This window comes from Echeneis naucrates, chromosome 11 (genome assembly GCF_900963305.1).
Source record: "Echeneis naucrates chromosome 11, fEcheNa1.1, whole genome shotgun sequence".
Lineage (NCBI taxonomy): Eukaryota > Metazoa > Chordata > Actinopteri > Carangiformes > Echeneidae > Echeneis > Echeneis naucrates.
In genome coordinates this window covers 12,117,237-12,391,904 of record NC_042521.1, presented here as the reverse complement: position 1 = coordinate 12,391,904, position 274,668 = coordinate 12,117,237, and the positions used below count along the sequence as shown (strand labels likewise).

The window sequence follows — 274,668 nt, the reverse complement described above, 5'->3', positions numbered from 1 at the left end:
GAGAGCAGGGAGTTGGTCAGTTACCAAGGAGGGAGTGAGAGCACCTACTGTACTGTACGTTAGAAACAAGAAAATGTGTGAGCTTGTTTGAGGTCAATGTAGCAGTGAATATCCCAATCAGCTGAGCTGGTAGTGGGATAAAAGAATGTGAAGATTATTGTCGGGTAATTGTTTCCAGACTGCAACGGTGCTGCTGTGCCTGTAAAAGAGGAACTTTCATCGCAGCGTGTGAAATGACTGCACCACAGGTCAAGGTTAGGAGATACGTGCATTAGCAGCACGCCCACTAATGGAAATCCACGAGAAGCATCCGTGTTTTGAATTGGAGCCAATGTTGGATTACATGAGGCGATTGTGAGGTTTTATTGGGTCCTAAAAAACACCATCATTAACTGTCAAAGATTTATACCAACACAAACACACTTTCCAACTACAAGTTCCTAGCACACTAATCAAACCAACATCCTGCCAGTCTCCTAATGGCACATTCTCAAATAACAAACACACCCCGAGTCAGCGTAGTCAGCTAATAAGCTCATCACTCTCCCAGCTATTTAACAATTCAAGTTTCTATTTTCTTCCTCCCTCTCGCTGACAGACCCTTCTCGGCAATAAAGGGGCAATGAAAATGCTGATCTTCCACAAACACGTAGAGAAAAGACGTTACGGTTTGTTTTGTTATAGTTTTTAAAACCATTTTCCGTTTCAGGACCAGCAGGCACGAGAACAATTTCCCTCACAGCAGGAGCAACAGAATCTCCAAACCCAAACAATCCGGTCAGAATAAATAAAGTCAACCTCTAGAGCGTAGAGATCTCCACAGTGTGTCAAAAACTCCACCCTCGTTAGATATGAGGGGCTGCCACTGTGGTCCAAGGATGGATAAAATTCTTCATGACTGTATTAACCATCAGGAATTACTGAAGTACAAGAAGTTTATTATTTGAGGTGAAATGAGTGACAAAGTTGGCTCCAAATGTGTTTAGGTTCTTTATCTTGAGATCAGACTTTAATGGTCTCATTCATTCTCATAACAAACTGTTTCTCATAATCACGACCCAATTATCCCATGAGCTTGATATAATAGGTTGCAGTGCTGCATTTTGTAAAACCATTAATTAGCACACATGATTTTAATCATAGCAAGATGTCAAACATGTTGTCAGGGCGTTTTCTTGCCATTACTTTAATAAATCATTGTGATAATAATATATTTTGTTATGTTAGTGACAAATTTCATTTAATTGCCAGCAAACCCATAAAGTTGCTCTTGGCATTCAACAGAGACTTGCCAAAAATGATTTAGCTAAAAGCATCAGTGCCATTTCTGCTAGTGGAAGACGAGTTAAATGACTCCCACTAACGGAGTATCAGTCTGATGAATAAAGTTTAAAAGGCACCTTAATGGGGCAATCCATCTTACTTCAAGGTAATGAGATATTGTGATACAACAATGTTTTACATCCCAAGAAGACAATACAAACTATTTTCCGGACAATTAAGAGTGCAATATACACGAATCACTAGATAAGTAAGTCTTGTAAATCAGAAAACACACTGGCATCAAAATGACAAGGTAGCTAAGCAGATGTTGAGATAATCAGCCAAACAGAAACAGATGTTACAATGTTCTTACCGCATTTCTTTGTTGGAAAGACACACTGCTAAGTGGCACTCAGCTAAAATTGAAGTGTACAGTGTATTTTTGTAATTCAACTTCAAGAGACTTCAGCCTTCCAGAGTGAAATAACAGGATTATCTTGTTTTGGTCAATCAAAGAATCATTTTAATCCATGAAATGTCAAAAAAAATTTGAACAGTCTCTTCCAATGTCTTGTTTTATCCAAGAAATGATGCTCTTCCTCATTATTTCTGAGCTCTGAATTTGAATCAAATAAAAACACAGAAAAACAGCCTGTTTGAGAGTTGACATTTGAAATTTGAGAAGCTGCAACCATCATTTGCTTGAATGAACCACGGCGCTGATTAACTGATCACCATAAAAAGAATGACAAAAATTATTGACACTACATCAAAGTCCAGTGGTTCCACTATACAGTACTGTGTTTTAGGTGCATCAACGTTCCCGTCAGTAAAAAGTACGGCTCTCAATTAGATCAATCAATTTAAATTCCATTTACCTGCACCTAAACTGTAAAAATTGGATTCAGATTTGAGAAGCACAATAACTACTGCGTTCAGATTCAATATGTCAATCTGTCAATTCAGTATTACAGTTTTTACAGGTTCTGCTCTCACAGGGATGTACAACAACTTGGGTCATGACCTTTTGAGGGGGAGCAATTCTTTTCCCAACCTTTAGCCTCACACTAAGTAGCTTCTGTGTTCCCACTGCAAATGCCTCAGGAGGTCACTGCGGTCCTCTCGCTGTTCTAAATTTAGTCCTATTACAACAAACTCATTTACTCACTCGATCACTTGCTGACCCTGGAGAACTTTCTAGTATTGTCTGTTTTGTGTTACAGCCCCTTTATAGCTAAATATTCCCATTGAGCTTTAACCGTGAAACTCTCAGTGTTGCTGTCTGTAAAGCGACACACGTATCCACCTAAATGCACGCACACACACACACACACACTTAGACACAAACATAGATATTCATATTCGGTATACCGGCGTCCTGTCCCACCTGGTTTCCTGTCTAGTTTTGTGAATGTATCCTGACCTTGATGCTCACAGGAACCTCCTCCCTAAACAGCTGTTTCCACGTGTCCCACCACCCACCGTCCTCCAAAGGCAAGCAAACTGAGAAATGACACTGCAGTCACTGTCTCGGGGTTCGGTCTGTGAATATCACATCATGAATTTCAAACGCTGAATGGGTAATATGCCTGATAAATTTATCTAGGAAACCAGTTTGAATAACACAAAATTGGTTCTCAGTGAGACGTTTAGAAATATTAACTGTCGGAAAGGATCATTTTTCACCTTTGATCATTCTGGGAGGATGAATAGGGAACAATGTGACCTTGTTCAGAGTCGGGGTAATTAGCCATAAAGCAATGGTGACTGAGTGACTGTTTGAGCCATAATGCACCCTTTTGGGAAAATGCAGTTTTTTCTCATTGAAAATTCATTAAGATGACTTATTCCTGTGAAACTGAAGAGACAGGACCACACGAGGATGGAAATTTGTGTGTGTGTGTGTGTGTGTGTGTGTGTGTGTGAGAGAGACACCCGTCAAAATGGAGTATGAATAATGAGGCTGTCAACATGTGTGCCAGGCCTTTGCAAACAACACACACTTACACTTACTCTACAATAAGAAATGATTTGGTTTTGAATACAAAGCATTTGCGTTTCTCTTCTCTGTTTTTCTCATTTTTTCCCACTTTCTCCACAAAGGCCCACAGAAATTTAGCTTTGCAAAAGAAAACAGGCAGTAGGCTCTCCAGCTTTAGTTAAACTGGACCTATGAACTGTACAAACATTACAGCATGAAAACTGCAGGAAAGACCACCCATGGAGGTGGCAAGTGAGCAACCAATACCACAAGCAGCTTTTTGGATCAGGGTGCTACTAGATAAAGAGCGCGAAATGCATGAATGGAAAAGGAGTCAGATACAGATGTGCCGCAAAAACGGCTGAACGTATGAGAAACTATGGAGGACAGGGAAAGGGAGTCAACGGAAATGTGGCTATGGCATAATGAAGCCCAGTAGGCCTAGGAATTACTTTGGTTACCGTGGTTACAACGAATGTGGTTTCACACAGCAAACACTGGATGAAGAGGTACTATGTCAAAAATACAATACGACAAAAGAACATTCAGCGAATCTGTTTACAGTCAGTCATACATGACTGAAGCCGTGATCTGATTTCATGCTGCAGATGGCGTGAGGACTCTTCCTCACAGCAGAAAGTGTGCGACCTGTCACATCTTGATTAAATGACTTACAGTGGCTCTTCCCTACTCCCTGAAACATTAAACTGATTGAAAGTCAGAAAGAACAGAGCAGTTTTACTTGTTTCGCTGATTTTTCACAAATGATTGATTGCGTAACTCAATCACAATAACTACGTTTAACACTTTTAGAAGGTCTATTTTTAAGCTTTCTTGGCTTGTGAATGTGTTTTTGCCAAGATTGTCCTGTGGCCATTATTGTGTGACAAGAGTTTCAGCCATCGTTGTGTTTACAAGACAAAAGGCTATGACAGCACTGCATATTCACATTAGCTTAGAGGCTGCAGTGAGTCACAATGGGAAGGTGAGTGGAGTCTGGCTGGTAAGCTCACTTCAGTAGAGGAAAAGACAATGTCGAGACAAGAGTTTTGTTGTTGTTTTCTGTCACTGGAGATGGCGCTTGGCAAGCAAATGAATTGAGTTTGATGCTGAACTGAAATGCTGGTAACTGATTGGTAAGTAAACAACTGCTAATGCTTTTTGGAAGTAGGCTGCTAAGTTGATACTGCTCTGAGCCAGCAACAGTAAACAGCAAGACAGCAAGGCTAACCTACAGGAGACCGGTGAAGGTTAATGCTGCATTACATGCATGCAACGTTCCCTGTGAACCCCTTGTCTACAGCAAACAGCATGAATAATATTAAAATTTGGCATGATTTCATAAAAACTTTGATGGATAGCTTTGACTATTGCGTATTTTCCAACAGCACAGTCTTTTTGATAATTGCAACCATATTTTCATGCAGGAAGAAACAGCACTGACACTGGATATTAAAAACTTTCAGTATCTGAAGGTGATGGGGTTGCAAACCGCAGTGTCGACCTGGAAAAGATCTTTATCCTCTGCAGTCTTTTTCATGAGCATGCCAATCAACCCACCACCACTTAACTAATTAACACTTTCCTCAGTTACCAATAACAGCTGGTTGCCAGAGACGGGCTACAGGCTTTCCCGGTGAACTTGTGTGTTCTTCTTTTTGCACTAAAGTGTTTACGTGCATGAGATGGAGGTTTGTACATGAGCAGGACATCAACATTTTTTCTCACAGACTTCCTGCTTTGACTAACTGTGAGCGGCAGGCATGTATTTTCTTTCCTGAGACGGATGAATAAACATTATTGTTGGAGCGACAGCCAGTAACTTGAACAGGAAGAGGTCGTGACCTCTGTCAGTTGTCTGACTACAGTAGATGTAACATGCATTTTACATATTAACAACACCAAAAACTGTGCACTTGTTTTTTGCTTTTTTTTTTTATTTACTGGCACATTTTATGTTCTTTTATAATGGTTGCACTCAGTGAAGCTTTTTTCCTGCTGTTAGTTGCTGGTTTCCACAAAACCATTGTTATCTTTATTTTACACGTGGCCAAAGTCACAAACGAGATGAATCCAGTCCAGTACAAATTCCATGACAAACAAACGTTAACACTTCGCATCCAACACTGTGATATGCTTGGGTTGTAAAATGCAAATAATTTGCTTGTGCTCTCTCCAGGCCATTTTCTCGTGGGAAGAGAAGCAGAAAGTGACCTGCAGAGCAGTAACATTTTTAAAACCATAATAATGATTTGTTGGTATTGCAATTACAATTCAATTGCATGAAATTGTCACAAATGCACTTGTTGGCATCCACAAAGTCTATAATTTAAACTAACACTGCAAGCAGGGATTTTATGATGTTGTTCACTGCCTGAGTGTTTTAGTGTCTCGATGTCTATGTGCTAGGAAACTATAAGAAAATTCTAAGAAAAATCTCTCCCAGCAATGCAAGACCTTTGGTTCTGATTTACAGGGTATAAATGAGAGAGTAAATGATGTGTTATCCAATACTCCTTTAAAACAATAAATTCAATGATCTCATCTATATAAAGCCTTTAAATATGCTTTGGTTTCTTGCTTAGGGCTACCTTAAGCGAGAAGCCTCCCTTCTATTTGGCTCATAAAGCTGAAGTCATACTGTCCTGGAAAACATATTAGTCTGAAACATAAAGCCACATCACTAACTTTATTTAAACACCCACTAACAGCCAATATTGTTCAATTCAGCACTCCAGGTTAGTTTGTGCCCATAGCGGCTGCAGTGGATGCTAGGTTGAGGTAAAAAAATCTGAATTTTGTATATTCATGTTATAACAGACATGTATAACATGTTCGAGCCCTCCACTCATTTCTGACTTCTTGCTCAACATATTTTTTTCCCTCTATTCTCCCGTCCCTCCTCTCCAGCCTCTTGCCCTGCATCCTCTACATATTTCTCCCTTGGTGTGTGTTTTGAAGGCTGAGTGCTCAACCCAACCAGTGGGCTGTGGTCCTCTCCTAAACCATTCACATGGAACTGGTTAGTAAGACATTCCTTCCATCCAGGGAATGTCTGGCACCAAGCGCCTGTAATACAGCGATCATAAACGGGAGGACCAGCCTAATCACATCCCGTGGCACTCTCACCCTCCCTGAGCTCCCTCTTCCTCTTGCCCTCTCTGAGGAGTTTTTAAGGAGGGCATGGGGAGACCAAGAACATTAGTTGATCTTATCCTGTCTTTTCCTGTGTAATATAACGGTGTTAATCGCTTGTGGAAATCAAGGATCAGATTCTGGTTGGCAAATAATCTGTCTTATCTGATCCTCTTCCTTAAATAACAAAGAAAAGGGTGTTTTATTTTTTATTATATTTATTGTTTTATTTTTCCAGAAAGAGATAAGTGCATAAAATGTGATGGAATAGATTCTCAGAAGGTTATCTCATAACCACATTTTTATTGTGTACTATTTTGATATTAAAAATGGATGATAAGCCTGCATGGTTCCTTTCAGTGATAAAACCAAATGTAAGTATCAACCAAATCCGCAGTTTCACTTTATATTAGATGATTCAGCCTTTTCACTCAGGGCAAATGTCACAAATTCAAACAAAACACAAATGAGTTGCAGTGCTTGCTTCAGTTTGATGGCCACAAATTGTTTGGGCAACATCTTAATCAGTGAGATCTGTCTGTGTGGACTAAGTGGACTAATACAATAGCCCTGAAATAAAACCTCCTTCATACTTGTCAGTTTTTGTTTAATTTATACTGTTTTATTTATAAAACAGTTTTGACGAAATCTCACCAGTATAACCTACACATTGGTAGGATTTATTGGTTGGTCGGAGTATATTAGTTTTAGGTGGACCTCATTGACAGTGTATGGACGTGGATACGTTATGTTGTGTGCTCAGATTAGTATCTTTTTGGATATAGCACTGAGATTTAACAAAGTCAGACATTTTGTAATTCTATACGACAGAAAAGTAAAAACTATATGAAGAGAATTATGCAAAGAACTTGAATTTTGATGTGTAGGAACACACTGAAGTCCCTTCAATAAGGAAACATGCAGATAGAGATGCAGAAATGTGGCTTCATACAAAACATTCTGCAACAATATTACCCAAGTTTTCCTCTTAAAAAAAATTTGTGTGGCTTTAAAATTTCTGTCTGGCCTTGCTCCCTGATGCTTTCTCCTCCTGGAACAGTGTGCCCTGCCTAAGAGGCAACAACAAGCCTCTCTCAGTCTTTCAGGCTAAAACTGGGGAACCTACCGATTTCCCTGCCTCTACTTCCTCCTCCCTTTCTGCTGCTTCACTTGGCCCTGCTCTGTTCTCTTGGACTGCGGTAATGATAAACGGGACGGCAGAGGATTGCCTCTGTCCCAGTGCCTCATCCATGAAGACTAACTAGAGCCAAGTAGAAGCACTGAGTCCTCCTCACCTTCGGCAACTGAAAACCTAACATATAGAAAAAGCAACCCTGGCCTCAGTTTTGGCTGACAGCTGTGCAGAGAACTGTCCCTGCTGATTTTGTTAGCTGATATTGTCAGATAACCAACATTAAAAACATGATCTGGTCAGACTACAAACTGGGCTGTAATCTGCTCAATCTGCTCCAGTATGCCAAAATCCAACCTGAAATGTATTAAATTATTAAGCCTGATCTTATTATCTGATCGCCAGACAGTGTGCATCGGTTTAGACAGTTTCTGCGCAATAGCGGACAAATATTATTGAATTAGCTCCATCAACTCAAATTTCAAGCGCACCATAAGTCTGGGTTCATGGTCATCTGTGCTTTCACATTGAACACATACCATGAAGCTGTCAACACATTTATAAAAGAGCCATTGGGGGGTAGTTGATGATTGCTCTACTTACCGAAGGTTTTCTGTCTCACCCTCCCCTCTCCTTCATCCTCACCCCTCCCGTTGCTCTGATTCTATAGTCCTTTTCTTCATTTTGCTCCAATACTGTAGGTGGCACCTCTACATCTCTGCTAGTTTGGATTTCTAAAGGAAACACTTCATCACTGAACCCCTGAAAAACTGGCTGAGGCAAACAATGGTGCCCTTGAATTTCTCTGCTCATTTTGCGTGTAATGGCATCTCGATTAAACACAATATTATTGTTGGCCCGTGTTTTTCTCTCACCCATGCATCAGAGTATGGTGCATGTGGAAATAGTCCTTATTTCAGAATACTGGTTAGTTACAGCTTCCTGGTGGTAGTTTTGGGTAAAGGGGTTAGAAGAAGGGAGGGGGTAATTACAGTGCAGACGGGAAGAGAATATCGAAACAGCAAGGAAATAAAATATGTGTCCAAAATTAAGTGTTGAGTAGAGAGGGGTAAAAAACCCAAAGTTTAAGTTGGATCACCCTGAAGTCAAATGCATTCTTTATGACTTCATTGCCTTAATTTTTGGTGAAGAGTTTGACATTTTGTGAAACACACTTACTCTATTCTTGCCAAGAGTGAGATGAGAAGATTGATAAGTGTGACCATGCTGTGATTAGTTTAGCTTTGTCTACTTCTCCAGTTCTCTTGGTCTGATGTTTGAAAATGCATCTACCAACACGTTATAACTTAAATGATTAATTTATAGGATCAAAGGAAGTATTCAGTGATCATACGAAGATGCTGAAGATGTGAGATGAGCTAGGTGCCAGTGAAACTGCTCTGCACGCAATGTAATGAATGATGGGACTGAGACTGTGCAGACTCTCAGTTAGCCAGGTTGTGGCTGTCCAAAGGTAGAAGTTAAAGCAATTTGACCTGGTTGTAGATATGTGAAGACATTTCATCTGTAGTCCAAGAGGTTTAGTTTTCTTCATTCCAAAATGCTTAAAAAGATGTCATGCCATGCTTATCAGAGAAAGGTTGAATTTAGCAGGACGAGACTCGTTTGTGATAATTGAGTGACGGTTTGCAGTGAGATGGACTCCTCCAGGGAACAGAAAATTTGGGCGACAAAAAATAGCCTGGCAATTCATTGAAGCCTAAAGTCCCTCAGGGGCCAAAAGGGATTCAGGTAAGAAAGGTTACATAACTCTACAAGTAACGTAATGAGATACAATATAATATAGTAAGCCTAAAAGGTGCAGAGAGACATGTAGGAAAAATTTGATTTATTTTCTTTTGCAGGACCTTGACCAAAACAGTTGCAACCAGCCACAAACCAAACTTGCTCAGATTCTAAAGCTGTGCAGAAGGCTCAGAAGCTTACAGTACAAGCGTTTGTAAAATAAAAAAAACAAACAAAGCATCCAAACTGTGGCAACATAAATGTATGCATAGCTAAAAATCTGGTCAGACTGGGAATCATTTCCATTACGAAGAGCATACCAGCTTTCTTTCTTCCTTATCACAAATGTGTCGACTCTAAAACTACCAACCTACCAGAATTCTTCTCCTAATTTCTCCCTTCTCATCTATTGCTTCACCTGGGTCTCCTCAATAACAGGGGCACACAGGAGCAGCGAGCAATCTGTCTGGGCCGATGTGCCGGGCTATGTGTGGGCTCATGTTGAGGCCCGGCCTAATCACCTTTAGGATCAGCAAAGAGAACAGAGAATGCTATACCTTTTATCCCAAACCAAAGTCAACAAGGCAGGATTCCTGGGAAGCATTGCAGACATTCTTGAAAGCAGAACAGAAATTAAAAAAAAAAAAAAAAAAAGCAACTGATCGTAAGCTGGGGCCATGTGAAAAAAAACTTTGTTGGCTGTGTAATGTCTTAGCATAAGACAGGGTTTCCTTAATGAAGTTTACAACTTACTCTGGTTACTTCTCTGTTTTTGTGGTTGGTTTTTTATTGCTGTGAAGCAAGAGGAAGTCTTCGGAAAGACCGTGGAATATGTTCCTAACATCAGCTACCTCACAATCCTCACCACTGCGCTCCCTTTTTTCTGTTATTTGAAGTCACTTCTCTCTTCCATGGGCTTCTGCTCCTGTGTTGGGCCAAAAGTTTGGCCATTGACCTGGGGTAATTAATTACTTGCTTAACCAGGTGTTGTTTGCACAGATGGACCTCCTCCTTTAGAACTGGCCACCCTTTTCGCAGATGCTATTTCCTCCCGCCCTTTAGCCAGAGCTATCACATGCTGTGTCAACACTGACGCTGGCTGAAAATGTCAAGCACAGCAGCAGCACTCCCTTAAGAGTTTGAATATGAACGTCAGTTTGGCTGACAATTTTCCATGTAGGACTTTTGCACTTACATTTGCGATTCAAGAGACTCTTGCCCTCTTGAATACAAGAGTACTTTTTTCTGAGTCATAGTAACAACTGCAATGACATTTTAGAAGAATAAGAGGAGCGTTTTAAAGAAAAAAAATCTGAGAAAAAGAAAAGGGTGAGTGTTAGAGGGGAAAGCAGAGTGGTGGCAGTAGGAGGATGGGATTGGAGACACTTTGGCCAGGGATGTCAAAGAGGAATCAGTGAATAACTTGGCTTGTTCCTTTGTGGTGAGAACAGCATGGGCTGCAGGCTGGAGCCAGAGCCCACAATGTCTAGCGTGAAAGTTTCTCTCATTAAAGATTGGTGCACATAACCTCCTGGGAACCACAGCACTAGAGCGAAACACTCATAGCCCTGGGAACACTCGCTGTCATGTCAGGTATAGATTCATGGCGGACTGATATTTTTGTTTTTTATTTTTCTCCCTATAATAGGTTGTCACTCAATTCTTTGTGTCTGTGCGCCATGTGTCTGAAGTTTGTGCTGATGCCTGAAATTGCCATGCAAATCTCCAACCCTGCTGTGTTTGTCGATTGCTCATGTCTCGTTGGATACTTTCAGACACTCTCAGAGTCTGTGTAGTGTCTCCAATGCCAGAAAAGTCGTCTTTGAAGGAGTGTAAAGGCATGCCAGTGTTTTTTGTTAAAACACTCGTTTTATGACTTTTAGGGAGCTGAGCTTTGCTGGCTGGCGGGAGAAGTGACAAAATGCAGAGAAGGACCAAGAGGAAGAAGAAAAGCAAAGGGTACAAATATTCCAGTGTGGGGTCCTCAGCATTCAGATCATCTCATTGGACCATCTGTGGCGAGGCCTTAGAGGCGGTCTTCAATGTTCCCTCTTAAATGAGGAGAAAAAATATCTGAACCTGTGTACTCAGCCGGAAACCATAAACAGTCAGGAGTCCTAACAAGAGCCATGCACATGTAATTGTAACAATCAAAAAGTCAAAGGGATACAGAAGTAGAAGTGTGTTCTCTCCCAAATTACCAAAAGCATGTGGATCCAATAGCAGGCTGTAAAATATATGTATATTTGACTTCAGAGAATCTCTTTTAATGTTTTTCATTTTTTGTTTTTTTAACAGGAATGCCTGTTTGTTTTAGGGATAATGAATATGCTTTTTAAGGGTCATTACTGAGTTAGTTTGTCAGTTTAACTTGTGGAAAGATGTGTGTGCGTGTCAGTGTGCATTAATTTGCCTGGATGACTGAACGTCTGATTTCTGTGTAACCCTCTTTCTGAGGTTCTCCAATGTTGAAGTTAGTGTGGTTTTTCTGTGGCTGTATCCAAAAACATGTGCAGAAATTTTAACTATAATTCTAGCTATTAAGTCTTCAAATGGAACTGACAAAAGACAGGAAAAAAATTCCAACGAAGTTAAGATATGTAGTTAAGGCAGATGGACTGTTCTTTGTGGAGATAACTCAGTCAGTAATCCCTCTATTACTGTTAGAACGCGATGTGTTTGAACCTTTACAGTCTCTATATTAATCACCTTGTGTTAAATAAAGTCTGCTTCACAATGACATACATTGCCACCTTCATGGTGCACTGCGGGATGGTCTCAGGGACCCTGGACAGCATAAACTAGAACAGCTTTTGGGAGATATTTGATGCTAATGGCCGCTGCCTCTGTTAGATTTGCTCAGCCTTGGGGAATTTAAAGCATGCAGCCTCCCACTTCTCATTATTATGCATCCAGGTAAAGCAGCTCGCATGTGAAAGGAAAAAGCACCATGAAGCATCACAATAAAATGACGGAACATCATGTGCTACCAACACAGCTTCAATTCTCCTTCACATGGATTCAACCTGTCTGTGGAAGGACGATAATAATTCTTAAACAGGATATTCTCTCATTTGGTGTTTTAATGACCAAATATCAGCCAGCTGAGAGGTCTTTGTGACTCCAGAGGTCCGACAACTCGAGACCCAACAGTGAAGCTCGCTTACGAAGGCTAGAACTTTTCCTTCTGCCAGAATGAGAGCCAGCTCAGCAGTTTTACACACACCAAACAGCATGGCTGGATGTTAATTTCTTAATTGTGTGTGTGGAAGCAGCTGCATTCATTTTAACTCTCTTATTCAGGCTTTTCCTTTGGTTAGTCACTCGTCTGGTATTCTCATGCTGCTGTTTGAGGTTGGTAAAAACACAAACTAAGTTTGACCACTGTGGGACTGTTAAGTATTTGGGCCTTATTGAATGGGACAAAAACGTTACATTCAAAAACAACCATAAGCCTGTAAATTCAAAAGAAGAGTTTAACTTTGCCTAGGAAATTTTAAGGAATTAAAATCTTGAGTAAATTTCATGCATTAATAGTAAAAGCAGAACTTTTCTTTATAGTCAGTAAAATTCAGAAACCACACAAGTACACACAATAGAGGTGTGTCAGGACTGGCTCCAGTCCCTAACAAAAGCTGCAGGCACCTATACATCTGGAGGTTTTACAGCAGATTCACTCTTTATTTTAATAAAGCTTTGTGGCTTACTATGTATTTTCAGGCATATGGACAGCTGGTTGTGATTGAGTAAAAGTGCTGGGCTTGGGACCTGTACCACTGGTGAACAAGTGATTTTTTTCCCCTTTACACAGTTTCAGCCACTTCAAATCCATAACTCAGCACTCCTACATGGCTTCCACTCTGGAGGAGCAAAAACAAAACCTACCATGGTGAAACTGTCAAATTGGGAAAGTGTTCAGCGAAACTGTTGACTGCTGACATGAAGGACAAACATGAATACATTTTGTAGAATGCCAAATTATGACTCTGATCAGGCCACTTCACACTTCACTCTTTCTGTTTGTTTGTTGTTGTTTTTTTTTTTATAGCAGCTCAGCAAAGTGCACAGTTGCTACCCTCTTCTTCCACGTCAAACTCTAAGGTAAAGAGCTTCATTTTTCCTTAAATAATCAGCATGAGCTTCACCGTATGGAAACTTAGTGATCAATTTGGCCCCACAGCATTGTCACTGTCTTGACTGTGTTTGGCTTGCAGGGACACATAACCAAACTGGCGTGGTCTAAATGAAGGGTTTGACATTCCCGTGCTGCTCCTAAAAAAATTCACTTGCCCTCATCAGCATATTGCCAGGATCATACTGAGAGCAATTGTTGTGGTTGCACCAATAGTTCACCAACATAGTTTTAGGCTGCGGCTTATAATCTCCAATTCATGCATCTATCTTTATTTATGACACTGCTCTCTATTCCCCAAGTGCACCTAGATAATTTCATAAGATACCTACTTGAAAGAAAATAATGTTTTGTGTGTGGGGGAAAAAAAAAAAAAATCAGCATGCTTCTGGATCCACTTAATACAAATTAACTGCATCTGGCAAAAGTAATCCAGATAAAATCAGCTAATTCCTCATTTAATTATCCTGCATATGCAGTATATTTATGAATCTATCTATAGTTGAGAGTAATAGCCTGTCTAGAGCATTTAGAACTGATTATTTTAATGCTGCCAGACATAACTGTGGCATGTTTGGTGTTGCCCTCTCATGCAGATGGTGTGTTGAGTCTCATTACAAAGACCAGCGGAGAGAATCGCAAATGTTATCAAACGCTAACCAGGTACAGGCCAAAATATATCCTGACTTTGTGAGTTGATTGGATCAGTGACAGAGGTTTCGTTTCAGTTTACAAAAGATCTTTTCTAAATTGTATACAACCAGTAGGTGTACGTATCCAAATTTCTCTGACTGTGCACACACCTTACAAAGAGTACATCCTGATAAATCAACGCCTCTGATCTACCAGCCAGGAATTCCAGACTGCCAGGGACACACCATTCAGATCCGTGAAATACAGAAACAGCAGCTCTGCGCACTAAGAATGCAAAGAATGCCATTAGATTTCATTGCTTTTTCGCATAAGTGACAAGCAGAGGGGGGTCAAGGGGGATGAAGATATTTTCAAAATTTTTGAGAATTGAAATAATCCACTTTTAACCCTGGCCACATGTAGCACTGAGGCAAGACCACACAAGAAGGCTGAGATGTTCAGCTCAGACATATCAAACGCACACATAAAACAGCACACATAAAACAAACTGAAATATAAAGGCCATAGAAAATTACTGAATCAGCTAGAAGTACAGATATGTGCAGTGAATGTGTTGACTTTCCCTCTCAAGTAAAGGCTGCATCAGAACAGATTGTTCTTCAGCAGCTTGGATCCCATCATAGTATATTAAGCCTGGGATTGGTTTACTGTTACATGAAGAAAGACAATGTGGGTGAAACACATTGAACTGGAGTATTTCAGCAGGAGAAACAGCCGGCAGCTGTTACCTACATACCTTCTTCGTGTCTTTTCCATATTCATAGCTCCTCAGGAATGCTCAAGGTGTTTCACAGGATTCCCCTGAGGTGAAATCACAAAGGAGATGTCAAAGGTTCTCGTTGAAGATGTGCCAAAACATGGTTAGTAGGTTTGACTTTATATGGATGGGACCACCAGAGGTGCACATATTGAAGGCGGTGGTGCAGCATTTCACACTAAAGTGGTAGGATTTTCCTTTGTGATTTATGCATCAGTTCTGATTCACAGTAAAATCAATAAAAGAAACACTATGCTGATGAAATACAAAGCCAAATGTGTCCAAATATCTGCTGGAGTTGATGGTGTTTGTGTGTGTGTGTCTGAGTGTGTGTGGAAATATTAAAGGAGACACCACTGCTCGAGTCACACAACTGGAATTTGCAAAGAGGAGCTAAAAGTATAATCTAACGCGTTTGATCAAAAGCCACCAAGAGGATTCCGGACACCATAATATGAGTTAAAATCCCACAGTTTATGGTTGGCTCTTTGTTGTGGAGGCCTTTTCTCCTCTACTTCCATTACTGCATATCCTTTCCAGGATAAAAAACACAGTGTGAGTTGAGAAAAAAAAGCTTATCATTAATTTAAAATTGTAACAGGAAACAGTCTCAGTGCCAAAGACACATCGCTTAAGGTGTTATTCTGGGTTTTGGTTAAGTTCCTTTTTTCACAAGAAAACAAAAGTCATATGTGTGACTTCCGAGAAAGACAGTCGATCTTGTCCTGATGGGCCAGCAACTGACTTGAACTCAACAAAAAGTTTCAAACAGCAGCTTTGTGGCTCCTTTCATAGCCAAATCCCAATAAAGGAAAATATCATTTTCATTACACATCATCTTAACTCTTTCCGTACATGTCTTTCAATACAAGATGGGAACAAAGAAATATTTGCAAATTGCATTTGAAAATCTCAGTCCAAAAGTAGAACACCCAGTCCTATTCTTATTTAAATGCTTGTCAAGTTGCTACAAATGGCCAATGCTGAATAAAAACATTCCATTGCAGTGTATCATTGCCTTCGAACACGAGAAGGAGCTGGAAGCTCATCAAACTGCAGCTCTTGGGAAAGCAAGAAAAACATTTCTAAACAAATCGTTTTTGCTGACATCCATATCAGCAACTCAAATTCAGAAAAAGATAAGAAAGATGACTATCTACAGGAGATATGGTCTGGCTAATGGCTTTAAGAGCTAAAAGTTGAAAGATCTTTTTACCTGAGCTAAAGCAATGTTTTGGCTTTAGTGCTTAACAGCTGGTCCAATTTTCATATTAATACAATACTTTGACTATCTCATTTCAAATCGATCCATTTGAGGACTGCACCGTTGGCTGTGTTAACAGAATGTACTGAGGCAGCATCCTTATCCTAAATGAACGTTTATCTGCTGCACACACCATGAATAGGACATACTGTACTGATACAGTTGGTTTTTATTTCACCAAATGGTTTAAATTGAAGTAATGCAATAGCAAGTTCAAACTGTGTGTTCAGACAGACAACAGCACTGTCTGAAAAATCCAATTAAACTAAATGAGAACTCAGGGTTGGCACAGTAGGATGGTGATGAAGAGGGATTTGAACCAGAATCAAGTTCAAGTTTACTAAACTGGATTCTCTCCATGAAAACTGAGCTGACTCTAATAAGTGTCACGAGACGCAGCACAGAACTGGGGTGAGAATTATGTATTTATGATGCTCTATTTAACATTTCCAGTCCAGACTTGATGTAGCTTTAATACTCTTTTAATGAAGCATGGCTTGTAGTGCGCTCTCAGAGGTGATTTGTTTGAATGTCAAATTGTCAAAATTGAGACTAAACTGACACCACATCCTGACTTAGCCATGCCAATCTAAAGCAAGTCCACTGTATTATGCACACACAAACACATATGATGGTATGCACACATGAAAATGCCCAGCCAGGTGTATCCACTCCAGAGGAAAAATCCACCTTAGGCCACGTTTTACAGGCCCTTCTAGCTAATATAAGCTGTGAACCTTTCTATAATACCTGCCTGCTCTGAGGCAGAAAAGTGCATGCTCGGCATTAGATCATTTTAAAACAATGTACATATTTTTATAGTTTTTATTTGGGGTCTGTGGCTCATAAGTCTGAGTCTGTGCCTCAGGGGTCTCATATAACCTGTGTTTTAACATGCCATTATGTTGTAATATCCAGACGCCCCCTGCTTCTGTCGAATAAAAAAAAACCTCATCGTTCCCAACTCTGGGTGACCGCTCTTTGGCTTTTTACCTTCACTGTCTGTGTCCAAGGGCCAATTTTCATGAGGTACACCAGTGTGGGTAAAGAATGATGAAAATGGGGAGGAATTGCAAAGATTGGCTAGGGGGGCAGGGGGTGAGACTGGAATTTGTTGCCATTTATAGCATCTTCTTTCAACCAAGAGGGACAACTACTGTATGCACAGCAACCAGCACAGGAGTAGGCATCACAACTTCCTTTGGAAAATGTAGGACTAGACTTGTTGCAGAATCTAAGTTGTGGAAACATTTTGTCTTTTATTTTCACATGTGCACTCTGACTGACCCCCTTCTCTGTGTCTCCATGTCCTCTGGACTACCCACGAGATTCAGATTGATTTATGACTTTAGGTCAAACATTTTGGCAAAGGATCCAGTGGTAAAAGATCACTCGGGGTGCTATTGCACCCAGTTCAAAACCGCTCCCATTCCAGCTTCAACTTGAGGCTACTAAGATACAAATGACCCTTGCCCTGTATTTGACCTGGCAGTTAAAACAAACACACATCACTCCTCGTGCAGCTTTTCCTTTCTCTGTCTGAGCAACACAAACAATCAGATAACGTGTGATTTTCCTTTTCATCTTTATGTCCTCTCTCACTAACATTTTTGTTCTTCCACTCTCTCTTTATATACAGTCGAGCTCCATTATCTGCCACTGTCCTGATAAGAGAAAAACACCCTCACTAAACCTGCCCATTCATGGAGAGATGACAGGACCACTCCGCGTGATGACATAATTTGCCAGAGAAAAAGAAAACAGATGGATGAATGGTGGCTGTGGGAATTATTCCATCATCCCAGAATCCCATGAGGTCTCTCAACAATGCCAACTATTCCAACCGCCTCACTGCCCATTGCTGTCACAACAGAGCGATTCATAAGCACTCAGTGGCGTACCTTTCCACTTCATCTGGTCCAGCGCATCTCCCCAGGGTTTATTTTGACAACTATCTCTGCACATAAGCACAGACATGCACCTCGTCACCACCGATCCTTTTGTAAATGAAAAGTGAGTGGAAAAAAAGACAAGGGAGAGAATGATGGTAGAATTCTTTCCAATTCCTAAAAAGGGAAAACACAGGCACATTTTTGCAATAGTTCAGCATAGAAGAAAGAAATCTAAAAGGCCATGATTGATAGTTTTTGTAAAAGACAGGAGTATGAGGTGAATGTGGGATGGTACATGAAAGGGCAAGCACACAGAGAGACAGACAAACGGTTTATTTTGATGAAAGAAAAGAAAAATCGAATATCAGCCTTGAGTTGGCTGCTATCAAGTAGTTTATGACCAGAAGAGAGAGGTCACTGTTCAACAGTTTTCTTACTGAAACTACTCCTGTGTGCTAAGAGTGTAGAAAGTATATAAGCCAAGGTGATACATTAACATATTTCTAAGAAAGAATAAACAGCATCTCAGTGTAGTTAGGTTCAGCTACATAGTTGCTAATCATCAACAACCAAAAACCATAACTCCACAACAACTTGATGATGTGACTTCCATCACTGTCAAACGGACTGCATGCAGCTGAGTCTAAATTGAAATGTTTTGGTCTAAACAAAGCCTTAACACTACAAGTGAACAACATGCCAGGACTCTAACACTTGCCCATGCTTTGCGGAAGTAGGTGCAGTTGTGACAGAAAATCATTCTCTTCCAAAATAGGTCTGATTTTAAACTCAAATCTGAACAATCCTCATTATATATCACACACAGGCAAAGACTTCTTATGTACCTGCTGTGCATCTAGGTGTCCACACTTTCAGTTTTTAGTACCCAGGCCGTTCACTGTCATTTTCATTTTTCCCACGCACTCGCTTATACAGACATTCTCACTTGTTTATACATAAAAAAAAGCTTTTCTTCTATCCAATTGTAAGTGTCCTGTTCTTTGCTTATATGTCCCTCACAGTCCTGTGATATGGATAGTAGTTCAAAACCTTGGCATGTATAATGAACCAATCAACTGCCTAATTTGAGTTGTATTTGTGTGATTTTGGTTAACAGTGACACCCCAGCAGAAATTACTGCAATCCAGAAATAAGAAGCTATTTCTACAATTAAAGCTGACAGGGCAGGAGACACAAGGTCCTCAAGAACCTATTAGATCAGAGGAAAAGTGTTGTCCCCTCTGTCGACATGCATGGCTAAAGTGCCCTTGAGCAAAGTGCAAATCTGCCCAACAGCTCCCTTGGCTTTGCACCATGGTTGCCTTTTGCTCCAGTTGTGCGTTCACAGCTCACAGATGGGATAAATGTAGAGCTCACATCTCCTGTCTCTGTAAAAACATACTTGGACAATAAAGAACTGTTAATTTATTTTTTTAAACTTCATTAGGAAATCAAACCAAAATATGGCAGACCTAAAATGATGGTAATAATCCATCACTGTGCACAAAAGCAACTGTTGCTACTGTTGTTGAGTGGCAACACAAATTTCAGTTTGTAAGATATAATTGCTGTTTACAGCAGCAACAGTGCAGATTGTTTTAATGTTTGTCTTGCAAGATTCTTTTTTTTCCATTTGTTTCCATATTTCTAGATCCCTGCAGTGAAATATTATGAATATGGACGGGAGAGGCTATATAAAAGTTCAAAGTCCCCTGAAGTATGACAGATTCAGTTTCACTTGTTCTCCTTTTCTGTGCCCGCTTTAACACTCTTTGCCGGTACTTCTTCATTTGAGCCAGTCAAGATATATATTTGGTCAGTGCGGTTCCTGTCCTCTCTGAGCATGCTTGATCAAAGCCTGTTGATGAGGAGCGTTTCACTAGATCCTTTGCAACCCATCAGCAGATAATTCCAAAATCCTGTGCAGTCCCAAAGCGTGGAATGGCTCCAAGCTTCTCCCGGATTTATTGATGAAAAAAAGGTTTCCAAAACTGCGAGCACAGCTATGCCTGTGACCATTTGGCAAAAAAGAAAGCATGTGATATAAGGGGATATAAGCATGGAACAGGGAAACACTAAATATTTATCTCTCTCCAGAGAAGAGGTGTAAAATACCTTACATTGTGGTGTTGAGGCAAGGAGGGATGAAAGAAAGATTTCAAGGCAGAGGGAACGCATGAGTTTGTCCTTGAACAACAGGGAGAGCAAAAACATATTTCATATTTGTGATTATTGCACAACTCAAGTGTGCAACCTAATTCACTGTTTGTTTTCTCACTTTCATTTTCCCTCCTCAATTTTGGCTTAAACAAATTTTCTCATCGTTACCCAAATACACAACTGTCACTTCTCCAAATATTCAATGTCTCAAGGAGAAGAAATGTTGATAATCTGCCCGAAAGTTCTCCAACAGCAGCAGCTCCATCTCTTTCTATCGTCATTTCCTATTTTTACAGGAATACACAGCTATGGGTTTAACCAGGCCTGTTTAAACGTGTAGAGAGTCCTGTTGTGCGATCCTCGCATATTTGGTCATTTTTTCACCCAGAAATAATCAACAGCAAAAAGCCACTGCAGAGATGTTTAAATAGTCAGAGTGGATGTAATTCATAATCACGTTTCCACCCAGCTGTGCAGGCAATCTTACATAAACATGCAACTAAACAATATAATGTGAGTTAAGTGTGCTTTGACTGGCTAAGAAAATAGGAACTACAAAAAAACTGAGCTGCATCAGGAAACACTTTGCTATAAATTATGCATAATTTTTTATTCACAAAATCTGTTTCATTGTTATTAATGCAGAAATTTGCATGGCTTCAACAAGAACAAACTAAAAAAGAAATTTCCTACCACAATGATTTCTTCAGCTTTGTCAAAAGGGAAATACTGAGTAACATGGCCCATCACCAACTCCATGTATGGTCTTAATATACGTTTTCATCAAACTCAAATAAAGCATGGATGAGGTTTTCTCGTTGATTTATCCACAGGCCGCTTACATTTCTAAAATCTAAAATCATGCATCTTTTACACCCAAGTTTGCTTAAAATCTTGTTCTTTATCACTATCATTGCCATGTTACAGTAACGGCCAGTCGGTAAATCAACAGACTATCCTAGCGCCAACGTCAGGATGAAAATCACTGTAGCTTTGTGTGCAAAATAAAAACCAAACAAGGAGCCATTGCTTGGAAAGAGCAACTGGTGGTCAAAAACTCTGTACCTTTAAGTCCCCGCCCATAAACACAGAATTATGTTTAATACCAGTTTTATGATGCCAGTGTTTCCTCTGGGATTTTTTTCAGCAGCGGAGGCCGCCTCTCCGGGGGGGGTGTGGTGGAGTAAACAAACAGCACTTGACTGCAGATTTAACTTTCACAACCTAGGTATTGGCTGGCCAGTTGAAAATGGCTTTTTCCCCTACAACCACTACAACCTATACATCTCAGCCATATCCAATGTCAGATAAAGGCTGAATGTAAAAAGTTAAAAAAAAAAAAAAAAAAAAAAAGTCAGTAGAAGGCGAATGATACATGACGCCGGTCATCTTTTCCAGTTGTCTTTCTTCAAGTTCACAAGTTCATCTGAAAATGCAGTCAGCAGTTGATTCATAATGACGTGTGGATATTTGCTTAATGCTATCAATTAGTTTACCAAGTTAGCGTCACTAGTCTGCCGTCTCTCCAGTAATTCGCTGCCTTTTTCCTCACGACTACACTTCTCTGACTCTGACGTCACTTTCAACGTTGCGCTCTTGCGAGTAATTAACTCCAATAGGATCCCCCCAACCACCCCATTTCCTCCCTCCCCCCACTGTTGCGCTCATCATCACACAGGCTGTGATGTGAAGGTGGAGAGATGTGCCGGTGGTGCATTTATGCCAATAAAAAAAATTTTAATAAAATAAAAAAATAAAGGAATTTGAAGGCATGGCGGCTATGAACATAGAGAAAACACTGGATACTATCATCAATCATTTCAGCCTATTAAAGGCAAAAAAGTCATTTAAGCACAAAACCTGAAATAACAAAATAAATAAGTATTGTAAAGAGAAAGCACAATTATGACTTTAAGACATTAGACAATGAAAAGCAGTTACAAACATTTAAGTCTTATCCAGGCTGCCCAAATTGCTAAATAACAGCTCAGACGAGAAGAAAAATACTACGACGATACTAAACTCATTTAAGTAGCTGCATGTCATGGCAGCAGTGCTCTTGTAACTCCTGTAAACACTGTCATGATTATATTAGATAAGAGTTCAGTCTGCAGTCCCAGAGAGACGCTCGGTGAGAACAGAGCAGAGTAACTCAGGGTGTTCTGTCTAGACTGCAGTGGTGCACAATGACCCCTGGGTGTAGGACACTGCTATCTGCAAAGCTCATCTTGCACCAAGTTGATATAGCCATGTGAAACGCAGGTCTGCATTTGTATGTGCACGTCTGTTTTATAGTTTCGCTCTGCTCGGTGGACAGTAGCTTACAAAATGGGCCTGTTCTCATGTTGCTCTGTGCAATATTGCAGTATATGAGGGCCACTTTATAGCTCTGCAGGCTTTAGGGACATACAGTGACGCTCCCTGTTGTGTAACTGGACCATGATTGATGAAGGGTTTGATGGGATAGTGGCGAAGGCCTGAGTCCTGGGGTCTGCTGTTCTACGCTCTGCTCTTCTACATGTGGCAGCATTAAATCTCTCACACACTACACTAACCCTTTAGTATGCAGACACACACAAACCCCACTGATGGATATGAGATGCATGCTGCCAGAGTTTGTATACACAAACAAACAATGTAAGCGTCCAGCAGCTGTCAGCTCTGATGGACTACATGTTGTCCGGCTTACGCACACCAGCTCTAGTGAAGAATTCTCAAGAGGGAAAAGTGAAGTGGACATTTTTCTAAATGACAGGAGCCAGTTGTTTTCACACAGCTAAGTAAAGCTGCTGCTGGAACTGTATGTGAACAAGCTTGGTGCAGGAGCGCCAATGTTCTCTTTCTGTATTCCTTTTTCCTCAGTTTCATTTTTTCCTCAACATGAAGGCAAGGATCTTACGTACCCGCATGGCCACTGCTGTTATGAACAGTCCTGCACCTCTGACTTTGCACTTTTTTGCATAACAACTGCCGGGTTCTCAAGATATTTGTGGAAATTTTCTCTGTTTCCGTTGCATCAAACCCCAACTCACGCAGACTTGGTCCGTGGGCAGCAGGGAGAAGCAGTGGGCCAGCTAATCATTTGCGGAATGTGCCGTGGATATAAGATAGGCCCAGATTGGGAATCCGCAGAGCCAGAGGAATGGTAATTACTGTGGAAATCAAACACCATCAATTGTGAGGTTTTTCAACATTTCAGTGTCCCTCTCTCCCTTTTCCTTTCTAAAGCCCCTACTCCTCTCACTCCAACTCAAACGACCCTCACTGCCACTCCCTCCGGCCCTCAGCCCTCCCTCCTGCCCCTTCTTATTTTTTCCAGTGTTTTCCACCCCATTCTGTTCCTCTTCTTTTTCTTGCCCTCCCATTTATTTTCCTTTAATTTTCTCCACCTCACCCCACCCTCTCACTTTATCTATCTTCCCTTTGTTTTTCCTTTGCAGTACACCCATTCATACCTAATCCGTTGGCCAAAATTGCTTCATCTCCCATCCTATGTGCTCGCCTGCACACTTCAGCACACACATGCACGCACACAGGCCCACACTAAAATGACCACATAAGAAAGACAAATGACCCTCATCACTGTATGTCTGGAATGTAAAAACACTGAAAAACGCTGCCCAAAACATTTGTTACACAAAAAGCTTTTAGAGGCCCTCACTTACTTTGCACTGCAATGTCTAGCAAGAAATTACAAACTAATACTAATTCTCTCAGTGCATTTGTCATGCAACTAATATGATAAATGGGTTAAAGTATTTCTTTTTTCCCACGTTTATTTCTGCCTCTTTTTTCAGACTACAAAACCACACACACTCACATGACCTCAGCAGTAGTTAGAGGATTGTGGGGTGACAGATGATTACAGGTCGGTTATAAAGTTTCTGCTCCCCAGTGGGTAGTTAGACTGTCGACCTCACATGTACACACACTGGGGTACATGGCACTAGCCGACCTCTGTGCAGTCAAAGGCTCAGTCAGCTGCATGCCTAGCACTTTGCATTAGGACTTGGGTGTAGTTATCAAAGTGCTGTCATGTAACACTGTTTCTAACCCGTCCCTCACCCTATCATTCCTTTATCCCCCCCTTTTTTTTTTTTTGACAAAGAGCAAATGCAAATTGTACAAATAGGGCCTCTGTCAGGGGTGACTTCCAGGGATAAAGAGCAGAGGGTTCCTAAGAGAGAGGGAGGTAGAGGTCAAGACCTACACTTAATCCATCTTCCCTGCCCCCCCCCCCAACCCTCAAGGCTCTGGCTGACTAATGCTGTAAATCACAAATCTCTTTTGACCTCTCTTCACAGTCTTGGGATGCAACTGATTAAACATCAATGACTATAGTTTTATGAGCCAGAAATCTGACAGATTATATTTATTCTTTCCAATTTTCCCATAATTATCTCATTTTTGTTAGGAGTTTGATGGATATTAATTCATGTAAAAGTTGAGAGAGACTGTGTAAACAGAAAGCTGGTCAATGAGAGGACTACCTTATGAGCACTCCATGGCCTCTCAGCTTTATCTCCCTGCAGCGCCCTGTGCAAAGTCAGCCACCCATCTGTGAGAAGACAAATAGACGGAGGAAGCGACCCATTAAGGAGGCAGGAAAACCCGCACAGATGCGGACACATGCACACGCGTCTGTACATTCGCAGGGCGGTCCAGACGGTAACAGTTCTCCTTGCCAAGTGTCACTAAGCAGTGTTTGTCGGAGCATAACATTCACACTGTGCCATGGCAACAAGCACTTCCTGCTTCCTGCTCTCACTGTGCGGTGGGACAATCTAAGGAAATCAATTTCACTCTAATGGTACCCAACCAGAGAGCAAACCCAAACTTGTACATGCAAAGGATGCATATGTGTAATAGCAGGAATTCAAGTAATCATGTAAAACTGTAAAAACATGGCACATAGAGACAGGGAATGACACGTTTGCCTAAATGCACCCATGTATGTGATTTTCTTGATTTTATAGAGATGAATGCTATTCAAGGATCTTTTTTCACAGCAAACATCACCTGATAAGGGAAGTAAGAAAAAATAAAAACAAACCACACCCGATTAAATGGATCCAGCATGGGGGGGTGGGGGGGTTGCTGAGATCCAAACAAATCATAAATCAAAATACTGCAAACTGCACTGTCGCTTCCTGTTTGTAGAACTGGGCCTGTCATAACATCCCATCTGCATTCAGGCTGGACATTTAGTTATACAAACACCTTCGAGTCAAAGTTTTTTTGGAGGCAAATGTGATCTCACTGCATATACAGTACTTCAACAGGTGGAACCAAAGAGTCTGTTGTGTTTAATTGTGGACCTGCAAAGTGGCAAATCATCTCAGAGAGGCAGAAAGTAAAAATATTCACATGTGGAAGAAAATAAGAAAACAGAAGGCAGGAAATAAATGTAACAGATGTTCTGCTTTTATTCATGACCATATAATTCATAATCTTGGAAAATAGTGTGACTAGCCTTTCCTAAACTTATGAAGTAAACTTCACAAATGTGGTGTCAGAATTTTATTTTCTCTGTTACTGTATCTGTAGAAAAATGTTTAGACTTATTATTTTGCACCTCGACCAGCTGTTTAGTGAGCTTCTGTTTTACCTTTCCCCAAATTCGTTTAGTGATCAGAATAACTGGTCATGTTCCTCAGGTTAGTCTGATAATAAATCACATTTCTGTTCTGCTCTCTGATTTAGCAGTTTGCCAAGGCCTCAGTCAAAGGCAAAGGAATGTGAATAATAATATATCGATGAATTCATGATGATGACTATGACGGTTGACTGTAACAACCTCTACAAACTCAGGTCTTATTGCTGCAGTGTTTAAATCACTCAGAGAGGTTTTCTGCAGCTCTGTTGATGAGCTGCAGAGTCACTGAAAGCTCTGATGACAATGAAGGACAAAGAGTTTTCATAGTGCATTGCTGTCTTGAACCGTGTCAACACACATATGTGACGAGCCTTGACCGCATTAAGTAGGTGTTGATACTTGAACTGTGCAATTTTGGTTTATATAAAGCTGGATGGTGCAACTTAACTGATACAATAGACTTTTGTTTAAGACTTTTCATTCCCCATTAAGGTCAGGATTGTTAAGAAAGTTTGATATTGGTCAACAGTGCAAATTTGCATGGTTCAACTCTACACACTAGCATTCAAATGTCGGAGGCAATTCCACTGAAATCATTTCAGCCTATTATTGTTGGTTTTTTTCAGTCTGCACCAGGCAACACAGAGGCACTAATGCCAACACAGGAACATTGAGCTTGTTAAAGGCTTTGGCTCATGTATTGTAGTGAGCACAGCAAACAGTTGTATGTGGCATGCATGGCCTGGTCTGTCACATACTGTATAAATGATCAAAGGCAGATAACTTGTAAAAGAAACCAGTCTGCTACAAGTGCAGAAAAAAAAAAAAAAAACCTTCACAACTCTCTGACATGTCACTCAGAGTTTATGGGTAACATTCCACAGTGAAATTAATCATCGGGGATGCGAGCAGCCGTTAAGCGAATCGACCCCGACACACTCACACACAGGCACAGAGGCAAACTTGAGAGAGCTAATAAAGAAAAATAAAGCGGAGAGCTCCACTCAGTGATGATGGAATGCCTCAGTCCTCCATCACATGACCCCCGGATGTTCTGTCTGGTCCCATGGTAACGCCTGTGCTCATAAACAGCATTCGATACCCCAGTAAACACAAACATTGCAGCCAGGATCCATCATCCAGTGGTCAGAACACACACTTGATTTACAGTTTATTGCTTCTTTGGCTTGTTTTCCCTTTTGTTCCCAGAATTCATTTCTCTGTTTGGATTTGCATTCCCATGTTATGACCACTCACTGTGTTGACAGTTTTGTATGTTTGCGATTCTGTGACATTCATTGCAATGAATATCTGACACCTGGGACTGACTGATATGACAGCAGAATAAACCCTCTGTCTCGTGAATTTAGCGTTAAGTGGTGTATTTATTGACCCCATCAGCATGTTAAACAAAACAAATGCAGGCAGTGATAGGAAAAAGCTGCCGTGTATGTGTACGTCTGCCTTAGATGTAAATAATTTCATTCAGCCAACATCAGCTTCCAGCAAATTTTTGAACGATTGAACAATGGATAAATGGTTAATAAGATAAAAAATGAACATGAATCCAACCATGGAATGGACTATTCAAATATTCTGTGCATGTTTGGGTTGGAGCTGAAGATAAGTTTAAAACATTTTACCAAAGTGGGTGTCAGAGGAATTCAAATGAATCAAATGAATGTGAAAAGCCAATTCTTTTGAATACATATATATAAGTATTTTCAAATCATTTAGTTGTGTGAAGCATTTACTGATGTATTTCAGGGTGAGCCTCAAAGTACATACATAATCTTGGCAAGTGGCTCACCCACCTTATGAAGAAGTGCAGGGCACCTTTTCAGCAAAGTGCACACAGTCCTCTCCATTAATCTCAATTTGGATGTATATAGCACCAATTCCTGCCACCTCCATTACACCAAATCACTGAACTCCTTGCCCATTAATCACGGGAATCGTGCCGAAACTATGAGGATCATTTCAGGAAATTCAATGCTTTTTTTTCCCCTTCCCCCTTGAGCTCTATCTACGTTTCATTCATACCTCTCGCTCCACAGTTTCTTTTGCCATAGGAGCAAGAAATGCTAGAATGACGCATAACATTCTACATGACATGTCAGAAATAAGACTTTACTTCAGATCAAAAGCATGTGACTAATGTGTATTTGGTAATAAATGCCCTGCATACGCAAACCTGACTGAGAGTTTGGCATGTCAGCATGGTACAGTCTTTGTCATTAGTTGAGCGCCCTTACATGCTGTGTGTCGTGATATACAAAAGAAGGCATCTTTAGGATTCATCCTACTTTCATTCCAGTTGTGATGGCAAATGGCTATACTGCTAAAACTCACAACTAGCCTTGCTGTGAAGTCAGTGCTACATGAACCCCCCCCAATTTAAAGATGACTTTAAATAAGATTTTTGACGTAATAAAGCCAGTTTAGGTTATTGGGAATGGGGTTAAAAAAAAAAAACATAGACTGTGACCATAACCGACCATAGCACTGACAAAATAATGGATTATCAAACAAAGCTTATAGACTATTCTGATCTGTGCAAATGTCAGTAACATCAGGTTACTATTTTTTGGTTCTGGGTATTTTGTTAACCCAGGATATTGTCTGTATTGTCTATATAATTTTTGTAATTTAACTTTGACTTAAATCTCAGATGATTTAAGTTGCACACACAAAAAACATATTAGATGATTCTAAAAAACTGTGGATTTCAGATGAAAGGAAAAAATGTTTAAAACATTGCCACATGAAAGTGCACTTGCTGGAGTTTTGTTTTGTTCATTCTCTTTGTACTGTAGGCAGTGCAACAACGCCAGGAAACTGAGACATACTAACAAGGCAATACAAGTGTGAAAATCGAGACAAATCACTGAAAATCACACTTTGGTGGTCGATGTGCAAAACATGTCACTAGTACAGCCAGGATGTTTCAATATCCACAAGAACATGAAAGCCGTTTGTTTGCAGAAGCCAGCCAAATTTGATAAAGTCCAAATCAGCCCCTAATCTTCCCATATTTTTCACACAACAAACAAAAAAAAAACCCCATGTTATATACTGCTACTATTGCTTTTAAGTTATGTAAACAAATTCGAATCATTGAGCAAAATCCACAACACATGAATAAAGAAAATCCACTAGTGGCTGAGGAAGTGAAAAAAAAAAAAAAAAAACACCCTCATCTGTTCTGTTGCTAACATAATAAATATTTATACCTGAATATAAATATACAGACAAAAAGACAATCACCTGGCTTGGCTCGCACAGTCCTCGGCGCCTGCCAAAGACTCAAAGCTTGCATGAGAGTCTTAAGGCTGCGGTGTGTTATGAGTCGTCTATGAGCAATCACTGCCGTCTGGTGACCTTGGTTTGATTCTCAAGCTAAAAATAAGAGAATGCAATGTCTGCAATGTGCACTTTTCTCATCTTGGCTGTCTTAGGAAAATCTGAGTTCTGCAGGGAGTGGAACGATATGGAAGCGGTAGACAAATAGGGCCGACTGTGGTTATAAGAGAGTGACATCCACCTGTTTTTACCACCATGTGTGCAATAGATACATGCATGCATGAGCACACGCGCACACACCCTGATTATAATTAAAGCACAAGTGCTCATGCTCAGACATAAAATACATGCTTTCTTCCTGTTCTGGGTCATCTTATCTTACAGAACAAACACACACACCCCCGAGATGTTGAAAACCAAACAGTGCAGACGTTGCCTGGAGGAGCGTTCAGCTGTCGCGCAGATGTGCTGAACAAAGTGAAAGGATGGAGTACACAACATACACACGTGTGCATACTCACATACACACCTTTGCTTGCCAGTGGAGACAGACAAGGTAAAGGTTCAGAGAATAAGAGACAAGCGTTGTGTACCCTCTTCAACCAGGCTCTATTTGTTCCGGTACTGATTGAAAGAGAGAGGAAATATGCCCCCAAACAAATGTAAGGTCAGGAGCAGAGCAGGTGAGAGGAAGTTGGAATGAAAGAGAAAAGGAACGAGAATGGTAGCAAATGGAACCAAGACGCTGACCTACAGTTCAGATTATGACTCAACTCCACGAACATCCTTAGAGGAGAAGCTGGTGTGCTGATACAAGAAAATTGCCATCGTGTTGGTGGAAATATTTGAGAGGACGCAAGTGTTCTGCAGCACCGGCAGTCAGGTGGAACAGTGCACAAACTGTTTCCCTCACACCAACAACGTTTACAGACTCAAATAAAAACTGTTTACTCCCCCTTTGGCCATTCATTTCCCCGTTCGATGGCAAAAGGTGAGCATACATCTGACTTTAAATAAACAGTTTGGAAAATGCTGCTGTCATTTGCAAATAGTAACCAGAACAGAAAATTAAGCAATTCATTGTTTCAATGTCTAATCATGTGTAATCAATTTATGTCAATTATGCAACGGAAAGGTTGCTTTCATAGTTTTCATGACTTCAGAAAGAGTAATTGCTGGGCCACACCTCTTCCTGCATAGACGCGCCATGTTTTTGTTTCTGCGGTCTTAATGCACCACTGATAAACAGGTAACAGAGACTAGGCACAAATCCTCATCTTGAAGCAATCAAAGCAAAGTAGTCTCTGAATTTGTTCCTAATAGAGGCCAGAGTGTATGAGGACTATTACAAAGCCTGTTTCTGATCTGCAAGAAAACAAAACAAAAAATTCCGACTGTAAGTTCCAACTCAAAGCAAAAAGGAAGAACTGACATCCAAAAAAGGACCACAAGCATCATGTGGACAAACAGAGAGGAAGTTATGACTAGTGTGTGTCAGAGTAAAAGACAACCTGGCAAGCGCATGCCCCAAGCAACACAATTATGACAACCTACACACAATGTTCAATTTCATAGGCCCAGACGTCATCTTATTGTCTCCTCCTCTCTATTTTACGAAGAAAATGTAAGGCTCTCATGTTTTCTGTGGAAGTACTTGGTATTTTTAATCTTTTTTTTTTTATGTAAAATATAAATATTGTGATCTTGTAAATTATGGGTCTTATCATGGACATATAAGAAGACCAGTCCTTGTAATAAAAGCTAGTTTCATGGAGAATGCTGATTGCTGATGTGCAGGTATAAAGCAAAACCCTTCAGCCCCAAGCTTCGCTGCACCCCTGAGGGGCATTACAGAGCAAAGCAGAGACAAAGACGCCACACACATTTGGATGGACCCCACTATCCCACAGATATAATCACCCCTGGAAGAGTCTCTGCTAGTCTGTTTCCCATTTCAAACCTCAATGAATCCCATCCTCATCCCTTAAAAGTGCAAAGACACACACACATACACACACACACGCAACGGCCTGGAGAAATGGTTACACTCTATGTCGACTCAGTGGAAAATTTCAGAACCACAGAAACAAAGACATTTGGTAGAATCAGAGAGTAGAACTCATGTATACATCAAGTGATTGGTCCTTGGACAGTCTTTATTGGTGTAGACCTTTCAGAAACTGTAAATATAACATGTCCGTATTTGAACACTAGAAGCTCATTTAGGTTTGAATGTGGATGCTACTTTTTGTTGTTTCCTAAATCAGGACCTTTGTGTCAATGTGAACCAAATGTTAAAATCTTCTCATCTTCCATAAAACTAGAAAAGACAACCTCAGTTTGAATATGAGAGAATTGTGTATCTCAGCAAGGGTCCACATTCCGGGTGTTAAGTCAATATGGACAAACCCCAGAAAGAAGACATAATAGTCAAGCAAATGGTCCAGTAGTCTGATGGCCAGCAGTGTTGTTTTCATGAAAACAAATCCCAAACCTACTATGAGCTGATCTATTTAAAGACAGTCATTAGTAGTAAGTCATACAATGCTGTGCTCTTTCCTTTTCCATTCTGTATGTTACAATAAGGAAAGCGTGTTTCTAAGTTGTAACATTCGCTCAAAAATGGTCTTGGCTGAAGCTGCATGTTTCCAGTGAAGGTTCTAAGGCTCAAAATGGAAACATATTGAAAGCTCGGTACATGTCCAGCTCTCTTTTAGGCTGTGTACATTCTTCATCGGCAGCAAGCGCTGCTGAATCAGAGAGAATTACATAAGAAAAGTTGCGAAACCTTGAAACTCAGGGCATCAAACTGCCCCTGGTCATCTTAGTTGTGCGATGACTTCACTTCACAGTCCAAACGAAAAAGCTTAAAATATCCCTTTTCTTTCAGCTGCGAATAAACTTACATACAGTACGAGTCAAAGGTTCGGGCATGCTTTCCCAGTGTGTCCAAATATTTGACTGGTTCTATATTTCTCCTGGACTCCAAAAGCCTGAGAGCAATTTCCCCTTCAAGTGTGTGGGAAAAGGGTCTCTGTATTTCTGATGTTTAAGTACTATTACCTGATTTGATATTTGGCTCCTTTTACAGCATTAACAGTGTATAATGAAGGTCTGGAATGGGGCCTGCACCGCCAGTCTGGCTCTGTGAGCTCACAACCACTCACTTGGACACCAACCATATCTTGTTGTCTTGCCATGGTAATGGTGGGAATTAATGTCCTCTGTTTTCACCATTCAGTCTAAAGTGAAAGAGGCCAAGTTGGCCACAGATTGTGGCAAACATACTCGGTTAGTATTTGGATATAATCAGACCATAGAGTGAGACCAGAAATCACAATGACACCAAGCTTTTCTCATTTTATGTCACCATCCACCATATGGGTCTGTGTTGCATTCAACAGCATAAACGAAGAGGATGTGTGTGAATGAAACACATTTAATGGTGCTGACTAAGAGCCAGGGCAATTCGAGTGACTGTTTTCCTAATTCTCCCTTTTTTTTTTTTTCTTTTTTTTGTTAATTGGCTATATGGCTTTGTTGGCTTTCCAAACCTAAATACCTCAGCATTCAGTGATTCCCTTACCTTTTCCTCTTGCTCCACCACTAGGTCATCATCTACAGTTTAATCCTTATTGAACGGTGAAATCTGAGGTGAACATTTGCTCTGAAATTCCTTAACAGCTATCAGATGAATTGCCATGGCCTGACTCAGTATAAATTATTGACCGTCAAAGCACCATCATAACATCAAAACTTGATATCACAACCGAACAATATTTCCTCCAGCCCTTCCCCTACATTGTGTTTGTTGACAATTAGCTAATGTTACACTACTAAGACAATTTTAATATTTTCAGTAGCACTACATTAGCATGACAACACTGAGTTCAAAGCATTGCTGTATTTCACTGTGGTGTCACACAGCTGCGGCGAGATACTTTTTCTTGTTGACAAAGCATGATTGTGACATCACGCCTGCTGTGCCATGGCTATAAAGTACTTTATAGAAACCCAAAAAGTTCTTAAAAATCTGTGTTCCACTAACAATAAAATCATTTACAGATTTTCCTTCAGAACCCAATTTAGCGAAATGTTTATGACAATGTGCTTAGTCTGGACTTGTTTTAATGTTTTTTCTTATCATTCTACTCTTCCTGATTGTGACATTTATCAAAGCTAACTACTTGGTTGTGTAGACATGATGTCAGAAAAAAACTCAATGGCTGTATTTTGCAAATTTTGTCTGGTTAAATGTTTTCATCCACCAACCTCAGGGCAAGCATGACAAACAACTGTGATACTGCCTGTTACTATTCCAAGGTATAATAGGGGACAAGCATGCCCTATGTCATGCTCATTGGTCTGGAAACTATCACAAAAACATTAAAATCTAAAAAAAAAAAAAAGTTCAAAGTGTGCAGCAGACTAAAACAAACATTAATTCATTCACCTTCAACTGCTTATCCACGTCCGGGTCGCAGGGGTCCAGACAGAGAGACAGACAGAGACCAACAACCACTTACACTCACACCTACGGATAATTCAGAGTCAGCAATTAACATAAACATGATGTCTTTGGACGGTGAGAGGAAACCCACACAGGCACAGGGAGAAGATGCAACCTCCGCATAGAAAGGCCCCAGGCCAGGAATCGAACCCACAACCTTCTTGTTGTGGGCAACAGCGCTAACCGATATGCCGCCGTGCTGCTCTTAAACAAACAACAACACACACATTTTTATACAAATGGTTTTTCAGGTTTTTAATCAGGAACATTCCCCATTTGCCCTCACATATGCGAGGCCAAATCTAGAAAATATATCAGCTATTAGGGAGGAACAGATGTAAATAGGTTCAATGTTGACTCTTTAATTAGAGAATAAAAAACATGTGTATGAGAGTTTGGTTGCCAGCATGTAATCTCTGCATCAACAAGTCCAGGTCAAAGCCCAGTATATGGCTGGATCGAGTCCTATTTGCATTCTGCCTAGTGTCAGTCAGCTTCAGTCTTTTTTCTGTTTGCTCTCCTCTTTGTGCTCACAGAGAGTTTTAATGCAGCTGAGTTTCCAAATAAGCCATTTCCCAACAACTAATGACATGAAAATAATGACAGCAACACAGCCCATTAACAGTACATGTTCACCACAGGCGCATCCAAGTGATTTCAAAGCTGCTGCTGAGCACTGCTGAAATCCTGATTTCATAACTTTGACATCGTCTGACAAAATCATCATATACCGAATTTGAAAACAATGGCTGTGCTGTGATATTGGCTACATGTATAGTCAGAGAGAAAAAGTTTGAAGCCCATTTTTGTCAGCTGCAATGCTTTCAGCAAATTGAGGTGAGTCCTGCTCAAGTTACAGAACTGAGGACTCTCTCCTGTGGAAAATAGCTGATGTCTGCCCAAAAAGTTTCTCGAATATGGCAACAAAGGCAGAGGGTTGTCAGTGCTTGCTGCTTGTTCATGCTGAATCATTAAAAAAGAGAGAAACCAAAGGTGGAAGCGCCAACACTTGATCAACCAAACAAAGATAGAACCAAATCTCTGGCTGACCTAGTTTGTAACATGATCCCTTGGGAAGTCAGCAACATCTGTGTATATAATGTATCAGTCCATCACAGAAAAGAATAAAAGCTCAAAGAACTGCTGTTCCAGACTTACATCCAAAGAGTAAGAATAAAAATCCTTGCCTTTCCCCTCATCCACACAAATACACACTCATTTGTTCCCCTCCAGATGCCCTGGTCAGCACCAACTCAACATCCCTGAGGAGTTCTGCAGGTAGGGCAAATACTCTTTTAGAGGCCGCCACCCAAATCTCCAGGGCTTTGCAGAGCGTCATTGGCCCAATGCTTCAAAACACTGCCCAAATCCTGGAGATCACCCTGAGAGGGAACATCTGTGGGCTGAAACAGGCTGCAGATGAGAACAGACTGCTTTGTGTGTGTGTTCGTGTGAAATTGAGATTGTGGTTGTGTGTGGTTGAATGAATAGGTGGGTAGGTTATGATTTATGTCAAATAGCATTTGAGCTCATGTATGTGTAACATGTATAAGTTCCTCTGTGGATACCTAATTACTGGTATTACTGTATTAGTGAGTGTGTCTGTGTGCGATGAAATGGTACAGTTCTGACTCTGTAAAATCCCACAGTCATCAGTCTCTGGGGAAAATGATTCAGTTAGGGTATATAGCTCTGTAATAAGGATCATATGCGTGAAGAGAGCAAAAAGGAGGACTGAGTGTGTCCCTGTGATGCCATTATTACACAATTTCAGTGCATCAGCAGTACTGTCAAAGCGACAAATGACACAGCTAATAGATTAATTCTGGCAGGGTAGTGGTTCACTGTACAACAGAGCACAGTACACACAAGAGCAAAACCAACCAGTGAATCTATGTTATTTACTGAATGTAGATAAAGGATGCTGCAATTTTCAGCAAGGAGTCCCGCCTTTGCAGATCCACTCTAATCCATATTCACAATTCAAATACACAAAAACCATAGAGTCACTGCACACACACACACAGGCTTCACTTGTAGCCAAGACCAACTCTGACTGACAGATTCAGCCTATCTGCTCCCACCAGGTGTCACGACTGGTGGGGTGAGGGGTTAAATCCAAAAGTCCACTCCAAACAGAGACAAGAGCGTATGTTTAAACAGGTCACTGCCAACTAGCCAAGGAAAGCAGGACTCTGTGGCCACCTCGGCAAACAGCTCGTTTTAAAGGATTTACCATTGATTTTTTGGTTAAAGTTACAGTGGAAATATTTGGACAAAAGGCCACGATCAACTTGAATTACCACTGACATGTTTGCATGTTTGAAAAAGAAGGAAGGAAAGAAAGAATGCTAAACTTGGTGAACCAAGAAAGAAAGAATGGAGGAACGGCATAAAGAAACAAAGAGAAACATAATGGAGATGAAAGCATGGTGCAGATTTTATGAGGGGACTGTGAACGTCCCTGATCTGCGTTTCTCAGCGGGAAGCGTGTTGGAGGCTGGGCACACTCTATGTGGTTTTCCCAAGGACAAGCAGATCCAGCCTGGCCCACCTCTCCCTCATAGACACATGGAGTTACACACCACTGCTCAGGGAGGAGGGAGAGCCAGGGTTTTCCTGTTCATGTGGAAAAGAAAAAGAAAAAAAAAAAAAAGAGGAACGAGGGGAGAGGCGAATGAGCTGAGGAAACCCTAGCCGCCGAGGTGGCCTGCTGGTTGGGTCCAAATCCTACTATTCTCCTTCCTGAATTTCTCAGGCCTTTGCACTTTCATGGAGGATATGCATTCGAACACATGGGGTGCGGCGGGGTGCATGGATGTCGGTGGTCGGGGTGGGGCCCTGGCACTGCTAAACCCTCTCCCTGTTTTTGACCACAGCTACTTTACATGCCAGTGGGTGTCTGGTTAAGAAAATTAAAGCAGTGTGCGGCCCCTGTCCAGGCTTGTATATAAAGCATATGTCTATACACAAAATCCAAATTCCAGAGGCAGGAATTTAGGGGAGCTCTTTAGTTCTACTTCACTGAAGCATGGCGCTCTTTCGATCCAAAATGTGATCACCCCCCTTACAAATTTTTTGAGAACAGCAAGAGCGCAGGGCCTGATTTTCAGCATAGCAAGGTATTGTATTCAACTGTCACTGTTGACGCCAGCGCATTTGTCTTTGTCTGTATCTTTTATTCTAGAGCCTTCCACACTTTCCATCATTATCGCCTGCTCTTTTCGTCCTGCCTCCATCTTCTCTCCTCTCCCTTTCTGTATAGAGCAGGCTGGTCTGTGCATAGCTGCTGAAGAGCTGTAGGTATTCCATAAAGCTTTCAGCTCTAGCAACGTATTCAGCACCTGGCTAAATATTATTGCATCAATGCTTTGGTGATGTCCTAAGACCAGGCTGTACTCATGTATCTAATGACCAACTCTCTGTTATGATTAATGACAAGCTGCTGGCTGATGTGCTTCTCCAAACAGTAACACATATTCAGCTTACACTGATGGTAGTAATAGGTTTACCAATTGTCTTTTCTTGCCAGCAGCATTCATTTTCTCTCAGTTTTCTCAGCTGTAGCTACATTTCCTCAATAAGATGGTTGAAATTCCATCTACACCTAACTTTACTTTTTTTTTTTTTTTATGTATCCAGGAAACACCTTTTAGCATGTAAAATATCAGCTCAGAAAATTAGACTTTATAAAAAACAACAATCAGTCGGTTAATCTATATTGAAATCTGAATGAATAACTTGTTTCCCTTTTTAAATGGTGAAGAGGAAGGGACAAAAATGTACATGGGGATAATGATTATACGACTAGAATTTCTGCCCTGTGGTTTTGTCTCCCCAACTTGTAAAGTAGCAGGAAATATGGAAATACAGTCTCCTTAAGCACCAAACAGGGCTGTTCTTGCTTCACATTGTAGTGTCACAGCAAAGTTGACCTTTGAGCCTTAACCATTATATTTTAATCAATACGACGCTGAGTTCAAGTGAATGTTTGCGCCATGTTTAACGAAAATGCCTGAAGGGATTCCTAATGTATCACATTCACAAAGCCAAAACAGTACTTTGTTTGGCCATTCAAACCTTCGACCATCAGAACTGAATCTGCGCATTCTTGTGTCCAAATGGACTTTTGTGCCAAACTAGAATAAGCTCCCTTAAAGTATTACTAAGATATTCCATCTTCTTTGCCAAAACTGTGCAAAAACTGCATCTTGTGAGGTCTCCACAAATTTGACCTTTTACCAGCAAAATCAAATTAATTCTTCCTCAAGTTCTAATAAATGTTTGTCTAAATGTCACTCTATACAAACCACATACCATGAGCTGTAGACCCACCAGCTTCTCTGCTGCAGCTGCTGATTGGCTTAATTCATTCGTTGCATTCTCACAAAGTTAACCACATTTCATTGGCAGACATTTGTTTTTACTTTATAATGACTTAAACTATAAATGTAACAGTGTACACTATAGGATGCACACAATATTAGAAAAATACCGTTTAGGGGAGGGGTTTAAGATGGCAGTTGTAGGTTTGTGAAATAAGGGCCTATTTTGGATTGACAGTCAAAAACAACATTTTTTGAATGTTTCTGAAATGGGACACAGAAAATGAGGTGCCTGGACGATGGAGATTCTTCAGACAACTGCAGTGCTCTGGTGAGATAACTTTGCACTGACATGAGCTATACCAAAAACACAAAAAGTCCATTTGCAAAGAAAATTCACAAGCAGGATGAACGTGCACGGCACGCTACAGTTATCCTGAGTAACAATTAAGCTTCCTGTCAGCATACCAGACCACTGAGCGAATATTTGTGAACACCCGTGTCTATACGTCGTCTGATTTGCTTATCACAGTACATCTGGTACAAAGACGGATAACATTCGGATGAGGCTTGATGTCAAAAACTTCCTTTTGCTTATTTTTTGTGGGTTTTTATGATGATGAACTATAGCATGGGGGACAGCAAACTGACATTAAAATGAAAACTCACCATTTAGTGAGGACCCTTGGCTACTGTGCATGAGAACCGAAGAGCTGCAACAGAAGCATATGACACTTTCAGCCTCAGCAACTCTCCCGTCCACATGGAATGGACTTATACTGGACCTCCGCTAGCCAGAATGCTTTGCATATTAAAGTACAACCACAGTCATGTTTTTACGATCTTATGATGAAAATGTCTGAACTCAGAGCCATACTGCACTGTTAAATAATAACTCTGGGCTTAATGGGGCTGCAGTAGAGGCCAAGGGTTAATATGGGCGAAGACTAAAAAGAAGGAGGAGAAACCAGACAGGAGGCAGTCGAAATCCTTTTTCCAACCCCTTTTCCTTGATTGTTAAATTATCTATTAATTACTGTATAACATAAATCAATTATATTTACCTGGCTAGCAAATTGAAGCCCTGTTACCACATCTTGCTGCTGCTGCTCTACAGTAAATCCAAGCCTAACAAGAAATTGCACATAGTCAACAGATCTCTATCTAGATTCTATTCAATGAATAAGATTGTCCTTTTAGATCAATCCCGGAACCACACTCAGAATTCAAACATGCTCATTTTAAATGGACTTTGGCAGCTCGGAGCTACAACAGAAAGCTCTCGGGTTACCACAGCTGCGCTCTGCACGGTTTAGTTTGGGAAACCGGTTTTGGAGGGATGGATCCAAGATAGAGACAGACCAGATCCAGCGGACACGATGCGACCTGTACAACCTCAGCCAGTGCACACTGACAGTGATGGAGAAGAAAAATAAAGAGCTGGAGGGAGGGAGAGGGATCGCAGAGGAAATTAATATCTTACAGTAACACATGGTGTGAAAGAAAAATGTCTCACTCACTCACTGACCTCCTTGTGTTTTTCATTCTTCCCCTCTCCCACCTCCCTCTCACCCTTTCCTCCTCCACCCCTCACTTGTGCTCCATGCTGATTGAAATATGCAAGCATAATAATCGGGGAAATGGCACAGAGAGGTTTATGAAGGAACAAGCATTTGGGCTGGGCTTTGCTATGCGGTGGGAGGTTCAAGTTAAAGATCAGTAAAAGAGATTTATGTTAAGTTAAAATGGAATTATCAGTTTAAAATCAAACTACCACAAAGAGAGGAGAAAAGGATAGTGCAAAATGTCAAAAAGGCGAAAAATTGAAAAGTGGGTAGGAAAGCAGTAATTACATAAATGACATAGCAGTTTGAAAACATACAAATTGGCACAGATGACACAGATAATTGAGTGAGATCCACCACGACTGGTTTTTGGTTGGAAGAAGTTGATAAAGGCCCAGATGAAACCATGTCGTACTCTCTCTTTGGCCATTAATTCAGACAGGAGGAAAGCAACCTTCTCTGAAACTCAACTTTTCTAATGTATCAACAACCACAACCTAAGAAAAGCTTGTACTCATCATCACTGCTGATGGTGCTACGGTAAAGCATGACAGACAAAGACTGACCTGGCACCATTTCCTACATCCACCTGACTGATCCCACAAGTGCATCCAACTTCCTTTTCCTCCAGCGGCCTCATCTGTCAGCGGTGGAAGGCACTGACAATCCACCCATGGGTGCCGTGAAACGGAAACATCAGACAGGAAGAACCATTACTATCCTGCTGTCCTTCCAACATGTGATAAGCAGTGGCATGTGGAAATACTGCAGCTGTATCAGATGCATGGAAACCTTCATTGCTTTATGATTAGATGACAATGATAGTCTCTTCACTGGCATACATCCAATAACAATTCATAGACTTCAACTATATCAGTCCGCTCTTAAGGTCTATAAATTGGCTACCAGTTTATTACAGAATTTATTTAAATCTTTAAAAGTGCTTCATGACATAGCTCAAGACAATCTTTCTGAATTAATTGTCGCTCATCAATCTTGCATATGGTGTGAGGTCCTCAGACAGAAACTCCTCGGTAGTTCCCATGTCAAAACGTATGACTAAAGGGGACAGAGATTTTGCAGTCAGGACAGTAAACATGACTTGGAAAACTAAACATTAATACTTTTATTTTGAATAAATTGTCTTCATGTGTTTTATTCAATGTTTCGTTGTTATGATTGTGAAACTCTTAACAAGCTCTTATTTTTATTTTAGAAATAAACTACAATCATGGTACTGTAATTTGATAATGAACAATTACATATTACACACACACACACACACACACACACAAATACACAAAAAGTGGAAATTAATAGTTCAAGCCATTTCACAAAGTGGATTTCCAGAACTGGTTTGTGCTCCAGGCCTATTTATCCCCGAGGCCACCAAGAGCGAGGGTGGATCTACACATGGTGCCACGTGTCCTTGAACACATTACACCATTGTTTTAGTTTTAGCCACATCATGTAACTTCCACTAATGTCCAAAATGTGAAAATGGAAATTTCAGATCCTGCTTTCTAAGTACGTCACTTTCTTCTACTTTTAGACAGTGCACCTTCCATAAAACGAGGTACACAGATCCATAAAGTGGTGTTAATTACTAATTCACCGAGGAATCCTCCACTATGTCTGCTAGTCAGTCTTTACACCACTGGCCACTGTCTACAGGCATTCAGCTGTTTTCAATGTAGCCATAAATATTCTTTTATGTTGTTTTTATGGTATTTTTTAATGTCTGTTTACACTGTCAGTTTCTGTTCTGTTTCTATTTTGTAGTGAAGTGATGATACTATGGTTTGAAAACATTTTATTTTTAATCACACAGTCGGGCAGCACCAAACTCCCTCTGATTTTCTTCTCTTTTCAGAGTCGTGTTCATGACTTAAAGGATCATACCAGGGATTGGGGGTGTGTCAATCGCATTGAATTTCTACTTTCTAGGCTGCCTGTGGTTACTTTTGCTTATGTGTCACTGTAAAATACAAAAAACTAAACTTGCTTGGTGGAATCCAGGACAGCAATTCTTGTTCTATCCTGTTTAAAACTGAAACAACAGTCCTGGTTGCTTAAAAGTCCAAGCCCATTAACTAAAAATCACATCAAATTTCTACCTTCAAAGTTGATTTTCAATTGTAAAATACCATATTTACTATATATATATATATATATATATATATATATATATATATATTTCTTATTCAATTGCAAAAAAAAGGAAAAAGAAAATAATTATCTAAGTTAACATGAAATGCAAAATTCTAACTAATAATGAAAAGTTTAGGGGGCTTTAACCATTTTCAATGAACAGGAAAATTAATTAAAAAAAAAAGACCACAATTGCTCACAGAAACAGAAACCCATGGCTGTGAAAGAGCTAGAAAATCAGTCTAAGAACTTAAGAAATGCTTTTGAAAATTGCCCAGTATATGCGATGTGTGTTTGCATTGTACTTAAATATGGGTTACGCCCTTTAGGACAAATGTAGTTGTTGGTCTACTTTTGTGTATCTGACTTTATAATGTGACCATGATACAGTATGTTGTGCATGAGAGTGTTGAGAGGAGCCTCGTGTCACAAGGAGCAGAGTGTTAGTGTTATGGGGTGTGTGTAAAGGGGCGGGGGTCAGATGTCAGTGAGGTGTGAAGAAAGGGGTGCTGGACAAGGTAGCTGAGCCTGTGATTGACGGCACCTTGCTGTAATTATGCACTTGTGTTCCGAACACATTCACCCCCTGGGTTATACTTTTTTTTTTATATATATATATATATATATGGATCACACACACATACACACACACACACACACACACACACTTTTTTCTCCTTCTCCTCACACTTATGCACCAGTTTTATTTATATCCTCCACTGACATGTTTTCCCAAAGCTGCTGTTATTGCTAATGCAGTTAGTGGTGGAAAACCAAACAGAGCGTGACACAGCACTCCATTACCTGCCCTGATGATGGCATGATGTCATAAATATAACGGTAACGCTGCACTGTGGACCCACCTACCCAGTATGTGTCAAAGATTGGTGAACCAAAAGGCAGCCGTGTGTGTGTCTAAATCAGTGACATTTTTTAGAGGTTGGGTAGTGACAGGGCATGTTTTTAAGACCCCCCTTCATGTTGTAAAGTTGAACCAGACCATGCAGCACCAGAGCTGGGCGTGAATGGGAGGTTGTGTCTCTGAACACACCAGTCATTGAGTTTCCATAACCAGGCCCAACCTGGTAGAGGTGTCGCCAATGGGACGACTGGTGCCTCTAGGCTTAAGTTTAGATTGAGGGTTTCAATTAAAAATTCTCATTGCGGCACGTAATGTTTCACTTCAGTAACATTAGTGGTTTAGTCTGAGTGAAATTGTTGATTTGGGAAAGAAACTTTTCTGAGACCAGCTGTGGATCAAGTGATGGACAAACATTTCCATCTTTTAAGCCACCTTGTTAGCACGACTAAGAACTTCTGATTTCTGAGTTTACAAAAACGGACTGACTCACATTTTAAGAAGAATAAATATTATGAATCGCTAATAAATACTCTTTTCTAGAAGGTAAAGTGTTAAATGTTCTGTTTGCGGTAAGGATATTAGGTGTTGAGGAAAAGATTTTGAATCACTGCTGTGTTGACAAAGTCATGAACCGATGACTTGTTCCAGATGAACATACTTCTGAAAAGAAAGTGTCATCGCTTTCTTCTTGGCAGACACTCACCAACTTTTTTCTCACAGCATCAACTATTTGCACACGTTCACACCTGCCAAGAAGTGGATAAAACAGAGGAGAAATAAAAGGAGAGATAAAAGTCAAGAGAAGAAAATGTGAATGTTGGATGCTCCCTTTCAGTTCGAGTCATGCTTTTGTCTTCCAAAGCAAATCTCTGAGGACACCGAGGTTTCATTCACTCAGTCCCACTGGCTTTTATGTCCACTGAAAATGACTCAAATGTCATGGTGTGTACAGCATACCAAGTGCAAGAGAAAGCAAATGTGGTTTTCTGAAAGCAGATTGTTTTGAATGATTACATTTCACTTAGCTTCGTTTCCTTGCAATACAATTTTGGTTTATGTGATTACGGGTACATAAAAAAAAAAAAAAAGAAACTTCATAGAATTAAAGGATGGGAAATAGAAAATAATAACATTGTCCCACAACATAACAGCAAATCCGGTTCATGGTTATGATGAAACAAAAACCACCGTATGCTCAGATGACCGTGGTGGGCAAGACAAAGACAATTTCCGTTAGTGACACTGTTTACTGAAAACAAGTGACCTCTCCACTGACACAAGCCATCCTTCATATTTGCATGTGGGTCTGTTTGTGGCCATGTCTGTGGTTGTGACTTGGCCACATAGATCATCCAAAAGTGGATCTTACATTTTTTTCCAGCATGAAACCCAAAAATATGGCAGTTCTTTGACTGGCCGACTGATGTGGATGCTGACAAACAGAGGGCCAGACACTGACCTGCAGCAGGAGCGTCACAGAAATCAGCCGACAACATGCTACACAGCTTTTGACGGTTTCCTCCCTCATCTGTCCCTTTGGAGCTCAAGCCAATGGGTGTTTTGTCTGGGCCAAGTTTACAGTAGATCTAGGCACAGCTGAGCCCAACCTGGCTGACTAATTGGAAAAAGATTTGTACATTATGAGGCCTGCAGAGAGGACTTTCAACACCTCCACATTGTATGAACAACAGAATCTCAGAGGGGGTTCACAGGTGAAGCACATGAACACAAGTTCACATATGCATGGATTATTTCATTGCAGTACAGCCTGTACATACACAGAAACCGACATCACATTATAAAGACAAAAAAATATATATATATACTTTTGGCACGGTATTCACACTGTGAGAACAGGAAAGGGAAGGGCAAAAGGTGAAGCATTAAGCTACACATGTTTGGCCTGAACATTGCCATTTGAGAATAAACACGCATTTATGCATCCCAAATACACAGAAATACATGCAGGCACACGTCTTCAAGTTTTCTTTCAGACAGACGTAGATGTACAACTCATTTCCTGTATGAACCTATCCCCTCTTGTACTAATTTTAGTGCTCAGAAACCCACACTGTTAGCATAAATCATAGAATTGTTACGTCATGATAGCGCTGCACATTTCCCAAAATGGTAAACTTTGTAACATCGTACACCTGGAATTATAGGGCTTTCATGCCATTTTATTGACTTGGCAAAAAAAAAAAAAAAAAAAGGCAGAAGAAATCACTTCTGCACAGGGTGTGTGAGCACTACACCTTTCACCAGAACATTTTTTATCTACTCCACTTATATCTACTCTATCGCCTAATTTCATCTGACCTTTGATTTCCATCATGGATCAGTGAAGAGGCAAGAGGAATTTTAGCCTGACCGATAAATACGGTCCATTACATAAATCTTTCATCATCTGAGAGGCCTTTGTGTCTTTGCCCAGCAGGTGAATAAGAGGTCTCTGGCCTGGCAACCATGGAAAGTATTTCAAGACTAGGAAAATATTGCAATATGCCTTTAGCAGGTAAGTCAAATTAGTTAGTTTAATTTGAAGAAAGGCAGTGTTAGTTAAACTGCTACTTTAGTCCAGACAGTCAATCTTCCTGAAGACTTTTTTTATTAATCCGACTGTCATAAAGTTCAAGACCAACTGATGCAAGTGGATCTGCAACTTTCAAGTCTGAAAACATGACCACAAAATCTTGGTTGAACAGCCACTTTTTTTTATTGAATTTGAGCTTTCCCAGCCCTCTTACCTGACCATGACACCATGAAGACCATACCTTTGCCACACAGTCACATCCAGCACCCCCATGCCTCCACTACAATCCTCCCAAAGTTAAAACTGCTTGTTCTTTCAATCAGTTTAACCATACTTGAATTAAAAAAAGAAGTGAAATAAACACAAGTTGTGGCCGCTTCCTGAGTATCCACATGACTTACTTATCGCCGCTAATGAAGACCGCAGTTCAATTTAGCCAGATCAGTAAAAGGCCCGCTGCCTTCCGTTTGCCCAGAGTTGTGTTGTGTTGTGTTTTAAAGTTGTACTGAGACTGAGAAAAACGCAGGTTTACCTGTTTATTCTTCCGCCGTTGTTCCGCTCCATTGTATGTTGCGCATTTCTTGTAATCAAATCAAATCACCTGCTTTGACGCAGGGCCGTTGGGTGTTTTGAAGGACCGCGCAACTTGCGTATGGATCGTGCGTGTCCAGTGCGCATGGCGTGGTTTGTTTCCATGGCTCCCTGCCGAGTGCGGAACTACTTTTTTTTTGGCTTAATTCTTGTTCTTCTGATGTTGAACAAAATCTGTGACACTGAACTGAATTGAAGATGATATGCAAAATAAATAAACAGCGCAGATGAAAAAGTCGTGGATAGCATTAGACTGTTTGCTGCCTTTTAACAACACATTAACCTCATATTAACATTTACCACCACCTGTGGGTGTGTCTGATCAATGTGGGCAGCAGAAAATTGGCATTTACTTTTTCAACACTTGAAAAATTCCATTAAAGTGAAAGAGTTTGATGGAAATATAGCTCATAATGCCTCTGAAGCGGCTTTCATATGGGGGATTTGCCATGAATCCCAGCCCACCCTCAAAATACCAGTCTCATTTTCCAGTGTGACAGCTTGAGGTGTTTTATATGGAAAGTCGTACTCACAAACCAGAAATCTCTAGCCTCCATAATAGGACATCCAGACTCCTTACAATCACAGTGACTGTTGTGAGAGGTGCTTGCAGTGGGTGGATAATAAATGAGTTGGTGAAGACATAAAGCCTTGTAGCTGGTGTCAAGATTTGTCCTGTGATATTATCTCAGATACCACTCCTTAAAGGTTACACAGATGGCCTCCTTGGTGGACATGCAGCATCAGAAGTGCTTCTATCAGTGTGTGGTGTGTGTTTTGTCACTCCAAGAGTTTAATGTGACACACACACTCACACATAATCAGTTCATGCTTGGCAGTGGTGAGCAGAGATCTCCCGTCCAGTGCAGCTGGTGTTCAGCCTCTAGGCAGCCCCGTGCTCCGGGAGGGAAGCCTGGTTTGATTTTAGTCCAGGGCAAACCAGGACTTTCACATTCCTGCTTTTCAATTGGAATTAACGTATTTGTTACTGCCTGGAAGACTGATATAAATATATGCTTACATATCTGTATTTGAAGGAGAATGCCCTGGAATAATGATATCTTAGGTCAGGTGCCGTTTGCCCTCAAGGCTAGCTTGTGTAAAATTATACATGACGCTTTTTCTTCTTTTTCTCCCTCCATCTTCAAGAGAGGCTCTTCCAAACTGGAAAGTTCTGCTGCTGTTACATAAACTCTAACTCAAGTGGCTGCGGGGTCAGGAAAAAGGGAAGGAGGGAGAAAAACAAGACAAAAGTTGAATATTGTGAGAAAATGAGGCACAAAGATAAAAAGGATCTGGAATGGGTAAAATCTGTATCATCAGGAATGTCTAAAAACTCCTCTTCATCAGATTCTGAAGAAAAGAGGAAGAACAAAAGGAGCCAGAGGAAATTGGAAGCAGAGTGAATGCAGCTTAGCAGCTCCCATCCAAAAAGCCTAGAAGAAAGGGAAAGAGGAAAAACTAAAAACAAGGCATTAAATGGCTCGCCGTTGTCCAGGGCTCTGAGTGAAACCTTTTTGGAACCAGCCAGGTCACTGCTAATACAGAAAAGAGACCCAGCTTTGAACTGATTTTGACTTCCTGCTGAAAATGTGTTTTCTTTGTTAACACAAATCCCTTATGACACTGGTTATTCAGGATTTTATTGCACAAGTTTGTCGGATTTGATCCATGCTTTTATTTGTGAGCTCGGAGAGGTGGGCTTTACCAGTTTTGTTTTCCCATTTCATCCTTCCCGCTAACACTCCTGATGACTCAAACATAACTTTCGGAGGCCCAAAGGCCTCTCACTTTCTTTCAGATGCTAAATGGCTGAACAAAGCATGAGTTATTAGATTTAAAGAAAGTGCTGAACAGTTTGTCTGGAAGCGGGTGATGATTCATATTCTAAATCGCTTGCAGATGCTTGAGTAGATTTCAGTGGGTACACACTGTGACTGAATACAGAATCAACTCATAATTACCTCTAAAAACCACATCCATGTTTATTTTCTGAGGTGATGATGCACATAAATCCCAGAGATACATCCACACAAACCAGAAACATCCCACTTTCACAGGGATTTTGTTGACAGGTGTACAGTGCGAACAATGCAACCGGTCTACAGGTGCACACCCCTGACAAGCTCATTAAATCACTAAGTTCTTCCCAGTGCTTCTCTGCCTGGGAACATTTTTCAGACTGTCTGGAGCATTTGTTTTTTTTTTTTACCATGAACACTGAGTCATTGCTGACTCACTGCTGACTGCATTCTCTTCTTAAAGAGTGCTGTCTATCTTGCTGTCATCTCTGCTCTTTCCACAGACCAGACACAAAACACACTCTCCGGAAACCTCTGGAAAACCTGGGGGACTGCATCTTCAGTCAGTGCTCACCTCACCTGACAGACAACGCACCAACATTTCGACTATCACATATCCTTTGATTTAGAGTTTGCTGGCTCATCTTGAGCACATTGGCAAGACATGACAAAGAAAAGAACAGGAAAGGATAGGAAGATTGAAGCCATGAAAATGATGGAGAGAATAAAGTGAGAAAAACCAACAGAAACAGTTGGTAGAAATGGATGAAATGGAAGTAGAAGAAAGGGGTGCAGTATTCAATAAATACAGGTCAATACCAGGCTGTGCACTGGGCTTTACTGTCACAGCGTTCCTTTCACCATTTGTTTCCCATAAAGGCCACATGGAAACGTTGAACTGGCTTAAAGCAGATCGGCGCACATTGTCTCAGGCCAGTAATATTTGCTACTTGTTCTTCAGGACTGTCTTAATAAACTTTTTTTTTTAATACAGTCAGATGCAATAAAAAAATATGAATACTAACAGAAAATGAAAAACACAATAAACACAAATATTCGCCAATGGCAGACGATAAATGACCAGGGTGTAGGATATGAGTGATGGGAAATGTTTATCACCCAGAGTCCATGTTCATGTTTGGGATTTAAATAACTATGGGAGAGAAATAGGAAGGGGCGGGACAATTGATAAAAATAGCATCTTCAAAGCAATTCCTCATGGCTCAGGGACATTTATAAGTACATCCAAAACAACTCTTTCGTGTCTTCTTGTGTTTTCATTATGTCACATCTGCAATCTTGCAAAAGGAACAAAAATTACAGATGCACAGGTTATGAGAAGTGAAGTCATAGCAGAGCATTCATTAGTTTGTAGTCTTCATGCCTTCTTGTTAAATGGACAAAACTGTGGAAACAATCAGCACAAAACTCACAACAGGCATACTGGTAGAACTTTAAGGGCTAGGAAACAGAAAATGGCCTATCTGTGTGTTTGGACAAGGTCCTTCTAGTGTATATTAACAGCTATTTGTGAGTACTTTGGTGGTAATAAATTCATCCTCACTGTGGCCTCCCTGTATATTACATGTGTGTATATGTATGTGCATTTGTCAAGTTAAATATTGAGAACATATGGCAGAGTGATACAGCTTTCCACATATACACAAATCCAGCTGTCCTCTCATCCCCAGTGGTACACAGTTCTGATTCTGCCAAGTAATTTACATGAGCTTCTGCACCTGAAAAAAAAAAAAAAAATCCTGTCCCTCTTTTCATCCAACATCCATATCACAGGACTACAAGGTGCATAGATATGTGTAAGTAATGTGTTGAGAGTTTGCCTCACGGCCAGCTGGGCTTATTGCATGCTGACGGCCCTCACTGTGCTTCCACTTTCCACTCTTGATCCTTTTAAATGAGCAGTACCCCAGACAGAAGTGAGCAGAGGCTTAAGATGGTAAATAATACTAAGAAATCCCACCCTAATACATCTTCCCAAGGATTACAAAGTACAAAGACTGCATGTTGTCATCATTCCTCAAATCTTGAGCCAAATCAAAGCGAGGGCCTACAAATTGGCATTGGTCACTCTGCTCAACTACTGCGAATTGTCTCCACTTTCCACAGTCATAATCTGAAAATGAACCTTTCATTCATGTTTACTGGCAGCTATAGCCTCTATTCCCACAAAAAAAATGAATTTATTTCTCCCACCATATCCATCTTTGGCCAAAAAATGCTCAATGTACATAGGCTATCCTACAGTACATACCAGAGAACAATGTAGCCTGCAGCTAAGGAACATAATGTGCACAGCAACCTCTGGTGGCCGTTGGGAGAACACAACTTTAATTCCCAAACATGAAAACTTTAAAACCATCGATGAATTAACGTAATAACAGCTATAATAAAACAGCATCCTATACAGTAGGATGTGTAGAGTCGGTTCCAGCCTATTCCCAAAAGGAAATCCCTGTCTGACAATCTCATCCTTAGTGCTTTTTGCAGCCTCGTGACAAATGTTATCGTCATTACACAGTAAAATAGAAAAGACAGAAGAATAAGAAAAACATGGCTAATGATCTCATCAAATTCAGAACAGATTTTTCGTTCCAAAGCAGGATGAAGGATCATTTGTTTGCGTGTGTGTGTGCATGTGTGTGCGCCTGTGAATAGCCGCCTGTGTTTTCCGTTATTGACGAGGTGTGTGTGTGTGTGTGTGTGTGTGTGTGTGTGTGTGTGTGGACCTAAATGAGAAGTTGCGTTTGTTACTTCTGTGTGATGTAAAGCCATTCACAGGTGTGACAACCAGAACCTAGCACTACTGACTGTTAGTTAGGCTTCCTTTTTCTGTATGAGCATGCACGCGTACATACACACACACACTAAGTCACAAATTATTTCCATGTACCCTAAACAAACATGAGGGGAAAATTAGGTCTGTTATTGTTTTCCTTTGCAGTGTGGCTGTGCTACTACAAAGGAATAACACACACTGAAAAAACAACTTACATGGTTGTGCGCAGGACACAGTATGTGTGTGTGAATAGTTAAAACTGTTTCAGGTCCTCTAACAGGCATGTTATGAAGTGTCACTTCTCTAGCCTTTCACAAACACAGGAGGAAATCATTATATCAAATATGTTGCATTTATTTGACATATATGTCTACATAAATTATCGGGCCAGACCACTGGCAACAATATAGCATGTGTTTCAAAGAAAAGGAAACAAGACAAATGTGAAAGAATTACAAACTGTTGCTTGCTGAGCTTTCCTGCCTTGCTCTGAAGAAAAATGATAACAAGCAACACAAGAACAAATGAAAACAATGAAACTATTACAGAAACAGGGAAAAATTGGCTTTCCACAGGGAGTGGTGACAGGAAAATGGTCCAGAGGGTTCTTTTACCCCTCTATACTGACAGCTGTCATTAGAAGCTCTCAAACTGTTATGTAGATCAGTCGTAGAACAATGTTATGATCTTTCGTTGTGTTTCAATAGTGTACTGTTGTTTTTTTTCTGTGGGATGAATCTCAATAGTCTTTCTGTATAATGATAGATATAAAAAAAAAAAAAACAACCAGGAGATCCTAGAAATTAAGAGGCGTTTTCTTCACATCAACCTCAATTCCTTTCATAGTGTGTGAGACGATGATGTGAAGTGCCGTGCCGAGCCTTGCCTTACATAACTTCCCCTTCAAATCCATTACTCATCTCCTGCTGGCAGATTTTCTTCGATCCTTTTGATGAACTTCATGCGGATTTCTGTAACATTGTCCCCTCTCAGAGTGTCCTGGACAAATCTCACATCCACTGCCATCTGGACCTGAAAAAGAATAAGATTCAGTTACAATTCTATGCAGAACAGGAATCACAGGAAAGCCTTTCACACTAATTTGTTCCTGTATTATATGTGCACTACCAGAACATCAACATTTTACGGAATGGTGATCTTTTCCCCTCCTTAAAATAAGCTACATAGTCGGCAGCACATGTTCAGATTGTGTAAATTCTTGGAAGTGTTGACTTTACCATCTCCAGGGCTCCTCGGAGGACCCCGCACAGCAGGTTGGAGTAGATCAGCGTGCTGTGGGTATCTGGCAGCTCAACAAAGTCTACCAATGGGTTGTTTTCTAAGATGAGGGAGAATTCATCTCCTGCCGGGCTCCAGTTGGTCACACTGGGGGTGATTCCCAGGTACGTCTTAAATGCACTCTGACAGCAAGCACAATATTTTCAGGAAAGGGTAAGTCAGAAAACAGGCAGGATTTCTCAACTGAAAACAGTTGCTTAACTGTTTAACTAATCACTTTATCTGAAGCGCCTCATCCATCAAAGATAAGAATAGTACATTTTCAGATTTTTTTCACCAACAGCTTTACGGCTCCAATAAAAATTTCTCTTCACCAAAAGAAACTAGCAGCTGCGCTGAGATGAATCCTGCCAAATTCTTTGATCATATTACATTTGCCTATTACTCAAGACACATGCTAGATTGAATTGAAGGATTATTATCTGTGCTCTGAGTCCATTGTTATTTTTGGTCTCAGGTGAAAGAGGTCATGTAGTCACAAAGTTCTTATCTGTCCACATTTTATTATCTGGTCTTCTCTCTTAATATCAAGTGAACCTGCAGATCATGGCCAAAACAGATTGGCCGAGCCACTGACTTCCCCTCAGCTCAGTACTTAAGTTAAAGATATCATTTTAAAGTTGGTATTTTTTACGCAACTGCTTTCTGGTAACTGCCGCGTGTTGCTCCTGCTCTGCATCAGCATCAGTCAGATATATTACAATCACGTTTGGCGCTGCAGAGATTTGAACTGATACATTGTAGTCAGGACTTCAAATCTGATTTAAAGACACTGATAACTAAAAATAATTAAATCAAAGGAAAACTATTTCAGTTTCACTACACGTCACATGATGGCCTAAGGAAAGCTGACATTCAAAACTCCCATAGTGGTACTATACTTCACTTCATGGCCAGCAGCCAGTTCCCTGAATTAGTGTTGGGTTACATCTGTGGCAGGACTTCCTTTGCAAGCAGGAGCAACACCTTGAAAACAGCTGGAGTGGTGAACACAGGGTCAGGTCTTTTAGTAGCCTTTCTTTGTTTGCTTGTTTCCTTCTGTCTCTCCACATCAAAGAATAATGCCAGAACAAAGTGCAACATATCACATCGGTGGGATGTATTCAGTATTAAAGTAACTATAAAACGCAGCAAAGGGGAACGGGATCTTGTCCTAAAATTCAGTAAAATGCAGAGTATTGCTCTTCAGGACTGTATTCAGGGTGTGCTAAGCATCCTCCTCCACCTCCCATAGTGCCTCCCTCTTCTCTCATCATCTTTGAGGGTATTTCACCAAGAACTTTGGAGAAATCCAAAGTTACGCTGTGATTGTCCTAAGACCTTCCAATTACCTTAGCAATGACATCGGCTGTTTCTCTGAAGTCCTGACACCTGCCAATACTGGAGCGGGCCAAGAAGTCCTCAATGAGACGCACTCCAATGTTATAACCCCTGAGAAACACACAGAGAGAGGTGAGAGAGAAAGATAAAGTCATTATGTCTCTTCATAGTCTTCACAGGCTAAACCGCATTGGACTGTAAAGAGACAGAAAGCACTTAGAAATGCTCAAAGTCATTTTTGGTTTTTATCAAACTTTTTACTTAGTAATTATGATTAAAAGGTCAAGTCACCTAACGTTAACTGCAGAGTCTGAGGCCAAAAGAAGCATCTCAATCCTAACATGGTCTGCCTCTCATCAGCTGGTTGGCAACAGGCAGAGTGGGCAGTCCAGACTCACTGCCTTCTAAGGCCAGGTAAGACTAGCCTCATCTCCCAGAGCTTAAGGTTGCTATACAACCAGGAAAGCAAAGTACATCCAGTCCAAAGTCCTGTGAGCTTGACAGGATGTTTTACATTTTTGAGTTATAAATCAATCTTTGTTCATAATCTTATTTAGCGGGCGCATTATGTCCAGGATAGTGTTCCAAAGATTTTTTTTTACCTTAAAAACAGATATCTGCCTTTTATTCTTCCAAGTCTCAAATATGGTCTAAAATAACAAGAGTACAGTGGAACCTCTGACACAGAGGTGTGAGAAAAACAGCCTCATTTTGTCATCTCTATTACACTTTGTGGCAAAGTATATTATGAATAGAGAAGAATGTGGCTGACTGGTGGGAAACAGTGAAAAGAGAGACACCCAAGAGGTAAAAAAAATCCCTTCCCTGCCCTTGATTAAATAAGCATAATTTTGATGTATTGGACACAAGCAACGAAGTTTATATTCTCAGTTTGAATTTTGCAATGCTGTTACGGTACATTCTGTACTGATAGGAACTTTGTTAGTAAAGTTAATTAGAACATATGAAATGAAAGTCGAGTGGATGAAAACAGGTATTAGCTGGGAATAAAGTATATCATAAATAAAACAAATTATGTGAATAGCAAACAAACTGTTGTGTGAATAAATTGTTGATAAATATTGTTTTTGAGGATGCATTGTTGATGACAAAAATTGCTCAGCATCTTCATTACGCATTGACTAAACTTGGGTGAGATGGTGGCTCATGAAAGTGAATATGGATACTTACATCTTGTCCAGCTGTTTATTGACTTCCTCGTCGTTCTCATAGTCTTTACAAAGCTGGGTGACGAGGGCCCCATAGGTCAGAGTGAACAGCTCAGAATTCTACAGCAGAAATAACAAAATTGTCACATTGCTACCCAAAATGGACTGAATGACTATAATTTGCTTCTTATTGCATAACAAAACACAAACCAGAAGGCGTCCTGGTAAAACGCTGAAAAACATGACTAGTGGCGAGTAGGACTTGTAATATGTGCTGAAAGTCAATGGAAATATTTAACTGTTGTTCATATTTGTTTTCATCATGTAACCACCATCTACTTTACATTAATGATTGGGATGAAAAAGTAAAACACCGTAGAGAGACAGACACAGGGACATTTCCTACACCAGAAGGTCACCTTTTGGACATCTACCCCTGTTGGTAAAAAATGCTAATATATATTATTATTATCATAAAAACACATCATACGATATATACATTGCACTTCATTATTCATTAACTTGATCTGTATTCCTTGTCTTCACTGCAGCTGGAAAAAAAACATGCCTTACATGTCTGTACTTTATATTGATAATGGGAATAAAAATGGCTCACTCACAGAACTGACCTTTTTCATCACAAATCCGGCACTGGCTCATTTATGGATATTAAAATGCTTCAAGAAATATCCTTCAATTTAAGTCTGCTTAGGTTTAGTCGTTTTTATTTGCCCTCGTAAATTGTACTAGAAAGGCATGTCATGAATTTTGTAGGTTTTTTCTTTTGATTTTTGGACAGCACAGCAGCAAACATCTTTAACGCAGCTGCTTTAAACAGACTACAGGTCATGTCAAAGCTAGCAAAGTTCACCAATTCTATACACATTTTATTCAGATCCTCCGCGGGCTTCTCTTACATCGCTTATGAATCAGGATAAATGGCTGACAAGTAAATCGTCCGAGGTTTAACGCAGTCTGCTGCAAAGTCAGCTAACGTTTTTAGCATTGTGCTAGCTAGGCTAGCTGCAGTGGCCTGATGTTGATCCTACCATCTTCTTGCTGTCTGTTGTTCGGTTGGATTGCCTGGACATTGTGGACAGTATTACAGGATGACACAGGTGCCGGCTCGATATTAATCCTTTATTTATTTGATTCCGGTTCGACTCTTATTTCCGTAATCACCGGTTCTGCCGCAAATTTCCACTAACGTCAAGTTAGTCAGCTTGCAATACAAGCTTCCGATTTATTACTTCGGACTAAAATAACGTGAGCGAAATTGGACAGTAATTTAAAGCACGGAGCTGGATTAGAGAATGAGATTCATAAATCTTATTTTATAAGCAACATTTTTGCTATTTTGTTCTTGGGTCGGGCCTTTCGTTTTTTTAAAGCGAAACACTTTTGGCGCTTTATTTTGAAGGCCAGATCATCTGATTTCCGGTACCGCTGGAGTTCATCTTTGTTGTTTCAACGCAGTCCGTCAGTCAGCTGTTCAAACAGCTTTCCTTCGGCTGTTTGACTCCGGGACGGGGGCTTTTATCGCCACCCTCGTCCTGGCGGGGGAACTGAAGGAACAGAAGACTTGTTCTCCGAAACATCTGATGATTGACCACGGGGTGGCAGCATAAGAGAAACAGTGACAGCAAGAGCAACAATACACACCGCAAATTTCTATACAAAGAAAAACACACCAGTTAAAATTGATTTATCATCACTGCAACTAATCGCCTCACTGTGGAAAATGATATTTTGAGGAAAAGTGTTTGGGTCCTGTGTGTGTTTGTGTGTGTGTGTGTGTGTGTGTGTGTGTGTGTGTGTGTGTGTGTGTGAGAGAGAGAGAGAGAGAGAGAGAGAGAGAGAGAGAGAGAGGTGAGTACTTGAGAGCAGGAAGACTCGGCGCCAGGTTACAGATGCGCTCCCCAACTCTCCATCACATTTTGAACGTGAGCAATCACATGGTCTTTTTCCTCCACCTCACATCTTGATTCGGGCATTTGCACCTCGACCAACCCGCATGCTGGTTGGCTGAGAGGAAATCATCCCATCACGGTGAAACCAACACCGAGGAGGAGGAAGACCGACGGAGCTCATCGCCTCTGCACGCACACGCCCGCGTTCATTTTAGAGAGACCCAGCGGGGAGGGGAGGGGGAGGGGGGGGGCATCTGACGGAGAGCCGACACGGACTGTGGGGGCCCGGGAGGCGGTGGACCTTCGTGCGATGATGACGGGCAAATCTGTGAAAGACGTCGACAGGTACCAGACTGTCCTCAACTCGCTGCTGGCGCTGGAGGAGAATAAATTCTGCGCTGACTGCGAATCCAAAGGTAGGTCGGTGGGTGCTCCTGGTCCTGTGTGTGTCCGGGGGGGTCCAACCCGGATCGACCCCTCCTGTCGCTGCTACTACGCCGGGAAATGCGGCGTCGCAATTCATCATCTCTCGGCCAATTATATCGTACTATGGTGCAAGGCACGGGGCCACATCCACACAAGCATGGGGCATGGCATGCAGCTGCATCCTGCCATAGTGAGAGCTGATCTCTCATCGACAGGCAGGATCAGATAGATTTCCGTAACAGTAATGGTCCCAACTATTGAGACACTTGAAAAACATTTTTCTGTTCCTTGAGAGCCAGTTTGGGAGCCGGCAGAGGGGCAGACAGCTCGACACAGAACCACCTGTGCTGACTTTGAGTCACCCTGAACAGGCTGTTCCTCCTGCAGGCTGAGTGCAGGGTGGGACACAGAGAAGGCCAACTCTGTACACCGCAATATTTTGATCTTATTGTGGCATTGTACAGGACCAATGTAAAGCTAATGGTTCCTATTAAGGGTATTTTGTATAGTTCTCTAAGTGAATTAATAAATTTAGATAATGGCATCATTCTGTTTATTTTCCTCTGAATGGTGTTGTGTAACATGCTTCTGAAAAGGTGTTGGATGATTCCATACACTAAACATAAGAATTATCAAAAGTGGGCCCCCAATCATTACGTGTTCATCTCTTCATGTTTATGTGTTTACCTCTGTTCACTGATCATCCATGTTATTTGTAGGCTTGGACAGGCCTTGAACCATGTCATCTGCTATCTGCTCAAACGGTTTTGTCATACTGGTGGGTAAACATTACAATTTAACTGGGAAAGACACTGAGTTGGAGACTGAATCAACTCACCGATTCTTCAGCATTTCCAATTGTGTACAGGTGCAGGTACAGGTGACACTCAAGTGCTGAAAATATCCACGCTACATTCGCAGATCTATCGTCAAACATTAACAACCAACTAATGTTGCCAGCCCTTCGCCCAAAAACATAACTCAGGTGTCAATAAATAACCTTTGTGCCAACTGATAGAAATGAGACTTTACACCTTTCTAACACAAACTGACTAGATTTTCTACAAAACAGGAAGGAAATTTGTAAAGTGGCTCAGCTTCCAAGGGTATTCTGGACTCCTTGCTTGTAAATTGGTGTTGAGATTGATGAGGCTGGCCTTGTGACGCCATACAAGGTCCAAGAAATGACTCAACAGTGCAGCAGCATGTCACTCAGTGTAGGCTTCCACAGCCACTGCTCCCATCTCAGACATAAACTCTCAAGTGAAGGACCTGAATGAACGTAAAACTCGGGATGCAGTCATACATGGGCCACTGATAGGAGTAAACAGCTTTCCATATTTAAGAAGTAGTAAGCTGTATTCTATTCTGTATTCTCTACACTGCTTAGAGTCTTAGAGCTGTGTTTGCTTCTTTGACTGACAGAGAAAGACAAGACAAGCAGAAATCAGCAGGCAAACAGTGTCAGGAAAATATCCATGCATGCTCAGATCTTAGTCGTGGCTTAAAATCTTCATTTGGTCAACATTTTTGATGTGTCAGTGAAGTAGAAACTGATGTAGAAAGATGAGAATTGAGAAAGTCTTCCCTGGAATTATGTAGCGGGATGTGGTGATGGGGGAAACATTTCTGATACTTGGTAGAAGCATGTGTAGACAGGAAAGATGGCACAGACAGTTTTTGACTTCAAAAATGAGTTCGCCTTCGTGCCAGTCAGTCACTCAGTGGGTGCATTTTGTTCTTTTGTGTCTGTTCAGTATTACTGTCAGCATCTCTGTATCTCTTAGGCTCTTAAGCTGCCATTGCTGGTAAAAATAATCTGTGATGCAACATCACAAATATTTAATGAGAGGCACCGAAGAGGAGCAAAGAATACACTAACACCAGGTCAAGTGGCCATTAAACAAAGACACTGATTCAATTCTTATTCTATAGAAATGCAACCTTACATAAAATAAAATAACACTCAGACTAATTTAATTATACTTTCTACTCATTTATGAACGATTCATTTTTCTCTTTAACACATTCAGTACATAGACAAGATTATATCATGCTTTACTGAGATGACATTTAATGTCTAGGTCTTAGTAAGATTCAAACTGGACAGTCATATGGACTGAGAATGCTTAGTTTTACAATGCCAGGTTTTTTTTTGTGTGTGTATATGCCCTTTGGATGAGCTCTTAAAAAAGACACAAATAGAACTGCGGGTGTGTGTTTCTAGAAAACACACTCATGACTGTTCAGGAGTCAATTTTAAAAAGCGAGGTGATCAGGCTCTTGCAGTTTATCTAAATAGCTGGCTGTTGGGACTAGACTAAAGTTAACAGAAGCACAGTGAATAAACAGAAAATTTTCATTTTTGCATTTGTGAGGCAACAAAGTTTGAAGATATCAGACCTGAAAGGTCACAAATCATTCTAAAATCTACAGTTTTTAATTTTTTTATTTTACTGTGCTAATGAATGACCGGACACTGTATATTTCACCACCTGTCTGATTAGCATAGTTTCCTCGAAAAGTGTTACTCACATCTGAATTGTGTGACAAGTGCAGGCTCCCAGAAAACAACACGTGCATGCACACACGTACACTTCAAACACATTTGTCTCCTGTATAGCTTTGTCTTAAGTCAGGCTTTTAGCCATATGTCTTTGGATGAGGTTTGGTCTAATCTTGTTTGCTGTGACACAGATTACTGTGCGTTTATCACCTTCCTCCCTCAGGGTGACTGAAAGAGGGAGTGATGAGGAGCAAAGAAGACACACCAGCCCATGTAAAAACACAGAGAAGCCCATCAGCAATGCTAACGCACTCTCTGCCTATGCTTACTCTGCACATGCTGCAGTAATGAAACCAATCTTGCTCCTCATCTTCCTCTCAGTCTCTTTTCCTCTTTATCACATGGCGCTCTCTATTATTTTTATTAATTTTTATGGTCACTTCCTTACAATCTGGCCTTTGTATAGTAAATACTCAACACTTCCAGGACATAAAAGAGGGAGACAGGTGCATAATTTAGTTAACACTTCAATCCTTGGCTTGAGCCTCAAGGGGCTGTGTATGTGTGTGTGTTTGCATTTGCGTATAAAAGCCTACCTCTTTTATTGCCTCCACTGTCCTTGTGTTTATGTTCATACTGGGCCACAGTTGTCGTGGAGATACCACCTGGCAATGCCATGCCTTATTCCTCCTTTGCTGCCTCCTCCCCCTCATACCTTTTAATCTCATCGAATCACAAGCCAGCAGGGATTTCCATTCGAACAATTTTGTCCCCCAGCTAGAGTTCAGAGTTCAGAGTTACACAGTACCAAGGATTAGGTGGCGTGGTGTACATGATATTTTACCATGTGTATTCACTTGTCTAATACACTGGCATGGCTGGACTTACTATGGGAGTTTGGGGAAATTAAAATCAACTCTGTCTGTAGTTTGTGCATTATTCTTGGAATATCACATGGTATCAATTCCATGGTAACAATTTCAATCCTTGTATCAGAAATGCCTAGATACCTGCCTAAAACACCCTGATTGGGTATTCCGAGTGAGCTGGCGTATGAGCTGAAAAGAATCAGAACAACAGAAAGGTATATCTTCCGAAGAGGAACCCGACCTTGCATTTGGGAGGCAACACAGGCAACTCATCTCCATGGAAAGTTTAAATTGCTAAATTTGTTTGCTTTTTTGATTGAAGTCACTAAAGATGTCTATTGACTGACATAGGTGCAAAGTTCGCAGCACTGCTTGTCCATGCCAAATAATTTCAAAGGGCTCGGACTGATGGTGTGACTTGTGCGTCGGTCTAACTTAATCACTCAGTGAGTCAGACCTGCTTACGGGACTGGGGCTACTATTGTGTTCCAACAAGTAACAATCATAGAGTGAATGCTTACAACATATTCACAAAGGTAGCAGTTATTTCAGGGGCTGGCATTGATTTATCTCTCCTGCTAATGAGTTACAGCCGAGGACACTTAAAGTAAAACGTGTGTATTCTGCTCTGCTGATTGGAAAACATTTGCAAAAACATTTGCAAAAAATTTGAACAGCTATACAAGCACACATGTTACCATTACAGAAATTTAATCGTGAAGCAGCATGAAACCAAGTCTTTAGAAGAATCGAGGATTACAGTGATACATAAGTGTTAGTCACTTTGTGTTGTTATATTCAACCTCAATGATTCACCTGTGGGATCATTGTCATGACGTTCACATTGTAACACAGATGGTGGGTGTGTATTCGACTGTATCCATCTGTTATGCTCAGATGGGGACTGGGTCACTGGATGGCCTCAGGGGCTCTGGATCAGTTTAAGTGCTGAGGGGCTTGAGGATGGAACAACTATGTCTACGTGTGTGTGTTTGTGTGGTGGTGGTGTAGGTGGGTGTAGCATGCACCAATGACTGAGGCTCTGTAGGATTAACTGGTTGCATACGGAGAGAGCCACTTATCCTTGTGGGATGTAGGCTAATGAGCCATATGCACCTCTTCGTGCATGTGTGCATGCAAGTCAGTGGGTGTGTATGCAGACAAATGTTTTGTCCGTGTATCAGATAGGCATGCTAATGTATAATTCTGCATTATGAATGTCAAACTACGAAAATATCAAATCAATATCAAATTCACTTGATAGATGATAATGAATCATATTTAACGGTCTATTATCATCAATGAGAGTACCCCAAGTCAAACATCTGAAAAAAAAGAACAAACAAAAAACAGAACAAATAGTAGTAGGAAGAATGCATTTAGAATTCAAAGTTTTCTATAGCCATTGGACATTTATTATTTTAATATGCATAAGCAACTGCAAATGCTGGGACCACAGGACTTACACACATGTATGGATGTTACTCTTGAAACCTGGGAAAAACAAGTGAGCAAGCCAGCCATGACTTACCTCCATGAGCTCTTTTCTGAGTATGTACTACACAGCAGTGAGCTATTAGACTTGTTGGAATTGCTTTTGTCACAGATCTTTAAACACAGCATGAACCGTCAAAGCAGGTCAAAGCAGAGGAATTGGCCAATAGTTGTGAGCTTCCTTTATGAACTCAAACAGCTTTTATAGCTAAAATCCTTTGTCAGTTGATCAGCTTCCCTGGAGTTTCTAATACCATGTTCTCTCCATCTAAATTATTTTCTAACAAACAGGATAAATTGTCTGTCTGTGCATTGTTTGTGTATTTCTAAAGTTGAGTAAATATCATCAGAAGTCTGAGAGGCAATCTCCTAAAGATTCAGACTAGACATCGCTGGCAACTATAAATTTCCCTTTGCCTGATATGAAAATCGAAAGACAGGCTATTATTTGATTCATGGAGAGAATTGGTCAGGAAAAAAATGTTTATATTAGTTATATAATTAAAAGTGGATGGCCAAATGGATATCATGGAGAATACATCTAGCAAGTAAAGGTCCTCACAAATGTTGTAATGCAAATATGTTTGTGTGGGTCAGAGGCAGAGGGCTTCATTGTAGAGCTCTGTTTGAACTTCTTGCTCATTATACCCGCTGTACATCCCAGCAGGTCAAACAGTCGAAGTCCACCATTTGCTGACTCTCTTGTCAAATCCTCTCTTGTTTGTGTCTGCTTTTGGCTTTCATCCTGTCCATGCCTTCTCCTCCCCTGATGTGCCTCAAACTGCATGTCTGACCACCACAACCACACTTTATTTTTTGCCAGGATGATTCATGAATGACCTATGCAAACACTTTTCTTTTTTTTTCCCCCGTAGAAATGGACAAGAGCTTTCTTAGTACAATCTGGAGAACTCAATTATATCTCAAAGAAGGTGCTGTTAGTTGGTCTTTGATTACAAAAGGGAAAGGAACGTAGTTGTGAAATATTCACTGCAAAGCAAAGCCTGTAAGACAGGGACACTGAACTTGTTTGTTCAATCTTTCCTTCCTCTTTTAGATGTCTGTTCCTCCTACTAACTCTGTTCGAAGTACCTGGAAGTGTGTATTGTTGCAGACAAGTAGTATATGGTTTCCAGCTGAAGCACTGCATCGATGAGATCAAAGAGGCTATTGTGGTGCACACTGCAGGTTTCATTCATTCAAATGTGAAGGCCCCAAGTTTGTTTCCTTTGTCAAAATGAAAACAGAAAATGAGTTCTAAATTTTGGAATATGTAAATAGTGTACATGTCAGCTATTGTGGATTACCGGCAGATAAAAATCTCTTAAATGACTGAAATGCAGCAAATAATACTAAACATTGAAATTCACAGAGGAGTCTGGAATTTTTTTTTTTTTTTTTTTTTTTTTTTTGAGGTATGTGGAATAAATTGCATCGCACACAGCCTTGATGTTAAGGTGAACTAAACCGTAGTTTAGATTAGTTAACACATTTTCAATTAATCAAACTACTTAATTTTTAAAACATAAATAGTTTTTGTTATACTGTAAACCAAACCTAACAAAACATATATAAAAAATTTTGCCAATGAAATTTAAGAAATAAAATGAAAGGATAAGAATTCGATTCAGAATTTGTCTCAGAAATAAATGCTTCATTAAAGATGCACTGACCATAGAACAACGGAGGCCAATGAAATTACCAATAATTTACAAGTATTTGGTCATAAACCAAAGTGTAATGTATATAAAAGTCAGATATATTTCTTGTGAAATAACAGCAAAGGGATCATCAAACTTATTAGAACTCATCAGGGGCAGATAAATGTCTGTTACAGAATACATGGAAATCCACCCGAAGGATGGTGAGATGTGACAGTCAAAATCGTCAATATGAATCTCATTGTACTACTGGAATATACATCACTGCATTCAGAAGAATACATCCTCTGGGAGCCATGAATGACTGCACAAAGTCGCTAAAAAGAGATAAAGAGTTGACACAATATCCAAAATGAGTGTAAAAATTGGCCAGAACACCAGAAAGAAAGGGTGGAAAATGTAATAGAAATGGAGAAATAAAGCTGTGAGGGGGAGATATGAACAGACAGGGGAGAGGAGGAGGTGGAGGAGGAGCAGCGGCTGTGAATGAAAGAGAGAAATGGCAGCCAGGACACAGGGGCAGCAGAAGTATAAAGATGAGGAGGACAAACTAATTCCAGAGTTAAGGGAGCACAATTGACAATCCCTCGCTTTCTCTGTGTCCGTGCCAATGTTTACAGCAGTTAAGCTGGCTTCGCAGGAGTAATCCTACTATTATTAGCCAACATGACAGCTAATGCTGCAGCCAGACGGTCAGGATGATGGACATATGCTGTCTGTCTGGTCACCCTCAGTTAATGTTTAACTATTTGCTCTCTGCGGATTGTTGTATTTTCTGTCTAAACGTGTCCGTGCATTTTTGGATTTCCAAATAAAGCCCACAAACTGAACAAATAGGAAGCAGGTGAAAAATCCCCCGGAGACCGATGATTTCCTGTTAATAATGCAAAACAGTAATGGCAACTTTTAGCATGTGTAATTCAGGATGCTGCCAAGACAAGGGGCTATTATTTGACTCTGCACCCAGACACAGTGTTTCCGCTGTTGGTACAGAGAGGAAGGTTTTGTACATTTTCTGTCTGTAACTCAGCTTCCTCTACAATTTACATATTATGGCCCTCCTTAACCTCTGCACAATGGGTTTATGAGGAAACAGATTTTCAAAATAAAAGCTGCTCTTCCACCTAGTGGTGTAAAGGCCACAGTGCATCAACTTCTAGCAAGGTTGCAAGCAAAGACCTGAGTGGAGACAGAGCGAGAGAGTGCTTCAGCACGCTGGAATGAGGAAAGGAGGGGCAGTAGGATGAAGGGAAAGATGGGGAGAGAAGCACCAGTGTTCTCTTTGAAGCTGACTGTACTCTCTGAAGAGGACGGTTGTATAATTTGAGTGGAAAAATAAAGCCTGACAGTGTGGTTTTGATTTGCCCCAACTCACAGTTGGGGCAGTACTCAGACAGAGAAAAGACACAGGCAAAAACAGCGCTATATTAAGCTGAACCTATACAGCAAAGGGGTGAATCTGGGGAACACAACCTTTCAGATCCATCCATTAAGATATGGCATACAGCAGTAGGAAGGACACGTTGGCCCACTCAGAAAACATTGCACCCACATACCAGCTCATGACCAAATGAGTAATCATCCCTGCAGGTATCCAGACTCTGAATGTGTGTGTGTGTTTGACTATAGTCCCCCTCTCTCCTCTCAGTCTCAGTTATGTAGGCTAACTCTCCTATTGGATCCCATTATATGTCAGGACTTAAACAGGATTAGATGCGTTCCCAGCTGAATTCAACCTCATAATTGAGCAGACTTGCCTTTCTATAATTGGACTGAAATTAATCAGTTCAATTCCACTTACTGTCTCTTTTGCATCTCTAGATGTCCTTTTCTGAAGACTCGGACCTTCAAATCAAAACATTACCATACCTGGCTCTTTATATCCACTAGGTCCGAGATGGGCGTCCTGGAACTTGGGCATTTTCATCTGTATCCGCTGTGCTGGTATCCATCGAAACCTCGGGGTTCACATCTCCAAGGTCAAGTCTGTCAACCTGGATCAGTGGACACAGGAGCAGGTCCAGGTCAGAGGTCACAGCACTGATAGAAATACCATGATAGGAAACATGAACTACATGTTCATATTTAACACAGATGTTAGCTCAGGTTCATGTATATCGTATATGGATTGTACCAGCAGTATTATAGCAAAGGACCTCTCATCAGACATGAAAATACATTTGTGATTGTGGACAAATTTCACAAGGCCTAGATTTGAGAGGAGATATCAGATATCATTTTATTACATTTTTACACCATCGATGAAATAGACACGTTCCTATTAGTATGCTGCTCATTTTGTCTGGGCCTCATAGTCACTACCCTCCCGAGTGTGACCATATTCTATAATCGCAAATGTCTTTTCCTCTTTTCCCTAAATGCACAAACACAATTCACACTTCATATCATACAGTTTCATATCACTGAAAACATAGTTCCAATACGACACTATGAGAACAGTATAATAGCACTAACAGTAGTTCCATGGATATTGGCTATTTCCTTGATTAGGCCACTTAAGAGTCTGAATTGATTTGGTGTGTGTTGGTGTCCCCAGTGTGTTCAGGAGATGGGAAATGCCAAAGCCAAGCGTCTGTATGAAGCTTTCTTACCTGAGTGCTTCCAGCGGCCTGAGACAGACCAGTCCGCAGAGATCTTCATCAGGGACAAGTACGATAAGAAGAAGTACATGGATAAGGTCATTGACATCCAGATGCTGAGAGTGAGTCTGCACACACATACAAGCACACGCAAAAGAATTTCATTTTTTTCTGACTCCATCAAGTCAGCAGGAAAGATAACTGTATAAGAACAAAGGGACCATGTTTTCCTCTGAGCAGAAAGAAAAGAGCTGTGACAATATACCCAAGGAGCCAGTTGTGTTTGAGAAGATGAAATTGGTAAGTGCATTTTTTTACTTTATCTCTTTAAACTGCGTGTATCACAACATGAAGAGCGAAAATAGAATGACCTAATGCTTGTCCTTCTTAGCACTGGCCTGAGCCAGGAAAGAGCAGCGAGTGGTAGAGGTGACCATTTTCCATAAATAGTGTCAATTTTCTCTGTTTTCACAGAAAAAAGACATCAGCCCAAAGACAGATTCCCAGTCTGTTACTGACCTGCTTGGATTAGGTATTTTTACTTATGCACACACCACCTGACACTTATTTAGCACATATTATGGACATGTGAAGGACTGTGTAATGGCTCATTCTCAGTACATTCAGTAGCTGTTAATAAGCATAGCAAAAGAATATAAAGCAGTGACCGTTCCAAAGAGCAGGGCAACCAGAAGGCAAAAACCTGCACCCTAATACTATTATCAATGTATTTAAAATAAGTCTGCATCATAAAAGGCAAGAAAACACAATAAAGTTGTTGGGAAAATGGATGGGTTATAAGCATACTTCCATCTAACCTCTATTAGATGCCCCTGCTCCAAGTGCTGCAGTGTCTAATGGTGGAGGATGTGCACCAGACAGTACTGACAGTCCTGTGGTGTCTAATCCACCTCTGGCACACTCTGCCCTGGATCTGTTCGGTTCCCTGCCAACACAGTCCTCTGCTTCCTCCGCTAAAGCCATGGTAGGAAATAGACCATTGTATACACAGAGTACTGTATGCTCACCACAGAACCATTATGCTTCTGTGAATCTACCCCTATAACTGTATTTTATACCCCCCCACTAGCCTGTCTCCAGCTCTATGCTTCAGAGCAGAGTGACTGCCTCTGTGCCTGAAAACCTCAGTCTGTTCTTGGATCCAGCACCCAAAGCAGAGGAAGGCACTGTCAAGAAGCTGTCCAAGGACTCTATTCTCTCCCTGTATGCTTCCACCCCCTCAGTGCACGGCAGCAGTATGGCTCACGGTGAGAACTGCCTTCATTTCTATCCAGGGTTATTTTCACCATATTTCTGTATATTCTATGCACTAATAAATATTTTTATGCCATTAAATGGGTTTCCTTCGGTTACTCCGCTTTCCTCCCACCGTCCAAAGACATGTTTGGGTTAACTGGTGACTCTAAATTGTTCGTAGGTCTGAGTGTGAGTGTGAGTGGTTGTTGGTCCAGGGTGTCCAGGGTGACCCCGCCCTCACCCAGAGTGAGCTGGGATTGGCTCCAGCAACCCCCGCAACCCAGAAATGCATAAGTGGAAGAAGATGAATGAATGAACCCCCTTTAGGGAATGATTTAGATCTTCTGTCCTGCAGAATTACAGTTTGTAAACTAAAAATCTCAAAAAAAAAAAAAAAAAGAGAGAGAGAACATCACTTTATCCTACATGCCCCTTTGAGAAATGACAGTCAGAAGAAGGTAGCAACCCGCTGATGGACATAGTGAGGCATCTGGCAACTATAAAACCAGATGTCACCCTTAAGAGTGGGTGGAAACGAAACAGCTGTAAAAGAAAAGGGAATATTACAGCTGACCACTGCTCTGCTAATAAATGCTAATATTGCTCCTGGACCTGAAAATGGGAAAATATGCTAATATAGTTTACAATTTTACGAGGTGTCAGATACTGCTTCCATGTGGTAAAAATAAATCAGTCAATAACTTTTAAGTATTTCTCATGAAAAAGTAAGCATTATTAATACAGTGCTGCAAAGCCAATGGGATTTTGAATGAGATTTTGATTAGAGCATACTGAATATGAATTTCTGACTTTTGCAGAAGAGGTATGCATGCTAAATCAACGCTGATTTGCAGCGCTGGATTAGTTACCAGGTACTAAAAAAAAGCCTCTTTCTGTCTGTGATTGCTTTGGCAGGCTTGTACATGAACCAAATGGGATACCCAACACACCCATATGGTTCGTACCATTCCTTAGCCCAGGCAGGTGGAATGGGAGGCCCCATGATGACATCACAGATGACCATGATGGCACAGCAACAGAGCGTCATGATGCCGGTTCAACAAAACAGCATGATGGGACAGCAGAATGGCATAATGGGTGGCCAGGGTGTTCTGGCTCAGCCTGGTGCCGTTATCGCTTCACCCTACATGACAGGGATGAACCAGGGGATGATGGGACAGCAGCAAAGTGGCATTATGGGGCAGCAGCAGAGTGGGATGATGGTACCTCAGCAAAGTGGGATGATGGGACAGCAGCAGGTTGGAGGTTTGACCACAATGCCCCACCAGCAGGTTTATGGAGTGCAGCAAGCCCAGCAGCTACAGTGGAACATTGCTCAGGTGTGTTACCATTAACCTACATTGTGCATTATGAAGTAGTAAAATCTCTCGCCAGTAAAAGCAATGTATGTTTGTGTGGCCTTCAGATGACGCAGCACATGGCCGGTGTGAATCTCTACAACACCAACGGCGTAATGGGATACAGCAGTCAACATATGGGAGGTTCAACCACTTCAAGCTCAGCGCACATGACAGCACACATCTGGAAATAAATTCATCAATCCAAGAAATGATGTAATGCCAATAACCCACAAACGAGAGGGGCAACTGTAGGAATCTTCGAACGGACCTTCCATTGGACATTTTCTAATGCAAGGGAGGAGGGGGAGGAGAATGGTGTGAAGAAGGAAGGGAAACCACTGCTACCTCTCTTTCTCTCTCCTCTCTGCCCATGCTTCCTCTTCTTGTCTCATTCATGGCCATGCTCTGCAAATTTCCATGCTTGCCTTCAGAACATTTTGATATAATGACCAAGACCACAGGGTTCAGAGGCCACTGAGGGCTTCACATCTTTTGTACTGAGTGTGTCTGCGTGAGCACATCTGCCACATGTAAGCCTTTTTTTTTTTTTTTTAAAGACATTTTGGCTTTTAGGGGATTTTACTGTTGTCCTTACCTGATCAGTCAGAAAATAACATCGATGTTGGTTTGAAGGTATGTTGTACAATATGGTTAGTCTAGCTGATCATCACTGTTGATGTGCTTGAATATGGATCTTTATTAGAAGTATTTCCTCCCAAAGCAGAGAGCAATTTTAAATTTTTTGGGTTTTTATTATTTTCCATATCATGGTTGTCCAAAAGTAATTTGGGCATCTGTGTTTTTAGGTTAATGTTCCCTGATTTTAAAAGAGAATTAGTTTTTTCTTTTAAGAAGAGCTGTTCATTTTTAATTTAATATATATATAAAAAAAAATCTACCAATCAAGCTAAGCGAAGCTAGGCTAGGTTAGGCTAGGCTAATTACTCCAGTCATCAGACCTTCAAGCTGCATGGTGAAAGAGGAATACGTGAATTTGTCTGGCTTTGAAAGTCAGGAAAATGGTAAAATCCCAGAAAAAAAGGGGAAAAAGAACATTGCAACTACTTCTAAGTACCTAGCTGACAACATTAAAAGTTGAAAAACCCTTTAAGCATTTCAAAGTTTCAAAAATCTTAACTGTCTGAGCTGCAGAAGCCCACCTATACATCCAGCCAATTTACAGACACCTTCTTTCAGAGTCAATATCTAATCTCAATTTAAAGTGTCAAAAGTCCTAAACTGGAGACCAAAGATGAGCTCTAGCTTTATTATGATTGTACATCTTCCAATATGCTTTATTGTAAAACCTTACAAGTGAGTCATAGATAAATCAATTCAGCAGTCCTTTAACAATATGTTTAGTCATACCTGCACCTAGAACCTACTGTGCTATTTCCTGAGCAATGGTGGGACACTTAGATGTCATTTGCATGCAAACTACTGTAAGCGCTCACACAACTCAAACTAAGAATCTACCTTGTTCAATAGAGGCCTCAAATAATGTTGATTGTCTGTAAATAAGAGAGAATTAAAGAGAGACTTCGGGCTAGACACAATAAAAACTTTAAAGGTACCGATCAGCCGTGTTAACAGATGTTTCTACTGAACTGCATGTGGAGAATGTTTATCTAGCTCTGTATGTGCTGTGTGTTTATTAAGATATCTGAATGTGTCTCTGGACTGTCTATCTCTGAATGGTTCTCTCTAATATAGATATCCATCAGTCTCTGACCAAGACCAACAAAAAATGTCACTGAATGTGTGTCCTGGATGTGTTCACGGTGTACTGGACTTGTTTTGAACATACACACCTGAGTATTCTTGGGGTGAGCTTGTTTTTAATATTCCTGGACTGTCGAGCGACGCACACTTATGTCTTTTGAATGTCCTGCTGTCAACAGTGTCCCGTTGGATTTTGATGAATTGTTCAATTCATTGCAGTTTTACTATAAATTGTCTGTTCGTCAAGTCTGGAGCAAACTGTGATGTACCTAAAGTGTTTACAATTTGGCCAAACCACATTGTGAGGCAAAACGTGATTGTACAACCATAGTTTGTCATCTCTCAATATTTTAGCTAATCCTTCTGCACATCTCATAAAAATCATCTCTCTCCTCATTTCTCTGAAAGTTTTAAGTATGTTCAATTTGTTTTATCTGCATGAAGCCATTTTTGTAAATAATCTTAGTCTTTCAGTTTTTTTTGGGTTTTTTTTAGGGAGACACTTTGATGTTAAATTGCCACTTTTAATTTTAAGGTGGTAAGAATGTAAATGGTGCCGCGAAGAGAGAAATCAATTAACATGCTCTGGTGTAATAATGTTCTTATTAACTGCTGGCAAAAACACAATCAGTACAGTCTTGATATCTCAGAAACTAGTTATATATTCCTTGCAGGCATTTCTTTGAGATTGAGCTTGGTGGCAGCTGAGGCAATAATTTGACAGCAGGAGTCACCTTTCTCTGCTGAGACCAATATCCTATGAGAACGTGTTGTGTCTGCACTGCAACAGCACATCTGTCAGCGAGCTGTGAGACATCTCCGGGAAAGGATTAAAAATCCGTCTCTGTGGGCAACAAAGCTTCACAAAGCTCATTTGTGAATAATTTTAGGTTGCTTGTAATGAGTTCCTTTTTTGTCTGGTATATTTTCTGTGAAATAAAAATTAATAAAGGAATGTATCTTTTTCTGTAATTCATTAAGATGTTGCGTACTTTATTCTTTATCAGAATATATTATGTTTCTTAAACAAGATTAATTAGTTCTGCATTTATTTATTTTTTTAACTTCAAATGCCCATTTGAGTTTATTTACACACATTAGTCGGTTGACTTTGAGAACATGTGATCTATGATACTTGTCCCTGTGGAAAATAAATATTGTTTTCATTATATTCCGTATGTTGTATTGCAGTTTTAGCCTTACATGCACCTACTCAGATGAACACTACTAGCTCAGAAAACACTGACATTCTGTCTTATGTGCATATATGAACATATGTCATTTCCCTACAAAGACTCTGGTAATAAAGCATTTAAGTTGGTAAGCAGTTGGCAATGTTACTAATTTGTTATGTTTTTGGTGGCAATATGAAAAGCTGAGTGACAAAAAAGTTTGTGTAGGGGTTTTTCGTGCATTTTGCAAATTTTTGGATGCGGCTAACTGAACAATTCCAGGCAAACTGATGGACGAGATAAAGGCTTGAATAGAAAAGAAGAAGAAAATCATCACCTACATGACTAGTTTAGATCATTTTTAGTGTCTTCCAGTCTATATTTTTGATTTTACAGCAGGCAACTCCACTTTTTTGGTTAGCATCCAGGTAGATGATTTACAATTACAGCTGCAGAACATAACCCTGAACAGTTTCCTTTTCTGGATCTGCTTGAGACAAAGACTATAATATCACGAGAGTGAATATTAGGTTTACATTTAGCAGATGTGTGAGGACAAAAATTTTATGCGTTTGTTGCCCAAACTAATGTTTTGCTGACACGTTTGCTATATCAATCACATCAATTTAATATAATAATAATAATAATAAAAATAATAATATGTCAATGTTGTCTTTTAAACTTGTTTCTGCTTCCCCCTCATGCCCCAAAAAATTCATAACTAATAACCAGAATCATCCACTCCCAACCTCGAACTGAATCTGTCAAAATATACATCAAAGAAATGCTTGTGATTCAAATAAACTTTATTGACTTTCCGTCCAGATGTCCAAGTGCATGCAAATACAGGCTTCTGAATCCGAAATTATTTTTTTTCCTCAGTTTGGTTCTATTTTCTTACAAAACTACGTGCACCTTAAGTAATCAATTCTGCAGCGTACAAACCACAAAAATACCAGTTTTACATTATCAAATACTGCACATAGAAAACATTTACAAAGCACAGGTAGAAAATTACAGCTCCCTTTTTCTTCTCTGCCATTAACTGCATCCTTTCATCAGACAGTCTGCTATACTTTGCTCTTTTTAAACATACTCTGAACATTCCTTGGTGGAAAGGTTAAGGCCAGTTAAGAAAAGACAACCGCTCATCTACCAACACCAGCAATCCAATTAAACTGCGTGAAAAAAAAAAAACAAAAACAAAACTTTATGGTCCCGTCCATCTCTGCATTTGATTCCAGTGTATCAATATGTTGTGTGTGCTTGGTAATGTCATTTCTAAGTTCCATTGAATGCTATCAATACATTTAAGGGATTTACTTTATTTTAGGTTTGCTTATTTAACACACTAAGTTCAGGTTATATTTGGTTTGTTCTTTGCTTGGTTTGATAAGATAAAGGTTGTCTTTACATTGGGGAGAAAAGCTACTGTGGCCTTAAAATAGTCTGACAGGCATCCAAAGGGGCTGAATGGCTACTCAGGAAACTTTGTGCTGTGATTTCTAACATTTATGCGCATGGATGAAGACAAACTGTTGCACTCAAGCAGCAAAAACTCCAATTTGTCCATCAACTCAGCAGTGATGTCTATTCGGCTTTGTTGACACCTGCTACATTGCCAAACAGACATGTGGAATGCATGCTTCAGTAGAAAGTGAAAATTCAAACTGAAAACAAAATTTAAAATTGTTGCTCATTAGGTACTACGAGGGAAATAGCACTTATTCACAATGCATTACATGCTCTGTTGTCTGAATTGCTTCTAGTCCTCGCAAATGTGATGAGACTTCATATTGTATTTTCCATCCTGGTGGTTCAGTTAGTACTGACACCATATCCTTAAAAATCTTAGAAATGAAAAAGACGCTGGAGCCGGAAGTGAGCGACGGCAACAGTTAGGGGCGACAGCCAATGGTTATTGCCAGAGTAAAAGTATTTCAGAAAATGGAAGGCTAAGTCCATGCTACTTTAAGATACAGCATATTTGACATTTCATTTGCATCTCATTGAATTCTCATAAACATGGTACTGCGTCTACCTGAATTCATCGTCGTCGTCACTTATAGTTGTAATTATTATCATCATTGTCATACCATCGGAAAGATTAAATACAAGAAAATGATCAGAATAACCATGCGGCAAACATTAGTTTACATCAGTGCACGTATAGTGCAAAGTACAAAAATCATCAGCTTGATAGATTAATCAGAAAGTTAATTGCTGAGGGACTGTGGGGAGGAAGGGGAGCAATATTTTTGCTTGAAAACCCATTGTAACAATTTAATTGAAATAAAAATGCATTTCGCCACACAGAATTCATGCTTGTTTGAACCACAGAGCTGTTCTTTTTAAATGAACACACAGAGAATAAGACGTACAGTACAGTAAAAGTAGGGGCAGCCCGACCAATGCAGACGACATCCCTGGAAAGTTTTAAAAGAGACAGTATAGTAAACAAGATGGCCAAAAGATTACACTCAGTTCTGGTGTAAGGATAAGAAATACATTCAGAAAACTATACATATACACATATATAACTTCAGTACAATATTTCAAGCAAAATACATTTGTCAAAACTTTCAGTTGTGTGCTACAATAGTGAAGCAATGTGTCCTACACAAAATAAGGCCATTGTAAACTGAACAAGCCCTCATTTTCACTAAAGTCTAAAAGGCAGATTTTGCCCACAAAGCCTTTCTGATTCTCTCTCTCCTCGTTTTCTGATACTTCTTACAAAAATAAAATACATTTTCAACATAGCACTCAATGGACGATTCAGGTTGGTTAAAGTTACATTATAAAAGTTTCAGACGCAATAAAATTGGGTTTATAGATGCTCAACGTGGGTTTTACTAGGAAACAAGCAAGTGTATGGGTCCACATACATTCCAAGGATCAACCAGACACTACATTCAAATCTCCACTGAGCCATGTTGAAATGCCGTTAAGCTAATACTATCTTTACCTGAAACACACCACGCTCTACATGCTCTGTGCTGCTGCCAGTTTACAGCTCCCAAATGCCTATAATCAGTGCTGAATTCAACAATTTATCAACCTGTTTATTAAGGTAAAAAAAAAAAAATGCCAAAACAGCTGCAAAAAAACTCTCCAACAACCTCCTGCAACTCTCGTGCATCAAGCACTCTTTAAGCCCTCATTTTTTTAGCTTTACAATAATATTCTTTGACTGACTTAAAACATCAGCGTCCAAATAAAATGATCATGCTATCAAAAATGTGATGCTACAGTATGTTTTTCTAATCTGAGGACAGAAAATAATATCTGAAAGCCCTGATCCATAAACTCTCCTTGCTACGGTCCAATGTCAACTTGAGTTGACAAGTGGCTGTTTAATTAATGTTGACGCATTTTGAATCTCTCTCACTCAGAAATTGCTGCCTTGCCACTAATTATGCATTACACAGTTCAATAAATGCACCTCATTAAAAGACATACACTCACATTACACATTGAAGAAAGGCAATATTTCCATGTTTGCTTTTGGTTGCAGGGATTAAAAGGATTTGGACGAATTTGGCGAATGCTCTATGCTCTCTAATAAATACACCTTATATAGGATAAGTATACAACACTTTTTCTACTTTCTATAAACATTCACCAGGGATGTTATACAGGTTTAGATTTGAGGATTTTCTAAGCTTTATGTTCCCCCCACTTAACTTCTCTCTCATCAACCAAGCTTTTTTTTTTTTTCTTCACAAAACATGCGCACTTAATAAAATGTGTGCAAATATCAGGAGTCTGTGTTTTTTACATCATGCCAGCTGTCCACAAAAATAAATAAGATACAAATCAATAAGGTACATAAAATTACTTCATATATATGACTATATCAGTAAAGATCCAGCTGGGAATAATTCCAAAATGTAAAGGAAATTAGAAACCAGATTTTTGATGACTTTTTTTTTCTTTTTTCTTTTTTTTTTTTTTTTACAAAGGGTTGTATACATAATGGGAGGGTAAAAAACAACCATCACCCTCCTCCCAAAAATTCAAGAATGCCAGAGATCCCTTTATGCAAAGTTCAAAGAGCGCTGAAGTGTGAATTCTGTTGGTCTGAGGCGCTGAGAACATTTAATACCTCAGATTTTCCCTTTTTTGCAGAAACATGAAAAGAGGAATGACAGTTCTTACCCGACAAACATATGGTGGCGATAAAACCAAATGTGAGATTGTAAACACACATAAGTTTTTAAGGATATCGCTTGAGACTGTCAGCTCTCATGACACTACTGACATACAACTGTGTTTAGTGTCTTTATCCAGACACACAGTTTGTTGTTGATCTTAAGAGAGAAGGAATCAAAAAAAGTCACGAAATTGGCTGGTATAAATTTTCTTCATCCTAAAGAAAACAGTAAACAGCAGTTTGCTCTGCCACTCCTCTGCGGTCAGTGAAGACTCAACCATTGCACACTTAACTTAAGCAGCCGACAGGTCAGTCTTAGCTTTGAAAAAGATATATGTCAGCTCACTTCCATCGAGGACATATTAAAAAGTAAAGCCTACACTTTTATTTCTTCTCTGAAAACATACCTCAAATTTCCATATCACTGCTATTTGTTAAATTGACCTGTTCAAGCTGATTTATTGGGCCCTAAATCTGCAGTTCATCATACCCTCAGGTTACTTGCTCAGGCTTTGCGTGCTGGCATTTCATTAAAAGAGTCAGAGATGCTTAATGCAGTGTGACCAAATAAAATCAAAAATAAATTAACAAGTGGTCAACAACTGCTGGTTCAGAATTCAAACATATCGCATATTTGACAGTAAAGTGCCATCTCAAACACACCCACACAGACACAAACACACACACACTGCCTGACATAAAATACACAATACTGATAGATGGGTTACAGTTGACATATTGCACCTGAAACAAGTAAAACTGCTGTATATGGCAGATTAACAATCACCCTGCAAAGTAATACTGGCGTAAATAGTCAAGATATCAAAATTAACTGAAATACATGTTAACACTTCTACAAAATGTTTAGTTACAGTTAGTGCGATGGGGAAGAGTGACCATAGAGAAAGTGGGAAGGTTACAGGTTGTCGTATCAGGTGTGCATGTTTGCCCATGTTTGGATGTCCAGCTGACCAGACGTGGCGAAGAAAAAGAAGCACGCCTGCCACCACCCCGCCTGCTTCGTTAATTAGGAAGAGTGAGAAAAGAGCTGATGACATTAAAACAGGGAAATCAAAAGCCAAGTCCAAACAAAGTCTAGGTGCTGGTATACAGAGAGAGGGAGTGAGATTGTGGCATCCCCTGGATGTGGAACACAAGAACCCCAGACTAGAGAGCTGTAGTGCTGAGTGCCCAGTGATACAACAGTCCTTTACTCTAAAGATGAAGGCAGGATCAGAGATTTGTTCCTCGGCAAATGTGTAGCTGGCTGACTGATTTGTTCTCCTCTTCTGCGAATGGCAATGATAGTGCTATCCCTGTTGCCAAAGATCCATCTTTCTCATCTTAGCTTGGTGCAGTGCCCAGTTCTCAAGACGGACCGCAAAATAAAGTAGCACTATACCTCTATAACGTTGGTCAAGGCAAGCTAAATGAAGAAATTTATGCACTTTAAAATGTCTCTACAAAGGTTGCAAGCAAACATGCAGAATGCAGCCGATACATACATAAAACACAAATTAGTATTTCACTATCTATCTATCTATCTATATATCTATATATATACACATATATACATATATATTATTTATGTATATATGTATATCTATATATAAACTCTGCCCTGTGAAAATTATAGAATAGCAGTGTTGCTACCTCACATAATCGCTAAGCCTGTTGCCCAGGTATGTTTATGTGTTTGGCCTCCTATCTTCAGCCCACATGTGTAGAATGTATTTTCTTTTTTTGCATTACATCTAAGTCATAGACTCTGCTACATATCCATACTTTATATTGTCTACTAGTTCACCTACTACTTATAGTAATAATAACAACAATAACAATTGCTTTGGTTTTAAAAAATAAAGTTCTTTTCTTAGTTTGGCATAGAGAGTTTAGAAACTGGCATCGGGGTGGCCCTGGGATGAGTCGTGCCACGGAGATCTGATACCTTTTGATTACAGAATATGGCACCTGGTGGATTGTTGTGTCATGGCAGGAAATGTGGAAAGGAGAGGGTGAAAAATGCTACATGTTCTGGTAAATTATGCCTACTTCAAGTTGGATTTGCTCACCGTCATAAAAACAAAGACTGTGGGTGAGTATATGGGCGTAGAGAGTGTAATGTCCAGTAAGGATGTGGCAGCATGTCAAATGCGTGCATTTTTATGGATGAGATCTGTTACTGAATTGAAATTGTCTTCCTGCACCAATGCATATGGGTATATGTGTATATGTGAGTGTTTGTGTGCATTTCTGCCTACCTGTCCTGCACTTGAAATACAGTTGCTGTGTATATACAGTACGTGTGTCCATGTGTATGACTCCTGCCTGTATCCGTGCATGTGGATGTCTACTGGGGTATCTAGGTGCACGAGGGGCTGGTGGCGCTCTCCAGAGAAGACTGGGAGAGGCGTCTGGTGAGGGGTCCGATGCTTGGGTCTGCCAGAGAGGAGGTAGGGAACAGCTTGTACCAGCCGCTGACAGTGGCAGACAGGTCCAAGTCCTCCAGAAGGATCTGGGCCATTCCCATGAAGCACTTGTGGTCCATTCGCCCATAGTCCCCCCACACTATTACCTACAGAGAAGATGAGACATGAGCAGCTACAATTTTCATTTTAAATTACCCATATATGTAGCTCTTCCTTTCTTGTACTCAAAGGTGTTACATGTGTTCAATGGGCAGGAAGTTCTGAAATCCCAGATTAACATTGTGATGTTGACACTGTAAAAAGGCCTTATATTATAGGAGAATTTTATTTGTCACTTCCTCACTACATCTTCTAAAAATATGACCAATGTTTGGAATAAGGCACATCAGAATAGAAAATTTTATTAAGACAGTTCTTCAACCAACCCTCTTTGCTTTCACAGGAAATTAAATTCTCTCTACAGTGTGGAAAGGAGATCTGACACGAGAGAGAAAATATTTTAATACAAAATAATAACTGAAAAGTCAAAGGTGGGCATTTTAATATTTTTTGTTGTGAACTGAGCGTGGGGATGATTCATAGGAAAAAGAAATATTAAAGGATAACAAAAAAAGAAAATGGGCAGGGTACTTACCTGCAGGACTTTGCCCTGAGGACTCTCATCAAACAATAGAGCCTGCTGGTAGGTGGGGTCCAGAGTCTTCTTCACTACTTTGGTTTTCTTTTTGAACAAGCACACTCCGTTCTCCAGGACATACACCTTTACGTAGGTTGCTGTCGGTGCAACACAGTAAAAATAGGGAAGCTTCTACAATGCTAGCAAAGTCTGTGGAATTTCCCAATAAAGAAAGTGAATTCGGAGTACCTGGTATGTTCTTGGAGCCTGGTTTGGGGATCAACCCTCTGGCTTGGTTGACCTCCACCTCCAGCTGTCCTCCTCTGTCCACCATGCCTACATGGACATCCCCTGTAGGGAGGAACACACACTCTGTAGTGATGTAACCTAAATTATTAGAGTAAAAGAATTAAGCTTTGCAGTTGATCTTGGACTGCAACTGAACTGTTAGTTAAGTTGCAGGTGTAATTGTCTAACAGCAGAGGGAGACACCAAGCTGAAAGTCCGATTATGGTGGAGCTCAGTGCTCTCGCTTTTCACAAGCAGTGACATTTAAATCAAAGATTAATATCTCATGAAAAAATAAACTGATTTGAGCTGAGTGAAAATACTAGTTTTGTGTGGTTTTTTTAGACATTGCTGTGCACCAAACATTTTGGATGTTGGCTGATGGCTGTATTTATTTCCCTGACTGAATGTAAAAACGTTTCTTAGCTTGTTTCTTAGCTGATGAATGAGGCTGATTGTGATGTGACTTACTGCGTTGTCAGTGTTTCATAGATGGTTCACATCTAACTGTGGCTCCTTATTAGGTTTGTGAGTACAAACATAATAATATACAAGATAACAAAGACAATTTGAAGCAGATTAACTTCACCTGCGAACGCTGTTAGAGAAAAATTATACTGGCTGAAGAAAAAGGACGGTTTGTGTTCCTCACTCTTGGCTTACCCATGGGGGGTGTAGCTAGTGTTTGTCGACCTACAATCTGAGCGGGGCCTAGTCCATCCAGAAAGTCACTGAACTGGCTTTCAGGCCCCAGACGTGTAGTTGGGAAGACAAACCTAAGAGTCAGAGCAGAGCTAGCATTAGACAGATTGCTACTGTGTATGGCTGGATGGATGGGTGGATTGCTGCTGGACACCCACGTTCCATCGGAGCTGTTTGAGTTGGTGCTGCCATCGGTTGAGTCCTTGCTGCCCTGCCGTGTAACCCGGTTCCTCATCTCTACGGCAATGCCTGTCTCCGTGCTCCGTCGGATGGTGCTGCGAAGTTTCTTCGTCCCACCATCTGCAAAACACAGCTCCTTCTTCAAGTGCCATGAATTGAACAGAACAATCAGCTATACATAATAATCCAAGGAAGTTGTCCACTTGTCTGACAAAAAAAAAGTCCTACATAATAATCTTTTTCTTGTGACCTGCTTGGACACACAGGTAGATCTCTGTGATGAAAAGGGATCTGAATTCCATGACATCATGTTTGCAGATATTAATATTATGGTAAATTGTATTTTGGCTTGCAAGAAACAGCTGAAGCTGACAGTAGATGGATCCTTCTGCAAGTTTTTCAAAACTACTCTATTATATTCACAAATAATCTTAAAACAAGAAATGGGAGTGAATTTAAAGATAGCCTTGAAGACAGCTCTCCACTTTTTGTTTTGAAGCAAGCTCCCTCACACCAGAAGCCAGTCTCACCTAATGCCCACAGGGATGTCCCTGCACTATTGGGCAATCTTTCCACTTCACGGGTTATTTCTGAATCACATTTTAATCACCAAAGTGGCTGTTGTGAATAGAGCTGAACAGACTTTTAGGGGGACCTGACTTATGAGGGAGAGAAATCACAAACTGGAAGCTTGAGGATTGTTCAGTGTCGGGCTAGAAACAACATCAGGAAGCTGGGCTGGGATGGGAAGGGAGGCAGGCAAGGTATTTAGTTAGGCTTTAAAACTCTGCTGACACAACGAGAACAGAGTGAGCTGGAGAGCTGCTAACCCCAGACGAAGCTTTCAGGGCATCATCCCTTGTAATGACACACTGTATCTTGACAAGCTGAATTCAATGTCGTGTGTGATTTGGGTTCAGGATGTGACATGTGACGTTGTGGACGCTTGCATTTTAGTAGTGAACCCTTCTTTTATCCCTTCTATCACCACTATGCAACATTTCCCAGAGGTCTCAAGGTGCAAAGAAGCACCAAATGATTTGGGTTGTAAGACAAAACTGGGATCCAGAGGACATCACCCAGACAATAGTGAATAAAGACAACAACTCACAGATTAATGAATGATACAAGTGAAAATAATTGTTAGCTCCATGCTCATTATCGGTGCTCACTGGAGGCGTTAATTACATTTACACCACATTCCACTGATTACACACTACAAGAGGATGCCAACTGGAGTTTGCAATTAAACATGAATAGTTTTACAGACATCTTTAACTTTTAACCATCATTGAACTTGTTAATTTGGAAGTAAATCGCTTGTTAACAAAGCCTAAAGGAGAGGAGCAACCTTGTGAACTCTGAATCTGAGCTGCTTATGGCTGCAGTCATGGTTGCTGTAGAAACTTACACACCTCCCTTCTATAGGAGCCCAGGTAGTCAAATGGTGCAGTGAAGTCACCAGAGGAGACTTTTAACAAGCAGCCGCTTATTGTTCCCGGTTGAGCCCAAACCCAGGTACAGCCGCCCCACTTCATTAGCCTGAGCAACTCCAAGCTCATTAAGCATCCTTATTGGACCCCAGTCATTGCCATGACAACCACACAACTACACAGCCACCACCATCACTATGGAGAAAACCAGATAACGAAGCCACTTGATGAGAACTTGAGGAGACCAAACAGAGGAGAGAGAGAGGAGGACAGAGGGCCAGAGGACGCAAGCAGATGTTGGGGGAAGATGAGAATGATGGGGTCCCATGGGTGCTGGAGACAAGGAGAGGGGTGCTGCCTTCTATTTATAATCCTGCAGTCAAGAAGATTTCCAAAAGACTGTGTGTAGTGTGTAGTGTGTAGTGTGTGTGTGTGTGTGTGTGTGTGTGTGTGTGTGTGTGTGTATATATATATATATACGTATGCATGCGAAACAACACACCCAGACAAACTCCTGCTACCATGACAACCCCGCCCTTGGATCTGGACCCAGACAATGCCACCTGAGACAACTGGTGCCATGGCGACAGGCTTGTCCCCATCACTTTTTTAAAAGAATTAATTTATCAGGGTAACATGTCACAGAAACTGTTGTACTTTGGACTGAAGCCTTTCCCCTATATATATATATATATATATATATATATTAAATATCAAGTTGAGTGTGAGTAAATTCTCCACACGTTTATTCCTATATTTTCCTACTATCAAGCAGCAATTCATTTCATATCCAGACTTGTTGCTCATTTGTTAGCCGACCCCTCCCCTCTCATCAAAACAGCCCCCACCCACCTCTCCCAATGGTGCGAAACAGTGATCTGTTCCTTCCTATTTAATCCCCTCCTCTTTGCCTGCGCTTTCTCTCCATTCGTTTCCATGGCAATGCCGTCTGCAATGCACCAAGAGCCCCGGCCGGCGTGTTCACTCATAAGCCTTTCCCCTCTTCCTGTGTCGCTCACCACTCATATTGTCCTCTCCACGAGTCTCCTTCTTTAATCAGGCATCAAACGTCTTCTGTCTTTATATTGGATCTCCCAAAACTCCTCTTTCTTTCATTGCAGCTCTTTATCTCCAGCTCTTTGTTTGCTCACTATCTTTTTCTTATCTCTTCTCCTGCTTCTTCTGTACACACGCTCCCTAAGCACGGATTCCTCTTTTGTGTTTGCTTTGATTGATAATCCAAATTATTGCCACTTTCATTTTACACTCTGTGGTTGTTCTCTAGCACTTTTGCCTCTGTCCATCTTCATCACACGACTCCCATTGCTTTTTCAGGTCCATCCCATATAAATTATTTAGTGTATTTTCTCTCTCTCTCTCTCTCCCTGCTGAATTAACTTTTGTTGTAACATCAAACACATACACACATTCTGGACTAAAGTTTTTATATATTTTATACCTCCTGTATATAGATAATAATGGATATAGTTCTCCTTTCCCCTTTCCCTCTGCTTACTCCATTTATTATTTTTTGAATATTTTTTCTTGCCTTTGCACAGTCAGATTTGCTGCAGTGGATTTCACTGCTGGTGTACTTGTGCAGTTGTGCACGTGACTAATAAATATTCTTGATTCCTGATTCTTGACGCAATTAGAGGGGGTCTGACATGTATGCCATTTGAGCAGCTAAAATAACAACATTACATAAGCTCGTCTGCTTTGCGATGCTACAGGAGAGATTTTCTTATTAAGTGTTTCCTGGTGGCCTCAATGTGAAGACAAATATTTTGTCCCTAACGATATTTCACAGAAATGTGCTGCCAGGGGAAGCAGTTGCACACTCAAAACTTTCTTTTTACATTTAAAAGCTGACATCGAGCAACTTATAAGGCAAGATCAAGTCACAGGGAAGAAGATTAGGATGGGAGAGAGCACAATGCGATGGAGATGGAAAGAATAAATAGCTTCACTGGAGAGAATTAATAGCAGTGAGGGAAATAAAGAAAATAAACGCCAACAATGCAGGAAAGAGCCACACACTGTGACTGCACACATACTTGCACGTAAAGTATAGCTTCTGTTTGTGTGTGTGTGTGTGTGTGTGTGTGTGTGTGTGTGTGTGAGCGTGCTCAGTAGATCATTAAAGCTGCTCTGACATTTGGAGGGAACAGTGATGAAGTCTTTCTCATTATATGCTGTAATACACAATGCTGTTTTTAGAGTCCCTGGCTGCGCCGACATGCCTACTGGATGCACCAGTGACGGCAACAATCCACCATGCATAGCAACAGTAACCAAGCATGGGCGTTGGAGATGAAAGATCTGTTGTGGTATCGTCGCTGCTGGACCCCTGCTAAATTTGGACAAAAGGAGGATTCAAGGTTGATGTTTAAGTAAGATTTTACATTTTATGGATATAGCTTAGTGATTCAGAGCCATTATAATGCATCATGCAATTATGTAAGACTGATTCAGTGGCTTGACCCATTATACACACACAGAGAAGGTTGTGTATGTGTGTGTATATATAATGTGTATATATCTACACACACACACACACACACACACACACACGCACACGCACACACACACACACACTCTTTTATAGTATCTGTTTGTAGCATACACTTGATATTTCAAACAAGGTCAACAATCTAATTTTAAATGGAGTTTAATGATTTTATCCTGCAGGATATCCTTGGTTAAAACAAAATATAACCCTGAAAACACATTAATTATGTTTGAGAAATTGTTGTCGTGTTCTGCCAAAGGGTACATCAACAGCCTGAAGTGACTAAATGTATAGTACCAAAATGCAAAATAAATGGAAAAAGTCAGCTAAGAAGGATAGAAAGGATAAAAAGACCCTGAGATGTTTTCACAACTGACTGCTGTGTGTAATAGATCTCAATGCTGATTCACAATTTTTTCAGCCAAAGTTAGAAGAGGATGGGCAATTACACTCGAAACATTTTTTCTGTGCTTTTCTTTTTTGAGGCGGGCAAGGCTTAAGTAGAATTTGATGTGTTGGTTGGTTGCTGTCAGAGAAATCTAACCAAACGACATCCACAACGACCTTAATGCAGCAGTTTTAATTGCCAACTTATTCCCCCAAAATTTGATCTATTCCTTTGTTTTCTTGGTTAGATGAGATGATCAGTGTCATGTATAACGTTTTAATCAGTGAGCTTAAGTGGTGCTGGTACTGTATTCAGATTTGAACACCTTCAAACAGAGCCAGGAGAACTGCTTCCAGTCTTGATGCTAAGCTTGGCTAACGCCTAACTGATTTAGCTGCATATTTAGCTTCTAAGTATAAGAATGCTTTAGGTATTCTCGCCTAAATCTTTGTGAGAATCGGCATTCCGAAAATGTTAAACTGTACAAATGGAGCACAAAATGGGGGTAGTTTTATTAACCAATGTGGTTTCTGAATGTGGAAGTGTATTTATTTAGTTGTATTTATGTCTGGATGAGTGTGCATTTGTGTTCTTCTTAAAACCATTTTGACGATATAATTCGGCCATTAATGAGACGCTGCCATGCAAGCCAAACAAAAAGCAACAACATCTGTTGTGGTGTAAAGCGAAGTATATCTTCGTGTGCCAAGTGCTATTCTTTTTTGATTATAATGTGTGGGTGCTAAGCAAAACTAATCTCCTGTGTTGTGTGTTTGAGGGTCACATTAACAGCTTATGTCAGGGAGTGGTCAGTTTGAAGCGATTAGCCTTTCACAGCATCATGCTGCGTGGGAAATGATTTTTTGAAATGTAAAAGCTTTGTGTGGCCGGATGTCTGTGACTGAGTTAATATGCTACACTGCCGTCTGTCTCGTGCCAATTAATTACGATGAGGAAAGAAATAATCTAATACAGAGGTAATTTCCTCTTTATTACTCAACTCTGAGGCTGATGGCCACATGATGTTGGTTGGCCAAAGGGTTTTCTAGGGGAAAAACAGATAAGAATATATGACAAAAAAGCTATCATACATTTCACAAAACCTTCAATTGCATTAACCAGCCTACAACCATATTTTACCACTAATATAGCCAGTGAGACAATGAATGAAGAACAATGGCTGGGACATAAAAAAAAAATCTTCTGAAGAAGATCTCACATCATGAACTAACTCTCAAAAATTGAATTCTTCCAGTGGAATGAGATATTTTCCATTTTCCTCTGATCCAATATGACTGTTACAACAATTCCTCTTTTGGGCAAAAGAAAACTATGTTTAGGTCAAGAAACATGCCCAGAAAAATCTGCTTACATTGAGGACAATTATCTCACCATGAAACAGCCAAATTTGTAGTTCCTAATAAAAGGAAACTAAATTCTATTAGGGCCAAAAATATGCAAGAGCTTCAATGTGCACATATAGCAAAGGCTGCTCTAGAGTCCACCTCTTCTTACATAGAGGTGTACAGTGGCAGCAGGACTGTGTGCATTCTGTCTAAGTGTGTGTTTACAACACTCTGTGTTGAAAGTTGTAATGAAATGTTTATTATATGTCATTACACAGACAGTCCGATACGTAATCCACATACTCATCCTGGAGACATGGTACGCACTATAACTCACTGCCCCTGCGAATCTTGCTGGGGTATCAATATGTGCTCTTACTCATTTTCAACCCAGGCGTTAAATCCGAGAGCTTTCAATCTATTAGAGCAGGATGCCATGTCAGCAAAGATCCCCCAATATGTGCTGGAAATAACACCTCATCTGGCATTCTGTGAAAACCAACATATCCATTACAATATAATGGCTCAGAGATTAAGGCTTTGCAAAATGTTTTTCTGATGTCATCATGGGTTATTAAGTATGGACTCATGACTGATTAAAATGAAATCTACAACATAACAAACTGAGAAAAAGGTTTTTGCATTCACTATGCAAAGAAGACGAAATCACAATTCTTAAAGTTTTATCAGTGAAGGCTGACAGAGATTGTCAGAGGAATAGCTGCTGCTGCTTTCTTTCTGAGTAACTTTAGATGGATATTTATACCACTCTGTTTTTTCTCTTTGTCTCCAGTATTCATGTAATATCTTGTTTGTTTAATCTGTACAGTTTAACTAGCAATTCCATGTGTTCCCTCGAATGTGTATTTGCTGCCATATGGCAGTAACATCTTGTTGAACCTAAACAGTCTGTATTTCCTTTCCTTGATGCTAACTAGTCAATATGGTATATATTTTTGTGAAATTTGTAAAAAAAAAACAAAACAAAACAACATGACATTGTTGTGTGGCTTATGTCATTAGATTTCTAGGCACCGTGGCACACCAAAGAAAAAAAAAGTACCTTAATAAGTAGCCATACTATGAAAATGACCTTTGCTCTGTTCAGTCTGTCCCTAACTTCATATTTATTCTATGACATAAGAACAGAATTGATCTCCACTAAATCTTGGTAAGAGAAAACAAAATAGGCATTCCCCAAATATCAAGCTGTGCCTCTGAAAGTGTATGTGCAGCGCATTACCGCTCAAATACATTCAGACTCGGTTTGGAGGCAATGTTTTCTATGCACACAGAAATGTGCATACTCAACACCAGATGTACACAGGCACAAAGAAATACTGCCGAATGGTTCACCAATCTGTCCGGCTAAGAATAGAGCACTGAATGCGGAGAAATTGGTGGGCGCGATTGAGAAAACATGATAGAAGTTTTGAGTGAGAGCAAGAGCAAAAGAAATGAAGATGAAAGAAGAAGAGATAAAGGAGTGGGAAAATGAATATGTCAGCGAGCTGGGAGAAACATAAAGCTTGCAATGAGGGAGTATGGTTTGTGGAGAGATAAGAAGCAGGGAGGGAGAGAAAGTGATCTCCAGTCAGCTTAGCTGGGGTTTGGTTCGCGTCTATAAGCACCGATGGGGAAGAGAAAGCTTTTAGAGACATGAGTAGGGTTTCAGTTTCTACATGTCAAGTGACTCAATATGCTTCAAAAGAAAAATGAGGTGTTGGAGAAGGGGGCGAGGTGAGTGAGACAACAGAGAGGCAGTCTCACCTGTAATAGCAACTCAAAAAACACAAGGAGGATATTTTGATTAGTCACTGTAGATATGAATAACCACCATGTGTAGTCATCCTTTGAACTAGCTCTTATTATGAAAGGGCGGATCATGCATTACCATTATTCATGCTGCAAAGATTAAACAACTCCCACTGTTACCATTCTAGCTATCCATCGCTTTTTTTAAATCACTGTTGGTCATTTTCGTTCATAGTTGTTTTTTTTCTCTCTCTCTCTCTCTGAGCTGTCTTGGTGTGTCAAAATTTCTCTTTTGAGTTGAGTTTTCCCTTGAAGGATCTGATCACAGTTAGCTTTCCAAAACATCTCTGCCAAAATTCCTTCAGTGTATTTCCTCGCTTTGAGTCAGAAATGGAGCTAGAAGTAGGGCACGAGTGAGTCAACCCTAAAACACCCTGACTGCTAAAATGCCAGCACCATTCCCTGGTCCAATTTAAAACCGCCTGAAACACATGTCGAGGTTGGCTACTTAGAAACACACTTTTCCTAAAAAAAAAAAAAGAAGAAATCCCCAATGACTTCAGAGGAGTCTGATCATGCATGCGAAACATCATACACAACGGCCAAAGAGTGAAGAATAATCTATGGTGTACAACAACATTCAGACATAAGGAAGTTCGGTATGCTCAGTATGAAACTGAAGCACTGCACTGAAGAAGTGTGTTTGGTTTGGTGGTGAAGTGCATCTATCACTTGACTTATTTTGGGATTGAAAGAGAGACATCGAAAATTTCATTCCTCGCTATCTCCCCTCTGCCTCACATCAGCCTGTCCTGCTGAGCCACCTCTATGTGTGGGAGTGGGGGTGCTCATTTCATTGCAGGTATTCGTTAAACTGAAGAGAATTTTTTTTTTTTTATGTGCATGTGTGGCATTGGCTGACTGCTTATTATAACAAAAGCTAAAAGCTAAACATTCACCTACTATCTACTATCAGAGATATACAATATCAGCATTGCTCTCTAAGTTTCCACAAAATACATTCCAAACTCAACCACTTACATTTAACTGCTGCATAATCCAAAGTGCAGATGTGGATGTCAGTTACTTACATTAGAGAAAAGCTAAACGGCTTCACTGAATCTACTTTACACAGAGAAGGAAGGTTTCATAATTTTATTTTGACTAAAGAAACTCATTGCACAATACTTTAGTTTGTTCCACAGAATCACAGTCCTACTTTTAAATAGCATTTTATAGGCAAGGCAAATGAGACAAACACCTGGGTTAATTTATTCACATAACCTTGATTTGAAGTTGGAGTTAAAGTTACTCTCAGCCAACTCAGAGTAATGTGTGTACAATCGTACAACAGAGAAATATGGTTGATATTTGTCTCAGAGCAAAGTTGGAATCAATTCATTAAGTAAACTAACAACTATTCTCTTCCCGTGTCCGACAGACATTCTTCCTCCTCTGTCTCTGTTTCGTTTCTGCGTCTCTGGTGTACTTCCAGCAGAAGCTCTAGTGCCGCAGAAATAAACACACAGAAGGATAAAAAAATGTTTAGATCAAATAAACAATATTTTAAGGAACTGAAAAGCAAGGTTAAGAAAAGAAGAGGATGGGTGTTGAGTGGGTTGAGAGAGCTAAATGGAGCAGAAAAGAGTGAGGTGACTGAGCGTGAATGAGCACTAGCCAAACGCACGCACACACACACACACACACACACACACACTGTATATATAAGCTGGGGGAGGTGGCTTGGAGTTAAAGCCTTTCACTGGGACACTTACCAATAACAAACACACACACAAAAGAAAAAAAACAGGCACACATCCACGCCTGGTTTCTTTTAATCTAACTGTCCTGGTGCACTGCATCTCATCAGTAGTACTTGTGTCTCTGCAAGCCACATCCCTCCATGCAGACTGACAGTGCACTGGCAGCCGCTCTGCTAGCTCTTTTCACAGTCATGGATAAACCTGCTCAGGAGCTAAGACTCTGTTCAGCCGAGGAGTGACTCACCCATTAAACCTGGGAAACTGTGTGTGTGTGTGTGTTTGGTCCCAATAATAGCAGGTAAAAAAATAGACCAAAGAGAGAACCAAAATGCCTTACCCAACACTCCACTGTTGCAAAACCAAGAATAATGTGGCAACGACAATTGGTATCAGAGCTATGAATGGAAAAGTGATATGAATTATGGAAGAAAAACAGCGATTATGTCTAGGAATGCATGGAAATAGCTTTTATGAAAGATCTAGAAGGATCCAAGTATGTAAGATTATACATCAGCTTCTCGAACCTCAGCCTTTCATGGTTCCCATCAGCTGCATATTAATCTGGACTGAAAATTTCACAATACAGGCTTAAATATCACATATAAATATGCAATATATAAAAGTGGACTTGAGCAGTGAAACAAATTGTCAATAAATTGTAACTCTCAAGACTTGTGACTCCTTCAAAATAGATATTTTTAATTTGGAAACACCGGCAGACACAATTAAATCCATTAACACTTGGAACTGTCAAATGGCTCAGCTGTTTATGACAATATTGACAAGGCTATAAAAGAAAATGTAAAATGTCCTTGTCCTATTTTAGACATAGACCCAGTCGCTCAGTTCAGACATTTACTTTTCATATTCTATAGCGATAGTTTGCTTTCATTTAAGCTTGAGTGACTGAAAGACGGCAGCATAGTGGAATAATGCTTAGCACTATTGCCCCACGATAAGAAGGTTGCGGGTTTGGTTCCTGGGGCCTTTCTGTGCAGAGTTTGCATGTTCTCTCTGTGTTTGTGACGGTTTCCTCCTACTGTCCAAAGACATGTTTAAATTATCCATAAGTCTGAGTGTAAGTGGTTGTTGGTCAATGTCTGTCTCTGTGTGTTGGCCCTGTGATGGACTGGTGACCTGTCCAGGGTGACCCCGCACTCACCCAGAGTGAGCTGGGATTGGCTCCAGCAACCCCCATGACACAGAAACAGATAAGTGGTAGAAGATGAATGAATGAAAGAGAGCTATTGCTGTTGACATTTTTGCTCCCAGCAGTAAACAACAGGACCAGTACTAGGTAAAGTGCCAGACGGAGGACAGCAGCCTGACCCTCCAGGTCAGGATGTGCATGGCCCAACGCCACCACTCTGTCATAATGTCTCTGTTACCAAGAACTGCATGTCAGCAGATTCATGTCAAACTAGAGAAGAGTGACTGTGTGACAACAACTGGGTCGCACTACTCTGGCTAAACACCAAGAAATGTGGGAAAATCGGTGTCCTTAAGGTGAGACAATTTCACCTTCAGTTCCATTACAAATATTGTATATTCTTCATATCATAACCAAATGAGTGAGCAAACTGTTTTAACCCCCAGAGATGATCACCCAACAGTTCCCGAAAGTTCTGAGGCCACTAAGAACCTCCAAATATAATGAAATACAAAATTGCTTTTAGAAATGTATTTTCCAGAAAACACTGGAAATTGGTTGTTATTTAAGTTCACTATGTTATATATTTTTATTTTTTTTTTTAAAGAAGCAGTTCAGCAGTTCAGCAGTTCAGCATGTCAACAGGAAAATGACCTTGCTCACTTAAGATTTTACTTGGAGCCGGCTGATAGTTTGCTCAAAAAGAAGTGACTAGATTCAATTCAGAAAATGGAGCACAGCTAGAACATACCCTGCAGTAAGTCTGACCTAATAACAACACCATAACCACATTACCACCTAATAGCATTTTAATGGCGAGACGCTGACATATTCCCCTGCTGTGTCTTTTCACTTTATTTTCTTACATTTTTGTGTCCCTATCAGCTACATGAGTGCTAAGTCACTTTGTCTATATTTCCTTTTCTCTATTGTGTTTGTCTCTAAAGTTTATTAGTTAGAGTGTTTAATATTAAAAGTTGTAAAATATTAATATCAATCAATAGATCAATTTGTTTTGGTTGGTTTTGCTGATTTATTTCCATTTCATTTTCCCATTCCAACATCCAAAGTCCCAGATGACTCCCATCACATTCCGTCTTCCCTGGGGACCAATCCAACCCGTGGCGTGTCGGCTATTAGGTAATCAACCGAAACCTGCCCCATCTGCCTGTCAATGCATTCGTCACTGAGAACACGGAGCAGTGACAGCTGGTCAGATTGGGCCATTAATGAGCACTAGGAAGGAGCACAGTCAGGACCCTAATCGAACCTAACCAAGCAGGGAGGAATGTTCCTGTCTGTGTGACCTTCTGTCAGTCTGTTGGTGTGACTCACCTGTCTAATTATATCCTGCCCACTTTTTGCCCTGTTGGTGTAAATTACATGAGAACACATTAGGGTAGCCCATTTTGGTCTCACTGGCTCATGGTGCAAATAACCTTGTTTGTCTCCAGGAACAAATCCTCAAGCTTGATTTAGTAAAGCTGCGAAGGCCAATTCCTAGTAATGTGGTGACATAATCTGAAATTGTAATTTATCTGAGCCAACCTCAATTGCTGCTGCTGTTGTTGTTTTTTTTTTTTTTTTTTTGCTCATTCTTGTTTTTCAAGCTTTCTTAAAAGAGGCCATTTGTACATTTCTCTGCAACAGGAAACGGGAGCAAATGAGTCTTGCTTAGCAAGAACTATCATTGCTTTTACAAGGCGTTATAATAAACCATCTCAGCAGCATCATAGCTTCAGGGCAGATTGGTGGCTTGGTCACTGGTGGAAAGTGACAAAAACAGCGAGGGTCAGCAGGTCAGCATACAAACTTCAGAGGAAGAAAAGACGTGCAAAAATCAATAGGTAGCATTAGTTTTGTTTTCCAGCACTGCAGAACACTCTTGGTGAGTATAGGCAACACTTACAAATAGCTTTTTTAAATATGTGCTGAATCCATCCTTTGTTAAAAATCCCTGTTTTGAGTGCTGACAATTTTTTTCTTAAATATTATACTGAGTCAGGTGAGGCAGGCTACTCCTGCTCTTACATCAAAATGCATTTAAAAGGAAACAGAAAAACAGTATCTGCTGGAAACAAAGGGAATAACCATATTTGGTTATTAAGGTCAGGATCGGGTCCAACCATTCATTCTCAAGCTTGTTTTGTTAGGTTTGCATTGAAAAACCTGTTGTGCCCAAAAGGAAACCATAATGGCGGACCTGAAGATGCTGCAGCTGTAGTGAGCGGATATGCAGTATGGAAGAGTAAGAAAGTGCACGATACTGTGATTTTGTTCCAGGCGAGATCTGTTTCTCTGGCAGCTGAGAACATCTAAATTTAGACACACCCCTCATCTCCCCTTCCTCCTCTCTACATCCTCAGCCCCTCCTTGCCTCCTCATCCACACTTTCTCCTCTATTGTGCTTTCCTCATCACCACATACGCAGAGACATAAAAGCCCTGTGGTGAAAATATCAACAGCTCAGACTGTGTCAGACAAGTGTCAGCTATGCATGAGCGTTCTGAGCTTCTTTGTGTGTATGCAATGTGTACTGATAGATGGCAAAAACAGGCAATGATACAATATAATGAGCCACAGTTGAAAAGAGAGCGTGTGTATGTGAAGAACTTTTTGTGTACCTCCGCAGTAAGTATATGGTGAAAATGAATTCAATAAACTCACGTCATATTTTCATCCATATTCCTCCAAAATGGCCATTTTCTTTTCTCTTATCTTTGACAGCATGAATTATGAATTTACAGAAGTCTTTTGGAAGGAAAGAGAATATATGTCTGATATATATATTTTTTGTCTTTCCCTTAACATGTCAAAGATAGAAACACCGGAATCAAATTCCTAATGTGTTTACACATACCAGGCAAAAAAAATCTGATTCTGGAACAATCAAGACAAATGAAGTTATTTTGAAAAGTCACTTTAGTAAAATGGGAACTGACTTGCTTTGAGTGCAATTGTCAGCAGAGCGAACAGAGCAGGAGGGGCTGTTGTCTGAGGAGGAAAATCCTGAACATCCCAGAATTGGGCCTGGCGTTAAATGCTTGGGTGGATTTTAAGTCTTGTTGAGCCCGGCTAATTACACAAGTTCCAGTTCATGATTTTAGTCCTCCAGTATCAAGACACAAGATTTTGGATGTTTGTAGGACTGTTTCAGTCTTAGTTTCAGAACTGCTACACCTGTTATATTTATTTGGTTGGTATGTTTGAAATGTTGGTAAATATTTATATACATTGACGCATCTACCTTGGACTCTTTGCTATGTTTATATCAACCACAAAAGAAATGAGCCTTGACTGCTGTTTCACCCATTACTTTTTTGCTGTGTGTACGTGTACTGCACTGTTTAAATGAAGACAGTTTAATTCTCAAATTATCTTCTTTTTTTCATGGTTAATTTTAGTAAATGCTGCAGACCCTAAAGAGGAGACTTGAACTAAGGAATTTGGTTACAAGTACAGATGTTTATCGAAATAGTACCAGTGTTGATAAATTTCAAACAGTAGCTCAATACACAAAAAAGAAAGCCTCAGCTCTTGCAACTGAACATTTTCACAGACGCATCATGTAAAAACACCATGTGTGCAAGAGAGCAGAAAGACCTGTGCAGTCACAGGCACACTGTTCTGAAAAGGTTACAGTTCAGTCTACTGGAAGGAGACACAGAACCTGCTCACAGGATGTGGAGGGATGAACAACATGTTTGTCACCGGCAGACAGAAGAAGAATATAGAATACATTTCACTGCATTCATACAAGTTGCATCCCCTGGCCCTGCCACTCAGCTTTTACCAAGTCTCAGTATGTGTGGCATGTTTTCTCCATTTCCCAGCAGGAGTGAGTGGGCTTGAGGGGCGAAGTGAGAAGGACTTTTGTTGCACCTGCACTGTGTCTGTAATTATGCCCTACAGGAGACTTATTAGAACATAATGGCACTATCACTGCCATTCAGCCACAATACATACTAGCTGCTACTGCAGAAGAGCCACTCTGCAGTTCATCACACAATGATGCTCACCACCATTGCAACCTTTGAAAGAGGACTCATTACAATGATAATTCCACAAAAGGTAAAGCCAGTGAGAGCTTCCTGAATAAGATATTATAGGTATTATAACTGAACACTATCAAAAACCCTTTTGGAGGAGATTATGCCATTTTCATTACACAAAAAAAGAAATGGTCACTGTTCTGTTTGATCGGTATTACTATGGCTTTAACAATTTAACTGCAGCTGGAAAGCACTTAATAATTCTAAAAGGCACACAGGAAATTGTGTAACGTCAATACTAGACCAGGGGGGTTGAAGATGATTAAAATATCTAAAATGTTTGAAATTCCGCTTTCATTTGGAAATAAAATGTGATTTCCATCATGTAATCTAAACTCAGAAAAAAACCAAAGACTGATATCCACAAACCAGGAGACAAAGGTTAATAAAACAAAAGAGAAAAGAGAACAAGAGGGAAGAAAACTGGGAATGAGAGGAACTAAGGAGGGAAACCGGAGCAGACTTTGAAGTGTGACTGACCTAGCTGAAATAGGGAAAGGGGAGAAAGACAAAGGCAATTGGATGTAAAAAATTTGCATACAGAACTAATGAAAGAGAAATATAGATGAGTGGAAAAGAAAGTAAGTTTAGATCCAGCAAAAACTTCTCAAACTGTAAACTGACCTTGCTGGTTGAGCTGCTGCGTACTCTTGCTCCACTGCGACAGCCCCACAATGGCCACCATTTTGGCCCCCAGACTAGAGCGCCGCTTCTTGTTGCCTGCCAGAGATGTGGAGTCTGGGCCCCCGCTTCCAGGACTCTTGTCCAGACTGTACATGGCCCCCGAGATGCTGGAGGAGCGCACAACGTTCCGGGCTGCTGCGCTCAGACTGCTGAGACCGCTCATCCCACCCGGGCTTGGCACCTCCACAGAGCTGCTGAGCATCATAGTCCCAATGGAGAGGGCCAGACGGTTGGAACAGGGCTGCGGGAAAAAAAGGAAGAGAAAAGGTGATAAGGTGAGGGTGGAAGTACAGGCTGGAAGATGACGGCGGCAGGGGCAGAACAGCTCAGTAAAAGGATATCTCGGTGTGCAGTGTGTTTGCTGAAATGCAGTGTAACAGCTTATCTTACAGCTGCAATAGCTCTCCAGGGCTGAAGGACATCGACTTCATATTTCAACCACAGTTTGGTTTTCAATTAAATTCTCCACTTGCAGTGGTAGCAGAAATGACTTCCCACACCATAAAAGCCAAATAAAAAGTTAAAAGCCTTGAAAAGTCTTTTTAATCTCCAGTGTTTTTTGTAAGTGAGAAAACAAAGAACACAAAGGTCAGCAGGCGAGCACAGTGCGGATGGCAGCAGTTAAGAAGTATCTCCAGCCTTGCACACACACACAAATGTCAGAGCTTGCCTGCTGTTGAGGGGTGACCCTGTCAGCTGGTATTTGTCTTGTGGTCTGTTTTTTTTTTTTTTTTTTTATTCTTATTTGGTGCCTGACCTTAAACAGTGACGGACGATAAAATCTGCAGCTCAAATCATCACTTATTGGCTTCATCCTCAGAGGATACTGCAGTGTTCGCATGCACTTGGCACACTTAGGGAAACTTTATGGAATCAAACTGATTGGCCCGGCAGCTTTTGCGTGCAGAGGTTCAACCCTCACTATGAGTGCTCTTACAGCCAACAGTTTGATTTGTCATCAGAAGGAAAACACAATAAAGTCAACTGTTCTATTTAGGGTTGTCCCAGTAAGCCATGACAGCATGACAGTGAGCCAGCATGAAACCAAAGCTGCTGAATAAACATCAGCCACTTTTAATTTCTACTTATTCACAGTGAGCTTTTCAATCTGCCAATAATGTAAAGATGGCCAGTTATTATTCATCATCTTATTCGCAGCATATCTCTTTCAATCTCTGCTCTCCTGCCCTTTCCTTATTATCTTCTCACCTTTTGTACTACCTCTTTTCACGTCGGTGCAATTACATTGAGGCTAAACCAACAGCTCTAGGGCACATTCAATATGTAGAAGCACAGTGGCCAACATCATGCTTCCACGCTCCTTTTTAATATTCTCTTAATTCACTACTGCTCTTTCATATAAGTTCTCCTTCCACATGCTTTCTCATTTATTTATCATCACAGCCAACACTTTGCTTGCTTTTTCTATTTTTTAAATACATGCTAAGGTGGAATTCTTTTGCTACCTACCTACCTTTTCTTGATAAATGCCTTAAAAGTTTTCTAGATAATTAGATTTAGAAGTCAACAGCCATGCAAGAAACTAGTTAGCATTAGCATAGCTAATGCTGAACTCATAGTAATCATAGTAAATCAGCAGGATTTATTAGCTGGGTACAAAAAGTCACAACAGAATAGAACAATGATCTACCCAACAGATATTTCTGTCTGCAGCAGAGTGTGGACCCAATGACCAACCGTGGCGCAGCTTCCTCCAAAAAGACATGAATTTTACATGCAGCACTCAGCCAGAGATCACAGGGAATATTGTACAAATTCATGATGTTACTAAAACACTCGTGGTGTAGCTGGAAATGATAAATAATACATATAACGTACAGCAATTTTGCCCTTAATAGACATTTAGAATTGAAGACTTCTATTCATCTAATTGTGCTGTGTTAAAGATGCTTCAGTAAATCATTGCCCGATCACAACCATGACGCTTAGTGTTAAAAACAAATGAAGAAACAAACAAACTTTTTTTGCTGACCCACACATTTCACAGCAATGCATCTGCACTTTGTAAGCACAGGAAGAAGTTGCAGTAGAAAATAAGGATTGGACAAGCACAGTGAAGGGGATAGAAGGGAGATAAACCAAATAAAATGTCTCTATTCAAAAAGGCATGGGGACAGAGGACAAATCAATGAGGAGGAGGGAGCAGAATGAGTGAGGAATAGAGGAGGAGAACAAGGAGAGAGCCGCGGGAGGAGGGGAGGATCTTTATAATGATGGACACATAGAAACACTGTAGGAAGCTGAGGTCTGAACTGTGAGAAATAATGGACAGAAAGAGAGAAGGAGAAAATGACACTGATAGTGACAATAACTGAGACATGCATCAACCTTACTTTCCTTTTAATGATGATGTGTGTGTGTGTGTGTGTGTGTGTGTGTGTGTGTCTGTGTGCACTAAACTGTGGATGGGGATGAACTGAACTGTACTATAAATGCTTTGCCTGGAGGACAACCACTGACAAGTGACATTGGTGAGTTTCATATCAGCAGAGCTAAAGTTTTATTGTCTGGTTGCAAGTTTGACACAGAGATCCGTCCAGTTAAAGCAATAGCTTGAAGTTTTGTGAAATTTGCTCATTTGTTTCATGATGCTATGAAGGTATAAGATATAAGATTAACGTAGGATAAAAGCTGGAAACAAAGGGAAACAGATAAGCAGGTTCTGTCCATAACTGACAAAACAGACTCCACTGGCTGCCCATTCTTCTTGTAGGTATATGGGCAAAATACATTTTATTCAAAATATGTTGCAGTTGGCTCAGTTTCCTAAAATGAACCAAATCACAATCTTCTTGGTGGCTATTCAGAGAATATTCACAGATGAATTATTTTTGTATAATTAGAGTTTTAACATTTTGCATATACTTTACATGTCTGCTTGTTGTGGAACTTTTGACTTAAAATGCAACTTAATGCAGTCAAAGCCTTGCCTTTTCAGTATGAGCAAATGAAGGGGCTTGTTTAGCATTTCGTTATTTAAGTATATATTCTTGGATGGGAGACTCAGCAGAGAAAAATACGACCATGAAATTATGAATTTGGCAAACACCAGCAGCTGTTTTGGTTTGTGCCTTTCTCTATGGGGGATTTTTCAATATGTACAGAGTTTCTTATTTTATTCTGTCACATTCAACCGCTTGTCCGTTTCCAGGTTGCGGGATTCTGCAGCATATATGTAGAGTCTGAATATCTGTGTGCCTATGGCTCAGTACTAATTATACTTGAATTGTGAGAGTCGACAAACCTGCACCTGCAATTCTTTGAATCTCTGAAGCCATTTTTGGGATGCTACCATGTACCTGTCCCCACACTGTTTTGCAGGACCTCAGGTAGACCTGGAGACAATCCATCTTCATCTCTGTGCTAAACAAGTCCCCTCCCATACGGCTCTTCTCATCTCAGAGCTCATTTATTTCTCCTAGTGTCAGCAAACTCTCCCACTACCCCTCCCTCAAATCCTCCCACGCACCTCGACAGTACCCCATCCCATCCCACATGACCCCTGTTGAGTATCTTCCCTCTTTATTTTTTTGTTTGCAGCATTACAGGTGTAATTTATTTGCAAATTAATTAAATAAGCACATACAAGCTCTCCTTTTCTTCTGTAAACACAAATGGGACAACCTTATAATTAGATGTGGCTGAGTGCTGCTCTTCAAAGTTGCTCTCTTGCATGCTGGCCACACTCCTGCTCTCTTAATTAACCTACAGTTTAGCTGCAAAGTAGATAGTACAGAGATACTGTAGGCCTGAGTGCCCTGTCAGGAATTTTTTTAAATTGAAACCAAAGTGAGTCAAAGGAAAAAAAAAAAAATCTGAAATCAGTGTATTGTTTTATGTCAATTTATCTTATGTATTAGGGTTCTATATTTGAACATAATGTTTGCTTATTGAATATTTATTGATTAATTGTGTATCGAAGAGATCTTTTTCTGTCTTTGTTGTTGGATAAGTCTACCTCAATGCGTATTTGCCAAGTGTTGCGTCATGCCAAAATTCCCATGTGGCGCAGTAAATGGTGAAGTGAGCTACATCACGGTAAATCGAATACATCAGTAAAAATGTCTGCTCGCAATTTTACTGTTGTAAGTCAAAATATTGTATTTAATTATCACATCATTCATTCACCTTCAACTGCTTATCTGTTTCAGGGTCGCGGGGGTGCCAATCCCAGCATTCTCAAATAATCCAAACTTTATTAGGCAGCACAAGATTTGATCTGATATTTGAGTTGCATTATTTCTAACAGGCCAAGTCTCTTTCCTTGACTTCTTCCAGATAATGGGTTACAGAATCTGAACTAGAAGATGCAGCACATGTAATAGAATGCAAACAATAAAATAATCAGCCAAAAATGAAAAACCTTGGGGCGGGAGAGGACCAAACAGCTGAGGGCATCATGATACAGCACGTTTGTGTTCATCTACAGCATTTATGTTAAGCTGCTTGTTCCCGTGATATAGTTTGTTTTTTCATTTTACAATCACACTTACAGTACACAAGGTCAAGCACTTCCTGCTGAGGCTACCATGGAAACTTCCCAACATATGATACTGTGTGCGTCTTCTCAGTACCTGCTACCATTGTGCTTGGCCTGGTGTGTGTGTGTGTGTGTGTGTGTGTGTGTCTGATGTATCTCTCTGATCATAAGGGGTCTTTTAAGGCGAGAAAACAGAAGGCTGGTTTTAGCGCCACTAACTCAGATACACACACAAAAGCATGCACCCGCACACATGCACACAAGCACCACAGTATGCAGTGAGGGCGCCAGGCTGTGGGATGACTGAGAGCCAAATGGATCACACACAAAAATAATCACACAGAGAAACCCAGCATAGTGCAAACACACATATGCTGTGCTGAACGTATGTGCCAGAGTGTGGCAGAGGACAGAGTCAAAACACTGAATAACAGAGGGCTTTGGCGATGATGTTCTGGCTGATGGACTTGAATTTATATCCAGATCTTATGTCAAACACTCAGCTCTGACACAGATTAGATTTCACTATCACGCCGACTGAAAGGGAGGGAGAAACAAACTGACCAGATCAAAATCACACCGTTAAAAATATTCACAAATGTCCTATTTCACACTTTGCAGAGATAAATTACGCCTGACAAAGACACGCACACACACGAACCTAAATCAAACCCTAACAGCCATGAAATGAAGCGAAAACTCAGTTCATAAGGAGCTTTCGTTTTGCCTCTCCCATTGGCCTTATCCCATTTTTAGCCAGTAAAATCTTTAATGAGGTGAGTCATTGAGTCACTCCTTCTACATCACCCATCACCAGCAGACATAATTCCGATCCGTCATACCATGTTTTCAGACAAACTGCATGAATCCTGTTGAATGAGTCAGGGAAAAAAGGTTTACATGTTCTCTATCAGTTAGAATTAAAGGGTCACATTTTTTCAGTTGTTTAAAATGTAATATGATGCCATGTTACAAAGGCGAAAGTAACTTTTAGTAGTAGTTTTTATTTTTTCCAGCTGAAGCTCGATTGCAATTAAATGAACATTAATTATATTATACAGTGCGTGATTGAATTACATAGTGTGAGTGCTGGTTGTGTTTATAGGGCCAGCTTTTGTGCAAATTCCCACTTAACAAGAACTGAGTCTTTGTCAGTAGAACATGTTTCCATCTTAGTTTAAAATTGTGCTATGCTTTTTAGTGTGCATGCTGGATGCTGAAAAGCTTTGGTTGCCAGTGTAAGAGACTACCCTTTTGTGTTGCAAATGTTTTTGGTGATTTATGTTCACTAGATGCAAACTGATATCTGCTTTTGCATGCTAGTTCTGTATATTTTTTGCAAAGGTGGTTAAGTGGTTAGCGCGCATGCCACATTATCAAATGCAGTTCAGCTGACGGTAAAGAAAGTAGGATGGCCTACTGTTCATGTAAGTATTAATACACTTAAGTATATTTCTTTCTATACTGAACCTCTGTCTTTCATTACAAGAGCAACTGATGTGTTCTCTCTGTTCCGTACTGCCCATAATAATAACACATGATGAATCTCAGCTTATTTTACTTTACACCTTTCTCTTTTTGTTCATGAACATGACATACGGAAACAAAACACACATTGGGGAGTTAGATGTTTACTTGTAATGGTAATGACATGGAAATACTTTGTGAAATGCTGGCAGGAAGCCACACAGTGATTACAACCCTGCACAGTATTATTTCAATTGTTCACTCACTCATCCCCAGTTTCCCCTATATTCCACACTAGTCTCTCCACAGCTGAGCTAGCAACTAAATGTTTTTATCTCAGCGGTGAATCAAAAACCTTGTCCAGGATTTGAGCCAACAGCCTTTTGCACAAGTGAAACCTCTCCTATCATCACTTATCACCCCCCAGCAGTCTTGGCAGCTCAAAAGGTTTTTCTGCACACCAGCATGGGAAATGAACACTTCTTCTTGTCAACGAATCACCTTCAATCGGTTTATTTATTTTCTTGCAGAAGTTGCTTGTGCCCAATTTCCACCTGTTTTCATTGGTGCACTACAAAGGTTGGCCCTGAATGTCCTGTCATCTCTCACCACTAGCACTGAACCATTCTCTTTGTGCCCTCTTCTTTTCATCGCAGCCAAAAGAAGGTGAAGTTACTCTGTCAGCAGCAGAAAATAGAAAAATAAAAAGGCAGAGTGGCTCGGCCAGAAGGAAAGTGGGTTAAGAGGGGCGTGATAGATGAGACTGAAAGCTTTCCTGACTCATGGCCTGCTTTCTCCAGTGACTAATGTGGTCAGCGACATCTCTCTCAGTACGCCTCTGCCACCACCTCATATTTCCCCATCCCACCTGGGAGACTGGTAGCCAGCCCAGGGCAGAGTAGAATACAGGATCTCATCCTGCTCACAATTTCCAGATCACTATGTCCCAACTCAGATGATATAGGTAGTGCTGTGCTATGGTGAGTGAGAGTTACAATAAGTCTGTAAGGACATGGCCAGAGCATGCCTTTCTGTCTTATTTACTTCTAAAAGGGGATGTGCACTTTAGCAGTTAAGATCCTGTCCTGTCCATTTATTGTTTTCTATCATCTGCTTTTATATGTGACCTTTGTTTAGCGGTTTATGGGTGCAATATGACTATTAGTCAGTTAGAATTCTAGCCAATCTGCCATAATACTTTATAAATCATAAAATGCAATTATGTTGTCCAAATTAAAAATGCTAAGTAGTTGCAAAGTGTGGTTTGCTGTGTCTGTTTATGTGGTCCATAGTGAATAACAAAAGTTATTATTTAATTAGACACCACAAAAAAAACAAACCTCAATTAGCAACAGATATTTTTTACCTATCAGAAGAATGAGAGGTAAATTTTGTTCTTATACGCAGCATTTCAATTCAATAGATGGAGACTGATTACAACATTCATTCATTATTCTGACCTATATTAGCTCAATGTTTGACAATATATTTTATATAAATGTCCTCAGTCCTTTTACAGGTTTAGATTACCAGAATTGTACACAAAATCCTATCTTGTCAATCAATACATGAGACACTTCTTTTAGCAGGAGACACATGCCTGCTGCTAAAAGACGTTCTAACATTTAACTCACATGTGTGCAATGGAGGTCACCTTTACTCCTGCAGCAGCTCCATGCACATATCAGGTGTTGAGCAGAATTGATTTCCTGAGGACGGTTGTAGCTTAGACAAGTTTCATTTAGAATAAGTGTACTGGCAGCCAATTGCATGATGAGCTGATGTTGTGTATTGAGAAACACAAGCCTCAGAAATATAGGTCATAACTGGGTACAATTTAGTGTGTGGAAAAAAATCTTATATGAGACTTAAGCGTTTTATTATCAAGTCAAATGGGGCGTGCAGAGCAATACTGACCACTATTCACCGGCAGCCACTCTCTTTCATGGTAAACACCAGTTTGGGCAGTGATGGTTGTTCAGAAGTGCAAACAGCCAAATAAGATGCAACAACACACAGACAGATATGCAAGCAGACACGCATCTTGAAGCCCCCTCACCACTCTGATAAGTGTCTGCTCTAGCTTAGTTGTTCTCAATTTATTTTCATTTCAAAGAAGACCAAGACCAGCCATAAAAGTGTGATCAGATGGGTCATTGCATTTGTGAGTCTGTCTCTGTGTGTGCGTTGCTGCCTTTGACCTTTCCAGCTATCAATTTTGAGGGCTGTGTGGGTGCGTGTGCTTGTGGGCAGAGGCTCTTTGATGGAAGATGATACAGCGCATAACGGTCAGGTTGGCCTTTTGAGCAGCCAGTTTGTCTGATACTATCTGATGCACCTCTCTCTACTACTCAGTTTACATCACAAACACTCAAATATATTTCAACCTGATGAATACATCACATGAGCATGGACCTGTCTGCCCTCTGAACTTGGGTAGCACACATCTCAAGACTGCTTGGCAGCCACACCCAACTAAATGTGGACTGAACGTGAACTTAACAGTGACACAACTGCAAGAAATGTGAGCTGTACATTCAGCTTCAGGATGTAAAATGTGGCGGCATTTATCTTGCTTCATTTCTACAATAATTTGCAGAATGGTGCCGAGTGTTGAGTCTCCTTTACAGCTTTTACTGGCTCAGTGGATTATTCAAAGGATCAAGCCTGAGTCAGGAGAGGATTTTAAGAGTTAAGCACATGGATAATTATTCTCTCCACTCAAAAAGGGCCAAAGAGAGCCCACTCCTGTAGTGTCAGTTAATATCCTAATTAATTCAGACGCTTTTCATAATATGAACACTTATATGTGTCAAAAATATCAAACAGCTTTACAATTTCTTGATTTTCTTGGAAAGATTCAGACAAACTACAAGAGCCCAGAAACACAAAAAATCTAGAGTCCTGTCCCTGGTTTCTGTCCCACATCCACAGGTGGGAAACGCAGTTCGAGCTGAGATCCGGACATACTGCATTTGTGTCTTGTGTTGCGTGTGCGAGAGCTTGCGTACATGTGTGTGCGACCATCTGATTCAATCTCACACCTCAGCATGTACTTGGCTTGACCCGAGTGCTGGCATAGGACAGGCATTTCAGAAATATGCTTATTCTCCCCCCCCTCCATTTCACTGTCAAACCTCACTCACATGCACACGCACAAAACAAACACAATCTAAAAGGGGCAGCAGCTCATAGTCTGACAAACCCCGAGGCAGTTTTTGATGCCTCTGACCCCGAAGCAGACACCTTCAGATAAGTAGTTTAGTTTTAGTACACAGTTAACCTCTGATGCCAATCACTTTTCTCTCTACTTGGGCAAATCAATAGACAATTAGTTGCTCTTGAGGCAACATTGGTAAAAAAAAATCCCTTCATACCACATTTAAATGCCAATTATGGCAAAAAAAAAATCTCCTCTTTAAGTATTTAGGTCACTTTACAATCACTTCATTCTGCTCAAGTGGGCATTATCTTATACTCCCTGGTATAACCGGATGGACCCCTTTCAACAGTTAATAAGATTGTGGGAGAAGACGTTGAACCTGTAAGATGTAGGTCATCTGAACAACGCAGAGCTTATAGAGCTACAAACGATGAAGTGTGAGGAGGGCTGCAAGTCTTCCCAGCAGATAGTAAATATCCAGTGTGGTGACCAGACTGGCCTGGAACAACACACATTCTCCTCCGATCTGCTCTGCTTTTAATTGCATTAACCCCAGCAGAGATCCCTGCCTCTGAGCGGAAAGGGAGCACTTGGTTCCCCGCAATTAAACCGAGAATCGGACCACTTACCACTTACAGCGAGGAGCGGCGGAGGCAAGGTGTGCTGCAGGAGGGGGGGGGCGGTCGGAAGTTGTCAAATAATCTCTTGTCTGTGTCGCATCTGTAAGAATGTCATCGTTCGGGTTTGTGTTGTGGCGGCTCGCTGCACGGTGTCTCCGCTCGGAGCTGCTGGTCACACTGCATCCGATCCGAGGAGGAGGAGAGGGACGCTGCTGCGGAGGGAGGAGAGGGGGGTGCAATGTCTGCCACAACAGCGACAATGTGCGGCCGTGTGGAGAAAGGCTGCAGGAGCTGCTCTCGGTTGGTCCGCAGCTATGAGGCTAATTGCACAAACACTCCATCTCGTGTTGCTCCGAGGCGGACAGTTGTTGTAATTGTGGGGATTAGTCCCCATGACACATGTAAACAACACCGCTCACTGTGTGATTAGGCTGGAGGGCCATGTCCTGGATCCATCCCCTTATGGAGCCCTGGGGGCAAAAAAAAGTAGATCCTTACAGCAACGGTATCATCACAAGTCATGCTACAGCTTTATTAACTTTCACACTTAATAAATAAATAAATAAAACTATTCTTGTGTTTTTCAGAGAGCTCATTATCTTAGCATGAACAAGTTGTCACGGCAGTAGTCTGGCAAATAACTCCCATTTGAAACACAATCATCTTTTCCCCAGAGTGGTTTTTACATAAATAATTTATGTTGTCAAATTTATGGTTTGAATAAGATAAAACATGCAGAAGCAAACAAGCTTTGGGGGTGCTGGGAGGTGGGTTTGCTGAGCAGCTGGATTTAGCTTCAAATTGGGATCAGAGGAGCCATTTTTTTTGCTGAAGCTGCTTTTTTCTTTTTTACTGTTGCCAATTTTAGTATTGACAGCAGTTGAGATGAAAAACTGTTGATATATTTTAATTCATTCAAGTCTTGACCAGTTCACATTTCTCCCTGATACATTTACTTATTATTCACTGGTGTATTTCTCCAAGCGAAAAAATATTATTACACCAATGGCTGAAAAGTTTTCTTGTTTTAACCTAGATAGCTACTGAGCAATCGTGGCCCAGGTGGCTGCAGTATTCAGGTTTACAGCTTGACTGATTGGATGTACTATTGCAAAATGCTTTATGAAATGCCACTTGCATTTTTGAAACTTGCTGGAGAGCATCAGTCATGTTCTTGCTGTCGAAGTTACATTGTTGTTTGCTCACTACACCAAAGTACCGTCATTAAAAAAAATAAATCAATACAAAATAAAAAAGATATGTCACACGGGCGTTTGCGGTTTGATACAGCTCACAAATGCTTTTGTACAGACACAGGCCTTCTTTCACACAGCATGGTCTGCATACATAAATAAAATTAATACTCTACTAGCCTCTCAATGCCATTTTAGTTCAAGTATCCCAGTCCTCACCTGATCTGGTCTAAAATACACCAAATGTATTCTGCATCCTGACAGTTGTATGTATGGAAAACAAAGTGCCCTGAATCTAACATGAACCCATTAACATGTGTAGCACAGGAACCAAGAACCAGCCCCTTGCAGGTGAAATATGGGCCACTCAGTCACCCTTGCAGAAAGCCACTCAAATAGGCATAAATCAGAGTCTTTGGATCAATGGCTTGTTTCCCATGGTCGGACTGCTGTGACACAACACAATCAATTCTATCCCAGGATTCATTGTTCAAATTACTAAGCTTTGTCCGCTGCTGCGACAGTAAGATGTGTTGACTGGAATCAGCCCCCCATCAAACATTAATACCACCGCTGAATCTGAATCAGCTCATTGGCATTCAGCGGAGAGAGGGGATTCAAGCAGTGGTTGGAGCATCTGTTGCTGTCAGCGGCTGATGTACTGACCACAAGGGCTGTGTCACACCGATGAACACAATATGCGTTTAACTACTATATGCCATAAAATAAAATAAAAACAATGATCCAGAGAAGCCAGCAAGGGAGGAGGAATTTCATTAGCTGCAGGGAGAAGTTATATATCAAAGAATTGATTAGTACGGTATGCTGCCATAAATACACAACGACATTACATGGAGCAAATGAGAAATTAACGATATTCACTGCTCCTATTTACCCTATGGAAAATTGTGTTGAATGTATTAGAGCAGCATATACAGTGTATGCCAGTTCAATGTCCCATAAGTCAGGTCAGAGTCAATTCAATTACAGTATATATTGTGGTCATGTGACCAGGGTTGTTTAAAATATAATTTCTCAAGATGGTGTAGTTCATGATAGGTGCGTGTGTGAGCATGTGTGTTTCAACGTGTTTCTAAATCCAGGCGTCCTCTTTGGAATGCTGAAAAATCACCAGGAGGGGAAGGGGGAGGGAGAGGAGGAAGTGAATGCACCACAAATCATAATCATGACGAGATCAGATCAGCTGAGTGAAATTTAATAACTTCTTTTATATAATTTAGATTGGTCCTAATGTACACCCAACCAATTAACTTCTGCCAGTAAAACGTTCTGTGTTTGGCTGTGCACAGCAGCATCCAAAAACCCATCCCTCATCTTAAATATTACCCAGATACACTCTGTAAAGCCCATGCACACATTATATAAACAAAGGCAGACTAGCAATTTGATGCTACAGCAGCTAGGGATTTCATCTACTTATTTACTGTATGGGGAAAAAAAGATAAATGAATGGCCACATTTTTCAGTTAGATGTATTTAAAAGTCACCAGATGGCAATTTAAGCAAGCCCCTCTGAAATGAGCATGCAAGTGCCTTTTCATGAGATAGTCTCTATTTTAATTGTTCATTAATCTGTTGAATTATTTATATAGTATCTGCTAGCAAGGGGGTGGGATGTTGCTGCTGCCAGACTGAGAAGTGGGAGAGAAAATTACCATGTCGTGCACTGTTACTGGCAATCAATGCTGCGTGATCATTTATAGGTAGTAATAAAATTGGTTTATCTGTTTGTACAATGCTTCTGACCTGGCTATCAGACAAACAGAAACCCACCACAGCTCAGTTCCACCTCTCAAGGTTATCACAAACTGCCTGTCAGCTGAAAATATGCTCCACTCAGCAGAGTGGAGCAGAGCTGTAGCCCCTATAACAGCAGAATAGCTTATTGGTGTCTCTCTGTCACTGTGTTCTTCTCCGTGTGGTCCCTCAGGGTTCTCCACACCTAATGAATACGCATTGAATAGCTTACTCAATCGTCATCAGCAGATAAAAAAGTAAAGTCAGGTGGGACTTTACTTTTTTAGTGGGTGAGGGACCACAAGTTGACTTGGATGGATGGACCTCAGTTCAGATGTTTCAACACTGAGCTACATTACTGAGAAAAAACATAAACTAAAAGAGAAAACTCAACTTCACAGCAAAGAAAAACTACAGCTAGAATTTAAGCCAGTCCTTGGAATAGAATAAAATTATTTACACTCATCTAAGTATCTCCTAGTGCGTCAGTAACAAACAATTTAGATGTTCATCTGACGCCACCTCCGAGCTGATTTGTGCAATTTAAATCTTCACTTATGATACAAAAGCCTTTTATTTTCTCATGAAGCATTCTACGAAACACATTTTTTTGTTAAGAGGAAAAATCTGAATTGCTACAAGAACTTTTGTGAGTAAACCTTTTCCATTGTGTTCAAAGCTTTTCTGACCATTTTCTTAAGCAAGTAAAAGCCAGGCCCATTCCCTCACCACAGCAAACTGTGCTTCCTTAACTCATGCGACCATAAAATTGCTTTTCCTGACATTTTAAAGACAGGATTTAAAAATATTGAAAAAATATCTCAGCTTTTCCTAATGTATACTTAGAGAACCACTAGTTTCTACAATTCACATTGGCTGTATTTTAAATATTGGAACTGATTTAATCAGCTACACCGTAGAAATACTAATTATTGAATTGGATTTAATGACAGCTTTATGCAGAATTTTTTTTAGATAAATTATAACGCTTTATTTCAAAAATGTCGTAAACTTTCGCTGTATATCACACCAGCATGTCAGCTGGAGGAGGTTTTAAAGGAATCTGACCGAGTGTGAACCTTTTAGCCTTAAACTGATTCAGCTCCTCTGGAGTCAGTTTGCTCTCAGGTGAAAACAGACCGTCCAATGACTCGCCAGAAAACCCAGCTCCTGCTGCAGGCGGAGCACCAGATGCCCCAAACCCTCCACTTGTGTGTCCAAAGGTGTGTCCACTTCTTGCTGCGGTAGATGCTTCAGCCCCAAAACTAGTCTCGAATGCTCCTCCAGTGTTTGCTGTTGAGGTGAAGCTGAACCCTGAGGCAGAACCAAATGCTGAGGTGGCTGCTGGTTTATTAGCGGCCGGGGCAGCGAAGGAGAAAGTTGACGGTGACGGTGCAGCTGATGAACCAAATCCTGAGGGAGGTGGTGTAGAAGCTGCTATGGTAGTACTGAAGACTGTTGAAGATGACTGTGCAGCTGAGGAACCAAAACCAGCACTTGGAGCGGCAAAGCTGAAACTGCTGGCCTGTACTGGAGTTTGAGTCCCGAAGCCTACACGAGTACACAGGAATTCAAGATAATATTTGGTATTTGATTACCTTGAAAAATTCAGACAGGAGAGTAAAAATGTGGTTACAGGCATTTCGTTCAACAAATCTGAAAACTAACAAAACACAACATACATTAATGAACTTGGCTTCTTACAAATCAGCCACTTGACTGGACTCTCAAACTAGTCTAATCTGCTCAAGTACTGCAGTTATAAGGCGTCAAAGAAAACTAGCTCAGGTGGCACAAAGGCTGGAACTGAGGAAGAAGGCAAAGCTTAATAACACAGTGCCCATTAGTTTTTTGTTTTTTGTTTTTTTTTACATGGAGCTATTTATGGGCTGGAAGAGCCGTATCTTATTTTATTTCTTTGCACAAAATTAATTAGTGTATCAACTGAACCAATACTGTTAAAATTCTTCAATGCTTAATCTTCACCTTTGCTTCCAAAGTCAGATGTTGGGAGTCCAAATTCAGTCCTTGTCACTGGCCCAAAGCCACTTGAGGTTGCCTGAGGTGCTGGGTTGTTTAACTCTGCAATCTACAAGAAACAGATCCTCACAGTATTTAAAATGGGGTGGAGTACTGTTACAGTAATTGTGTGTGTGTACAAGTCTCCTACCAAAGCTGCGCGTGTGGCTGGATTCATAACCTTCAGTTCTTGGACTCTGTTTCTCCACTGGTTGAGCAACTGATTGACACCATTAATCTAAACACATGACACAGATATTTCTTATACTTTTAAAACTTTAAATATATTAATTCAGGCTCAGATGACAAAAATAGCAAAACACATTTCCTTATTAAAGTGAATCCATGGATAAGAGAAAATTCTGAGAAGTTAGTATCCTGTTGACTTTTTTGTTAACCTAAAGAAAACTGTTAGCAAAAATAATATGAGAGCAGTTTGTTTACATAGCCCTGCAGATCTCCTGAAGCTCTTGCAGAGTAATACTCCAGCCTGAGCTCTTCTGGAGAAAGGTCGGTGAAACCTAAGGAATAAAAAAAAATAAACAATAATAATCATACTTTTTGATGATTAACACAATAAAGTCACAATTTAACACCAGGGTTATATCTCCAAATGACAAGAGAAACATTGTTATTAAATATGAATGTTATGCTTACCAGTCAAAGGTGTCTTGGAGTTAGAATAACAAGAGAAGCACCACTGACGTGAACTCTCCCAAATCTCCATGTCAGTCTGAACGATCTCCCTGGGTGATCATGGCACATACATCAAGCATGAGTTAACTCAATTTAATTTGATTCTCTGAAGTTGGAAAATAAGCAGACTCACAGTTTTTTGTCATCATCTTCATCAGTGCCTGTTGCTCCGCCTCTTCCTCCCCTGTCAAAGTGGCTGGGATTACTCAGTGCTGAAAACCTGTTGAAACTGAACTCTGAGCTCTTCACGTTATCTCTTCTCCCTCCGCCTTGGCCCCAGTCACTCCCTCCTCCCCGACCCCAGTCATTTCCTCCACTTCCACCTCCTTTGCCCCAGTCATTTCCTCCTCTGCCTTGGCCCCAGTCATCACTTCCATGAGTTGAGAAGGATGAAGGCTGGATATAGCCTCCTTTTTGCTGGTTAGGATTCACCCACACTCTGTTCCCAAAACCTGAAACACACACGATAACCAAATGCCAATTGATGTCAACAGAAACCCAATTCACCCAAGTCCACTTCCACTTCCTGCTCGGTATTTACTAACCCTAACCCTACATGTTTACAACATAACTGACGGCAAATGGCAAAGGTCAAAACAGTTTATAAAAACATTACGGACCCTGTCTAAGGAAGTCTGGCTAACCTCCCAGCACAGTGAGATCCTGGCATGTCTAACCTTCTGCACTTCGGAGTGTAGTTTCTAATATCCACTCCAAGCTTTAGGCAAAAAGATATGATCGAGTCGACTAAGTCCGACAGAGCAGCCGGGAAAGAAAGCTAACAAAGCAGCTATCATGAAAGCGAGAAGCGAAACTTAAATTACGCATGTTTTGTAACTGTTATCACCCAACAGCTCAGCGAAGGAGACTTCACACTTCATAAACGCAATGTTAAAAGTTAATTTTATTTCTTGTTACCTCCTCCACCTCGCCCTCCTCCTCCTCCTCCTCCTCCTCCTCCTCCTGATCTGGACTGTTGTTGACCGGAGGAGCGGCTGTAGCTGTTGTTGTTGTATCCTCCTCCTCCTCCTCCTCCTCCTCCTCTCGGGTGTTCATTCCAACATTTTTCGCCGTAACGACATCGGCCCTGAAGAAAAAAACTGCACACGGTCATTTTCTTCACCCAGTTGACTGAGGACCACGCAGGTTTCCCCCGCTCCGGAGTCACAGAGAGCCGCCGTCCGCTCTCCGAAATATTGTTGTTCGACAGGGGACGAAGGCCCGGCGGCGGCACACGCTCACGTCGCAGCAGTTTGACGTCAGAGCTTCCATGTCGGTACCGCTGACAGCAGCGACCCCACGTGGCATTGGAGCGGAACTGTTCAGTCCGCGCACAGGGGAGTCTCAGCGGAATGGTTTTAAACTGGACCATGCTCATAGATCTGACTTTACACCGCCAAGTTATAAAATGTTACAAACGATCTACTTCATTACACTGGTGTCATAGGCTTTGGGATTATTTTATGTCCCTTGTGGGGTCATTCTTATGTATTTAACTGGTATCTGTGACTTTTGATGAACAAATATTAACTGTCGTTGCATCCTGTGCCCAACTGGCCCATTCGTGGTTAGCCCCCTTTTTTCAAAGTAGCAAAGGGACTTGGTACATCGAACCTTTGAGGCAGATGCATAATGTGGAGAAAATAACCACTCTGGAGACAGGCAACAGATCTTAAGCAGTCTGTGTCATTGCTTTATTGTCTTCATACAAACATAGCTCAAGAACACAAAAGATCAACATTGGAAAGTATCACAGACTCCCCTGTGCTAAGGAATTCATACCAAATTCTCATATGAAATCTCAATGTGTAAGTGTTATAAAATGAAGTAGAATAAAACAGGGCTTTTTTTTTTTATTACAATGAATTTCAATGTTAACCAACCAACAACAGTTTGTGTGTAAATACAGCTATAATATCCATTTAGTTTTTCTAAATTTTAACATAAAAGAGTATTTTTGGTGTCTAGTATTAATAGTACCAGTATTAAAGGAATTGGCAAATATATGATTTTTCTGATAAATGCAGATAATTTGATAATAAATGTATTTTAGATATTAGCAGCAATAACATGTAGCTTCATTTATACCATCATAACACTAAAATAAAAAAGCATATTCACATAGAAAGTCATATAAAAATTTTGTGTACAATAATGTAACTAATATGTGCCCAATATTCAATAATACAGAGCAATATTGTATTTTAAAAAAGCAATAATATTATTTGAAGATGTTTTGCAATAAACTGTGAACTTTACAGGAAAGAAAGAAACACACCGAAAATAGTACATGAAAAGGAAAGAAAAATGGCTGCATGCAGAAACTCCTACTTATTCCCACTCCAGAGCAAACATAATCCCTGTATGGTGAGGCAAAGGAGCAGAAAGAGAACTTCTCCTTCATCATCTGTCTCCATCCAGAGAGACTCAGCGCTTTTCTTTAGCACCACATTAGTGGAGCTGAGCAGCTGTTCAGCCAGATGGAAAACCTTGGTGTCCTGCAGCGGGACAGGAAGACGCTGGATGGACAGGGGCCCGCTGCTCTTCCTTAACCTGCACATCTGGTGAGAGAGACAAAAAGACAAACATATCTGTATGAAGACTGAAAACAGATAATTTGGCTAGAGCTGGAAATTGCCAGGAAATCTCAGGAAATATGTATTTTCTGCACGATTTAAACAAATAACAGCTAATGTGGTGGCTGAGATTAGTTGAGATTATTGATTATTGAGGTGCAGCTAGGTGGGTGTTGTTGCGTTCAAACACTGAAGCTCACAGAAGGCAAACTCTGCTGATTAACAGTTTAAACATGTGCAATACATTCAGACAAGTTAACTAACCAGCATATTGAAGGCCTCCAGAAAATCAGCAGGACTTTCACACAGGAGGCTCAGTGTTTCATCAGGCAACTCTAAAAATAAAATACACACAGCATTGAAATGCAGGAAGCGATTCATGGAGCAGAATCCCGTGTCACTTAGAGCACTTCGGGGAAAATGTTCACAGCCGTCAAGATTGGGAGTTTCCTCTCACCTTCCATTGCACTGACCAACAGGTGGGTTGCATTCAGGTCAGCACCACTGGTAGAGTTGCTACACTCTATATGGCTGTCTGCAATGAGTCCATCCATATCATCTTGGTCTGTATCGAGTGTTTCCCCACTACAAAACACATCCAACTGACGGAGAGGCAGAGAGAAGAGGAAGAATAGAAAACAGAGAATGTAGAAGAACAAAAGAAGGGTTAGCGTTGATGCAGATTGCAGAACTGCCTATATAAATTGTAGGTTTGGAAGAGTGAGTTCCTCTGGATTAATTTACTGTTCACCCAGTAGAGATGGTGTAATGACTCTCACCTCACACTGCAGGCCAGACAGAGCAGTTCTGTCCCTCATGGCCTCTTGCAGAAGCTTGAATAAGGCATGTCTGGTTGGCTCGCTGAGGTCTGCCAGCGGAGACAATTCTTTCTCCTGTGTTTCTGTCAGATGGGGGTTTGGAGGGGGGGGGGTTACTTGATCAAATGCAAAGCTGAAGCTACACGGACACAATATTTTGTGTCACCTTCCTCCAATAGAATGAATGGGTTACTTTGGATTGTTTAGAGCACAGCCTCCCTGAAAAATACTTGTCTTTTTTTACACTGAGGCATTATAAATAAGAAGGTACATAAACTGTACTTATCAATGTAGACCATGTTTATTTCGCTCTTTTTATGTATAACAATATGGTTTTGATTTGATCGCCCTCGTTTTTTTATTCATAAAGTTTTAACAGTGTAGTAGTTGTCTTGTTAACGAAAACACCTGCACATATAGCGCTTTTGTCTGACAAAATTAACACTAGTTGACGTGTTACAACAACAGAGTGTATTAATGACTCATATCACTGCAGATCCAAATCTGACTCCTAGGAAACCAATTTTAAATTATTCCATAGAAAAGCAAGTGTTTCCAGTTTTTATCGCTGAGGCATGCTAATCTGTCATCATGAAGCAAGCAATGAGCACCACATTGTCACTGATGCTTGGAAAAAAGGAATTTACTGAATTGACTTCCCCAAAAAGAAAGGATGTGAATGCTATTTGAAAAACTGTCATTGTCTCATACAAGTTACTGGCTAGATGTTTGGATGAATGGATACAAACCATATTGCAGAGCAGTCAAAAGTATTTTCTCTTGGCCATTCTTCCCACAATCTACTGTATTCAACGAATCAGATGGCAAGCAGTCTGATTCAAAGCCTCCTATTGTGCCAGGCTGTAGGCATATATCTGAAAATATATACAACATCACAGGTAAACAGAAATATTAGCTTGTTGCACAACTAATAATAAGAGAAACGTTCTTCTGATTCACTCCTTTGTCTCCCTCTCTCGCGCTCTCTCACATACAGTACACACACTCACCAAACTGTCCATTCTTTTTAATCTCCAGTTCCAGGATGCTGTATGCAATGACAGTATTAGCAGGGATCTCCAAGGCAACGGCACTGTCCATTTCAACTTTGTTGGTGCTCTCTGCACAGATCTGAGGACACACATAGACAAACGCACACACGTGTTTTGTAGACTGATGCTGAAACTCTGATCACTGTATGTCATAAGCACACTTAAAAAACCTATTTCTAAAATGCTATTGTTTTGTTTGTAATGGTGACTTTTAAAAAGCATTTCTTGAAAAAATAATCAATCCAATCCACACCCACTTTGCCAGGACTCCCCAGGAGGTCCAGCAGCCCAAACATCCCCTGGAAGCTGCAATGCCCCTTCTTTGCCTGTGTGATGGTGCAGGATTTAGAGGTGATTATCCTCTCCTTGACTATTGCGAGCACATCATTCCGTTTCTCCAGCTGCTTCACGAGTGCGTGCTGCATGTCCACCTGCCTGGAGCAGAGTCAAACAGGGCTCAATCTACAGCAGCAAAGTGCCTTTAAAAGCTATGATCAAAAGAATCTTGTTCAAACTCGGTGTGGCATATTCAAGACTTTGTTGAGTGGTTAAGCCTTTTGTGATACTGATTTCAAGAGTCAAATTCATGATATCTAACTACATTTTTAGACTACTCACATCAACAAAAATAAAGTCATCATGCAGTCACTTTGCTCTGAGTAGCAGCAACGTGCCATCAGTATGACAGGAAATCATGTGTCACCTTTCTATGGAGTCATTCAACAGCTCCTTCACATCCAGTTCCTCCTTCTTCAGCTTCCCAAAAGACGATTGGAGCTTGGAAACGTTCTGCCCCTCCAGTGCAATACTGGCGTAGGCAGCCTTGGTCTCCAGTTTCCCAGAGAGTTTGTCTCCATACGTCCCTTCGTAGGTCAGGAATTCAGTCTCATACAATTCTGACAAGACAAGTGGCATTAGATGTGCTTGAGAAATAATATATATGTATATATATATATATATATATATGTGTGTGTGTGTGCGTGTGTGTAACCTAATTTTTTTACATACTAGGTCTGAGCAACTGTCTTTTGTCCACCAACAAGTCACTGAGGGTAAAAACTGTTGGATGGTACTTGGTCTTCGCCCAGAACCAGGAGCTTTTACGTTTGACAATAAGTGCCATGGGAACCAGTTGTTTTGAGTCATTTATCCGTGGCACGTGGATGAGGCTTCCGTCTGGGTCAACCTGCTGGATGAAGTTGGCAGTGGCCTTGGAAAACATGGTTTCAGTGGATGGGAGCTGCAAACAGAAGGGAGGGAGAGGGACTCATAAGGCTTTCATTTGAACTCATTCTGTGCACTACAAGATGCTGTGGGCGAAAAAAAGAGCCCATTGATGTGCCGGGTAGTTTCTTAATGGTATTCACTTCAAAATTCCTCTCTCAATAACATGTATTTAGTTTTGGCAAGTCCCAATAAATCCAGACAGACCCTGTATGAGTGAGCGCTATGTAACCCCAAACTTCTCGGCATCCGGGAAACAACGTGAGGCACTGACTCAGAAGACTGAAGGGAAGCCCCCCTCCATGTTGTCAACATACTGGTGTGACTTCAAATTTGCATATGGTAACACAAACTCGGAGGTGATTCTGCCGGCTCAGTTTTCATTGAAATATTTAAAGTTATCAGGTGTTAACGAGATTTTGTTCTGTGAAGGGAGCGAGACAGAGAAAGAAAAGGAAAAAAGTTTGAGCTGTATTGCGGCTGGTCTGAGGAAAGACAAACAAACCTGAGCAGCATTTGCTTTGAGTTAAGCAAAAAATGTAACATTGGCTGAGGGACAGAAAAAGCAGCCAATTGCGGTAAGTGACTTCCAACCTTTGAATGAAACCAAAGACAACCTCATCCACTGCACAACATAACAAACTTTCCTTGAGCTCACTTTGTTTCAGAGTGTTAAGTCATTTGGTTTGAATAATTGAAGCATAACGTCAGTGGGGATCTTTCCCTGACTCCCAATCTCCAATTCCCAAAGCTCAAATATGCTGCTTCTAAATATTTTATGGCACCTTTGTGCCACACTTTTGACTGAACATATAGTAGGTTATATGTGGTTAAGAGGATAAATATATGACCAAATTAGCCCAACCAGGAAGTAGCTGTCACCGTGGCAATGGCTGATGATCTCACAGACTTATATTTATATCTATGGTCGCCGTTTCAAGTTTCAAAACTACAGGTTTGGTCAATCTGACTGATATATAATTGAAAAAGTGCTCGAATCTAGGATAAAGTGATTCTTGTTCCACACATTTTGTAATTGTGTATATCAGTGTTTCTTCCTCCATTTTCCTGCTGCTTCGACTGTAGGAAGCCTGCGCTGATGCAGACTTGAATGTTTGAATGTGAATTTGATTGGAAAACTTTATGAAATCTTTGGCTGTAGGCACTTGATGACTATTATGATGTGTGATAATTCGCCTCTTTTTGTAGTCTGGTGACTCATTCTCAGTCTCATATATCATCAGGAGATGAAAACGAAGCGGGTTTCTTGGTTACCTGGAGAGGTGGGGCTGCACTCCAGCCTTATTTAAACTGAGTCCAATACCATGTTCCCGCTCCGGTGAACACGCGCACGTGCACGCGCACCCCCCGTGCCAGAGAGCTCGTTCTTCCCGGCAGCATTCCAGGCTGCAGAGTGCATGCTCGCTTTGTGAGATCAGATGAGTCACATTGAAGAAATTCAAAATGGAAAAGCGTCCAAGATTTTGTCAAAATAACCTGTCCGTCTGCTCGAGGACCTGAGTGCTGTAAATGCAGACTGCACCAACAGAGTGGCCCATGGGTGTCAGGGTGGCTCTCAGCTCTGGGATTGATCGTTTGCCCTACTGACTTTTACAGTTTCCACGGGTGTCTTTGAGAGTCACACGTGAATGAAATGTCAAAAAAAAAAACAAAAAACAAACTCTTACCTTATCGCAGCCAAGATGGATTCGACTCGCACGATCTCTGACCTCGTCAGTCCGGATTTGACTACAGGACAGCCACGTGTTAGAATAAAAGCAAATGTCCAAAGGCAGCCTGGAGGACAGCCCTGGGTGCAGAGACAGCAGGGCTGAGGCTCTGGGACTCGGACAGCAGTGGGACAGTAAGTTTATAACAGCTTACGCCTCCTCCCACTCTCACTCAACACTTCACTAGATTCTTGAACCTCTCTGTGTGGGCGGGCTTAGAACAAGAGCAGACATGCCTCTATTTCTTTAATATATAAATTACTCGTACTTTTATCCAGTTATTCAGATATCCTGCAAATCAGGATTAAGAACATTAAGATGAGGGGGCACATGACCTCAGTTACAAAAACCCCATGTGTGGGTTGTTATAATTGTTGGCAGCCAACTGTTTATATAAAAGGACACAATGTTGTGTATTAGTTGCTGTTGTCCTTATTTAAAATGTGGACATTCAGATTAGAAAGATTTAGAGGAATGTGAGCATGTGTGTCACGGGGGACAGGTGAAGTCATATGTGATATAGAGATTCTGATCCATCAAGAACTACCAGGAGTGGCTGCTAGTAAACTACTGTGCCTGAGCATTAAAACAAAAAACTGCAAGTCCACTGATGCTTCAAACGATGTAGAGTAACTGAAACTCTCTGGCATAATTTCTTTTTTTTTTCTGCAGGGATTATAGTAAACAGATTTTTATCTCAAATTCAAAACAAACAACTGCGATGAGGACAAGTGCAAAGTGAAAGGACAACAGAAAACACAAAAACAACACAAAATATAGGTTAATGTAAAGTACCTGCTCGCAGACAAAAGCCTAAATTCTTTAGACCACATTCTAATTAAAACTGTCAGTGTTATTTCCTTGAAATTCTCTTAAAAGGAATGAAATACTTGTCGCCATTGTTTGTATCAATCAAACTGTGTCCTGAGGAAAAGAAAACAAAGGCCATCTAACAATAATTACCTGTATATTCTTCAGCATAAATGCTGAGCAAAGTTAAGACCTCATCATCGGTCCAGCTGTGGCTTTAGCTGGTTCTTTTCTGAATTACTTTGACATTACATTACATTAAATCAAGTACAAAACAAACACACAAAAAAGACATTAGAAATTAGACAATGTCATCTGTGGACCTCCACTATAGGAATTATGTTCTTTCCTTAGAAGGCCACATTTCACTTCCTGTAAATAGTGTAATTTTGTGCTTTGCCTGAAAGCTCTGTCCAAGACATTCCCCCAGAAGGGTTAGGGCTCCTTCTGGCAAGTCTCGGAAAATTCCAGTCTGGCCTTTTTTTTTTTTTTTATATAATATCTTTTTGTAAGTAGAGGGATCCTCCTCTGCCTCCTCCCACAATGTCCCATTTTATTCACATGGAAACTGATAGCTCACTGACACTGTTGTACCATGTGCCTGCAGGTCAGCTTGAATTTGTTCAGAAAATGTCCACGTCCAGGGAGGTTAGCTGCAGTGCTATGGGCTGTAAACGTCTTGATGACGATGTGCTCAATGGTCACAGGAACGTAAAGATCTCTGGAGATGAACTTGTAGCCTTGAGATTGTAAATGTTTTTCCAGAATTTTTGTGGAAAATTCTCAGACAACTCTTTGCTCTTCTTTCTCCATACTCAGTGTGGTACACACACAGACACAACACAAAGGCTGAGGGAACTTTTCCCCCTCTGAATTACTTACAATTGTGATACCTATATTTGCACCACTTGTTACTGGGTTGAATGACTAATTACTGGTTCACCACATGGTTGAAACACAAGCTTTACAGCTTTGAAAATTTGCCAGTACTTCACAGACAGTGCTGCGCCAATGCAACACATAAGATGTCTAGCAGTGAGAAAAACGGGTACCTGAAATTGTGTCTCATCCCTTACACAGCCAGACAAGAAACAGTTGACACACCAACTTGTCCATCCATTGAACAGTTTATTGTTCTCTTTTAACATGGAATATTATAGCCTTTTCCCACCTCTCAGTAAAAAACTTTATCCACAGTCCTATTACAGTCATGACTGATAACAAGGCAGCACACTGAAATAAGGCTCAGTCCCTCGTTTAAAATTTGAAACTATGATCAGACTCTGGCTACAGCAATTAGAAAATCCTGGAGTCATGATGGAGAAATATTTATGTCCATTAGAACAAGTTCACTTCCGATCCTGGTCCTTTTTCCTCCAGTCTTCAAACAAGGGATTTTTAAAAGTCTCTTAATAAAAGTGTTTTTGCATTACTGCTCAAGCAGCTGGTCAGGTACAGCACTGCAATAAAAGGCACTTTGGTAAATGCTGAGATGCAAATTGCTGTAATGATATGAATATTTACACTACGCTGAGTGTAAATTGCAGTTATAGTAATGAAAGGAGAAAATATACCCTTCAGGAGAAACAGAATTAACCATCCAATCTACAAAAGGAAGTTCTACAGGTTCTGCTTTGTCTGAAAAGTAGAAGCAGGAAGTCCTTATTAGTTTGGGTTACCATGACATGGAGGCTAACCAAGTCAGGACACTGGTCTGGCTGGCCACAATTCTGGTTCACACTTCCCCTTCTGTAGTGGAGAATCTAGAGGTCACCACAACACAGGGAAGTCAAATTTGCTAAAGCCGAGGTCTTTTCGCAGCTCCCAGTATGTGTCATTGCTCACCCAGGTGTCATCCTTAGACTTCCTGTCGACACAAGAAGAATGATATCAAGTTTTATTATTGAGATATCGAGAATGATATATTGTTTGTGTTTAAAGTGCAGTCATTCCTTAATGTGCAGTACATTAAATGGACATATCTATTTGTAGAACAGTATAAGCTACATTATTTATTTTTCATTACATTACCTTAAACAAACAAATCAATTGTTTCTTTAAACATCAACAAAAAAAAAGTATATAATGAAGTGATCAATATCTGAACCTTTTTTCCCCATAAATATGTCTGATTTAAAGGTAATGTAAGGGAGAATTTTGAATTACCTGGGTGTAACATATAGTTAGTTATGGGTAGATCACGTATGACATTAGATTAGTTACATACTAATATCTCTGAAATTCCTGTGTTGTAATGGACAGTGACATAAAGGGTAATAATAGATTTTTGTAATCATCGGCTGCAAACTTATTTTAATCATGAAATTGGATCATCAATCGCAGTCATTATTTATTTATTGTTTTACACATAAGACACTTGAACAAACATATGTGTCAACTGTGTTTGATACACTAAGACTGATGAGGAGTGAATGCACAAATAAGTAATGAGCCACGTACTTGAAGAAGCGTGGCTGATGCGCCATGTTGTTGTCCTGCAGGACTTTCCTCCTCTCCCTCTGGAGCTGCTCTATCCTCTGTTTCTGCTCCTCAGCTGCCTCTGGGTTTCCCTCCTCCAGCAGCCTGGACAAAGAATACAGAGCAAAGAATATTATAACAACCAGAGCATCACCAACACATATCCAACCTTTTCTGGTTTTTATTTTATTCACTTCCAAACGTGAAGGATGCCTGTAAAACAGAATCCAGTGTACAAGCCCTCAAACATTTGATAAGCATGTGGCCTGAGGCTCTCTTTTATTTGGATTGAATTCAATTCTTCACGAGATGCATCTGTGTGCATCCCGTATGCGTCCAAGAAACATCAGCAGCCAATCAGTGATCAGTATCGTGTCTTGTTTTTTTTTTTATCTAATGTGATTCGACAAAAGATTTTGTATATTATCAAATATCTGAAAGGAAGAAACGTTATCTTTGCAAATAATATAAATTCCAAACGGAACAATGGAAATGTTCACGTTTTCTTCCTTATAATGTGTAAAACAAACTGAACTCAAGCCAGGAAGAAAAAAAAACAAAAGAACAGTGGCCTACTTAAAATATCACAGCCCAATTTTATGTGCATTTTTCTTTTTTCACTGCAGCATAACTCACCTGTTTCACTCAAAGTTATGACCAATGAACCATTGTTGGATGCTCACATTTTCCAAAATAAAAAAGGACCAAAATATTATTTTCTACCCTCTTTTTTCCCCCATTGTTTTTTTAGCAGCAGCCGCCACTGATTTCAGCTTTGACAAGGTTGTGTTGACATGTGTGACAATACTAAAAGCAGAAATAAACATTGCAGAAAGCTGGAGGACCAACCTCTGGTCCGGCCGAAAGCGTGTGTCTGTTGGGGGTAGATGAGGTCTCAGGGTGGAGTCCAGTTCATTCAACTCCACAGCAAACTGAGTGAAGCCATAGTACTGTTCTTGGTCCACTGGCATGGTGTCTACACATGGATCATTAAGGTTAGCAGCTTCTGAGCACATTTTGAGCTCCTGTAGTATGAAAGATGTTGAACTCACTTGCTCTCCAGATGCAGGTTGCAGAAGGTGGGTCTCCTTGAAACAGAGACTCGTGCCACTTTCCAAAAATCGAGTGCACAACTTTTCCATTTGAATCTGTAACAACACCCTCTATCTCATTGACAGTAGAGTTCCATGATTTTGCCTAAAAGACCAAAAGGCAGAGGCAAAATATAAATTTGAGAACTTGTAAAATATCAAAGACACAAACATGTGCCTCTGTGCTGTGATGGCCCTCCGTGGGAATGTGACAAAGAGAGCCGGAGGAAGGAAGCAGAGAGCCAAAAGGGGGTTCTGACTACAGGCTCTCAACATCCTGTCTTTTTAATCAGCACTATGATTCTCTACATCAGCTAACTAATATAAAAGAGGAAGAGTTATTAACTCTAAGCAACATGGTCAGAATGAAGTACGTAATCATAAAAGAAGAATAAAGTAAATAATAAAGCCTTGATGCAGGTGTGCATTCTACTGCAAACTCCAGTTTCTTTTATTTCTAAAAATTGAGGTTCCTTTATTTGTCCAGAAGAGGGCACTGTGTGTATGAATGGTGTTGATGGTTTCCCCATATGGCAGTGCATGTTTTTTTTGAGGACAGTGCTGTATGACAAATGCTTTGTTTTTCATTGTTTTTCTACAACAGGACAGGACAATTAGACTATTAAAACTTTAAATAGCTTGCCAAAGAGAGAGAGGAAGGTTTTCATCCTGAAATAAATAAATAAAAATAATGATTTAAATGTTTCTTTCTCCTGACCTTGACGAATGTGACTTTACACTGGCAGACATTGCTGTTGATATTTTTAATGGTCATCTCTCCGTAGTGTTCGATCCAGCGCTGTCCACTCAGGATGTTATGGATGCAAGATGTCACTTTGTTCCACTCGTAATGGTCGCCAAAGCTGGATAAATCACACACAATCACGCTACACTTAATAAGTAAAAAAAATTCAAAATATATAAAAAAAAAAAAACAAGGTTTCATTCCCGTGCTAACACCCACAGTGTATTCTTTGCATGTTGACGTAAACCCTTGGCTGAAACAGAAAAATGTGTTCATGTATGAAGATACAAACACACACCAACACAATTTGTGAAGGCTTGGAGTACTTACGCAGGTAGTGTGACATGTGTAGTTCCCATGGGAACAATTTCCATGGATTTGCCCCAGAATTTATTTTTCCATCGGACATCTAAAAGAGAACGGATGACAGTATTATGGATGTGTATTTATGACACTGAAAATATCTTCATTGTGTTCTTTAAGATGCTTTTTTTGGTATCATCCTTTTTAAAAAATCATCTTCTTAATGTGAAGAATCAGAAACGCAAATAAACCAGCAGTCAGTTTCTCTGACTACCAATGGCTTTTCAGTTGTTTCTGAACAATATAGGATAGTTAAAATCAAATCAGGTTACATTGGTATTACAGATTGCAGAGTATTATTCTATAACACGTAAATATCAAGTGCACAATTATCACACAGTGGAAAATTACACAGAAATCATCATGGCCATGTTAAAGTCAACAAGGTATGCAAACTTGCATAAGACCAGCTTTGACTTTAATCCTAACCTACATCACATGACAAACTATCAACAAAAACGCTTAGAAACACAAGGTGTGGCAGCAGTGAAACAAGAGAGGAGGAAGCAGATTTCCATTCCAGTCATGGCTTCTCTAATTGCTCACCTTGCCAAAAGGTGAAGTTCTTTGAATCAGAGTGACATGCTGACACAGGTGGGTGATGACTCACCTGGGAAACGGAGAGAAGAGAGACAATGAGATTAGTGGCATTATACACATACCCACACTGAAGATGTTGAAGGTGTATTCATAAATGAGTGAAACATAAAAGCAAAGAACAGTTTCCAGCTATAAAGAAGGCAGATCTTGGCAGATCTGTGGAGGTGGTTGAATGCTTGACTTCTACCTGTTCAGCTATAAACCTGAAGCCCTTATCAGGTCTGTCACACTCATAAGTTTCTCCCAGGACAGGGTTAAAAGGTTTGCTTGCAGCTCGATGGAAGGTGGATGCATAAGCAGATATTGCAAATGTAGCAATATATGCCTGCGTAGAAAATCAAAGAGGGTAGATGAGCGTCTGCCAGGTGAGAATGAATACTTAATATGTTCTGTGTGCTCTCTCCTCTCACCATGCGTTGGTATGGGTCTTGAGTCTTGTTGGCTGTGTCCAGCAGTTTGCTGTACTCCAGCTCCTCACAGAGCCTCTGCAGAGTGTTGAGTGGCTCATTGAGCTGCACTGGCATGGCCACCTTAGACAGGTCTTTTCCAATGTTGTTCCTCAAGATGTTCCACAAGCTCACACTGCTGGTGGGGGAGGGAGATGGAAGTGTGGAGCGCCGACGAGACAAGGTAATCACACTGCTGACTGAAAGAGAGAAATGAAGAGTGAGACTGGTTGGTTTTTTTAACTAACAAATCTATATATTGACACAAATACTGGCTTTTTACCACCTTAAGTGCAGAATACAAATATTAGCATTCAAAAACTAACTTCACTCACAGTAACACAACCAACAGGGATTAAATATATTTTAATTTCCGTGCACAAGCTGAACTCAGTCTGATTTTTGCACTTGAATCATCCGAAATCCTTTAATTTGAAGTTATCAAGTTAGCTTTTATGTTAGCTCTGACGCATCCTGTCTGGGCAAGACAGTGTTGATGAAACTGCTTTATTGAGTGTTTTCGTTTGGATCATCTGCCCTGTTTGTTTTGGAGATTCTGTGGACAATTCACCTCATGGTAAAAACAGTGAAGAAGTGTTGAGAGAAGCTGAGCACCAAGATAGCAATGATGGTGAAGACCGAAACTTCCATAATTTCAATTCCAATTCACAATGACACAAAACTTAGCCTTTTGTTGATTTGATTTGATTTACCTCAGGGGAAGCTGACACATTAAACTAGCACCATCTGTGTCAGCAAATTAATGAAGCATGTTCACAGATGCTTTGCCACATATAGTATGTGAAACACTGCACCAAATTTGTAAACATAAGCTGTAAAATGACAGTGGTCATGTTTCACACATATTCTGAGCATGTGAGAAATTTCTGTGTTTCCAGACATTTATAATTCTTTTGATGCAGACATGCAGAGGCTTAGTACACACAGACAGACTCATCTTGCCTTTCTTTGACAGAATAAGATCTCTTTACAATGTCTTGTGCAAATATACAAAGACACACAACTTGTTACTGTACAATGTACCAGAGTTGTGCCTCTGACTGCCTCCCTCGTTGCTGCAGGTATCCATGGAGACACTGTCACTGACATCACTGATGTAGGAGTCGTCGTCGGACACCTGGAGACAGAAGATCAATGGTGAAAGGTCAGCAAGCATCCAAACATAGAATGAAAGGATGAAATCACAAATTGATAAGTTCTTAGTTATTAGAAGAAAAATAAATAGTGTGACTCTTGTACTGCTTAAAAAAAAAAAAAAAAAAAATCACATTCTTCATACAAATAGAAATTCTTAATAATGGATATTTGGGTGTTTCTTGGACAAAACATTCCAAAATGTGTTGTCACCTTGGAGTCTGGGAAATTGTGATGTAATTACAATAATTTTTAACATGGACAACCAGTCCATTAAATTATCACAGAATTTAGATTTAAAGATTAAAAAAGAGGAAGAGGATGAGGTATAGATGGTTAGATGGTGTCTAACCTCATTCTCAGAAGAAGAAGAGGAAAGAAGGTATTCCTGAGCATCAAAAAACTCTGATATCGACTCTGGGATGGATGCTCTGCTCTCATTAGACACCTGGTGGACCAAGGATTGGGGGCTGCCTGAACAATCCTGTCGAAATGATATGAAACCAGTTACGAGAAACTGGAAACGAGTTATAACGTAATTATGGTGAAGTCTTGCAAAAATAGTTTCACTCACTGAAGCATAGGTTGACTTTAAGCCTGTGACCTGCACTGGCTGGGGAGTCTGCTTGTCAATTGTGTACCTCAATTTATCTCTTTCTGCTACCAGGGAACTAAATGCTGATTTCAGTGCGGTGTGAACTGGAGAGAAAGAGAGAAATAACAGAGACAAACACAAAAAGGGCAATGATGGATTTGTCATGGTAATATCTTACCATACAGCAACAATAAAGCATATTTTTCTATTTAAAATAAATAGATTTCCTTGCAAATTTCGTGATGACTTTAACAGGGACTCACTGTTATTGGCCAGCCTGCAGAAATCCTCCTGAAGACGGTTTACATCTGTCGGAGAATCAGGAGATTCAGGACAGACCGTGTTGGTGTTGGACTCGGTCGTGGAGAGGTTGGGGTTGGAGGCATGGAGTCGAGGAGACTTTGAAGAGATACAGCTTGGGACCTGGGAGACAAAGACAGAAGGATGAAGAGTAAGTAAACCATTACGTTCCATTCATTTTCACTATTAAAATGCTTAATATCTGTGAGCATCATATACCTGTAGTGTGGCTTTGGTTTCTTTGCCACTGTTTTTGGATCGCCACCTTCTTGGCCTCTTCTCTTTTTTGGGGATATCATAACTAGATGCCTGTGGCACAATAAATAATAAATAGGTAAATAAATAAATGATAGAAAAAGACAGAAAAAAGATAAAAAGAAATAGAAGATAGAACAAATAGAAGTAATATAATTCTATTGGTGTTATTCTGCAACAGACTTAATAAATGGCCCATCACATTTTAAACCACAGCTTAAGATCATGGGCTTTTTTTTTTTTTTCTTTTTACTTGTAGTGCAGTGATGGCTGGAGCTGAGTATGTACGGTGGAGGACCTCCATGCTCCTCAGTAGCAGGTTGAGTTCCAGCAGATACGATTCACACTCCTCCAAGTCTGAATATAAGACAGATTATTACTGCATGAATGTTCGGGTGCATTCAAAGCAAATGATGACACACAAAATAGAAGATAGGAGAGGCACTGCAGTGAGAAAAACTTGTGAAAAAAGTCAGTTCTGACAAGAAGATGGATGGCAGACAAGCCATTAGACCATCAGTGAAACAAGGAAAAACGAAAAATCAGCAAAACACTAAAGAATGACCAACCTTTGCAGCACTTGTCCATATCTTCTGAGGAATGGAGCCAAGAACTGACCTTAGCCTGGTGGACTGACGCCTGCTTGGTAAGAGTAGCCCTCTGAAAGATGAATGAGGGTGATTTGATATGACAACATTCAAACTGAAGCAGGTTTATGAGCAACAATGACTTTGTCTTTACAAATGTTTCCTAAAAAACAAGCACTGAAACAACATACTTTTCTCAGAGAGTCATTGAAGGAGGGAGAGGATGAAGCATGTGGATGGATGAGGAGCCTCTCATGGGGATACATAGCAATCTCATTCTGCCGAAACACGCGATGATCACGTAGCTTTGACACCCACTCCTCAAACTGCTCTGGAGCTTTCACCTGGGTGTCATAAAGCCAAATTAGGAGCTGTGAGTGTCTGAGCTTGAAACAGACACAGGATATGAAAGGGAAAAAAAGAAATATGTAGGTGTGGAGACAAGTTGAGAGAGAGATGACACAGAATCACACAGAATTCAACAAATCTCAGCCCACACACAAGCCCACACAGTTTCAAGGTTTACTTTTAGGTGATAGATGTTATCTTCTGTGTCCAGGTCAATGCACATGGCTTTCTTCTTGATCGACATGACAGAGAGACCAACATCTATGAGCCCGTGAAGCTTTCCTTTCTTTAGCTGGACAAAAACACTTACTTAGTATGTGTTTGTACACAAATGACAGACAGATGGCGCTCTTGAGTAGACACCTACATCAGTTCCATGCTTTGCATACTTCAAGATGCCTTTCTCCAGCAGGAAGTATCTCTATTTGGGAAGAAGTCAAATTTAATCAGTATTAAGTCATAAGAATGATTTGTTTATATATATTTCACTCTTTGGTTATAACAGTTTAAAACCCCAATAGACACTAGTAGCACTGCCTTGCCCTGACCTTGGCATGTGCATTTTACAAGTGACCTGCAGTAAGGATAATGACACTGCAAAAATTTAACTACAGGTTTAAAGCTCTCCTTTAACAAAAGGTTAAACTGACAAGGGAAGCCATCTTATGATTTAATATGTTTCCTATAAAATACCTTTATGTTGCAAGGCAGAAGTTTCCAGGTATACATGAGCACGCTCAGAAAGAGGAGGAGGAGGAAGATGAGTCAGGGTTATATTATAATCAGTAGGGAATGAAAAAGACTGGGAAAAGGGTAGACAGAGGACTGTTATGGTGAAGAGGAGGAAATGTAGAAATAGCTTGAGATATTAAAAGATAGCAGATCAAAACTCTAGTCAGAGATTAAGGGAGGACTGAAAACACTGCTGGTTTGACCTTGACACTGGCAAGAAAAAAAGTATAACCACAGCCCATACACAGTATTGCTCTTAAAATGTACAAATTCAATATTTTTTCAGAAGGATGGAGATGTTCCATATTACAACCCCTCTGTTTAAGAAGTACAGCCACATGTGTTGAACATGGTGTCAAAAGGTCAGCTTTTCGCTCTTCATACAAGGGGTCTCGGACAGAAATTCACAGGGCTACCTCATCAAATGCTCAGCGTGAAAAACAAGTGTTTGGCTCAATAAGACACTGTGCGGCTTCAGTGTATACCTTATGCCATCCCTTCATGGGCCATTTCCTCTTCTTGAGCAGCAAACCCTCCTGTCTGTCAGGCTCCTGCATGCTGGCAGGGACCCCTCTGAGCCCCTCCACAATCTCCCAACTGTCCTAAAGTGAGACACAGGAGCAATACTGTTTGAGATAGACAAACAAGTGAAATAACAGAGGTAGAACAAAATCTAATGCCTCAAGGAGTTCATGGATTTCCTTTGCAACTGCAGTGGTTGCAAGAGATTTTAATTCACACATTTCACACACAAAGGGATACTCACCTGGTGGCTGTCATGTTTGGAGGAGACGCTGCTGTCACTGTGAGTGGGTGACGGCGATGTCATCTTTTTGCAACTTGATTGCTTTTTTCCCCACTGCTGTCTTGGTCCTGTGAAAGCCGGAGTAACAAAAATCAAAACAGAGCTGCCAGGAGCACCACTCTGACCTTTGAAGGCCACACCACAACAGTCAGCACTGCGAAGGAAAGGTTAAAATAAACTCATGTCTGAACAGCACAAAGGTTACGCTCAATTTAAACAAAACCGAAGCAGCACAGAGAGGCAGGAAGATAAAAGCAGGGAGGGATTACTTACTCACTGCCCCTGACAAATTTAACAGCCTAATTGTGGATGTGAAATTCCCAAAGTCCAAAGCAGCTTTGGTTTCAGGAAGCTAGACACAAATATTCCAAATAACACTAATATCATGTGCGAACACATAAACACGCAAACATCTACGAAGTGTTTCACTGTCACTATTTATGACAGTGTGATAGAGATATTTTTATGATCAAGGAACTGCTTGTCAACAAACATGAACATCTGGAATGGAGCGAAAATGCCCCTTTTAAACATGCAGAGCATCAACAAAACAAGACTATTTGTGAAAGAAAAAAATACATAAATAAAATAAGTAGTTATATCTACTAGGGATGGGAATCTTACTATCTCACGATTTGATTTGATTACGATTTTTGGGGCTACGATTTGATTTAAAACAACTTGATTGATAATGATTTCTGCTTCAATCTATAGGTTTGCAAAGGATCCTCATGATCTACTCCAGTCTGCTTTGCAAGACAGAATGACAAATGGAGACATTAAAGTGTTTTTTTCACATTTATCCATGCTTAGATGGAATTGTTGCATAAAAGCTGTATCACCAGGACCAGAACCCTCCAGACCAGAGACTGGACCCCTCCAGAGATTAGAGACTAGACTGGAGACTGGACCCCTCCAGAGTCTAGACCAGACCAGACCACAACCCTCCACAGAGACCATTCCCCCTACTACAGACAGAGACTAGAGACTAGACCAGACTGGATTTAAAAAAAAAAGTGAAGCTGAGTGATAAATTGAGCTTTAAAAATAGGTGTTTCAATTCTAACTTACAGGCTCCAATCAAATCCATCTATTTGTAACAATGACGTTCGCATTCATCACTGGACCCATTTGCATACTACACAGTGAATCCTTAATCAACCTTAATCACTGACTGCTTTCAGCACAAATAACTTCCTCCTCCTCTGCCTCCTTTGCCTCCTGTAACAGCATTTCAGACTCAAATAGGAACCAGTAAGTTTTATTTGTTTTTATACATATCTTTATGGTTGTGTGGAGCAGGAGTACCTCATTCTCAGTGTGTTGCATCATTCATTCCTCTCCTTCCCACAATTGACATGTCCCAACCTGGCTGTATGCATGTCTATGCTGCCTATATGTGTTTTATAGCCATTCCTATACACTGCAAGTGTGGTTAGAGTGTGCTATACACATGAGCAGGACTTACTGCTGTCTGCTTAACTAACACACAGACACATTGAGGGAATGCCTGTGGACTTCTTTGTACTCACAGGCATGCAAATTTGTATAAACCTCTGGTTTTTAAGCATGCTGATAACTACATCCCCTGCAAACAGTTTGGTGGTTTAAATGTGTGCGTGCGTCTGAATGTGTTCCCCAAGGTCTTGCTTATAGTCAGTGCCATGCCCAGGACATGAGTCATCAACAGGAAAGAATGTGCTCTGTGCTTCAGTACCCCCGGCACACCATAACACACATCGAGCTACAGTCAACACTCAGCTAAAAGGAGACTGAGACACATGGGTTGTTGTCTTGCTTCACAGCCCTGGAGCAGCACAGACAAAAAAGGAAAGACAGCATTTTCGAGTAGGCTTTAGATATTAAACTTTTGGAGCTGAAATTACTTCATCAAGCTGTTGTTTTTTGTTGTGTTTTTTGCACTTATCAGGTTGTGACACGCCTGGTGTAGTAGGATGCATCTAAAACTTTATGGAATTCATCACACAAAACTCAAGCATGGGCGTGAGTACATACAACTGTATGAAGTATGGAGTTGAAACAACAAAGTGTGCATCCACCCATAACATATGTGGTATGGGTATGTTGCAGGAGATCAGAGACTCAGACTCAGATTTCCAGCTCAAACTACATTCTTTGAAGAGTACAACCATTAATATACACAATAAGTGATGAGAGAGGGAAGTGGCTTTACATAACGTAGTCAGCCATTCTTTCTATTCCTTAGCCTTTTTCCCTTTGATACAATTCAGCGGAAAAGTTGCAACTACACTTCCTCAGTGTAAAACCTCAAAATGGACATTTTCAAAGTTCTTTGATGTGTCACTACCCTATGACACTTTCTCACCTCACAAGATTAAAAGCTTGTGAAAAGTATGTGTATTTGTCTGTCAAACTGGGAAAAGATGTGGGTCCCCAAACATCCAATCAACTGTAGTACTGTATAGCTTCAAGCCTCTTGCACTGTAAGACTAGAAGTACTGGGGTTTTGGCTTCAGTCTTATGTAATAGGAGTTAATCATTAATGGCACACCACCTTGTAAATGATCTGATTAAATGGAAAAGGGTCATTCTCACAGCAATGGCCAATGTCACAGAGTCACAAGACCCAAATGAGGTAATAAAAGGTTTGGTGATGGAAATGTGACTACTTGGTGTGTGTGATTTTTGTTGTTTGTTTTGTTATGTATGTCAGTGTGCATGACATCAGCTGATGAAAGGGAGGAAGAAATAAAACTGATGCAAACAGTAGAGGGTCTGGCTTAATCTGAAAGTATGACAGTGCAACAAAAGTGGATCTTTGATGGGAAACTCATATTAACATTTTCCCTCACATAGGTGTTAAGTAAGTAAATGACTCTAGCCTTGGTATTCCCTGGTTTCCATTTTTCTAGAACATTTTCCTTTTCAGTGCTCTGAAGAGACTTGGAAACAGGCACTCTTCCACTCACCCCATTCCTAGTAACCACTGAAGTGCATAACCACTTGCACTCTCCCAAAGCTTTGCTGCAAAGAGTTGTACACAGACATGCTGTAAATATACTGAACTTTTCAGAAATGCTGCAAGGCAGAATTCAAGTAAAACCTAAGCAACACTCACAATCCATTATGGCCACTGCTACATGCTTTTTCAGCTGAGCATGACTAGAGGCAATACATACTGTTCATATTTATGAAAAAGCTCCGTCTGTCGTTAACCAGCTTCCATGACAGGATCTCAAAGCAATAAGGCGTAGGCCTGAGGAATAGTCAGGCTGGAGTTTCCAGTGCTGGCATGACGAACACACAGATGTTGACTTAGCAGCCAGTTCATCTGCCTTCTGCCTATACACATTCTTGTAGCAGCAGGAGTGCCATCAACTTGATTGTCCACATAGCTGTATATCCTGTCCATTAATGGCTGACTGGGACTGAACACAGGTCCACACAGATGGCCCATCTGTGACTCTACTGCCCATAAAGTACCAGAGTCTTCCAGTAAAGCTCCTCCACAGATTTATGGAGTTAAAGCTGTGTATGATCCACTGATTGTCAAATGGAGAGCCAGCGTAAGATACTTTAAATAGAACCACACCGGGCAGTATCATCTGGCTACTTCATACAGCAATACACACATTTCATTAAAAAAAAATTGTGTAACGGATGTTTGGCAGCATATGGTTTCGAATTGGTTAGTGGCAGTAGCACTTAGCTTATCTGACCTCTGACATCAATGCTGACTGAGTGTACTCACTGATAGCAGTAGTTAGTTTGAAGATATCTTAACAGTATTTTTCATCTGAAAGCAATACAGTGCCTCTGCTATCTTTATGCAGGAAAAGTAAGACTGATGTTGGTATCAGCAAGTGATCAGAAAGATTTAAAATAAGCGCAATGTGCCATTTAGTCCTGGTTCCTATATGCAGTCAAAAAGACGGACAAGCATGTCCACAGATTTTTGACCAGTGCATTTCTGAAAAGCTGCATCAAAGACACAGTAGTCTTTATGTCTCTTGCCATCTGAGACAAGGGACACTTTGTATTATCTCTCAATCATGGGTTGCTATGGATACAAAAGAACCAAAATCAAGAATATATTCACTTCGTTTAGTTCTTCATAGAAAATCTGAGGGCAAAAACACAGATCTATTTATAGAACCTGTGCCATTACTCGCAGAAACATGATTTCACATGAGTCTCTGTACCAGCCAGTGGGCTTGGTTGGAAGTAGGGCACAACATCCCATAACCTTAAAAAAGCACAAGAGATCACAGGCACACCGTTCTCAGAGTGGCCACTTGGAGTATTAGTCAAGGCAGGAGTGCTCTGTATTTACCAGCTTTTAAGTGGGTGTTGTGTAAAGGAGGCAGTGACATAGAGATAACTATGTGCGTCATGTTTATGCTCAGATATGCTGCAGCAGGAGGAAACATTCTGGCTTAATCGCCGTCAGCTGGTTGAGACTTGAAATTGAGGCCTCCAGTGCAATCTAAAATTTCTTTGGTCCACCAGAATGGAAGGAGTGAATTTTAATAGTGCCCCCTGGAGCTCGTGTTGAGTTCTCTCAGTATCTTTCTTATGGGCACAAACACTTACGCTTAGCAGATGTAACTCATGGGCTTGAAACCAGACTGTTGCTTGCTGGATAGTTAGATATTGAGTTAGATAGCTCAATTGATCTGCCAATTAGTTTGTGCTGTGAAATGCCAGATGTAGCTCAAATTCCCAAGCCCAAAGTTTTTCTTACACACTGTTCACTGTTTGATGTGTTGCTTGGAAAAAAGAAAAGCACCAAATCCTTAAGTTAATTTTGAGCATCTTTATATAGGATAAACAGGACATTGTTTCAACATTCATTCATTTTGACACATGTAAATGATTTTTGGATGAATAAAGGACCTCTACTACTTCCTGTATTACTGCAGGCTATGAATGTTCGTAACTCTATTGAAGTCCTATTAACTACCCTCAATCTCAGGTTGCAGACACTTACAAAAAAAAAAAAAAAAACAAAAACAACAACAAAAACAAAAGAAAAACACCAGAGTTTTATTTAAAAGAGGCTGTGTGCTGTGCCAGTTCATGTGAACAGCACAGTGACAGTGCTGACATTACCACTCATGCATAAAGCAAACTGATCCTATCTGGACCTAAGTGCTTTTACAGCCAAGTATTGATTCACAGTATAATCACCAAGTCAGTCAAGAGCCACAAAAGGGAGGCGGAATAAAATAAAGCTCAGTGCATTTCACGACTGAACAGTGTGATTAGCTGTCACCTACTATTCCTTTCATTAAAGGGCAGGATAGCTTACTGCTGGGCATGATGTCACCAGATTGGTTGCTGATTGGTTATAAGCAGTCATTAATGGGGACAAACTTCAGGAGGAGAAAAACACAGGTGTCCTGCTCAGTTCCTGTTGCCCAAAGCAATTCAACAGCTTGTCGGTGCAGACAAAATGTTCAAGAAAAACCTCGTGGTAGCATTTCGGCGCTTACACAATCTCTAGAAAAGCCTAACAAACAGGCCGTGAGCCTCTCACAGGGACACAATCAGGAGAAAGTTCATTAGTGATTCTGTCGAGAGCGATATCTGACTTCAGCGCTGAGACGTCCAGCTACAGACACGACGGCGGCGCTGTCAACTCCGCCGCTTCATTCAAACGGAAGCGAGACGCCGACAGCAGAAACACGGACATATATTCCCACAGGTGGAGAGAAGTAATGTAAAGAAATGCTTACTGTTGTTCGGCGAAAGCTACAGCATCTCAGGCCAGGAGTGAGGACACATTTATCGGGTTCAGAGGACCAGCTCCTCGCTTCAGAGATCGAGCGTCGTGGACGGGGCGGAGCTTCCTCAGTGGATAGTAGTGACTGGTGGTCTTCACAGCCAATCACAATCGAGAATAAAGCTAAGAGGCGGGGCCACATTTGAACGGGCCATTGTGTGACGTGGACGTAGAAATGAAAGGTGGTAAAGAGCAGTCGTAGAGAAAAGGCGTCAACGGAGCGCCAGGTAAGTTCCCAATGACGCAAAGTCACATGATTTCAAGGTAACATCTGTTAATGCATGATTGTATGTTAAACATGACGTTCAACTTCATGAATGCGTCACATTATCTCATGTGAGCTCTGCATTGTAGTCAAAACTAACGATCTTGTCAGCTGTGACACCTGAACCTGCACTACAACACTACAACCTGCTTGTTTGCTAATTTCTGCCCATGATGCTACACTTCTTACTACAGATCCTCTGATTTCCAATTATCTGGCAACTTCCAACGTCAGAAAAGCCAGTGTCCAACAGGCTGCATGCTCCAGGATTTAATCCCGCCACTAATTATGCAAATAATTTATTGCCTTGGATCTCAAAAACAAGTGAAAATGGCCCCTTGCAATGTCCTAACGCCCAAGAAATACTTACACCACAGTTTTACTGTAAATATAGACAAGCAAAAGCAGCTAATGTGCAATTTGCTAAAAGACTGCCAAAGTGGTAGTCAAAAATTTTCTTTAAATGAATAAATGCTAATATTATTACCATCTTAAGAACAAAAGATAAGACAATACAATATAAAATCCAGGCAGTGTGGTGATTCAGAGGCCAGTGTCCTAACTTGCCTGGTCTCATTGCCTCACGATGCACAATACAGTGATTGCTACATGCTTCTGCACAGAATTTATGTTTGCAAAACATGACATAGCTAGGTTAAGCGCTGACTGTTTTCTGAAATGATGAGTAAGTGAGAGAAGTCTTGTGATGCACTCAGGCGAGCATGTGGGTGAATTATGACCATGTGTTTGTGTGTACTTGTAATGTATGTCTTTGTGGAATGAAATGATTCTCATCAAGTTTTCTTTGAGAGCCCTGCTCAGTCCGTCCACCATTGTCTTTGTAGTGGCTCAAACCACCTTCATGCTTTGGATTTGTTTACCCAACAAAACAAATTTCTATGCATGGGCCCGAGATTGTCACTTCCTGCCTGGGCTTATTTCTATGGCAACAGTGGGAAGGGAAAACATAAAAAGATTGAAAAAATGTCTTTGAAAGGGAGAGTCAGAGCTGGGTGTGCCCAGAAAAGAAAATGAGAACTAGCAAATATACTGGCAGTGTTTTGACTTTCAGGAATGTAAGCCAAGGCTGCACCAGGGAATTTCTGACAGGAGGTAGTGCGACACTCAACCTAGAACACACCTGAAAGATTGTTAGATATTGTTATCAGTGTTTGTGTCACAAACCTTTTTTGTCCAACACAGGTGGACTCCCCTGCACTTAACTAAACAATGTGGAACTATCCACAATGGAACACACCCTTGCATACCTGACAACAGAGTTACACACTCTGAAGCACGCCTGTCGCTGCACTCAGTAAGTTTGTCAAAACACACCAGTTATACACTGATCTGCCTGTAATTATTTTTTACTGAAAGCACAGTTTAAATCTGATTTTCAAAGGAGAATAGAAGGGAGGACTCAGTGAGATAGTTGGTCCCATACAAATACACTTAAGTCTGCAAATGCCAGTGTAGTTATTTATTTCACCTTTCCGTCACTCAGTGCAAACTGACACAAGCACACTTCTGTGAGCTGATTGTGTTTGACACTGCCATCTATAGGTTATACATGGTTACTGCATGAACCAGCTTACTATTGAGGCTGGATGAAAGGGTCCTCCTAAAATATGTACCTTTCTTTTACAAAGAGGCAGAGAACATGAACAGAAATTAAGATGTTGATTTTATTTTGCATTGCATCAAATATCTTTAATTTACTAAGTTACATATAACTGTAATTTCACTTTTAACTGTAAGGACCTCTGAGGACCTCTTGGTCTGAGTCTTGGTCTTAGAAGCACCTTTAAAAACAACACTGACAGAATCTCCGTCCTGTAATTGAACCTGACCTCTGTTCCTCTGAGTTAGATAAACCTACAAGAGTCAGTTGTCACTTATGTGTGCGTGGCAAACTGGGTGGTTTATTTTTATTCATTTACAGGAATGCACCATGCAATCAAAATATTTGTTGAAATAACAGACCTTTAAACTCTATTTTAATGTTGCACCCCTCAACTCAAGATGGGATCTCAAGAGTAAGCGATGATAATACCGTAAATATACTATCAAACATACCCCCAGCTGTGGTCGTATTACAGTGAGACTGTTCACAACTGGCATTAAATTCCACTGCCAGCATGTTAACAGGTTAATGTTTAGTAGTTAAAGTATACTATGTGTTACCATGCTAACAGTCCCCTAGTATTAGAGTTTGACATGATGCAGTCTTTTCAGTCCTATTTATATATGCTAGGGTTAGGGTTAAGATCTTGGGATAGTTAAGTATGGAGGAAAGTGATAGCATGGTTGAAAGACTTGCCTTCAACAGAGCCACTTGCAATTAATTATATTAACCAAAACTAATAACCTCTTGTTGAAAACAAAGAGGAACAGAAATACAATTTTCCTAAAGGGTGTTAGCGCTGATCCTTCCATATTGATTTAATGTTCCACGTCAGCAGAGGGCGACATTGCACAGAAGCAAAGTAGTGTGGGGACTGAGTTGACAGCTGCAGATCAGATGTCTCAGCTCACTGAATTACCTAGTGGCAACCTTTTTTTAATGACTCTGGGGTTTTTTTTTGTCCTTTTGTTTCTGACTTGTTTTGCATTGTGTTAGACTGAGAGATGTTAACCTGGAGTCCATGTGCGTTGGTGCAATTTTGTACTTCTTTCATGTTTTTGTGTGCATGTGCAGCCCTGCATAACCTATTACACTTTTTGGGGTGTTTAAGTTGAAAAGAGTATGAGTGTTATCTTCTGTGCAGCTCACTGATCTTAACATCATAAGGCATTATGCTCTTGCAGTGTCATTATGTGATTGAGGCTGATTATGTGCATGCAGACAGTTTCTATCAGACTTTGTAGATCAAAGGATTACCCTCTTAGCACACACAGACACACACACACACGCATTATTCCTTTATACTATTCTCGTTATTCCTCTATCTCCCCCTCCAGTCTCTCCACCCTTTCAACAAGGCAATTGCATACGCTGTAATTTTTTCCAGATGTGGAGTTTCTGCCTTCCTCTTTCCTTTGCTCTATTCCCTCCATTCTTAACTCTCACAGGGTGGACTGAAACCTATAAAGAACTCCTTTACTCTACTCACCCTCTCTGCCCCCTCCAGTTTTTTTTTTTTAACATATTGGTCCCAAAGACAAAATGTGACCCCTGGAGGTCAAGCGAGAGCGACTGCAGCTCTCCCAAAGCTGAATGGAATGCTCCACAAATGTACATTGCATGATTGGCTGTTGCAATCAGCTGTGTTAGTCCATTTTGGTACCAGCTGTTTATTACAAGCTTTTTTGCTCTTATGGTTAAATTGTTATTTTTTTTTCTGCCGGTGATGAAATGTAGAAGACTGTCTTTCAGTTGCTGCAACTGGACTCTGTTTCCTCCACTCCTTCCCTCCATCTCGCCCTTCCTCTTGAGATGGGAACCAGCTGGGGGGAGTTGAGTAGAAGAGCATTGGGAATGTGGAGGGTTGCAGGCATGGGGCCCAGGTGATCCCTCCATTCTCTTTCTCACAGTAATATACATTTGCATGCAGCTAAAATATTTCTGCATTTCCTGTTAAATAAAGACTCTTCAGTCTCTGTTAACAGTGGCATGTTGGTACAGACACGTGTTGCACAGAGGGGATGGAGTCTTTCACCATCTCCCTCTAAGTGCATAAACATACTATCTCATCCACTCACAAACACACAGGCGCACACACATTACTGTCTGTGAACACGGACTAGATCTGTGCTTCTCAACTCAACCTAATTCACTTAATGACTTGAGCAGCTGTTGCTCATGTAAACCATCATGTACTCATATCCACATGCACATATATCCGACCACCTCATTCCCGCTTTCCTGCCTTTTGCCCTCTTTGCCCATGTATACTGAATACTGAAAGGGGCTAAAGAACACAGCAAATCATAGTTCATACAAAGAGAAGATATAGTACTTGTACACTTGGTCATAAACATGCTAGTACTCAAGTACTCATAGCCACAAAAGGAATCATACATCTCTAACCCTGCCACACAAAGGCGTCTGTTATTTGTTTAAACTATTTCCTTTTGATTAGAGCACTGCAGGAGGGCGAGTCTCAACAAAGCTGCTTTTCTTCTTCATTTATTGTCCGCCGTCTATTACACTGATGACTATGAGGACATGTCCCATATGCATTATATCTCTGAAGCATGTTAGGCCTGCTGGGAATAAGTGAAAAATCTCCACATTCTGAGCTGCAATAGGAGACACATGTTTTCATTAGCACAACTTGCTGCAAGTTTGTGACTTTGTGTCTGAGGCTCATTTGTACCTTGACTGTGGGCCCTGCTTTGTGAGCCTATATTACTGTATGTTTTTTATGTCAGTATGTGTTGTAAACATGTTAAATGATCCCCTCAAGTGTTTCACCCCCTGAGTCTTCTGTGCTTTTGTTGTCCCATGTGTAACTGGTTGCATGTTTGTGGACATGCTAAAGTTGTGTTTGTGGAGAAAGGATGACTTTGATATTGTGGTAAATTCCCTTACTGCTTAGTTGAGATAATTTCTTACCACCCTTATGTCTTTATGGTCAATTAACTATCATCAACCAGTTATTTTCACATAGATTGCATTCTGAACATTGGGAAATTGCTAGCCTGGCTGTATGTAGAGGGAACGAAGTAGAGCACCATTAAGGCTAATGAATGTGTTTTGGTATGCTTATTTGATTAATGAAAGTACATACAACAAAATGTTGTGGTTTTGTGCCATTCAATTTATTGGCTTGTTTGGCTGGGACATCAGCAAGAGTCAGTGCACACCTCAAATAAGTAGACTGAATCCCAAAGAAACATATTTAAAGGCATGCATTTCAGTGTTGAGGTCTAATTCACTCAAATAATGTCTAATGATTAATGCGCTAATGCAGGATTACATGGTTGTACGCATTTAAACTGCTAAAGGCTTGTTTCTTTCCAATCAATAATTAGTATGACTGCTCAATAAATCATCAAAGAAATCAATTATCCATTCATTCATTTAATTATTCATCAACCAGTCATCTTAGCTTTTGTCCACATCACACTGTCATCATCAGCAAATGAAGTTTCTCATTTGTCATGTGTATCTGAATTTGCTTCCTATTTCCCAGATGCACAATATTTACCTTCCCCCAACAGACTTGAGTACCTGAATTCTGTCTTCACAGTTGAACAAAGAAAGTAAAGACTATGGCAGACCACAATGTAATACTCTTCATTTTATACTTGCTTATATCTGTATCTGTATCTGCTTATATCTTATATCACCAAGGTAAAAAAGCACAGTATTTCCTTTTGGATTATAGTGGAGTTAAAAAAGGTATACACTCTCTTGCACTCTCTAACTATAGTTATTCTAATTATACATTTGATTTGTGTAAAGTACTCAGAAAACCTGCAAACACTGCAGAATTAGCTGATTTTCACACACACACACACACACACACACACACACAAATATTTGTTATTTAATGCGAACATACTTATGAGCACAAAAAACAAACATTTGTCAGTCCCAGGAAACAGGCACAGGGAAGTGGAGACAGATACATAAGCCCCCCCCCCCACCCCCTCGCTCTTCTCCATGTCTCTGCTCTCTGTCTCTTCCACTGATGGTATTAAATTTCCCATGTCTCTCTGTGTACTGGGAGACTGAAATGTCATATGGCCAGCTGATTGGACAGTGAGAGGCCCACTGTGAGGAGAGAGCTGATGAAAGTATAGGCTGGTGAAACCAGTCTGCACCTTTTGTTGTGTGCAGTCACAGTGGCAGACAGCTCTTTGCGGGGTTCCCAATGTCGTTGATTGTGCTAGCATTTCAGTGAATCTAGGTCAAATCTGGATCACTTTTTCTACACAACAATCTCTGTCACCATCAGTTTAGCACTGTACTCTCCTCTGATCACTGGCTCACACAGTGTTTCCTCTTTTCTTATCCTGTTTTCCACATTTAATTATACTGGTCCATCTCATTTTCCAAGTGAACCCTCTGGGGGTCAGCTTCCCCACCATTACTCTGTCTTAAATGTTTGTACATTAAAGCTATTATCAGTTATTTATGATGCGACAGTGAAAGTGAATCCATGCTGATGAAATCTTTTGTGTATGCTTTTCAATTCTGGCACAGACCGAGAGTGACAGAAAACAACTGGATCGGTCCTGCTGCGTCTCAGGCCAGAGCTCTGTGTGTTCCTCAGAGAGAAGGAAAGACAGACCAGAAAGACAAGAGGGGAGACTCAGAAACGCTTTAGAGAAATGGTCAGACAGGAAATGACCTCCCCGAAAGAGGGGACTTCCCCAAGGCTTGCTATTCGTCTCTGACTTTCTTTCTCTCACTCACCCACCACCAGAACTATAATTGCCGACTATGATGTCTTCCAGCAGTTATGCATGACAATGAGGCCAATCAGGGAGTGCTTTTTTCTGTTGGGTGCAATACATCAGTTGTGCCTGAGCTCCGTAAAGCATATTATCACTTGAATGCCAGGGATGGTTGGAGGAGCCCGTATGTGTGTTTGTACTTGCGTATATCCTTTCCATGGCTGACAAATCAGCATCACCTAGAAATCAAGTCAATGGAGAAATAAGTTTGAGTTAAGAGCTTCAACAATCCAACTTTTGTGGTTAAATAACATCATGTGAAACATTTAGGCTGTGTGCATGCTATGTCAGTGGCTAAGTGCTCTACCGCATGTGCTGTAAATGTGCAGATGTTTTGGCAGTAACATTGCATGCTTTTTAGCGACTGCACAGGAACAGAAACCTTCATGTACGCTGCAGAGCATCGTTCTTGCATTCAGTCTCCACATGCTCCACTCGCCATGCATTTTTTTTTTTTTTTTTTTTTTTTTTTTTTTTTTTTTTTTCCCCCCCTTCTTCTTCTTCTTCTTCTCTTTAGAGTTGGAGATCTTTAACTCAGATTTTGGCACCTCTCCTTCTTAGCCTTAACACACACTTGACAACTTGAATTCCTCATCTGTAAATGTGAACCATCTGTGCTCCTGGCAACATGGAGCGTGTTAATGACAGAATGGTGAATTACAGTCAAGCTTCATAATGATGGTGTTCCTACTGTACAGACTAGATGTTGATGCGTTCATTGTTGCTTCGCTTGCTCACTTTGTATAAACACTGTCTCTGCATTGGGCAGACTGAATGTCGGCTCTGCTGTAGCTGCACTGCAGCTCTTTTATGAGTCATTTTTCATACATCATCAAAATCACTGACAGTATGAATGTACGTGTTTTGTTGAGTCTGTCCTATGACTGACTGCTTTGCTGTGCGTGTACCCTCGTGCCAGGAAATGTAAGAGTTTGATTCCGTGGGAAGGAAATCTTCCTGTCTGCTTTGTCCATACCAGGGATCTGATCCAGATCTCAGACCCCCGGTGGCTGCGGGGGCGCGCACAAAACTCGGTCAAAGGGTTTCTCAGTCTTTCTGTCTCTCCCACTCTCACTGCACGGCCCTGTGTGTTTGTGTGTGTGTGTGTGTGTGTGTGTGTGTGTGTGTGTGTGTGTGTGTGTGTGTGTGTGTGTGTGTTTGATTACCTGCATGCGCACGCAAAACTCTGGATCTCGCGCGTCAAGACTTGTGCACATCTGGCTTTGGCGGGGTCGCGGAGTTGCGGAGGAGGGACTATTTCACCGTGTGTGTGTGTGTGTGTGTGTGTGTGTGTGTGTGTGTGTGTGTGTGTGTGAGAGAGAGAATGAGTGAGCTCTAATTCGCAGCAGATGACCACTGAGGGGGATGGAGACTTCACTGGGGAGGTGAGCGTTTCCTCGGGCAGCAGCATTTGTTCATTTGCTCTATATACGTGATGCCACTCAGAGATGGAGCCGCGTGGTTTATCTGTTAAGCGCTTCTCTCTCCGCCTTTCAGAGCAACAAGCGGACTTATGGTCTCCGGCGTGAGGGGCACCTGAACAACACAAAGCGAATGCAGCGTCAGTCTCCGGCTGTGCCAGCCGCGCTGTGGGGATGGATACCGGCGCTTTCCTGACAGGGATTTGTTTCTTCCTGCTGTCGCTCAACGGCTTCGTCTCTCTCTCACCGACGACAAGCTTTTGTCCCGACCGCTGCGACTGCCAGCCCCCACAGCACCTCATGTGCACCAACCGCGGGTGGCGCACTGTGCCCAAACCCAAAGCCGCCATGCAGGGGCCCGAGGAGGTGCAGATCTTCAGCCTGGGGGGAAACTTCATCACTAACATCTCCGCCTTCGACTTCACGAGGTACAGTGACCTCATAAGGTTAAATCTACAGTACAATCAGATACAAACCATTCACCCCAAGGCTTTTGAGAAGCTTTCCAAGCTAGAGGAGCTCTACTTGGGACACAATCTTTTATCAAATGTACCTGCTGGGACTTTACAACCCCTGAAGAAATTAACTATTCTCTATGGAAATAATAATAACATTAAGAAAATAACACCGGAGCTCTTCTTCAACTTGGATAATCTTGTCAAACTGCGGCTTGATGTCAACTCAATAGAAGTTCTTCAAGACTCAGTTTTTAAAAGTTTGAGCCGCCTGCACTATCTTCACCTGGAATCCAACAAGCTGCAGTACATTCACAAAAACGCCTTCTCCAAACTCACCAGCCTGCGCTTTCTCAACCTGGCCCACAACAAGCAGTCAGCTGTGCGTAATGTCCTCACCTTTTCCCAACTGACTACTTTGACAACTTTGCTGCTGTCTGATAATGAAATTCAATACATTGGTAACCACGTTTTCCAAAATTTGAAGAAGCTTTCCAAGCTTTCCCTGAGCAACAACAGGATCTCCCGTCTTGACAACGGGGCCCTGAGGGGACTGTCGAGCCTCAGAGAGCTTCTGATTAACGGCAACGCTCTGGAGGAAATCCCTGCCGGCCTCCTGGACCCTCTAGAGCGCATTGAGGAGCTGGACTTCAGCAACAACAGGATTTCCAACGTGGACTCTTTGGCTTTTTCACAACTTAAACATCTCAAAGTGCTGAGGCTGAAAAATAACTTTCTCACCAGTCTGTCAGGAGACATTTTTGCCCTTAACAGTGTACTTTATGACCTAGATCTCCATGGCAACAATTGGACCTGTGACTGTCGCCTCAAGGAGCTGAAGAGATGGATGACTGTTGCACATTCACAGGGCAAGTTGTTGACTGTGTTTGTGCAGTGTCATTACCCTACAACTCTGAGGGGGAAATATCTCGACTATGTGAACAGTTCCCAGCTGCAGCCTCTCGGGAACTGGAGCCACTTGTGTAGGAGCCAAACTGGGCCTGAGGAGAGCCGAGGGGGTGGTGTGCTGTTGAAAGTGGAGGGGAAAGATGTAATAAAGCAGGAGCTGAAAGGTGGAGAAGGCCAGGTGGAAGACACCAAAGGTGTGGATTTAAGACAGGGAAACATGGAGGAGGCCACTGTGCAGAAAGAGGTAGATAAATGGAAAAGAGAGGGACAGGAGAGGATGGGAGTTCAGGGAGACCAGGGCGGGCCAGAGTTATCAGAACCCTCCTCATCACTGACACAAAAGAAACCAAAGGAGTCGCTCAGTCCAAGGTCACGAACTGCCACAGAGGTAGCTGGGAAACGTGCTAAAGGGAGACGAAGGTCGAATGTAATTTCCAGAACGGATCCACCAGTCATTAACACACCTAGTTACAGAAACTCCACTAATTCAAGTACAGAGCTCCCCACAGCGTCTCCTGAGCAGCCAGGAGGAAAGTTTGACCTTCTGAGGTCAGATGGCGAGGAGACTCTGCCTGTAATCACAGATCCATGTGTGTTCAACCGCCATTTCATCACCAATGTTTCAGTGGACCAAGTGACATCTAGCACCGTCACTGTCCACTGGACCACAAGGGAGCATCACCGCTACACGCCAGGTCCTGGGCCGAGCTTAGATGAAGTCCACTACCGGATTTTGTTTGACCGGTTTGGGGCTGCAGATCGTTTCCCACGTTATGTTTATGCTCATGGCACAGCTCGCTCCGTAACCCTCCGAGAGCTCAGCTCAGATTTAACCTACATCGTCTGTGTGGAAGGAGTAGTTGGAGGATCTGTTTGCCAAGTTGCCCCTCGTGATCACTGTGCAGGACTGGTCACTCTCCCCGAGGCCTCTAGTCATGTGGGCACGCTGACCTCTGACCTTCAACTGCTGACGGTGGCAATGCTGGCCGGGAACGCTGTACTGCTGCTTATCATTGGTGGAGTCTGGCTGGGGCGGAGCTTGAAGAGGCGGCTACAGAGGAGGAAGTCGGCTGTGCATGTGCGCCACATGTACTCCACCCGACGACCATTTCGTCCCACCGTGGCAACTGCCTCCGTGTCAACTGACTTCACCAGCTACCAGAGCAGTCGTCCTGCACGACTTGCACCACTTGAGGAAGGTGATCTCATCGAGTTCCCCTGTGACCGTTTTCTGGACAGCAGTGCTCGCAGAGACAGTGACATGCAGAGATTCTCTGACTAGGAGAATAAAATGTTGCAAAGGAGCAATATGTGAATTGGTTTGTCCTGCAACCTTAGTCTAGGCTTTAGAATAGAGAAAGGCCTCTCAGTTGACGCGATGCAGTATCACATCAAAAACACGATCATGCTTGTGGTTATGAACAAAGTAAGCCACCAAGCCCAGTACTTTAAGTTTAAACCACAAGAAAGCTTTTTAAATGACAGCAGAACAACTGAGCTCATCAGGGCCTTTTCAGACTACAGAGGAAGCCAAATCCCTCTGACCTCCTCTTCCTGCTTCGTGCCTTTCCTTCTTTCATTTCCTTGCACCTGTGAGTGTTTGTGAATGTTTGATTTGCTGTGAGTGTGTACGTGTGACTGACAGACCACTGATTTCAACTATGGTGCTAAAATGGAGTTCACAGACATCATATTGTCACCTGTTTGTACAGTATATAATGATGGCTGCTGGTTGGCAGGAATTTTTTTAGTTTTTTTTTATCACATCTACCCTGTTTTGTACTTTTATATGAATCTTTGTATCATATGAAGAAGTAAAATCCCCAACAATGTGATTGATTCTGCATTTGAGTGCGTACATGTTTCTGTGGCTATCTTTTACATAATCCACTGATTGTGAATCACACTGGGGAATTATGTTTCTAAGAATTGGGAAATATATTTTTATATATGTATTGTTTATAGTACTCTATAAACATTTGCATTTATAAAAACGAGGCACTGCACACTGTGTTTGCCCCTTTTCATTTTTCTGGTGATATTACCATTATACACCTCAGCCAAGCAGGCGAGATGTGTGTATTTCCAGTATATGAATGCTGGTTTTAGTCTTTCTATCGTACTTTTTCCCCTGCAACTCATAATTAGTGCTTTATAAGGAGACCAGGAAACAGTATGTGAGGGTGGGCAACAGAAGGTAAGAGGAATAAGCGTGTGCATCCATTCTCTTGTATGCGTGTCAAGATGAGATCTGGCAATAGTTAAGCAGTCCCTTTGTTTGGTTAGACAGGGTGGAGTGCCTCCCACACTCAAACACACAACACACTCAAACAAGCCTTTGTGTATGCACACATGCAGCAAAGTATTTTTATATAATTAGAGTCAAGATCTTATGAAGCAGTTTTAACTTCAAGTAATATTTTGCACCGCAGAGGTGGCTATTTCTTTCATGATGAATGTATACAGGCAAAGGAATCACTTAAATAAGTAAGGAGAAGTCCATTTTCAGCTGCCTTTTTGCATCTTATACAGAGCAGTAGTTGTATCAGTCAAAGATCAAACAGAATGTGATTTCATTTGCTGATCACTCCAGTTATCATGGTCAGCCACCACCAACAAAACCAGTCACTAGGTGGCGGAGTAGACCATACTGTATGTACTGAGTATCACCGATGGCCTCTTTTCCCACAACTGCATATTTACTGTGTTCACAAACATTCTGAAACAATTTATATCATTAAGGGTTTTTTTTTATCCCAACAAAATGCCAGAATAAGTGCTTTTATTATAAGTTTAGATTTACAGCGATTGTCAGCATCTTTATGCTTAAAAAGTGTAAATTAAATTAATCTGACAGGTATTCAAACATGAGGTGAAGGTGATACTTATTTAGTTAAGTTTCTTTTTTCTTTCTTTCTTTTTTTTTATTAAAGTGCCTGAAAGGAGGATGTGTACATTGATGCTTTTCAATGGTTTTCCAAGACAGACATTGATTTCAAATCTTAAAATAAGCATTTTGTGTCTTTGATTGTAAATAGAAAAATACCTTGTTTTCAGAAGCTGCCTCTGCTTTGAAGAAAAGGCAGTGCTCAGTTAAAAGTACAAAATAATACATAGTCTGTTTTTCTGAATTATTGAAAGACATAAGCAGAAGAGAATACTGAAATGATGAGTTATGAAGGTATGTGTGCATAGTCAGTGGGTAACAGGCAAAGCTCAGATTGCTGTGAACAGAAAAGGAGAATTTCTGAACAAACAGAATCTAGTTGCCATATGACATCACAGTTTTTAACAAGGCTTGCAGAGCAGGACATTATTGCACCTATTATGGAGATGACACCATGACTGTCCTCTTCTACCAGAAAAGATGAGAATACCTCCATGTTCGCATGAATCTATAAAGTCGTCCCATCCAGTTGAGTATTTCATCTACATGTTAAGAGACATGGATCCACGGTTCGGTTAGACTTTAGTGTAGTTATGAAAGAGGGATTTCAGTCTGGTTGGATTCAGCTATTCAGTCCCAGCCCCTCCTCATTGGGAAGAGGGCTAGCATCCAGGCTGGGCCTCATGGCTTGTGTCGCCTGTAGTTGTCGTGGAGGTGGAGATGCTGTTGTGTTGGATGGCCTGCAGATGAGACCCAGGACCTACAGATGTGGGACTTCCTCCTGGGCTCACCCCTGCAGCTGGACACAGAGACAGCTGTCAATCAAAGTCACTGATCCTATATGGATTGCCCATTCTGTGTATGGGGTTTGTGTGTAGGTGCTTTTTATATGAGTAACAAATGAATGAAAACCCATTACAGTTGAGATTAAAGGAAAATATCTCTTTTATTTTAACAAATTAATACTGTACATACAGGTAAAAAGACAACAATAGAAATATATGAACATAACACATGCCAATATTGCATCCGGTTTTGTTCTCCAAAGCTCAACACTTAAAACATAATGGCCTTTTTTCCATTTAAGCCACAAGGTGCAGTCTTTTTTCAGTATCTTTTTTATTTTCTATCAGTTACAGGTTCAGTTTTTGTTTAACATAAACTTCTGCCTGACTGGAGTGCAAGATGGGCATGGTCTGCATTTTGTATCATGCCCGCTTCATGTGAGGAAAAACAGCCAGTGCAAGAACAGCACTGTACTCCAGGGTATTTCAAACACTATCAAGGTTTGGTTTATTAAATGAGAATGGAAATGAAAAATAAATTCCTTTGAATGGAGAGCTCAGAGTGCAGTTCTTCCCCGATTGGTTCTCCATAAAAGTGCATGTACGAAGAGACTGTGGGGATAATAGAGTTTGCCTCTAAAGTGCTGTTTAGTTGCATGTGGGAAGATAGAGTTAAAGGTCCCTGTGTTTGGGTGTAGGGGGCGTGGTTTGTTATAACATGAAAACAGGTAACCTTGGGATACTCCCCTATGTGCCCAAATAAGGAATCATTTGTCTGAATTGCACCCTCAGTGCTGGATGGAGATGAATGGTGTCAGGCGTCTGGAAAAGCTGGTGATAGTTCTAGTGAGGGGTACAGGGTATCAGGGTTTTACTCACTGGGGTACCCCTGTGCCTCTCTCTGCCGGGCGGTGACAGGACAGTCCTTGTGGGTGAGTAGAATCTGCTTCAGTTGTCCCACCTCCGACCTCAGCGATGTCACCTCGTTCTGCAAACACATACAGAAATGCTAAGAATCCTTGATGTGTGGATTGTATCTGTTTGTGTGTTTGTCTGTGTACAAAGTATGTGTCCCACCTGCAGTTGCAGGTTCGTGTGGGTCAGCTCTTCGGCCTTCTTCTCCAGCGATGACACCCACAGCTTTCTCTTTTGTCGACAGCGGGTGGCTGCAGCTCGATTACGTTCCAGAAACTTCTGCCTGCGCTCATCAGGGTCCTGCTCCGCCGACCTCCTGCGACGGTTACTGCCTCCTCCTCCTCCTGCTCCACCACCACTGCAGCTACCACCTGCCTGCACTGCATGCTGGGAATGGGAAGGCTGTGACGGTTGCATCTGCTGTGAAACGGGTGATAACTGCAACAAAAAAAGAGAAATAATAAAATGAATCTCGCTGTGCCAGAATACAGAAACAGGAGGTCATGTGTGGCCAACCTTGTTGCAACTTCCAGTGCTGGCAGATGAAGCCAACATGGAAGTGCAGGTGACTGCATTTCCTTTAATGGCTTCCATCCGCGTAGATTTCACTGTTAAAGTGCTCAACTTTATAACAGAAATATACATTTACAGCGTGATGCAAATCACCGTACCTGTGCTGGAACAGGCAGTGGTGGTGCAGGAGGAGATGCCTGGTGCAGGTGTGAAGGCGGTGATTGGTGAGTCTGAGTGTGCGGTGCATTCCCTGACTGGTGAAGCTGGTGGCCGTGCGAACTTCCCAGATGCTGCGGAGGAGGGGCATGGCATCGCTGTTGGTAGGGGAGGGGTGGAGCTGGAAGTTGTGGATGATGAGGATGATGGTGGTGTTGTAGTGGAGGTGCCTGGTGGCGCTGTGACATCATCTCCATGATATGACCCATGGAGGAAACAGGGTTGTTGACAGTGACCATTCCTGGGTGTTGCTGTTGGAAATGATGACCTAATGTTTGTTTGGATCTCTGAATGGAGACAGTAATAAGATAATTATTAAAAAAACAACTTCAATGAAGTTCACTTATCTTCCATATCTATACAGTATACTCTATACTCCAGGTACACATGTGATGTTACATATAAAGTCCAGCTGATGATGTTGTAAAACCACAAGCACCTAAAATTCAACATTTGCAGCTATCAGGATAGCCACTAAAAGCATGTACGACAAACCCTGAAACTATTTTCTTCTCTTGAAAACATTTATTTTTTTTGACAAGAGTCTCTTCATTTTCTCTAAACTCAGAGACAGAGAGTTGTACATCTCTTTTCTTCAAAAAAGAAAAACTCAGTGCTTCAGAGATCGACATTCTCATCATGACCATTTTTATATCCGCTTAGCAGAAACTGCACATTCCTTCTTCAGTTTATTGTGGACTCCAAACCAAATTCCACTCTATGATATATAAGACCATTTAATTACATTGAATATAGACCGACTGTATCTGATTAAATTACTTTGAGGAAGTTTATACTGAAACATTTTAAGTTTCTCTTAATTATGTTGTTCCTTTTCTCACATTGGGCGTCCACCATATTTCTTTGGGCTTTTTCAAAGTCTCTGGCTTTTCAACTGTCAAAGCTTTTTCTTGCAGAGGAATATTTCCTTATTCCCTGAACAAAATGCGTGTGTTATGATTTCTGGCTGTCTGAATGAAAATGTATTTGACTTCCAAATTGTTGAGTGCATGCTGGGATAATTAGGGACAAACTGTTGGAAACACTGAATAGGAGCTGGCTGTCAGAAATCATTCCTAGACCATTCTTTATGGTAAGAGAAGTTTGGAAGGAAAACATACAGTCTTTTAGGTCTTCATGTATTTAAGATTCCTTTTTTTTAATGTTTTGTCAGTATAATTAATCATGTTAATAATTTGCTCTGGAAAATAATGAAAGTTGAGAAACTGAGTCCAGATGTATATGGGTGTCAAGTCCACGTTGAGGAAAAAATAAATAAAAAATAATGACTAGACAAAACAAACATGGAATTTTAGACTGAGCATTATCCATGAAGCGCTTTGTGATTCCACTGCAGCGTTTTCCACCTCCAGGTCACCGTGTGCGGGGCGTGTTCAACCTCCAGGAACCAGCTAAATTTGTAACAGAAGATAAGCTTCCAAGTCAAATGCACTTCAGGTCAAACAAACCTAAGTGACAGATATATACGCGTAGATTCCCGCAGTATTCTAACTGAATGGCTTAAATGAATAAGCTGGACAGTAAATAACTACTCAGTCAGAACCTCCTACTCCCAGTCCATCATCACAACTTCTCCCAAGCGCCCACATCACAACTGTGAAGACAACTGTAGACGAGATGGATGGTGTGTTCCAGTAAATGCAGCCGTCTGCAGCTTGATACCTTCACACGTTATCATTCCCATGTATCATCTGACTAAACAGACTGTAAGTGCTAAATTAAACCTCATCTCACCTTTCTCCTACACTCAGCAGAGGAGGGAGGGAGAGGGAGAGGTCATGTTTGGAGCATGACATCACCCCCCCCCTCCTGGCAATATTGCTATCTGCTCCCTGTTACACAATATTTCTTTAAGAGAAGAGGCTGCTGAGCTTTTTTTCTCTTTCTCCCTCAACCATTCAGTGTTGAAAAAAGGGAGCACATTTAGCAGCTGCCAAGGATGAGGTCACTGGGCTGTCTGTGCCAGCTTTACCAGCCAGCCAGTCAAACACACACACACACACACACGCAGAGACACATACTGAACAGTGCAGGACACAAGTATTTCTTCTCTGTTTACTACATACAAACACCCTGACGCTGGAGTTGGTGATTACATCATGGATCGCCTTGGCCTGGATGACACACCGCACTGATATTTCTGTCAGGAGGGATCAGTGAATGAAGACATGAAACTGTACGTGATACACTGCTCTGCTTGTCAAATGTTTACTTTTCAACTTGAGCTGAGTGAGGGGTTACTGTACAGCAGAAGTACTGCGGTTTTATGGAAGCTGAGTCCTATTTCGCACCTTGAAAATGCGAAACATCTGATGAGACTAAATTACTAATAGATCTTCGTCTAGAGACAGAGATTGCAAGTGTGTTTCTGTGTGAGTGTGTGTGCGAATAAAAGACAAAAAGAGGTTCAGATTTGAACCTGTGACCTGAGTGGCTCTGAAACCTGAAACCATTTTTTATTTGCCAGTCTATATACAAGTTCTGCCCATAGAGTCATAACCTGTGAGAGTGTGTTTATGTATGTGTGTGTGTGTGTGTGTGTGTGTGTGCGTGTGTGTGTGTGTGAGTGAGTGTGAGTGAGTGTGAGTGAGTGTACAAGAAAAAGTGTGCTGGTGTGGACCCAGGGCGATTTCACAGTTTTCACTTTGAAGATGCTTTTGATAGCACACATACATTTAAGAATTCATATTACATGAACCTAGAAAGAGGAAATGTAAAATTTACAAGGGAGGAGAGGGCATGTTGACACAAGGCAAATAAAATAACCGAGAAAGTCAGAGAAAGCATGTCGATCCTGACCTTCTGTAGTTTGTGTGTGTTCGTGTATGAGTTTATGTGGGTAAAAGTATAAAATGACATTGTTTCCTGTCTGCGCTACTTAGAAAGGAATAATCAAAATTTAATTTTATATAACTAATCACAACAAAGTCTTTCAGCCAATAGCGTCTGTTTATTTATCATGTGAGGCCTTTTCTTCTTAATAACGCTTTTGCCTTTTTGCCAAAGCACCTGATATAACATTGGGATGAGTAAACAGATTTTTCTATTGAAGTTTTGAGATTAGCTCATAAACATTTAGAGGAATAGTTAGACATTTCAGGGAATATGTTTATTCACTCTCTGGCAGAGGTTACAGCCAGCAGCCTGTTTGTTCAGCATAAAGTTTTTTTGTTATTTGTCACAATAATTTGCTTTTTTATGGTGGTTCTGTGTGCCAGACTGTGCCTTGGTGTCCTCTGAAATAGTAAATCTATGTTTTACCCTTTTGTTTTTCTTGGATTAAATCAATAAAAGATAAATCAGCCAAATAATAATTAATCACATAATCCATGTTTTTTTTAACACTGCACAGAGCTGAGTTTCCATCTTCTTATCGAACTTTGCCAGGTTTGCGCACACAAACCTGAGAATATATTACATCATCTGAATAAAAAGGAATAATCCTTAGAAACAGGAAGAGTACCTGAGGAGGGACAGGAGGAGAACAGGGGGGGTTGTTTACAGGGCCTGGTATACCCATTAGACAAGACATCTGCTTCTCTATCTGAAGAAGAAAAAAAAATGTCATAAAAATAATCTTTCAACTGTGACAAGAAAAAGCATCAGCGGCTTCATAACTTCAACTATAAAGGGCTGCTCACAAGTTCACATCCATCAGGAATTTGACACTTTTGATTAATTCATCCACTAGAGTGAAGTGAATTTTTCTGTCAGTCATGAATATTTCTCACTTGGGCACCTTGACCACTCTGGCCACTATACCAGCATTCATAAATCATTGTGCATATCTACCCACACAACTCAATCCATAAAATACCCCAACAAACACCAATGATATATTTAAACGAGATTTTGGACCAGTACTACTTGGCTTCAAAGAAAACCGAGATCGGTGGACAAACTCCAACTCTCTTTAATTAGCTATACTTCCACTGTTGAAAGGAAGAGTCTCCTGAAAATGAATCATCCTTTTGCCACAGCTGCCATTAATCCTCCCCTGGGCTACGTAGCTCTCCCCTCCAACTGAACGGTCAATATATATTTCACTGGGCAAACATGGGCATTTTTTGACCACTTGCTCTCCTGCCAGCTGCAATATATCAAACACTCTAATACTGTATGGGTTGACCCTCACCAGACCATTTCTAAACATCTGCCCATTTGATATCATAGATACATTAGCGAAAGCACAGAGCTTCTTCAAATGACATATACTACTTCAATCTCCTTGTACTCTTATCCTTCCTATAGGATGAGAGACAATAAGGAGCCCACCAACTTCCCTACATTGAGAAACCTTTCCAATGGCCGTTCTCTCATGACCTTTGACCTTCTCATAAGAGCATAATTTAACCCACCACTGTCACTACCAGTACACACAGCTTGATATCCATGGATCCACTCTGTAATTCCCACTTCTGATATATTATTAAACATGATTATTATAGAACTAGTACTGGCCATTCAATGGTCATCCAAAATGTATCAACTAGCAAATGATGTGCAACAATATATTCTCCATTTGAAATATCCAATGAAGTCAATACAAAACCCAACACAGAGCTCACAAAATGTAATACATGGGCCTCATAGACAGAAACATCTGCACACACTGTCCCACTGCAACAGACCACCACTTCCATGACTTATGGCTCTGCACAACAGTGGTCTTTTGGCCTTTTAGCAATTTCTCCTCACATAAATACCATGACACTCCTTCTTTTTAACGAATAAGACAGAATTCATAAGAACAATCTGACTCCATTTCCCATTACTTGGTCTCCTGTCCAACATTAAGAATTACATCTGTGTGTGACTGCATGTGTGTAAGCGACCAGTGTCCTATACTTACAGTCATGTGCTGAGCAGATGCTCCTTGCATGGCGGGGTCTGGCAGGGTGCCAGGTAAGGAGGCTGGCAGCGGTTGTCTGTGTCTGTTCCGCATGTGGAGGAGGGAGGACAGTGGCCCAGGAACTGGGCTGTGGTCAGCCGGAGAGAGACGGAGAGAGGAGACAGGCAGGTCATGACAGAGAGCTTGAAAACAGCTAAAGTTACACTAATCCAGGTTTGAGACAAAGGTGCAAATTGAATAGCTGGGTCTCCTTGACAGATTAGAGTTAGACTGATAATAAAAAAAATGGGGAGGGGGGGCTAAGGATGGCTGGATCAAGATGGAGGGATTTCGCTAATACCCAGAAGAACAATCATGCCTAATCTCTCTTTTTAAATGGAAGTTCAATGTGTGTGGTGTGGTTAGTTTTTGGGCATGACATTAGTAAAAAAAAAATATCACCCTTTATGTGTCTTCTTAGAAACAACCTTTTCGATAATCGACAGACCTTAATGTGCACTGTTTTTATTGGAACTACTTTTGGTCAAAAGAGTTGACCCTTGGAAAGTTATTACACCCAACAGAAGACAAAAACTAATTGGCCAATTATCATGCCATAGATGTCAGATTGAGAAAAAAACTGGGCATATGTGAGACACAGGTTGGGTAGATTAATGGCAATCAAATCTTGCAACACTGGTGGACGAGGCAAAGGTGAACAAAGCATAAATATGGGCAAGACGGAAACTTCCTGGCTACAAAGCACAAGAGGTAAGTGAAAAAACATGCAGTTATTTTTTTTATCTTGATGAGACAACATTTGTGCTAAATCTGGTCAAAAAAATGTAAATGTTATTATATGTGAGTAAAAAGGTGCGAACAGAGATTTGAAATGAAGCAATGACAATGGAAACTATGATGAGGTAAAAATTGTGAAAGAAAACAGAGACGGGGAAAAAAGTGACAGCTTGAGAGGGAGGAGAGCAGCTCAGGGATCACAGCGGGGGATGCACAGACCCAGGGTGCCATGTGCTGACCTAACTGCTATGGCTCGTAGCCAATCGGGCAGCGTGGGCCTCCGTTGGCGTGCTGAGGTCATCGGTAATGATGTCATAACTGAATCTGGGGTATGCAGCCGAGTTTAGCATACAACAGGCAAGCACTGACAAACCAAAACAACATTTCCTAACGTAACCACAACAGCTCCACCGGGCCTACAGCCAGACAGTCAGACACCAGGTTTCTATGGAAACAAGCAGTCAACACAAGGGGAAACAGTCAGACGGCCGATCCATGCTTAGTAACACTTAGCTGGTTTCACTGAGTAACATGTTGGCTGGATACTGGCACTGATTTACTGCAGCATGATCGACCTTCAGATCTTTTACTGTCATGTCCCGTCCTGTCTGGTCCCGGACAGATGTTTGGACTTTATTATGTCACTGTCTTAGTTTGGTACTTGAACTCATCTAATCAGCCACAGAGATGTGATGGGCTTAGTTTGTCTGCAGAAAGGGTTTCAAGCTGAATTGAGTTATAGGTTTTTTTGCTGGGAGATAAGAAAGCTTCTATTTTCGTCACACAGAGATTTGGGAAAAGTTAAAAAAAAAAAAAAAAACTTTAAAGAATTAAGGATCGCCTAATAAATGAGAAGGATCCTGATGGGTTTTAAATTGCTGTCATCTCATTGAAACGTCCCCAATTTGAATTCGGCTGGAGACCTTTGTCACACGACATGCCCCATCTCTTCCTCCTGTCATTTCTTGCCTGTCACCACTATCTACTGTCCAATTAAAGATTTTACAAAGTGTTCTCAAAATCATAAATAGTGTCAAAAAATTCACGTGGAACACTGTAATTGAACGTATTACACTGATGATGAGATCCCAATATACAAAAACTACAAAAAGACAAACTGATGTAAAATCATTGGAGGCTGTAAGATGTTGAAGTGACAATTGAATTTTCGTTTGAAAAAGAAGTTGAAATAGCAGTGAAAATATGCATGCTGCTTGACAGTATAAGCCAAGTCACTGAATAAAGATTATGTTTGGATTTCAGCTTTTGAGAAACACTGCACTTGTTTCATTCAGCTTTTTAATTAGTTTTATTCTATGTTGTAGTGTCCACTTTACAATGCTAGACATTTATATGTCTTCATAATATAAATAACTAGCTAATTTGAAAAAAATCAATCATTGGCAGTTACAAAATTTCAGGCGCCTATGATTTTAAATTTTACAAATGTAATTCCTAAAAACTGCATGTTTGTATTTACAATTAAAGTACAACTTACATTTTAAACATTTCATTGATTTAATACATTTAAATTTGATTTAGACTTTTTGTGCTTAAAAAGTGGGCTGTGATTGAAAGTGCTGCTTAAGTTTATATTAAACCTAGTGTATATGTCTGTATGAGCTAATATTCAGATGATAAAGTGTCTAGTGCAGTTAACAAATCCACAAAATTGAACTGTCAGGAAGAGTGGGAGCAGCTGGTGGGAGCTGGTCAGATGAAAGACAGGAACTCATATAATCTGTCTCTTGAACCGGGTGATAACCAGGGAGCCTGGAAGCTGCCCAGACGCCGAAAGAGAGAGAGAAAGACTCCGAGTTTTAAAAGACATAACAAAGGCTGAGTGGTAGGGTGGGTAGTATTCGTGGGTTTGAGTGGTTGTGGCAGCTCTCTATCTCTTTTGCTATTACTTTTGCTATTACTTTGTCCTTTGTCCTAGTAAATTGATGTTTCACTTTTTTTCCCTCCTCTCTCTTTCTCTCAGTTCATTAGTGCAGTGATAAATTATGCAGGGGGGAAATGCCAGTCTGTACCAGACAGAATGAGTTATAATACATCCAAAACAGAATGGACGAGACAAGGTGCAGGAGGGGAAGAAAGAGTGAGGAAAGGCTACATAAAAAGGAAATATGTGTCTATGGTATGTGTTGCTGCGTGAATGGATAAATAAAGCAAGATCTATGTGTGAGTGTGTGTCTGCTAACATACTTACCCAGAGTGTGTGAGTGTGGAAGGAGCCTGGTTGATGACTGATCCAGACTGGGAGGAGGACAGAGTTTGCTGGGCAGCTAGGCTGCAGCTAGGGCCCACCATGGGTCCATGGGACTGAGGATGCTGCAGGGGATGGGTCTGGGGATGGTGCAGCGGTGGCTGAGGATGTGGGTGCTGAGGCTGGGGAGGGTGCTGGAGCTGAAGCTGTGGTTTGAGCTGGTGCTGGTTCATACAGGGTGGCCCATTATGGGTAAGCGTCTGTGGGGAGAAGTGGGAGCAAGAAATAGCTGGGACCAGTATTTACTTTTATTCTCTATGTGTTTTTGAAATGTCATGGGATTTTGATGTGTATCAGTTGGTACTGTGGGTGTCTGCACGTGCTTGTGTGTGATGTGTCTTGCTGTTTGTTTTGCAGAGATGAATGTGATCGCTTGGTGTGTCTTTCCTTGCAGCAGGTCAAATATCTGCTGTAACGTAATTGGCTCTGACTGCTGTTACCTCCCTTATGTTCAAGTGTCACTCAAAACACAAACTTGACTATATAATAAATAACTATAAAATAAGTACAAGCTTGCGTAGGCCTAACCTCAGTAAAATGTAACCAAAGACTAGAAATTTTGCTTCATTTTGTTTATATATACATATATATACATATATATGTATATATATTGCAAATGTACCTGTTTGCTTTTTTCCTCTTCTTGTGCTTGAAGAAACTCCTCCTCTATCTCCTTGAACAGACCAACCTCATCACAGTTCTGCAAAAATCGCGTTGGCGTCGGTGTTTGGTCTGGAAATATCACATGCAAATACAGACACACAAAAGTGGTAAACGCTTGTTTTATCATATTTACTTCCTAAATCAAATCTCGCCTACGTTATGAAGCCAAGAGGAGAAACAAGTCTGCTCTCAGCCGCCCTCTCTCTCTCTGTCTCTGTCTGTGATAACATCAGTCTGTCTCTCTGTGCCGTCTAAACATGCAGGGGTCAAAGGGCGGCTGGGCTCTTTGTTTTGACATAAGATTTCCTGCAGGAGGTGTGACAGGGTGCAGGACAGAGACAGGGGGAGAAAAGACGCAGAGCGAGAGTCTGCAGAGGTCATGTTGTTGTTTATGTCCAGACAGCCAGCTGTTTCTATAGACACAGACAGTCATATGACCATGAGACACTGGAGATATGACTAGATTATTCTATTGAAGCAAAATATGGCTCATAAAACCAACTGCCTTGGAGTAACTCCAAATTGTTTTATTTAATGGGTTGGTGCAAGAGCAACCACATTATCAACAAGAATTCAGTGTTTCATTAAGTAAACACGTTTTGGTTTCTCTGTCCTTTTTTTCCCAAATTTGTATTTTTTCAATCCCAAAATCAATAGCATTTAAAATACATTTAAAATACAAAATCCCTCCCCTAAATCTAATCATAATTTTATTCTTATTGGGATAGAAGCTCTTTGAGACAAGAAGTCTGTCCCTCTGTTCCCATGTTGAAAAACTTAAGCGTTTAAATCAAGAGGAGGAAGAAGATAACAATTTTTTTGCGAAGCATGTATTAATATATTTTTGCAGGTTGTATGTCTGATAGATTGATTAAATCCTTAGTCAATTAATCAGTTAGTTGACAAGCAAAAATATATTGTTTCTGTCATTTTCCAAACAAAACTATGCTCCTGTAAATGTGAAGTTTTATTTTTTGTTGTTGTTGTTGTTTTTTTGTTTTTTTTTTTCTTGTACTGTGTCTGACAGAAATTTGAATATTATTGGGTTTTGGGTAATTGGTTAATAAAAAAAAATGGAACATGGCATTTTGGTTTTTGAATTTTAGGATATTTTATGTACTTTTTATATACAAATACCAACAAGGTGAATCAGCAACTCCCGTGTGTAACTGCTGCTGATAGATGGCACTGATTGTCCATCTGACATCTGACATCTTTTAGTGCTACTTGGTCAAGTCTTCCTGTCCAGAAACTGATGATATCATTTATGTAGATCGCCCTCTGCCTGTCTTCATTTTGCAAGTTTTTAAAACCTCAGTGGGTCTTCCCTTTCGATGTTATCAGTGTGTTTGGCCTAATCTGATGGACTATCCTATACATGCTGCAACATGAGCAGCTTTACTTGACAGCACAGACTTTCTGTGGGAAGGAAGGTTGGATCGAGCTTATCTGATTTCATACTGTATAATGTAGCATCATCATTTTTTCATCAAGCACCGATCTTGAACACACACCACACACAAATGCAGCCAGGCAACAGCTGAACTGAGTGACACGTAGCATGTCTAAGCGTTGAAAATAAAGACAAAGCGTATTCGTGGTTACGTAAAAATGAAGGGAGAATGTGGTGATTAGGAGCAAATTATCCCCAGAGAAAGCACACTCACAAACTCCATTTAATAAAATCCACGAGATGATTGGTGGGTGTGGGAGGAACAGCTCAGTGCTGGTCTCACCTGTAAAAGCTGTGTCCGTTTTGATGGAGGGGAACCTGAGGGTCATCTCATGCTTATGCCTGTGGATGATCAGGTGCTCCTCTAATTGGAAGCGCTGCAGCACACCGACAGAGTGAGAAAGACATGAAGAGATGCGTGCAGCTGTATGACATGACACACGGGAGGGGATGCTCAGTTAAATTAGCTGACGTCTCTTGGCTGACTAGCCCCATGCTTTCTTTCTTCTTTTTTTTTTAAACCCCTATTATATTAATATATCTCTTAATACCTCAGTATTAATTAGAGTGCACACATTGAATGTACATATCACAAACAAAATCCATCTTTTTCCATCTTTTGCAATTGTCCACCTGGAAACGAACAACGAACTTTTTTTCCTGAAGTACACTGTTCAGATAGAGATAACCATTTTATACATTTTCTCCGAGACAATATATTATATGTATACTGTGTCCAACTGACCTGAGAGCAACCCGGGGCGCCGCACACATAAGGCCTGTCCTGTTTGTCATTCATGTCATCCACAAGCCTGTAAAACAGGATGAGCAAGAACAATGTAACACCCTACAGCAGCATCATACAGTTACTATATGATGATTTCATTTAGCGGGCAACCTGAAGATCTCCATTTTACAAATCTATTTACACAGAGACAGTTCCCTCAGATAAATCACACAACTAGCTAAAATAATGCAGTTATCCTCCTGTTTTGAGATCTTGCAGTAGAAGCATTGTGTAATTTGGTAGATGCCATAGATGATGGGTGTTTCATCCTGAGACACAACATTATGTCAAGGAAAATCATCCCTTTGGTACCAGCTGTATACTGAAGGAAGCCGTTTTTATTAAGATAAGTACTGTAATACATAAAATTTGTTTGTATCGTTACACACTATTCATTACTAATGATATGTTAGCACCAGAGGATATCGAGGTCTTTCAGCACTAGGATCTTTAAAGTGCTAAGTGTATTGCAATTGTTTCAGCCTACAATTAGGCTTTCATCAGGAGTATCAGTTAATAATACCAGTGCGATGAGAGGCTGCATACTCGCGGTGCATAACATAAAAATCAAGTCACCGTAGGATAAAAATATCAGGACAAACGCAGAATAAAGCACATGAATGAGCCTGTTTGCAGCACACTAACCCAGTCTTGACCCAGCCAGCTCTTCGGTGGGGTTATTAAGCCAGTGATGGATGGTAATTATGACTTATTTGAAGTGCTACTAATGCTGGCTCTCCATTTTCCACTGAGAGCAAAGGAAGAAGTCTCCAACTCTCTGACCTCGGGCATTCCTAAACTGCATGTCACCAACCAAGATTCACACACTCGTAGATTGAGAGGTTATCTGATTATCCTCACCCGATCATCCTCTTAGTTTAGGTAAGGAAGAAGTGTGTTTTGGGGTGGAGATGATAGCTCTGAGAAATGTGTTGGATACATATTCACAGGTACAAACATGCTCTAAAACTTTGGGTTTGCGTGAGCAGAGAAAGGACAGCAAAGTGGGCCCTGATGTTATGGGAAAGAGTGAGAGCTTAGGAGAGGAGAGAAGAGAGAGGGGGCAAAAGTACACGCTTCCATAAGAAATGGAAAGTGTGTGTGTCTGTGTGCGAAAGTGAAGGGGGGTGACATTCGGGTGATGAAGAGGGGAATGGAAAGGGCAAGTGGTAGTGAGATAGAGAGAAAGAAGGAGGAGGACACAATGAATGGAAGGGGGAAGGAATGAGGGTGGGAGGTGACAGAGGGAGGACTGCACTGGGCCTAATCCTGACAGGTTTGAACCTGCCTCGGCCCCCATTTTCCAAACCCAGGCAAGGTGACTTCATAAGTGTGTGAATATGTGTTTGTGTGTGTGGGTGTGGATGTGAACATGTATGTTTGTGTATTACAAGACCGAATCAACAAGCAAGTACTCACAGTGCCACCAGTCATATTAATTAACTTCCAAGCTCTGTGGAAAAAGAAAGGCTGCATAGTTTTACAGTGCTTTATATGGTTTGACTTTATCCTGCCTCTTTCTTGCAATGATATTGTTTAATCTCATCTCTCATAGACAAATAAAAACAAATTGACAGTATGAAGAGTTACAACCATCTTTTACAACTTCTCCAACCAACATTTTGTAACTCTCTGTCCCCTTTTCAGCAGCATTTGTACAAGAAGAGCAGACTCAGCAAATTTCCAGCAAAACCTTCTGTCAGAGTGGTTACATCAATCACAATGACGTCATCCTTCATACACAAATCCAACGACAGACCGGACAACATGCTGCCAGTTTAAGAAGGATTAATATCTGCGCTGAAACAAAACAAGAGAAGTCTTTGTGACAAAGAAATTCTAAAGCTTTTTTCCCGCCTTCCTGTCATTGCCCTACAGACTCATGGTTACCTCAGCAATGATGAGGAATGACTTAACACACACACACAACTTTTAATATCTCCCAGTGCTTGTGCGAGTCACGTGAACGATAAACTCCATTTACTTACTACTTCTCTCTACTTCCCATGTTTGGTGGACGATTGTCAACAAACATCGACCCGGCTTCTGACCGGCAGGTTTTCCGATTACGAACAGCCTCCAGAAACCGAGCCGGTGTGTTTCCTCTGCAAAGCAACCTGTTCGGCTCTTAAACAAGCCCGGCACAGCTGTACGGGGAGTGCTGTCACACCCCCCCAAAGAGACGTCCGCCCGGTGATGAGACCTTACCGGCACAGCCAGCCAAAAAACAAACAAACAAAAAAAACCCCACCTGGCCGGTAAAGTTCCCGGCACCACCGCAGAAAAATAATAAGTGTGAAGAGTAACATCAAGCTGATCACACTGCGGGTTAGACTTAGAGTCGGGACGGCGGTGGCTGCTCGGTTTAAAGTTTTGTGAATGAAAGTAGATGAGGCTTACCTACAAGGAGAGCGGGACAAGCGGCGCTCCAGAGAGGAACCACGTTGGACTGGAGCGAGATTACAATACGATCTATTTACAGAAGCATTACATCACCCCGTCGGTGACGTCACGTGGGATTCCTGAACTTCTAAATCATTGCGGTCCCGTATGGAGAGAGGGATTGGGGGGGGCGGGGTTACGGCACCGGCCAGCAGGGGGACTGGACGGGACAGCAGCGCTGTGCCGGACCTGGACCGACACGAAAACCGAGTGAGACACGCCAGCGGCAACGTGACAGGACACGGGGGCAGACCGGGAGGAGACCCTTTTTTCTATTTTTTTTCCTGCCACAACTATCTGTGTCTGTGCGAACGGGACGTCCCGACGACAGTATCGAGTTAACGCGTCAAAATGAGCAATAGCCTCCAGAGTGTTCTCCAGTCTCTTCCCAAAGTTATGATGTCAGTGTATTTATCTTGAGAGCCAGTTGTTATAAGTAACGCCATTAGGCTTAGAGGATGAATTAGGCTTAACTTTGTCAAAGGTAACTCGTGTGACAATGCCTCTGCCAATGGGAGGCTTTTAGCTAATGTTGGAATAACAACAACAATCAATAATTATCAAATTGAATTATGTTTTAATCTCTGATGACCAAAAATAACCATAGCGATGGTCTCTGCTCCAAAACTCTTCTTTTGATAAATCATCTACTTCCTTTAGTAACATCTATAATAAAACCAGGACACAAGAAATAACATAATGAATAGTTCCATAATTTATGTGATATTTTATTTCAGTGATTATAAAACACATGTGGGCTTGTCTGTCTTTTAAATCTCTCAGAGATGAGACAGAATGCTATTGATAAAGTGCAACACTGTGATAGACTGGCTTTATTGTTATCATCAGTCGATCCAGTTACACACTGGTGGCCATTGTGTGTGTATTATGATGTCATAAGTCACAATCAGGGAAGAGTTGTGGGTTTATGCAGAGGACACAGATCTTTCACAGAATCACTCACCAAACTACTGTATTTAAAGAAATTATATCATCATAGGATGTAACCTTTGTCATTCCATCAGATTGTTTTGGCTTTCAATGGCTTTGAGAAATTGTACTGATTTCATTCACAGTTGTGTAAAAACAAATGTATGCCCACTGTTGGGAGATTTGTTATGATATGCCATGAAATCTCATTGGTTACAGAAGGCCAGGCTTTGAGTCATTCACATGTCCAGTGAGCTAAGCCATGCAGTAATATCTCAGCCGTGTTTGGTCAGTGTTTCCGGTGCTCTAGCCGGACTAGAGTTGAACAGAGAAATCTGGTTTTGTTGTGGTTTAAGTTTCTAACATGAGACCAAACCCTTCTGACTCATCATCCACCAATCATTTAGAGTATGCAAATTTTGGTAGCCGTGGCAACAAAAAGAAACAGGAAGTTGTGATGATGTCACTGTGTTTTGCGCTCTTCCCCTGTGTGGATGTGAATCACTGAGTTTTGTTTTCAGTGCAGATAGGGGATGTTTTACAGCTTGAGTGCGTGTGCCTGCAAAGAGTGCACAGTCACACTAAAAAGTATGACGGCAGCCAGGAAGTCTCCTGCTGGTGCCCTAGAGCAGACAATGCCACTGAGATTACAACTACCTCCATAACTCAGTAGCAATACCAGCCATTACCATCTGGCATCTGCACCTTAGCGTGACTTTTAACAGTCAGACTGGGAGCTTTTAGAGAGCTGCCTGCTCAGCGGTTGACGTCACCTTGTCTGTAAAAATATGGTGTTTCAGGTCAAAGGTCAAACAAACCTACTGACCCCAGTGCCTTTGTCTTGTTACACTCACTGTGACTAGATCATTTATCTTTTCTGCTTCTGCTATTGACATGGTACATTGTACGCTCTATTTCTATTCTTGAATTATGAGTAATGTGCAACTTAATAACTAAATGGAAGAAGATATTTTAAACAGCATCTGAGTATGAAACGTACAGTAATCCAATTATGTAATAGAGTTAAATTTACATCCAACTCTACCCTTGCCTGCACATCTACTCAAGAGTGGACCACAGCTCAGTGCACACCAAACAACGCATGTAAGCTGGAGTTGTGTGCTGTCGATTGTGTGTGGCTGTTTGTTTTCAGTGGAAAGAGCCTGATAATCAGAAAATCCATGCTAGTTTGAAATCTGGCGCATTTGGCGCCACCCACAGATCTCAGATCAGATGATGTCATGCACAATAAACGCTCTTTGTGTCTCTTTTTTTTTCTCTATTGCATTTCACGACATATGCTAGCACTTCTCATCTTGTAATGTTGTCGGGAACTGCGTCACTGTCACAGCTCTGACACAACATGTGTGTGTAATGACTGTGCTTGTGTTGCATGTGTATCTACACGTTTGTGTGTAACAGAGGACATCTGTGTTAGGCTACTGAAGTCACTGTATTTCTATACTGTACATGTGTGAAAGACTGTGCGTGCTGGTGATGTCATGTTGTTGAGTGTTTGTGGCACTGGTAGCAATGAATTGTTGTGTGTGTTGCTGTGTTTTATATGGCTGGGTAAACGGAGGGCAGTTAGAAAAAGAGTGAGTATGTTCCCAGGCCTTAAGATTGTTTGCTGAAGTCTCTGGCCAGTGGTTTATGACAGGCCATTTTAACGCTCGATTAACAGGTCCAACACAGGCCAGCCGGCCCTGGTTAGCCAACCCCAGTGATTTAAGGACATTTTCCCCTCTCTGGGAGCCACACACACAAACACACAAGTTCCCCCCTCACCACTGAGCCATTATTGGGTAACATTAATCAATACATTTTATGAATGTAATAGATTCTGTTGTCAATGAGTTATGCAACGTGTATTACTGTGATATTGATACACACACAGCGAAATATGTACAGTTGTCAAATAACACTGCCTCATTTTTACTCCAGTGTGAAATCTACTCTGGGGTCTTTTCCAATGATGGAAATACAAAATAATTGAACATGCAACAAATACAGAATGTTTTTCATATTTCTAAAGTTTCAGACCTCTCTGAAAGCAGCTGCATGGCATATTTTGGAAACAATGCTGGCCCAGACAGGCGAAAAAGACACACATTGATATGGCTGATTTCTTACTGCTTGTTTTTGTTGTTTTCTGTTGACATACATTTATTCTTATTTTTCTTTACTCTGCTTAATTTGCTTTTATTACTAATATTGCACATTACTGACACCCAAAGCAATAACACATATATTTTGATATATTGCACATTTGTGTATTTTGCTCTAGTAAATGTTTTTTGCATTCTATTTTATGTTGCGCAGTTTGTCTGCTATGTCTGATATCTGGCTGCTGCAAGAGAAGAATTTCCCAGTTTGGGATCAATAAAGTACTTCTATCTATCTATCCATATACCTAGGCAAGTTAAGGCATTGAAGACACTGACAAAGGAATGCAATAGACAATTATGCAAGGACATGACAAAAAGTTTATATATACAAAGATGGTAATTCAGAACCTATTTACAGCGATGAATATAAAAAGAAGAATCTAGATTGTCAGCATCTGTCTAGCTCACAACCAGTTGTTATTCTGGGACCATGATGCAGCTATGTTTCTCAGAGTGTGGTCACCAAGAATGAGCTTCCTCCTCCAGACTTCTATCCACCGAGCGACACAGAGGATGACTGCCCAGACCTATTAATTGCAAAGCTCCTAAGTTGTGCTGGAACTCTTATTCAGTGTTTTATGACAGGCTGGTGCACAAGTTTAACATCTGTTGGAAAAAATGTACAGTACAACCTGCTACAGGCAATTTAAAGTTAATTATTCCCAGTAAGAAAAGTTTTGTAAAGACTTTTTATTTCTACTCTTTAAATAATATTTAGTCATTTGGAAGATGCATTTATCCAAAGTGACCTTGTGGCTTACAGGCAAGGGACTTCCTTATACTTGCATGTTTAAACAGGGCATTCAGGCAGATCAATGAATTTTATTTACTCTTCCATCCAAGTTTTGAAGTTTATGTCTCATTGAACAGTATTCAACCAGTTATCAGGATCGCTTTATTTTTTATATTTGCAGGCCTTACTGGTTTCTGGTGCTGTATTCGTTAGATAACACAAAACATACAGTAAAAACCTGTGAGAGGTCATCAAAATATCTGTTGCTTAGAAATGAATTTACAATTCCATTTTAAATCATATAGATGGAAACCTTTAGATCTTTAAGTATAACCAATGAAAAGATTTATACATGTCAAAGTCTGAACTGCATGGATGAACTGTCTGGAGAAATCTGTGAGCTGCATCTTTGGCGTGCATTCAGATGTAACTGTGATTTCTCTGTTTGCTGTCGCCAGCCAGGTCAGATCCCAACAGGTAGCACGTCATGACTTAGCCCCCCCCCGCCGCCCCACTCCTCCTGCCCCCACCCCCACCCCCACCGTCCCGCCTGCCTCCCAGCAGCGTCTGCCGCTGTCCTGTCTGTCCGCCCGGTGTCTGCTCCGCCGCTCGGCTGTCTGCCCCGCTCCCACTCCGGACCTGAAGCCTCTGCCTCCTCGTTCACCACCCCCGGCTCCCCGGACCCCCCACCCCCCCTCCCCCTTCTCCCTCTCCCTCCTGTCCTCTCCACCCGGTGAATGCACCAGCGCCGAAAACATGACAGGCATCGCCGCTGCTTCTTTCTTCTCCAATTCCTGCAGGTTCGGGGGCTGCGGTCTCCAGTTTGAGTCTCTCGCCGAGCTCATCGTCCACATCGAGGACAATCACATCGGTGAGTCGGGCCGGAGGGGGGGACGCGGAGCTAGGCGGCTAGCCGCTATTAGCATCGCAGCTAGTTAGCTACATGCAGACGGGCTCGTCTGTGCATTCCGCTATTCCTTCTGCTCGCTGCCCCGACGAGAGACGGCGGCGTCGGTCGGGGTTATTCTCCACCACGGGACTTTTATTCCTCCCGAAAAAAAACAGCGTCTCGGCGAGAGGAGGGGCTGACTTTTTGTTTTAAGTTACACTTAGCCGTGGCGGCAGTAGTTACCTTTCTGCAGCGGCAACTCGACTACGAGGGCCGCGTAGGTCTCATAGGTGTAACTAGCATCCCGGCCAGGCAGCGGTTTCACGGCTAACAGTGCACAGGAGCGTGTGCGTCCGCAGGCCTGATGCACAGCAGCCTGGGCTCCTCTCACACACTGTGTGTATTGCGTCGCACAAAGTCTGTCGCCATTGTCACCTCAGGTGTGTGTGTGTGTGTGTGTGAGAACTCGCCGAGGCATCACCTTTCGCGGTGCCTTCCGATTAAGCTGGTGCCACTCAATAAACACGGCTCCCGTGTCAGATCTAACCAAGTTGTGGCAACGACATGATCAGGATTTCTTCCCCAGGCACAAGCCTCAACTTGTTGCTTATTAGATTGTGAACGGACAGTAAATCTTTTAATACCTCTCACCTGGCAGATAACAACTGGGCCGATTAGCTTTCACCACCATTTAAATTCAGACAAAAATAATAAGACAGAAAACACAGTAGTTTTGAATAATTATTATTCAGCTCATGGCAAAGAAACACGATCATTAGTAGTGCTGTGATTTAATTCTTGCTTTTTGTTTATTTATCTGTCCTGTGTTATGGGTGAATAGCTTTTGTATTTACTAGCATCAAGTAATTTGAAACATCCAAATTGATATTGATTAGTAATTCCAATGCAATAAGCAGCAGATATGGCTGTTAGATAAGGTAAGTAAGATTTCATCAATGTGTTTGAATTGTCATTAACATGCAGTTTTTTGTGGGGGAGAGCTTCTTGGAAATGGCAGTGAAAAAACATTCAGCTACAGGCTGATTGGATTTCTAAAAGGTCGCACATGTTCTTGAATATATAACAATATTTAAAGCATTGGTCAAACTCCAAATAATTAAATAATACACCGACATGTAGGAAATTGAATTATAGAAGGGTTATATCTCATAGGTGGAGAACTCTGAACCTTCAAATCTGTCAAAAATCTCTCATGAAGTTGATCTGAGCTCATCATTATTTTTTGTGTGCATCTATCATCAAGGGGATGAGGCATGGGGTGGGGGGGGGGGGGGGGGTAAAATGGATGCTTCATTGAGCCTGTCACCATGGCAACTGGCCATCTCTAAAGGGGTTGGGGGCAGTATATTGGCTGCGCTATTGCACACCTGCTGTCTCACTAACAAAGAGCGCTAACCAAGCAGCCAGCTGTGGTGAGGACAGTGAGATGTCACAGTACATCTGGGACAGAACTGATATACTTGTGTGTGTGTGTTTCATTTTTAAAACGGAGGTGAACTTTTGTGTGTCTGCTCGAAGGGGAAATATAGGTGGATGGATGCCTGGAGCATGCATCATCCAAACATGTCCTCCATCTTCCTTCCCAAATTTATCAATCAAGTTTGCTGTATAATTTTATCCTGTCTATCCCCACAAACACCTGGAGACAACAGTGTTTCCCATGACCCACGAGTGAACTGATAGCATGGATAGGTAATCTCTTTAAGTTACCCAACCCAAAATGTACATCTGCAGACACATGCCCCATCTGGTTCCTAGCGTGACCTTTGACCCTAGCCTTCAGCTCAGGAGAATGGCGGTTTACCAGTCAGATCACTTGAATTAATGAGTTGCCCTTCTATGCGCTTTATAGTGCGGCTGGTCTTGAGCGGTGTCAAGATCACGTAGTCTAATCAATACTGTTTGCAGATCAGTTACCACAGGGATAAGTGTGACAGATGGGAGGGATTGAGGGGAGGGGGAGGGGGAGGGTGTAATGGCATTTAGCTTTAACTCCCGTGGTAGCAAAATGCTGCAATGGCTGGTGATCAATAATCAATCAAAAGATAAGCTAATTTGATCCCCCTAGCACCTTCATGTGAGATGTTGGATAAGTTGTTTGATGATTTGAAGATTGCAGATCGCTTAATTTGTGATCTGTCCTGCAGTGAGCAAATAGATTACAGGAAAGATGGTTGTTTCAGTAAATCAGACAATCCAGAGGTGATAACAAGCTTGTGGTAGCAGACACAAATATTGGTGATAGCGAGTTAGTAGGTCTGAATTTAGGGTGCAATTTTGAGTGTATACCTGAGCGCTGAGCATTTGGTCATTACTAGAGATTGTGCTGCCCTCTTCTGGTAGGACATCTGATGTGCTGCATGGCTCAAAGGGACTGATTTTGGTTTCCACTTTAGCACCCTCTGTATCTCAATTTTCTCACCTTGTTATTTATTTGAATTTGTGCATCCTCTGACACAAGCAAAACACAAGATCCTGTCGTGATCCCTTCCGTGAGAAAATTGGATAATGTGCGGGTCTTGAGTGCTGACATCATCCCAGTGGAAGGATAGCAGCCCTCCAATAACATACCCTTACTATTTAGATCACAGCTGAATGCCAGAGGAAACGGCTTATGTGGACTGTGTTTAGTGTGGTGTTTGGATGTTGTCGAAGGCTTTGTGCCGTGACTTTAGGTAAGGTCTGAGGAATGCAATGATGTCAGACTTGTTTGCCTGTGTTTGCTGTGGCAGTGCGTTGTGTTCTCACCTGCACAAGCACATACCTGCCCTTGACCTTAACGAAGAAGCGCAGGAAGGGGGGTGCGATGGGAGAGGCAGATAGACATTAAAAGTGGTTAAGAGATGCAAAAGAGAAGGTTATATATGGGGGAAGAGCAAGAAAAACCCAAATATGTAGGATTTGTTTGGACAGAACTTTTTTTTTTCTTCTGCTTTTTTTTCATCTGGATTTGATTCCACAGCTGGAATCTTGAGTTAAGCCAACATTGTGTTGTAATGATGTTTAATAATGTAGGGTCTGCCTAAGCATGCTGATAATGAACCTGCAGTAATTTTTAAAGACGTAATCATTCAGCCCACAGGGTAGAGTTGGCTGGAGCACTTTAGCGGCCCTGGCTCAAAGAAAAGGCAAATGCAAACTCAATATGGTGAAGGTGTTAAGTGTCTGACATTAACAGAAAGGAAACCCCCTTTCTAACTGTTGTTAGTTTTTTAAAATAAGGATATAAATGCGTAACTAAGGCAGTATTAGTTACTACTTGACATGATCTTTGTACAGTATTTGTTTCTTTAATGATACAGTGGAGAATTCATACAGAGCAAGAATTCATTTTGTGACAAAATGATCCCCAAAGCTTAAGCGTTAAGTCTATTTTCCCATTAATTGACTGACAGAAAATTATTTGGCACCACATTGTTTTATATTTTAAGCAAAACTTCCAAATGGCTTTTAGTGTATAGTTGAAGATGCTTCTTTTTTTTTGTAACCACAGCAAAATAACTTTTTTAAAGAACAACTCAACATTTAACTTTATATTCTCTTGCAGTTTTCTTTTTTGCAAACCAGTGAGTAAGTGAATTAATCTATGTCATGTCATAATTTCTTAAAGTGCGAAATGACGTCTTAAAATGCCTTGTTTTATTTGACACAGCCTGAAACGCCATACTAATGTATAAAGTCAGGATGATGATTAAAGCTTTATAATCTAGTTGCAGATGCCGGTTCTTTTCTAATCCTACTTACAGAGGTGTGACAAGGGGCGTATGTTTGTGCGTGTGAGAGTGTGTTCACCATACTGACTAAATGACCTGTCAGGGTGTAGCGGAACAATTAGTGGACCGGCATCCTAAACTGTAAACTTCAGTCCTTCTATTTTCATGCTGCACACACACACACACACACACACACTCAGTCACACAGTCACACAGACACAGATCACCTTTCGGAAGTCACAGGGCCAGAGTGCCCAACCAAGCCCTGGGAAGTGTAATTACAGAGAAGTTTGCCTTTTCCCCAACCCATATCCCCCCTGCTCCCTCTGCTCCTCCCCCTCCTCTCCTCTCCCTTCATCCGGTTGCCTGCTGCTCTAGAAACACTTTAAAATGCTCTCTGTGGCTTAATTAGCAGCCTGCAAAACAAGCCACGCATTCTTGGCCTGGTTTAAATGCATACACTCACACACACATACACACACGCACACACGCTCACATACATTGCATCTGGACACATGAAGGCACTGTGCATTCAGCAGGGGGCAGCAGTGTGCTGCTGGTGGTGAGAGATGGATGCCTGTGATGAGATGCTTAAAGCAGCGGTTGAATGGTGCTGCTTTTAATGACAGGAATGCTAGTTAGGAAGATATTTATAGGTCCCGGAGACTCTACAGTGTCTCGGACCTGCAGCACACATGCACTGAAACATGCAAAAATACACATGGAAAACTAACAGTTGGTGGTTTAATATAAAGCTTTGGAATTAGTCAGTGAAAGTTGTACCCATGTAGTTCTCCATGTGCGTGTGTGTTTCTGTGTGTGGGGAGGTTCCTTTCCTGCTCCAGCAGTAAGATCAGCAGTGTGTTAGTTTCCTGTCCTGCTAGGTGACCGGAAGTCATAAAACCGGTGAACATTTACTGCAGCTCTCTCTGCACCTGGCTTACCCCAGATCCTCCAATCCTCCAACACCCCCACACCCTTCCTCTCTTTACACACACACACACACATTTGCACACTTAAAAATTTGAAGGACATACATGTGCATATAATTTTTATGGTCTTCACCGATTCGAAGACCTACCTATTTAAGTCTTGGAAATTTGCAATGCTTTTTCCTCAAATTAATTTCCACTTGCTTTTTTCATTTCACACATGAAATTAAACTATTAATTGAAATCTGAATGATGCATTCATTAACTGATCATGAAGATTTGCATTTCAGCAAACGTTTCTGAGCTTATTTTATAATTCAGTTCATTCAGTACAATTAAGTTCAACACACAATGAATGCGTCTCCCTTTTTACTTTTTGCCATATTTGAGAGCTTTAGCTCAATTAAATTTTGATGAATCTTCCAATTCATTTTTCTTATAGTTACACAAATAATTGTGAGCAAATTAATTGCTATATTTATAATAATACTAATTAACACTGTAGTAATGAGTTTTCTAACTCTTTCAGATGTACATTTTCATGTCCCATGACTTAGACCTGTCTGTGCTGTAGGTCGAGGTGTGTGTGCATGTGCATGTGGATGCAGAGAGCTCTGGTCTCCACATCTTAGCAGCAGGTAGGATTATTAAGGCCCAGCTATAAAAGACTGTCAAAGACCACCTCCATGGACCACCTCAGATGTGTGAATGTGTGTATATGTGTGTTAGCCTGCGTTGGTACCGATGTGTGTATGCCCCTTCCATCCCATTTCCTTACCCAGCTGTTGCAGTACTATGTGTATGTTTTGTTTTGTTTTTTTTTTTAACAAAAACTAAGATGTCCAGGACTCTGGTCTGAGCAGCAGCATGTACATTTTTGTCCAAGCTTGTTTTCTTCTTTGCTGCTCTCCTTGGTGTTCTCCTGCGCTGTGGGAAGTCTACATTCTTTTTTAATTATGAGGTGTGAAAGCCTGAAAACCAAAGGACTGAGAAGGCCAGCACTCAAGTGTGCGCGCACACACACACAATTAGTTGGGATTAGCTGGAAGTAGCATCCACGAGTGTTTCGTTGACTGCTGCCCAGAGATGATCTGGTTCTCGGGTCTGATTTACAATCCATCTGCTAGCCATTACATATGCACCTTCAACTATGCTTGCATGTTGACACACTCAGACACATGGGCATGCAGGGCACAGCATAAAAATGCATTTTTTAAGCTTGGACCCCTCTGAATGTTCCCCTGGTGGACACTTGATGGCAGCGGCACTTCACAGATGTGTCCAGCCGCGGTGTTTTCATGCACACTTGCTCCTGTTTTCCAGGGGGTGGGAAGGTGGGGCTTTGAAGTTAACACTGCTTCCCTCAGGCAGTGGAAGTTGCCTACTGTAGTGTTACTGACTTAGCAAGTCAACTGGAAAAAGTGTGACCATGTGTGTTTGGAGTAACACACTGTGTACATTCATCACAGCCTCTAAGTTGCTCTTTCAGCCTCAGACAAATTTCCTCTTTACCACATTCAGACACTGCCGATGATTAAGTAGACTTGGTCACTTAGAAAAAGACACTGGTACTAAATTAGGGAGGGCTTGGCGTTGGTGTAATAATGCGCTGATTATGAAAGTATTTGAAATGTATCTGAGGGCAGCCATGTATTACAGACTAAAACAGAGAGTGCAGTGTGAGAAACATGCAGTAATCTATCAGCCAATCTGGCAGGAAGAATGGATGTGTGAGTCAGATACATACTAGGAGTATTCACACATCATTTTCCCTCCACAGAGAGCAGTGATTAATCTGAATCTGTCATCACCCCCCCCCCCTCTTTCCCAGACACAGATCCACGAGTGCTGGAAAAGCAGGAGCAACAGCAGCCAACTTACCTGGCACTAAGCTACATAAACAGGTACTTACACATTCTCATACTTGACACCAAAGTTGTGTTTGTCTATAGAGGGCAGCATTGCTCCACCAGTGAAAGTGACTCTTAGTGTGTGAGAATGCTGATGTGCCTTGTAGAGAACAGCTCAGAGGACTGATGTCTTCCCATAGACACCGCAGTGACTCATCCAAAGCAAAACCACACAAGACAGTCAGTCCTGATTCCCTGTGTTGCAAACAGCTAGACAGCATTTCAGCATGTGTGTTTTTGTGTGGTGAACATGTCACTTCCAACTTAATGCCCCATTAAATCACTCTAAGATGCAACATTGACAATGATGATAGGACAACACAACACAAATAATGAGGTTTTGTTTTCTGTGGTATTTGTTCAAGTGGCAAGGTTTTAAATGTCATCTGTATTTACTGTTGAATGTTAATGGGAATTTAGTTATTTTATCAAGCAACAGTCTGTAGAACAGGCATAATTAGAATGCTCCTATTATATTTACAAAAAATAGATAGTACTGAAAGTAAGAAACACAAAGTAAAAGTATTATAAACATAGTTAAAGACTGACTCCTTGGCTCAGATTTTTGTACTAGTTGTACATTTTCCTCGCAATGAGGGATGACTGGCAGAGTGTCCTACTTTGTTTTTTGTTTCAGTGTCATCGCTCTGATGCAAACTTTGGCTCAAACTAAATTGATAAAGTCAAAGTTATAACAAGCCAAACTAAACCTCTAATGTTTTAAATGATTTTAAAAGGGATGCTTGGCAGCTCAACAACACAAAAAAATTTAGTAGGTCAGAAAAACATGCTCATTTAATTCAGTGTTGGATACAGACACTAAAATTTTGCTGATGTGGTTGTTATCTCCGTATCACGGATTTATTTGGTAAATATAAAATATCTTGTTTATTGTGTTTTTAAATGTGCAAAAAGCTGGAAGAATCCACATCAGAACTGTTGTGGTGGAAAATACTGCTGATTGGCATCTTATATTCATATATATCTTTCACTCCCTAAATATTAATGAGTTCATTTGTCACTAGCAGGTACCACAAATTTACAGAAAAGACATTTGCATTTTTAGATTCATGACAGATGCAGCACGCCGGGAGCAGGAGACCATGAAAAAGAAGGTGACGCCCAAGCTGTCCCTGTCCATCACGGGTGGGGTGTCCAGGAACAGCACGGCCACGCCTCCTCGCCACACGAGCGGTAACCTGACGCCTCCCGTCACGCCCCCCATCACCCCTTCCTCCTCTTTCCGCAGCAGCACACCTACAGGTACGGCAGGTGTGTGTGTGTTGAAATGTGTGTTTGAGAGGAAAAAAGAATGATTGCTCATACGTGTTGAGTGAAGGGAGGTGTTGAAACTGAGGCAAATTAACGCTACAGGCTGTAACAGAAAAAGCTTTGAGACCTGGCTCCTGCATCGAAGCATATTCATCAAACTCACAACTGATGTACAAAGGAGTTTGCAACCCAAATGGAATGCAGTTTTTTTTTTTCATAATCATAGAAAATTCAAAACGTAACTTCAAGATATCTGCCAATGGAGCCCAAGCCAGTTCACACGAAGGAAAGATGTAAATAAAAACCATAAATTATTCACTTTTAGCCATGAAAGGGTGTTTTGCCAAAATCTTTAATCATCAGGAAAATATTGGTTCTGAGTGGAAAGTAGAAGAGGCTGAAATCCCAACAACTGCCTACTGCTGTGTGTGTGTTGTTTTGTATGTTAGATTAGGTGGCTCCTGCAGTGAGCAGACCAGTCAACACTCTGCTAATTACATAGCAGCTGTCATGCTGTGTGTTCGCATGGGGCCGTGTGTTGCACAGCCCAGAAGCAGATGTCCAATTCCAGCCCAAATGGTTCCAAACGTAGTGTTAGGTCTGGGCTTATACACCAGCATGGTTACACACACACCCACAAACACCCACACACACACTCTTTCAACATGTGCCAGGGTGCCATCCATTTCCTCATGCTGAGGTGCAGCATTTCCTGTGAGGTGGTGGGGGGTCAGTAGGCCTTTATGTGTGTTTCTGAGCTTGTGTGTGTGTGTGTGTGTGTGTGTGTGTGTGCACGTGTGTGCACCAAAACATTTCAGTGATGTGTCATGTGGATGCCTGTGTGTGTTTGTATGTGTGCATGTGAGTGGAAAATGTTCTGCACTTAGCAAAGCACTTTTTCCAGGCTGAGCAATGGGGATCACTCCCACTTAACGATCTCTTTCTTGGTGCCAATCCCTTTGTTTTGACTCACAGGCATACATGCATAGAAGCAGATACACACATGCAAACAACTGCTGCTTTGCTTGAGCTTTCATTTACATCTGTGCTGCGAATCCATCATATTCGAAACATGATTTAGAGAAGCATATTCATAAATAGTTGCATATAATTTCAGTTGGTAAATTCCCAGGGCGTTATGTCCTTTTGGGTATAACCTCATCCATATTTCACTGGAAGATGACTAGATGACTTTTGTTCTGCATTCTCAATTGTGTCTCCAGGCAGTGAGTATGATGAGGAGGAGGTAGACTACGAGGAGTCGGACAGCGACGAGTCATGGACCACAGAAAGTGCCATAAGCTCAGAATCAATCCTCAGCTCAATGTGCATGAATGGGGGAGAGGAGAAACCGTTTGCCTGTCCTGTCCCTGGCTGTAAGAAGAGATACAAGGTAAGGCCCGCCAGAATACAGGGAAGGCAGTCATAGCTCCTCAGTCACTGGACACAGTGGCCCTTTTGTCTGAGTATCACATGGCTGGACATAATGCTTGAAAAAGCATGTTATGAATTGAGGATGAGGATTTGAAGCCATATTAAATATATCAGACCATATTTGTTTAGGCTGAATTTATTTACAGCATGTCACAAAACCCCCCTTTCAGCTCTTCATCCATGTGTTTTAACTAGGGGCCAGTGTGAGAACATTACCCTTTAACACCTTATTTAAACTAAAACAGTGACGTGGGTTAAAGCCACATCTGATGCTGATCTGAATGGCTAAATATATATTATCTAGTTGTGCTTCCCCACCCTGCCTCTTTCCAGGGCTTAGACTTGATACGAGACTGGGAGCGTAGCAGCTTTGGGACATTGTTTGTACGCCTAGATCACAACTATCCACCTCATGGTGGCGCCAGAGGAAAAGCAAGTGTATCACCAAAATCATCAGAACACATTGTTCTGGAGCCACAGCAGAATTTTCCCGATAATTTGTGGAGTAGGTTTAAAGATCTTTCAGTTTGGATCAAAGTGTTGGACTGAAAAACAGACCATCGTCATCCATAAGGTGAGGATATTAATAACTTCAGAGTTAGTGTAAAGCGGTTATAAATACGCCCCATTACGTGTATCCTACTATAGTGGAAGTTTCCACAACTTCTTAGGCTTAGGCTGAAAAACTTTGACAAATGTTCTCTTGCAGGAATGAATGCAGTGCAATGATCCTTTAGGATCCATTCATGAAGTGGTGAACTGTTAAGCAAATATGCGAATGGGAATGTCCCGAACTTAATTGCAGGACTGGGATTGCGTGTCTGTCCTAGTTTGTATCTGCATTAAACCACTTGGAGACAGCGCCGTGGGGTTTAACTTGATGGAACACATTTTTATAGAAGATCCTCTAAGAATAAATTGTGTATTTTGCATGAGGTTAATTGTCTACCTAATAGGTATAATAAGTGGTGGTTTGATGCTCAGACATAAAACTTAAACAGCAAACTAAAATCTGAAACTAAAATCGTATATCAATCTAATGTGTAGTGTGAATGGATGACAGGCATGCATCCTTTATTGAATTAATTACCTGGATCTAGATAGGTGCTTAAAACCCAGTGTTAGCATTTCAATGCACAAATTCTTTGAAGGAATTTGTGTGGTGCTACAACCATAAACTGCTTATTTCACAGGGGCTTTGACAGTGTGTTTTAACCGTGGTCATTTTCTCATCTTAATAGAACGTGAATGGTATCAAGTACCACGCCAAGAACGGCCACCGTACGCAGATCCGTGTGAGAAAACCTTTCAAATGTCGCTGTGGCAAGAGCTACAAGACCTCACAGGGGCTGAGACACCACACCATCAACTTCCACCCACCCGTCTCCACCGAAATCCTGCGTAAGATTCAAGGCTAGAGCCCACGGTCCTACCAGTCAACAACCCCAAACATAGCCCTGTTCAATCCTGACTGTCCTTACCCCACCCGTTTTACCCATGCCACACACTAAAGGATCGAGTGCATGCTTTAAGTTGTTTTTATTATTTTTTTCATTATTTTGTTGGTTTGTGTTAGATTATTTTTTCTATCTCTGTTACATCACTTGTATTTTTGGAAAAAAAAATCTTTGTAGTATTTTATTGAACATTTGCACATTTGTATATGCTATCATGTTATTTTTTTTCTATTATTTCACTTACATAAGGTGCTAACTGTAAAAAACAACAGAAAGAAAAGACAAAAAAACAAACGAAAGATAACAGAGGAAACGTAAAAAGGAGATGGGAAGCAAGAAGCGCAACCAATCCCTGCCCCTTTTTCCCCACTGGTCTTTGTGTGGGAGGAAGTTGACTCCAGTGCATATCTCAGCTCAGTTGTTCTCTCTGAGTCTGCTGAGGATAGATCTGTATCTTCAGAGCAACTTCTGGGGTGAGTGTGAACGTTAAGTTATACTTAAAATAGATATATTGATATATAAACAATAGACAGATAACTATGTGTACATAAAAAAATATATGAGTATTCATAAGCATATACATAAATAGTCTCACTTTATTTTCAAGCTTTATTTTATATATTTTCTCAGTGTTTTAGATAGTGTTTTTTTTTCTATGTATCAGTAAGTGTTCCTTTCATTCCTTATTTGCTAAGATGGCAAGTTCTGTCATCTGAGAGGGCAAAGGTCAGACAGGTGACTGTCTTTGTTTTCTCGCACACGTCCTAGAGATTAGGAACTGATTCGACTTTCAGCAAGACACACTTTGAATGCGATGTTTCACTGTGGCTCAGGTAGAGAACATATTCGGACAACAGCCAGGCCAATAATCTTGAATATTTCATCCATCCAATGCAATTCATGTGTTTCATATCTCCAGTGTTTCCTCATTGAGAGTGCCAGAGCTGTGTTACAGAGACTTAGCCCTAAAAAGCAAGTTAGGCATCACAATGTATTCCAGTTGCCAATATGCTTGTTTTTGTTTTTCCATGATCATTGCCAACAGCTCTCCACTGCCAAACATTTACCATACCATGTGCCTGATGAGGGGTTGGGGTGGGGTGGGGATGGGAGGGAAAGAGGGAGGGAGATATAATGTTTTCAAACAGGAGGTCGCCAAACATGTGGCAGTGGCTTTTCTGTTTGCTGCGCCTCCAAAATGTGTGGACAAGTGGATGCACATCAGCAGAATGCAGAATGTCTTTGTGCATGCTTCCTATGTCGAAAAGTGAGAAACGAAGTGTGAAAGAAGAGCGTAGGTTTGAATTTGAAAGAGATTGCCACCTACAACCTGTCATTTTTGTGTGTTTTAGACTACAACATTCCAGTTCATTGTACACCATGGATGTGTCTGTTGTGTATGACTGTATGTGTGCTTTATTTTCTCAGCAGTGTCTAAGTCATCAGCCTGTTGAGTGACAGTTACTGTGTTCAGTGTGTTTCAGTGCCAGGCTGCTGGTTCAACTCCTGTGGAGCAGGATGGCTGGCTGGCTGGCTGGCTGGCTGGTAGTGTTGCATCATGTAGCGTTGTTGCCCCTGATTGGGATTTCATCATTCATTGCCTCTAGAAAAACAGGAGTGGTGCAGTGCAGCACCGCGTGCCAAGACAAATGACATCATATCCCTCATCATGCACAAAGTTTTGAGCAGAAGGCTCAAAGCATGAGCCTTTCTCTTCTTTTCAATTCATGGGTACAGTGACCTCTGACATGCACACAGCCCCCTGTCCTCCAAGCTGATGTTGCCATGAAAGCCACCATACTCCTGAACTCTTTATTTTTCAAGTTATCCATCAAAGTTGTATTGAGGAAATTCCAGCTGTTCCATGAATGACTTACATGTTTAGTTTTTGTTCAATATCCTTTTGTAAGGTCAATGCCTGTAAGTGGTGCGCTCCCCAACAAACAAGCACAAATGCTGCCTGAGAGACAGCCACCACAATGAGTGAACCAAGCTCTGTAAAAAGTCTTAGTATCAATTTCAAAGTACATCTGTGGGCTCTCCCCACTGAAAGTAACCCTGAGATAATGGTGTCTGCGATAGAAACACTTCATTCCTGCCTTACAGTGAAGGTGAGGAATGTCTGTAGCCAGGATCAGAGCAGAGGCAGGCCAAGATGGACGGAGACTGAGAGTCTCCTGTTTGAGCTCTGTCAAACACTCGTAAAACTATCCCCACTTCATGGACACCACCGTCACCATGGCAAGAGCTGGAGCTTTACACGGGGGGGCTGGTCGCAGTATTACACACGCAGATAGAAGGAGCGGAGGTTGTGTGCATGCAGGAGGGATGAGGGAGGGATTTCAATATACCGTGTATAGTGAATGTATTGTAACGTGTGTCTTTTGTCAAGTGCTTTTAAATTATATTTTCGTATGTAATGTGGAGACCGATGTTACCTTTTTGTATGGGGGAACAACAGGTTGTGAGCAGAGTGACTTGTTCATGATGTCAAACTGTCTTTCTATATAAAAGAAAAGCTGCTTCAATGTAAACGTGAAATTACATTTTAAAAAACCCCCAAAAAACAGCAAAATAAAGTAAAAAGCTCTTTAGCTCAGACTGATGGAGTTATTTTTTCCCCTGTACAACTAAAATGAAGCACAGCGGACGGTTAAATGCATGTAGACAAGCTTACTTTATTCATAAAGATCTTTGCGGTACACACTTGAACCATCTTCCAAACATTCTCACATGAAAAGGGCTCCATCGGACATACGTACACATTTGTCTCGTGATTACTGGGTGTGTGCAATCTTTAAAACCTGAACACAACATTGTCAGGGTTCGTTTTTAATGACAGAAAAATAGACAAACGGTATGAAGCCCTGTGGGGAGACACATAGGAATGACATTCAATCATGAGGGCTAACATGGAGTGATGCACGAAGCGATGATGTTTCACAGTTCTAACTTTAAAACGTGGAAGTACATACTGTAACAACAAAAGTGTCAGTCAGTGTCCTGTCTATTTGCCTTTAAACATGGCGCAGTATCGCCCCGCCCAGCAGCTCACAGACCAGCCAAAGACCAGAAAAGTGCACCACAGGAAGTAAAACATCATTGGCCTGTCATTCTTTCTTCACTAAAACATGAGGGAGGTAACAGTGAAGGGAGGCAGGGTCACGACAGCAATTCACAGGTCTCTCCACAGCTGATGCCTATTTTCATATGTACAGTACATTCAGAATAAAGCCTTATTTAGTGCAGATACATGAAAACATAGTGCTGTTTTTGTTGAAACCATCTGATGTCTTTGTTCTCAAAACACAGTCATACATACAGTGGCCCAGGGGAAATGAGAGACCGCTTGCCAAGTCAAAAAACAAATCTACCATACCCTTCATCAGTCACTCACACACAGACACTCAGATACCACATCGCATATTCCAAGCTCTCTCCAGTTGCACTAGAGAGAAAAATCTTTTATCTTCTGCCTTTCCACACTCTAAACCAGGTGGCCCATTAAAAGACAAAGTACGTTCTTTGCTGCTTTATCACATTAGAATCATACTCTGAAGAAATATTCAGGGTAGGGAAAGACCAAGGATGCTATAATACTAAAATATTTTTTTCATCCAATCCCTGGTTCAAAGCTCCTGCTACAATGAACTCTTTTCATTTGATCAACTGTAGTATTGTAGTGTTGAATTGTTTTGAACACAGAATAAATGCATGCACTTCCAATGGTGCTTTAGTCCCTTGAAGCAGAGAGATGAGCATGAGAGAAAAGTAAAAGGACCATCACACTGTTCCCAAGTGTTAGTGATCCTTTTATCCACTGTGCATTAAGGTGAAGTTACTCTACTAAATAAACACTTTGCTTGAGTTGCACAAACTCTGCTTCATCCCAGAGGTGACCTACATTCTTCTATCCTTTTAAGATTGCAAAAAAAGTGCTAGTGATTGTATATTAACAAGACAACTAAAACCAACCCCAATTAAAATGAACCAATATCTGACAACACATTTACCCATAGAGTATGACCGAATTCTAGGTTTGCCCTCAAAATCTTTCATTCTATCTGCTCGAAGTTGAGCACATGGCCATCAAAGTGCGTGAGCACGTGCCTCTCGAAGAGCTGCTGCTGGCAGTTGAGGGGGAACTGCTCGGAGCAGACGGGGCAGACTTTCCAGTGGCTCTCAACGTGTTGCTCGAAGCTGCGCTGCTCAAAGTGCGGCGGGAAGATCACCTCACACAGTGGGCAACGCTTATGAACGTCATTACTGGGAACGAAAGAGCGGGTAGGCGGTGAGACAGAAAAGAAAAGAAAAGCGTGACTCATGTGAGATTCATTGCAATTTTCTGATGTGCACAATAATATGATGCAGACTAGAACTCTGCCACAGGCTTTTTTGGGCTACATATGTTTGGTGTCGGCCCCAACCCATTTTGTCCACTATTGTAAAACGCAGACACTCAACAGAAGCCTCACCTGCAGTGGAAATACTGTATATAACAATGTTGTGGTCTTTGCTTGAGATCAAAGTCTCTTTCTGCAAAATCCAATTCAGAGCAGTCATGATTTAATTTTTTCAGCTTTTTTCTGGAATTTATGTAAAGATTCCTCAGACAGTCATCATCACATTAATGGATGAAGGAAATAACTGCCAGCTGAAGCCGTACACAATTATGAAAACATGGACTCCATTCTCTGGAGTCAGTAAATACACTAGATGCACGGAGGAAGTCCCATGCCATCGGCTCACAATCTGTTTTTAATCAATGCTTCTCAAGTCTGCGTTGGTTGTTTCTTCCCTTTATGTCTTGATTGTAAAACTTAAGTCATTCTAACATTATGCTTTCTGTCAATAAGTAGGTGCGCTACCTGGAGTCAAAGCAGAAGCTGCTCCTGGCATCACTGTGCCTACCGGGCTCGTGCTCACAGGATGGCTGAGCCCCGTCAGCAACCTGTAACACAAGCAAGTGGTGAAAAGGATGGCCATCTCTGAAAAAACCCAAAAAAGCTGACAGGACTGAGCCAGTATATAGTAGTGTGTGTGTTCTAGGGAAGGTAGGTTTTTATATTCACAGATTATCATGGTAAACCTTTCTCATGAATGCCTGTTCCATTTGTTCCCGAACAACCAAATGCTCAACAAATTTTAAATTACAAACAGCCTGTGCTGTAATTTGGTGTGTGTTTGTGCGTACACTTCTGGGCTCCTCTGGTGGATTCTCCAGGCTCTCAGGGGGGCTGGTGCTGCGAGAGGGCTGGATGCAGACCACCTCCTGGTCCCAACCAGGTGTCCCGGGTGTGTCAGGGCTTCGAAGTGTGATTGGGGGTGCACATGGAGCGGCGCAGGGCGGAGCCTCAGGTGGTGGACGGGTCATATGCTCAGGAGACAGAGCGACATCCACCCGGTCTAGAACAACAAAAGCAAGCAGAAAAAAATTGTTATCTGATCATACAACAGCAAAACAACTTGGGGAGGATAGGGCTGAGGAAGCTGGGATTCCTCTCACCTCTTGTCGTATCGGTGGAGTAGGGATTGCCGTACTGCAGCTCAGCAGGCCTCTGTGGCACCAGCGGAGGAGGGGAGGGGTCCTGGGGGTAGGGCAGGGGATAGCGCAGCACCACTGGCTGCCTGACCTCAGCACCTTGACCACCAGCCTCCCGCTCCCTCTGCCTGCACACATAACGCTGCAGCTCCTCCAGTAGAGAGCGTGTCACAGAGTGACATGTCAGCATTATAAAGAAACACTCAAGATTCGAAGAAGTAAACCTCACAATGCTATGAGTAACATAACTACAATGTCAATGGCTGAAGGCTGGCCTGTAACACCCCCTAATTTTCCAATCATTCCTCATTTCTTATTTATGGCTTTTTCACCCTATTTGCTCTTGCGTTTTTCCTTAATAGCTTAGATTGCCTCTGCTCTATTTTGGTGTAGGCATATGCTTAATGGGTAAATACTATTAAGTGCATAACCACAATGATTATCTGTTTCAAGTCAGGGGCTGGTGAGGAGGGCTGCGTGAAAGAAATTCAGTCAACGTTTCCATGACACATTTTCATTGTTGGGACCACACAGCAAGTAAGTGTTTTCAGCTCAGAGCTAAGTTTTCCTTTACACTGTTACTGCCCTTTGTGACTATATCTGAAGCAAGAGCATTAGTACCCTACTCATTACTGTAATGGGTGTCAGACTTTGGCTCTCTCTGCTCTGGTGTTGCAGAGAGAGACACTCACCTCCTCTCCTTTTTGTTACCTCCCTCCTTTCTCTCTATTCCCCCCTTACCTCCTCTCTTGATGACTTCATTAGTGCGCTGCTATCAGGTTTAACATTTAAACCAGGGTTGGGAAGGTGAAACAGACATGTCGCGTGGCATTTGCACTGTCTAATGGTACTGTACCCATGGGCGAGGAAGCAGGCATAGATGTTTTAATTAGTGGGTAGTAGGGAGTAGGGAGACCGAAAAGAAAAATGCTCAGACACTGCACTTAAATGTGATGATATTTCTGTGGAATTCAATTGAAAGCTGACATTACCTAGATACAGCATGTGATTTCTGCAGCCAGAGGCTTTATATAGAGAAGGAAACGTGCAAAGTTTATAGATTTTTAAAATTCAAACTAACATGGACACAACTGCATAATCCAAAAATGTTTTAAAAACGATCAAAAATTCCCAGTATAGTATGATCCAGTGTTAACTTATCTATTCAGTACAACCTATTGAGAAGTCAGAGTGTCCCACTTCGAAAATGTTCAGTGCTTTACCTCCCGCAGCTGCTCCTTGTCTCTCAGAGCCTGGGCAAGGTTGTGTTTCAGTTCTGTCACCTCACTGGCTCGCTCTGCCATCTGCACCTACAGACATGAAACACAGAGATCATAATGATTTATTGACTACATTTTTTGTATCCGTTTGAGCTAATCAGATTATTATTAAAAGTATCAGTCACTAATCAAAGATTTTTTTGTCACAATGAGTTTGTCTTCTCTCTGTAATGTCTGGTGTGTCTGAGTATTGGAAGATTAAGACTGCTAAACTGCAGTGCCCTGGGGGTCTAGGGGCGCAGAGCTGCTTTGTTGGATGGTATTTCCCTTTTCCCCTCATTATCTCTGATCTCTATATAATGTCAGACATTTAAATTGCTAAGCAACTTATTAGTGATAATGAAAGACATTCTCAAGTGGATTCTAATGTAAGAAGATATGAGCACAAGCAATCTAATGTGCTTAAAGAATGGTACATATGGCTTTATAACTTCCCAGTGTTCCAGAACAACCCAAAAGCAAAGCACAAAGGTTTAGTCATATAATAACGACAGCTGAACAGTTGATAAATAGTTTGACCTATAAAACTGAAAAAAAGTGAAAAATTTCAAGAAATAGCAGCAAATAAAAGAATTGAAAAGCTGTAAAATGCCAATTACAACAATTAAACAATTATCAGTGTATATACCAGTAAAGTTTCTGCCAATGGACTGATTGATTACCTGCTCCCCAATAATGAAATGAATTTATAAGATTCATTAAGTTAATTTGATGCATTAGATTTTTCTCTCACATTGATAAGAACTCCCATTTTCTTGCTCCAAGGTTTGTATTCAGACTCCGCTGATGAAGATGAACATTATTAAATATATGCACAGGCAAGCAAGTGAATGAATTAACAGTTGCCCTTAGACGTAATTTAAAATTGAGTTGTGCGTGTCAAATGTGCTGTTTACTGTAAAACACACAGATAAAGCTGCAGAAGCACGGACAGAAACACAGTCAGACTGAAGCAGAAGGGGATCACAGTAAATCTTTTATTTTCTAACAGGACTGACCCTGTGGAATAGTTTTCATGACTAGTTGGCTGCTCTTCTCTTCTTTCATCCCATTACTAAGAGTTCTCTCCCTCCTCTCCCACGGCTCCTTTCTCTGCTTCATGTCTATCTGTCTATCCGTCTTTTTTTTAACTCTTCGCTTCCCCCTTGCTCTCTTTCATCTCCTTTTGTCCTCTCTCACTCCTCACCTCTTTCATAAATTTATGGTGCAGCATTAGCGGGTTAAGTTCAGGTGAAGGGAGCCTGCAACGGTGAATTTCTGTGCTCCACTCTCCCACTCCTCTCTCTCCCTGTTTTATTCCTCTCCCTCACTCTGTCCTCTGGGCGGCTGATGTAAACAGCCGTAAAGCATGGTGTTCTGCGGATGGCTCTCTTGTCAGTCTCCAGGGCCATTAAGAGAGCCTCAGACAGTAGACTCTATCAAAGACATGGGAAAGCCTTATTTACAGCTCTGATAAACACACACTCACTTGTGGAGATTAAACGCCAGTAGATACTTTGGCAGACGTTTGCACGCAAAACACAAAGTAACATACACTCATGCCACACACATTGACTAATGTGTGGCACAGACACATTGAGTTTGGGCATGTGGTGACCTGGTTACTTTGGCTAAATGCACGCTTTAGTAAACTGTTATGGATGTATGATTGAGTTGCAGGCCAAGTGCTTTTATTTATAAACCACTACAAGAACACAAGGTTATAGCTAGATACTTTTCAAAAGATTTGCAGGCTTCTTGCTTTATTAAATATTATTAAAGATATGCACTCCTTTGAATGTTATTTTGATAATAGTAACTTACCAGATAACTTATGAAGCACTGATTTGAATTTCTCCTTCATCCAGATTTGTTGCAGGTTACATACTGTAAAGAGTCATGTATAATAAGCCATTTGTGTAGAACTCAATTGCTGCAGGAAGTCTTGAGTTATGACTTAAAATGTGTTTTGTGTGGTCATAGTTAACAATCTACCCCGGAGCATGCATGTTGCTTCAATGTATATCTATTCAGGAACTGCTTTCTGAGTTTTCTGGGCAGTCACTTTGCTGACTATTGAAAGGGGATTACCTCATTAACTTTCCGCCTGAAGTCCTTCTGGAGTTCAACCAACATATGAATGGTCAGCTCTCTGAGTTTTGAAGTATGTGGTGTACTTGTCTGTGTAAAGCTGTGAGCCTTACTCTGAATCGTTCCTCTTCATTGGCCAGCCGCTGCTTGAGTGTTTCATTGATTGCACACTGCTCCCTCCACTTCTCCTCCATCATTGCAAGCTCTTCCTCCACTGAGCGAGTCTGTTCTTGCTCTTCTTCCCCCATGCTTCGCCCCTCCACCTCGAGCTGCACCTGCAACTCGGTATCATTCTTCTTTAGTACACTTTTCTCCTTGGTTTTCTCCTCAACACTTGGCCTATCGTTTTCCACCTCCACCCAGCTTGTCATCTTCAGGCTCTCGTCTGGAAGGCTGTCCTTCTTCTCCTCTTTTTCTTGCTCTTCTTTTTCACAGTCTTCCTTTTGGTTCACTTCTGCTTCATCCTCTGCATCGGCCGTCTTCTCCTGCATGTTCGGTCTCTGCTTGTCTTCTGTTTCTGGGCAGATGTGCATGTCTGTGTATGATGGTTCCCTGTTCTGGATTTCTGGGGTGATTGTCATCACAGCTGCTTCTTGTAGCACTGTAGTAGCTATGTTCCCTGTAAAAACACATAGGATAAACATATTCAGCTGGATGTTCCTTGCTTTGATTAAAATAACAATGGGTTCCTGTGAAGTCCTTATTGTGGATATTTCAATGTGATTTCTTTTCCCTATAACATTGGAAATGAACTACTGGGTTGTCTTCACATGAGTATTTTTACTTATTTTCTATTTGAAAAATAACATTTGAAAATTGTAGTTTTAAGACGTGTCTAGGTGAAAAAGGGAATATAATACCATCAAGTTTGTTCAGTCATTCAGAATTAGCTGTGTGACTAATCGTGAAATAGGTCTTGGAACTGATATGTTGATGTCACCCTTTGCGCCTGTTTTTATGCATGCATACCTGCTGTGGGTGATTCTGGACTGGGGGTCAGTGCTTCCTGTGTTGTCTCGGTGGATGCATTTCTCTTTGGCTCCTACACACAGACAAACAGGAAAGACAACAAAACATCAATACCATCAAATTTCTGGTCATGTGTACTGGTAATATTTTCTTTTACTATCCAGGTTACTCACCCCCTGTGACTCTGTTGTGTTCAGTTTAGCAACCTGCCTGCGGAGCCGCTGACACTCCCGGTACTTCTCCTTATAGTGCTCCGCAGCCATGTGAAGACGCAGCTTCAGCTCCTCCACCTCCCTCTGCAGCTCAGCCTCTGCCTCTGACACCACCATCATACTGGCAGTCACCTCCCCACTGGTGCCAACTCCCTGAAACATAAGGACATAAAGAGAAGAAAACATGAAAATAATTATTTGCCAAATTTAATTCATATCTGATTTAAAGCAATAAATGTTGTTAAAATACAAAAACATATCCTTTGTTTTCTACCACTGGGAAAACAAGTTAATAATCAACAGTACATGAAATACTTTTTCTTCTTTGTTTTCTCATTTATTGTTAAGTCAGAACTGTTTATTATAATATCCAATTGCTTTGGTTGTATGTAGCGAAGCAAGAGAGGGCAGTAATGAGCAGTCAGGTAGAGATCCTGCAGGTAGAGGAAGAGAGGTGAAGTGATTTAAGCCAGGTAAGCAGGTGGCCTCTTTCTTTGACAGCTGCATGAGGCTGCTGCCGTAAGGAGGAGTGTATGAGAGCTCAATGCCCAGTTGACCACAGAGACACTGCTGGTATGTTACTTTTGTCTAATCAACATTATTCAACATTATAGTATAGTATTATAGTATTTTATGTGGCACCTGGGTCTGATGTGTAAATGTAGGAGTTTCTTAGTCTAATCTCAATTTATTTACTGCCTGTGGTTGGTTTAGTTTACACTTCTGCATTTATTGATTTGAAATCACTTCATAAGATAAATTCAATTGATTCATTAAATGTATGATCAATATTTTATGATAAATTTTGTTTAAAAAGTTGAAAGTAAGAAATAAAAGGCCTGAAATAAAGGTTTAATATCAGACATTTAAGAATTAAATCTTATTTAAAAAGAGCATGATTATTATTAGTTACATTGATAAAATACTGTTAAAACCTGAGTAAACATATTCTATTGTATTAATTTTCAGAATAAATATATTTAAGAACATTAAAATTTTAGTAAAAATTAAAGATAGTAAATAGTATCACATTTGAAGGCTTATAAATAAAATTGAGTTAAAATGGTTTTGTTGACTGAATTTTGTTTATTGTTTTTTTTTTTTTTTTTTTTTTTTTTTTTTTTTTTTTGAAGGTTTTCAACCTAAGGCACATCATGTTTGAAAGCAATAAAAACATTGTGTGGAGTTGATCTACGTCCTCCGTTATCTGTGCCTACTCAAGTTTAGGCAGGCATTGAGGCTAAAAACAACTTGACATTTATAAGTCAAGTACACTCCTTTATAAAGCTAAATGTGAACTCTGGCTGTCAAATACAATGGTAAAATGGCCCCTCCTTACTCAGATGGAAAGCTGCCACTTTAAATAAAAATTGATATCAGTGATGGTTTGTTTCTGGCCAGTCAAATCAGTGCAAGGGAAAGACACAGATATAAATAGAGGAAGTCTAACACTGACCACTTCCTTATGTGCAGTGCTCCTCATGCGGTCTAATTGGCTCTCCATGCATTGGCATTCAGCCTGAGCATCAGCTAGGCTGGCACGGAGCTTGTCAGCCTCCAATCGGGCGCGGTACAGCTCAGTCATTGTGTGGTCACGGGCACTGGCTGAGTCACGGAGCTCTGAAGCCAAAAGGGAGGCCTGCTGCCGGGATGCCTGCAGCTGCTCCTCGGCCTGACGGAGCTGCTCACGCACACGGGACAGCTCAGCCTAAGGACATGTAAAAGTAAAATATTAATATCATGATTTTATTTTAGGATGCACAGATACAGGCATAGACATGTGGATGCTGTCACAAGAAGAACCCAAGAAATGATGTTCATAGTTTGGCATACTTTTGGTAGCAGTATTACAAATAAACACTACCTTGTCGGCCTTGTGTGCCAGCAGCTCTTTCTCCAGGCTGTCCCTCTGGGCAACGCAGGCTCTGAGCCGCTCCAGCTCCTCCTGGAACTGGGCAATGGTCACCTCACGGTTCAGCTCCACTGCTTTCAACATCTGCAGCTCTGCACTCAACTTTGTGTTCTCTAGCTCTGTGCTGCGGAGGTGAGCCTAAGCATACAATAGGATTGGGAGAGAGAAAGACATACAAAGGTCAGAGTTAAGACAGAATCACACAGACTTTGTTAGTCAAAATAAACATTTCCATTATCCAGTCTTTTAGATTTAAGAAGCCACATCCAACCTTGTAGAGGTCTCTCTCATCCTTCTCATTCTTCAGCTGACTCTCCAGGCTGTCCCGTTCTGCTGTCAGCTTCTTGAGACGATCACGCAGACTGGGAGATAAATATTGAAAATGTGATTTTTGTGCAGGTTTCATCCACGCACCTGTCAAACTATGGCATCACAGTATATAAGATGTCAAGCCTCAGTTGATATATCAGGGGATGTCAAGTTAATGTGCGTTAGCTTGACAGGCACCATTAGAAAGGTTACATATGGTGCTTTATTTCTAAAATGAAGTATTAGTAGTGTTTAACCATGCAAACATTAAAAAGGGGATGATGAGATAAGGAAATCTGGTCAAATTCTATGCAAACCAACACATTAGTCCTTCATTTAAACATAACATTCAAAAAAATATTTTTTTTTATTGCATGTTGCACATTTAGTTCAATCACTACTTTTGAAGCTCTAGTTTGTGCTTTCACTTATCTTGTCTACTATGTGTAGACATGAGTGAAATGATGATGAATAGGAAGCAGAAGGCCGGTGAGAAATCCTATTCAAACATAGTTATTTAAACAGCCATGCTCTGTACAGAAACAGATGACTTTGGATGAGTTATGGCTGAGCATTCTCCACTCACCAATCCAGTTCAGTCTCCTTTTGCAGGCCTCTCTGGGTGACTCCCAGCAGGTCCTCCTCCAGCTGGCGGACACGATCTGTGGCCTCTGTCAGCCTCCTCCTCACCTCCTCCCTCTCTTCTGACAGGCCCTGTGATGAGCGCAGCAGCTCCTATGGGACAGAGAGGCAGCTGTGGATCATACTTAGACATAGCAGCCAATCACAGGAGCAGCGTCAGCAGGCTGAACTCTGCAGAAGCACCTTATGCAATCCTTATTAGTGACATATGATAATACTTCATTATTTGCATAAAATTCATATTGAACTTATTACGCATTGTATCTTATACTGACATATTTGCTTTTATATATTTCCTACATAGTATTGATCATTATACCAACACTCGGCCTATTCATAGGTACTGCCAAATAAAACCATTGTAGAGCGTTACAACAGCACAAATTAATGAATTATGAATTGTAGTTTTGAGTATTTGTTGAAATCGTTGACTTATCTAAGCCATTACCTAAGCTGATAAATTTCTGAAAATGATTATCTTATGTTAATATTTATTTACAAAATAAAGGATAATTTAAAATATACATAAAGCTTTTACACATTGTGCCACAATGTTTTCTTGTCATTTTTAATTTAAATTCTGTTTCCTCTCTCTCTGGTATGTTTCTAGTGCAGGCATAAATGGTAAATTTCCCCTCTGGGTGGCTGTCAAGTCTTATCTCATCAATCATAAATCATCACTTAAAAACTACAAACTGCGAACTTCGTGATGGTCTCCAAATACACAGTATTTGATGTAACTTAAATGAAAACATAGTAGCAGCGTGGGGTAAATGCATGCAGAACAAACTCCTGTTGTCATAAAATAGATCCTATGATGTCCTTTTTCTCCCTGGAGGTGTGTCTGAAGTGGAAATGCCTTGTTTGAAACAGCAGTTAATCACATTAAATCACTCACAATTGATATTGCCTGTGACAGAGCAAAATACCTCTGTACACACCGTCCATTTTGTGACTTATATACACATACTGACACACACTCAAGATGACGGACACACAGCTACATGTTCAAGGACAAATGGAGACAGACAGGTAGCACAGACATCACTATGCAACAGATAGAGTGCATATGTACACACCAACTCATACTCAGGCCTGTCTCCCTCTGGGCTTGGCTCTGTGTAGATTACTGTATGATTTTTACGGCTGGCGTTTGGGAAGCACTTTAGCAGTGCATAAAGACCTTATAAAAAGTGTAGTCGTAAAATTAGCAGCCACAAAATATGTACTTATGTTTTCATGTTAAACTCAAAGGATATTTTCATCAGTGTGGCATGAGCTAACACACCTACTGTAAATGCTCTACAAGTGACATACACACCTACTCACACAAGTCGTATATCTGCAGATGGACATGCCTGTTGAATGAAAAGCAGCACGGTAATAACAGTGCGTGTGTGTGTGTGTATTGCCACGTAATTTATGGCGATTTTGTCCTTCGTAAAAAAGAGCAGCGGACTAACTCAAAGCAGCCAGCTCTTACTTGATAGCCCTGACCCTGAGAGCTGCACTAGGGGGCGATAAGAGACTAGATTCAAACTCACTTAACCCTTGACACGTTTTACTGCTTCACCTCTCCCTTCCTTCGGTAACCCCATTCTCTGCTTTCGTTGCATTAAGCTACTGCTCATCAAATGAGCAACTCCTGAAATAGTAAAATCGTATCAACACTTGGCAAGAATCTAATGGAAATGGATTAAAACAATGTGGATCAAGAATTAGGTTTCTAAATGTTTCTTTATCTGCCATGCTTGAACAGAACAACTGATTTTCATATCTTGCCAAGAAATCAACTCTGAAGTTAAATCTCAGAAAGTTCATAGAAAGAGAGACAGGGACAAAAAGACAGACAGGGAGAACGCAGTGGCCACTGAATCGCGTGACTGAGTGGTGTTTGTCCCTGAGGCTGGGCAGGGCTCTTTTTTCAGGCAAGCGGTTTTGTGGACTACCCTCCTCTCATTCCACACACAGACTAAAAGGGTTTGCAAGCGGGTGGCATAATGAATGTGTTGTTGTGTGTGTGTGAGTGTTCACTTTTGTGCATGTGTGAATGCACATTAGAGGGGCCCTGTGGTGTGGAGCCCGAATGTGATTGTGAAAATGAAGAAAGGGGGGTGCAGTTTGTGCGCACGCGCATGTGTTTTTCTGTGTTTGACGTCATGTTTGTTCACTCTGTGGTTGTGATGGCACCATCCCTGACGCCAGATGCCCAAGAAAACTGTGCCCCAATTCCGTTCTGGCCCACTGAGTCAGGTCGTTAAAGACAGAGAGAAAGAGGCATGCATATACACACACACACTTAAGCACAATCACTGTGGTTCTTAGTGTGTCTCTTTAAACATAGACACAAATTATTCATAAATTCTGCCTTTAGAAGTTGTCTGACCTGTGATCACTGGTGAGGAACTGGCTCCACACACGTGCAAATAAGGATAATTGTCTATGTACACACTCCCCAATCGCACACATGCACCAGACACACTGAAACTATATCATCCTCAATTTAATTCTTTACAATTGTAGTTTGATTGGAAACACTACTAGGTTGTAATTATTTTATATCGAAAAATAAACATAATGTCTCACTTCATAACCCCCCATCTGTCCTCTCATCAACCCCAAACCCGCCCCGACCCTCTCCAAACCTGATTGTGTGTCCGCAGGAGGCAGCAAGTCTCCCTCTCCTGCTCCCTCTCCCTGGCAAGTCGTTTCTGCTCCTCCTGTAGCTGTTGTTTCTCCTCCTGCAGGAGTCGCATGGCCTTCAGCAACTCCCTGCGCTCCTGCTGCGCCTCCTCCACTCGCTGTAAAACAGCAGAGAAGTCAAGGATAAAGAGAGAGAAACTGAGAATGGTTCCTACTCTTTGAAAATATTGGTGCTCATGTCACCTGGATTTGTCATTTTTAATGCACTGATGGTTAATACCATTGTGAAAATATCACACAAAGCATGTATCCATTGTTGTGCTTCAATTTTATATACAGTAGAAAATGTAGTTTGTACAGTTTGATAGTGTCCATTGTATGTTGTTTTTATAGAAGCCAAGAAAGACAGTAATATAATGGTTTATTAATGCCAAATGCGAATGTGTCATTTTCTCACCCCCTAATTGGTGAGGTCAGAGATTCCAGCTGGGTCCAGAGCAGCACTTGTGAAATAGGTGGAGGTGTCATGCTCTGCTATAAGACCCTTTCACAGGGGCCAAGACCCAGAAAGAGGATAAACTGAAACAGTAATATGTTTGTCTTGTGTGGCCTACCTCTAGCAGGCCAGTCTTGGTGGTGACGACCAGTATGTCTGAGTTACCGTCATCCTCTGTGACAGTCAGAAGCTCCTCGGTGGGAGTGGCTGACCTGAACTGGAAGGGCGTGCTAGCTCCTCTGATGTCACCCGCATGTGTGACATAGCAGAACTGGTAAAACTCTCCGTCAGATTTAGGTACATAATACCCTACAATGCAAAGAGATAAGAGTGTGCATCTTCAAGTCCCTTTCTGTTAAGTTTATTTAATATGCACTGCATCTGTTGATCAGGAAGTATTTAAAATAAGCCTGTTCAAAAGATTTTCACAATAAGTATTACTGTTGCACTTCAAAATGGATAGAAAATACTGTGCTGTCTCTTTAACTCAGTACAGAAGGAAGTACATTTATCAGACAACACAGAACGTTTGGATAGGCAACACATCATTTATATATGCTAACATTTCAAGCAGCCCATGACTACAGTCCGAGCGCACAGTGAAGCACACTGCTGACGTATTAGGTCTGGTTCTCTGGGACAGACGAGTAAGTACAGAACATCCGCCAGCCAACTGCTTTTACTGACTACTGACACACCACAGCATGCTCTCATATTTTCACTGTGTAATAGATGACCATTCCAAGCCCAGTAAAGCCAGTTTGCAGGCATGTGGTTTGAGAGGTGTTCAGGTCCTGGGCCGCTGTTTTGCGGCTATGTTCTCTTATTAAATAAAAGTGCTGGTTTTTATATGTGCCATAAAATGGAGGAATTACTTTGGAGTACATGGAGTCTGTATAGTGGTTTACATAGTGAGCGTTTGAACGTGTGTTTGAGTATGTACCTTGAAACACCACAGTCCTGTGCACAGTACTTCCTGGTTCATAGTTTTCAGGCATAGGAGACCAAAGAAAGGTATAGTAATCCCTGGCTGTGCTCCAACCCACCTGAGGAGGCAGTACACACAAAAAGGAACATGTTGCATGATGGGACAGTGGACAGTATAATGCATTAACTATTATGTTGTAAAATCCTGGGTTTTAAACTTATTTTGTGTTGACATATAAGGCAGGCATACTGATAGCATTTCATCTTTTTTCATCATCAAATTTTTTTAACAACACACTGGAATCTGGAGGATTATGTACAATGGTTGAGGCAAGAATGGAAACATTTAAAAAACCCCTCATTCTTCCACACACCTCCTCCTCCCCTCACTTCCTGCCCCTTTTGGACTCACAAAAAAGGGGGGCAGTGAAGGTGTGAGATTGGGGCGGGAGAGCAGGGGTGCACATATCTGTGTGTGGAACTACATACATGCGCAGACCTGTGAAATGGCGGTGAGAATATTCTACATGGAAATGAGGAGAGCATTTGGAGGGGTGGGATAAGACCATGGGAGGAAAAGGTGAAAATTTTACACAACATGGCAAGGGAGATGTAAGTCCATGAATTTCATGTGTTGTTAGGTGACAGATGATGAAAGGGAGTTGTGAACATCATAACTCAGGTCCTCCGTCATAAATCTGTCACACACAGCCACACACTCTCCCTGTTTGGACCGCTCACGTACATACACACACCTCGTTTTAACTCACACATCACATGTTTGTGACATTACATAAGTGCACTTCAGCTGTGAATAACTCAACCACCTGTGGTAGTATGGGAGTTTTTTTGTTTTTTTTTTATTTAAAATAGTGAAAGAAAACACAAAAACATGGCACCAGAGAGAAAACTTGCTGTTTTGACAGCTGTTTAGATACAAACAGATGCACAAAACACTGAAAGGTTTTATTAAATTCACATTCAAAACTTTTATACTAAAGAGCCAGTAAACATTCAACTAGTTCCCATGAATTGATAATGTGGTTAAATGTTTCAATTAAACAAAATATATATTGAGAACTTAACGACTTTATATAGCAAAAAACATTTCAGGATAAATAGTCCATATGTGACAAAGCATTTGGAAGCTGTAATTGGTGACAGTAAACCAGCTGAGCTAATTAAACATTTGCCAGAATTTCAGGTTATATAATGCCATTGTATGATACATAATTGCAGTATTTGCCTTATCAATTCATTACACTGAGTATAATGTTATCCAAGAAAATGCTAATAGTAAGTGTAGAAACCCTGGCCAAGAACATTCTTTCCACCTCCACCAGTATCTCAGTGAGGCTTGGCTGCTGTGGACTCCTGCCAAGTGTGCCTGTGTGCTCACGTGTATTTGCTTAAGCCAGAAGACACATAAATAATTTTGCTAATTGCAGAGTGAAGTTGACTGACAGTCAGTTAGGTATGAAGTAACATTCCAACATGAGAGTGATGTTATAAAATAATCATAGGCAAAGACGCTATCGATCATTTGACTAAGGTGTAAGGCAACAGCACGATGACATGTTAATTATACACTCACACAACGGGTTTCTCCCTACGACCAAGCAAACATGCCACAACTGAAAAAACCTCCAGAGGGGTTTTTTCAGGGAGTGTGTTCATGTGTGTACTTATGTATGTATGTATGTATGTATGTATGTCCCTGTGATTTTGTATGTGTGCTTGTGTGTGTCAATGGAAAAATAGAGGTAAAAACAACAAATTGTGGGAGACAAAATCTGTTTTGGGAGGGAGAAGCTAACTTGACAAGTTTGATTAAAGTGTACACTGTTGTTTACTGTGAGTACAGTGCATGTTTGAGAACATCACCATCTGCCTCAAGTTTTTGTACTTGGATTCTTATTATTGTACTGTGAATGTTTTCAGCCACTAGGTGGTGTTTGTGCACAACTCAAATTAACAAGGACTGAGTAGTCTGAGTCATTCTCACAGCATGTCAGATCGATTGCTCAGTGTCTCTCTCTCTCTCTCTCTCTCTGTTTCTCTGAGTCATCTTCCACAGAGGTTTTACTTGTGGGGAACAAAGTTTCACATTACAGACTCAATATCATCACTTTAGATTTTTGGCAAATATAATAGATAATTTATCATAGTTCAACAACCTAGTGATTTTTAGAGAATCACATCCAAATACCCAAGGCAAAACACAAGACATTTATATGGTGTGTCAGCCTATTTCCTCATGTGACTAAAGTCTATGATTATTATTTCTAAAAGCACTTACAAATACTGGCCTGTTCATACACGCCCTACTGATGTGAAGAAGATATGAAAATACAAAAAAAAAAGCTCTAATACCTCTCTAAAAAGACAGACATGAATGTTAAATGGATTGAGAAAGTGTAGTTTGTTCCTTGACACGAAGCACTAACTATCAAACAGGTTTCATTAGTGAGGATTACAACAATTAAATATTCCAATTGACTTTTTCCAAATAAACTCAGCATCTTTATTCTTTTTTAATTGAGCTGGTGGATTTGAAGTCAGTTCTTAAACAACGATAAAATGTTTGTCTTTTGACTTTACAAGACATTAAGTTTCCTAGTTCACATTTCCTGTTAATTATGTGTGAGATTTGATGGCCTTGATAAAAGAGTAAAGCTAAGGGGGAGGTTGGTTAGCAGGAAGCAGAGAAAAGACTGATGGAAAGTCGGAGAGAAACGAACAAGTGAAGTGGGGAGAAAAGAGTACCTAATAAGAATCAGAGTGGATCATAAAGCGCGCCAAATGTTTGCCCCCCAGCGAGTCCTACTGTAACCAGCCCACCGTGTATACTCTTCCTCTTTCTGCATGCAAAACGACCACACCAAAGCTTGTGGTGAGGTTTTAGGCATGTAGTGAAGAGCTGAGCCATTAGTGTGACGGCGGATGTATGTGTTAATGTGCCAAGCTCAAACCCATGTCCAATTAAAAAAACCCTAACACATCATCTATGTCAAAAACACTTATGTAATGGGCTGGGAATAGGTCCAATTTCTATGTATCTCTTTGTGACTAAAGTGATTCAGATTAAGGTCCTGATTTGCTTATGCTTAGCTATGTCTTTAAAGGCTAGTCTGAGTAATAGCAGCTGTAGTGTGTGTGCGTTTTAGTTTGTGTGTCTGTCTGTTTGTGATTTACCTTGAAGATGCCCACCCAGTCTTTGGGGTGGGGTGTAATGTATGGTGTCAGGGTGTAACGACACTCAAGGGGCGCTTGGGGCAGGAAACTTTTGCCCACATTCTGAAATATGACATGGGCAAAGTTGGATGTTTCCATGACACTGACACTACTGCCCGGCGACGAGTCCACCACCTGGAATGATGACATTGTATTTTCTCAGTCACTTCATTTGTCTGGAAAAGAAGAGCAACAGAGGAAAGAGACATTGACTATAAAATATGGATGAATGAAACATAATAACATGTGCTTTCCAACTTTCTTTTCAACAAATTTCAGCACAGAACACTTTTGTTGCCGAACTTCAGCCTTTAAGGCAGTATTTTAACACACCAACAAGTGTGAGAAGCTGTGGTCTTCTCTGCGAAGAAACAAAATGCCGTGCCTGCTGGATTTCTGTAACTCACAATGTTTCTGGAGGAGAATAAAATGGATAAGTGAATTAATGATTTTGAATGTCAGAGATTTATTAACTGGGGTATTTTGTTTGGGTTTTGCATGTTAAAATAAGGGGGAACTCCATCATTCTTCTTGTCAAAATCAATTAAGCAGTCACGATGAGCCTATGAAAACAGTGCTTTGTCCTCAGTGATGGTGAGTAATGGAGGCAGACTTCAAATCGGAGGTAGCAGTCTAAGGACTGCTATTGAAGATGCTTTTATGTTTCACTGCATTAACTATAGTTTCAAATATTTTATGATAAACATGAGGAACATAATGTCAGGGTATATTTGTGGCATGCATGCATACATTTATTTGTTTATTTATTTTACATTTCTTACAAGACACCAAACTTTGTGAAGCTATATTTAGGGGGAAAAAATATTTTCTAATCCAGTTGATCATCTGATGCAATTGGTTGAAAACCACAGTATGTCCTTTAACCATCAGACCACTATGGCCAGGGGAACTCCAGCAAGACAGCTGGGGTTAAACTGCTAAACCTCGCCTTAGGATGGGAGAAGAGAAAGAAAGGGGCAAAAGCTAAATGTGAGAAGCTGCCTGGCATGATGCAGCTGCTTTGGATCACTGATCAATTTTCAACTTCCCCAGAACGAGATCCAGACTAATACAACAAATGGTCCAGCTCTACATTTCCATGTGACCCAACCCAGAACTCCTGACCAGATAGACGCATGTGGAAAGTCATAATTGAGGCTCGATCCAGCTTACCAGCACACAAAACAGCATGTGTACACTGAGCAAAGCGACCGACACTTCGTACATATGCGACGAAAGCGTTAAAGGACAGCTCTGTCATGTAGACCCGGCTCACTTAGCCACGGGATAATCTTGTTTACGGCGGCTAGGCAGCTAGCATTAGCTTGCCAACAGGCCACATCGTGTCAAGTCACCAGCTAGCTAAACATTATCTTATCTAACAGCAGTCGGGAACAACAGGCGTTAGTTCATTTTGAAAACGAAAGAGTACCCCTTTCACATGAATCCAACTTGCAAAAAGGGTGAATATGTGCCGGACAGGCGGATGTTTTTGCCACTGTCCCCGTTGTTGTCAAAGCTCTGACGATGATGCGTCTCCTCCTGAAAGAGCAGATGATGCTGAACTTCCGGGATGCTGAGCAGCCCCGGGGATTCTGAGGATGCTCACAAGAGGACATCGATGTCGTCTCAAAGACTGAAAAAAGACTGATTAATTATTCGGTTAAAAAAAAAACGCATTTGAGTCATTTCTATATATTTTTTTCTGATTTTTTTTTTAACCGTATAGCTTAGAACAATTCCACGAGTGTAACAGTGTAGAAGTTATCCGTAGACCCAAATGCTGAGAAACAAATAATACGCCGTTAAATTAGTTTTGGAATAATTAGATCTTAATTCTACAGGGTGATGTGGCGTGAATATTGTACACTTTGGTGACAGTACCGGCGAAAGGGTATTAACATATAAGAGCACAGGATATCCCGCCTTTGGCTTATTCTCATTGGCCGAAGGAAAGAGGCGAGGGCTGCGATTGGTCAAAACCGCAGTCGGTCATAACCGTTCGGTTCGGCTTTCCTGGCATGACAGCTGTCACTGTGTGCTGAGGTCAAGGGGAAAGAAGCATGGCTGCGTTGTTTAGAGGGTCACGAAGTTTATTGTTAAGGTGGAACAAGCATGTCAACCTTGCCTACGGTAACGTATTCGCTTATGTTGTCGGTTTTCTGGTGTTGTTTTCCTCCGGTGTAAGAGTGTGTGTAGAGGGGGAAAGTGTCAGCAGTCCAGCCGGTTAGCTAGCTCATTAGCCCTCCAAAGAAAGTGCTGGTCCTTGCTGTCCGTGTTGAGTGCTTCAGCGTGGACACAATGTTCCCGAGTGGACCACCTCCTGTGAACTGATCAGCCGTGCAGTACATCGGGATATTGTTCGTAACAGGCACAAAAATAATGAATTAAGAAGAAGCAACAGCTAAATGGATAGTCACGACCTCCTGATGAACTGCTGGTTTTAACTGTGTAGGGTTTGTCTATAAAAAAAAAAAAAGTCTGCTCACGTGTTGCCAGTCTTAATCAAGTAGCTTGAGCCACACAACACACAACAATGGATTAGTCTTTGACTGCAGCACTGTCAAAGTCTGGTCAGTCCACCCCTCCCTGCCCTTCCCACAGTGCAAGACACAGCTATGTTTCTGACTCAGGAGCAGTAGATTTTGATGCTGATGCTCCTTGAAATCCAGGGACCACTGACTTGATGGGAGTTCCACTGCCCCTGCTAAATTTATCATATTTGCTTATTGACATCCAACAATTATACTTTTTCAGTATCTATTAATGTAAATTTAACATTTCATATTTTTCTTTCATAGGTAAATATTTGTACTATGTTGACTCTGTGACAATTTTTGCTTGGCTTTCATTCATCAGGAAGTGCAAGTTTCAGCATTTAATGCCTTGGTTGATCTCACGCAAAACTTTATAGCAAGAAAGCAAAAATAAGTGGAATAAGTCAAATATTTGTGAATCCTAGGTGAGTTTTCATGGAGTTTCCAGTGATTAATTGCTTTTGACTAGGTTGGTTTTGGGTAGAGAAAAGAAAGTCTTTCCACCTCCAGTATCATAATAAATAAAAGTTTAAATAGTCTTGTTAGGGTAATATAGGACTGAATAATTGAAAAAAAAAACAACATATAAGTATATTTACTGTATTATATTGTTTTGTCTGCATATCTTCAAGGGAGTGGGGGCAGTTTGCCCTTGAAACAACAATGTTAAGCTGTCTAAAAATGTGCCTTAGTTACCAATAGTGAAACCAAATGCAAATCACTGTACTACAACATGTTGTTGCTTCTATATATTATCTATTCTATTCTATACTAGACAGGGCTGAAATAAAAAAAAAAAACAGGAACAATCGTCCTGTACTAAGGCAAGGCAAGACAAGTCAAAGCATATTTATATACAGAGCAGCCAGCCCAAAAAACTTCACAGAACACACAGACAGAATGACAAAGCACAAACAATGAAATCAGTGAAAACATATAGGCCGACACACAGACACACAAAAAAATGCTAAAACCTAAGCAAACTAAAAACACTGGATCATAAACAAGAAACAGACAAGCAAATAAATTGTAAAAAAAAATTGTATGACGTAGATAGTCTGGGCAACAATAAGTGAAAATTTGTCTGTATCATTAGTAGTCCCTGCCTCAAGTCTGAGCTCTTTTGACAATTTGTTGCACATTGAGTAACACACAGCTCTAATTTTGATTAATCAAAAAGACCATTAATGTGAGCACAGCTAATAACGAAGTTTTTCCTTGTATTTAACTAGGGAACATTTTGAAACAACCAGCTACTCATTTGTTAATTGCACTGTCCTAAGGAGTCTAATGTCTAATGAGTACAGTTGGCACATCTTTTTGCTGGTGATTTAAAAAAAAATCTTAAGTTTGGCATAATATCACCCACCACGTGAACAAAAAGATTAAATAATTGAGGGCTTAGAGTTGACTCTTGCGGAACTCCACGTTTCCAGGAACTGATGTACATCAAATTCTATTGAAGTTGTTCCTGTTTTGACAGTAGGACTCAAACCATATTAGGTCAATTCGAGAAACCAACCGAATGTACAAGTTTTTCAACTGGTATGTTTGATAGTATCGAAGGCAGCAGTAAGGGCCAGTAACAAGACTTTTACCAGAAACTAGCAGCAGTATCTGTACTGTGATGGGGGCCTAAATCAAGCAATGCCAACTCAAACATAGGCTTTTGTCTCTCTCATTTACACTATTGAAAAATTTTTGTCTCTGACATTTTTAGATTTTATTAGAATAATATGATCCAATCCTTAACCTCTTTAGGAAAAATGGTACAACTTCAAAACAGACTGCAGTGCAATGCAAGACAGATTGTGTAGATTATATAATTGCACATTTGTAGTGATCTTTTTACTAGATGCAATTATATCATTAACTGTGTGTTTATTTGCTTTGATTCTTAAAGGCCACCATTACAAAATATTGCATTTTATTAACAGCAGAATTATTATTTCATCAAAGAATTAAATTTTTGTGGGATCTATCAACTCTGTATCGAATGGGCATTTGAATTTAAGGCAGCTTCACTACTCAGCCCTAATGCTGTTTATGTCTGGTTGGCCCACTGCCATAATTTCGACTATGCTCAGTATCTGGTAACTTGGACCTTGGTTGAGCCAGCAGCGTTTATTAAGTTGGACAGATAGCCCAAATGGTCTTGATATGTTATAGCAGAATGACTCACCCAGTTTTTATTTAATCTAATTACACTATATCCAGCATTGTTGTATTGTATTTTGCTATATTGTATATTTATTGTATTTTACAGTTGTTTGACTACCGTTGGCTGCTGTTAGCAAAGGGGGGTCAGGTTTTTCATAGTGGAATTTCATTTGTTAAAGGCTTTATTGGGCAAGAAAGAACAATCTATAATTTGTATAACAACATAATGTCATTATAGATAACCTTTATATATTGTAACATGTCTTACCAGCTCCTGTGACAATTAAGGTGTTCAGTGTGAAAATCATTTGTCTGGATATCACCTTTATACTCATCAAAGCGTCTTTCCATTTTTCTCACACTCTTTTGTTGTCCTACCTCAGTGTCAATGCGATCAATGGCCTCAAAAACACCAGTGGGGTTTGTTGGTCTGGGGAACATGGGTAGCCCCATGGCCAAGAACTTGTTAAAAAACGGTTATCCTGTTATTGCTACTGACGTCTTTCCTGAGTCCTGCAAGGAGCTGCAGGAGACTGGCGCTCAGGTAAAGCAGTAAAATATTGCATGTGCTCCTTTTAATTAACCAAACTGGCCAAGAACAGTTGCTTAGTGAATAAACTAAGATTAGGTTTCTGAGGATTACAGTTCTAGGTGTCTGTTTTCTGTTGAAAATATGATGCAATGGTTGTATTCAGGTTGTGGACTCCCCAGCAGAGGTGGCAGAGAAAGCAGATCGAATTATTACAATGCTGCCATCAAGCCCCAATGTCAAAGAGGTTTACACAGGCCCAAATGGCATCCTCAAGTAAGTAAATTTTACGATCACACTCTGTTTGTGACAGTCATGCAACTATGTCAAACCGCCATAAAAACTCCAAGAAAAGCATGCAACATGTTCCATGTACAAACACACAGGCTTGACTTGACAAAATGTCCTGTATGTATTGTACATTCAGTGCCAATCCCTTTTGTTTTGCCCACTTCAGAAAGGTGAAGAAGGGAACACTGCTGATTGACTCCTCCACCATTGACCCTGCAGTCTCAAAGGAAATGGCAATTGCTGCAGAGAAGATGGGTGCCGTGTTCATGGATGCTCCAGTGTCAGGAGGTAATTTGTCATCGATATATTTAACAAACAGGGTGATCTCTCTGTTTTGCTCTTACAATAATGATTTTGTCTTAAGCACTATGTTAAAGTATCTCGAGCTTTTAATAATGGCAAACATTGAGTGCCTTTTTGACATGACTTAACAAAAATGGAGGATAATATGACCAATGCAAGTTGTGTCTGAAGAAAGGATAATACATCTTTGTACATGGTTTAGTTAGATATACTTCTGTCGGAGAGTGATGCCAGAGCATTGATCAAATTATTCAAAGGGAAAGAGAGAAGCAGGAAATTGTGTCAAAAGTAGGATCAGACTGCTAGTTTGTTCATTTCAGAATACCAACCCTTCTGTTAGGCCTATGACCCCTCACACTTGCTTCTGAACTGTCTTACACTCTTTTGTATATCTAAACTATGGGACCTTTTGGGTTAGTGCTAGGACAGTGGTTGTAATTACTGAGCAGGGCCAGCCAGTAGGTGCCCTTCGGAGGTTTTTATTGCTGCTGTTGACCAAGGGTCTTAAAGGCAAGGTTAAGGTTTCAAGTCCTCATTATGTCGATGCTGTCTGCTTGTGACGGCTACTTGACAGAGCACAGGATCACCAGTCCTCCTTAATGGGCTGAGCCGGAGAGGAGAATCCTGTGTCACAGCTTTTCATGTTGATGGAGCCGTAATGGCAGGTATCCCATGTTAGTGCCTTTCAGGTCAGATAAAGAGTCATAAAGAGGAGAGAAACTGCCCTCACAAGGAGTGCAGGAGAGGAGAGAAGAAAGATAAGACATGAAGGAGACGTACTGCAGTAAAACTGTCCATCTCTCTCTGTCTTACTCTATTTTTCTTTCAGACACACTTACACACACTATTCTTTTGATACAGGCATGCTTTCAAGGTATCCTACATCCTGATACCCTTGTGTATCAGATTGCTGGCTCTGATCATAGTATATTTGCTTCTATTGCATAATCTTTTCATGAAAGCACAGCACTCACCGTAGTTCCTTCCCTTTTCCATACAAATGTAGACTTGGCCCACACGGGCATGTTTACCAGCTGGCGTCAACAGAACAGAGAGACTGCAGTCAGTGAGATCAGAGCCTTAAGCCTGTTACTCTCTCTTAACACAGAGACTGTTTACATACTATAGTCAGTGCACAGTTCATGTGTGCAGTCCCGTGTGACGGTTCTTCCTCTCCTGTCTACTAGCTAAACCTCTTTTACTGGCCTGAGAGGCCAATGATTTACCTGTTACCTCTGGCCTCTGAAACTAGCTCTGCAACTTCAGACACACATGTACCCATACTATACACACCCAACCACTCAGTTTCACCTTGAGACATCCATAAATATTATCCATAAATGTTAAAGTTATTTTGAGAGTCAGCTATAGACATAGAAGACATTTGCCATACGAGAATGTGACTTTTAGTATACACTCTGATTCTAACAGACAGAACCGAGATAAATTACGTGACCAATAAGAATATAATAATAATCTTAAGGGTAGGAATTTTATATTATTGTGTTTGAGGTCTGGACTGTTGTTTGTTTCCAAAACCCATGGTTTTTCACTATGGCCATGTATTTCATTGACAAACAATAGTTGATAGTTAACTCTAAGATTCACCCGCTGAAACATTCAGCCTACAATGAAAGTTGGTGGTGATGGTGCGATCCTGATGAGCCAAGATGAATGTGGAAACTCAGTGAGACATAGCAGATGCAAGGGTTCCATGTTGTGCTCCAACCAGGAGATGGCACCCTACCCAAATAGGGCACTGTCACTGAACGTGTGCGCGTGTGGGCGCGAGTGTGCGCTGCGCACTAATGTACTGATGGTGAAGGAAAGTATTGATGACAGTAACTATTTCTAGGACCAGTAGTCAAAGTTAAAGTCAAACACATACTAACAAAAGGGTAAAAATGGAAATACTTAAATAAGTAGAAGTATTTTTTGGAGAATAAAAAAAGAGAAATTGTCTCAGCTCAACACCAGACTCATACACAGCGCAACCTGTGAATATATCTATATTATATTTTGTGAATGTATTTGAATATGTCTTTTGAATATATTTGATTGAGTTGACCTAGGGAAGGATACAGCCCATTAAAAATATATTTTGTTGAGGATAACAACACAGTCAGCACGGACTTCCTGTGAGCTCCTGTGCTCATAACTTTTGCAGATGCAGCCTATCCTTTTTCTGGCCTCTGTATTTGTTTTATTTTTTAACTTTTCTTTTGATTTTCCTTTCATGTGTGGTGTGTGAGGTGGGACATTTTGCACTGAAGTGTGTATTTGTATGTTTTGTGCGTCACTAGAGGTTTGGAAGCTATGTGTGGGATCTGAATTGCAGAGTCATAACCCTTCTTAAAAAAGCAATCAAAAAAATTTTCACTTTCTTCCCATTGGCATCCTACTTGCTTTCTTTCTTGCACAGTGACCATTGTCTTGGCAGTAGCCTTGCATGACCCAGCTGGGTCTTGGTACACATCCACACAGGGTTGTAATCTTCATGCAAGCACTTTCGTGAATAGACAGACTTATATTAAGTTGAGACACTGGCTCTTCAGGCATGCTAACATATGCTTGCACACACACACTTCTACCACTGTCTGGTGCCATTAAATGTGTCCGCATGCAAAGTTGACCCACAACAAAACAAGCTCTGATGTCACAGGCCTAGGGTGTTGGCACAGCAATGGCAAAAATAGGAGGCCTGACTAACAAGCGACAGGGTCGTTAGCAGTAATTACCCAGAATGCATGTGTTTGTCTCTGTGTGCCCATGGTGGGCTGCCACATTGCTAACGTACGATGGCTTTAAAAAGGCCCTAAAAACCTTTCATTGTGTTTTTCCCAGCACTGGGAAAGTAGCTATTGGTGCAAATGAAAGCAAAAAGAAGCCTTGCTGTTGTGGAACCATGGGCACTGGAGCTAATGTTGCTTGTTTGCGAGGTCTTATAATCCTTAGCTAACTACCTCTTTAGGCAAACTCTCAACACCACTCTAATCATATCCATACCACATCAACTGAAGCTTGAGTGTTGCAGTGTGTCATTTGCTGACAGTTTGAACGTCATCCTCCAGCCTGCAGGAGCTTGTTCAGCCCAAGGTTGGCACAGTTTCTCTTTCAATCAACACTGCCAGTCTGCTCCTCTGCTCACTGATCAAGGCTCTGGTTTTCCCTCCAGTCCCACAGGACCTGATCTCCTAATTTTAGCATACTTTCTGGTCCTCACAATTAAGAAATAAATATAATACAATTATGTAAGAGATTTTGTTGGCATAGTTTCAATTCTAAAGGAAATCAGTCAGCTGTCATGATTAATTTTGAAACCAACATAAATAAGAAAGGTTAAAGTGTTAAAAAAAGTCAGAAGCTGACTAGCAACAGATTGATTCACTTTACATATCAACTATTGCCATTGCGAAGGACAGTCTTTATGGGATAGTTTGTCAAACGTAATTTTTTATGGTGTTAAGAAAGAGCAATAGAAGTGAAACAACAATAATATTAAGTCACCAGGTTTTCCGTCTGAAATCAACCTTTTACTCAGTCATTTGGTCAGCATAATAAATCTGAGCTAAAACGTTTGTCTAAAAGTGATCAAGTAACTATTTTGCTTTTTTTTTTCTTTGTATTATAAGGTAAGAAATGTAACATTCATGGGTTGGGCCAAAAATGCATCAAGATTAGCTTGGCTTGGGCTTTATGAAATTGTCATGGGTGTTTGGCACAAAGTAGCATACATGTTTTGGATGCATTGTTTGTCAGAATTTATAATGTAGATTTAAATAATATGAAATAATTTGGGGAACAAGGTAGCTGTTTCTGGATACACCCTAACACTTGCCTCAGGTGTGTTTTGTGAAGCCTGTCCCTGGGATGTCAGGCCAAAAGAAAGAGCCAGAGAGCACTCATGCCAACCTAATCCGGTCTGAGAATGGAATTAATTGAGAAGATGAGTCATGGACCCAGAGGGCAGTTTAGTGAAGGTTAGTGATGATTTCCTGACACTGAGTTAAGGAATCAGGTTTGATGGGCAGGGGGAGGTGCTGTCGCAGTCTGTCGTGCTGATGGCTAACCAGTGCTAGAGAGCGTCAATCGTCCAAGGAGTAGATTAGCATAACAAGCCTTTCGCTGACTGGTTTTGGTGACACAGAGAAAGAGAGTGGGTGTGTGTGTGCGTGCGCGAGAGAGAGACAGAGACCAGGGATGGCGGTAATCAGGGGGTGGGTGAGCCTATGCTCCAGATGGACTTAGACCCACAGCAGCTGGGGACTGGCTCTTAGATTTCTGCCCCTATGTCATCTGTTGTGTGTATGTCTGTGTGTGTTTTTGGCATGTGTGCGTACATGCATGTGTGTTTGCATACAAATAGTCAGCTGGTGAATGAGTCATACAAAAACTTGCTGTCCGTCAAACTTAGCCCAAACGTCACACTGCATGTCATTTGTCTCAAAGAGAATTAGCATTTTGTCCCTATGAAGAACAGTTTTTGCATTTGTGTGAATGTGACAATCTGTATATGTTCATGTATTTGTTTATTCATTATGTGTGTATTCATTATTAACTTGCTCTATCTTAGATGAGTCTCGTTGGGCCAGGGAAAGGATTGATTTTTGATATCTCCTACACATTCCATCCTCAGAGACCTGTCATTGGCCAGACTCTTCCTCTATAAAACTGAGGACTTGCTGATGATGATGAGAGCTGGTCTAATGGTCATTGAAGAGCCATAGCAAACTAAACCCTTAAGGCTATAGAAACTATCTTGACTCCTTGTTCATTTTTTCCAAATCCCAAACTCAAGTCGCCTACTCCTCCGGGGTTCTCATGGTGTGTTTGTGTGCAGGAGTCAGTTCTCATGGCTCTGTGCTTGTTAACTGGAACCGATAAAGAGTCTGTTTTTAACATAACAGAGGAGCATTAGCAAAGTTGGCAGATCAACTATTGAGAGTGCTGATTTTTGTGTGTGTTTTTATGTGCGTGAGCAATTTTGGTAAACGCAAACCCTCTTACTGTTCGATGTCGATATCCGTTACGCTTTTTATGGGGCATTTTTGGGTTTTTAATTTGTTTGAGAAAAAGATCTGCCCTTGGGTGTAATTATAACAGTGGACCACATGAGGCTGCATCGTTGGCCTGTAAACATCTGCCACTACTGGCTTACACTGCAAGAAGTCAGCTCCCATTGACTTTTGGTTGTAACACCATTATGTGTGAAGGCTCTTTCACTCTGATTAATAGATGAATGCAGTCAAGCCAAAACCTTAACCTTACATGTGCACATAGTTAAAAACTTAGTAGCAAATGAGGTATTATATTGCCAAGGCATGACTTTGTTTACACCAGCTAGACTTTGGCTGAAAGGTGTGACATGAAATGTGCTGTATCCTTAAGTCTCTCCTGGCAGTAAAAGCAGTTACATTAACATTTGAGGAAATTAGGTCTTGATATTACAGGTGTTGTTTGGGGCTAAGTGTTTTTCCATATATTCTGGTAACCTCTGGCAAGCTGTCAAATGCGTCATTCATTACCAAACTCTGGGAACATCCCCTCGTCTGTGCCTATGTGTGACTGTGTGTGTTGTTTGTGTTGCCTCATATTCACAAAATGTAGTTTAATTTAAACCCATCGCCCATAAAATGCCGACTGGTTTACATGCAGCTTGTAATTTCAAGACACAGCCTCAGAAGCTCCAACTGATGTCTTATTGGCGGCCGGCTTTGGAATTTGCACCTGCCCCGTTGCATACACATACATATTCAGGGGCACACACACTGATACATGCACATGTAAACAGACTTTGGCACTTACTTTGTCTATACACCACTTCAAAAAGAGCCCTAGTTTAAATGGTTATAAGCTTGTCATGAATTGCTTTGGTTGAGACTTTTGTGTGTAATGAAAGAAGTGCTAATGAAATGAGTGTTCACTACAAACAGGCCAAACCAAAGTCACTACTCTGATCTTCTTTTGCCTTCACACATCCAGTTTCATCCTCTCATGCTGATGGTTAAAGCCTGTTGTCGAAGCCGGCTGTTAAGCATCTGTCCTAATAGTGTTTGACTGCTTGCTTATTAACTTGAATCTTGTTAATAGAGTAGATCAGATGAAGAAGCTGTCTACATTTGTAAGCAACTAAATAGAAGCAAGGACCACACAGAATTACACACGTGCACACACATGATATTTAGACACAGTGGTGCCTCTCTATACGTCATATACGTTGTCCTGTGGGAAACGTTTTTATTTTCCTGCTTCTCACCCTTAAACTCAAGAAAATAAGAGCCACAGAGTAGCTCATTAATAGTCTAGCCAGCATTGGCATAAAATATTTGTACTGGGTGTTGTGGGGGTGAGGAGGTAGGCACTCAAAGCCAAGCCAACCCAAACTTGTCGCCCTGGAACGGATGGGAGAAAGTGACAGAGGTGAGGCTCTACTGTTTCCCAGAGAAATTATTTACAAAGGATTGTTTGCCTTCCAGACAAGTGGCATTTTCTTTTCTTTTCTTTTCTTTTCTTTTTTTTTTTTTTATCTTGACTCTCTTAGTCTACTTCCCTTTCCCTGGAATTAGTTTTTTTTAACATTGTTGAGTCATTATATTATTCAAAATTAAGTAAATTTTGAAGTGGCATCATATAGTATATCAACCATTGCCTTCATGGATGTTTGCTCAGTACCTTCGTCCTTCCCTTCCTCGATCCTCTAATATTCTATATTCTCTACAATCAGTGTCGCTGAAGCCCACATATACATGCACACATACAGAGCCTTTGTGTACCCCCCTAGGGGGCGTCCTGTAGTTGTGCAGTGCTAACGATCTAGGACTGTCATTCCTGCTGGGATGGATGAGCCGGTGGACCCAGTGCTCAGGAAGCCTCATTAGGATTCCCCTTTAATCCGTCTCTGACAGGACCGGCCCAAGAACAGGACGTTCAACCCCCGCCCCCTCTCTCTTTCTCACTCTCTCTCACTCTTTCTCACACACACACACATACACATGAAGAAGCACACATATATGCACAGTAGAAGTGTAGACACCATCATAAATTCACACATTACACATGCAAACAATTTAGTGCACTTTTGTCCATGCACAATGAACACTCACTGATATACACACACACACACACACACACACTCAACATAGATACATTGTTATGCTAATGATGTGTTATTCTTTCAGCACCAAGGATATTCCATCATCTTGGTGTCACTGCTTATAGAAATCCACTACAGATCATAAGAGCTTATTATGGGTGATTAGTTAATTTGAGGGAGGGAGAGTTAGGAGAGATGCTGGGAGGTAGAAAGAGAAAGATTGGTTTCCTTCTCTGCTGTCAAATCTACCTCTCTCTACTGTGCTCTCTCTTTCTCTCTCTCCAGCTTTCCTTGTTCCTAGTTTTCCTTCCTTCTCTTCTTAGTGATATATATTGATCAGCATGTTGACTGTATTATCAATAATCTCCTCTTTAGTCGTCTGCAAACAGTGATCTCCACTAATGAGCCAGCGCAATTGTCACGCTGTTCTCTCTCTGTCTCTCTCTCTGTGTCTGTGAGAGAGAGAAATAGAGAGTGAGAACTCAGCATGCAGCATTAAAAAGATGAAAATGATATATAAATTTCAAAAGAACAATTGTCCCAGAACTACCTTTAAGTAAACAAAACTTTACTCAGAGTTTTTCATCAATCTATTTTTTTTGGTATAAAGATATTGTCAAGAAAAAATCCATGACCATGTCAGTGCTCTACTTTATACGCTACATATAGAAGTGTATAAATGTGTCAATAACTGAACTTGTCTGTTTCATTATATAAAAGTAAACAAGATTCAGATAGATGAGGATGAAGACAGATTAAATAAAATAAAAAGGCAACATGATGTAACATCAGAAGGAGATAAATCTATCATGTCTGTGGTCTGTGGAACATATGTGTGTATGATTGTTGTGTGTGGCAGTCTTATGTTAAGCATGTGTTCACTGTGGTCCATAGGCAGCTGCTGCAGTGTGGGCTTTGGACTTCATTATGTGGCCCTAATGACCTGCTGACAGCTCATCAAAGACACACACTCACACACGCGCAACATACACATACAGAGTAGTGCCATCATCATATACTTGACAACAGTACAGCCAATTAAAGAAGGAGGGGGGATACATTTATTTGTATGGGTCATAATAAATACAGTACCTCTCCTCTCTCCTCCTCTGAGGTCTGATAATGTGGTTTCAGCTGTTTTGCGCCTGCTAATTCCCCTTTAATTATTAACACTGGCATTATTAGGCTTTCACTATTAAGAGGCCTTTCATCAGAGTTTGATGACACCCTAAAGAGAGATTTGAACTCTCTACCCTCTCTATCTTCTTTCTGTTTCCCTTCAGAGAAAGTGTGTCTCTTTGTCTGTGTTTCCTCAAAGCTGCTTCTCTCTTAACTTCTACAACTTCTAGCCTCTACAGTACTCACAAATGAATCCATATGATCATGTGTACATGTGCATACAACAACTGTGACGGGTGAAGTTGCCTCCTACAACATGACACACTCTTAAAGCCATCAGGCATGGGGAGAGACACCTAATTGAACATGATAAAGTATAAAGTTAATTACCCCTCACGCCTGTCACTGATATCCCCAGGAGATGGCCTGGCCTCAGGCACAGCTGCTGGGGTACGTGTGTGCGTGTGTATGTTTGTGTGAGGCAGCAAGAGTCAGGGTGACAGGACAAAAGGCAAGGGCTCCCATGAGGATTGTATAGTGGATGATGGCAAAAATCGACTTTTAAAGATACCTCTGTCCCTCTGGTGCACCACTACTTAACACGCCTGTCCCACTGTGAGTCTCTCACACACACAGAAAAGTACACAGCTGACCTTTTACACACAGTTGGTAGTGTTGAAACAGTCAAGTGGTTGATATATTGTATTCTTTTGTGTGGCAAATCAATACACTTCACAAGGAAATGCCTACTTTTCCCCAGTTACAGTATGATTCATCTACCCTTTGTAAAGTTTTACCCACTTTTCAACTTTGCATAATGCTGCTTTGTGTCGTAAGCCTGCAGGTCTGGTTTGGGTTGTTTCAGAGACTGTGGATTGATATGTCAAAGGTGTGTGTTCACCTCAGTTTACTTCAGGGCCTGCATTTGAACATATGTTGTGTGTGTTTAGGTGTTGGGGCAGCCAACATGGCCAAACTGACCTTCATGGTAGGTGGAGTAGAGGAGGAATACCACGCTGCTCAGGAACTGCTCACCTGCATGGGCGCCAATGTTGTCTACTGTGGACAGGTTGGCACTGGACAGGTAAGGAGGACACACAAAAACAGTCTGCAAGCACACACATACACAGGAAGACTATATGCCTCCTTACTGTGTCATTTTTCAGTGTCTTCAGTCTTTTCAATCTCTGGTCTTACAGGCATTAATACTGATACTGAACATAACTGTACACAAACCACTGGTTAAAACATGCTTCACATAAGTCTCGACACTGAAGTTATTTCTCACATGACAATATCTTTGCATTTAAGAAGTACCTTTTCTTTTACATCGAGAGGAATTTGAGAACGAATTTCACACTATAATCCTCAAGATTTAACCTCACTGCTCTTTGAATGTTCAATAAATTTGCCCCAGTTAAAAATCTATTACCTTCCAGAGCTGGATTAATTTGTTCATGTCGGATGTACTTTTAAATGTGTTTACACTCTTTATTGCATCATTTTTCTCACATCTTACTTTGCAGACATAAAATGCTTTTCCCTCTTTTTCTGTTCAATCCTGAATAGGCAGCAAAGATCTGCAATAACATGCTACTGGCCATCGGGATGATTGGGACCGCAGAGACGATGAACCTTGGCATAAGGTAAAGTCAGCCATTGTTATATTTAGATGCTTCCGCCTTGTTCTGCTTAAAGGAAAATAAATATGAAAGAGTTTTATTAATATTGGCTACATTTAGATAGATAACATTTAATTTATCAGTGGTTGAGCTCAGATAGAAAATCTGAAACAGGCATACTTGCAGGTGACCTATATAAACTCTGACTATGTGGAGTTTTTGTTTGTTTGTTTTGTTTTTTTCATGGAATGTTAGATCCACTAGGTTTATGACATTTAGATATCATCAACTCTATAAACATTATGGACTCAAGGTGACGCATGAAGTTCCTGCTTTTTAACTACGCATGAATACAACTATGAAGTCACCCTTGGATATAGCCATCACTATAAAAGCAATCACTATATCAGTGATAATGCTGTAACTGTGTTAGTAATTTACTACTTCAATACAGGTTTAGAAATGTGTGGAGCTGCGTGCGTGCAGTTTATGGAAGAGCAAAAGGGTCAGTCCAGCCCAGAGTCAGAGCTGCCTATGCTAGAAAGAGATGGATGAGGGGGCTGAGCCACAGACTCTGATTTACATCTGCTGATTGAGCTCTCACTAGTATCCTGCCATACCTCTGTCACTGAACACCGCGTAGAAATCCCATCATTCTTAAAGCATCATCCTTGCACAAAGCTTCACTGATTAGGAAGCTGGGGATGGTGTGATATGATATCAAATTATAAAGAAAATAGAACTATTGTTCAGTGTGATTACTGTTACATTTCAGAAAATTGTACCTGTTTAAGCATTTCCTGACCTTGTGTACAGATTTTCTTTAGAATATCCTATTTTTGAAGGATACTAGCCTCACTTTTGTAGGCTGCACATCAGTTATTCCTCACATGAATAAAGTTCCTAGGTTCTTCAGATTAGTTTTTTGCCTTAGAAGTGTGAATTTATTATCCACTCTGTTTATACATATCCCTTGTCAATAATAGACTCTTTCCTCTGTACGCCGTCTTACTATATGTGCTTTATGGGTTTGCAACTTAAATGGTGTGTGCACCCATTTTGTGTTTGTGTGGATGTGTGCTCTTCTCATAGTGCAGCTGTGTTAGTGCGGCTGATTTATTTGTGCCGAGACAGAGGAGGAAAATTGGCATGAGCAGTTGCACATAAATCCCCCCACTAGGCTTCTGAAATATGGAGGCATTAAGGGAGCGACACAGATTTACACATTGCCACAATGTCTCAGATCCACACACACACACACACACGTCGACACACAGATTTACATCCAGAGACACTGAAGACAGCAGATTTCTACCAAACTACAACAACTTCCACTCACGGTGCACATAATTATAATGTCTACCTATGAAATAAAATGAGAATAATAACTATGGCAACCCTGCACCGTGAATCGGAATAATTTTTTATATCTTTGCCAGTCTGACCCATATTCATTCTTCATTGTGTGTGTGTACATGCTTGTGTGTGCGTGTGCTTCTGTGATTTCCCCCTCTTCTTACTCGCCAATCTCTGGGGCTTTATTAGAGGTTTTGACAAAGACTGTCATCGTTTAGAGAGAGCCCACACCCTTAAATCTCCCATGCTGCATTGCGGCCTCTTATGCAGAGAGGACGCTTTCTTACACTCCAGTACAAAGGAGACTAAGCACTCACAGCCAATTTAGGAAAACAGCAGTAACATTGTATCATGCCTGACTTGGGCCTGATAGAGCTGCCCTTTCTTCAAAAAGGGATATATCCTTTTACCTGTACATGCAGACAGACACACAAACATACACTCCCACACACATGGTTCTGTTCATGAAACTAATTTGTTGATCTCAGATGGAAGCTCGGACCGCCTCCAACAGAGCGTGACGTTTTCTTAGTGCAAGGAATGGCCACGCATGACAATTATGAGCGCACACACTCCCAAACCCACACATACAGCATATCTTTCTGCGGTCTTTCTCTCCTGTCTTTATTTGCTTTACCTCATCATTATACACCTTTCTTTTAATCCCTGTCCTTTTTGCCTCTTTTCTGGCTGCTGCAATTTCTGCATGTAGCCAACCAGCAAGTGAAAGAGGGGGCTGACAAGCTATAGTGGAGACAGGCAGTAGTAGTGATTTTAATGATGCACGTGAAGATCAAAAGGGGGAGAGGACTGGCTTGGGAAGGGATATGAAGCTTTTACGGCTTGTGATCCAACCTGCACGCCTGTGTACCTGCGCTCATTCATGCACACAAACATGCAGTCATTGATGCAAAAGTCGGAAAGCATACATCTGCTGCCTTATCCGTTTTATGGGGAGAACAGCAGGCGAATCAAAGGGTATTACAAGACACAATTCTGTGTGGAGAGACAGAAATAGGTTTGCCACAACACACAGGAACACAAACACCTCCTCCTCTTCTCATCAGTCAAATGAATTGTGAGCATATGTTCCGATGAAGATTAAAGTTGGGTAATAAATGTGCTTGTTGCCTCTATAAACGGGATAGTAAATGCTTTTGTGTGTATATGTGCTCGTTAGCTCTTTAATGTAATAATAAATGGGGAATGGGTTGGGCTTCTTCTCTCGTGGCATCAGACCAGGACGAGGAGTTAATCGTAATGAAAAGACAGTTAATATCAGCTCTGCAAATTAACTCCACCTGCTAGAGCTCCCTGCACATAAACGCATAACCACCTTCCTTGTATTTTCATCCCCACCTCCATCTTGCTCACGTTTCTTTAATCAACAGCAGCATTGTTCAGCAACACGTTTGGTTTACTATTTGTGTCTGTGTGTGTTTATCCATGTCAATCCTGTTAAACCGTGACATGTCCTCTTCTCCACGCAAATTACCGCAGGCGAGGAACAACACCACTGCGTCAGCTAATAACCACCGCTGTGTGTATCTGAGTGTGTGTGTGCGTGTGTGTGTGCGCGCGTGTGTATGTGTGTGTGTGCAGAGCAGGAGGGGAACTTCATTGATTTATCGTTAACAGAGGACAACAGCTCCCCGTCAGCGTCTCTGGTCGCTATAACAAACGATCTGTGCGCTCGGACGCGCTTTATTGTAGCTCAGCCAGTAACCTTTTCAGTTGCTGACCCATAACACAGGGAGGGGCTGTCTGTGTGTGTGTGTGTGTGTGTGAGTAGAGATGGGGGGTTTGTGTGCGATGTCAAACATATGTCCCCCAGAGTCCTCAGACAGGGAGGTGTCAGCAGGGAAGATGAGGGGGAGGAAGAGGAGAAGAGGCAGGGGAAAGGAGAAGCAGGATGGCTATGAATGCTTATAGACAAAAACTAAAAAAGCCATCATGAGCTAGACTGCTTTAAAAAAAAAAAAAATTGCAAGCTAAAACACGTTTACTGTGTTTTCATACGCAACACACAGTGCCACTTATGCCAATAAAGAATAAAAATATGAAGCAGTCTGACACAAAAGAGACGAAGAAAAAAGCAGGAAGGAGACGTGAAGAGAGTGCAAATGCAATTCCCACTCTTAATTAGTCAGTAGACAGCTAATAAAAAGTGTTGTAGTAATGGCAGAATGAGAGCCAGGTGGAGGAAGGGAGGCTTCTGGCCTTAAGGACCTATGATGGTTTCATAGTCATATTGAGAGCAGAATAAAGTTACAGGCCTATAAGTAACGGTGAGTTGCGGCAGCTAAGACTTGATGTGGTCAGCTTTATGCGAGCCTTTAAACTGTTAATACACAAATGCTGCACTGTACTGTAACGCTCTGCATATTGTTTCACTCCATGCTTTCTCTCTGTCTGTACTCTTTGTCTCATTTGCTTCTTCAGCCTGGACATTTGTCCTCTTTCATATGAAAGTAGGTTGCTGCAAAATGGGGAAGGAGAAGTAAGAGCAGGCTTCTATGTGTGACAGAGAGGTTTATGGCTCCCATGTGCTGCTTAACCACTTCTACTCCTCCTCCACTTTCTTTTTTTTATGAAAGAGGGGAAGATGAAGGATAGATGTGCTGGTAAACATCAATACTGCATTAGCCAGCATTACAAAGCCTTCAGCCATTAACACTGAGGAATGGTTGCACCTGGGCATTAGGTTCAATGGGGGTCACTACAATCACCAGGCGCCCCTACACCCATTTTTCTCCATGTTTCTCTTTTGCCCTGTTGTGAAAATGAATTCTATCATGGGCATTGCTGTTCTCTCCATTCCTGTTTGTCCCACCTCCTAATTAATTAGTTTATAATTCCTTTAGAGTTCGACCATTGCTATTGCTATTGGTTCTCCCAGGAAAGAAATGCAAAGAAGACACTGACCTCTTCTTCTTCTTCTTCCCTTTCCCTTCCTCCTTCCAGACTTGGTTTGGATCCAAAGCTGCTGGCAAAAATCCTCAACATGTCCTCAGGTCGTTGCTGGTCCAGTGACACATACAACCCGGTCCCTGGGGTCATGGAAGGGGTCCCCTCTGCCAACAACTACCAGGGTGGCTTTGGAACCACACTAATGGCCAAGGTATTATCATTGATAAATATGTTGATCTGTTTTTGTATTGAACTGACAGAACAAAAGGTAAAAGAAGTTATCCCCCACCTCTTTTGTATTAGATTGTCTGTATATTATTTTTTGCCACTGGGTGTAGATACATATCTACTCCAGTTCTATCAAGGTTTAAGAAATCTGATTCACATGTTATTAAACATACTTATCAGCTCTTTGATAAAGGGAGCCCACATATTTTATGCTCTGCTGCTCTTTCTTTCTGTTTTTAGGATCTTGGTTTGGCACAAACCACTGCCACTAACACCAAGACACCCATCCCTCTGGGTTCCCTCGCCCACCAGATCTTCCGAGTCATGTGCTCCCGTGGCTACGCTAACAAGGACTTCTCATCTGTCTTCCAATTCCTACGTGAGGAGGAAGGACAGTGAACGTGGGGGGAGTACAGCTGACTGTGATTTTGTCATACACACACCACAACCACACACCCCAGTGCCCCTTATCCCACTATGCTCAGGAGAGACTAAGGCCTTGCTCTCAGGCACAGACCCGCGAACCAATTAACATACTGTATGTTGACGTATGTCCCTTCATTACATTAACTAAATTATATTTTGAAGTAATGGCTCTCCCTCTGCATGCGAGGAAATGCTAAAACTGACCTTAGATCAGTACCTAGAGACGAGGCCTCTCTTCCCAATCTGGGAGAAAGAAGCCTGGATTAGGATGAAGCGCTGCAGATATACATGGAACTATGCATGCAACTGTTTTTCCTGATGATTTATAAGTAATAATTGCAAAAATGATAAATTGTGTGGTGTTGTCAGGGTTTGTGACTTTTGCCTGTTACCCAAATTATACCAAATTGTCCCTGTTAAATCATAGAGGGCAAAAAACATCCCAGAAAAGAAAAACAGAATTTACATAGTGATGGAAATTTCTGTGATAAAGTACTACAGTAATTAGTTCATTTCCCAACTTTGTTGGTGGGGGGAAAAAATCCCACATTTACAGTCCTACTTATAAGGTAACCAAAAACTAGTAAGACTAAAGGCTGAAAGTTTACCTGTTTCATTACATTTCTATGTTTCTGGCAGGAGGGTTGTGTCACTTCACCTCTTGTATCACCAGAGACTTCTGACCAGCATACGTACGTGTACATTACATTCTTCAGCCATCCAGTTCTTATTTCCAGCATGTGGAAGTTACAGTTACAGTTACAGATGTTTTTAGTTGTTACTATTACATTTAAGTCTCACTGGGTCAACCAGTTCTGTTCTACTATATTTTGAGATAAATATCTGGATATTTTTGCACTGTGTGCATCGAGGTGCGATGTGCCAGGCTATTTTGATACAGTTACAGAATGTCTTTGAACTTATGTCTCTTCTCTACTGTCTACATCTGCTTGTTGAGCCATTGGAGTATTATTTTGTGACCAACGCTGTTTTAAATTTTGTACTGTTCACTACAAAGCATTGTTCTCAGTGTCTAGAACTTTCTCTTTCCCATTTTTACTTTAATAAAAATCTTTCTTTCCATATTTTCCTATTTCTCAGCCTGTATGACGCCTGTGTCAACTGTCAGTGAGGAATGGTTCCTCCCTGCTATGAGCAGATGTACATAATGTATATTTCAAATTATTGTTTAGTATTGAAGAGGGATCTTGGAGTACTCACTTTTTTCTTTTCTTTTTTTAGAAAAATTCATTAATAATGTCTACGGTTTGCTCTGTGATCCTCAGTCACACTGTAGCCTAAAATAAAACATATTCCGTGTATTTGGTGTTTTGAGTTTTTTTTTCTTCTTTTTTTTAAGTATATCACAAAGTGTGACATAAATAGTAAATAGATAAATAATGTACAAATAATAATAATAATAAATAGTGTATCTGCAATACAGGATGACTAACATGACCATTTCGATTTTAAAAATGAACCAAATTGACAAAGCGCATTAAAATAAGATGAGCTAGGGCTAATGCTAACGTCAGTAGGCTAACATACTGATATTTACTAATGTTGAACATGCTTATCATCTCAGTTTCCAAAGTTTTTCAGGTAATTAATCATAAACTTAAGTATATGACAAATTTACTGAATTCAAAAGTTGTGATAACAACATTATTATAGTTTATACCACCAATGAAGGTTGTTTTCCTGAGGTCCCGTCCCCCTTTTTTTCAATTTAACTTTTATTTTTAATTGTACTCATTTGCATCAGTGATATACTGTACAAAATAAAAACACGAAGGACTGTGTAAGACCCTGGTATTGAACTACCTTTTGTCTTCCTTGAGTCTGAAGCTGCTTCAGCAGCTTGAGGTTTGAAAAGTAGTCAATGATCCCACCATCCTGCACTTCAGTGGGTTGTTGTTCCATTGTTTCTCTAAAGCTTTTCAGCAGGCACTCGTAACATTTAACGTCACTTGGGGAGAAATAGCAGCACTAATCTCAGAATGATGCCCTTATTTCCATCATTACAATGAAATGAAAGGAAAAAAACTATTGCGGTTTTGTTTTATTATACTTTCTCTTTTTTTGTCCTGGGGGCTGATGTTTCTTCACAACATTTTATGAAGCTGCTGTTGTCTAAGTGGCTGCCGCAGTTGTAGCAGACTGTGGTGAGCCATTGGTGGCAGGGGTTTTGTCGTGGGCTTGTGACTCACTCTGTTATTGTTCTTTGGGAAGTTGTGCACTTGCCTTAGCTGTGTGCATTGAAGATTATCTTCATCTGATTAAAAACAAGAGGAAGTACTTAAAAGTCCCGTATCTCATCAGAAATCTTATTAAGACGCCATTGTTGCCATGTACACTATGTTTTTCCATGTGATAAGAGCTTTTGACTTCTTTATCCTCCAACATAGTCTTAGCTTTTGCAGACAATAGACTCCGGTCTTCCTGAGGTCTCCCTTAAGAGCTACGCCTTTGGCCTGGTCTGCTGAATTAGGCTACGTAGCTGATTCATATTTGGGTGTTTTAATTTGCTTGTGTTTTATAGCAGGCTGCTGAGCCGGCGGTTTCCTCATTAAAGGACACATGAAAGCAGCCTGTAAAGGAGCCGTGGTGAGACCGGCCTATGCTGACGTCTGAAGGGGATGTGAGCAACCAAGGACCGGCCGAGTCCCGAGCCAGCCGGTCTAAGCCGGAGGGCCTCACCCTCTCCGCCAGTCAGCCAGTGGCGGGACACCAGACACACCACACCGACTGTCTACACCAGCATACAACGCATCTGATGTGTCAGCAGCAGTTCATTGTTTAATGCTGTACTTGTGTTTGTCTTGTGGGATTGAAAGTCCAGTTGGAGTGAGTCTGTACTGAGTACTGAGTTGAAAAATAAATGATCATAACTATCCTCCACATATTTCCTTCTTTGCTAAGTGGTACCTGCATTAACTTGACAAAACTTGTGAAATGAAATGAATGTAGATGATCAAGTTTTGTACCTTTCCTAATTCTGCCGGTGTGTTCTCAGGCTTTGAAGTTAATTGCCCACCTGGTTACCCGCCCCCTGCCATTTTGAGAATAAAACCGCCTCGGCTCTGAGAGTTGCCGCTGTGATAAATACCTGAGGCAACAGCGTTCATTATTTCTCCATTATGACTGCTGGTGGATCCTCTTGGATGTTTAACGACTCCCTCTTTAAAGAAGCAAGAGTGGTGGGGTCACACTCCAAGGAGGGGAGCGCGGCTCCTGTAAGCACCCCATGATTCATATCAAATGCACACTAAGTGGCATGTGGCTAAATTAGTGGCTGGCATCTAGCAGGTATAATAGCTCGCTCTGCAGTGCGTAACGAGCCACTGTCTCACTGTGTAGTAATATGGCCTTGATATCTTTTACATGAACCCACCAATAACAGTCAGGCTGTTTAGCCGTAGCTCATATCCACACCCACAGCGTCTGCACATCAGCACAACACCCACACAAGTCTTCCTCCTGTTGTTGTTGTCGACAACATTTGCCCATTTTGAGTCACTGACTCCGCTTAGGTTCATTAGTGAATGTAATTCCATCGCAGACAGCGGGTCAGTGCATAACATGTCAAGATGACAGCTGGGCACATTACAGCAGCTAATTATAGCCATGAAGTCCTCATTAGAATATCTTTGGGGGTGTGGTGAGTTGTTTTGAAACACAGACCAACAACCTGGTTAAAAGGTGGCAAGTTAACAGTGTGAGTCAACTCCTGCGAGGAAAAGGACCTCATGAAATCTGCCCCAGCTGGTCTGGTGCAACATCTTATTTTCTGCTTTGTTTCTCACTCCAGCCTGGACGTGCCGCGTCCACAAGGATGGAAATAGTTTAATCACTTCTTTCCTCATTTCTAAAAAGTTGACATTCAGCTTTCCTCTAGCATCATATTGAGTCATTCATGCTTTCCTCTCCTACTCTAACTCTCTTTTATATTCTTACCTCCTCTTCCACAATAAACACAAGTCTTTCTGTTGGAACTGCACACTACGTGTCACCTATGACTAACAACAACTTGCACACTCTATTCATCACACGCTGCTGCACATGCTCAGTAGCTCTTCATTATATTAATTACGTTCATTGGAAGAGTGATCATCAGCCCCATCAGAATCCATCACTGCCCAGTTCCCACAGAGACCCAGGCCCAATAAATAATCACCAGTGTCTGCAGTAGGGCACCAGCTCTTCCATTCCCATTGGGCCCGCCAGGGTGGGCCCTAAATATCCAGGGGGTGCCACCACTGCTGAGTCACATTCATCTCTGCCGATAGCTAGGGCAGGCAGTAGCTGCATGGCCTGATCCAGAGGATGGTCATGCTTGTTCAGAACAGGAGAAGCTGAGGGGAGAGTGGAGGCAGTCTCAGTGAGATCACACTGTTCACACTGTTTTACATGAATCCCTCTGAAAGGTGCATGAGGATCTGTGGATTCATCTATGTGGAGAAACAAGCCCCTGTGTGGCTGTGCATTTTTAAGTCAATGCCACAAAAAGTCAGGTGCATATTAGTAAACTTCTCTCCTGATACACAGTACTTGGAATATCTACTGAGCACTGATCCCATACCAGACCTTTTTTTCGTCCCAAATGAAGAAAGATCAGTAAGACAATGGCAATGAGAACAATGGGTTCTTGAACCAACTCCAAGTGCACACCCTCAACTTGTTGGGCTGGAGGCAGGCATTTGATGGCCTGTGCTGACTCAGCAGCTGCTGTATTATCAGGGAAGAGGAGAAAACAAAAGCCAAAGTCTTGATTGGTACTTAGCTATTTTGTCACCATTTGATACAATTATTGGCTTAACCAATTTAAATGAATGAAATTATGGCAAAGAGTGAAAACAAGCAAATCTCAGATATCAAGGCTGTGGTGTTGGAGGTTACAAAGTGTTGAATTTCTTTCCATTTCTATTGTTGTCGGTGCCTTTGATAAAAGTAACACAGCAATAATTGTGCTTGTGAATATTTTCCTAATTCTCCCCTAAGTGGCTCTCTGAGCTTCTCACTTCAACCCTTCAAAGACAGGTCACAAATAAGGCCCATGCTTTTTTTAAATACTAAATAGTGTGCTTTCCTGAAGCAGCAGTGCAGCGTAGATTTCTGCAGACTCCACTGAAATATAAAGAAATCATGAATTTGTTGGGCAATCGTTGTAGCTGCAGATTTGGTGTGTGTCAGAGTAACTCAAAACGAAAAGCAGTGCGCATGTTGGTGGTGGCTTGTTTTTCTGGCCTAAGGTACAGGGGACACTATATCAGATTTTACATGCTAGCTTCCTCGCTCCTATCAACGCATCCTCAGTGTCCGTCTTATCGTAACCACATTTATAATAATCACAAATTTTTAGTGTTGGTCAGCACCAAATGAACATTAGATGATATTGAGAGCACAAGTATTAGAAAACTTATTTCCCTTAAAAGAGTGACCACTGTAGAGGTCTGTAGCACTTTCTTAAACGTAACAACTCCAGTCTCTGACAAAAAATCAGTAGTTTCCCTGAGCATAGCACCACTGTGATGGCCTCATCTTCTTCTGTTTAAAGCTCTCTTCATGGCCAATTGACCTGATACCTCACGCTTGTCTTGTGCTAATTGAACAGAGAAGGAACGAGCGAGTGTGCAAATGAAGGGGCCTGTGGAGGAAGGAGTGATGAGATAGAAGAGAGTGTGGGGAGAGAAGTGAGGGGTGGTGTAGCATGCAAGACCTCATTGATTAGGTGGTGAACAGTGCAATGTTTCTCTCCTGACGCTTACACACATTAAAGCTACATAAACACCCATAATTGGTTCGTTTAGAGTAGAGTGGAGGGAAACAGCACACACACACAGACACACGCAGGCATCGTTGTCTGTATCTGTGTGAAGAATGCGGAAAGAGAAGAGGAGCAAAATTAAATTCTCATAAAAGGCATCACATTTGTGTGGATAGAAAGATACCTGCAAATATGTGAGTGTATGTGTGTGTGTTATGCGTTTGCCTCATATGCCCCAGTGCTGTACTAAGCAGGAATGATAAAAACACCCTTGGAGACTTGGGATGACAATAATGCTCACTTCAGGGAGAGGAAGAAATGGGAGGGACGTTGCTGACTGTGACAAATTAGCTCCCGAATATCGAGGTAGCCAATTGGCTGTGGTTGTCAGGAGGGAAGGATACGGTTGGCTGGCTGAGGTGATGGATAGTTATTATGCCATTCTAATAAAAGAAGATGCAACTTTGGGGCTTCTCAGTTCAATGATAGTTGCAGAGAGCTGCTCAGTACTGTCAAATGGGATTCAGTGTGCATGTGTGTGTGTGTGTGTGTGTGTGTGTGTGTGTGTACTCCATAATGCATTTGGGCAGTGCAGTTATATCCTGGAACATTTAGAACAACTGGAGCAAAACTAGAAGACACTGAAAATGAGACAGCTGGAAGACCTGTGCATCCTGCACCACTGATGTCAGTGAGCCCATCTCTGTTTCTGGATGACGGTAAGTGTGAGAGGCAATATTCAGGGTGTTCCCTGCATCCCATAGTACCACATCCATCAGGTCATAAGACTCCCTGACAAGGCGTAACTGTCCACCCCCCCATCTCTCTCTGGCCCCACCCCAGAGGCCCGAGTCAATGACTGAATGGAGCGCTCACTGGACGTGGAATGATGGGATTGCACGGCCTTGGCTGTCATCTCTAATCCAACACTCTCACCCACACAGCTGAATCTTCATCCCTTTCTCTTATGCTGCACACTGACTATACCCCCCAACACACACACACAGCAGATGAACATTCTCCATCCATCTCCTGAACTCTGGTCCACAAATAAATTTGCATTCACTGCCAATTCAGATGCTGTATCAACATCGCTAAATCTACATATTGTTGACGTGTCCAAGTGCTAAGTCACCATTATTTCTCCCTCGGACACACATGCGTGCACACACTCGGGCAGGCAGGTCACAGTGGCCCCAGATCACTGGAGTGTATTAAGCAGGTAAATATAGCGAGGACAGGCTTTATGAGAATAGAAAAGGGCTCTGTTACTGTCAAAGATAAGCATGACCAATTGGGATGGATATCCAGCTCCATGCCAAGTCCAACAGGCATAGTGTGTACTTTTCCGTTTTATTTTGGTTTGCTGCTTCGTTTAGTAATTTTATTTGGTCATACAAAACAAAAGAAGGCATCTGGGCTGTTTGTCTGCACTGGGTCCTTTTAATTTACTACTAATGTTCAAGGTCCATAAAAAACAAGAAGGTGTGCGTTTGTCATGTCCTCCTAATGTAACTGCCCTGCAGATTACAACCTTATTGCCTCCAAATCGATACCTTCGAGTGGGTGAAAAATAAGGCTGATGTTTCACCTCAAGTCACCAGCGAATAAAGAGTAGAAATAGAGATGATGAGCGAGATGTGGAGCCCAGGTTGTGTAATCTCTCTGGCCTTGTCATGGCTAACAGAGCCGGCACGTAAAGAACCATCCATTCTCAAGCCTCTAAAGCTCATTGATCCCATCAACATCCAGATGGAGTAAGGATCCCCGCCCCACCTCCACATCTCCTTTCCCATTGCCCCACACTCACTCTATAACTGGGATCAATATTGATTATTATCTTTAAACTGCCTGTCTTTGACCATGTGCTGCAAGAGCTTATAAACCTAAATGATGCTGTGGAAGAGCAAAGGATGTAAACAAAGACAAGATTTCAGGGTTTTGTAATTCATGCATGAATGTGGGGATAGAAATAAAATAGATAAAAAGGTGTAGTATTAGGGCTGCTATTCATATTCAGTTCTGTAGATTTGCTTTCTAATTCGTAAAATGAGTCCTGAAACACTACAAATATGCAGTTTCCCGTCACATTACTGTCAACTAAGCAAGCAAAGGCAGGTACAAATCAGCACGAGCATCAGTGTCCTGCTCTTTCCTGCTCACTTTTATCCCACTCTCCTGCCTCACACCTACAAATCCATCCCGTCAATCATTCCACTCAGATAGCCCCATGATCGCAATCGACACTCAAATGATGGAAGTGAATAAAACTCATTACTGACAGTCAGTATGAGTCATTGTCAGGCTTTAAAAGTTGTGTCTGGGCCGCAGTCCTTCATTGCTCAGCCATGCTTTATGACGAGAGACCTCGTCCCGTTCTCATCGTCTTTCTGCAACAAGCTCCATCAGTCCACCCGCGCTTCGCCCTATAATGCACCGTGTGCTGTCAGACATCTGACCACTTTTATCCAAGTGGTGGGAAAGTTTTTAATTGTTTGGGCAAGTGGTGTCAAAGAAGTCTTGGTGTCTGGGCTTGAAAATGTGGCTATTGCAATAAAACAAATGAGCTACTACTTTTTATTTTTAATGAAACCCACTTCTGGAAAGTGGAACCAATTATCCCCCACACTAGCAGGGGCAATGGTTGGACAAACGATACCTCTGGACAGTCCCTTGCCCGCTCAACACCACAGAAGTTGTTGAATTGTTGGTGTACATGTCCTCCTTCTGACTATGCTAACCACTGCCCAAACAAGTCTTTACCGTGTAAACGAGGCCAGACGCTGTGTTAGGCCTCCTCCTAACTGGTCCTTTTTCTCATAAAACCCAGCGCAGAAAGAGAGAGAGAGAGAGAGAGAGAGAGAGAGCAGTGTTTATAAAAAAAAAAACACATGACCGGCTCTCTTCTGATCTGCACTGTGATGGGGCGGGGGGGCTACAAGAGAGGAGGACAGAGAAAGAGAAACAGAGGAAAGGAGACGCCAGGGGTTACATGATTGCAGGACAAACTCATAAAAGTTCCATTAACCCGCGAGGAGTTAAAGAGGCCCTGTTTTCATCCAGCAGACAGCTGTCACAAACAGAGCATCACCATAAACCCTATTGTCCTTCCTTCCATCTCTCTCTTGATCTCCACAGCCCTCACCCCCACAGTTTCTCTGCCTCATTCTTCCTAATCATATTTCCCTGGCTTCAGTATCGCTCTCCTGTTCCATCCTCGGCACAGACATTACAAACAACGATCTATAAAATAAGGATTCCCCATTGCCTCTTCTCCTTAAGCACTCCTTGAAGACTCATTCTCTCTCTCTCTCTGTGTTCCCCTCCTCCACTGACCAAATCAGAACTCCGTTGTTTCACCCTCTACCCTGTTGATCCGGGTTCCTGGTGAGTGAGTCACAACCTGAAGACGCCACAGGTCTATCTCTCAGCGTCAGTCTGTCTCTCATATAAAACTGGTGCACCATTCATCCACATCTATTAACAGCCTCCCAGCTGATCTGAAGTCAGATCTAAAGAGCCCATTGATTGAGTACACACATTTCAGCTCAGTTTGCACACAATTACAATTTCACTAACTAGTGACAAAGTCAGTGTAGGCAGGCAGACAGACTGACTAAATTTTGTTGATTTAACAATGGCAATCTGCAATTTCTTGCTTTGATTTGTGGTAATGAGCTCACCTCTGCACTTCCCAGGCTTCACAGTGAACTGCATTCTATCGCTCCAATGCTGAAAAAGCAGCTCCTCTTTGACTGATTCCCAGCAAACCACTATGGCTTCTGCCAGAAACAAAACACCTCACTTCCTTTTTTCACCAGGGGAACACCAGCTTTTCACAGAATGAGGCAGGAATTGTAGAAGACCTTAACAAAGTGAGAGCTGCAACAATACTGGTTTTGCTCTTGCCAGTATCTGACTGATCGGACATTGTGTTTATATTCATGATTTCACAAACTACGATAAATTTTCTAAGAGGAAAGTTTTTTGTAGAAAAGGTGAGCACGAAATGAAACATTAATAATAAAGTTGAAAATTTTGCAGTGGTGATGTCATTTTGATATGGTACATTCATTTATAGTCTAACTTTAGCCTTTTGCTGAAGACTTTAGAAATCATAATCGCGAAGTCAATGTAAATAATCTCACAGGCTTTTTGATGAAGGAATCAGGGTGCTAACATTAAGGGTTGGCCTACACAAATGCGTCACCCCTGCACAACTGCAACTTTTTTGAATGAGCATTAAGATCGACTTAAAAAAGAAATCCCTGAAAATTCCAGAGCAAATGAAAGTCTCTCTCTCTGCTGTACTCGAGCAAGATATTATGTGCACCGTACTAGATTCTGATGTGGACCATTTATAGTTGGAAAATTTTACATAATATCAAGCTTATAATCACAAATCTGCGCGCAAATGATGATAATCATTTTTAACTTTAATTCTCTCCCCATCCATCAGACAGCAAAACGTAATTGCTACTGATAATGTTTCTTTTCCCATGGAGTCATCTTCTGTATAAAAAAAAGAACGGTTGGCAAGCCTTTTGTAGACACACACGCTTACACCACTGACCTCTACCTTTTCAATCACCAGAGTTTTTATAGCTTTGTAGAGGTCTGCACCCAGCCAAACAGTGAGTGTTCTTTCAAATCATCCATTAAAGTGCTAAGCACAAGCTCTTAGCTTCTCTCTGATGCCCTTGCTATCTGGTACCCCTATCTCCCCTGGTGCCTTTCCCATGGTGTAACCTTTCCTCCAAACCCTATCTTGTCTCAGGACACACACTCATAAACACTGATACTAATATGTTTCTGCATGGCAGACATGTTTAGCACTTTTTAGTGCTTAAGTGGCTCCATTGGGAATTTACCATTTGCTAAGCCCTGATCCCTTGGTTGCTGTCTGCTTTGCATAATGCACTTAAAGAATGATAAAAGAAGCTGGCAACATTTGGTTGGCATCTTATAGCTTTGCTAAGTGAAATTTAACTATAATGGGCTAAGGTGTGTGTGTGTAGATAGATAGAAAGAGACTCACTGTAAGGTTTAGTGATGTTGAACCCAATGCCTCATTACACTTTCCTCTTGTTGCGCTCGTATTTCTATTGTGCAATCACTATCTGACCCTCAACTTAGGCCACAGTACTTTGTAAATGAAAGCTTGCCATATTGTCTTATTATCACCGAACTATTGCTATCAGTCAGCCACAGCAGTCAGAGGTCAGCAGGACAACTCAGCACTTCACACTGAGTGCAGGTTGGGGGAGGATAGGAAGGACAAGGGATCAGGAGATGGAGTTGTGGATGGAAAGGGAAACCCATCCAGACACCCCAGTCCCTCAGGAGTAGGCCAGTGGGCTGGGGTGTGACAGTCATAGGATGGGAATGTAATGAGGATGCATCGCTGCAGCAATGAGATGCTCTATCACAAGCACCTACACACACACCAACAGGCAAGCAGACACAGTCAGACAGACACACACTATGCAGCCACATCACCAGTGGACCACACAGATGTCACACTGCCATCCAACCTCATTTCTAATTATGGCAGAACACGTGAAATGAGCTTCAGTTGCAGCCCGTTCCCACTGCAAAAGACAGCATGCTGCACTTTAAGTGATGCAGGTCCAGCAACACTGTGGGAATTGGCTTTTTCCTCACCCTCTGCTCTGGAGTCTGTTTGATTCCCTGGGAAAGAAGGGGTACAACTTTTTCCTGTCTCCCTCAGCCACCGCTATTGCCGAGCAGTAAAGCAGCCAGTGTGCAGTAAAATAAAATGAGGTGTGGAGAGAGTTGGACCAATCTGCAAAGCCATTGGCTGCCGAGAGGGTTGTAAAATAATAACGCTGTCATAAAACAAAGTGGTTATTAAATCATTTTAAACAATATCGCAAAATGTGACTCACTCTGAGTAGTTCCGCCAAACAGAGAAGATCTCATGGAGAAAGCAGCTGCTGAACAATGAGATGACACTTAATACGTTAATCATCATCACAGTGCTGAGTAAGACTTTTGGGAGACCTCAGTGGCTTAGTTTGTACCAGCACTAACAAAATGATACCTGGCAATTACTAGAATTGTATGTGAAGTAAGTCTAGAGCAGGGCTGCACCTGTGGTGTCTCCTCTTGGGTGAAGGAAGAGACACGTTTTTCTATGTGATGGTAAGAAGGCCACACTCAAGCAAAAGCACTAATCGGTGCACATGTGCACACACATGTGGCAGGTGAAATGTATGTTGTATATAATGTATATTGTGATGCTGAACATACCGAACATACTGAAACTCATATGCCACCTGCCACCTACAGTCATTGTTTTACGCCTGCTGGCTCGGGAACTAAAAACCTGCATTGAACTGCATTAAACTGACTTCTGCTGCTACCTGTGCATTGGAGGGCTCATAAAGTCGTGGGATCTCCTGAGCATGTTCACTCTGACAGTGGTTTCAACAGAGACGTGAGCATTGGCACCAGCAGTGAGAGGATGTAGAGTGGTGCAGTTCAGGAAAGACTAACTGAGATTCATTATGGTTAAAAAAGCTGAACTACAGAGAAGAGCATGTATGTAACTCATGATGGTACAAAATCATCACTAATGTTTCTTAAAAGAAGACATTGCTGCTTCAACCTTGCTCTTTTATTTTAGTCACTGGACCAAGAGTTTTTTTTTTTTTTTTTTTCATATCTCAATCTCATATTCACCTTTTTGCTCTTCCTTTTAAAATGTCCAATTTTACAATAATTAATCAAACCACCGCTTTGAATTAAAATGTGCTAACTTATACGTACTGCAAATAAGATCAGAACAATTAAAAATCAAGAAAGATGACGATGATACGTTTGTGGAAATAAATTGGCAAATGAATTTATATCCGTTACATTGTCATATATTCTGAAAACACTTCCAATATCTGAGGCAAGTCCCTGCAGCATCTCTTCTCTTTGCACAAACACTCATTTGCATTCAAGAATGATCCCACATAGAGGGGAAGAGCTGCTGTGGCTCATGCGGAAGATGAACACAACTTCTTTAAACTTTAAAATCACAATCTTGTTGTACAGAGGAAGTCCCACCTTGTCCAGTTTTTAAAACAAAAGCCAACCCCTGGCTTGAAATGGCTCCATGTAAAAAAAACACTCTGACTGCAGCACAGAGTAGGCATCAAAATTGCAACCCAAATTAGGTTCCCCAGGGGACTGTTCTGGTTCACCAGCCATCACCCTAACAACAGTGAAATGAGAGGTGACCCTCTAACCAGCTCTGTCCACACCTTGAACATTTAATTTCAGTATAACCAAAAGATAAGTGAACTGTTTTCTAACGTATTCATCATCCACTTTGCTTATCTGCACAAAGACTTGAAACCATAGCTAATAGTTTTTTTTTTCCTCACAAAGGGATATCTATCTTTACTGACATTAGAAATCTTATTGTATTTATTAGTAGTTTGGTTTCCAAATGGACTTTGATTTTTACCCCAGCTGGAAACACAGGCTTAGTTTTGCTTCCAAATCGAGGGAATATGAAATTAAATTGAGCAGTGAAAATAAATTTTCAAGAACAATGTGTGCAGCGGAAATGTATAGCTTTTCAGAAAAATAAAACTATCCAAAATAGGCTGAAAGACCACATATTTCAGCTCAAACTATAATAAAGACAAATAACTTCGGTTCAGTGTGGGCCTCTGCATGGGTTTGATTTGAGAAAATGATCTCTTGATAAATGTTAAAGTATTGATTAGTTGTCACAACGTGAGCTTTCAGCTGAGAAAGAACACTGTAATCTCAACTCTGTAATTAGCTGCATGGGGTGCTGGAGGACCTGGAGGAACAGCAGCTTGATGACTTTAATCAACACTTCAGTGTAGAATAAAACACGAATTTATTAACACTGTTTTGTGAATTTATATACATCTTTAGTATAATAAACTGTAAAAAAAAAAATACAGATTTTCCTACATTTTTTTTATATTAACAGTCTTATACATCCACAATTTATCATTTTATATTGTGTATTATGAGTTTTCCATTGTGTGAACTGACTATAAAGGCAGACATTTTTATTAAGAAGAGGAGAAAATACAGATATGACGGCATACGTGCCTGCATACCAGGTAGGAGGACAAAATGCCTGTAGAGCTGCGCGGCCCTGATTAGAAGCTCCAGGAGCAGACCACGCTACAATTAAAGAGGGGTGTGTGCTGCATAAATAGTACTGATTTGTGTTCATTTGTTGGTCGCTGTGTGTCACAGTGTCACTGATAAAATTACATTTTCTTATGTTTTTATTTTATCCTGAAATGGGTGTATTTGCCGTTGGTTTTATTCAGACTTGTGGTCTTTTATTCGCTCTGGCTCCACCTGCGTGGTAGTATTTCCCGTATTGAACCGACAGGCGGGAAATATTAAACTCGGCTTTTACAGGTGAGCTCTGTTTGGATCACGTGAAGTCTGTTTATGTCGCAAAAGAAAACAACGAAGTGTTAAGTTTTAATCTCTATTATCAGACGCTGCGGCCGACAATGTTCAACTCGACATCCTCTGCATGTGTAAGCATATATTACTTTTTATTGCACTCTTTCTTTAAGCAAATGTGAAACGAATTTAAAGAAATGTTTGGTGAAAAAGTGAATTTTCCGACGCTGAAAAAAAAAATTGCACCAATGAGTTTTAGCGCGTTGACCCACCACATTAAATCCGAGTGCTTGTGTTGATACTACTAACTTGGTTTGCAACTACAAACTATGTATGAATGAAAGTTTGGTTCGCGGCCTAAACGAACACCGTCTTCGTCCTTTCAAATTCCGCCCGTCTTTAAACGCACCGCCATGTTCCGCCGGCCCTCTGTTACAAAAACCTGACGTTGTGGGTTTTATTTGCATCAAAGATATTCACTTTGAGCGCTGGTGGAAATTTTTTAACACGGTTGTGCGCAGAAACCTCTGGTAACATTTTCGGCTCTAGTTCATTTTAACACCTGGCCTAAATGAGAAGCATTAAGTGGCTCTTTTCATACCCTGCTCCCATCCCACTGCCTTTTTTTCTGCTTTTGCACGTCACATACGCCCGCAGCAGCCGGTCCATTTTCCTGCAGCACATAGCTGTCTCCGGTGCACCGTAAATAATGTTGATAAAGACGCAGCCGAAAACGACTTTCTTGCGTCCCCCAATTGATTTAACGTGACCTCCGTTTCCAAAATGATACTGGAAGCCTATTTAAACAGATGAAGGCTTAAATTGTCTTTCTTGTATGTGAATTAATCTCCCATTCATCATCATTACTGTGTGATTGGTCCGTCCACGCCTCCGCCAGCCCCCTGCGTTACGACAAGGGCCTGTAAATTAGGACATAATCCAATTTAAACAGCAGCGGCCACAGATCCATTTGGGGTGTTGTTTTTCTTTTTTTTTTTTAAGAATTTGCTGCCGGTGGACAGCTGCACTGCACCGCCCCTATCAAAATGTTTTGTGCGAGTTGTGGGAGCTGACGAGCCCTGAGCCAATTCACAGTAATAGGATCTTACAAGGCTGGTGTAATTGCTGTCTATGAGCCCCCTCATATCTTAAACTTCAGTCATACAGTCTTCCAGCGATCAAATGCCATGTTGATGCTGGATTAGGCCTTTGAGAATTGAGACGAGATGGAGTTCCATATGCCTGGCTGGGTAAATGTGGCGGTAATTTGCCTCACTTAAATGTTTCATTCTGGCACAGTGTGATGCAGATTTAGAGGATGATCGTGTCGTGCTGCTTGCTCCTGTGTAACCAGATGAGAGTCGCCCCCCCCCCCAGCCTGTTAAAAATAACCCCATATGAAAACAGAAATTTGGAGAAGCTGCGCCTTTTGGATGGCCCGTTCAGCTGTACCCGTTGATCCGTTCATCTTTATTTTATGACACAATTTTATTATGCACAAACCAAAGCCATTTTCTTGCATGACCCGTGTCCCTATCAGGCTTAAAGACACCGCCTGATAGTTTACATAAATCTGCCTTGTGGTTTCGCCCCGACCCCGGCGGCTTAAACGGTGTATTATTCCAAACATATGCATTTTAATCAGCTCGGTCACACTTACAAGAACTCCAGTTAATAAGGCCATCAATCAAGAGCCTCTGCGGCCGTGTGTGTGTGTCTGTGTGTGTGTGTGTGTGTGTGTCTGTGTCTGTGTGTGTGTCTGATTAGGATGAATCTTTTACCTCAGGAAGCATTACAGGAGAATAAAAATCTACTGACTTTGAGAGTCAATTTTTATGTAATCTTCTCCTTTTTTGTGCACAGGCCGCGTTCGGTTAATGCGATTTTGTAAATGATTCGTTAACACCCAGGCTTGGGGGCGAGTGTTTTCCATAAATATCATAATTTTTGCTGTCTCGCTTGTTAGATTATAGCTACAATTACGCGACTGGACTGGGGGGCCGGCGCTTAAATGCCAGGCATTTCAGCGTACATTACTGCCATGACTTCTGATCTATCACCGTCCACGACCTCATCTTGATTTGTGCGTCTCTCTGCGGACCGCGGCTCCTCGACAACCTTATTACACTCGGAAAAACTCTTATAATTTGCTCAGCCTCGGTCAAATGTGGCCAATTAAGATGGCTGCTTATTGCGTGACAGAGCCCCCTGAATCATCGATCCCTTTGCATTTCTCTAATATCTCCAGACAACTAATTCTGTCGTGTCTATTAAGTGGTCAGAGAGAAAAATATGAGTGGCGTTAACGGAGCCCGGGGACTACTTATCTGTCACGGTCAATCTAGAGATCCTATGAGGAGGGAGGGGGGGACACACTCGGGTGTTTTGACACTGGCCACTTGAGAACAAAATTAGTGTTATTATTGGCGGTTGTGTGTGTGTGTGTGTGGGGGGGGGGGGGGGGTAGGCTTGTGCTAACGAAATTATCGTAATAAGATGACCAGAGTGCAACGAAGCTTGTTTGAATCAGATTTTTTTTTTTATTCCGTTGTCTCTGATTAAAGTCACATTTCGATCTATCTTGAAAAGAAATCCTCGTTAGGTGTTTAAAAAAAATAATAAAGGTGTTTAGAAGACAGACACTCCAATGCTCCATTGATTCTTCGACAGTGTTTATTGCAAGTTAGACGTTGAGGACAAAAAGACAAAAAAAAAAACAAAATATAAAAAATAATAATGGGCCATAAAATAAAATGGAACAAAATAAAATATAGTCACTTCTTTGACCGCTTTCTACACAGAATGCCACGACATCGGAGCCACTGTAGAAAAGCAATGCGAGAGAAGTAAAGAGGCCTATTGGCAGAATAGAATCGCATTTTCATCCGATTTAGGAACATGCTCCTGTGCCACTTGGGGAAAGAACTGGACGAGAATGTGTTCGGTGGCCTTTATTTTTTTTTCCATTTTGATTGTCCTCCCTCTTTTCCTCTCCATCCTTTTCTGCTCCCTCCCCCGCCCCAAAATCGTGTAGTAATCCGTTCCCCTGACGCCTTGTTACCTTTTGGCAGCAACGATCTCTTCCTTCCTGCTATTGTCATTAATTCAACACTCAAAATTCACCGGTTCGTACGTATACATCACTTATTAATTTCACTAGCATCTGCACATTTCTGCCCCGGCCGCCGTGGAGGGCCCCGGTGTGGAGAGCTGGATATAATGAGACGGCCAGTGCCTGTTAACAAATCCCCTTACTAAACCCAGAGATGGAAAAAATCATTCCCGCCTAAGTAACAATGCATGTAGGTCGATTTGGACGCGTAAAGAGACGAGTAATGATAAAACACCTTACGCCATCCATCACGCAGATTTAAACGTTTCACATAATTCCTCCTCCCCCCTCTTTCACGTCAAATTAATCTTCTAAAAATCAAACGTGGTTTTGTGTCCATGCCGTCATTTTGCAGCCCACTGTCCTGGCTCTGCGATGGGATTATTGTTTCTCAGTGATGGAAGATCTGTTGTGCGTCACATGGCTGAAGATCTGGCGAGTTAACTTGTCCCAAGTTTAAGATGGCTTTCACTGCTCACAGGCTACGTCTTCATGCTGTTTCAGTCCTGATCTTTTAATATGTTAGGTGAAAAAGCTTATGGGAAAGGCTTATATAGAACCAGAGTTGTCTGTTGGTTTTATCTGGTCAGAGGCACTTCTTCCCTCTGGTCTAATGTCACAGATGAGGATTTGCTCAGCACTGAAGGCGTGAAAGTGACAAACGCGTCAGTCCTGCTGGTTGGGGAGCAAGCGAAGTCCGAACCGGAGGGCCTGGTTGAGATACCGTTGGATTGACTGGAGTGACAGGCCAGGCAGGAGCAGGGGCTCCCCCCGGGACCGAGGCCATGGGTCGGGCCCGGATACAGGGAGGGGTGTCTGAAGGCGCACAGGAGCTCCGGCCTCTGGTAGGGATGAGACAGCATCCGGAAACTGTCAAGAGAGCGCAGGGGGTTGGAGAAAGGCGTGGCGGCCGGGGCCGAGCCGGCTCCGACTCCCAGGTGGGAGTAGTAGGGGAGCGGCAGGTGCGATGGGAAGGGGTAAGGTAGGTTCCCCGTGGCCGCAGCATGGCTCATCATGTAGGTGTAGAAGGCCGGGTCGGCTGGATGAGGCCATGTCATGGCCAGACGCTGACGCTTGTCTTTCATCCTTCGGTTCTGAAACCACACCTGGTACAGAGACAAACCGGATCAAATATTAACCACAATCTCAATTTATAGACAGACAAACCACAATAAACAGCCATCAAAAACGCATCCGCACACTTCCGCTTTTACGCACAAACCTGGGATTATAGTGATCTTTTACATTCTAAAAATCACAGATTTTTTTTGTCAAATACACCTTGTTTTTAAGACGTATAGTTGTTGTTGTTGGCGTAGTTTAAAAAATATATATGAAAATTAAAATATAAAAGCAGTCATCTGTTGTCAGTAAACGTATCCGCATATTGCAGTCTCTTTTCAAAGCTTAGGCTATCTGGATCTACTGTGGCTTTATTCTGTTTTTAGAAAATATAATATAAATATAAAAATATAAAATTCTCATTCAGAATTTATTTCCAACTGTGCCACCGATCAACAAGCTCACGTTATTAGCTCTGGTATTCTCACTGATTGAGTCCTGCTCCTTGGACACCAACTCATTTTACCTTGATAGTGGTTTCAGGTAGATTTAAGGCGGCCGCCAGTTCGCATCTCCGCGGCCTAGACACGTAGTTCTCCCGATAAAATTCCTTCTCCAGTCGTGCGATCTGCTCTCGTGTGAAAGCTGTCCGGTACCGGCGAATCTGGTCCGCTGCATAGGACAGAGTGCTCTGACCTGGGACAGTCTTACCCGGGTCAGCGCCAGCATCAGTCGGGTGACCAGGAGAATCTTCATTTCTACCTGGATCAGGATGCAGAATTTTATAGACAACGTTGCTATTGTGTAAAACACTTATCATAATGTATATTGAGCAAACCCACAAGGAGACGTTTCATTTCTTTCATATTTAATAATCAGTTTTTAAGAGTTAGCACGTGAGCTGACAGTCAGGTTCAGCTCATTAAAAAATGCTATTTTAATATTGAGGCCTTGTTGGCATTAAGCTCAGGGATCTCGTATCTTTATTTTGTGAAGTTTGAGTAGCCCGCCTCCTAATAGCTCCTATTTTTACTCAAATGAAAATTTATAGTGTCATTTAAAATTAGGAATGTACTAAAATGTTAACTACAACCGGGAATTTAACCTTTATTCTTGATCTTAGCCTTTTGGGTTGATGTAAACAGAAAGCCCAATTTTATTCACATATTTTCGTTTGAGGATATAATGCATTTGCTGCATACAGTCTCAGAAGATGCTAGAAATGCATCCCAGAATATTCCCATGCGAGTGTCTTTTTCTCGACACGTTTTAGACGTTAATGCACGTTTTTTGCATTAAACCCTGCATTGTCTTCGTGCACTAAATGCACGCATTGGCACATTTGCTGTATGAGCGACTCTTCGTCAAACTCGGAGGGGAAAATGCCTGGTTAGACTGTGGGTGTCACCTCAGCGTGTCTCCAGCCACATTGGTCAGTTGACAAGCAGCTGCGCAACACTGACTGCAGTTGAGGCTAAATAGCATTTAATTGAGCGCAGGTTCTTATTTTTGTATCCGTTCTGGGGTTTTTTGAACGGTGTAGGCAACATGACATGTTTTAATAAACTTCATTAAGCGCCACCATTCAACCACAGCAAAGCTGCAGTGGCACGCAGCTCCCAGACACAGCATGCACCTACCTTTAGCTGTCGGGTAGTCCATGCTTTCAGGCGTGCAGCTGACATCAATTTCCTCGTAGAAGTCTGACTCGGTGTCTGAGCTGCTGCCGTCTTTGTGGGGGTGATCACTTCGATGCCTTTCTTCGGGAGAGGACGTGCCAACCGGCCGCATGTCGGCGCGCATATTCCGGGCGCTCTCCTCCACCACCACCAGCTCGGTCCTGTCGCGGGAATAGGGCGCAGGGCAGGGGCTCAGACAGCTCCTGTGGTTCGGCTTCCCCTGCGGTTCTCGCCCGGGATTCCCGATTTCTTCCGATAAATTAGAGCCACTCTTGCCAAGCTGACCTCCCTCCGTCAGCATCACCATCTCCTCTCTGCTTTCCATCACAAGCACGACTTAGAAACCTCGCCTCCGCAGGAGAGTGCAACCCGTCAAAACCAAGGCGATGATTTTCAGGTTGGAGGGGTGTGTGTATGTGTATGTGCGTGTGTGCGCGCGTGTGTGGGAGGGGGGTGAGTCCCAGTGAGAATGAGAGGCTTCAGAAAAGAGGGGATGCAATCCGGTCTGACCCTGAGAGGAGAGCGCTCCAGAGTGCGGAGTGGGAGCTCTGGGAGGGATCACCATTTACCCTCTCTCTCTTTCTTTCTCCTGAGCTGTCATTCTTAATAGGCCAGTCGTCATGATGGTCCCCCCCTGATGACGACACGCATTGATTGGATATATGTGTAAACAGAGGGAGCAAAAGCGTCGGGGAGGGTACAACAAGCAGCATCTCTCCATCTGAAATTCAGTATCAATAGATTGCATTATTGTTTGAGACTCCAAATTCCACCCAAATGAAGAAATAAATCACAAATTCCAACGTCGATTTTCAGTTCATATTTTTAAAAACACTTTTTTTGTATGATGGAAATATGGTACATTTCGATGAAAAATAATTAATATCTTTATATCAAATAAATTTCTTTGACACCCCCACCCCTTCCGTTCTTCTCACTTGTACTGCCCCCTCATTCTCACCCTAAGTGGTGTCAAGTTAAGTCCTCAAAGGTCAAGCCTAGTGGTCAGTTTAGATGAAAAGCCGTCTGACATTAAGTCTTAAAAGTTAAGAGCACAGGCTGAACAACAGCCAGACAGAAATCTCATTCATTATTTTTCCCTCTAAAACATGTTTTAAACCCCATTTTAATCATCTGTGTAAATGTAATGTATATAAATATAGGAAGACCCCTGTGCTTTATTCGAAATTAATCTTTTGTTTGCACAAAATCAGAATTGTTGTTTATTAAACAGTAAAAATAAATAAATAAAACTTGATACACAGTTTAAGCAGAGTGCTGATAGTTGCTGCTTTGCAGTGGAAAGATGGTGCTTTTTTGTTTTGTTTTTTAAGGCTTTGATACAGTTTTATGCAGTCAATTAAAAGTCAATGAAGAGGCTATAAGCTTGACTTTTCTCTGAGGGCTGGAGCAAGCATGAATAACTTGCCATTTGAACTCCTGTGTTTGCAGGTAAACATTCAATTTTTAACACTGGTGGCAAATTGTGTTGTATTTATTTTTGACTGATGCAGTTTGCTGTTTTTTACTCAGGCTTATGTCTTAAATGTGGGATCAATTTTTTTTGGTTTTCCTTTTTTGTTTAATAACTTGTCAAGCTAGATAACAATGTGCTGGGGAACAGTTGTTCCTGAATATTTTTTGCGTCGTTGCTGCAATAAGATTTAGTTTTTAGAAAAGAGTTGGTACACTAAAGAGTGACAATATGACAGTACTTAAAATTCCAGCGGTTGGTAATATTTCGACGGTAACACTGACCTATTACATGGTACTACTGTTCTCAAACGTGTTCAGTGTTGAAATCTTCTGGAGATCTTAGCTACTGACATCACCTGATGCCTCGACAAAGACTTTTTCTTTCAGGGTGTCTGATGTGATTGGGGAGGTCTGTAGCTGCAGAGCATGGTGGCATGGCGGTGTCGCCTTGATTGTGAGGATGATGTGTGGGGAGGTGGAGTCATGTGGTGTCACAGAGAGGAAAGGGAGGCAGGGTGTGTAAGAGTGGAGTGTGTGGAGCTTCAGCAGCCTCCGCTGTCCTTGTGCGCCCTCGCCTGTCCAAAAGAGGGAAAAGGCCCTGAGCGGAGGCCTCCCCCTCCCCCAGCACGAGGAGTGAGGGAAATTCCTTTGGCTTTCTCCCCCGACTCTTTCATCTGGTCTGCCAAGGGAAAAAGTAAATCTCTCTCTCTCTGTCCCTGCTCTATCTGTCTATCTATCTGCCTGTCTATCCGTCCATCTATCTTGCTGATCTGTTTAGTGAGTCATTGATGGAAATGTGCCAGAACCATAAATATTTTGAGTCAGGCAGAAAATGCAACTTTAATTTGTTTCTATTCTGGACTTTCTGATCCAGTGGCAAAAGTCAAAGTTCCCTGCTGTAAAATGTGAACCTTCACCCCATACTGCCTTAACTGGGTTAGTTAAAAGGATGCAGCCTACACATAAACTGGTGTGCTGTGGCACAGGGTTGTGTTTTGGACCTTTTCTGTAATTCTATGTTCAGAGGCGCACAAGAAGGCTATTGGAGTTGATGTTGAGGCTGCATGTGCAGATTCTTGGGTCAACTGGAAATTCTCCTTGGTTTTAGAGATGAGGTTGATTTAGCCTACTTCTTTCTCCCAAATCACAAAGGCTGGGTGCCATGCAGTATTTAGAAGAACGGCTAAATGTGGCAAAGTTCCCATTGTTGGCTACTTGGCCGGAAATTGTGCAATGGGTCGCGGCCAGGGCAGATGCGATCTTGTGATCATCAAAAGATAACACTGTTGCGCAACAGATGAATGACCTTGTGGGTTTACAGTAGTGTCACTTATATTGTGTGTGTTTTAGATAGTCAAGGACAGTGGGTGGATGGGTTTGAAGGGTTTAACTGGTTTTTCCTCAGGCACCTGAAGGACCAGTCGTGCACAGTTCTTCAGATGTGTTGAGGCTGCACATTCTTGGTGGCAGAAGAGGAGAAAAGTGGACTTCCAGCCACGGCTCTGCTTCAGTGTCTAGTTTTGCAAGGGGAGATCAAAGAGGGGGAGCGCCCCCCGCGGCAGACACTGCAGAATGCGCCCCTCAGTTTTACTGGCCAGTCCAACTTGAACTTGACCATGGAGCCTGCGCAGTACACATGTAATCCAATCCACGGCCCTGGCAGGGCAGACCTGCTAGAATAGTTGCTTTTAACTCTTGTGTGTTTCAGGATTTGAAAGAAAAGCGCATGAATTGGGTCTGGTGGATGTTGAGTCTGCCTGGCTGGGGCGCACCGCGTTTCACAGAAGTCAGAACCTAGAAGAAAATTAAAACACAGTCTCTCTTTCATTACAATGGCCCCTCCCGTCTCCGTTGCTTCAACTTGGCCTTGAAACAGGATGACGCAGCTACCAGAGAGTTAACTCGCTGACCTTGGGAACGAAACATGTCCTGATGACTATACAGCTGTAAGTGCTGTTAGACCCGCTTTTATCGCTCTTCCCTGCTCTATCCTGTGCTGTTATACCAAGGGCTTACCAAGCCACTGAGATCAGGGCTGTGTTACCCCATTAAGAGGGAGGACACATCATGGGGTATGGCTTGCCACCGCAGTAGCAAGGCAACACACCAGGTGCAAAGCCCCGAGGTTTCACAAGAGTGCGTGCAATTCTGTAGACGGGTCTGTGCGTCCCTGGCATCTTTAGGAGAGGTGATATTTAGCCTACAAGTCTGTCTGGTTGCAAATGGGTTTTTATTTTTAGAGTCCTGTCACTAGAAGTACGTGGCCCACTTTAGTATTTTCTGTACGTCCTCTAGTAATTTTCAGCAGGCAATAACTAGATTTTGTAATTTCATGTTTGTTTTGGTTTTTTTTTTTTTTTTTTTGGCAATGCATTTTGAGTGCGGATGTTGTGTGGGAGCGATGCAGCGTTCAGATGGCTTCCAGCTGCAATCGAAGGTGTGTTACAGATAAGCCCCAGCAGTGAAGTGAGCTCAGCGTTTGAATGATAGCTTTTTGGTTTTTCAGATATATAGACCTACAAGAGCCAGCATTTTTCACACCTCAATTCATTATAGAAACAGTGTGGCTCGCATGAAATGGAGATTACTGACGTTCAAATTTGTTACATTTGAGTTCCTGTTAAGAAGCACGTGGTCTGATCCTTTTTGTTTTCTTAGTATGTACTAATTTAGATTTAGTGTTGGTGTAAAATCTGCAGTATTTTGAATCTTGAGGACATCATTGCGTGCGCGATATAAAACAATGAATGAGAATATGCCATCGCATTTTAATAAACTGCATTCAAATTATGAATCACAACAAACTGAAGCGATTAATTAAAAGTCTTATGAACCCATATTGATAAACGGATTATTTTTCTAACCGAAGTAAATGCAATCTCAATTTATGTTCCAGCCTTCCATAAATATTACTGACGGATACATTTAAATGTTTCCATTTGACTTGTATAGACTGATCAGAGCTGCTTTTTTTCCCTCATATCTTGGAGAGACGGACATCTGTTGATTACCTTTTCCGCAATTTTCGTTTCTTTTTTTTTTTTTTTTTTAACTGTTTTTATCTGAGATCTTATAGTCAGCTATAGTCTGAGCTCGTTAAATCTTTGTAGAAATGAAAGCGGCCGTATTAGTTTTCCCCTTATCAATTTTCACAGCAAAACAAATTCAATTCAACAGGTCTGAACGTTTCATCTCAGCATAATGATTAATTTGATTCATAATCCAAAGTAATTTCATATTGACTGTAATATTTGCTGCATGCGGCGTCTAAAATTCAGAACTGATATTGCCTCTTAATACTACTTAATACTACTCAAAGCCTTTTGTGGATATTTTGATGGCAATAACGGTTATAACCAAGAAAAAGATGGTGATATCAGATTATGAGGCATTCAAATTGACAAATGAACCAGTTGGAATAAATTGCTGAAATGATGCTTGAGGATTAATGTCAGTCTCTTGCAGGGAGACCATTGGCTGAATGATGACAGTTCAGGAGTAGGCATTATTCTTCATTATAGGGGGATGCTCTAAAGGCTATCACCCAGCAGCTGCAAGCCAAAATACAACATATGTGGGACTGAGTACCAGCGGAACATTGAGTGAAACAAAGTCCAGACCTTTATATTTACTGAGATTCCTCTATGCTAGTAAATGATTTCACGTGCAGCGCAGAGGCTATGGCTTTAGCAGGCTGTTAACGCAAAGTTTAAGACTTCTGCCGGAGAAACTCAAAACGGACAGAAAATTTGCAGCAAACTTGTCAGTCAAAATGAAAAGGAGGGGGGCGGGGAGGAGAAGCAGCACACACCAGGAACACACTGGAACTGAAACCTTCGAGTTAAATGTAGACCTTTAGGTGGTTTGCAATGTGTGCCCGAAAATGAAGTGGCCTGGTTTTTATTTTATTTTTTATGCAATCCGTCATCATCACGCGGGCCAGCATCCAGAAAATATGGAAAAGTCAAGTGTGTGACCGCCCTGTGGTTCACTGCTCCGACCACAAAAACATATTGGCTGTTATGTTTTGACAACTTTTTGACAGCCGTGTTTTTTTTAAACACGTGTCAAGTACACTGAAATTTGACTGCATGTAGTTCGTCTTAGCAACTCAATTTAATAACAGATTTTATGTTATTAACGACTGAAATTTACAGCTGAGCATGACTTTATATAGACCTTTCCTGACTTTACCCAGGCTTCAGGCGCTCAGGCCGCGGAATAAATGTGCTCTTTCTTCCTCTGCCTGCGTAATTTGGATGCCAATACAAACAGGGGGGGTTGAACCTTGATAATGACCTTAGAGAAAAGCCTCCAGGCCGTCCTGCCAAGCCCCAAAGTGGAATCCTGAAACTTCCAATGAGCCCTCAAATGGTTCCAAGGAGATAGATGTGAAGTTGAGGAATAATTTCAGGGTTACCACGTGATGTCGAGGCTGCTTAAGATGGGGTTTAAATCACGTTTCTGCCTGATTACTGTCTTCTGCTGCAGGCTTTCGTCAGATTTAGTCAGAAATCAGTGGAGTGTTTTCAACTCCAGTTTCGTTACACTCACAATCTTTAACTAGAAGTCCATTGTCGAATTTGCGCCAATTCTGCATGACAATTTGTGCGCCCCTCCTCTCAATGTGTGTGTGTTCGTGTGTGTTCCCTCGTTGTACTTTGGGATGTCTGTTGTCTGGACTTGACCACATATGTGCGCCAGCGGCCACCATGTCTTGGGCCCAGGGTTGTTGTGATTGCAAAACCTACGCAATGAACGGTAATAGTTGCTGCAGCATATAAAAAAAAAAACAAAACACGGGATATCTCGATGGGTATCATGTAAATACAAGTCAAATCTATCTTGACCTGACGTGCCTGCTGCACCATTTGATTTATGTGATAGTCATTCAGCTGTATTTAGTCAAGTATTTTAAAGCTCTATATGTCGACATGAAGGGAAACGCAACAGTGCACAACAGGCTTGGCCTTGCACGGCCACTCCACGGTTGTTGCTGCATGTTTCCCAAGGATTTTATACTTTTTTTTTTTTTTTTGATAAGGTCATATCCACACTACTGCACAAAGCTAATGTGTAAATAGTTCTTGCATTTTATCTGCTATTCCGACACGTGCAACCGCGAAAATAGAAAATCTGTCTAATTTGAGAGTAATACATTGAATAATGTCACATGACCGACTATTTAAATTAGAGGATGGTGCGTATGACATCTTTTAATCCTTAACTTGAACAAACATGTCAAAGGAGTACAGGTCGCATATTGAAATACGGAGAACAGGATGCTTCTCATCATAACGACGAACAATGGTCCGCTTTGCTCTCTATTGTCTTTTCGTAGTTATACCGCTTGTTGCTAAAGCCAATCTTTGTGCCAAATATGACACCATTAAAGCATCTTAGTTGTTTTTAAATCGATAATTCTAATTAGACTTGATAGACTTAGATTGTGATTAAAACTGTTGATTTTTTTCCACTTATTTTAATAATTTGACGTGCCCTAACAGCTAAAAAAAATTGTTTTTGTCTTTTATAAGTGATGCGCTCCCCTGGTATAGTTTCGACTTCTCATCTGCAACAATTTCGTTTCATCTTAAAACTGAACGGTTGCTTTCGTAGACGCTCTTTAAATAATTACATTTAAAGTTGTGCATTATTCTTTCGCTCGATGCCTGCATCACAAAACAGAAAACCTATGACTTATAAACTGAATAGCCTATATTGATATCAAAGTTAATTTGTGGCTTTAATCCATGTGATTAAGGCTATCATAGTTACATTTTTACAAAGATTGTCTGCCCAGTGTAATTAAGAATAAATTGAGCTGTTATTTAATTTAACATTGTACTGAGATTAAATTAGATTTTTTTTTAAATATAAAAAAGACTATTAAGTTGTACATGAACATTATGCATGTGTAGGCGGGAAAGCAAGCGTCTGCATCCACATTTTACGCACTTGGGTGGCAGCTTCTGTTTGGCTGATTTTTATTCTTTTATTGCTGATAACATACCAGGACCAATACCCAGGCAGGCCAAAGCTCGGGCTAGATTTTCAAACTGTGGCAGCAAATCTAGTGAAAGTCTCACCAGGTCCATTTCCTCCAACACAGAATAGCAAGAGAGCCACTGGTCATAAACTCAAAGCAACAGACCGGACACTCACTCACCACACGTCTAACCCGTCCCCCTTTCCGAGATCAACATCGTTCTTACACTTATCTACCAAAAAATCCCCCAAAAGATCAGCAATATTTTTTTTATTATAATAATAAATGCCAGCATTTCCTTTATATTTCTAACGCCAGGTATGCAGCGCTCATGTCACGTACGGGCTAGTCAGTGAGACTGAACGGTGGAGAAAACAAAATGATAGTAAAAGTTAATGTCCTCCAATAGCTTTCATGCGGACAGGAATTCTCACCCCTCTTCCGCTCTTTTCAAGGGCTCAGACGGTTCCTTCAAAGCCTGAATAGCCCGACAGGCTGGATGGCTAGACAGCAACTTTCAACTTGACCTTGGCCTCCAGCCGCGTCTACCTCCTATGTAAAAACCCGCATGCACCGCCAAGTGGAGAGCTGCCTAATGTCTTTGCTTAATGTAAACATGTCGGAAGTCGAACGCCTGCACTATTTACTTTTAAAGACGATGTTAGGGCTCATTTTCTACATTTTTTTCAGAAAAAAACTGACGAAGGAGCTACTTTTAGAAAGCACTTATGAATGCGTTGCCGATAGATAGTTGCATGCATAACCTTGGTCAGGAATACATTGACTGTATGGCTGCTGCCTCATCCAAAAGTGAATGCGCTGCTTGCGAATACAGACGAATAAGTTTAACATACCGAATCCTGCGCTGTGCACCAGCTTGCAATACAAGTGTCTTTAATTGCTTGTAGATCAGGTGTAACATTGCAATACAATATACTTAAATTTTATATTAGTATAAATGTAAAGGTCTTTTGGTAAATGATAAGCAACTCTTGTTCCTACTGCATCGCGGACAAAGGCTGTGCAGTGTGCATCCGTTCAGGCCACAGGCTACATATCAGTGCACATCATGAATCATGTGTTCAGACATTCTGCAGCATTGTTGAACAACTTTCCTTTCATCTGTAAATACAAAATGTAGCAATGCAAATCCAATATGATTTTATTTCTAAAACTCTGGTATTCGGAAATGTAAACTATTAGGAAATTTAAAAAAAAGCCCTTCGGTAATGTGGATATATTTAAGAAAAAGAAAATGAACAATATACATTTGCGATTAAGCAGACACGACAAAAACCAAATCCCTTGATAGGTACGGTCACCTTAGTTCGCCGCATTTTTCTCCATTTAATTATCTGTACTGGGTGATGTTTATCGTCCTCTTTGCATAGGCTGGTCACATGACAACATCTGGGCCAATGACGACGCAACCTCGACGCTCTTGTGCGCGTCAGAGTGGCTTTACTCTCTGGGAACCAGTATCTCCTTTTTTCAGTCTCTGGGCTTTTTAAAAAAGAGCCAGAAGCTTCAATGTTGGATGCCGTGCTATGACAACGTCACTGCTGCTCCGTCCTCGCTGGGTCGACCCGTCGGTGATGTTTCTCTACGACAACGGCGGAGGTTCCGATGAAGTGAGCAAGAACATGGAGGGTTTCGCTGGTGGCAACTTTGCTGCGAACCAGTGCAGGAATCTGATGGCGCACCCCGCGTCCCTGGCACCCAGCACGGCTTACTCCTCCAGCGACGTGCCCACCTCCGGTATGGGCGAGCCGGTGAAACAGTGCAGCCCTTGCTCTGCAGCTCAGAATTCCTCCAGCGCGTCTTTACCTTACGGGTACTTCGGTAGTAGTTATTATCCGTGTAGAATGTCGCATCACAGCAGCATAAAATCGTGCGGAGCGCAGCCCCCCTCTGCGTATGGGGAGAAATACATGGACACGTCCGCCTCGGGCGACGACTTCACCTCTCGGGCAAAGGAATTCGCTTTTTATCCGACCTACCCTTCAGGCCCATACCAACCTGTTCCCAGTTACCTGGACGTTCCCGTGGTGCCAACTATCAGTGCGCCGTCAGAAGCCAGACACGACTCCCTGCTGCCCATGGAGAGCTACCAACCGTGGACTCTGGCCGCCAACGGCTGGAACAGCCAGGTTTACTGCGCCAAGGAGCAGCCTCAGCCCGGACACATGTGGAAGCCCTCCATACCAGGTAGGCTACATCCCTGAGAGCCCGCACCCGTACAGGACAGGGCTGTTTGACGTGCTAGTGTGTTACTATACAGCAATCAGATGCATTGTGCAGAACATGGAGTGAATTGAGTGTCAGTTAGTGTGTCACCCTACAGAGTGAACAGCATGATACCGTGGTTAAAACGAAATTAGTGCATAATGGTGACTTTAGAGTCAGTCTTAACATGAGTAGTTTATTTAACATAAGTGGGACACATTTCCCGCTGTCGTGATTTCTTGTGTTGCAATAAAACATTCCAACACATTTCCTGGTAAATATTACTATCAGCTGTCTCTATCACATAATAACCAGCTCCTTTTCTCTTGTTTTATGAATTTCACTCTTTACACAACAAAGTAGATTTAGTCCGAAAATGAAGTATTAAATGAGTATAATTACATTTCTCGCAGATAAATGTCATTTTGAGTGATTGAGCTACAGCAACTTGTTGGGACGCAGCTTCTGACTATTTTTTTCTCCTTTTTGCCTCAGACGCAGTGTCTCACGCCGGTGGAGACTCCGGTTCTTATCGACGTGGAAGAAAGAAACGGGTGCCATACACTAAGGTGCAACTGAAGGAACTCGAGCGCGAGTACGCCGCCAATAAATTTATCACGAAGGACAAAAGGAGGAGGATATCTGCCCAGACCAACCTGTCCGAGAGGCAGGTCACAATATGGTTTCAGAACAGACGCGTAAAGGAGAAGAAAATTGTGAACAAATTGAAAACCATCAGCTAGTTTTTTTTTTTTTTTTCCCCCCACTTTTTTTTTTTTTTTTTTTTTTTTTTACTTTTTTTACGGACAATATTTGTGGAAGATAAACTGCCACACACACACACACACACACACACACACACACACGGACACACACACACACACACACACACACGGACACACGGACACACGGACTCAAGGATTGGAATAACAAATCTGAACATGATTTATTTGTATGCTGCCAAATGATATCCCGGAGCATCTGGAACAAAATTTCAGAGGCCCATGAATGCTGGAGCCTCCTTTACCTGCCACTTATTGCTAAATAATGCTTAAGGAGCCAAGTGGAAGGAAAGGAGAAAATATATCTAGCTGCAGTATGTGTGACTTTTTTTGGCATGTTCACTCAACCCAGGAAAATTGACCCCAGTTCCGACATGTGTGCGCCACCGAGCTACGCCTTTATCTGCAAGTTTAACGAGTAGCATGAAGGCGAAGATTCACAGGAAGTGACGGTGTTACGGATTTGGACATTGGGAATGTTAAATATTAACCTCTCCTGCCTTTCTTTTTGAAACCTATTCACATGCTTAGCTTGTATGATGTTTAGTCTTGTATGAATCCGCTCTCTCATTCATTATCCAGTCCATGGTGCAATTCTTATAATAATGCTTAGATAATCGTCCGGGATAATTGTTCATATCAATTATAACTTTTATAATGTGTGCGTATTCATATGGTTGTATATAAAGTAAATTCCGGCATGATATCCAGGTTATTTGTGTGAGTCCAATATGTCGGTGTTTAAAGCCGTTCAAATAAAAATATGGACTTGGTTGAATTGCAGTTTTGTCGAAAATGGAACCGATTGATCTACGTTCATTTTCAACTTCTCTCTATAAGGATAAATTAAAAATCCAACACATCCAACTTCACATTAACTCAAAATCCTCTTCCAGGTCCTCACTTTTGCTTTTGCTACTGACAAACTAGATTTTAACAGAAAGGGTGTACTACCGTGCTTTCTTTTTGGTTAAGTTTGTTTCTTTCCCCTGGTTTGTCTTGGCCAGTTTGCCTTATCCACAGTTAGTCGACTCTAGAGACGTACAAAATGTATTTGTCAAATTCAAAAATTTGAACAGTCTTTTGTGGACCCCTGTGGGGCTCTAGCAATAGGGGATACAAGTCAGTTGCGGCTGGTCTGTGCTGAAATATGAGCTGATATCGCCATCTGGCGACAAGATTGTGATATATTCAACTGGACAAAGCAGTTTAAATTAATAACAGCAATGATACTAAAATTAAAAGGACAAAGGACAGCCTGGGATAAAACAAAAAAAAACAAAAAAAAACAAACAAAAAAAAAAAACACAAGGGAAGTTTTAAATATTTTAAATCACTTTTTAATAATAATAAATTACAGCATGTTCCAAATATTACAGCTGTACAAGGAAAAACTCTTCCCGGAATAATTGTCAGTTATTTAAATTCATGGACATCACATTAACATCTTTGTCTCCCCAAACGAATTTTAGACCATTTGTTTCGTTATATTCATTTAATTATGAATAAAACAAAAGTGTGAAGAACATAACAATCCACGGACAGCCGACTTTTTGTCTTAATTTCCCCTTTCAGTAAGCTGCTCTAAAGATGGTATGTTTACGGGATGCCAGTCTAACGCGTAAAAATTTACATAAGAGTAATTGTGTCATATAAATGTTATTGTATATTACAATTTTACATGCCGGGTGGCTTGTTTTAAACAGCACGAGCGGTTTGCTCTCATGCCTTTTTGTTGCCGTTAATTTTTTAATTATTGAAAATCATTCTAAAACCATGCACGCCTTTTGTGTAATTATATTGTTACATATATAATTATACAGGAACGGTAAATGGAAAGTCAAAGCGTATGAATAAGCAAAACGTATAAACATCTGTGCTGCTGATGGAAAAATTATTATAGACAATAAATTAAATTGAAGCTTCTTCTGTTGGCTTCCTATGATTGTGTGACATGGTGATGTCATTTAAAAGCAAATATTGGGAATTTAATGACTGTGATACATTAAGGTGAATTTCGGTGTAAGATTTTAATGAGACTTTATTTGACGAGTTGCTGCGAGTTCTGTTTTGTTTTAAATGTGCTTGTAAGCGAAGCTTCTTGACTCTTAACGCATCACTCACTGTCGATAATTACGTGGTGGCAGAGTGTGAACTTTTACTTTTTTCTTTTTCTTTTTTCCCACTTTTCTTGAAAATATTTTATTTTTGAGTGACTATATGCAGATGTCACGCAGACGCAGCCAAAGTCCCCCCTCGGTTTGGCTGCATTTAATGAAAATGATTCAGTCTTACTGGCAGTCAAACGTCAGATTTGGAACCAAACCGGTCCTCATTCAGGGCCCCGGCTCCTGTGGTTGTTTTTTGTGGTTGTTTTTTCCAGCTGGTCTGCTGATAACGGTGTAAGCCTGGTTTTGTTCAATGTGCCAACTTCATTCTTTATCTCTTGTCCTATTAATGTCAAGCACATAAGCTTGAGGACGTTACACTCCCAGGATTTAGAGTTAATCTGAAACTTATGTAGACTTAATGTGCATGGCTACAGTCACGGAAAGATAAAAAAGAAATCGGCATATAACTCAGTTTATTATTTTTTGTTTAATTTGCCAAACACGTGTATTTTTTTTGGACCCATGTTCAGTATTTTAATACACGGTGTTATCTCTGTCACATTGTCTCTGCTGCGGGGCTTCTGTCACGTCCTCTGTACCTTCTCTCCGACCCTCGCCCTCTTCAGTTAACCCTGAAAGTCAGCTTTAACTTTAACTGCAGTCGAAAATATGTGTTGCCTTGATCAGGTTCTTATCCCGAACCTGGGCACTAAATTATCAGAGACTGGTGTTACTATAGCTATTATTATGAGTAGTTGTAGTAATAGTATTAATAAATAATGTCGTCATTATTATTGTTAGTGGTATTACTCGTACTTTACGTGGTGGTATTTTCTATTATTAGCAGTATCCAGTGCAGTAGTGGTGATGAATTAAGGTTTACTGGTTCTCAGTTGTAGCCATTCATAGTTTCTTTTTTCTATTAAATTTGAGGGTCTATTAGATTTTCTCAATGGGTGTAATCATTTTTTTAATGTACAACATGGTGATTTAAAGTCAGCTAAAAGTTTGAATGTGGACTCACTATCTCTGAACACTCTGGATTCAGATATGTTGTGCTTGTGACACTCCTGTGGCCAGATAGTTGATTCAGTGAAATGAGACAGTTGCTTGTGTGCACAGGCCCAAAATACTGTATTGCCCTCTGGCGTAGAGCAGCGGAGCTCGTAGGTGTTATGAGAGCAGAGATTGGAGAAGAGTGAGATGTTTGACTGCTGAGCGCATCCTGGAGCCCAAAAGCCCCCTAAGATGAGCGGAACAGCTGAAGCTTTAAAGCGGAAGTTTCAGTAGTAAAGAGAGGCAGCTAGTTGGTTTCCAGAGATCATGGCACCACCCCATTGGTCTGCTGACGAACAAAACAAGCCTGCAAGTCCCGCCTCCAATCCAGTCCTGAGGCGACAGTCCAAAGCTCACAGTGCAGCGCCCCGCCTATCTCTCTGCTATCATGAGCCATCTTTGATGGGACAGCCCAGACACTGTGGCAGGAAGGCGAAGGAGGTTGGGCTAGATCAGTGTTCAAGAATTGAATTTTGCTGCCACACTAAGGATAAACTGTGAATTACAGTTGACTTAGTCTTTTTAAAGGATTAATTAACCTATTTTAAAGCAAACGTGCGTAAACCAGCCTAGTTCTGTTGTGATCCGCTTTAAAGTATTTAATCACCAGTATGGGAAGACAATAAAACAAAAAAACGTGTTCAAGCTTTAACCAAATGTTTTTGTCAGTGCTGTTTTAAAATACAATACCATGTTATTCTAGTGCTGAACATAGGATGGCTTATCTGAGAAGTTCACGTTTTGTCGGCTTAACAGAAAACACTCGGCATCTCTGCGCCAATTTCACGTTTTCCGAGAGTCTAAGCCAGAAACTGTGAATTAGTGAATAAGCTGATTTGCATCATTGTAAGGGTCAAACGGACCACACATCTAACACGTAGCCTCGCCTCGCCTGGCCTTGCATGTGTCTCCCCTGAATGCCAGACGCGGTTGCACACAGACTGGAGCAGCACTAGGCATTGTGCTTTACATTGACCTTCGCTGTCTCCGTGCGTAATGGAGGCGAGGCCGACAACCTTCGCCCACCCAACAATATAGCTCCGATCAACCCTGAGAAACTGGAGTTTGGTTTGGAAGTTAATCTCGTAATACACCACAAAGACCGGAGCAGACATGAGTTTATCCTGGACCGTGACAGCGGTCAAATAGAAGCACTTGACCGAGATTATGTGAGAGCCCCCTCCATGTCCCAGCCCTGGCCTTATTTGCCCGGAGTCCTGACCTGATTTTCCTTCTACGATTCGTCCTTTAGATCAATTTAATTTAATTTCAAATATAAATGCCACAATTTACTGTGTACATTTATGAAGGAGCTATATACTATGCTTTAAAAGACAAAAGGCGTGTTGGTTGTGCGCATCCGATGCACGATCTTTTTCATATGCGTGTTAAATTCTCTTAACTCAAAACCAGCCTTCATATTTCACCTTACAGTGAAAGAATAAGAGTGAATAAGCATAACCATGCTGAGCGTATGTTCAGGCCAGTTTGAGTAGCAAAGCTTTGTTAAATCAGTTGTTCCGTGTGCCTTTCTTAAAAAAATAGAACTATTTAAAACCTAAATAAACTAATTTGAAGGCTAATGTCAGATTATTTGGCTTCTATTTTTAGATGCCAGCGGTGCGATTTTTATCTTTATCATTTTATTTTTTGTCTTCACCCTCTGTATCTGGATCAGTTCAGACTTGCTCCTTATTTGATCTTGGATAACGAAATAGCGAGGTGCAATTGGTTATAAATTGTCATATGAAAGGGGCTAAAAGCGACATATTTGATTTAGCTATCCTGAATTCACTGAACAAACCTCTTTATCATGAGTCCGAATCTAAATACTCAAGATTGCACAGTCTCTGGAGCGTAGTAGGGATTTGCACACCTGAAATAACACGAAGACATATCTCAGGAGGTTACGAACGCAATGTGAATTTCTAAACTTCAAAACGTAATTATCAAAATAGCGTGAACGGGCGCTGCGTGCGTGACTTGAATTTTTTTCCCAATCGCCATGTTAAAATATATATATTTTTTTGACATCCTGTATTTTGATGTGGTGGATCAAAGTGAAGCCGGATTTGGTGCCGAAATCCAACGAAAGGTCAAATTGTATTTAGACGTTTCTAATAAATACAAAATACTCACTTGAGAAAGTAAGAATTATTAATTCACCAGACTAAATCCGCTTACTTTGGAGTATGCGGACACAATTCGAAGACTGAGATTTAAGAGGAAACTCCATGCCTATTGTAAATGAACGACGTGGCTAATTTCTGACTTTGTATATTTTGCTATTCTTTTCTAAATGAACTGTGTTATAAACAGCTAAAATTTGAACCAGTATTTTCACTTTTTGGATAATAATTCCTTTTACTTTTCAGGATTGCCTTTTGTTCTCCCACTGAAGATAATGTTATGTCCACCCTTTTTTTTTGTCCAGGCCTCCTGGCGCCCTATTTCCCAGGATACCCCTGTCCGGGCTAATCAATCTCTGTGGGTCTCCGCTGGTTTGTCGGTGGCTGCTCCCGTTGACCGTGGAGTTGGCCAGTTTCCCTGCGTGGCCCCTGTGTGGTCTACTTGGGCCCCTCTGTCGTCGCCATCGATGTCTGCCCACATTTCTATCACCTGTGGATAAATCAACAGTTGTTCACTACACCAGGTAGGGCGCAAATTTCCGCAGATTATTCTAGCTCCTTCACTTCCTATTCAACAACAGTACGGGATCTGATTGTTTCATGTTTCACTTTGATGGTTTTATAATCCTCACGCAGCTGCAGGATCGTATCAGTGTAAGCAGCAACATATAACGTCAGAGCCAGGACCATTTAGCCAATAATTCAAGTTCAAAACCATTTTTTATAAAAGCAACTCGTATAATAAAAATGTGTAATTGAAGAGAATACACACAACTGTGACGTCGGCAACGGGTCATTTGCTACCAAAATCTATTCAGGTAATGATTTCATTAATCCGCTGGTCAGCATTTTGTTGTCATTTTACAGCCACACTGTGCGCTTTAGAAAACTCTACTTTGAAGTTGTGATTTGTAATTTGTTATCTGGAGCAAGGCACCCACGCCGCTGTACACACTTCTCTATAATATCTCTTCGGCCTCCTGCACAACTAACTACAATCTACTACACACAGTGTCCTCTTTTTGCTGCTTTGAGGCGCAGGTGTGATGGCTGCTTTCCCCCTATATTATAAACCGAAAACAAAACAGTCCCTACTAAAACTCCGGGCTTTTTTTTATTCCACTCAAAGACTTAAACTACAGGAGGTTTCTTTGCAAGACACTGAGAGCCTATTTGGGCTCTTTACAGCCTATAGGCCTACCTGACGTGGCGTTAAACTGTACTTTCAGATCCTCCCCAGGCTTGATTGTTTATTTGTTGTCTAACAAGGTTTTATGGCAGAAGGATTGGGCAATCTGTATGTGGCATTCTCTTCCTGTCACAACCGCTGCACTTCTGACACTCTGGACAAACACCCCTTCTTCAATCCAAGTTAATATATTGTGTTGGAATCAGTCAACTCACATTAATACGTTAAAATGTTATATAAGTATTTAATTTCATCCAAAAACATCCATGTGTGCTTCAGGGTCTGTGACTGTGTGTGTGTGTGTGTGTGTGTGTGTGTGTGCGCGCGCGCGTCGAGGTACAAAAATATACAGACTTGAATGGAAAGAAATGGCGCAGTGTAAACACCAATTTGTTTACGTCTGTCTGTCAAAATATTGTGTCAATGTTGGCTTTTAGATTGGACAAAACTATTTAGAGTGTAGAGTGCCCTGATGCTAATGGGCCACATTTCTGATGATACACTATTAATAAGGTGGCGTCCATGTTACTTTTCTTCAGCTCAGAGTTAAAGGCTCCCATTATCGACCAATCTTAGAACCTAAAGCCTGCATAAATGCAGCAGCAATTACAGGAACTCCATCCGGGCCTCAGCGAGCTTTTTGCTCTCTGTGAGGAAGTCGCTCCCTCCCCCGAACTTGAAGTCGACCGTACAGACAAAGGTTTGGCTTTGAGGGTTTTTTACACAGCGCCAGACTGTAGTTTTGGTCAGGGGAAACCGCACATGAAGCATAGTCAGAGGATCAGCAGAAAACTTCCTTTAATACAAAACACATTTGACCTAGAATAACCTCCTGACATTCAATGTCTGTCTCTGTCTTTAAGGGTTATTTGACAAAATGTTGCAGGTGACGATTGGTCAAATGGTGAGAGATAGACCAATATACTGTAAGTAGAAATCTTACCTTAGATATGTTAAGACATGGTGTTTCTATGTTGTTGAAAATCCTCCGTTACTGACTTTGAGTCCGTGTAGGTGGCGACTTCCTATCACGCTTGGCCAGTTTTGTGGTGTCTGTCTGAGTGGGGAGGAAAAAAAGGCACTGCAGAATACTATAGCAGCTATAAAATCGCAGGTCTGTGCAGAGCTGGCTTTGGTTTTCCTGGGCATCCTGTGCACAATTACAGCTTAAAAGCTTCAGCACAACTCGTAGAATTTGTCTGGATTGACCGAGAGGCGGAGCGTAGGGTCGCAAAGACTGTGGAGTTGCTTGTGTCCCAGCAATTTATCTAAATAAGACGGCCTGTAAGAGTAACAGTGGATAGCACCGAGGCCGCATGGTTTTTCCTATTTTGATTCACTCCTGGGGTGTTAGTTGGTGCTTGCAGCGCCTTACTGAGCGTGATATTTCAAGGTTGTGTTTCACATGTGCCATCAGCAGTCCCCTTGGGTCCCATGTGCACCATCAGGCTGTGGGGCCAGGCCAGCCCGCGACGGTCTTAATCCAAGCTCAGGTCTCTCATTCACAGCACATTAGAGTCAGGTTGCAGCTTCTCTAAAACGAGCTCCACGGTGGCCCCACAGCACAGAGCCAGGGAATGTACACTGAGAGTTAATGACCAAATCAAATGGAAGAAATTTTTGAATTTGAAATGATTCAACGTATTGTATTTGCGTTATTTTTTGCTTTCACGGAAAGTAACCATGTGCTCCATCTGCGTTTTCATTTGTCTGTTTATGGCATTAAGATTTTTGGATTATATATACAGCTACCATCTTTAGAATAGATAAAATTAATAAAAAATATCAACAAATTGAAGCCTTATTTAATTAATTTTGGATTCTGCGCAACAGTTCTCTTCTTTGCCCTTTGATTTTGTGCGTGTGTTGATGGGGTTTACAAATGTATCTATCTATATATGCTGGTGGGAATAATTATTCATCAAAACATAAAAATGGCTGTGCGCTAGAATATTTCACAAATAAATAAAAATTTTTACACAGAAACGGGAAGAAATCACCGTGCGTAAAGGCAGAACGAGCTTAAATGCTGCGACTTTTGGAGATGTTTTTAGTGACATGACAGTAGTCATTAAATCTGAACATTAGAAGTAAAACAAAGCATTTGGATTAAGATAATTCATATAAAATGCGTTTGTTTTAGTAACATTTAACTATTTAACACTAGCACTGTTTTAATGATTGTAGGCGTCAGACTTTAACCCTGGGTTCATGCGCTTTTTCCCTCTATAAAACCCGTGGTCTTTTCTGAGAGGAATATATTGGGTTCTTCTGTTGCTGCAACTAAAAACGAAATATTACAACAATAAAAAGATCTCATATCTTAAAATTACGATTTTAATTGCGTAAATGTTGATGCACGGTTTAAAAGACAAAGTTTCATTGGTACTCTTAAAATTGCAATTCCTGTTTACGATAAAATGAAGATTTTTCTCTCACCATTTTCTTTATTTCATTAATTTATTTTTTAAAATCAGCTTTGTCTTTGTTATGCTGGTACTAAAGACAAGGCAGTGGTCAGCTGAAACATTAGCCGCTACTTTGAACATGACCCTGATAACCAAATGCCCACTGGGCCAAATGCTGTGCTGTAAAACCACCAAATGATGATGACTGAGACATTTCTAGGGGAGACTTTAGAGATAAGTTGGATGGTCCCATCCTCCAGTTTAAGTCTGTGCGGTCAATGCACAGGAAAAAGCTACTTTAGTTCATGTCAAATAGGATTTAAACAACTTATTATGCATTATCTGTTTTGTTTGTTTCATGCACTGCATATGTCCTTAAAAACACTGAAAACTAAAAAAATAAAAAGCAAACAAACAAAAAAAAAATCTCAAAATACGCACACACATTTTCCAGGACAGGCTATGCAGAAGCACACAGAACATCTGGGAAATTGTTACTGATGGTTTGGCAAAGGCCTCGATAGAAATCCCTGTTTTCTAAATTTACCATCCAGCATCCAGTTATAGTTGTCTGTCTTCTGACTTTGTTGCATGTAGAGGAATTCATTTTTGAGCCGACATGGCGATAAACCACCAATGTCAAGCTTTAGGGCACACAGCAGTCATGTCTCTTACACTCCGACACACACTCTTGTTCTTTCCAGCACACACGCGCAAACGCGCGCACGCGAGCATATACACACACAGCTGGCAAGACATGCGCGCGCGCGCGCACACAGCCTGAAAATCTGTCAATTTCTGCCGCGTGGTCACGTGACCTCCTCCTCTGTGGAGTGGATGGAGATGGCTCTCCACGTCAGCTTACGTCTCCAAATTTCTGTTTAGCGAACCTGCTTCAAAGAGGCAGGAGGCACGGCGCTTCAGAGCCATGTTAAGGGCGGTTATAGAAGAATCAAACCCCAACATAGAGTTATAGTAGAGGGTGAACTACGATGATGGATTTTGACGAGAGAGTCCCCGTCGGATCGAACATGTATTTGCCCAGTTGCACTTATTACGTGTCGGCGGGGGCTGATTTCTCCGGTCTTCCCTCTTTTTTATCCCAGACCCCGTCCACCCGCCCCATGACATACTCCTACTCCTCTAACCTGCCGCAGGTTCAACCCGTCAGAGAGGTGACGTTCAGGGACTATGCAGCCATTGACGCGTCCGGTAAATGGCCGCACCGGGGGAACTTGGCTCAGTGCTACCCCAGCGCAGAGGACATGGTGCACCGGGACTGTCTTTCGGCGCAAACCGCCGTCGTAGGGGACATGTTCGGTAAAAACAGCCCTGCAGCCGCCGCCGCCGCTTACCACCACCACCACCACCACCACCACCACCATACCAGCGCCGGGTCCGCCGCCTCCAATTTCTACGGTAACGTGGGCAGAAATGGCGTTTTGCCACAAGCCTTCGATCAATTTTACGAGACAGCGTACGGCAACGCGTCGGAAAGTTCCTCCACAAATGGCTACTCAGGGGACAAAACAACGACCAAGCAGCCCGGCTCTGCGCAGGAGGAAGAGCCGTCGTGCCGGGACACCGAGGCGAAGGAGCCTCGGGATGAGACGAGCAGTCCGGAGTTGTCTTCCGGCAACAATGAGGAGAAATCCAGCAGCAGTACGTATTAAAGTCAGCGCCATGGTTATTAGAGAAAGTTTGCAATCTTACGCGCTGCTGTTAAAAATTTTATATGCTGTTTTATAAGCATATAAGGTTTATAGAGGGCCTGTAGACCCCCCACCCCCAACAAAACTTTGTTATAAACTGCAGGATCACGTGTTTGGAATTGAAATTGGCCGTGAAAGACAACAGGCCCGTGATTTTTCTTTAACACTCCCTGACGTTTCAGAAAAGGCACCCAGTTATAAACCTAAATTCCTACAGGCTGCAGACCTGTGTTAATTCGCTATTATATATGTGCTTGTTTCACGCGTTCTTAGCATTAAAGGCACATTTGCATGTTATGAGGGTGATGCCTCTAGTTTAAGATTTAGCACACATGAGCTCCTGTGTTAAAGCTATTATAGACGTTTGCGTTCCCATGTGTACATTTTTCCCCTTTGCATGTTCTATAAACGCAATATTTTCATATAAAGTGTCTGATGCGGGCCCATCTACTTTTCCTATAGCTAGGCAGTCTGTTGTATTTGAACGGGACCGTGTTGTTTTCATTTGCTAGAAAAGGTCAAAGCCCAAGTGTATTGTCTGGTGAACCAGTAGCAAATGGTTTGGTAATCTATCCAGTGTAGTACAACATGACTGTATTTGACAATTGAAATGTTGAAATGGGAAATGTGTTGTTAATGCTTTGTGTAGAAGGAATCCGTCCATGCATAATCTGGGTAACTTCCACGGGTATAAATCTTTTTGTTATATAGTCATGGCTTATTTGAAATGTTTATATTTTCTATGAACTGCATAATCTTTCTTTTTCTGTGCCTTCCAGGTGGACAGAGGACTCGTAAGAAAAGGTGCCCTTACTCCAAATATCAGATCAGAGAACTTGAGAGAGAATTTTTTTTCAGTGTGTACATTAACAAGGAGAAACGCCTGCAACTGTCTCGGATGCTCAACCTTACCGATCGACAAGTGAAGATTTGGTTTCAAAATCGCCGCATGAAGGAGAAGAAACTGAACAGAGATAGATTACAATATTATACGTCCAATCCTCTGCTTTAGAGGTCAAGACGACGTAGCATCGGCTCAAATAGCACTCTGTTGCAGCACTGAGTGCGTTCACAGACTGACTCTCTGGCTGTGACTCTCACTGTGTACATTGTGTACCACAATGGCCGCGACAGCAGCAGCAACACTGCTCAATGGTTAATTTCAAGTTCGAGGACAACAGTATCCTGTGATCTGAGTAACCAAAAGAGTGAGCATGAATTAAGGCAGTCTGTGAACTTTGATGTCGCTCTGCAGACAGTTCTACGGGAAAATGTATAGATATGTATTTTTGTTTTGTCCTCGCCAAGACTGTGTGTGCGAAGGCCCATGTTAGTGTTATTGTGACTCAGATGCCTTGTTTATTTTCTTTTCACGCGGGCAAAAAAAATTGAAGTCACGAAATGACTGACTCGATGTATTTTGTAATCAAAAGATTTAATTACATTTCTTTCTGTGTTTAAAATCAGAAAAGCGGTGAATTTAGGATGATGGCAGATGTGTGATATTGGTGTGACCAAATAATGAGTCCGTACAGGATAAGAATGTAATATGTTTCTGTTTTGTCATCTTATTTATTTCGTAGCCACTCGTTTACTATCTCCTTTAGTGTCACGCCTAAACAAGTCAAAGTCGATTCATACACACGGGCTATTTGGATTCTTGGTGAGTCTGGGCTGACCTCACAACAAGCTTCTATGGTCTTTCTAGTGACCTGCAGATAATGAGGGCTGAGTATTTATATTTTGAGTATCTGTCAATGCCAGAATCCGTATTGTCCCCCTTTTTTTATTTTTTCGAGATCAGGTGAGTATTGACAATGCAGACCAAACCAGAGAGATAAGCTTGTCCACTGGATCAGTGTGGAGATGCACTGAGGTACACGCCCAACATATCCATACAGGTATATATATGCAGCGGACCTCTTCGGTCTAATATCAATGCGCAAAGCAAAATATTTTTCTTCTCGACGCATGATCCTTTGGTACTTGCAGTGTAAACATTAAAAAAATTCTACATTTTCAAGTGTGCAGTCAGGGCGAGGCTGATCAGGGTCATCGCATTGAATCAACTGCTTGGTATGCCCTAACTATTGTGTATTATACTATATTTCCAAATAAAAAAAGAAAAAAAACGAATGAAAAAGATGATTGAAAAAAAAAAAGTTTCTGTGATTATTATTTTTTTAACCGATTTTTATTTAATATATCTGAAGAAAAATACTCACATGACAATCATTTCCCGCTGAAGGAAAACATTAAACTCACACTATTTAGAAAACAAAAGGCTACAGTGTATAAAAGCTGAGGGCTCACATGCAAATTATTAACTAAACCATCAAACCTTACAAACGCACATACAATACTTCCTGCAAGTGTAATCATGAGTTTATATTTATTTATTTTGAAAAAGTTCATAAAGTGAATAATGAATTATTAAAAAAAACTGTCATGTCTTGTTAAATCAGTGTCACCTAATCCTAAATGTTTAATTATGGAAATTTAACACATACAATGTAGATTAACACAAATATGCATAATGTTAAATATACCTTTTTCTGTGCGGTGGTTAATTCTGACTTTAAATAAAACTATTCTTCATGCTGTATTCTTATACTGCTGCGTTTTCCAATTATTTGAATCTCGTATCCCACAGTAATTTTGAGGCACTCTATTTGAAAGAAATGTGTCATCGAACCAAAGTGTAGGCCCACACTTAGCCTATATATCTCCACAACATTTATTGTTGACCAACATTCAACATTGCGACATCTCCACTGTGTTTTCAATTCGTTTAACACGCTCTCCCTCTGTCTCTCTGTAGTATGTGCGTGCTCGTGTGGGTGTGTGTGTGTGTGTGTGTGTGTGTGTGAACTGTCATTTCGCTGATTGGCTTTGGAGCCACCGCTCCAACAGCCTTTCTCCTTTGGCGAGGGTCGCCATATTTGCTGTTGTTATCACTATGTTTATGGGAGCTAGCCGCAGCGCATTGGCGTTCATATATGACAGTCAAAAGGGCCATAAACGCGGGGAGAGAGGCTGAAGTTTATGGTTGCCTCTCTCTGCCATAGTCCGGCCTTGCCTTGCGCATCCTTTACTGCGCGCTGGAATTCCGTCCCTAATTACGGGACATCCTCCTCGTTGCCGCAGCAACGCGGCCATAAAAGCTGTCTGAGAGTCTGGAGCATTTGTACAATTGGAGTGCAGTGCAATAAACCGTCTGAGACCCAAGGTTATTAACTGTTACCAAGGAGGCGAGAGCAACGACAGGGAGAGGACGCACAGGAAAAAGCCTCTGCTCGTTGGCCGCATCTGCTTCATTTGAGGGGCTTTTCCCCCTTCGCCTGCTTTATCCACCACGAATCAGTCGTGACAACTGCTCTTGGGATTGGACTGTGCTCCGCCACCGGGCGGCGCTATTGGGACCAATGTCATGGCCGTGGATCTTTTCGTCTTCAAGCTCACCTCAAATGCATGCAGGTAAAAGTTATCGACACAGTCTGGGTCTTGGATTGTAAGCTTCACTCCCGGGAACAAAGCCTCGGTAGCCGCGCGTGTTCACCGTGCAAGACCATTGTCAGTTATACGCGGAGGCTGATGGCTTTCGATAGGAGCCGTTTCGTGTTTAGTTTCCACATTTCTCTTGTGCTCACTGGGCCGTGCGGTAGAGAAAGTCTTCCTGGGGGCCCTAATAAGGCAACACATCTGTGCCAAGCCTTCATGCTGCATGTGCTATTCATTTTGCTGAGCTGGAGCTTTTTAATGGGTGAAGTATAGCATGGCCGGCTTGTACCTGGAGAGATCCGCAACCCCTTCCACTCCAACCACAAATGTTTTGGATTTGGGAAAGCCTACGTCTTTCTGTTTAAAGAAAATGGATGCAGTTGGTGTCTGAAAGATACAGCAGCATAAGCAGTGGCCGCTGTGTACAAAATAAATGTGCTCATTTTCCCCCAGCTCATGGTAATGCAGCTCATCTTGTATGCAGCTGGCCTTGTATACTCAATCTTCTTAAACTTTCTCCTATTCCAGGAATCCACTAACAACGTTTTGATGTCCTTCCAAAAACACTTGATTCTCTGTACGTGCCAAACGCTTAAAAGCACTTATTAGAAAAGTCGATTTGATTGTGATAAGGCAGCAAACGCTTCTCCCTTTTCCTTCCTGTCATACACGCAGATCTGCACTATCAGGCTATTCAGTGTCCAAGTGGCGAGTAGCTATTCTGGATCTTAATGCGTGTGGACCGAGTGTCTTTCTCTCTCTCTCTCTTTTTTTGTCTCTCGTGAAAAACAAATGCTTCCGCTGGACGTAATAAAACGCCGCATTATTGTTCATAACTGCACTCGGGACGAACATGATACGACTCAAACTGCCTGTTCGGCTACGATTATATGGGCCTGATCTAAGCCAGTGGTCAGAGTAAACTGTTTTGAGGATATAATAGCCAGGCAGCTGTGAAAATGAAGATTTAATAGCTACAATTAATAACTGTAACACAAAGATATCGATAGGCCTCCGTGCCAGTACAACACCACGAAGTGTGCTGGGCCCAAACAATTTAATACTGAGCGAACATAATTAATTGATGTATTTAGTTTCCTTACTGGATCATATGTCCCACAAAGAACAGGCCGCTGTGGGGAAGAGTACACCGACTTTGGGCTTAATGCTGTTAGTTCGAGTGCTGTTACTGGGCTAACATTGTAGTGAATTATTTTATGGTTTGGGGGGATTTACTTAACAGGCACAAATACTCGGCGCGCGGCTTTTCTATTTAAAACTTATTTATACACCAAAAATGCGCTTTACTTAATACATTTCTATGATATATCATTTTGCTTTTGAAACTGGTTATTGTATTATATCCACGCAGACATAAATATCCTACAAACAACTTCCAGTCATTTAAGCCTTTTGAAATATGTGAATTTTGAGCAACGGCGATTGACAAATGTCCGTCGTCGACGCACTTATCTAAGCCAGTGTGCATAAATGAGCTGTCAATGACAGCAGCTTTTGAAAAACCTAAATGGGCTCAATTTATGAATTTTTCCCAAATTTGCTCATTTGAGTACAACAGGCTGCAAACAAACCCGGGGGGCTGTAGCGGCCACCTGGGCCTGGTAATGGCAAAGCTGGCCGAGATTAACTTCAACCTGGAGAGAGCAATGGAGTGCACATGGCCAAGGACACTACTAGATGGAGGGAGAGTTTTATTGTGGCCCTTATTGCCCCAAATTGGACCGACAGGGTGACTTGAATGTGCAAGCTTTATGCCTGCTTTGCTCTGGCACAGTGTGACTGCTCCCTTACAGCACCGTGATCAATAATTTAGCAGTTTCGTTCATTTAAATTTGCCCACAGAGCACGGTATCCATTGTTTGAGGCTTACACGAAAAACAAATTATTGTTGCAGTGAAATCAAATAATAGATTATCTAAAAATAGTAAATGCAGGGTTGATTTTTACTTCATTCATTCATTCATTCATTTATTTGCGTTGTACATAATGGCTTCGGGTGGAGATGGTTTATATTTAGGCTACCGAATCAGTGAAAATACAAATACAACTTTTAGGCTACTAATAAAAAATATAATTTAAAAAATGATAAAGGAATAAAATATTGTTTATGGTTTGTGCATGTGAAATTAACCGCGTGTGTGTGTGTGTGTGTGTGTGTGTGTGTGTGTCTATATATATATATATATATATATATATATATATATATGCCTTTGTTGGTTAGGCTCAGTCGCCATGCAGGCAATATATATATATTTTTTTTATTTAACTTTTTTTTTTATTTTTTAAATTGGCTCACTCATTCAGATCACTGCATCAGACAGCCCTCATCTTGTGTTGTCAGGCAATCAGTGCATTTCCTGTTATGGAGGCTATGTCAGGCCATGATCTGTCTCATACTGAATGATTTATTTTTTGTATAAAGTCTTTTTCCGTTACTGTAACTGTAATAGCTTCTTTTGCAACAGGGGGAATGTTTTCTGTCTATACACGCTGTGCTAATCCTAGAATTTATATAATTCAATATCGCTTGAGATTGAGTTGAAATGCATTGCATTTGACGCATTGAAACAAAAGTTTAAACTATGTAAACTTGATGTCGGGGTTGAAAATCCCTTTGGAAAATATACCAAACGAAAATCTGGGGTGGGGGGGGGGGGGGGGTAAAGGAAGAATATCTGATGCCTCAGTCTAACTCTACTCGACATCAGTCTTTACATATTTGCGTTTAGTGCGGAAAGACTTCAGACTAAAGGATGCGTTTTCTAAAACCTCTTTTCCCCCTGAGTCATTTAGCCAAAGGCGATTTTCCCCCTGTAGTTTAAAACACTTTATTACTCTTGTATGGCTTTGTTTTTTATGCCTTTGTTGGTTCGGCTCAGTCGCCCTGCAGGCTACTTTTAAACTTGATTTGCCACCTTAAGGCCATTTTCCATAGCCTATAGAGTTTTTTAATGATTCGTTCTTGGTTTTTTTTTCAGTGAAAGTCTTATTTGGCACGTAGGTGCAACTATGAGACTCATCACTCATATCTCAAAGTGGGAGTGAGAGGTTTTATAAATTAGATGCTTCTAACCTTTGTTTCGTTGTGAATAATTTGCTCGTACGGTGAGGCAGCGTTTGATTGCTTGTACAGTTGCGGAGCTTGATTAAATGATGCTTTCTTGCGCTGCAGATCCCCCCCCCCACCCCACAAAAATCTATCATGAAACTTTGCATCATGTCAGACCTTGTCCCTTATCCGAGGTACTGGTGGTGCATTAAGGCGAGGTGAGAGAACACACTGATTGCTGTGCTGTCTCCTTTCTCTGCCTCAGTTCCATGATGGATATCGCTCCGGCTCCTACGTAGCCTCGTAGTGGGAGGGACTGCCCATCTTCCAGCATTTCCATTGGTTTTACAGCCCGCACGGCGGAGAGGGGGGTGCCTCTAATCATATCCAGCATGTTTTGTACAAGAAATGTCAGCCAGAAAGGGCTATCTTCTCCCTTCGCCAAAATACACCACAATAATGTCATGTTCGGACAGCCCGTCAGGAAATGCGTTTTTAGTGGATTCTCTGATCAGTGGCCGCACCGACAGCAGCGGAGGTCACTACACGGGTAGCGCGGTGTGCGTACCTCATAGCACCGCTGCAGAAGTGCCTTACGGACTACACAACTATGGATATTTCCCAGGTATGGGTAAAAGGAGCGAGGTTGGCCCCCAGAACATGGTTTCCGCCTCCGGGACGTACATGCCTAGCATGGAGATGTGGATGGACGCGCAGAGGTCATGTCGAATGGACCAAGAGCACCCGGTAGGTCCCCAGGTCGCGCCCTGCTCGTTCCCGCAGAACATTAAGGAAGAGAGCACCCACTGCCTGTATGAGCAGCCCAAATGTCCTAAAGCCTCCACCGCCGAAGATCTGACATATTCGAGGTTAACTTCAGCCGGCCTCGGGTCCGGTTCCTGTACTGTTACCGATGGCGGCGGGGGCTCAGTGCCTGTGCCGGGCTACTTCCGCTTGTCTCAGACGCACGCACATTCTCATAAACTTTACAACAGCAACGGCCCCCAGCCGAACCCTTCCCATTCTCATTTTGGCCTACACCCCACTGCTCCCGCTCGCTTCCACACACCACCAACCTCGACTTCTGCTCCAGCCACGGCGCAGGAAGGGAGGAACACCGAGGAGCCCCTGTCCTCTGCAAAAGCAGACGTACCGCCTCACGCTGCACCGGGGGCCGAGGACACACGAGAGTCATCGGATGCAGAAGCCTCCTCAGCTGACGAGACAGAGGAGCATGACAAAGAAAGCCCAGTAAAGACCAGAAAAGGTAACCACGGACCATCAGAGATGTTGTCCTGCCCTCTTGTTTTGATTGCATGAAGGTAGAGTGAGGATTTTAATGGCACCTGTCGTTTTATTTTACTGTTTAGGTTGCAGTGGCAAGTCGAGGAACAGGTCTCAAAACTTTATATTTACATGTCATTAGTTTTTCTTGTAGTAACACGTTTTTATGGTATAAATGCACTAAAATTGTGTGTTTGTGCACGAATGAATCAGTCCGTAGAATGAATATAATTTAGAAATTAGTCTAGGATGTAATGGGGCTTTAGTTAGGGTGTTGTTATCCATGAGTTTTTTGCAGCTAGATAATTATTTCTAAATAATGAAATATAGCCTAATACATTTTAAATGTATGTAGCCTAAGCCAGTGTTTCTTCTGCCCGCTGCGGACACGGGCCTTGGTGTATTAGTTTAGGCCTGCAACTCTTTACTATTCCGTAATGTAAATTATATATATTTATATATTCTATAATATTACTACTTCTGTTACGGTAAAATAATGTTTTAATGAATAATTAGACGTTAAATGTAATGTTATGTTTTTTGTAGTTGGTGAAATGTTTAAATTTCCAGTCTGTTGAGTGAAGAAGGCGTACTTTACGACATAAGACATACACACGCGTGTTACTGTAATAGGTGCAGAATACAGTGATAGACACACTCTCTCAAATGTCAGGATGTTCTCCTTCACCCAAATAACCCCCCACACACACAAAGGTACCACAGTGAGAAAAATCATCTTTTTTTTTTTTTCTTTAGGAGACGCTAAAAGTGGAGAAAACACGGCCAACTGGCTGACAGCAAAAAGCGGCAGGAAGAAACGCTGCCCATACACCAAGCACCAGACTCTGGAGCTGGAAAAGGAGTTCCTCTTCAACATGTACCTGACCCGAGAGCGCCGCCTAGAGATCAGTAAAAGCGTCCACCTGACGGACAGACAGGTTAAAATCTGGTTCCAGAACCGCAGGATGAAACTGAAGAAAATGACGCGAGAAAACAGGATCCGGGAGCTCACCTCCAACTACGGATTTTCGTGATGAACGAGGTGATCACATTGAAATAGAAGAAAATTGGTCAAATCAATTACTGCACCCCCTCCTCCCCCACCCCACTACCCCCTCTTCCAGTCCTACAGTCACCCCTCCGAGCCCCCCTCTCACTCCACCACCCCCCTCACCCCACCCTTCCTAACCACTTTGTCCACATGACTCATTTCGCTGTGGGGTCTACAACTTTTTTTTTTTTAATTTCGAGACATGCTCAATGCCATCGTTCTCTGAGCTACTGAGAAAAGGAGAAAAAAAGACAAAAATGAATGTTAGAGGGTTTAATTGGATTTTTTTCTGATGTTGTGTTTTTGTATTGTCGACACGTTTTTGTCACGTCTATCGTATGGTTGGGTAGTGTCTTCAGTGGAGTTAAATCAATGCAGTTAAACACACACACACACACACACACAGTGCCCAGAAAGGTCCTTTAAAACATCCACTTTGTCCCCACCTCTGGAAATTTGACTTTTTAAAAATCTAATCAAACAATCCTGAAGCCTTTTACTTTGAATTGGAAATGCATGATATAAAGTTTTCTTACATTTTTTAGAACCTCAGACCACCCTGAATTATAAATATAATGCCCATATTTCACCAAGGGAGAAATAGTTAATTCATCTATGACCATTAGATGTAGTCCATCACGATATAGGTCTATTCTATGTACGAGCTAAATGTATGAATTGAGTCTTTATTCACGTTGAGTACGTTTACACGAAAACAGTGCGCAAACTGAAGGAGGAATGTTTTTATTGTATATTTCTGTGTATATATGACATTGTGTTTTGTGTAATGCTTAATAAATTATAAGATCGCATTAAGGAGCAGCTGTTTGTATTTTTCTACGGTTGGGTTTTAATTTTGTAGTCTTCTGTAGACTTCATTTTGTACAGAAGCAGAAGAAAATTGGATTTGTTTGAAATTCTAAATCCAAAATAATACATGCTCCCTCGCCGGATACTGACTTGTTTTTTGTGGACCACTTTAGAAATGTTTCTGGGAGCTAATGTGATGGCCATCGGAAATAATTAAGATATTAGGCTATAAGCCGTCTAGCTGCATGCCCAGCCGGCTATTGTAGAGTTTTATGACTGGCTGGTATATGAGCTTTCTCCCTCTCCTCTAAGAGCAGCTTCAGTCGTGGGAGAGCCTTTCAGACGGAGAGGAGGCCCGGCTCTCAGCAGAAATCTGAACTGTACAGATACTCTGTGGATAAAAGATTACTTTTGGCTTTAGTTTGGAATATTGGGATTAAGATTTCGGGGATCGGGTGAGTCCATTCATCATTGTGAATTAGTCCTTTTTGCGCCCTGTTGCAGCGGCTTCACTTCAGTGTGAACAACACACACTTGCACTTTTTTCCGTGCAGACGAATTTGTGGACACTTGATGACGGAAGCGACCATCACGGTGCATTATGATTTGGCTGATTGTGTTTCACTTGAGGCCCGGATCGACTGTCGAGTGGTTTAGGTAGTTTCATGTTGTTGGGGTCCATCTCTAACTCTGCAACATGAAACTGTCTTAATTGCCCCAGTTACACACATCGAGCCCAAACGGAAAGCAAAATGTGGACATAAAGATGATGGGAATTGTTGAGAATTGTCATTTGGAAGCTTGGTCCAAACCTACTTGGATCACAAATCGGGGAGGGGTTGTCTAGCTACTTGTTTTTGTGTATATTCTTTCCCTATCACTTGTAATGTTCTCTGTAGAAATGCACTGTTTTGACGTTTGAGCCCAAGTGGGCATGTGTCTTGAATTTAAACGTGATCAAAGCTCAGCTGCAGTATGCGTCGTGGACTTGGGATTAAGAGTAAAGCCGTGAGTGTTTTCCGTGAGTAGTAGTGACGCAGACACGCCAGACAAGGCCTCGGTTACGACCACTGCAGTGGAGGGGAAGGGGAAGGTGAATGGGGCAACAGCGACCTCCGTGGGCAATGAGACCGGATGCTTCCGCTGCGCAATAGTGGCTCAGACAAAAGGAGGGGAAGGGCTTTATGGCGATATTTAGATCCGCCAGACAGGCTGTTATCTGCAGAGGCAAAAGAAGTGAATAGCCCCTGCGGTAAACCGAGTGAAAAAAAAAACTGATTTAGGTTTACAGCCTGAGAGCCATTGGCACAGTGGCGTATTTTCCTGCTCTGGAGGTGTTTGCCTATTCTAACTTTTAGTGCACAAATAGGCGCACGGCCGCTCCTTCCCCCCTCGGCTTGTTTGATGTCTGTTGGCCAAATAATGTGCAAGTACCAGTGAGGTGATAGTCGGCAACCAGAACCCACAATATGGACACCATGTCTCTTTCCTGTAGTCCTCTGCTGAATGCAGATAATTCCTGCGTATTGAATTGCTTGTGGCCTTGTGGGGTGTTGGCCAAGTTCCCCGTTTATTTGCTGGTAATAAATAAGGCATGCAGGGTAATATGTGAGAATTAAAGGTTGCTGCTTAATGCATCTGCAATGTGCAAAATGGTGATGGATTGAATGTGAATTTACACGTGCAGAGCCAGCGCCTTTCTCGAAATTACCATTTTTGTTTTGTTTTTTCTTTTCGTATCAAATCTACACCAAAGCATCATTAAAAAGTAAATATTATCCTTTCTGGTTGACGGAGTAGGTTAGAATGTATTTTCAGCTGAATACATTGCGCATCAATTGCGCTTTAAAACAAAAGTTCACACACGAGCTTGTCACAGGATATTTACCCGTATTTTATTACAGCGAGAAGATTCCTCTCTATTTTTTTACGTTTTTGCTTTATTTGTTTAATAACATCTTGACTCTACACCGTTACTACAACCATTAGGTTGTAATTAAATGTGTTGTTGTATTTACCACCTCTTGGAACATTTCGTTTTAAAAGCTGGAAACCGCAGAGGCCACATTACGCGTGTGTGTGGCTGTGTTTAGGTGTAACGTTAGACCAAATCACCGACTGCTGGCGGGTATTACAGTTCATTTGTTAATGGCAGTGATGATATCACCATATAGGCTATACAAGTGATAACGGTGGTGCAAATTATAAACGGGTTAACCGGCAGGTCAAGCAACGAGAAACCGGGTTCTGCCATCAATGTTATGTAGAGGAGATTTTTAACGCCCTTCGAGGTAGTCAGTAAAACACACACAGTTCATTCAGCTTCTTCCTACGTTTTAAATAAATGCCTGTTTCATTTTCTGTGTCTACGCGACTATTTCCTATCATACATGACGTTATATTTTAAATCACGCAGTCGCATGCTGTCCAGTAAATAATGTCTAACTTCAGTGAATTAAATGTTAGGTTTTCTGTCGTGATTGCGGTCGAATTATTAAATTTGAAACTCTAGCAAACAAAATAGCCCCGAAAATAAACAGCGCTATATTTGTTTTGGTTAACGTAACTGTTTTCAGAATGGAATTGATGAGTATTTTTCATCTTTGAAGAAACAGGAGTTTATCGAGTCCTTTTTTGGATATAGTAAATTTATGTACCCCTGTGTTGTTTTACTTAGTGCAGTATGCATCCCCTAATGTGCATTTTAATATCTTAGACGTGGAGCTTTGCCCCTTTTTATAAAACGACCTGTAATATCAAACCATTCAAATTGGTTGTTGTAGCGAAATCTCTCAATATAAGACATTAGCATCTGCTCTGTTTTCAACAAAGTTTTCACAGGCCCACGTATCATTGTGCTGTCTGTGTGAATGTTGAACATTAGAGCCCTAAGCTCTTTAATATATGCCATTTTGTCTTTGTAAGCCATGTTTGATATTTGAAGCTGAATTGGAGGAAATGTACGGACATTTGAAAATGTCTGATGTGTCCGAAACCAAATAACACAAATAAAAAATGGAAATAGTATGGACGTGATTCGAGATCCAGATGTTGTTTGAGCTTCATGTCGCAGAATTTCTTGGTGTGGCGGGGTTTAAAATGTGTTTTGGTGAGCAGCAGTGGTAGGGTGCTTACGTGTCCTATAAAGTAGCTCGTAAAATAAGACCTCCAAAAACATACTGTATCGTTTTGGAGAATCTAGGAGAGACCTAGGAGGGAACAGCAACAACTGGCTGAGACACTGTAAAAGAAAAAAAAGGGGAGAAGTCAGTCATTCATATTTCCCATCTCACAAATAGCAGATCTTGCTTATATCTGGATAATTCTTAGCTTTAAAAGTGGAGGTTGTTATAGGAGAAGCGGGTGAGTATTTAATGACCAAAGGGATTGATTTATCCTTTATTGTTCAGCCTTTATGATCACGTGTGTCTGCTACCCAATGGCATGGCAGCGTGGCTCCCCATTACTAGCCCACTGTAGTTCTCTGTGGGGCCAAGTTGCTACTTGATTTCTCCACATTGTTATTTTGTGAGGCTGGGTTTACTGCGTGTGTGTGTGTGTGTGGTGTGTGTGTGCGCGTTTTTACTTTTGCATGCATCTGCTGAATGACTGCGTACATGTGAAAGTATAATTTTTTTCTGCCATGTCGACATCCGGAACACTGACTAGTTACTACGTCGATTCCCTCATTCTTCCCGAGAGCGAGGAGGTCCCCGTGCCGAGATACTCCTCTGGTCCTGGGCTCCAGCATGCCAGACAACCCGCCTCTATCAGCGACCACAGCGAGCTTGGCACTTGCACCTTTCCGTCCAAACCTCCTGTATTCGGGCCGTCATGGAGCCACGTCCCGGCTCAGTTCCCAGGCACCGTGTCCTCTGTTTATCATCACCACTATGGGCATCCCCAAGGCTCGGTGGCTGCAGAGACAGATGGCCGATATCAGTCGTGGCTGCTGGAGCCCATGTCTGGGTCTCTGCCCATGACCGGATTACCGACGACCCATCATTACGGAATCAAACCGGAGGGTCTTGCGACGCGAGGTGACGGCGCGCTGCCGGGCTCCCACACGGCGCTGCTGCTCTCCGACTACGCCAACGGGACGGTGGCGACGACATCACCGGTGGAGAAGGATGCACTGTCCGGCCAAGCGGGGGACATGAGCGGAGAGGGCGAAGAGAAACCGGGCCTGGATCCAAGTAAGTGGCTGCAGAGTCCTTTATGTTTATAGTAGCCTATTTATACCGCAAAAAAAGCTTTGACTACTGTGGTGTGTGATGGGGGGGAGGGGGGGGTGCGCGTCTGTAGAGATGCCATTTAAGTGCCATGAACATGCCATTTCCTTATGTGGACGGTTAATGGCCCAGCTCTCCAATTGCTATATTAGTTATCCTTTGTCAGCTTTTAAAGTGAACGTGCCCAGAGAGAAGGACAAATGGGAGTGAGTCTTCTTCGGATGAATCCGCGTTTACACATGTGTAGTTATTATTTTTTTTTTTTTATCAGCATAGGATCATACTTGTCTGGGGTTTTTTTGTGTGTGCTTGCTGGGTTTTATCTTCTTCCTTTTTGGTCCGAGCCAAATTATGAGTGATGCATGTTTTTCCATTTGGCCACTCAGCACCGGCCCCTCACACCAGTGTCGCACCCCATTCTTTTCAGATAACCCAGTGTCCAACTGGCTCCACGCGAGTGCCACGAGAAAAAAACGCTGTCCGTACACCAAGCACCAGATCCTGGAGCTGGAGAAAGAGTTCCTCTTTAACACCTACCTGACCAGGGACCGTAGGTACGAGGTGGCAAGGCTGCTAAACCTCACCGAGAGACAGGTTAAAATCTGGTTCCAGAACCGCAGGATGAAGATGAAGAAGTTTAATAAAGACGGCGCACCTAAAGACGAGTGACTGAACCCTTAGATAGAGTATTTAGGCTGATGGCTGAGCTTTGTGTGTGAAAGCTCCTAACTCTGCTGGACCTTGTTTTTAAACTTCATTGTCTTATTGTTCTGTATAACAGCAGCTACTAGGCTTATTTGTCTTGTTAAAAAGAGCATGTTGGGCTTCAGTTTGATGCGACTGCCTTTATATTGCACAATTTTAACAGTGCCCACTCGTTTTTTTTATTTGTTCTTTTTTTACGTTGATTTGAATTAATACCTCGTTATATTGTAGGCTGTTAGTTGGCCTGGTCTCTGTGCTTGTTTGTGTATGGATGTTTCTAGCTGTGCGTGTTTTCTGGTTTGTAGCTCTATTTGTTGCCTATCTCTG

General features: G+C 41.3%; 16 protein-coding genes across 25 annotated transcripts; 8 read left to right on the top strand and 8 right to left on the bottom strand.

The window, feature by feature from the left end:
• Positions 1 to 50,489: 50,489 nt before the first annotated feature.
• On the bottom strand, positions 50,490 to 55,147 carry trappc3 (trafficking protein particle complex subunit 3). Of its 2 annotated transcripts, XM_029514179.1 has the most exons (5): positions 54,989 to 55,147; positions 53,962 to 54,059; positions 52,782 to 52,881; positions 51,390 to 51,572; positions 50,490 to 51,183 (listed from the first exon to the last, which is right to left on the bottom strand). In XM_029514179.1, the coding sequence occupies exons 1-5, from the start codon at positions 55,028 to 55,030 to the stop codon at positions 51,064 to 51,066; spliced, it is 543 nt and encodes a 180-aa protein (XP_029370039.1). In that variant the 5' UTR covers positions 55,031 to 55,147; the 3' UTR covers positions 50,490 to 51,063. The 2 variants fall into 2 exon arrangements, with proteins under 2 accessions (XP_029370039.1, XP_029370040.1); XM_029514180.1 differs by lacking the exons at positions 52,782 to 52,881; positions 53,962 to 54,059.
• A 967-nt stretch (positions 55,148 to 56,114) lies between these two features.
• smap2 (small ArfGAP2) lies at positions 56,115 to 70,660 on the top strand. The gene is made up of 9 exons (XM_029514191.1): positions 56,115 to 56,265; positions 64,696 to 64,829; positions 65,363 to 65,527; positions 65,646 to 65,705; positions 65,880 to 65,937; positions 66,233 to 66,390; positions 66,496 to 66,673; positions 67,578 to 68,002; positions 68,089 to 70,660. Exons 1-9 carry the CDS (start codon positions 56,160 to 56,162, stop codon positions 68,212 to 68,214), a joined length of 1,410 nt encoding a protein of 469 aa, XP_029370051.1. The 5' UTR covers positions 56,115 to 56,159; the 3' UTR covers positions 68,215 to 70,660.
• Positions 70,661 to 77,122: 6,462 nt separating this feature from the next.
• rims3 (regulating synaptic membrane exocytosis 3) lies at positions 77,123 to 104,285 on the bottom strand. The gene is made up of 7 exons (XM_029514568.1): positions 104,132 to 104,285; positions 94,312 to 94,612; positions 79,267 to 79,408; positions 79,070 to 79,182; positions 78,368 to 78,469; positions 78,137 to 78,276; positions 77,123 to 77,648 (listed from the first exon to the last, which is right to left on the bottom strand). Exons 2-7 carry the CDS (start codon positions 94,574 to 94,576, stop codon positions 77,436 to 77,438), a joined length of 975 nt encoding a protein of 324 aa, XP_029370428.1. The 5' UTR covers positions 94,577 to 94,612; positions 104,132 to 104,285; the 3' UTR covers positions 77,123 to 77,435.
• A 2,230-nt stretch (positions 104,286 to 106,515) lies between these two features.
• nup42 (nucleoporin 42) lies at positions 106,516 to 111,023 on the bottom strand. Its single transcript, XM_029514134.1, has 7 exons — positions 110,707 to 111,023; positions 109,922 to 110,240; positions 109,750 to 109,838; positions 109,537 to 109,613; positions 109,244 to 109,330; positions 109,060 to 109,162; positions 106,516 to 108,624 (listed from the first exon to the last, which is right to left on the bottom strand). The coding sequence occupies exons 1-7, from the start codon at positions 110,900 to 110,902 to the stop codon at positions 108,098 to 108,100; spliced, it is 1,398 nt and encodes a 465-aa protein (XP_029369994.1). The 5' UTR covers positions 110,903 to 111,023; the 3' UTR covers positions 106,516 to 108,097.
• A 432-nt stretch (positions 111,024 to 111,455) lies between these two features.
• Positions 111,456 to 117,338, bottom strand: LOC115051143 (gasdermin-E-like). Its single transcript, XM_029514458.1, has 10 exons — positions 117,147 to 117,338; positions 115,243 to 115,474; positions 114,938 to 115,130; positions 114,492 to 114,669; positions 114,193 to 114,313; positions 113,932 to 114,057; positions 113,144 to 113,265; positions 112,822 to 112,966; positions 112,629 to 112,699; positions 111,456 to 112,349 (listed from the first exon to the last, which is right to left on the bottom strand). The coding sequence occupies exons 2-10, from the start codon at positions 115,454 to 115,456 to the stop codon at positions 112,116 to 112,118; spliced, it is 1,404 nt and encodes a 467-aa protein (XP_029370318.1). The 5' UTR covers positions 115,457 to 115,474; positions 117,147 to 117,338; the 3' UTR covers positions 111,456 to 112,115.
• A 1,771-nt stretch (positions 117,339 to 119,109) lies between these two features.
• LOC115051259 (oxysterol-binding protein-related protein 3-like) lies at positions 119,110 to 134,347 on the bottom strand. The gene is made up of 22 exons (XM_029514580.1): positions 134,219 to 134,347; positions 128,460 to 128,566; positions 128,179 to 128,295; positions 127,329 to 127,382; positions 127,140 to 127,253; positions 126,805 to 126,957; positions 126,596 to 126,686; positions 126,280 to 126,383; positions 125,991 to 126,080; positions 125,735 to 125,894; positions 125,451 to 125,575; positions 125,229 to 125,360; positions 124,766 to 124,859; positions 123,686 to 123,921; positions 123,463 to 123,600; positions 123,222 to 123,285; positions 122,643 to 122,721; positions 122,286 to 122,430; positions 121,529 to 121,673; positions 121,326 to 121,452; positions 120,459 to 120,581; positions 119,110 to 119,865 (listed from the first exon to the last, which is right to left on the bottom strand). Exons 2-22 carry the CDS (start codon positions 128,520 to 128,522, stop codon positions 119,769 to 119,771), a joined length of 2,451 nt encoding a protein of 816 aa, XP_029370440.1. The 5' UTR covers positions 128,523 to 128,566; positions 134,219 to 134,347; the 3' UTR covers positions 119,110 to 119,768.
• On the top strand, positions 133,851 to 145,569 carry tril (TLR4 interactor with leucine-rich repeats). Of its 5 annotated transcripts, none has more exons than XM_029514581.1 (5): positions 133,851 to 134,492; positions 135,734 to 135,845; positions 137,907 to 138,037; positions 140,685 to 142,323; positions 142,436 to 145,569. In XM_029514581.1, exon 5 carries the CDS (start codon positions 142,534 to 142,536, stop codon positions 145,003 to 145,005), a length of 2,472 nt encoding a protein of 823 aa, XP_029370441.1. In that variant the 5' UTR covers positions 133,851 to 134,492; positions 135,734 to 135,845; positions 137,907 to 138,037; positions 140,685 to 142,323; positions 142,436 to 142,533; the 3' UTR covers positions 145,006 to 145,569. The 5 variants fall into 5 exon arrangements, with proteins under 5 accessions (XP_029370441.1, XP_029370444.1, XP_029370443.1 ...); XM_029514584.1 differs by having other exon boundaries at positions 137,892 to 138,037; XM_029514582.1 differs by lacking the exon at positions 133,851 to 134,492 and adding an exon at positions 135,515 to 135,643.
• Positions 145,570 to 146,071: 502 nt separating this feature from the next.
• Positions 146,072 to 162,327, bottom strand: LOC115051262 (cyclic AMP-responsive element-binding protein 5-like). Of its 4 annotated transcripts, none has more exons than XM_029514587.1 (11): positions 162,262 to 162,327; positions 159,820 to 159,886; positions 159,358 to 159,451; positions 157,581 to 157,690; positions 156,902 to 157,158; positions 153,913 to 154,039; positions 152,524 to 152,604; positions 148,982 to 149,326; positions 148,473 to 148,748; positions 148,275 to 148,383; positions 146,072 to 147,409 (listed from the first exon to the last, which is right to left on the bottom strand). In XM_029514587.1, exons 2-11 carry the CDS (start codon positions 159,871 to 159,873, stop codon positions 147,273 to 147,275), a joined length of 1,590 nt encoding a protein of 529 aa, XP_029370447.1. In that variant the 5' UTR covers positions 159,874 to 159,886; positions 162,262 to 162,327; the 3' UTR covers positions 146,072 to 147,272. The 4 variants fall into 4 exon arrangements, with proteins under 4 accessions (XP_029370447.1, XP_029370448.1, XP_029370449.1 ...); XM_029514588.1 differs by having other exon boundaries at positions 162,266 to 162,283; XM_029514589.1 differs by lacking the exon at positions 162,262 to 162,327 and adding an exon at positions 160,507 to 160,517.
• A 4,360-nt stretch (positions 162,328 to 166,687) lies between these two features.
• On the top strand, positions 166,688 to 177,723 carry jazf1a (JAZF zinc finger 1a). Its single transcript, XM_029514393.1, has 5 exons — positions 166,688 to 167,005; positions 173,521 to 173,593; positions 174,666 to 174,862; positions 176,095 to 176,264; positions 177,547 to 177,723. Exons 1-5 carry the CDS (start codon positions 166,891 to 166,893, stop codon positions 177,721 to 177,723), a joined length of 732 nt encoding a protein of 243 aa, XP_029370253.1. The 5' UTR covers positions 166,688 to 166,890.
• Positions 177,724 to 180,464: 2,741 nt separating this feature from the next.
• Positions 180,465 to 199,552, bottom strand: tax1bp1a (Tax1 (human T-cell leukemia virus type I) binding protein 1a). Its single transcript, XM_029513885.1, has 17 exons — positions 199,431 to 199,552; positions 197,960 to 198,174; positions 194,781 to 194,883; positions 193,956 to 194,146; positions 193,344 to 193,499; positions 190,643 to 190,791; positions 190,019 to 190,109; positions 189,700 to 189,885; positions 189,292 to 189,543; positions 187,797 to 187,988; positions 187,624 to 187,696; positions 186,768 to 187,273; positions 184,528 to 184,614; positions 183,269 to 183,455; positions 182,957 to 183,168; positions 182,631 to 182,713; positions 180,465 to 182,028 (listed from the first exon to the last, which is right to left on the bottom strand). Exons 2-17 carry the CDS (start codon positions 198,146 to 198,148, stop codon positions 181,818 to 181,820), a joined length of 2,868 nt encoding a protein of 955 aa, XP_029369745.1. The 5' UTR covers positions 198,149 to 198,174; positions 199,431 to 199,552; the 3' UTR covers positions 180,465 to 181,817.
• A 444-nt stretch (positions 199,553 to 199,996) lies between these two features.
• On the top strand, positions 199,997 to 219,894 carry hibadha (3-hydroxyisobutyrate dehydrogenase a). Its single transcript, XM_029513923.1, has 8 exons — positions 199,997 to 200,131; positions 203,079 to 203,239; positions 203,391 to 203,500; positions 203,682 to 203,803; positions 212,981 to 213,114; positions 213,600 to 213,676; positions 217,973 to 218,129; positions 218,387 to 219,894. Exons 1-8 carry the CDS (start codon positions 200,062 to 200,064, stop codon positions 218,543 to 218,545), a joined length of 990 nt encoding a protein of 329 aa, XP_029369783.1. The 5' UTR covers positions 199,997 to 200,061; the 3' UTR covers positions 218,546 to 219,894.
• Positions 219,895 to 236,447: 16,553 nt separating this feature from the next.
• Positions 236,448 to 238,935, bottom strand: evx1 (even-skipped homeobox 1). Of its 2 annotated transcripts, none has more exons than XM_029514683.1 (3): positions 238,572 to 238,935; positions 237,458 to 237,693; positions 236,448 to 236,975 (listed from the first exon to the last, which is right to left on the bottom strand). In XM_029514683.1, the coding sequence occupies exons 1-3, from the start codon at positions 238,933 to 238,935 to the stop codon at positions 236,448 to 236,450; spliced, it is 1,128 nt and encodes a 375-aa protein (XP_029370543.1). The 2 variants fall into 2 exon arrangements, with proteins under 2 accessions (XP_029370543.1, XP_029370544.1); XM_029514684.1 differs by having other exon boundaries at positions 237,458 to 237,603.
• Positions 238,936 to 247,622: 8,687 nt separating this feature from the next.
• On the top strand, positions 247,623 to 249,044 carry LOC115051108 (homeobox protein Hox-A13a). The gene is made up of 2 exons (XM_029514409.1): positions 247,623 to 248,283; positions 248,797 to 249,044. Exons 1-2 carry the CDS (start codon positions 247,623 to 247,625, stop codon positions 249,042 to 249,044), a joined length of 909 nt encoding a protein of 302 aa, XP_029370269.1.
• A 9,924-nt stretch (positions 249,045 to 258,968) lies between these two features.
• hoxa11a (homeobox A11a) lies at positions 258,969 to 260,700 on the top strand. Its single transcript, XM_029513686.1, has 2 exons — positions 258,969 to 259,638; positions 260,468 to 260,700. The coding sequence occupies exons 1-2, from the start codon at positions 258,969 to 258,971 to the stop codon at positions 260,698 to 260,700; spliced, it is 903 nt and encodes a 300-aa protein (XP_029369546.1).
• Positions 260,701 to 266,667: 5,967 nt separating this feature from the next.
• Positions 266,668 to 268,577, top strand: LOC115050697 (homeobox protein Hox-A10). Its single transcript, XM_029513685.1, has 2 exons — positions 266,668 to 267,526; positions 268,300 to 268,577. The coding sequence occupies exons 1-2, from the start codon at positions 266,668 to 266,670 to the stop codon at positions 268,575 to 268,577; spliced, it is 1,137 nt and encodes a 378-aa protein (XP_029369545.1).
• Positions 268,578 to 273,047: 4,470 nt separating this feature from the next.
• hoxa9a (homeobox A9a) lies at positions 273,048 to 274,305 on the top strand. Its single transcript, XM_029513872.1, has 2 exons — positions 273,048 to 273,600; positions 274,064 to 274,305. The coding sequence occupies exons 1-2, from the start codon at positions 273,048 to 273,050 to the stop codon at positions 274,303 to 274,305; spliced, it is 795 nt and encodes a 264-aa protein (XP_029369732.1).
• Positions 274,306 to 274,668: the final 363 nt, after the last annotated feature.

Bases quoted from the DNA above. Each gene is read 5' to 3' on its own strand.
- trappc3 (XM_029514179.1), bottom strand. From the start codon at position 55,030: ATGTCCAGGCAATCCAACCGAACAACAGACAGCAAGAAGATG. The intron at 54,060-54,988 runs GTAGGATCAACA...TTTCTGCTGTAG, and splicing joins CAACAGACAGCAAGAAGATG to AATTCTGAGCTGTTCACTCT. The intron at 52,882-53,961 runs GTAAGTATCCAT...TGTGTTTCTCAG, and splicing joins AATAAACAGCTGGACAAGAT to GGGTTATAACATTGGAGTGC.
- smap2 (XM_029514191.1), top strand. From the start codon at position 56,160: ATGATGACGGGCAAATCTGTGAAAGACGTCGACAGGTACCAGACTGTC. The intron at 64,830-65,362 runs GTCAGAGGTCAC...TGGTGTCCCCAG, and splicing joins GGACACAGGAGCAGGTCCAG to TGTGTTCAGGAGATGGGAAA. The intron at 65,938-66,232 runs GTATTTTTACTT...AACCTCTATTAG, and splicing joins TACTGACCTGCTTGGATTAG to ATGCCCCTGCTCCAAGTGCT.
- rims3 (XM_029514568.1), bottom strand. From the start codon at position 94,576: ATGATGCTCAGCAGCTCTGTGGAGGTGCCAAGCCCGGGTGGGATGAGC. The intron at 79,183-79,266 runs GTGGGTGTCCAG...TCTGACTCTTAG, and splicing joins TCAAACAGCTCCGATGGAAC to GTTTGTCTTCCCAACTACAC. The intron at 78,470-79,069 runs GTAAGCCAAGAG...TCCTCCCTACAG, and splicing joins ACTAGCTACACCCCCCATGG to GGGATGTCCATGTAGGCATG.
- nup42 (XM_029514134.1), bottom strand. From the start codon at position 110,902: ATGACCGTGTGCAGTTTTTTTCTTCAGGGCCGATGTCGTTACGGCGAA. The intron at 109,331-109,536 runs GTAAACAAACTG...TCATGTGTTTAG, and splicing joins CAGGAGATCTGCAGGGCTAT to ATTAATGGTGTCAATCAGTT. The intron at 109,163-109,243 runs GTAGGAGACTTG...TGTTTCTTGTAG, and splicing joins CAGCCACACGCGCAGCTTTG to ATTGCAGAGTTAAACAACCC.
- LOC115051143 (XM_029514458.1), bottom strand. From the start codon at position 115,456: ATGTTTTCCAAGGCCACTGCCAACTTCATCCAGCAGGTTGACCCAGAC. The intron at 114,670-114,937 runs GTGACACATGAT...ACTCTGCTCCAG, and splicing joins TTGAATGACTCCATAGAAAG to GCAGGTGGACATGCAGCACG. The intron at 113,266-113,931 runs GTTTGTATCCAT...CCCATCTGACAG, and splicing joins TTTGACTGCTCTGCAATATG to AAACACAGGAGAAAGAATTG.
- LOC115051259 (XM_029514580.1), bottom strand. From the start codon at position 128,522: ATGACATCGCCGTCACCCACTCACAGTGACAGCAGCGTCTCCTCCAAA. The intron at 126,958-127,139 runs GTAAACCTTGAA...TATGACACCCAG, and splicing joins ATAACATCTATCACCTAAAA to GTGAAAGCTCCAGAGCAGTT. The intron at 126,384-126,595 runs GTTGGTCATTCT...TCTTATATTCAG, and splicing joins TATGGACAAGTGCTGCAAAG to ACTTGGAGGAGTGTGAATCG.
- tril (XM_029514583.1), top strand. From the start codon at position 142,534: ATGGATACCGGCGCTTTCCTGACAGGGATTTGTTTCTTCCTGCTGTCG.
- LOC115051262 (XM_029514587.1), bottom strand. From the start codon at position 159,873: ATGAATGACAAACAGGACAGGCCTTATGTGTGCGGCGCCCCGGGTTGC. The intron at 159,452-159,819 runs GTCAGTTGGACA...GGTGTGCTGCAG, and splicing joins GCGCCCCGGGTTGCTCTCAG to CGCTTCCAATTAGAGGAGCA. The intron at 154,040-156,901 runs GTAAGTATGTTA...GGCTGACCACAG, and splicing joins TCCACACTCACACACTCTGG to CCCAGTTCCTGGGCCACTGT.
- jazf1a (XM_029514393.1), top strand. From the start codon at position 166,891: ATGACAGGCATCGCCGCTGCTTCTTTCTTCTCCAATTCCTGCAGGTTC. The intron at 174,863-176,094 runs GTACGGCAGGTG...TTGTGTCTCCAG, and splicing joins CCGCAGCAGCACACCTACAG to GCAGTGAGTATGATGAGGAG. The intron at 176,265-177,546 runs GTAAGGCCCGCC...TCATCTTAATAG, and splicing joins GCTGTAAGAAGAGATACAAG to AACGTGAATGGTATCAAGTA.
- tax1bp1a (XM_029513885.1), bottom strand. From the start codon at position 198,148: ATGTCATCATTCCAGGTGGTGGACTCGTCGCCGGGCAGTAGTGTCAGT. The intron at 183,169-183,268 runs GTGAGAGGAATC...TTGTTGTTCTAG, and splicing joins CTCCACCGATACGACAAGAG to ACCGGGTGGATGTCGCTCTG. The intron at 182,029-182,630 runs GTAGCGCACCTA...TTTCGTTCCCAG, and splicing joins AGCTTCTGCTTTGACTCCAG to TAATGACGTTCATAAGCGTT.
- hibadha (XM_029513923.1), top strand. From the start codon at position 200,062: ATGGCTGCGTTGTTTAGAGGGTCACGAAGTTTATTGTTAAGGTGGAAC. The intron at 203,501-203,681 runs GTAAGTAAATTT...TGCCCACTTCAG, and splicing joins GGCCCAAATGGCATCCTCAA to AAAGGTGAAGAAGGGAACAC. The intron at 203,804-212,980 runs GTAATTTGTCAT...GTGTGTGTTTAG, and splicing joins GGATGCTCCAGTGTCAGGAG to GTGTTGGGGCAGCCAACATG.
- evx1 (XM_029514683.1), bottom strand. From the start codon at position 238,935: ATGGAAAGCAGAGAGGAGATGGTGATGCTGACGGAGGGAGGTCAGCTT. The intron at 237,694-238,571 runs GTAGGTGCATGC...ATCCTGATCCAG, and splicing joins GGACTACCCGACAGCTAAAG to GTAGAAATGAAGATTCTCCT. The intron at 236,976-237,457 runs GTAAAATGAGTT...TCTCTGTACCAG, and splicing joins TACCTGAAACCACTATCAAG to GTGTGGTTTCAGAACCGAAG.
- LOC115051108 (XM_029514409.1), top strand. From the start codon at position 247,623: ATGACAACGTCACTGCTGCTCCGTCCTCGCTGGGTCGACCCGTCGGTG. The intron at 248,284-248,796 runs GTAGGCTACATC...TTTTTGCCTCAG, and splicing joins GTGGAAGCCCTCCATACCAG to ACGCAGTGTCTCACGCCGGT.
- hoxa11a (XM_029513686.1), top strand. From the start codon at position 258,969: ATGATGGATTTTGACGAGAGAGTCCCCGTCGGATCGAACATGTATTTG. The intron at 259,639-260,467 runs GTACGTATTAAA...TGTGCCTTCCAG, and splicing joins TGAGGAGAAATCCAGCAGCA to GTGGACAGAGGACTCGTAAG.
- LOC115050697 (XM_029513685.1), top strand. From the start codon at position 266,668: ATGTCAGCCAGAAAGGGCTATCTTCTCCCTTCGCCAAAATACACCACA. The intron at 267,527-268,299 runs GTAACCACGGAC...TTTTTTCTTTAG, and splicing joins CCCAGTAAAGACCAGAAAAG to GAGACGCTAAAAGTGGAGAA.
- hoxa9a (XM_029513872.1), top strand. From the start codon at position 273,048: ATGTCGACATCCGGAACACTGACTAGTTACTACGTCGATTCCCTCATT. The intron at 273,601-274,063 runs GTAAGTGGCTGC...CATTCTTTTCAG, and splicing joins GAAACCGGGCCTGGATCCAA to ATAACCCAGTGTCCAACTGG.